The sequence below is a fragment of the Microchirus variegatus genome (genome assembly GCF_963457635.1).
Source record: "Microchirus variegatus genome assembly, chromosome: 2".
In the NCBI taxonomy this organism is placed as follows: domain Eukaryota; kingdom Metazoa; phylum Chordata; class Actinopteri; order Pleuronectiformes; family Soleidae; genus Microchirus; species Microchirus variegatus.
In genome coordinates this window covers 27596855-27885212 of record NC_139803.1, presented here as the reverse complement: position 1 = coordinate 27885212, position 288358 = coordinate 27596855, and the positions used below count along the sequence as shown (strand labels likewise).

The 288358-nt window shown below is 39.4% G+C and overlaps 7 protein-coding genes across 13 annotated transcripts in view; 2 read left to right on the top strand and 5 right to left on the bottom strand.

Annotated features, from left to right (window-relative positions):
* Positions 1 to 41395, top strand: part of LOC310944836 (pyruvate carboxylase, mitochondrial-like) — a 314316-nt gene extending 272921 nt beyond the window's left edge. The window contains exons 20-28 of the mRNA XM_083910674.1: positions 1 to 122; positions 683 to 769; positions 13331 to 13510; positions 20845 to 21019; positions 22382 to 22455; positions 33776 to 33916; positions 34611 to 34712; positions 38523 to 38673; positions 41294 to 41395. The exon at positions 1 to 122 is cut by the window's left edge and continues 36 nt beyond it. Of these exons, the coding sequence (XP_083766800.1) occupies positions 1 to 122; positions 683 to 769; positions 13331 to 13510; positions 20845 to 21019; positions 22382 to 22455; positions 33776 to 33916; positions 34611 to 34712; positions 38523 to 38672 (1031 nt within the window). The 3' untranslated portion in view covers position 38673; positions 41294 to 41395. The remainder of the gene's footprint in view (positions 123 to 682; positions 770 to 13330; positions 13511 to 20844; positions 21020 to 22381; positions 22456 to 33775; positions 33917 to 34610; positions 34713 to 38522; positions 38674 to 41293) is intronic.
* Positions 41396 to 108773: 67378 nt separating this feature from the next.
* LOC310944144 (transmembrane protein 151A) lies at positions 108774 to 124955 on the bottom strand (the record flags this gene model as incomplete). The annotated part of the gene is made up of 6 exons (XM_083909841.1): positions 108774 to 110006; positions 110776 to 110815; positions 110937 to 111076; positions 111953 to 112087; positions 113339 to 113677; positions 124887 to 124955. 6 exons carry the CDS (start codon positions 124953 to 124955, stop codon positions 108774 to 108776), a joined length of 1956 nt encoding a protein of 651 aa, XP_083765967.1.
* Positions 124956 to 126277: 1322 nt separating this feature from the next.
* On the bottom strand, positions 126278 to 156214 carry spag17 (sperm associated antigen 17). Of its 2 annotated transcripts, XM_083909838.1 has the most exons (49): positions 156084 to 156214; positions 154966 to 155106; positions 153828 to 153890; positions 153304 to 153432; positions 152624 to 152756; positions 151842 to 152057; positions 150889 to 151064; positions 149882 to 150037; positions 149031 to 149085; positions 148819 to 148910; positions 148389 to 148589; positions 147772 to 147876; positions 147282 to 147432; positions 145924 to 146133; positions 144870 to 144901; positions 144660 to 144764; positions 143979 to 144133; positions 143790 to 143890; positions 143638 to 143705; positions 142593 to 142838; positions 142329 to 142443; positions 141059 to 141178; positions 140824 to 140934; positions 140081 to 140217; positions 139891 to 139993; positions 139259 to 139422; positions 138898 to 138970; positions 138246 to 138391; positions 136912 to 137032; positions 136163 to 136497; positions 135269 to 135454; positions 134844 to 134986; positions 134420 to 134550; positions 134158 to 134291; positions 133880 to 134068; positions 132407 to 132520; positions 132281 to 132332; positions 131823 to 131913; positions 131712 to 131741; positions 130830 to 130923; positions 130629 to 130713; positions 130436 to 130475; positions 130244 to 130308; positions 129779 to 129915; positions 129292 to 129470; positions 128686 to 128746; positions 127171 to 127317; positions 126655 to 126787; positions 126278 to 126561 (listed from the first exon to the last, which is right to left on the bottom strand). In XM_083909838.1, exons 1-49 carry the CDS (start codon positions 156192 to 156194, stop codon positions 126533 to 126535), a joined length of 6111 nt encoding a protein of 2036 aa, XP_083765964.1. In that variant the 5' UTR covers positions 156195 to 156214; the 3' UTR covers positions 126278 to 126532. The 2 variants fall into 2 exon arrangements, with proteins under 2 accessions (XP_083765964.1, XP_083765965.1); XM_083909839.1 differs by lacking the exon at positions 156084 to 156214 and having other exon boundaries at positions 153304 to 153398; positions 154966 to 155011.
* Positions 156215 to 164609: 8395 nt separating this feature from the next.
* LOC310944507 (DNA damage-inducible transcript 4-like protein) lies at positions 164610 to 167936 on the bottom strand. The gene is made up of 3 exons (XM_083910307.1): positions 167830 to 167936; positions 167534 to 167681; positions 164610 to 166006 (listed from the first exon to the last, which is right to left on the bottom strand). Exons 2-3 carry the CDS (start codon positions 167625 to 167627, stop codon positions 165516 to 165518), a joined length of 585 nt encoding a protein of 194 aa, XP_083766433.1. The 5' UTR covers positions 167628 to 167681; positions 167830 to 167936; the 3' UTR covers positions 164610 to 165515.
* A 6100-nt stretch (positions 167937 to 174036) lies between these two features.
* LOC310943790 (uncharacterized protein) lies at positions 174037 to 184955 on the bottom strand. Of its 3 annotated transcripts, none has more exons than XM_083909448.1 (14): positions 184868 to 184955; positions 182222 to 182465; positions 181440 to 181499; positions 179213 to 179290; positions 178975 to 179091; positions 178733 to 178822; positions 178555 to 178611; positions 177943 to 177963; positions 177771 to 177812; positions 177623 to 177664; positions 177336 to 177434; positions 176510 to 176534; positions 176345 to 176427; positions 174037 to 175048 (listed from the first exon to the last, which is right to left on the bottom strand). In XM_083909448.1, exons 2-14 carry the CDS (start codon positions 182280 to 182282, stop codon positions 175035 to 175037), a joined length of 789 nt encoding a protein of 262 aa, XP_083765574.1. In that variant the 5' UTR covers positions 182283 to 182465; positions 184868 to 184955; the 3' UTR covers positions 174037 to 175034. The 3 variants fall into 3 exon arrangements, with proteins under 3 accessions (XP_083765574.1, XP_083765575.1, XP_083765573.1); XM_083909449.1 differs by lacking the exon at positions 184868 to 184955 and adding an exon at positions 184207 to 184271; XM_083909447.1 differs by lacking the exon at positions 184868 to 184955 and having other exon boundaries at positions 182222 to 182552.
* Positions 184956 to 186726: 1771 nt separating this feature from the next.
* LOC310944929 (protein phosphatase 3 catalytic subunit alpha) lies at positions 186727 to 264341 on the bottom strand. Of its 4 annotated transcripts, XM_083910782.1 has the most exons (15): positions 264167 to 264341; positions 231138 to 231338; positions 219642 to 219766; positions 218889 to 219000; positions 218316 to 218461; positions 217216 to 217355; positions 212092 to 212169; positions 211044 to 211138; positions 201758 to 201883; positions 200061 to 200132; positions 197650 to 197676; positions 195035 to 195119; positions 194754 to 194851; positions 192354 to 192383; positions 186727 to 187737 (listed from the first exon to the last, which is right to left on the bottom strand). In XM_083910782.1, the coding sequence occupies exons 1-15, from the start codon at positions 264225 to 264227 to the stop codon at positions 187523 to 187525; spliced, it is 1611 nt and encodes a 536-aa protein (XP_083766908.1). In that variant the 5' UTR covers positions 264228 to 264341; the 3' UTR covers positions 186727 to 187522. The 4 variants fall into 4 exon arrangements, with proteins under 4 accessions (XP_083766908.1, XP_083766910.1, XP_083766909.1 ...); XM_083910784.1 differs by lacking the exon at positions 192354 to 192383; XM_083910783.1 differs by lacking the exon at positions 197650 to 197676.
* A 2958-nt stretch (positions 264342 to 267299) lies between these two features.
* LOC310940960 (B-cell scaffold protein with ankyrin repeats-like) lies at positions 267300 to 287270 on the top strand (the record flags this gene model as incomplete). Its single annotated transcript, XM_083906031.1, has 13 exons — positions 267300 to 267312; positions 268767 to 269162; positions 270678 to 270814; positions 270921 to 271059; positions 271504 to 271646; positions 272229 to 272343; positions 272953 to 273149; positions 280702 to 280765; positions 280978 to 281196; positions 284666 to 284728; positions 285488 to 285672; positions 286994 to 287057; positions 287260 to 287270. 13 exons carry the CDS (start codon positions 267300 to 267302, stop codon positions 287268 to 287270), a joined length of 1746 nt encoding a protein of 581 aa, XP_083762157.1.
* Positions 287271 to 288358: the final 1088 nt, after the last annotated feature.

Below are 288358 nucleotides of genomic sequence, written 5' to 3'. Positions count from 1 at the left end.
ACTGGGAAGTAACCAGAGGCCTTTATGCTCCATTTGACTGCACCGCCACCATGAAATCTGGAAACGCCGACGTCTATGAGAACGAGATACCAGGAGGACAGTACACCAACCTTCACTTCCAGGTATACTAACCTTTTTATATTTGCTGTGTTCCTGCAGGTCCATGAAATCATTGAAAGTCTGTGTTTTGAAATATTCTGTAATGTACTGATGGAGAAATATGTTTGACTTACTTTTGATTAAGTACAGTATTTTTATATTGAAGATGCAGGACTAACTTGTTTAATGTCGTACAGCTCATTAAGTGCAAGTCAACATGATTTAGACTGTTTCCAGTCTCAGATTTTTTTCATCGTGACTGAATCTACATCATTTGGGAAGTAAACACATCCCAGAGCTTGATCGTGACTTAAATACGAATGAATATTAAACAAAGCACTATAGGTAACAAATTGCAGTTCACGGTGGATGATATACTGGCACATCTGGCCTTGGTTTCGCATTTTCACTATAAATATAAGAGCTGTGGGTGTCACGACACAAATTATAAACCTTAAATCACTGGCTGTTTCTAAATTGCCTGGAAAACTGTGCATTTTCCTGAAACGGAGATGAATTTGAAAAAGACTATTTTTGCTCTGCTTATTTATACTGTCACTTGTCTGACTGTGGTTGATTGCAGGCTCACAGTATGGGACTGGGGCATAAATTCAAGGAGGTGAAGAAGGCCTACACCGAAGCCAACAAACTACTAGGGGATCTCATTAAGGTGAGACGTGATAAAACAACTGACGAATTCCCCGTCATTATCACGGGTGCAGCTGTGCAGTTGTGAGATTTTCTGATGCTTCGACTCATGCCGGAAAATCAGAACTCGTCAGATATGAATATATTAAAGGCTGTTTGATTTAAAGTAAGCAAAAAAAAAAGTCCAGCAACCATATAACAACGAAATCATTAAAACTGAATATTAAGCAATATTTGTTCAAAATGTGTGACGTCAGAGAGGTGCGTCGGTTAAGCAGGAAGTAGTGTTCCACGTGTTTACATTAGCTAGCTGCAGGTGAATATCTCTGTCACCCTTCATATTTTGAGTTATTCCTCTTATTTTGAGAGTCGCACAATAATAAGAGAGGCTGTGTATCATCCCGCAGTGCTGTGAATAAAGAGCCGTTCTTCAAGTCCCGTGTTTTTACCGTAGTGAGCTAATCCGAAGCCAGCTGTCTTCGTAGGTCTCCTTAGATACGGAGAGCCCGCTTGAAGACGGAGAAACGCACAGTGCTCGCTATCCACTCAAAACATAACGTTAGCCTACAACTCTTTCTGGTCTAGCTATATCCGGTGTGGTGTTGTAGTTGTTTTAACGATACTAGTCGTTACTATAAAACTATACAGTTTGCTCGGCCAAAAAGAACGTTAATCTCGTGCCTAAAAGAATTGACGCCGTTAAAATGAGTTTGCGTTAACGACGCGTTAAACTGACGGCACTAGTTATTTTTAGGGCTGTCAAAATTAACGCGTTAATGCAGGATGATTAATTTGTGGAATTAACGCGCTAATTTTTTTAACGCATTAACGCACGTTCTCACTTTCATCGCGCTATGGGTAGACGTGCAGTTTATGAACAGGCAAGGCAGGCAACTACTTGGGGCCCCGAGCAGATGGGAGGCTCCCGACACTCGGAGCCTAAATGCATCAGTGACCAGCTGCATCCCCGTCCCCCTTAAACAACAAGGGTTGATTTGCAATGACATCTCAGTCGGAAACCTCCCTAACGGGGCCCCACGTCACCTCACGTTAACCTGTGTGAAGTTATCGTTCTGCAAGTTGTAAATGAAGCTGAAGGAAAATGAAGAGGAGTTATCAATCAGGAAGTTAGAAGAGCAAGAAAAAAAGAGAGGATGAAGAAAAAAGAAAGAAAGACACACACTTGTAAGTGGCGCTGCTGGCGCAGATAATGATATAATCATAACATTAACAGTCATTGTCTAACTAACGGGGACAAAGACAGCAGCTAACGTTAGCGTCAGAATGCTAGCTAACGCTAACTAGTAGAAGTAGTGCTTCTCCTGCTGTGGGTTTAGTTCCCCCAAGAAAACTATTTAACTCCTATACTTTATATTTTGTTTATAATGTGAGTTATTTACAGTGCAAAGTGAAGTTTTTTAAAAAGTTTTTTTTTTTTAAAGTTATTTACAGCATTTTATTTTTTCTATTTATTTATATTGTCTGATAATGTGGGTTCTTTACAATGTAATGTTTATTTTTTACTAAGTTTGTATAGGTTTTTACAAGTTATTTACAGTATTTTATTGTTCTTTACATTTATATTTTCACATACTTTATTTATCTCTCCGTTCCTACAACAATATAAAGAGAAAATTCGATTTTTTTTTTGGCATATTTATGAATGGTAATTAATCGTGATTAATCGTGATTAATCCACAGCTACCCTGTGATTAATCTGATTAAAAATTTTAATCTTTTGACAGCCCTGGTTATTTTGTAACTTCGATGTTTGAAATCCTCTGTTCAGATTTACCTTAGTGCAAACTGACCACACGAGGCAGCAGTAGACCAGCAGCAGAACTTCAGGTTCCTGTTGAGAAAAGTCTGTCTAACAGTGAGATAAAGCATTTCTTACTGTGAAGATGCTTCAATTCATTTAACTTTCATTGTTCTTAATGTCAAAGAGTGTGAGAAGTTATCTGCACTTTTTCCTTTCAGTCTGGTTGCTTCATGCCAAACTGCTCCTCTTTCTTTGCTTGACTGAATCAAACAATCCCCGATTAGGTTCCGTCTGTAAATATCGGTCTATTTGACCTTCAATGCTCTCTGTGAGTGCAAGGGAAATTGTGTTTTTGCATTTCCTAAACAAAACAATCCAAGCAATAATGGCTTATCAGACCATTGTCTTACCCCGACAACAGTTATAGAGTTCATTTTTGCAGCTTTTTCCAGTTGTTGGTCTTATCCGTGTTTTTGTACTTGATATTCATTTGGGTAAAAAAGTGCAGTGAAGCAGTTTTATTTTCTGAAGGACACATTAATTATTGTCATTTTTGAGTGTTGCTAAATCTGCAATCAACAACTTTATTCTCAGTGTAATTTCACTTTTTGTTTGCTTTTTTCTTTTTTTTTATATATATAATTTTTTTTTCATCCTTTATTTACCATCACATCGCAGCTTAGTTAATACATTAATCCTTCTTTGATAATTTTCATTCTCTCTCTGTAATTATTTTTGGTCTTTCATTAGCATTCTCCCAACTGTTTTCTCACTTTACTTTGTTACTCTGCGCTGTTTTACATCAACCACGTGGACATCTTTCTTTTCTTCCTCTGTATCATTGCAGTAATGCTCCCCTGGATTACCCATTACTCTACCCCCTCCTCCCTCTTTCTCTTTTTAATGTATTTCTCTCTATTTTCCACTCTTGGATAACTCCCTCCCTAATTTTCTATCCTCCACTCCATTTTCCTCATCAATTCCTCTCACCCGACCTCCCCCTACCTTCTCCGCACGCTCTCTATCAATTCAATTAAGACCCAGCAGGCTTCACTGCACAAGCCAATGTTGGCTTAATGTTTCTTTGGGTACTGATATGCGCTGTCCTGTATCCTGCCGGCTTGACAATGGCTGTGTCCTCTCACCCCATTGGCTTGTCAATAAGGAAGGAGTGTGCTTGTCATATGTACAGTAGATACTTCTGTTCACGTTTTTGGCCTTGTTTAGACTGCATCTCTAACCGGATTCTTAATTTCCCTTAAGTTTCGTTTCACTTTTTTTTAAGGTGGACCTAACGAGATACTACTAAACAGAGCGTTTTGAACAGGGCTGTTTTGGCAGGGTGATTGAACTGTGGTGCTTCATTCTTATGGTATTTTGACCAAAGCATGTCACAGACATGTTCATTAGGACACCAGGGAGTGAGGTTAACTTGTAGAAATAGGGTATAATATGACCCCTTTAAGCATGTGATGAGTCTGTCTCTTGGCTCTCAGAAGGTATAAATCTTTGAGGCTAAAATTCTCCCCAAAGCAGTTTGAGGAATGCCTAAATTGAAATGACCACATTTAATTCAAATATCCGATTTACGAGTTAGATCCGATCCTGATCAGAACCTGATCAGTAACTCCAATTACATCAGATTTTAAAAAAATAAATAATAATATTTAACATTTGTATAAACGTTATTTACATTTAAGCAATTGCCCACTTTCCTAAGCTCAACAATAGTTGGCCTGAAATTCTTTTATACAATATTCTTAAGCCTTAATTTCTTTTATTATAGCTCAATATTCATTGCAGTTTGCAGCTGAGTATAATCATTACTTTGCCTGCTGAGCACCCAGTGCATTTTCTCCAAATCTCCCTAAATCCATGGACTTGATTTACAATTATATATTGACCTGTGCTCAGGATAATGTAGTATAAAAATATCCAGAGTCTATCGAGTTTTCCCTCAGCATTAATGCTGAATAGATTAGTGCGTGGAGAAAGTTTGAGGTCGTAGCATCTGTACATCCTTGATCTTCCAGCTGTCATGGATTTAGAAGATCATAGTGAAATGCATGATCAGTGACAGTCGATGTTTTCCACTCCTACTTAAAAAGTACAAAAGGCCGAGGCACACAGTGATGTGCAGCCAGCAGAATGTGTTATAGATTTCACAGACGGTAAAAATGATCTCTTCTCTGGCAAAAAATGTTTCGACATTATTGAAGGAAATCTACTTACTGAGGCCATTTCTTCAACTGTGAGGTAACTGTTGTGGACAGTAAGTCAAGCTGAGGTCAAGATCTACTATACAGTATGTGTGTTTTCAGTGTACGGGATCGCAAAAGATATGCAGAATGGACTAGGTGGGTGCATTTTGTGAAGCATTTAGTAATTTCTGTATTTCTAAATAAAGGGTTGTTATATATAATTGACTAAATGTTTAGTTGTAAGTAGCCCTATGCTCCATACTTTTCCCACCAGTGAGCTCTTGTTAAAATGTAAGACTGTGGTGAAATACAAGTCCTGTTCACTGAGGAAGAGGAACGCTGAAAAAAAAAATCTTTAAAATCGCAACCAGGTTGAATTGATACATGTGGACAGTGAGCTTCTGGGCAGATTCAGATGTCATACATATATGTCATGCAACATGTATTATTTACTGTGCCTCTGTGGCTGATGCACACCTGTCAGTGGTTTTTTTTCTCCTCATCATGTTCCTGATATAGTGATGCCCTTGCACAGCCCACAGCTTTGTAACATCACATGAATAGTTTGACGTCGGAGATGAGAAACCCTTTCTCCGAAGGTAAATGTAATAACTCGTCACTGCTACGTCTTAAGCTATTCATTATTTGGCTTAAAGGGCCCTTTTGGTTAAGCAACATGGCAATTGGGTCCAGCCTCGGTTCAATTTTAATAATGTATTACAGTCAATTTTCCTGTAGAGATTTTGCCTGCTATAATATTTGTTTAATATTTTACACCACTTTAAGTGTTCTTGCTCATCCTCAGAATCACTCTCAGTCCCTTTCAACTGACTCCAGGAAGTAACATTCTCCAGCTCCCCATAACCTATAATCTCCTGTAAACTCCCAATTGTAATTTTTCAACATTAGGATTCTATTAACCTTGGACTGTGCCATGGAAACTGGATAGATTTTTGCTCCTCACTGTGTCGAGCTAACCAGCTGTACTTTTATTGTTATTACAGAAACATGAGAATCTGCTCTCCTAAGTGAGTTGACATATTTCCTAATATTAAACTGTTCGTTTCAGAGCAGTTTTGAGCTTCAAGATGTGTATTCGCCATTTGTGCATGACCAGAGAGTCAGTCAGGCAGAGAAAAAAACAACAACAAAAATACAAACAAAATAAAGTAAGTGTCCAGGGAATTTTTACCAAGGCTCAATTTTAGGCCCCATACTTTTTTAATCTATACATCTATCTCCCACTAGGAAATGTCATCAGGAGGCATGGTATCAATTTCCACAGCTATGCGGATGACACTCAGCTGTAATATCCATGTCTCCTGATGGCACACTTTTATATACAAGATTGGATAGTTGAGATTTAAAAGAAAAAATGTTTAGTTGGAAAAAAAAAAAAACTGCTTGATGAAGATTGGATTTTTTGCCCTGATATTCAATTGCTTGGGGGGGGGGGGGGTCTAAATGAATATTGCACAGTGTGACAAGAATCAACAACATTTAGTTCAGCTAGTCTTAAAACAGCTTATTTTATCTCCTCTCTACATTCAGTTTCCCTCTTTCCTCCTCAGCTACATCTGTCACATGAGCTTTTTTAATACAAGGAGGACACGTTGTATTTGTACATACATGGACCGTCTTTCCCTCGTCCCTCACTTTTCACTCTTTCACTTTCCTTTAGCTATTACAGGCACATACTCACTACTCACACACACACTTTCCGTCTCTCTTAATTCAAGGTAGAGCGTCGTCTTGTGTCGCTCGTGGGGCTGCAGATGTCTACTGCTCCTCTCTGTTTACCTCTCCTCCCCTCGGTTCATCTGTCGATCCTCCTCCTTTCTCCCCCTCACTTACTCTTCCTGTCACTCTGTTCATCATCGTGTCTGCCAGTCTCCCCGTGCTCTCCCTCTCCGCATTCATTCATTGCGTCTCATCGACTCCCTCATCACTCCTTCCCACCTTTCCTCGTTTCGATTAGACTTCCGTCATGTATCCCTAATCTTTCTATCTTTTCTCTACACCTCCTCTCACTCCCGTCTCCTGCCTCCTCCTCCCCTGACAGGACCGATTCTTCACTCAGCCCCTGGCTTGGCTTGCTTGTATTATTGCTTGTGTACGTGTACACATGCACTTGTGTGTTGATTCACATGCATATTAGGATATTTTGCCCAGTAGTAGAAATCTGGTTTGGGTAGCGGTGCCTTTCAAAACAAATTTGGACAGACAAATGACCCACACACACATACAAGCACATGCACAAACACACACACTCTTCAGTATCTGACTTCTGCCACCAGGAGAGTCATGCAGCACCTCTTAGGGAGAGTTGTACATAAGAGAAAGTGGACGATGGAGAAAGACTTGTGTGAGATTGATAGTGGACCCAGATGGTGAGAATAGCGAGGTCTTGTGTGTTAAAGTGTGATAATGCACTTGTATGAAGAACTACGTAAGATTACGGATGAGTTTAAGATACGGTGAGAGAGACGTGGAAAGGTCAGAGTGTTGGATACTGTTACATGCTGAGGGGAAAACCTATTACTATAAGGAGGAGGAGTAGTACATACAGACATTAATCTCCTGAATTGGGTGCAGACATCAACAGTCTTAGGCGATGACATGACCTTTCACATTCATCATGGCTGAAATCAATTAGGAGCATTCTCTCACACATGATTTGACCCTATAGTTTCTGAAAGAGAAAGAAAGATGTTCTCGTAATCTGTAGTGAGAGCCGGGAAAGGTGGAGTTCTGTGCTGGAGAGAAGAGAAATGAAGATTAATAGGAGCAAGACAGAAGAATACATACAGTGAGACAGAGATACAAGGAGTAGAGATGGAGAAAGTGGGTGAGTTTAAATACCTGGAGTCAACTATCTTAAGCAGGGATAATCAACTCAAATTCTAATAGGTCCACTTTGAGAAAATTTCCTCGAGCAAAGGTCCGGAACATCATAATGTCTAACTTAAGCGTTTTTATTTAGTAGTGGGATATACTGTATACTGAAGTAGCCTAGTAGTCTGCATGTAATCAACAACTGACTGTCAGATCAAATACAGAAAGAACAATTCAAAAACATTTCAACAATATTTATTGTCACTTTTATACAATGATCTAGATGTAACACTGAAGCGAGACCTGCTCCAACTTATGACCCTGAAGCAGCCAAGAGAGATTTTTCATAAAGCATATTTATTTGTGGTTTCTCTTGTAAATAAAGCTTCACTTTCTGTATGTACTTTCATATGTCTCTTATTCTCTATTGTGACATGGAATTTTCACTAAATAATAATAGCAATAAGGATAATTAGTAGTAGTATCATTAATAATCATGGACGTTCGTGGTAATTATCAGGCGTTCACGGCGCCGATAATCTGCGCCATGTTAATTATTTTTCTCTGGCACACTCTTCTCTACCTGTATCGCTCACTCGTCTCTGTTTTCTCTCGTTGTAAACGCACTTTTCTCTCTCCGTCTTCTCTCGCTGTATCGCTCACTCGTCTCCCTGTCTGTCACTCGCTATTTAGAGGGATGCACAGATTTTATTGGCTTTTAGTGGCGTCACGTGGGATGGCTCAAGTCGAATGCAATTGGTCAGTGGATTTCCGGATTTGCTCAACCAGTACCGTAAAGTCTAGAGAAGCTGCGCCGGTCAAAATAGAAGCACCTCGTCAACATTTAAAATACTTAAATAATTTTTTCACTGTAGGTCCAGGTCCGTACAGGACTGCGTCTGGGTTCCGGACTCAGACCGCGGTTCGCCTGTTAGTGACCTCTGATCTAAAGCGATGCAAAACAGAGCACAAGACAGGTGAAGAACAGAATGCAGGCAAGGTGGAGTGGGTGGAGACAAGTGTGAGAGCTGTGTGACAGAAGGACAGCAGCAGAAGTGAAAGGAAAGGTCCACAAGACAGTAGTGAGACCTGCTGTGATGCATGGCTACTGTATAAAAGACGGGAGGTGATGCTGGAGGTGGCAGAGCTGAAGATGCTGAGATATTCATTGGGAGTGACCAGGATGGACAGCATAGGAAATGAGCATATTTGAGGGACAGCTCAGGTTGAATGGTTTGTAAATGAATTAATGGAGTCAAGGTTGAGATGGTGTGGTCACATGCAGTGGAGGGATAATGATGATATTGGACAATGGATGTTGAAGATGGAGCTGCCGGGCAGGAGGAAAAGAAAGCAACCACAGAGAAGGTTCATTTTGATGTTGTGAAGGAAGACATTTGGTGTAACAGAAGAGTATAAGGGAGCTGATCTACTGTGGCGTCTCCTAAAGGGAGAAGCTTAAAGAAGAAGTTTCCTAAAGAGAAAGCTCATATGGTGAAGGCTGAGCTCAGCTTCACACAGGGACTGAAAATCGTATTTTTTGTCTAAGCCTGAGCGGCAATGATGTGATTTACCTCGCATCTCACCTAAAAATATAGAAAACCTCACACATCATATATAACTCGCACTCAGTTGGAAGTTCGGCTTCCTTTTCCTGTGTGTGAGGCAACCAGCAGGAGTTGGAGGAGGGTGATTCATCTGCAAAAAAATGGGTAATGAGAGTAAACCTCCCGATGATACTGTGGCTCAAGGGAAAAAATGAACTGGACAGAGGGAAACAAGGATGGCAAACAGGATTTAGGTGATTCATGAGGAGAGGGTAAATAGTCATCACCTTAGGGCCGGAGTGAGGAGGTTTGTTTTGAGAGAACGTAAGGAAATGTGACCCTGGAAAGACAGAGGAACCCACAGAGAGAAAGAGAGTGACAGGGTGAAGGTAAAGATGGAACGCACAGTCATGCTGCTTTCTTGTGTTCTAGGTAGATTTCAGACTCAGCAGTGAGCTTTTGTTTCCACCGTAGCACCAAGTTAATGGCCTCTCCAGGTATTTCATCAGCCCATTCAAATCTGCTAAGCTTCTCTGCAAACAGTCGGCCTTTTAAAGCCAACGTATCATTATCGCCACTATTCACAAACCCCGTCACAGTGAGCTTTATGTGTCGCTGAAGATAAATGCACACTTGTTTCAATCAGCACGCCTTGCTGCAAAAGTGTGAACGTGCTTCCTGGGCTGATTAACATTGACCAAGCGGTTATAGACTTCACCAAATAATCTGGGCTATTTTTTTTTTTAAAGATGTAGATTGTCACTGGGAGATTTTATTGCAGTAACACAGTTTTCACATAATGGCGTTAGAATTACCAGAATGTAAGGCTCTGCCTGATCTGTGTCATGAACGTCCAAATAGAGTTGCACAGCGGGGGAAGCTATTTCTGGTGCCCCTGGTTCCAGAAATAAAAGTCTCTATCCATTTTCTCCACAGACAATATTTGGTGAGTCACAGATGGAGCAGTTTCACGGCTTGGTTGATGATGAAAGTCCTCCTGTTAAATCAGTGCGAAGGGTCATTAAAATTTTTTTGCTAGAAGAAAAATAACCAAAATGTGATAAGAAAACAACAAACATCTAGGTGAAAGCTGAAGGTTACAGTGCTGAGACGGGTTAGTTGTGAAATACATGCAGTAACCATGGAGACATTTGTTGTTGTGCCTGATCTGAGTTCTGCCTCTGACTAGCTTCTTCCATAGCAACAGTGGCTAAGTCTCAGTGATACAATACTGTTGGGTCTTGTTGATCCGTTTCATTAGAAATGTAGAGAAGCTGGAATAATCATAGTGCAGTACAAAAGAAATTGAGACTCATTTTGAGCTGCTCCGAATTACACAGCTCACACAGTCTCTTTTCCTCCACAGCACTGTCGAATCTGCCAACATCAATAGTCGGTGAAAGAATAGTGGCCCTTTACTAAAATAAGACCTTTGGCTATGAGAGAAATTAAATGTAATGTATGATTTAGGGCCCAACTTAATTGAATAGAAATATAAATTCCTAATTTTCTCTTTGACTGATGTTGATTTTAAACCACCTAGGGTTTATTAAATGAAATATGTGGCAATATGTCGCCTTTTCAGCTTGTTAGTATTAGGCGGATCGTTGTTAGCATGTCGAGCATCACTGCAAATCTTCCAACCATTCATGAATGTAAAAACTGTTCACTTCTTTGAGCTGGCAGAGCATGAACTTGATCGATCTCCACATCAGTCCAGAAAAGGCACAGACCTGGATTTCACCATTTCTCATTGTTGTTTTCTTCTTCTTTTTCTGTGTACAAACAACAACTTTTATTTTAAGGCTCAAAGCCTGGGGGAGGGAACTGTGGAACATTTGCAGAACATCTGGGCCAGTTTTTGGTCTGATTGAATGTATACGTTCATCCATTGTTTACCGCTTTATCGTCCACATGTGGGTCGTGGGGCGGCTGGAGCCAGTCCCAGCTGACATGAGGTTGAGGCAGGGTCACACCCTGGACAGGTCGGCAGTCCATCACAGGGCAAACGACATTCTAGCTCACACCTACAGCGGCCACTTAATCTCTGCATGTTTCTGGACTGTGGGGGGGAAACCAGAGAACCTGGAGGCTACATCTGCACCCAGACGTGTGCTTCCCCCCTGATCCGCTTGTCCAAAACCCCCCACCAAAGCTCAGTGGCCCTGTCATACCTGCTCCCAGGTAGGGCTGTAAAGTCTGGTCGACACGTTCTGGCTCTACCAAAATTGTGATTGGTTCGACTAAATTTTATTGTATTATTATTATTATTTTCTTTATGGTGAATTTCATTAGGAGGAAAGTGCTAATGGGGGGCATTTTAGAGCACTCGTGTGCTCAGAGAACACCCCCCCCCCCTGTTTTCCACTATTTTGGTTTAGTCCAGCCCAGTGGGTTGTTGTCACTCCGTGGCTAATGAGAGACAGACATATTAGCGTTATTAGTTAGTTAGTTATTATAGTCCTCCTGTCGCATCCATGTCAAAGACATTAGCAGTGTGGCAGCATTTCTCAAAATTTCAGGGCTTTGGTCGACCATGAGTTTATTTGGTTGATTACAGCCCTACTCCCAGGGCTGACGGCATTGCCTCCACCCAATTACACACTCCCACCGGAACTCGCGTGCTGCTAACTTCTAACCCCGGTGTGGTGACTGTGGCCCAACCGATATTCAATATGGGTATCGTTATGCTCTAGTTTGTGATATCGGTATTGGACACTGAAAAGTGATATTGAGCCAACCTTAGTAATGCAGCGGTTGGTAGCACTGTCATCCCTGAACAAAACTAATACACACATAGCAAACCCCCAGGAGGGTTGTGTTAATCCCAGAGCATCATTTATGCTTGAGCCCATCTGTGTGTTTCCAAGTCTTGCTCCAGATAATCTGTCATCTCATCTCTGAAAAAGGTGTCAGGGTTATTTGACAGGAAATTCTTTGGGGAATGTCAATTTGAATCTATATTTGAGCACCTTAGTCTCTCTCGCGCTCACTAATTGCTGCAATAAATAGGCATCTCATCGAGTGTAGGCCCATTCATTGTTCTCTGCAGTCATTAAGATGTCAGTGCTTAAGCTCAAATACAGGACAGAGGTTCTCTGCTGGAGGGTTGCAAAATGTGGAGCAGGAAATTTGAGAGAGAGGGTCTTTGTTCACCTCTGTTTCTCTTTATAATAAAACCTGCTATATAGATGAGTGCAAACACCCAAAGCAGGTTTTCTTTTTTATTTTGGTGGTTCACAATAATTGACCCCATCTCTCTTTAATGGTCCCAAAAGGGAAGCTTTAAATCTGCCTATCTAATAATTACAATAGGAGACTAATGCATGCATTAGTCTCATACTTTGTATTTGCATCCTTGTCCCATTCACAGTCAAAAAAAGACTCCACTTATCACCATTATGCTAATAGAGTTCACTATTACCATACTAATATGCTATTCTCAATAATGAAAGAATAAATTCATGCAATTTGAATGAATGTTTTACTCAGTCTTTCTTGGCCTATCCTCATTTTTCAGTTGATTCTGTTTTACAGAGAAGACCTGTGTATTTTTGTTGATGGCCAAATTAAATGATTAAATTGACTGTATCGATGTAAACACCGTTTCATTTTTCATTCTGGTGCACTGGGCCTCTCTCGTCTTTGTCTGGGTCGCACAGTACTTAATCTTCATAGACGGCGTCGTCATTAAAACAGATCGTCACCGCTTTTTTTAAATTTGTCGAGTGCGTTTTCTACTCAAGACAGCAGAGAACAAGGGTGGAGAAACTAAAATCAAGATTGTAATATTGACTGTAATATTACATTGAACAGATTCTGTCAGATTAAAAGTAGGGATGTGATGAGACCAATTTGTCCTGTCCAATATAACACACTCAAAATCACAGATACTGGTATCAGTCAGATATTGTCATTTTAGACCTTTAAACTCCGAAGCTGTTGGTGGTTAGGGTTAGGGTTAAGAAAAAAAAGAAAAGAAATGATGTTAATGATTTTGATTACAGTCTTTGCGTAGTGAATAATGCCATTTATATACATTTTTAATTGAATCAGATTTTTAAAATTGTATCGGTCCAATATTCAGTGATTTTGACCAGTATCAGACCAATACAGATCTTATTGTCTCGTCCCTAATTGAAAGAGTAATGTTATTAAGAGAGAACTGAATCTCATTTGTCCGTCATTATCGTTGTCTTTTCTTAAACAGAACGGTCTTTTCTTATTTCCTCTCTCAGGTGACTCCGTCCTCAAAGATCGTGGGAGACTTGGCCCAGTTCATGGTGCAGAACAACTTGACCAGGGCAGAAGTGGAGGAGAGGGCCGATGAGTTGTCCTTCCCCCTATCTGTGGTGGAGTTCCTGCAGGGCCACATCGGGATTCCACATGGAGGATTCCCTGAGCCCTTCAGAGCTAAGGTATTGTTGTTCGGCCTGTAAATGCAGTTGTCTCTTATTTTAGTTTTTGTTGTACTTCTGATGTTATATGTTTTTGGATCTCTCAGTTAAACTTGTAGTTTTAAAGGAAGTTGAGAGCAAATGTCATGGAAAAATGGATAACAGAGCGTAAGGGCCCCTATAAATACATGTTTTTTGGCTTTAGTGCCCCATGAAAGTATTGGAATGACCATGGTATATGATTGAGGGTCCTTATTTAGAGCACATAATGTAACCCGTGTGATATGGTTTCAGGGCCCCATTAAAATATCAGGATAATAACGGCTTTGGCTGCAGGTCCCTTGGGCCCCTGGACCTGGGGCCAGTAGGTCCGTTCAATAATCCATCATATAGACTTATAGGATATAAGCAATTGGAGTCCATTAGTTATCTGAGATTTGGCCACTGGTGGCAGGTTTTAAATGCGTAGACTACATTAATAATGGAGACAACACTTAAATTTGTCTTAGTTTAATTTAATTCTAAATGTTTGAGTAGTACATACACAGTAAATACTGGACAGTACAATGTACTTATTGTATCTGGAAAGATTCAGATTCAGACAACTTTATTGATTTGCATTTAATTAATTTGGCCTCTATAAACAACAACAGTTAAAGGTCCCATATTATGCAATATCAACTTTTCAATCATTTAAATCCTTATATTTGGGACTCTGGAGGTCCTATCAGTCGGCGTGTGTGAAAAAAAGATGACTCACTCATGTTTTTGTGGTCCTCCTCAGTCTAAGTACGGGAGATAAAACACGCGATGTTGACTTCCGCGCTCACTGGGACTTCACAATGCAAATGCTGGCGAGGGCAACGGTATCCGAAAACCGGAAGTCCACGAAATCCGTGAAAAGTTCTATTCTTGGCTCCACAGTGCAGCACAGAGTTCTACACAAACTTCCAGCCTCAGAGGATTTATCGGTCCAGTGGATACATGTTATATATGATGGCAATGTGCCTGCTAGAGCCTGCAAATGATCACCAAATGCTAACTGCAGTTATCTCCCAGTAGCCTCTGTGGTTGATGTCATTTCCTGTCCCTTAAGTTTCGTTTTACTTTTTTCTTTTTTCTTTAAAGAGATACTACTAAACTGAGTGTTCTGAACAGGGCTGTTTTGGCAGGGTGATTGAACTGCTGTGCTGCTTCATCCTTATGGTATTTTCACCACAGCATGTCCCAGACATGTTCATTAGGACACCAGGGAACTATGTTAACTTGGAGAAATAGGGTATAATATGTGTCATTTAAAATGTCCAGGGAAACATTGTGAAAGTATAAGACAAGTCACAACAATAAACCAGTAAAAAGCAATAACCCACTGAAGAGATCAATAAATAGGCAATAAGTAAAAGATTCCTAAAGATGGCAGCTAATGTGACAGAAACCATGTAATCTCTGTTTTTCTTGTGTGTTTTTTCTGAACACACACACACACACACACAGCATAAACACATGACGGAGAGCAAATGTAAAAGCACAAGGCACATGTACAAGGAACCGACACAAATTCTGTCACAGGCTTGGTTACGTTTGACAGCCGTGAATCCCCACGACGACGCTGAAAACGGAACCATTGCTCTGTCCTCTCATCTTATCTTAGCTGCTCTCCATCTGCCCCTCCTGCGTGGCTTTTTTTTTTTTTTTTTTTTTACATGTCTGCAAACAGCGAGGGCGAAGCTCTCATGCACATCAGGGAGTAACAGCTTGAGGTCTCCTTGGAGGAGTAGCATGAATAAAGCATGCTCACATATCGGCATGCTTGTTATCTCCCGGAGAATTTCTGAATGTTTCAGTGATGTGTGTTTCATGATACCTGCTACCTGACTCTGTCTGCACATTTAAACAGCATACCCTTTACTGAATGTCTCTGGAGCTGTGAAGTACCACATGTGTAAACATTACGTTGTAGTGTTTGCAGAAGATATTAGATCATTTATATATAATGTTAACCTATTATCTGGGGCCCAGAACGATGATTTACATTGTTGCCAGATAAGTATTTATTGTGAAATAATTACTTGTCAAACCTTTAGAATCCACTTTGTTTATCTCCCTGTGAAACTACGGTTTTCTTGTCACACTTAACAAGTTGTTTTGCCTCATATCCTCAGTTTGCACACACACCGGTGGATCAGTGTTAGAGCGAGTCATTTTTCAACTGCAAAGATGTGGGTTCAGAACGATTGTTCTCAAGAGATGATTTATTGGATATAGGTTCATAAAATAAATATTGTAATTCATTATGCAAATATTATATCACGCACCAATTTCTTCTCTTGTACAGATTTATTTAGTGAATTGAATCGGGATGACAATTTTAAACAATTGGTAAATATTTTGTAGACTCAAAAGCTCTTAGGTTGTTTGGATGATGATGGATCAGTGGTAAGAGCGTAAGTTGTCTTTCAACTGGAAGGTTGTGGGTTCAATTCCTTGCTCTGCTGGTCTACGTCGTGATGTGTCCTTAGGCAAGATACTTAAAGGAATACTTCACCGATTTGCGTTTAGCTTTGTATTACTAGAATAGTGCTTGAATTTTTTTTAAATTGTGCTTCCCAACCTCAGTTTCCCCAAAGTCAAGACATATTTCCATTCTTTTTTTGTCACGTGCCCTGTCTCAATACCTCCCCTAACCCTACATTTTTGCCCTAACCCTAAATTTTACGCCTTCACGTGTAGGGTTGAGCAAGGGGAAGTTTGATTTTCCCCTTATAGTCAACCCTCAAAATGTAGTGAGCTCTGATGCAGGCTTAAAACCAATGAAATATGAAATTACCCATGATTACCCATTGCAAATTCAGCTAGCTGGCTGACATTTTTCAACAAAGATGGCGGCCACATCTGCAAAGGAACTATTTCGTTGTAATATATTTTTCAGGGGAAACCAGTTGTTTTAACTGAGCTTCTTTACAGCAGCTTTAACACTGACTCCTTCTCCTTCATCCCCATCACCTGCTAGGTCTCCATCAGCATCTCTCCACCCATCTCATAATTCTTAAAACCTACAAAAAAAACACAACAATAATAATAATAATTTAAAAGAGATTGGAGTACTTGCTAATTATGCATTCATGTCCTTGGGTTATTATCATTATTGTTATTATTGTTTTTATATATATATATATTGAGTTAGCACTGGACCACTTTCTGCTGAGACCAATTAGATTAATGCAAATTCTAAAGTCTTTGCCCATTGAACTTTTTTTATTTTCCTACTTCCTGTCCCCATCTAAATATAAAGTTTCACTGGATTATACAGAGCATAATATGTATGCCTAGACTCTATGTATTACAAAACCATTGTAGTTGCAGAAAAACAAAAACATTTGTCATAATATTAAAATCAAATTGAAGGTGGTTGAAATGACTGCTTTTCTTACTATGAATCAGAATATGAGCAGTCACACAGGAGATGACAGCCATGTTTACTTGTGTATTTCTCAAAGTATTTTCCATTAGGCTCAGTCAGCTTTGTACCATTTATTAAGGGTTTTATTTGAACTGTATGCATTGTAGGGTTCAAAGTAATTGTGAGTGGATGGTTGTTTGTGTCTAGCGATCTGTCCAGGGTGTGCGGTAGAGAATGAATGGATGAATGGTTCAGAGTAAATGCTCAGCACATACCAGATGTATGTATAAGTTTGTTAACTCAGACAAAAACACTTTATATTTTCAATCATAACCTTCTAAGTCTCCCCTATTCATTCAATGACATAAACAACTTTCCAACATCCAAGAGGTTTTCTCTCACACCGCTTTGGCTGCAAACCATTTCAGCTCTCAAAAGTTGAAGTTGTCTGAAGGAAAGGCAGTAAAACATTTTTTTTTTTTTTTTTTTTTTTACAAAAGCGGTGTCTGGAAGCGAGCAATTACATATCGCTACTTTACTGCATCTGTTCACCGTAAAACATTTTTATGAAATGTGGCACTGACTGGAGGCTGCAGCATAATTCCAGTATTAATTAGCAGCTGTAAATGATATTTCTGTATCTGCATGTCAACACAGGCACTGTAGAATGAATGCATGCATGACAGACATACATTATCTGTATCCTTTATGCCATAGCTGGAGCTTCTATTTGAATGTGAATAGCTTATTTATTTATATATATATATATTTTCCTAATTGAATCTATGGTGGCATTAATTAGTCAGCGAGCAGTCATTTCAAGATCGACTTTTCACATGAATTGGCTTCAGAGGCACAGACCGTCACAAATGCACGCACATTGTTTTGCGCACACAGTGACACACCAAAGAGTAACCGAGGCATTTCCTCATTTTCATCTTTGCTCTGTCACACTGGGTTCATTTGCAGCGTGGGATGGATAAAATGAAGGAAAACAACAAAGACAAGAGGGCAAAAGAGAGTGGGAGGTTGGATGGATGCGGAGATTCCAGGAGAAAGTATATAAAAAAGAATAAGAAGGCCAACAGGAAATAAGATTAGTGTTAATAAAAAAAAAAAAAACATTGTCCCTCACACACTCACTCTCAGGACAAAGTCTGTGACAATAAAAACGAAAAAAGGGGATTGGTTGTAAGAGGAGAATAATAAGAGTCTTTCTTTCATTTGTTGGTGCCGATTCTCGCTTTCTCTCAAACACACACGGTCCCTATCTGTCTGTGTCCAACGCAGAAACAATCAAGCAGTTTAGGTGTAAGACGTCCTTAAAGGACACAGCGCTAATGAGCGTGGACTCCAACGAGCCTGCCATCTTTGAAGTGCCTCTCTCTCACACACACAAATGAGTCGGCTGTCTTTGAACTGTTGTCTCTGTGACTAATAGCATTGCACTGGTCCCTTTGGAGATTTCCACAAAGGCACACACACACACACACACACACACACACACACACACACACACACACACACAGTCTCAGTGCTGTGCCAGTATGTTGCACATAAAAACACTGAGTGGTATGAAGCACTGTCTATAATTTAACAGTGCACATATTCCAAAACAGAACATGAATAATAATAACATTCATATGCACAGAACACACAGGAGACACTGAATGCGTAGCGACCACGCAGCTAAAGACTTCCAGTATGTTGCTCATTATGTTTCAACTAGGGACGATACAGTACTCAGTATCAGGTCTGATATACTGGTCACAGGACAGATTTTTTTTTTTACAATACAATACGATACATACGGAGGCCCCTAAGTGACATGAGAAAAAAAAATTAAAAAGACGAAAAAATAAAAACTTGAAATCTCGACTTTCAAAAAAATGACAGAAAAAACAATTGACGGAATGTTTTTTTTGTCATAATTTTTTGGAAAGTTGAGATCTCGAGTTTCCAAGAAACGTCAGAAAAAAATACTCTTTTCCATATTTTTTGTCGAGATCTCGACTTAAAAAAAACGGTGAAAAAAAAGTTGACGAAAAAAAAAAAATTACGTAAGAAAATGTATTGACAAAAAAAAAGCCAGCTTTGAAAAAAAATGAGAAAAATGAGTTTGAAAGTCGAGATCTCAAAAAAAAAAAATAATAATTGAATGTCAAATTTGTGTCACTATTTATGTCACTTCGGGGGCTCCGTAGATACCATCCAAAAATCCTAAAAATAATTTTGTGACACAGAATTATTTGATTCTTGAAATAGCTTGAAATGCATCAGCACACCTGTTGTTAACAGCTGGTCTAAAAGGAGAATATCGGATAGATATTGGACACAAAATATTAATACTGTGCCATCCCTAGTTTAAACATGGACAAATAGAAAATCAAATGGTTGATTGGATTTTAATTCAATGTATTTTGCACAATAAAATACACCCAAAAATTACAAAGATTTTTAAAAGTAGTGCAGGAAAGTTAATAAGCCTAGATTAAAATGTTCTCATCAGTGCCTGGCTGACCAATCAGCATGAGGGCACACATTGAGCGGTCAAACAGGAGACGACAGCCATGACTAAAACCTCTTGGCTTCTTCTGTGAATCATCTGTTGAAGCAGACTAAATATAGCCCGGAAAAACCAGACCAATCAATGAGCTCATGTTTATTTACTCACACAGATTAGTCTGGTCCCCGTCCCATTCAGACTGATTTCCATCTGCCCTGAAATTTGTTCATGCTGCGCAGGAGCCCTTTGTCTTTAGCGGGGCGGGGCTTTAATGCGACACTTACTGGCACAGGTGCACATTAAATCATTTTTCAATAATATCCAAGATAGCTGCCCCTGATGTGGTCAATCTGTGTCAAACTTCCTGTGACCCATCTGTGGCTCTTGACCCAGTCTTTGGGAACCACTGCTCTCAAGGCTACGGTGCTGATTGCTCCACACAATAAACTAATTGTGTGCAAAATTCTGCAACTATGCCTCCCTGCCTCTGAAGGCTGCCTGCCAATGAAATCTACTGTAAGGACATAACAAGAAAACAGCTGGCTGTAGGCGAAATGCCAGCGTCTTGACATAATCTCTTGACCCGACATTATTATGGCAGCCTCAGATTGATTATCTCTACAACTCGTGTTAGATATCAACAACTGTGTGGGCAGATAAAATGTCATATAATTTATTAAAACAGCCTCCTTTTCCCTGCAGCCTGTCTTCTTATCTTTTGTTTTTTCTTTGCTTCTTTCTAAGAAAGAACAAGATGGTTGGTGTCACAGCAGCACTGCAGTCATTTGACGGCCTGATGATACTTACTGAGAGAAAAAAAAAAGACGTGGGAGAGATGCAGGGTGGGGGGGGGTCGAATAAATTGGAAATCACTGCAGATCTTGACACAGTAGCGGTGCCTTTTTTATGCAAATGAAAAAAAAAAAATAATTCTTGCATCAATAAGGTTTATATTCTCTCATATCCAAGTGTTTCTCTCCCTCTTTCCCAGTGTTTCTTTATCGTCCTCTTCCTCCCACCAAAAATCGCTGTCACTTAAAGGATTTGACAGATTGAAGCTTTTATCCAGACGTATAGTTGTCAAGTACAATGTCAAGGTTTCACCAGCACTTCATATATATATATATATATATATCCCACATACTGCAGAATCCCATAGGGATGTTCGGAGTGGGAAAACATCCACAAAGACTATATGACTTTGGGAAAAAAAAAGTTTGTTGTGGAGTCTGTTTTCTATTTTGTTAACTTCACATCAAATCAAATCACAATTACAAAACACAGTTTGTCTCACGGGGCTTCACAGGGTTGGTAACATCCTCTCTCCTTTGACCTTCGACCAGGGTAATGAAAAACTACCATGGAAAATATAAATAAAGTAGAGTAAAAATAAAGAGTAAAAAGTCTTTAAATGCCACCTCGTTTTTTTCTTATTTCTTTACCGCTCAGGTGCTGAAGTCTCTCCCCTGTATTGAGGGTCGCCCCGGTGCCACTCTGCCTCCGTTGGACTTCAAAACTCTGGAGGAGGGTCTCCGAGCTGCGCACGATGACGACATCACCGCTGAGGATGTGATGTCGGCAGCCATGTACCCCAAGGTGTTCCAGGAATATAAGGAATTCACTTGTAAGTTTTACAGACTTACCTCCATATGCATGTTGTTGTTTTTATTTTGCCTCCGTTTCATTGTCAGGAACAGCGACGATTATGCGTATGCTGCGTCTGTGTAGGAGCGTTTGTGTGTATAAACCAGCAGTGCAGGGCCGGGTGGGGGCTTTAGTCTCATCACAGCACAAATCACTATACCCAGGGAATTATTTAACAATGAATTTAAGAAAAAAACTGTCATTTGTTTATATTTAGGAGTTACACACCAGAGCTCTTATATTAAGGATTAACTAATTGTTTTTATTTTAAAAATGAATTAATGCATCTAATCAAATTGGCTCCGTTTTATTTTTAACAAGTCTGGAATCATGGCAGTTGTTTGCTAACACACACACACACACACACACACACACTCTCGTTCTCATTTGTATTATTACTGAGGCTTGAAATTAGCACAAGGCAATCTTTAGTCAGGGACACTCATTATAGTTCAGGCAGTTGATAGAGATGTTTAGAGTTGTTGTATTTGGCACTAGAGGGTTGTTTTTCACAGGGGACACATTTTTCAGCCACAGGGAAGAATGTTGTTTAACCCGACAGGGGATTCACCTGTCATTCAGATGGTGAATTTACATAATTTACAAACGAGATTCCACAGCAGCGAAAGGACTGAAGCTGGAGGGAGAAATCAGCCATAAACTGCATTTTTTAAGCAGAACATTCACAGCAGCAGCAGCATCATGTGTAGGAGACAAGAGATGAACAGTTTTGACAGTAGTCAAACTTGACTAAAATGAGTTTCTTCAATCGTACGATGAATCACTTCATGCTTTTACTTGTGAAGAAATGTGATAACAAACCTCCAGTAAAAATGGAGGTTTGTTCATGATCATTTGACTCGGTTTCTTCACGGAACACAAACCTGAACCTGTAAATGTCACCTTCTATATGACATTCTGTAAACCACTGGCTGCCCATGGGACAAAACTGGCTCACCAGCATTAATATCTGCTTTGTTTGTTTGCTTTTCTTCACAGAAATGACAAAGTCATGCAGAATTCAGAGCCTTTTATTCTGAAAAGAGATGAAGTGATTCAAAGAGCAGTTTTAAGACACCAGTAGTAGTTTGTGTTTCTTTATTAAACTAACACATTTCTTTTATTTGCCAGATTTGTACAATATTAAATAGATCAGAGTAGAAGAAAAAGGTTAGTAGAAAAGAAACAGGTTTTGCTTGATGAAGATAGGAAGTTCTGGCCAAGTATTCAATTACTTAGAATTGCCAACCCCTGCTTTTAAAATACTGACACATGTAGATGTGTGTACATATTTACTGTTAACAATTAATGTCCAAAATAACATTTTTATTATTATTCATAGCTACCTTTGGCCCAGTGGACTGTCTCAGCACCAGACTGTTCCTGGATGGACCCAAGATCGCTGAGGAGTTTGAGGTAAACAACTTCACACCACAGAGATTTTCAGGCTGAGCATGACCTCACACGGCAGCAATCGATGACAGCTGTCTTATGATTCGGCTGCTGCCTCCGTTTTAACTTACTTTAGTACGACGGAGCTCCCCCCCGTCATGAGACGCCATTACTAGATAGCCATCGCTCCTAGAAAACTACACCAAGTTTGTTGATAGGTTTCCTGTCACTCTGCATACATTGTCCAGATCATTGGTCTGATTGGTTGTAGTTCTGCATCTATGTCTGTTGGTCACGCCTCTTGAAAGTGGGAGGTGACTACACTTTGGGGGACTGTAGCTCAGTGGTCGAGCGATTTGTCTTTCAACTGGAAGGTTGACGGTTTGATTCGCGGCTCCACCAGTTTACTGTACATGTTGATGTCTTGGACCCATGTTGCTCCAGAAGGCTGTGCTGTCAGAGTGTGAATGAGTATGAAATATGTGTGATAAAAAAAATGTACTAGTGTATGAATGTGTAAGTGAATGGCTGAATAGCAAAACTGTCGTGTAAAGCAGCTTTGAGTGGCCATCGAGACTAGAAAGTACCGTATAAATACGCACCATTTAACATTTCAAACGAGAAAGAGTATGAGTCGTGTTATGCTGTCAATATATTGGTCAATGTTCCGTTCATGATATACACTGTTGGTTAGTGGTCCATTTGAATCAGACGTTATACATTTGTCTGGTCAGTGACAACACATGGACATTAGTTGAAACTAAATTTAGTGCAGTGCCTTTTTGTTTAGAGGTCCCATATTATGCAAAATCAACGTTTTAATCATTTTAATACTTATATTTGGGACTCTGGAGTCGCCAAAGTGTGAAAAAAGATGACTCACTCATGTTTTTGTGGTCCTCCTCAGTCTAAGTAAAGGAGATAAAACACACTATGTTGATTTCCGCGCTCCTTGGGACGTCACAAGACGCTAAATTCCTGGAATTGTTGTCTCGCGGAGCTCCGATTTGTCCGTAAAACATGCAAGAGTGCTGGCGAGGGCAACGGTATCCGAAAACCGGAAGTCCGTGAAAAGTTCTATTCTTGGCTCCACAGTGCAGCACAGAGTCCTACACAAACTTCCAGCCTCAGAGGATTTATCTGTCCAGTGGATACATGTTATATATGACAGCAATGTGCCTGCTAGAGCCTGCAAATGATCACTTTTCCAAATGCTAACTGCTGTTAGCTTTTGTGTTTTCACAATTTCTAAATTATTCCTCGCATCGTTTTTTTGCATTATTATTACTGTAATGTGAAAATAACAGAGGAAAAAATATGTTACTCACATCCAGAAATGTAAAGTGTGATATTGTTAAACAGTTTCGCCCCGACTGGATGCAAATAATGCATCCATTTAATCATCGATTTAGCGCTTGTTCCATGATTTTTCCATCACTGCAGATGGCGTAGGTTTAATGCAGTTTGGTGCAGAGGCACAGTGAAGTGCTGATAACACAGTGGGGAGGACAGAGATATTAACACTTAATCAAGGCAGCTACAAACAGCATTTCTTATCCCTCCGGCAATCAGATCGGCCCTCCTGCACAGACACATCAGATTCATTTTGCCATATGATGTTTGAGAACAGGCCAGGAGAAGCCACTGAGGGCCAATATCTCAGACCAGAAAGTAACTGTTATGGATTTCTGAGGCGTATATATCGTTTGTTCTCCAACAGTGAGGCATCTGAAAATGAACTCCATTGAAGCAATAAAAGAAATCGGCTGAATTTACTCTGCATGGAAACAAATTGCAACCTCAGCGTGACAAAATCTAAAAATGACTAAATACAAATTCAGCTTCCTCAACTCCAAACTGTCACATAAGCAGAATTTTGCAAGCTGTAAATACATGAAAATTCACTTAGGAGAAATAATTAAGTACTTGGGCTGTGCTGATTGAAAGATTGTGCCATGAAATGAGACAGTTGCAGAACAGATGCACTTTTATCCAGGAGATGCAACATAAACGGGAGAAACCACTGATGAGCAAAACTCAAAATAAAATGATAATTCACAGTGAACAGGGGATTTCAAACAGATCATTGACAATCACTGACAATAATCAGGCTTCCCATGGTAATGCAACCTTTCCTGGAAAGGTTTTGAAAACAGAAAAGCTGTTTTCTAGCGCTGGTTTGGAATTAAGCGAATGTTTTGGAAATGGTTTTAATCAGGGATGGCCTGATCTGATACCAAATATATCACATACTCCAAGACTCCAAGCTCAGATAAGCGTGTTATTTTCACTCATGAGTGAAGTTATCAAGCTCTAACAGGATGCTAATCTGCAGAAATGCCAAGCCAAGTGCATTTTTAAATAATGGCTTTTGATTGACAAATATAAAATGTGGCTCAAAAGATATTCCAATTTCCATGTTACATCTTTGCTACAAAGCCTGTGATAGGGCAAGCATATAAGAGCCTCATTACTGGGCTCTATATTATGGTCACTATGGGGCCAACCTTTGTTAAACTAGTCATATTGAATCATGGAAGTGGGTAAAATATTGTGGAAGTTATGGAAATGAATTGGTAAAAATATGTGGGATAACCCTGAATAACCTTTATAGGAGATATGAAATATGGAATACTGCTTGTATTTCTATTCTTGGATAAGTAAAGGAGGAGTCTGTCAGTTTTCATTACAAAAACAAATGGGATTGGTCAGAGAGTCATGACATCTGACACAAGAACTGCAGCCACTCTGTCTAAAATATAAAAACTTTGTACTCTCTGTAGTTTCAGTTAAAAGTGAGCGATACACTGTGATGAATCAATGTAGGAAATGTGTGGAATCGTTATCTAACTTGATTAATTAAGTTCCTGGACTGGTCTGATTACCTTTGCTACTTGTGTAGAAACGTTTATAAATGCATCCTTAGATGCACATAATTCTAAACAGATATTCTGGAGTTAGAACACAGCTTCTGGATCCTATATCAAAAAAAGAAAATCTGATTTGATGATGAAAACCTACATGCGATGTAGATGCTTCGTTGAACAAAGACATGTTTTTCAAACATGTCCATCATTTGACTAGGACGTGATGAGAACTGCAAACATTTTGAGGACCTTTTAGTCGACTTGGTTCTTTTCTTCATGGCTCCTCTGTTCGCCAGCCCAGTGATGAGAACTTGGCCTCAGATTTGTAGAGCGATGGCTCCCAACAAATCCTCTACATCCATCTTCGATCAGCCTCTTGCCTTCCAGCCGTGCTTCTGGCAGACAGCGAACCATTCTGCATGCGTTGCCCTCTCGCTCTCACATTCCTCTTCATGTAATCCTTCCACTCTGCTGGTGTGGATGCTCTTGGTGGCCTCTGATACCAGGAGGATGTCAGGCCTCAGGTTGTGTCAGTGTGCCATGAAGCTGCAGTTGGCTGCCTTTCTTGTGCAGCTGCCATGACCTCTAATGGTTTCTGCTGCTCACTTGTTTTAAACCACAGTGACTCTCTGTGTGGAGGCGCGTGCTTGTGTCTGCAGCTGCTGATTCTTTGGGCATCTGCAGTGGGGTGTAGCACATGCCAGTCCTGCCTCAGAGCTTTTGGGCAGGAGCCCAGGATGTGTTCTAGTGCTCCTCTTGCTGAACCACCTTGCCTCAGGTGAAAAGGTTTGAAGAAATGGGCAGGACATGGCTCTCTACTTGGATCAGGATGGTTCTGCATGCCCAATGTTTGACAGTACATGGCTTATTTCCATTTTTCTTCAGCTCCATGTTGGCTCTTACCCGCAGCTTTATGATCCTCCTGTCCTCAGTCGGTGTCCTATATAAGGGGTATAACGAAGTTAAAAAGAAAAATGGGTCATGCTAATTTTGCACTCTCTGTTTCTGTAGAGAGACTCAGGAAATGTGATCATTTAGCAGTGTTGGTCTCAGATAGCTTTGTGTCTAAAAAGGACACAAATCTGGAGTGTTCATGGAAAAACATCAGATGTTTTTAATTTCTAAAATGTGATGAAAGGCAATGTTGTGCTTCTATAATTAATTTGAATTACATACTTTTCTTTTTGTACGCAACCAAAAATAAATATACTTCCTACAGTTTTCTATTAACATAGAGCACACTGTAATGGACACAGCGTCAGTCTCTGTGTTTGCATGTGCTTGTGTCCCTTGTAAAGGGAAAATGTTGGTTTTCCCTTTACAAGGTTACAACATGATCCATCTTTCCTACGCAGCTAAATGTCAGCCTGTGTGTTTTCTGTGCTGCGTCCCTGTATTGTACCTTCAACTAAGTTGAATATGAGACAAATCCATTTTCCTCAAATGTAGAGGCAATGAAAAAAAAAAGATGATCAGTAACATCAGTGTTAAAGGAGGCAGGAGGAAGAGTGTGTTTGATTAATTTATACAAGTGAAAGTACCAGGACATGTTAACCACTGAAGTTCATTTTCACTAAAACAGGCAACTTATACAACAGCATCATTAACACAGGGTTCCCACACATTGAATGACCTCAAATCCAAAGGACTTTCCAGGACCAGTTCCCTCAAAATCAAGGACCAAAGGTGCTGACACAGCTTAAGATGGGAGGGCAAATTGTAAGAGTAACAAACAAGGGAGACATTTACCTAATATCAGGTTAACTTCTTTCTTGCACTTTCTATCACCCAAAGGGTGATTTTAAAGGGTTTCAAGGACCCATGGGAACCTTTTTAACAAAATGTCAGCAATTTTTGTCACCCGTGAATCGCACTTATTTTGGTCAGGATAATCGTGGCGGGAAATTTTGATATCATCCCATGAATCCCATGGTGCAGGCGCATGTTAAATACTATAGTAGGAGTCATGGATGTGGAGCACTAGTTACCTGCTGTATTATTTACAGAGAATTTGGAACTGATTTTGTACCAAAAGATTAACTGCGATTTAACTCATAACTGAAATTCTTTCAATTTCCCACAAAATACTCTAGGTTTGACTTGAATGCGATATATTCATAACTGTAGTTTATATCAACAACACATTCCCCAGCTCTTTTCTTTGTTGTTGCTGTTTATCTTCATCTGTTAACAGTTTGACACACTCAGCTCTGTTTTCAACACCAGTCAGTCATCATCACATAAACAAAGTTGCCCTCGTTGTCATGACGATGTGTAGTTCTCCCCAGATCTGGTCCAATTAGTGTTCTGTGAGTTGTTTTATTTCCTTCTTTATCTGCATGAGGGACAGTTGATATGGTGGCTGCATCGAAGAAGTATTCATTAAATGTTGACGCATTTTGGCCAAAGTTGGTGTCTAGACTGTGTCGCATGAGTTTTTAAAACTCTACACCACTTTAAAAGATTGTTTTTAAATGAAGTGTGGATGTTCCTTCACAGGACCATCAGAAATTGTAAATGTTAGGTCAGAGGAGACTCATTTCTGTTTCTATTGCAATGCTTATTGCAGTAGTTAGATTGATAAGGAGCCCAGAGGAGAGGAAATAACACTGAGCCAAAGTCATTTGGTGAGTTTTTAAATTAGTAATGTTAACTTAGTCCAGGAAGCACACACCATCCCTCCAACGAAACGGTTGTCTTTGCACATGTACACCTGTTTAGGGCATTACACAGAACTCCCCACAAGTTAAAGTAGGTATCGGAATGATATCTACAATATAGAGGTAGATGGTGTTCAGAAGAAGAACCAGAATCAAATCACATTTTATCTGTGTAGTGCCAATTCGCAACATACATTATCTTAAGGTGCACTTTCAGTGTTATAGAGAGAAGAGAAAACCCAACATTTGACACAATAAGCGAGATCTAGGCATCGGTGGAGAGGGAAACAAGTCTCTTTTAACAGGACGAAGTGCAGCATCTGCCTTGACCCGGTCAGGTGAAAAGAAAAATGGGGGACAGAGGAGAGGTGAAGTGGAGACAGAAGAGAGAGACCAGGAGCAGATATATAACGGTTGCATTAAGTTAAGGCAAAATTATACTGATTTCAATTTCGATCATAGCATAATAATGATGACAATACTACTACTAATAATAAAAGCCTTGCAGCCCTGGAGTCACAGGTACTTCAGGTACACAGAATGAGTGAGAAATAGCACAAACTCTTCCTTTCTGGGAGAAAAAGAACAGTGGTGACTGTGAGCCTTGGTATTTTGTGGTAAATCTGAAGTGACAGCAGCGAAATACTGCACCTGTCCATTACACCTGCCTCTGCAGCACTTTAACAACACTGTGTCTGTGAAAACAAAAGCTCTTTTTTTGAGCTCTTGGCATCAAATGTGCAAAGCACACAGCGGGAACGTTCATCAAAACAAACTCAAGTACCGAATCCTTTTTTTGTGTGTGTTGATGTTAGAAGTAAATTGTTTTTTTATTATTGAGTTTTTTCAATTCACGTAAGATGCAGATTCAGTATAATATTATTTGACAGGGTGTTTGGCGAGATTTCTCTTGATAATCTCACTGTGGATTCTATGTTGGACTAAACACTTTAAGCACACGATGCTGAAACAGCCCACTTTGTGAGTACATTCATACACAGAGATGCACACCTACACTGGTGTGACAACTCTGTCCATCACTGTCACTCATTCACACATGCACACAACGCCAACAGAAGGAGAAAGCACACATCCACCTCTCCGCCATGTGCCGGTGACTCAATGTGAAGTTAGTCATGTTTGACGGAAATATGAACGGACTTTGACAAACACGGACACAGTCAGACACACCCAGTCAGTGCTAATGTGCACAGACACACAAACATGCATCACTTTTCTTTGTCATAGTCCACATGAGTAATGACGAAAGATGGGAACCTTGTTTGTGTCAGAGACGGTAGAGATCCAGATTTAGACCAACAAAAAAAAAGTTATTTTGCTTTAGCTAATCTTAAATGTCCCATGTTATGCAAAATCTACTTTTTTTCATTGTAATACTTATATTTGGAACTCTACCAGTCGCCAAAGTGTGAAAAACATGCAATGTTGACTTCCGCACTCATTGGGACGTCACAAGACGCTAAATCCCTGAAATTGTTGTAGAATCTCGCGGAGCTCCACTCATGTAAAACATGCGAGAGTGCTGGCGAGGGCAACGGCATCCGAAAAGTCCACAAAGTCCGCAAAAAGTTATATTCTTGGCTCCACAGTGCAGCACAGAGTTCTACACAAACTTCCATCCTCAGAGGATTTATCTGTCCAGTGGATACATGTTATATATGACCGCAATGTGCCTGCTAGAGCCTGCAAATGATCACTTTTCCAAATGCTAACTGCTGTTAGCTCCCAGTAGCCTCTGTGGATGATATCACTTCCTGTCCCTTAAGTTTCGTTTTACATTTTTTTAAGGTGGACCTAAAGAGATACTACTAATGGGTGATTGAACTGCTGTGGTGCTTCATCCTTATTGTATTTTGACCAAAGCATGTCACAGACATGTTCATTAGGCCACCAGGGAACTAGTTTAACTTGGAGAAATAGGGTATGATATGGGACCTTTAAAAAAAAAAAAAAAAAACATGAAGCATGTGAGGGCTGCATAAACGCTTACACAGCAGATTTATCAGTGATATGGTGCATTTAGGAAGTAGGGGAGTCGGTGTGGTTTGACAGAATCAGTTTATCTAGTGTGTTTGAGGGAGTTTGGGGACAAAGTCTTTGTTAAAAACGTATTTTTAACACCTCAGCCATTCTCAGAATGTTTTCACTGGCAGATGGCCGTGTGTGCAGAGCGCCGCAGTTGTTGGAATAAGCTTTTAATTTTAAATGTGTCGAAAAATGTCAGTGTTATAGGATGTGAATCTAGAGGCGTTTTACAGTAAGTGAGATAAAACCAAGGTTGGAAGTTACCGGAGCAGCTTGTTACACGAGGATTCATTTACACACCGAGGTTTAATTTGTGCTTTTTTAAAGAGACAAAAGTGTGTTATTAGTTCGATTGCATTTCCTAAATTAAAAATGAACATAAGTGTGCTGTTGATGCTTATTTGTCCCACAGTACTATAATCAATTGGACTGGAGGAGCTACCCACGGATGTAATTATTTATAGGGGAAAAAATAGAAGTGCAGATGGAGGTGAAATAGTTTTTTTTTTACACCTTGGGAAAAACATTATGTTTTGTCGTTGTGAAGTTTAATTAGAGGTGGCCGTGCAGTTAGTGTATCATTTAAATTACAGTTTATGCTGTGAATAATTTACTTTTAGCACACAGCTCTAAATTCTTATTTATATACTTATTGTAACGGTATACAATGACGATTAGCATTAACAGCTTTGTCTTGTGTTTTCACCTTTACAATCTTATAAAACATGACAGCCTATTCTCATCGGAGACAGTTTTACAAGTCCTGTATTTTTTTTCTTCAACTGGGTTAAACATTAATTGAATTAAACCATAGAGGTAGTGAACTGTATAGAAAATATCAATAACATCAGTGTGTGGGAGGTGTGTTTGTCAGATGTTTATTTTCAGCCTATAGAAAAGGTTTAGAGGTTTTGTAAACTCTTTAAAGAGACTTGTACTATATTTTTCATGGTACCAAGCTATGGAGTTGGGGGGGAAAAAGGCAGTTTTGTGCTGGCTGGAGCCTGATTTAAAATAACACAAGCTGTTGAAAGGTTCAGTGAAAAGGAAGCTGGAGAAGGAAGCGGAGGGGAGATAAAGATTGAGTGCCAGAGACAAAACAAAAGCATGCAAAGAGAGGTTTTGTTACCAGATGGAGAGAAAGGGAAATAGATGAAGAGTCAGCACCCAGAGAAAGCCAGGCGGAATGAAACTGAGATCAATACGTACCTGCTAGCGACGTGTATTTTTGGTCTTTTGCCCTGAGACTTAAGTCTGGAATATCAATGTCGACTCAGCAGCCGTGATGTCAGTGTGGGAAATGAACAGGATGAGGGGGGGGGGGGGAGGGGAACGGGTGAGGAGGAGCGAGACAATGGTTAAAAAAGAAAAAGAAAATAGAGGCCCATAGAGACAGATGAGGTGAATTAATATTGGCATGAGAGGATGGACTGGCACCAGATTATGTGCAGAAAAATAACACTACCCAAACAGAACGTGGTGACACATGGGAGGACTGACAAAGAGAGCCGCTACAAACTTGGACAAATGGAAAGACGGAAAAATGAGTTTGTGTCTTGGGAGACGAGAGATTTGAGAAGAGATAAATGAAGGACGTGCAATGGTCAGTGTCGAGGGAAAGACGAGCAAGACGAACGCGGCAGTGACCAGAATTGATTAGAGGGAAGACGGAGGCTGTTTGTCGTAGATACACAAACACGGAGTAATGACTTCGTCTTGAAACAACACTGTTACAGGTGGCAGCTGTGACAATGTTTGTTTAAAGGCTGTAAAATGTTCTCGTGTCATCTAATCGTCTCGCCTCTAAATACACTACCCTCTCCTTTGACGTCAGTTAAAATCTGGTGCTGTAGAGGTCACAGATTCCACTGATCTGAACCCTGGTCTATTGCACTGGCTGTCATTGGATGTCATTCGCCACCATCTTATTCTGAAGGAACCACAAATCGCATTGTCAGTGGACTAGCCCTGCTATCCACTATAGAGCTTAGATCGGGCCCAGAAAATCAAGCCCGACCCGAACCTGAGCCGGTGCACGTTGTGTCCAAGCCCGGTCCGACACATTAACTGTAATTACAAGCCTGATTTAAACCCGACACTTTTTTAATAAGTGAGCCGTACGCCGTACGTCCACGGCGGGAGCTTGTTGTACCTGCTGCCACGGTCTAATTGACAACAATTACAGAGCTGCTGAGATCCGCTTCCATGAACGCATATGTTGCTAATGACGATACGCTTCCTGGTTTTTAAATGATGCGTTCACAGCCGCAGGTTTTTCACACCTTCACACAATACGACGTGCTATAACATACCACGCGAACACAACGAGGGAGAAAAAACACAAATACTTGATCAAGGACCCGGCCCGAGGACAGTGGTGGGAAATGTCGGGCTCGGGCAGAGAATCTGAACTCTAATTCATTATCTCTCTGCTTAGATTGTAGGCACAAATGTACAGATCTGGCTTATATCAGGCCTGAATTTGGGTCATTTTAGGTCACTTGCACCATGCAGTGTAAATGCAGCCTTAAGCAGCCTTTTATACTCCTGCTTAAAGAGCTCTGCGTCGATTACAGAGAGCCCTCTACTTTGTCGGAGAGCCTCTCCGTCGTCTCCAACTGCATGAAATATTTTTTAAGTGTCCGTCACTCCGTCAAGGGACAACGGAGACGGCAAGGGCTGCGATTGGTCCTCAGCCAGTCTCTGGGTGGGCATGCAGTTGGTGCCTTGATGATTAATATGAGGTAGCACACGGCGTAGAAGTTCATCAAATTTGCCAGCCGACATTCGAAAGTACCTGAAGTGGGTTTCTTCGTCCATGTCCCTCATCGGTCCAATAAGACTGTTAAATTTGTCTGCCACCAGTCTCGGTACATTTAGTGGACATACTGTACACACCACCTCCGGACACGTCTCCTCAGTCTTTCACGTCTCAATTTTTGTATCAAATGTGTCCGTGTTTCAATGTTATTCAGCTGAAACAACAACAACAACAGTCTTTTCTCTCTTTTAAATTGCTCAACAACATTGCGTAGTGACCCCTACTGATCAGGTGGGAAATTGCAGCGCGTATCCGGCACCACGACGGAGAACTATGAGGGCTTGAGGTGTCGCCGTGGTTACCCAGTTGGATAACGCATTACGCAGTTGTAGAAGTGCAGTGAATGTGAGCTTTATACTGTACTTGACTGAAGCAGTGTTGGTTCGGATTGGTACAGTACGGTACATGTTTTTTTTTTTGCATTTCGGACACAGGACACACCACACCAACTAAGTAAAGGTACTGTTTTCCGTTCCAAACCGTACCTTACTGTGCCACACCAAACAGTACCATGAGGGAAACGCAGATTAAATGACACCAAACCTGTTGCAATGCAGTTAAATCAGTTATCCAGCTATTTCAATCATTCTCATTAACACCTGTGACTCTCCTGTTATGACTATATGATTATATTAACGACAGCAGTGGGCAGTTAATAAAAGCAGAGAGGGAGACACTAATGTGATATGGAGAGTTACTTTATTTTCTAACACTTTAACAAAGTGCATCATCATCATCCCCACAACCAAAAGAAACATGGAGGGAAGGAAGCATTCCGCTCGTCTCACCCCACTAACTTTTTAATTTCATCTGACTCTGCAGTCAGTTTTTTATTGCTTTAGCTGGAAGAATCAAGATTATAATATAATTCATGTTCTTTCTTCTTTTTTCCCCCCCCCCTCCTTCCTCTATGTCTCTTACTTTCTGTCCCACCTCTGTTTTTATCTCAGGTGGAGCTGGAGAGAGGAAAGATCCTCCACATCAAGGCACTGGCACTGGGTGACCTGAACAAGGCCGGTCAAAGAGAGGTCTTCTTTGAGCTGAACGGACAACTGAGATCCGTGCTGGTGAAAGACACTGTTGCCATGAAGGTATAAGGACAGGGGAGGGATGAGGAGAGGAGAGTGATGTAGACACGATGATGACAGGAGAACAGAATGTGTTACTAGAAGGATAAAGCAGACAAGCAGATGTAAATGCAGTACAGGTACAGAGGAAGGCAAAGAAACGAATGTTCTCTGTGTTGCACTAATGTAATTATGGTGTAGTCAGTAATTACGGGTGATTTTTTTAGGAACAGTATCATGCACTGAAGTCCACACAGTCTCCAGGGATGACCCTGTAGGTCGCTCTGGTAATTCAAAATGCAGTGAATGCATCTCAGCCACATTATCTCCTGACCCATCCCAGTATCCAATTCTCCAGAGATTATTCAGAGTTCATGTCTGAAAGTGGTTAATATTTCTCTTTTTTTTTTTTTTGAAGGTTAAGGTTTCTAGCTCCTTCTTTATTTTCATAATAACATTTTAACATCATTTTGTATTTTTACAACTGCACAGGGAGACAAACCACTGTATTGGTAATTTGTAAAAACAAAGTAAAAACATCGTTGTGTCCTGAACTCTCACTGAACTAACCAGAATAACACTGTGTGGGTAGGCTGCACAGTACCACACTGTACTCTTGCATTTCATTCGAAATGTTCTTCGAACAAGTGAAGACGCGGAGACAGGAATGTGGTTGACTGGACACAAAGATGAACTCTCCGTTTGTCCGTCCATCCAGGAAATGAAGTTCCACCCCAAGGCTCAGAAGTCCATCAAGGGTCAGGTGGGAGCACCGATGCCTGGGAAAGTCCTGGAGGTCAAAGTGGAAGTTGGATCCAAGGTCAGTTTATGGTTCATCCCATCTTTTTTTTTTAAACTTTTCAGTTCATATTAGATTGGATGTTTAAAGGGACAGTTCATCTAACCTTGAGTAGAATCATACCTTGATCAAGATTTATACTTCTACACAGTGTAATGTAATGTAAATGTCAGCTGCATCATTTCTACATCTACATTTTCCCTCAACAATTAAACAGTGCATATTTAATCTCTTGGTAATATTTCTGGGGTAAAAATGTAAATCTGCATATGTGAAATTGAAAATACATTGTTAATTGGCAAAGGTGTTGTTATGCACTTGGGAAACTTCAATGCTGTCTACAGTATACTGTATATATCTTCCGACAGCATTCAACCCTTTACAGATTATCTATATGCACACTTGTGCATATAGATAATCTGTATAGCGCCTACGCTTTGAATAGCATGATCAAAGTTGACGATATCTTGGGCCACGGTAACGGCTGCGATGTAAATCTTTAATTGGGGTTCAGACTGGAGGATCGTGATTATAGGAGATATCTGTTATGGGCATCTAAAAAAAATTAAATCCGCAGCAGAAGCGTTCCTCATGAGGATGGATTTCCATTTTCCACAGAATATCTGTGCACTTTTATCTTAAGCGTCGTTTTTAAAGTGCACAGGCTCTGAGACTAATTAAAAGCTATAGCAGACATCTTCTCCAGCACTGTTTATGTGCCAAGAAAGGATCTTTTTAAAGAAGTCTCAGTCCCCTAAAGGTCCAACACTGGAACTAAATTGAGGGCTGATTGCTGTCTGCACATGTCGTGCCAGGTGATAGCCAGCTAGAGAGCTTGTTCCTGCTTAATTTGCATGGTTTTAAATTAGTTTTATCAGCACAGGGTCTAAAGTGTCACAGAGATGCTAAATGGCTCAATAGCTGACAGGAAAATAATAAATGTCTTAATTCAATTTGGAAAAAAAAATCCAGTCGTTCGTTTTTTCAAATAGACTTTTCATTCTCATTCGTGTGTTTTTTTCTAGCTCATCTGTTAAGTTACCAACAATAATAAGTCACTTCAGGCTTAGATCAACAGCTTTGTAAACACATTTATAAAAGCATGTTTTCATTGTGCAACGTAGTTAAGAATTTATGATGTGCTCCATTTACAAGCTTCATGACACACGTGGTCCTTCATATTTGACGGCGAACCCTAATCTCAACTCCATAAATGATATTTGACACACAAGTCCCTCATTTCCTGAGACACTGAGGAGGAAAAATAACCGGATCCATCATTTGAACTGAATCCAACAGTAAATGAGTCTTTCTCTGCCACAAAACATTGATGCTTATGGGCCGATTTAGGAACTTAGGCAAGCACACAACGCCAATTAGGTGTAAACCCGTTCAGTATTTCATTAATAATCCTGTTGAAAAATATAAGCTCCTTAGCAGCGTTAAAGTTCTAAATAATAATCTGATCACATAACATCTGCAAAATTCTGCTTCACGCTACATGAATCCAACTTTTTACCTCAAACGTGTCAAAAGCTGATTGTATAGTGTAATAGCGATAGAAAACCCTAGAAAACCCCATAAGTCTTGTTTTCACTTGGTTATTTTCTCACTAACTGGGGAAAAACTCGATTTACAGCACAGAGAAAATGTGTTATTCTGTAAAACAAAACAACAGAGAACAGTTCACATGGTAATTATCTTGCTACAACTGTGGGTGTTTGTAATTTTTTGCAACTGTGACAAAACAATTACACATTTGGAGACAGTAAATGTGATAAAGATGCAGCTGTAGACGCCACTGTGGAGATAACAGTGGTGAATGAAGAACTGTACAGGTGAATGTACTGTTTCACAATGTATATTAAGAAGCTGCTGTAATGGAAGTAATAACATAGCCGTTATTGCTTCACCCAAACAAAAACAGAGCAGGGGAGCATTATAATTGAATGGGAGAAAGACAGCAGCCTGTTAATCAAGTCCGTTCTAACAGAATAATGAAACATTTAGGCCAAAATAAATATCTTTTTCAGTTACAAAGGACAGAAAACAAAACAAATGAACTATTATGTAATCAACAATGTCCTCTTATCACAAAAACCCCCAGATATTATCCCAATAATTTAGCATATATTGTTTGTATGTGTTGTAGTTTGTTTGTTTTTTAGTAGCGTGAAGTCGCACAGTTCAACGCACCAAAGTATTTACTAGTTTAATCGTCCAACTTTTGAAGTAAAATGAAAAGGAAGTAAGGAAGCGGCTCTGCTTCCAAGTCAAAGTTGCTTGTTGTGAAGCCGCATATGATTTTATTTCACTCCAGTTAAATCAATTTCTAACCTTTCTATGAATCTGATAATTAATTCAATAAAAGGTACTAAATACATGGATTGGTTTTGTATATGGTTTTAACATCAGGGTCTGAAAGAGTAGATTTACATTGGATGTTGACATTATTACTGGCTCCAGTTTAACACCACAGAGTCCATGTATCTTATACTAATAATAATTTAAAGCAACATTTTGTGCACTAAAACGTGATTTTTTTTTTTTTTGCTTCCCAATGTATGTGCTCATCCTAAAGCTCCAGTATGATGTCAAGCTGTGATATCATCACATGAATCATGTGACACATTTTTTTTCTGCTTTGGCAGAAACAACAATAACAATAACCCTTTTTCCCAAGGCAAGAGAGTTTAGAATCCCTGTGATCCATAATGTCAAGCAGGCATTGTAGTAAAAATACGGTAACAATTTATATAATTAAATTAATTTATTTTTATTTATAATTTTTATAATTTATATATAAGTGCACACTATTAGCATTAGTTTAGCATTAATAAATATTGAATTGGGATGAGTAAAACATACATGTGTTTATAAACTACATACTAATCAGTATTCATGCTTTATAAATGATGAATTAAATATTTACTCATCCTTAATATTGCTAATAGTGAGTACTTATTATAAAGTGTTACCTAAAAATCCTGTAATACCTATAATTTAATGTAATCTATCCTGAAAGCGCTATAACTGTGGGAAACATGGGTCCGTCTGGACACAAGGACACCAGGGGAAACACTGTAGAATGGAAAGGGTCATTAAATATGAGTTAATCATTGACAGTCAATCGACTGTTTTGACTCAGCGATCACAAAACTATACTATTTATCAAGGACTTGTCCAATTTCTATTTTACAAGTTGACGCTGTGATTTCGAGTCTTCATTCAATGCTGAAACGCCCACAGATGAAATATACTGCATGCCATGACCCTGTACATGTCTATAAGTAAAAATTATGCAACCACCTTTTTTTCCCCATATTAATAGAAAAATGTTAATCAAAGCTAAATCTACAAATGTTATGCAAAGGCTCTCAAGATGAGAAATGCACCTGTTTCTGTCCAAACCCAACTGTATGATAATATTGGTCAAATGAATATAAAACTGAAATGTAAATACTTGACATTACGAGTTGATGGAGATTAAATTTTGCAGTGCTTGCCGCACTGAAAAAATCATTTTGAATAACATTCACAGACCCATTTTCAACCACAGCAACTCCTAACATAACCTATTAATGTGGATGCTGTTCTCCATAAATGAAATCTCATTCATCTTCATTGTAGCGGAGGCAGCAATCTGCAAACCTGGACTATGAGTGAGGCTAATGAGGTCAATGAAACAACCCTTTTTACTTTCATATCTATCATACGTTCGCAGTTATTCAGCTGGAGTACTCTTGTTCACCTTCGCCTGCAGTACGTGCACAGTGAACCGTGCAGCTGTGAGTCTGGTTAACGTGTGAACCGCCTCTATAATCCCGACAGGTGGAGAAGGGTCAGCCGCTGTGTGTCCTCTCGGCCATGAAGATGGAAACTGTGGTCAACTCCCCGATGGCTGGCACCATTAAGGCAGTTCATGTCACGCCTGACTCCTCCCTGGAGGGAGATGACCTGATACTGGAAATCGAGGAGTAGAGTAAGAGAGAGGAGACGAGAGGGGAGAGAGGGGAGAGAGAGAGAGGGGGGAGGTTAGACGATGTGATTCTGGAAAAAACGGTGACAAGCGGAGAACAGAACCCTTTAAAGAGTGATCTCTTAACCTACTTTGTACATATTCTGTTTGGTTGCACTAGGGAAAAAATACAGCTCTGCACATTATTCTACTTTGGGTGTAAGATCCTGTGTGAATCTGATGGAAGTCACTACTGATTCTCTTTCCTCCTCTAGAAGTGGTGATCAGGGCCAAACACGGTATATATATCTCAATAGATCGTCTAACATGTAAACAGTTATCATACAGTATTTGAATGGTGATTTATTGTTACTAATGTAGTCTTAAATGTGACTAATCGTGCGTGACATTATCACAGCTCTACATCTACTAGTTCTAGTTCTATGCTGTCGATGTTGACGTGATATTAAAACAGAGTGGGTCAAGCTCACCAATGACTGTAAACACTTCTTTTTCTTTCGTAATCAGTGGGATTCAGACAAAACGAGGACGAACGTGAGGCGGTATCACTGAGACGTAATCTATCTCTAACCCCAGTCACTGCATTCTGGGAATGTGTAATCACTAATCACTAAAAGTACACAGAAAAAAAACGTCCAAATTATTTTTTAAAACAAGAGCACAACAAAGCGAGTGGCACAATTTCCAGCTGACGTGTACAAAGATAAACATGCCTGGGAGAAATGTTAGTCTTCTGTTACTGACGTTTTTTGATGTTAAATGTTTCCCCGTCCAATCCTGCGCGCGACAAGTTGTCCTTACATTGTTCAAATGAACCTTTTTACGTCTCACAGCATGCAGGACTAGACTTTTGTGACTTTTACAAAGCACCTGCGTTTAAATGAGGTCTTCTCAATCTGAAACCAGGATCAAGGGAGGCTCAGTTAAAGCAGCAGGTTCCGTCTGCTCTATCCTGGCAGTGGCGGGAAGTCGCGAGAGTGCTGAAACGGCTTCAAAGTGTCTCCGGTTTTAATTGTGCGATGTTGGAAAAGTTGTCGAGACGAGCGGCTCCGCCGGGTCTCTTTAGAACCGAGCTAACGTCGTCGTGAACGGTCCGTCTGTCTGCGAGGGAATTTTAATGCCAGGTATAAATGAGATTACATGGTGGTGTAATGGAGGCATGTGGTGCTTTTTTTTTTTTTTTTTTCTGAGGCTCTGCTGATTAATTTATGAATTCATTATCTGTCAAATGATGTGAAATTAACTGGACTAATAAGAGACTCTGGAGACGCCCAATATCTGAGGCAGCATGTGGCTTTAGATCTCAAATGTGTGTTTTTTGCGTAGACGAGTCTTAATGTGTGTGTTTTCAAGGAAATTAGGAGACAAAGTCAACCACGTACCATAATATTGCATCTGCAGAAACGACATTCATACACACACCGAGATGGAAGCATTCACACTGTCACTGCTGCTGCTTAGATTAAAACCAAATACGCCGCACAATGGTACAACCTGGTCTCCATGGTAACGCTATCGGAATCATTAAATAGCATTTCAGCAACGACCCCGTTCAGTTGTCTGATGATATTGCTGAAAATTAAACCCAGAGAAGATTAGACTCCGCTAATGTCAGCAGCGCTACTTTTAACTCGAGGACGTGCTTGAGCCTGAGAGCGATCTCTGCCAAACTGACCGGTGAACGTAATCAACCCGGCTAACTTTTCCAAAAAAAAAAAAGAAAAGCATCCTCGCAACTCAGGACAGGAGCGCATCGATCTGAACCGCAGTCGGGTTTTTGCTCGACTGCGTCGCTTCCTGATTGTTTGCACCATTACCTCTGAGAATGTGTCCCCCTCTGAACTGCACATCAATACTGAGCAGCAACACCATAGTTAATTACAACACTGATACGTCTCCTCGCTCTGCCGGGCCCCACCGCCATGCCTCACTGTACCTCCTAACTGTATCACTCTGTGGGAGTCTTTTCAAAGTGGTGGGAGGGTATGAATGAATGAATGAATGCTTTAGTCAACCATGTATCTGCTTTTCATCTCCTTTTCCCCTCCATCGTTATCTCTCTCTCTCTCTCTCCAGAGTGTAAATTTGCACATGTAAGATGTTGGTACCATCTCATGCAATAATGTTAACTGTATTGCGATTTTTCTCTATGTCTTAGCCAGCAGTGATTCCAATAATAATTGTGCTTATGACAATGTACTACTAGTAAATTTAGAGGGGAAAAAGTACACAATACCCGAAAGATTGTTCGTTTTAGAAAGTAGTATAAGGGTGTTTCTTCAGCTCATCGAAATCTCAATTGTGTTTTCGTTATGTATTTTTTACAAAAAAAAAAAAAAAATCACCTACATTTTTTTGTTTACTCTCATATTTAGCGAACGTAACTGCCAGTAGATTAAAACTGTATCTGTAGACTGTAGTACCACTGTCATAATATAATAACTACATCATTTTCATTTACTGCCCTCGTGGTAAACATTTGAGGATGTTTAAAAGCTGGAATGCACATAAAGGGAAACAAATAGTATCTCATGAAAGCAACAAGTGTACTATCTGTACTTACAAATAAAGTTAATTGTAACTCTAATTGTGTGTGTTTTTTTATTTTATTTTTTTACCGCAGGCGTGGAAGAACAGCGTCAAGCAGCTTCAGTGAATGGGGGTTTGTCAAGGCCTCGGCACAAAGCAGAGACATGAGCTTAATGCTGTCCAGAGCGAAACATGCATTTAATCTGAAAGTCCTGCATTGATATGGACGACTGGAAATTACAATTCAAACATTTATTCCAGTGAAAGGTCTCTCTCACGGTCCAAACCTCATTTAAAATACAAAGTAAAGTACAATTTTCTCTATAGACTACGTCTATATTCTTGCCCATCGGTGTCAAACACCGTTTTCCATTTACTCACTCACAAATCAAGGTTAAGGTTGTGGGCTCAGCGCTGCACTTCTCACACAGAACCCTCAGAGCTACACCCACTCCTCAAAGATTACTTGATTTATTAGTAGGATAACACTGGATTTGTTTGTGCCAGACAGTCTTTGGATAATTCTGATCAGATTGTAGTTTTCAGTCTGTCAGGTGTTGAAGGATTTTCTCGTCCTGCTTCTTTCCAAACAAGTTAATTCCCGTGTGGTTGGATATAAATGTAGACACTGTGCTGTCTCCTCAACAGGTCCGCAGCTCTGATTTAGGACTGATTAGCAACAGAAAATCAATCACGTCTCCTGCTCAAACGGCATTATTGATCAGCTGCCACTTACAATGTTGCATTCTGATCAGTGGGGATTGACTAGGCTCATAGGCACTGGGAGGGAAGGCTGGGAATCACTAATAATTCACCTGTTTAGCTAGTTAACTGAAAATGTGCAGGGAGGATGTGTTGCTCTGGCACCAGGGTGGTCGATCTGACTAACGGTCAAACGACTACGATTTTGGATATGGGTTGAGCATGGCCCGATCGTGTGCATCCTTGATTTTCACGTTTTTTCGAAGTAATAAATCGCTGATTTATCACGCTACATGAGGCAGGGGGTGCCATCAGGATTGTCTTTCAGTCCCCCCAAGGCTACTTTTAAAACGCATGGATCTGTGTCAAAAAAAAAAGATGTGTTTGTTGTACAGACATCGTGTACAAGCTCATAACATTACGGACTGATGAGTATTATATTGTGACAAAATAGGTTCTACAGGTCGCCAATAGCCTACTGCTCTCTTCATATTGATGAAATACCCTACGATAATGTAGACTACTGTCAAACTCAAGGCCCGGGGGCCAGATGTGGCCCGCCATGTCATTTTATGTGGCCCGGGAGTGAATAAATGGTCTTAAAAATCTGTGTTGAAATGGGTGTATGCTGCTTTAAGGCACGCACGTTGACCATAAACTACATTTCCCACAATGCATGTGATGGCACAGCCACTAGATCACGATCACGTGTATCATTGTATATGCATCATGCCACAAGTGAAATTGAATAAGTAATAAATACAGAAAGTTATTTAGCAATATGTTACAGAGTAGTTGCCTTTATATTACATTATATTTGGTTACATTTAGTTACATTCTGGTAACCATTATAGTGGTGGCCCTTAGTGAAAATGAGTTTGACACCCCTTTAGACAATAGCCTACTGGTAACAAACGATGTCTGTTAATGTGTCATAGCCTAGCCCAACAGTTTTCATTAGCCCCAATAGGTTGCCAGTTAGCCAGCTAAGACCACTACAACATCTAAAGCTAAATCTCCGCTTAGCATGCTAAGACCACTACAACGTCCAAAGCTAAATCGCCGCTAAGCATGCTAAGACAACTACAACGTCTAAAGCTAAATCTCCGCTTAGCATGCTAAGACAACTACAACTTCTAAAGCTAAATCTCCGCTTAGCATGCTAAGACCACTGCAACGTCTAAAGCTAAATCTCCACTTATCATAGCCTACTGGTAACAAACGATGTCTGTTAATGTGTCATAGCCTAGCCCAACAGTTTTCATTAGCCCCAATAGGTTGCCAGTTAGCCAGTTAGCATGCTAAGACCACTACAACATCTAAAGCTAAATCTCCGCTTAGCATGCTAAGACCACTACAACGTCCAAAGCTAAATCGCCGCTTAGCATGCTAAGACAACTACAACGTCTAAAGCTAAATCTCCGCTTAGCATGCTAAGACAACTACAACTTCTAAAGCTAAATCTCCGCTTAGCATGCTAAGACCACTGCAACGTCTAAAGCTAAATCTCCACTTATCATAGCCTACTGGTAACAAACGATGTCTGTTAATGTGTCATAGCCTAGCCCAACAGTTTTCATTAGCCCCAATAGGTTGCCAGTTAGCCAGTTAGCATGCTAAGACCACTACAACATCTAAAGCTAAATCTCCGCTTAGCATGCTAAGACCACTACAACGTCCAAAGCTAAATCGCCGCTTAGCATGCTAAGACAACTACAACGTCTGAAGCTAAATCTCCGCTTAGCATGCTAAGACAACTACAACTTCTAAAGCTAAATCTCCGCTTATCATAGCCTACTGGTAACAAACGATGTCTGTTAATGTGTCATAGCCTAGCCCAACAGTTTTCATTAGCCCCAATAGGTTGACAGTTAGCATGCTAAGACAACTACAACGTCTAAAGCTAAATCTCCGCTTAGCATGCTAAGACCACTACAACGTCTGAAGCTAAATCCCCGCTTAGCATGCTAAAACAACTACAACGTCTAAAGCTAAATCTCCGCTTAGCATGCTAAGACCACTACAACGTCTAAAGCTAAATCTCAGCTTAGCATGCTAAGACCACTACAACGTCTAAAGCTAAATCTCCGCTTAGCATGCTAAGACAACTACAACGTCTAAAGCTAAATCTCCGCTAAGCATGCTAAGACCAATGCAACGTCTAAAGCTAAATCTCCGCTTAGCATGCTAAGACCACTGCAACGTCTAAAGCTAAATCTCCGCTTAGCATGCTAAGACCACTGCAACGTCTAAAGCTAAATCTCAGCTTAGCATGCTAAGACAACTACAACGTCTAAAGCTAAATCTCCGCTTAGCATGCTAAGACCACTACAACGTCTAAAGCTAAATCTCCGCTTAGCATGCTAAGACCACTACAACGTCTAAAGCTAAATCTCCACTTAGCATGCTAAGACCACTACAACGTCTAAAGCTAAATCTCCGCTTAGCATGCTAAGACAACTACAACGTCTAAAGCTAAATCTCCACTTATCATGCTAAAACAACTACAACGTCTAAAGCTAAATCTCCGCTTGCCACCGTCTGCAACTCCATAAAACACATATTTTCAGAAGCTACGCACACCATCCAGCACATATACACTTCCTACGGGCACTTCACTAGTTAGATTAAATCACAGACGACCATGTAACACAATGGATCTGGACTGTGTTAAATAGTCGCAAAATCTAATTAGACTGTGTGAGCAGAGATGTGAATATGTTATGACCTTGACAACAGCTGACATCACCAGAAACAAAGACAAGTGGAGACATAAATGTGATAAAGCAGCGCCTGCTTGTAATTGGTTTCGAGATCGTAGTTTCTTTACTAATCGCAGCATATTTCCATCAGCTTCGATCAAAAATAATAAATGTTCAACTTTTCACACAAAAACAAAAACTGTCACAATCTCCTCTTCAGATGACCTCGCCTCAGCTCAGTTAGATTTATTAGAACTAGTCTATTTCTTCTGCCCTTTGAGTTTTTGAATCAAGGCTATTTCTTTTATTTATTAAAAGACACATCTAATAATTCTTTCCTGTCACATGCTTTCACATTGAGCATCAGTGACTGGACATGTTTACAAATGTCCTCCTCATAAATGAGGCCTCTGGTGGTCACAGAAATAATTCTGATCGAGTTGAATATTTATGCAGTACTGATGATCACAATAATGAAAGGCACGCTAATCCAGAGTAACAGATTACTATGTTACCATAGCAACAGAGATATGAAGTCGTACTGAAAGAAAATTGGATTGTTGCAAAAGGTTATTAATTCCCATCTTTTGATGTGTGGGACAAAACTTCAAAGTACATCACATTCTTCTTTAAAGCAACAGAAACTGGAATTGATTTTCAAAATAATCTTATGAGTGGGTTTAACGGTTTAATTTAAGTTTATTTTTTTCCTTTCCAAACCTGAATACTTAATAATTAAGTAAGACAATTGGTCGTGCAAAATAGCAAGAGCTGTGTTAATAATTTTTTATCGACTATTGTGAACTATTCACATAAAGAGAGCATCATTGTGTAACTGGTTGAAGAAATCATTTGCAGGCTCTAGCAGGCACATTGCCGTCATATATAACATGTATCCACTGGACAGATAAATCCTCTGAGGCTGGAAGTTTGTGTAGAACTCTGTGCTGCATGTGGAGCCAAGAATAGAACTTTTCGCGGACTTCCGGTTTTCTGATACCGCTGACCTCGGCAGCACTCTCGCATGTTTTATGGGCCTCCAGAGTCCCGAATATAAGTATGAAAAATAAATAATAAAAATAATAATTTTAAACGATTAAAAAGTTGATTTTGCACAATATGTCCCCTTTACAGTAACACACGCTAAAGCTCCAATGCTAGGAATAAGACGAATGAGTCAAATTCAACATCCGCTGAGCTCAGACGGAAGCGTCACTGGTCTGTGTCAACATTTGGCCTTTGTCGAAAATAAAACCAGGATTTGTCTTTTTCTTTCCTAAGATGACACTGAGCTTTAGAACGTGTGTCAACGACCTGCTCTGATGAGGTCTCACCTTCACAAGAGAAGCAAACGTTTCCATTCCTCTGGGTCACAGACTAAGTTTCTCATATAGATTTCAAGGCAAACTAGTATATGTCCCGGCTCTCTCGTCTGTAAATACGCTTTTCTTTGCTCATTCCTTTGTCCATTTTGGCAGCGACCAAAGGAAAAGCAAAAAAAAAAAAAAAAAAAGCACTGAGCAGTAGGAGGACTGAGTGTCAAACACCTGCTGAAGAAGCGCTAATATTATGGCAGAGCTACAATTACAGGCCAAGGAAACTAATGTCTCGTCTCCTACATGAACAGTGGAGGTCCACTGCCCTGATGAGGTGAAACTCTCTTTTTTTAATCCCTTTGCTGCTGTTCAATAATCCCTTAACTGCTTGCTTTGCTGCTTTCTCTGCTGTAATCCTGCCTGAATAAAGAGGAAAAGACATGAGGGACAGGCACTGTGTCTCAGACAGATGGGATGGACTGCACTGTCACAGCCTCTAAGCATCTTGTCAATCAGCACAACCAGGTTCTCGATCCACCCTGACACTAAAACTGACATATTTACGCTTTTTCCTCCCCCTGAGTTTAAGAGAATAAAGCTTAATTCGTCAAATTGAATTCATTCCGATCATTAAAAAAAATCAACCACTGAGCTCAATAAATAGTCAGATGTCTAAAAAGCAGACATGAAAACTGATAATCACACTGTCAAAAACACCCAATTAAACATTAGCACACTATCAAACACGTCACTTTGCAAATGAGGGATTTTTTTTTAGCAATAACTGCCAACTCCAGTCATTTTCCATTACTCCCTGTTCAGACACTTGCTTGTGGGGACAAATGTCCACCTGTCGGAGAAGCAGCAGTTGGGGTCTTGCAGGGCAGTAAAAGTTGCTTGTATAACGCTGACTTTCTGATCTTCTCTGCTCAATTTCTAGACGTGATGGTCTCACAACTCAAGGTAACTGGCCCATCGTGGAAGGTGCACACGCCCCAATATTTGGGATGGGATGTCTGTTCCAGTTGGTTAAATGAGGAGAAGTGAGAGAGAACTCCTCTTTTAGACTCAGATCCAGCATTAAAGTGTACAAACACACCAACACACATGTTCATACTGTACATCAGTGAACTGGACAGATCAATGGTGTGTGTGCTTATCACACTGACAGATTCACTCTCTAATGAATGCATCAAACGATGGCCTGTAGTCATGACATGGATCAGATCCAATCTCACCTCCTGAGTCAATCTCTGTCAAAGCTCTTTAAAGCTACGCTGAGCGACTGTCTCTCTGACAGTCAGTGCACACACACACACACACACGTACACAATTACCCAAAAGGGAAATGGTTTCCTAAGTCCAAAAGTATGAGGGAGTATTAGGGCCAAACTGAAGAATTATTTAAAAAAATCCTTTGAGAATAAAATCCCAATCTTTTCTTATGAGAATAAAGTTGGAATATTATGAGAATAAAGTCATAATATTATGAGAATAAAGATGTAATCTTTCGAGAATAAAGTAGTCATTTTATGAGAATAAAGTAATCATTTTATGAGAATAAAGTCGTAATCTCTCGAGAATTATTAACGGCTTACTGATATAATAACTAATGTGTTAATTAATGCTGAATAATGCATAAATAATATTACCAATTACAATATTATACCTTTATTATTGCTTATATAATTTATTAACTAACTTTGTGTAGTAAACATGAATTAACTGCTTATTAATGCATTAACTAATATGTTAGCTAATGCTGTAATGAAGTAATACATAATAATTATTGTTAATATATTATTAAACAGTTAAATAATGTTTAATAATGTACAAACTAACATTAATTAAGGGACCCTTATTTGAAAGTGTTACCTAAAAAGGTAATAATCATTGCATCATTTGAGATTTGAGAGTAACTAAATTATAACGTGAATATGATGAAGTTTGACGCAGATATTTGGGAAATTATTATTATCAAAATTGATTTTAGATATGAATGTGGTAACAGATTTTTCCCAAGAGTTAACCTACTCGTGACAAAGTTCACTTCCTATCAAGTGCTCACTTTGATATTTAATGTCGGCTTTTATTTTGCTGCCAACTGCCTCGCTCTTGTGCTGCACTCAGATGTGTGTGTAGGTGTTACCTCCAGATGGTGTTACCTTAATATGAAGAAGTTTGCAGATTGACTCATAAACAGCGCATTGGCCTTGAGTGTTGAGGTTAAAGCCAAAATATTACTTTATAAGTCCTTTAGAAATGTACATATAAGCCTTAAGCTCTGATTAATACAGCATGTGTGTGAAAAGATGCTGGTGGTGCTGTACAAACATAGGTGTACACGCTCTTATTTCTATCAATTGTATTGACATCCAGTCATTTGGACAGCCTAACCAAAGCCTTATCCCTAACCTTAACCTAACCACAATTCAAATTTAGCCCTAAACTCAACCAGTTCCTCAGAAATATGGTTCTGCCTCATTAGGACCATGTCTCCATGAGGACGACTGGTTACTGCAATGTTTATGCCAGAAAAGGTCCTCAAGAGACTTACCTTAACCCAACAATAACACATTTTAAATTGTAATAATTTGCATTATGAAGATTATAAAGAGATTTAGGTCCACACATCACGAGTAATACCTGTAACACACACACACACTGGGTGTGTACTGCAGACTTAAAGCGCTCCAGCTCGAATCAAAGCAGTGCAGCAAATATAGCAGGGTCGCTGAGGAGCAGAAACAGAAACACACACACACAAACACACACACGCACACACACCCACGAGCTGAGCTGACACAGGGAGGATTCAGTGCGACAGAGGAAGAGCATAGTGGCTCAGAATGAGACGCGCAGCCAAGACAGGAATTAAGGATTCAGGAGGCAAAGACAGAGGGTGGATCAAAGAGGCAGATGCCAATTTACTTATTTTTACTCACATGTGAGAGACACAGTGTGCCAATCATCACATGTCTTTATCTGCAGCTACATCCTCCACCTTTGCCTGCGAAATACTGCACAGTGGGTAGCAGGAATTGATGATTTACAACAAAGGACTGAAGAGCCCGAGCAAGACTCTATCACTCTCATCTTATCTCTTACTCACGGACACACATGCACAGTACCTGCTATCAGGCGAGTGACAGAAGAAAACTGCAAAATAATAGTTACTTGTGCACGTGCTTTTCTACAGTGAAGTCACAGCACGAGAGCTGGGCTCAGCATGGGAGATGTCACCCTCATATTTGCAGCCACTGAGCTCCACGGAGCTCCACCTGTGACAAATATCACTCAGCTTCTACAAGATAACACTGCACGCAAAGAGGCTGTGAAACAGCTTTTCACTAAGCTGCTATACTGTCACATTCACAAATGTTTTTTTTTTCATATTCACACACCTGTTCATACACTTGGTGCTCGTGCTAACATTCCACATGGATGTGTGGATGCTGAGGAGGCACCGGACACACTGGGCCTTTTGAAGGACTTTCTGAAGCACAGCGGGAACTTGAGGGAGAGAAGTATCTAACGCTTAATCGTGTGCGTCTCTGGTGTGAGAAACTGAAACGCCACTGTCAGCCCAATGCCCTGGACTGCCCTCAGCAAGCTGTCGTGTGTGAACGACACAAAGACTGGCTCGCCTGTAAAGTGATAAATACAGGACCTTGCACTCTTCTGCAAACCATGGCTGCAGGTGCACTGGATGTGGAGAGTCGAGACCCAGAGATGTTACGATGTCATAGGAGTCATATTATACCCTATTTCTCCAAGTTGACCTATAGTTCCCTGGTGTCAAAATACCATAAGGATGAAGCACCACAGCAGTTCAATCACCCTGCCAAAACAGCCCTGTTCAGAACGCTCTGTTTAGTAGTATCTCTTTAGGTACAACTTAAAAAAAAAAACTTAAACTGGAAAAGTAATCATTTGCAGGCTCTAGCAGGCACATTGCCGTCATATATAACATGTATCTACTGGACAGATAAATCCTCTGAGGCTGGACGTATGTGTAGGACTCTGTGCTGCACTGTGGAGCCAAGAATAGAACTTTTTGTGGACTTTGCGGAACTTCCGGTTTTCAGATACCGTTGCCCTCGCCAGCACTCTCGCGTGTTTTACAGACAAAGCGGCGATCTGTGAGACAACAATTCCAGGAATTTAGAGCATTGTGACGTCACAGTGAGCGCGGAAGTCCTGTACATTATATTGGGACATCCAGAGTGCCAAATATAAGGATTTAAATGATTAAAAAGTTGATTTTGCATAATATGTCCCATTTAACAGAGGACTTACTTTTTTTGTTTCTATGTTCCAACTTCCAAGTGGCCTATGTGAATGTATAAATGACTCAGCCTTGACAAAAGGCAAACGAGCTGTGTGCGTGCACACATTTAATAATGTCGGGCTGTAAACGGGTTCAGGCTTTTAAAAAGCTGTCAATCAAAATGTAATTGTCGGACTTGGGCCTTGTCAGACCTAACGTTTAAGGCCCAATTACAGCTCTACTGTAGATACCAGAAATGATGGAAATGGAGCTGAGGTATTTTTGACAATATTCCCAACAGACGTGCCTCCAATTGTTATTGTCAAGGCTAATATTGTACATTAATGACAACAAATCAAAGAGAGCAGGCGTCACCTCATTAGCCCAATAATAACTTCCTTGTTTGTTTGTTTTTTCCCCTGTAAAGAGGCTGCATTTCCACTGCAATTTAATTACTATTTTAAGTATGGCTTTGTCCAAAACAATCACTCTCTTGTTTGCTGCTGATTAGTGACACTCAATTAACACAGTAATGAATACAATTAATGCAGTTAACAGAGTCAATATTGGATATATGAGCTTGTGCATTCATGTACTCATGGGACTGAGTTGCACTCGGTATTTCAACAACATCTGGAAAATGTTACTCTTGTCTGTTTTTCAAAGTGAAGGAAAGAAGAAAGAAAAAACAGAAAGACAAAAGCAAAACAGTGGGTCAAGAGTCACCACAGTGGATCATCTGCCTCCATCTTGTTCTACCAGTCCTCCTTCAAAACATCCATGATCCTTTGTTGTTGTATTGTATTGAATTGCATCCTTTGTCCAATATAATCACTATCCCTCCTCTGCACGTGACCACAGTCAACCTTGAGTCTTTTCATTTATTAATAAAAAAAAAAAAAAAAAAAAAAAGTTTCACCTTGAGCTGTCTCTCAAAGGTGCTCATTTCTAATCCTGTCCATCCTGGTCACTCCCAACGAACATCTCAGCATCTCCACCAACTGTCTAGTGCTGTCTAGTTTGAACTACATACTTTAGTATGACCTTATGGTCAAATTTTGGACGACATACTATAGTATGACTTTTTGGTCAAAGTTTGAACTACATACTATAGTATGACCTTATGGTCACATTTTGGACGACATACTATAGTATGACTTTTTTGTCAAATTTTGGACGACATACTATAGTATGACTCTTTTTGTCAAATTTTGTATGACATACTATAGTAAGACTTTTTGGTCAAAGTTTGAACTACATACTTTAGTATGACCTTATGGTCAAATTTTGGACGACATACTATAGTATGACTTTTTTTGTCAAATTTTGTACGACATACTATATGGTATGACTTTTTGGTCATTTTTTTGGACGAAATACTATAGTATGACCGCACTCTCTTCTTCACCTCTCTTGTGCTCTTTCCATTGCTTTGGTTGACCCCACGTATTTAAACTCATCCACTTTCTCTATCCTCATTGTCCGTGGTATTCTTCGCTGCATCTACTCGTGACAATTACAAGTGTTGTTGATGTCAGAGCCTCACAATGACAAGATAACACCTTCATTTGTCCACTCATTATTTTTCAAATTATTCAACACCAGAATGCAACATATCCACAAGACAGTTTGTTCTCAGTGCTGCAGGTTTTTACTTAGACTGGGGGGGTCCCTCATCTATCACAGAGCCATTCATCCACAGCTGGATAGATGGATTTCACACAACTGTTCTGTGAGAGCTGCCAGGAGTCAATCGGGAAATCAACAACTTGAGTGGAAGCAGGTGAGGCTGAAGTGGATACAAAGATGCAACTGTAAATTACAAGAGTTCATCACAGAACAACTTTAGAGAGGCATCATCACAGTCGGATGAAATGCAACACTTCCATACAAGAAGAGATGGAGAAAAACAGACCACACAGTTTTAGAAAAGTAATATCAATCCATAACGGCTGAATATCATTGCCACTAAATGTAATTTTTGCCTCTGGCTTACGTGTCACAAAGGATTAGAGATGTACACGGCCACTATTTCATCTGAAGGGCAGAACATGACATATTTTATATATTAAATATGAATTTGTCCTTCATAGATAATATTGTGACTGGATTATATCTGCTGGAGATATTAATTTTAAATTCAGATCATTTATTTAAATAATAAAAACTGCAATTTTTTGCTTACAGATTTTCTTACATTATGAAAGTAATGTAATGTTTTGTTCTGCATAATACTGCAATTTGAAACAAGCACACACACAATAGCAAGCGGGAACAATCGGTGCAACTTCAGCCTGACATGGTTCTTAATCCCCAAAATGGAAGCAAATCTGCAACCACATCCTTTCTTTTTTCTATTTAACCATTCCTAAAATCTGGATTTCTGAATGACGCCTTCATCTCAGTATAAAATTACTACCTTTTTCAGTGGGAACTGATCATTTTACTATCACCTTAGAGACAGGCACATGCCTGAGCCCGCTGTTAAGCAAAGTATAGAGAAGCGCTGATCACAAAGCACACAGAGTGTTACTGACTGTAATGATCTGCTCAGGAGGCAGCGACTACACTATCATCACAGTAAAAGCAGGATTTAGAGTATAGGAAAAGTCCGATATGACACCACTCATGTCACAACATGTGCATTATCACTGAGGTGAACATACAAATGATTCAGTATAATAAACTGTTCTGAATTTCAGAATAAAGTGAGGCATAAAAAAACTGTCATATAAGGGTGCATAAACATAACAGTAAAGCATAAAAATGAAATTGTAGCGAAAAGACACAAACTTCACTATGAGAAAAGTGACTTCTTTTGGAAGAAAAAAAAACAAATTACCACAATTTGGTTAAAATCGTGGTAATTTTAACCAAATTGTACCAACCAAAACCATTTTTGGACGACATACTATACTATGATGTATTTGACCAATTTTGAAAATTTTTGGACGACATACTATACTTTGACATTTCTGACCACTTTTGGACTGCATACTTTACTATGATGTGTTTGACCAATTTTGGACGACATACTATACTATGACGTTTGTCACAAATTTTGACCATTGAGGTCCACGACATAGTATAGTATGACATTGTGGACATATTGTGGACCAAAAATTTTTTTTTTTTTAATTGTCCAACTTTGGATGAAATAGTGTAGTATGACAGTAAGGTCGACTACATATTATAGTATGACGTTTCGATCACATTTTGGGCTAAAAGATATATATTAAAAAAAAAATTGCCCAATTTTGTACAACATAGTATAGTATGACATTTTTGTCAAATTTTGGACCAAGATTTTTTTCTTCAAAAAAATGGTCAGACTTTGGACGAAATAGTGGAGTATGACATTGAGGTCGACGACATAGTATAGTATGACACTGTGGACACATTTTGGACATTTTTTTTTTAAATTGTCCAATTTTGGACGACATAGTATAGTAAAATAAATATATTTAAAAAATTGCCCAATTTTGTACAACATAGTATAGTATGACATTTTGGTCGAATTTTGGACCAACATCTCTTTTTCAAAATAAGGGTCAGATTTAGGACGAAATAGCGTAGTATGACATTGTGGTCGACGACATAGTATAGAATGACGTTTTGGTCATATTTTGGGCTAAAAAAATATTTTTTTTTTTTTCCAATTTTGGACGACATAGTATAGTATGACATTTTTGTCAAATTTTGGACCAAGATTTTTTCTTCAAAAAAATGGTCAGACTTTGGAATAAATAGTGTAGTATGACATTGAGGTCGACGACATAGTATAGTATGAGGTTTTGGACAACTTTTGGAGCAAACTTTTTTTTCAAAATAAAGTTCAGATTTTGGACGAAATAGTGGAGTATGACATTGAAGTCCACGACAGTATAGTATGACGTTTTGGTCACATTTTGGGCTAAAAAAAAGTATATTAAAAAAATTGTCCAATTTTGGACGACATAGTATAGTATGACATTTTTGTCATATTTTGGACCAAGATTTTTTTCTTCAAAAAAATTGTCAGACTTTGGACGAAATAGTGTAGTATGACATTGAGGTCGACAACATAGTATAGTATGAGGTTTTGGTCAACTTTTGGAGCAAATTTTTTTTTCAAAATAAAGTTCAGATTTTGGACGAAATAGTGTAGTATGACATTGAGGTCGACAACATAGTATAGTATGACGTTTTGGTCATATTTTGGAGCAAATTTTTTTTTCAAAATAATGGTCAGATTTTGGACGAAATAGTGTAGTATGACATTGAGGTCGACAACATAGTATAGTATGACGTTTTGGTCATATTTTGGGCTAAAAAAAAGTATATTAAAAAAATTGTCCAATTTTGGACGACAGTATAGTATGACATTTTTGTCAAATTTTGGACCAAGATTTTTTTCTTCAAAAAAATGGTCAGACATTGGACTAAATAGTGTAGTATGACATTGAGGTCGACGACATAGTATAGTATGACGTTTTGGTCACATTTTGGGAGCAATTTTTTTTTTCAAAATAATGGTCAGATTTTGGACGAAATAGTGTAGTATGACATTGAGGTCGACAACATAGTATAGTATGACTTTCTGGTCATATTTTGGGCTAAAAAAAAGTATATTAAAAAAAATGTCCAATTTTGAACGACATAGTATAGTATGACATTTTTGTCAAATTTTGGACCAAGATATTTTTCTTCAAAAAAAAAATTGTCAGACTTTGGACGAAATAGTGGAGTACGACATTGAAGTCGACGACATAGTATAGTATGACGTTTTGGTCATATTTTGGGAGCAAATTTTTTTTTCAAAATAATGGTCAGATTTTGGACGAAATAGTGTAGTATGACATTGAGGTCGACAACATCGTATAGTATGATATTTTGGTCAAATTTTGGAGCAAATTTTTTTTTCAAAACAAAGTTCAGATTTTGGGTAATAGTGTAGTATGACATTGAGGTCGACGACATAGTATAGTATGACGTTTTGGTCATATTTTGGAGCAAATTTTTTTTTCAAAATAATGGTCAGATTTTGGACGAAATAGTGTAGTATGACATTGAGGTCGACAACATAGTATAGTATGACGTTTTGGTCATATTTTGGGCTAAAAAAAAGTATATTAAAAAAATTGTCCAATTTTGGACGACATAGTATAGTATGACATTTTGGTCGAATTTTGGACCAACATCTCTTTTTCAAAATAAGGGTCAGATTTAGGACGAAATAGCGTAGTATGACATTGTGGTCGACGACATAGTATAGTATGACGTTTTGGTCATATTTTGGGCGAAAAAAAATATATTAATTTTTTTTTCCAGTTTTGGACGACATAGTATAGTATGACATTTTTGTCAAATTTTGGACCAAGACTTTTTTCTTCAAAAAAATGGTCAGACTTTGGACGAAATAGTGGAGTATGACATTGAAGTCGACGACATAGTATAGTATGACGTTTTGGTCACATTTTGGGCTAAAAAAAAGTATATTAAAAAAAATGTCCAATTTTGAACGACATAGTATAGTATGACATTTTTGTCAAATTTTGGACCAAGATATTTTTCTTCAAAAAAAATTGTCAGACTTTGGACGAAATAGTGGAGTATGACATTGAAGTCGACGACATAGTATAGTATGACGTTTTGGTCACATTTTGGGAGCAAATTTTTTTTTCAAAATAATGGTCAGATTTTGGACGAAATAGTGTAGTATGACATTGAGGTCGACAACATCGTATCGTATGATATTTTGGTCAAATTTTGGAGCAAATTTTTTTTTCAAAATAAAGTTCAGATTTTGGACGAAATAGTGTAGTATGACATTGAGGTCGACGACATAGTATAGTATGACGTTTTGGTCATATTTTGGAGCAAATTTTTTTTTCAAAATAATGGTCAGATTTTGGACGAAATAGTGTAGTATGACATTGAGGTCGACAACATAGTATAGTATGACGTTTTGGTCATATTTTGGGCTAAAAAAAAGTATATTAAAAAAATTGTCCAATTTTGGACGACATAGTATAGTATGACATTTTGGTCGAATTTTGGACCAACATCTCTTTTTCAAAATAAGGGTCAGATTTAGGACGAAATAGCGTAGTATGACATTGTGGTCGACGACATAGTATAGTATGACGTTTTGGTCATATTTTGGGCGAAAAAAAATATATTAATTTTTTTTCCAATTTTGGACGACATAGTATAGTATGACATTTTTGTCAAATTTTGGACCAAGACTTTTTTCTTCAAAAAAATGGTCAGACTTTGGACTAAATAGTGTAGTATGACATTGAGGTCGACAACATAGTATAGTATGAGGTTTTGGTCAACTTTTGGAGCAAATTTTTTTTTCAAAATAAAGTTCAGATTTTGGACGAAATAGTGTAGTATGACATTGAGGTCGACAACATAGTATAGTATGACGTTTTGGTCATATTTTGGGCTAAAAAAATGTATATTAAAAAAATTGTCCAATTTTGGACGACATAGTATAGTATGACATTTTTGTCAAATTTTGGACCAAGATTTTTTTCTTCAAAAAAATGGTCAGACATTGGACTAAATAGTGGAGTATGACATTGAGGTCGACGACATAGTATAGTATGACGTTTTGGTCACATTTTGGGAGCAAATTTTTTTTTCAAAATAATGGTCAGATTTGGGACGAAATAGTGTAGTATGACATTGAGGTCGACAACATAGTATAGTATGACTTTTTGGTCATATTTTGGGCTAAAAAAAAGTATATTAAAAAAAATGTCCAATTTTGAACGACATAGTATAGTATGACATTTTTGTCAAATTTTGGACCAAGATATTTTTCTTCAAAAAAAATTGTCAGACTTTGGACGAAATAGTGGAGTATGACATCGAGGTTGACGACATAGTATAGTATGACGTTTTGGTCACATTTTGGGAGCAAATTTTTTTTCAAAATAATGGTCAGATTTTGGACGAATTAGTGTAGTATGACATTGAGGTCGACAACATCGTATAGTATGATATTTTGGTCAAATTTTGGACCAACATCTCTTTTTCAAAATAAGGGTCAGATTTAGGACGAAATAGCGTAGTATGACATTGTGGTCGACGACATAGTATAGTATGACGTTTTGGTCATATTTTGGGCGAAAAAAAATATATTAATTTTTTTTTCCAATTTTGGACGACATAGTATAGTATGACGTTTTGGTCATATTTTGGAGCAAATTTTTTTTTCAAAATAATGGTCAGATTTTGGACGAAATAGTGTAGTATGACATTGAGGTCGACAACATAGTATAGTATGACGTTTTGGTCATATTTTGGAGGACATTTTTTTTTCAAAATAAAGTTCAGATTTTGGACGAAATAGTGTAGTATGACATTGAGGTCGACAACATAGTATAGTATGACGTTTTGGTCATATTTTGGAGCAAATTTTTTTTTCAAAATAATGGTCAGATTTTGGACGAAATAGTGTAGTATGACATTGAGGTCGACAACATAGTATAGTATGACGTTTTGGTCACATTTTGGGCTAAAAAAAAGTATATTAAAAAAATTGTCCAATTTTGGACGACATAGTATAGTATGACATTTTTGTCAAATTTTGGACCAAGATTTTTTTCTTCAAAAAAATGGTCAGACATTGGACTAAATAGTGTAGTATGACATTGAGGTCGACGACATAGTATAGTATGACGTTTTGGTCACATTTTGGGAGCAAATTTTTTTTTCAAAATAATGGTCAGATTTGGGACGAAATAGTGTAGTATGACATTGAGGTCGACAACATAGTATAGTATGACTTTTTGGTCATATTTTGGGCTAAAAAAAAGTATATTAAAAAAAATGTCCAATTTTGAACGACATAGTATAGTATGACATTTTCGTCAAATTTTGGACCAAGATTTTTTTCTTCAAAAAAATGGTCAGACATTGGACTAAATAGTGTAGTATGACATTGAGGTCGACGACATAGTATAGTATGACGTTTTGGTCACATTTTGGGAGCAAATTTTTTTTTCAAAATAATGGTCAGATTTTGGACGAAATAGTGTAGTATGACATTGAGGTCGACAACATAGTATAGTATGACTTTTTGGTCATATTTTGGGCAAAAAAAAAGTATATTAAAAAAAATTTCCAATTTTGAACGACATAGTATAGTATGACATTTTTGTCAAATTTTGGACCAAGATATTTTTCTTCAAAAAAAATTGTCAGACTTTGGACGAAATAGTGGAGTATGACATTGAAGTCGACGACATAGTATAGTATGACGTTTTGGTCATATTTTGGAGCAAATTTTTTTTTCAAAATAATGGTCAGATTTTGGACGAAATAGTGTAGTATGACATTGAGGTCGACAACATAGTATAGTATGACGTTTTGGTCATATTTTGGGCTAAAAAAAAGTATATTAAAAAAATTGTCCAATTTTGGACGACATAGTATAGTATGACATTTTGGTCGAATTTTGGACCAACATCTCTTTTTCAAAATAAGGGTCAGATTTAGGACGAAATAGTGTAGTATGACATTTTGGTCGACGACATAGTATAGTATGACGTTTTGGTCATATTTTGGAGCAAATTTTTTTTTCAAAATAATGGTCAGATTTTGGACGAAATAGTGTAGTATGACATTGAGGTCGACAACATAGTATAGTATGACGTTTTGGTCATATTTTGGGCTAAAAAAAAGTATATTAAAAAAATTGTCCAATTTTGGACGACATAGTATAGGATGACATTTTGGTCGAATTTTGGACCAACATCTCTTTTTCAAAATAAGGGTCAGATTTAGGACGAAATAGCGTAGTATGACATTGTGGTCGACGACATAGTATAGTATGACGTTTTGGTCATATTTTGGGCGAAAAAAAATATATTAATTTTTTTTTCCAATTTTGGACGACATAGTATAGTATGACATTTTTGTCAAATTTTGGACCAAGACTTTTTTCTTCAAAAAAATGGTCAGACTTTGGACTAAATAGTGTAGTATGACATTGAGGTCGACAACATAGTATAGTATGAGGTTTTGGTCAACTTTTGGAGCAAATTTTTTTTTCAAAATAAAGTTCAGATTTTGGACGAAATAGTGTAGTATGACATTGAGGTCGACAACATAGTATAGTTTGACGTTTTGGTCATATTTTGGAGCAAATTTTTTTTTCAAAATAATGGTCAGATTTTGGACGAAATAGTGTAGTATGACATTGAGGTCGACAACATAGTATAGTATGACGTTTTGGTCATATTTTGGGCTAAAAAAAAGTATATTAAAAAAATTGTCCAATTTTGGACGACATAGTATAGTATGACATTTTTGTCAAATTTTGGACCAAATTTTTTTCTTCAAAAAAATGGTCAGACATTGGACTAAATAGTGTAGTATGACATTGAGGTCGACGACATAGTATAGTATGACGTTTTGGTCATATTTTGGAGGAATTTTTTTTTTCAAAATAATGGTCAGATTTTGGACGAAATAGTGTAGTATGACATTGAGGTCAACAACATAGTATAGTATGACGTTTTGGTCATATTTTGGAGCAAATTTTTTTTTCAAAATAATGGTCAGATTTTGAACGAAATAGTGTAGTATGACATTGAGGTCGACAACATAGTATAGTATGACGTTTTGGTCATATTTTGGGCTAAAAAAAAGTATATTAAAAAAATTGTCCAATTTTGGACGACATAGTATAGTATGACATTTTTGTCAAATTTTGGACCAAGATTTTTTTCTTCAAAAAAATGGTCAGACATTGGACTAAATAGTGGAGTATGACATTGAGGTCGACGACATAGTATAGTATGACGTTTTGGTCACATTTTGGGAGCAAATTTTTTTTTCAAAATAATGGTCAGATTTGGGACGAAATAGTGTAGTATGACATTGAGGTCGACAACATAGTATAGTATGACTTTTTGGTCATATTTTGGGCTAAAAAAAAGTATATTAAAAAAAATGTCCAATTTTGAACGACATAGTATAGTATGAGATTTTTGTCAAATTTTGGACCAAGATATTTTTCTTCAAAAAAAATTGTCAGACTTTGGACGAAATAGTGGAGTATGACATCGAGGTTGACGACATAGTATAGTATGACGTTTTGGTCACATTTTGGGAGCAAATTTTTTTTCAAAATAATGGTCAGATTTTGGACGAAATAGTGTAGTATGACATTGAGGTCGACAACATCGTATAGTATGATATTTTGGTCAAATTTTGGACCAACATCTCTTTTTCAAAATAAGGGTCAGATTTAGGACGAAATAGCGTAGTATGACATTGTGGTCGACGACATAGTATAGTATGACGTTTTGGTCATATTTTGGGCGAAAAAAAATATATTAATTTTTTTTTCCAATTTTGGACGACATAGTATAGTATGACGTTTTGGTCATATTTTGGAGCAAATTTTTTTTTCAAAATAATGGTCAGATTTTGGACGAAATAGTGTAGTATGACATTGAGGTCGACAACATAGTATAGTATGACGTTTTGGTCATATTTTGGAGGACATTTTTTTTTCAAAATAAAGTTCAGATTTTGGACGAAATAGTGTAGTATGACATTGAGGTCGACAACATAGTATAGTATGACGTTTTGGTCATATTTTGGAGCAAATTTTTTTTTCAAAATAATGGTCAGATTTTGGACGAAATAGTGTAGTATGACATTGAGGTCGACAACATAGTATAGTATGACGTTTTGGTCACATTTTGGGCTAAAAAAAAGTATATTAAAAAAATTGTCCAATTTTGGACGACATAGTATAGTATGACATTTTTGTCAAATTTTGGACCAAGATTTTTTTCTTCAAAAAAATGGTCAGACATTGGACTAAATAGTGTAGTATGACATTGAGGTCGACGACATAGTATAGTATGACGTTTTGGTCACATTTTGGGAGCAAATTTTTTTTTCAAAATAATGGTCAGATTTGGGACGAAATAGTGTAGTATGACATTGAGGTCGACAACATAGTATAGTATGACTTTTTGGTCATATTTTGGGCTAAAAAAAAGTATATTAAAAAAAATGTCCAATTTTGAACGACATAGTATAGTATGACATTTTCATCAAATTTTGGACCAAGATTTTTTTCTTCAAAAAAATGGTCAGACATTGGACTAAATAGTGTAGTATGACATTGAGGTCGACGACATAGTATAGTATGACGTTTTGGTCACATTTTGGAAGCAAATTTCTTTTTTCAAAATAATGGTCAGATTTGGGACGAAATAGTGTAGTATGACATTGAGGTCGACAACATAGTATAGTATGACTTTTTGGTCATATTTTGGGCTAAAAAAAAGTATATTAAAATTTTTTTCCAATTTTGAACGACATAGTATAGTATGACATTTTTGTCAAATTTTGGACCAAGATATTTTTCTTCAAAAAAACGGTCAGACTTTGGACGAAATAGTGGAGTATGACATTGAGGTCGACAACATAGTATAGTATGACGTTTTGGTCACATTTTGGGCTAAAAAAAAGTATATTAAAAAAATTGTCCAATTTTGGACGACATAGTATAGTATGACATTTTTGTCAAATTTTGGACCAAGATTTTTTTCTTCAAAATAAAGTTCAGATTTTGGACGAAATAGTGTAGTATGACATTGAGGTCGACGACATAGTATAGTATGACGTTTTGGTCATATTTTGGAGCAAATTTTTTTTTCAAAATAATGGTCAGATTTTGGACGAAATAGTGTAGTATGACATTGAGGTCGACAACATAGTATAGTATGACGTTTTGGTCACATTTTGGGCTAAAAAAAAGTATATTAAAAAAATTGTCCAATTTTGGACGACATAGTATAGTATGACATTTTTGTCAAATTTTGGACCAAGATTTTTTTCTTCAAAAAAATGGTCAGACTTTGGACGAAATAGTGGAGTATGACATTGAGGTCGACGACATAGTATAGTATGATGTTTTGGTCATATTTTGGGCTAAAAAAAATATATTACATTTGTTTTCCAATTTTGGACGACATAATATAGTATGACATTTTGGTCGAATAATAGATCAAAATCTTTTTTTCAAAAAAATGGTCAGATTTTGGACGAAATAGTGTAGTATGACATTGTGGTCGACGACATAGTATAGAATGACACTGTGGACACATTTTGAACAAAAATTTTTTTTTTTTTAAATTGTCCAATTTTGAACAACATAGTATAGTATGACATTTTGGGATAAAAAATTTTTTTTTTAAAAATGGTCAGATTTTGGACGAAATAGTGTAGTATGACATTGAGGTCGACGACATAGTATAGTATGACATTGTGGACATATTTTGGACAAAAAAAATATTTTCAAAAAAAATTGTCAAATTTTGGACAACATAGTATAGTATGATGTTTTGGTCAAATTTTGGGCTAAAAAAAATGATATTAAAAATATTGCCCAATTTTGGATGACATACATTTGACATTTGGATGATTGTGTAGTATGACATTGAGGTCGACCATTTTTGGACTACATACTATACTATGACATTTCTGACCAATTTTGACCGTTTTTGGACGACATACTATACTATGACATATTTGACCATTTTGGATGACATACTACACTATGACTTTTTTGACCAATTTTGGATGACATACTATACTATGATGTTTTTGACCCATTTTTACCATTTTTGGACGACATACTATACTATGACTTTTTTGACCAATTTTGGACGACAAACTATACTATGATGTTTTTGACCAATTTTGGACGACATACTCGACTATGACATTTCTGACCAATTTTTGGACGACATACTATGACGTTTTTTACCCATTTTGACAATTTTTGGAAGACATACTAATACTATGACGTTTCTGACCAATTTTGACCAATTTTGGACGACATACTATACTATGACCTTTTTGACCATTTTGGGACAACATAATATACAATGACGTTTTTGACCATTTTTGGACATTAAATACTACAACGTATTTGACCAATTTTGACCATTTTTGGACGAGATACCATACTCTGACGAGGCCAGTTATTGTTTCACTTGCAAACTACCATTTTTAGATCTCTGATATAATTACATTGTTAAATGGACTGAAGACAAAGTAATCACCTTTTGCTTATTAAATGAATCAACTATATGATGATCAACTCATTGGTTTGAGTGGTTTAAAAAAGCAAAAAAAAAAAAAAACAATGAAAACAAGGTTTGGGAAACACCAAGCTTTCTGGAACAAACAAAATCAAGAAAATAACTGACGGATCAATCTCTTATAAAAATAATTGTTAGTTGCAGCCCTAGTTAAAACTAATCTGTCAAAATCAAAACGTATTATGAGACTGTAAATGTTCTACTTTGCTCTGCAGCATTAATTTCCACCATAATGAGGGAGCTAAAAGAGAAAGAGGGATTTACAACAGTACTTCTAAGTAATCTCAACACATCTATTCAGTCAGTGACCATCAGGCTTTTTGTCACATCTGCTTCTACGGCTCTTGCTCAGTTTGGCCATCAAATCCAAAGGCCATGCATTTCTTCTTTTTATTAGCTATGAAGGCTACAGTGCTCTTGGAGACCTTCAGTGAAGACTCAGGTTTTCTGTTCCCGTTTTTGCATGTTTTGCGAAAACCGAACAAGGTCAATTTTGGTTGAAATGTTGAAATATTTTTAGAGAACACTGTCAAAGTTAAATGACTAACTAAATGCGGTAAAAGTCCTCTTCACAAGATCAGAAATCCACTGAACCTGATATAAATAAACACTGACGACACTCACACACATTTTACAAATTGGTGTTTTTGCCAGTGATGCACAATATTGGACTTTTTGATGATATCCAACATACCGATTTATCAGTGCTTGGACCGATAACCAATACTGATATCGATATATACATTTTTTTCCTGCGCCCAACTGCAAAGGTAATTTAATAATAATAATATTAAAGCTCCCATAGAGTGGTCATATCGCACATATGTGAGTTATGGAGGTCTACTTACATACATTTTATAGTCAAAAACCTCCTGGTTGCTGCAAACGAGCCAATCGAAAGCTCACCCCCAGAAGACAGACTCTGTTGTGATTGGCCAACCAATGAGAGCTTTCCCAACTGTCTTGTGATTGGCCAGGTACCTGGAAGTGACGTCATTAGCACATCAGCTCTTACAATGTTTAAAAATGGCTTCTTCACGACTCCCAGCCACAGTCCCTTTTACGCCTTGGAACTCCCGGTCGATGGGAGCTTTAACAATAAAATTAAGCAATCAAAAAGGGAGTATTGCTGCTTTCTAAATCATTAGGAGGATGGTGGAGCAGTGAAATGGGAACAATACATTCCAATTTCTTCTATTTTACCTTGTCTTGTTTAGAGTTCAGAGTACTGCTGTGTGTGGGGGGTTTGTGTCACTGTCCATCTACTTTAACATTGATTCCTGAATGGGGACATGGCATCAGACACTCAAGGAATTTTTATGAAGTGAAAACGTTCAGGTTTTCAACAGGACTGAGAAAACCTTGCTTTCTGCTCTTAGGGCAGTTAACTTGTCAGCAAGGTCCTGCTGATGTAAAACACATGCAATAGTGTTTGCAGTGTGTTATTCAGGTGCTTGTATGACAGTGTTTTATTCAACCTTGAATTTCTTTTACTTGTATAAAAAAAGAGTTCTATTAAATGCTATGACTTAACTAGCTTAGAAGAAAATATCCTGATTTCAAGGCTATATTTCTGAAGACATTAACTGAAACCATAAAGATTGTTCTCTTTGTACTTTTGTTGGGAGTTTTTGGATAAAACTGACGAAACTTCTGCATTCATTTTAATGGGCATCCAAGCAATTCACGGTATCTTTGAGTTGGATAATTCACTTTAAACTATTGGAAAATTAGAACTGAGAAGATCATCATTTCAAGATTTGAGAAACACCGATCAACATTTTTTATGTATTTATTAACCAAACAAGCTATTCAATACTCAAGTAATATAATCATAATAAATGCCTTTGGATTCAAATCAACTTCTTTACATTCCTAGAAAGTGGAGGCCCGTACTCAATTCAAGCATTTTATGTAAAGCTTTAAAGCCATACAATTCACAAGACATGTATTGACTAGTTTTTTCTAAAGCATAATAGAATAGGAACACTTTATGTCTGACCTCCACCCATGAGTGGCAGATACGGTTTATTAGAAATAATAAACCAATCAAAGCATTTATTCATTCTCTCCCTCTCTGTGTGTTAACCCTGTAAGACCCACGGTTGTAAATTTACAACGTTAACTTTAGCCATCCCTAAAAACTGTTATATTTTATCTGTTTTTTTACCACATGTACATAGTCATTGGGTCTTACTGTTCAGTCTAACAATGTTAGTGGATGTTACATTTGTTTATAAGTCCCACTTTATGGCAATGGGCGCAGACAACTTTTCAAGATTTCCTCCGAACAAAATCTTTTAGTTTCATTGGACTGGATTCATCAGATTAAAGTAAGTAAAATGTCTTTTATATTTTTTTGGATGTTATTACAATGTGTAGAGCATGTACATATTTAGTTATTGTGAAATAGATGCAACAAATTTCATTTAGAGCTTGTTACATATTTGTTGTAATTTTACAACACTGGGTCTTGGTGGTAGCAAAAATAGCAGGCTTGTTACAGTGGACACAGACAGGTGATATTCACTACACAACATCACTGCCTGAAACAGAGGATTTTCTTTATACATGAACAGTATATATTACATACATTATACCCTTGTGTTGTGTTCTGGTCAAATTTGACTGTTTTTAAAGTTTTATGTCTAAAAAAATACATAGTTAATTTGATCAGACTGAGCTAAAATCCCATGTCTTTGTCCACAAAGAGGATATCAACAGACAATTCAGTTCTGGGAAAGGTGTAAATGTTCCTGAATGTGTGGTGTGGATGTAAGTGGGGGTTTGCATGTTTTTCTTTTAGTATGATAAGTAGAGACCATAGGCTAAGACAATTACATTTAGGGCATTTAGCAGATGCTTTAGTCCAAAGTGACTTACAATCAGCAGACACTATTGTCTGCCTTGAAAGCATTTCTACCCAGAGGACTTGGTCCACCACCCTATATATTCCTTCAGGTTATGTACTACAATATACAAAGCATATTTATACATGTTAATTCATTGCTTTTTTTTCCAGAATGCCACCGGCAAGGAGAGAGCCGCGATACAGTGTGCAGGATGTGATTGATATCATCCAAACTGGAGAGAGTGAAGTTGAGATGGAACTCAATGACACTGATGAGAGCGATGAAGACTCAGATGAAGTTATCTGTCAACAAGTGGACAAAGAAAACCAACCACCCATGGACTGTCCAGCTGATCATTACATGGACATCGAGCCAAAAACAAACAAACACATCATGCACCGTGACAGGTGTCGCTGGCCGAAGAAATATTTCATCAGTCGCAACACAGATTTTTCTGGTCTGGATATGATCTTAAGGCAAAGAGAGTCCAGCAACACAGACAGTGACATCATGAAGCCTCTGAATGCTCAGAAGAGACCATCCAAGAGATGTGCACACCTGTTATTGGATGTACGTAAAGACATGAAGACAGAGAGAGGATGCTGAAATAAAGGATTCACCAACACATAATGCAGCAAGTGCCTTTGCTTTTCAGAGGACAAGAACTGTTTTTAGGTCTTTCACTAACAATGAAAGTTTGTCATGAAAAGAAAAAAGGAATGAAGAAGTTGCTAGAAAAAGATAGAGTTTTATCCTGTTTATTTATTTATGTATTTATTTTTAATAAATGATTTCATAAAAATATGACTAATGTGTGATTATTTTTAAATGTTATATACATTTATGGAGCTAAGTAAGCAATCAAACTTGCAAATAAACCCTTAGTTGTTGTGAATTGTTGTTCAGACAAAGTGAGCAAAAAGACCGAAATTCTGCTACCACCAAAGCCCAACGTTGTAAAATCACAACGTTTCTCTAAAAACGTACATAAACATTTTTTTTCCAAAAACTCTTTGATTTCTGCATCAAAGGCCTCCTACAACAACATCTGAATGGTCAAATAATTTTTTTTTTAGGGTTTTCTTAATTTGGGTCTTACAGGGTTAATGGACCACTCTTGAAACAAAGACTCATCTTAGCTCATGGAATTTAGAAATAGAAAATCTATCTGCTAAATGCACACACGCACACGCACACGCACACACGCACACACACACACACACGTACACACATTACAGTGCCTTGAAACAATCTTTTTAGCACAAAACAGACTCATAAAAAGCCATCATGTTCCATTTCTGAAAACATGTGTTGAGAAAAATAATGGATTCAAGGCATTTACACTCGAGTCTTGTGTTTGCAATCTAACAGTTTGGAGACGAACAACTCTCAAGGTTTTCTTAAAAACAATGCCATCGACTGAGCCGATAAAATCAACAGTGTTTTCATGGTCCCGTTTTATGGCTTCCACAAAGAATCCCAACCTACACACAAATCTCACACCATCTTATTTTTGCTCAGTATTCCGAAACTTTTGACAGTTTAAAGGATTAAATCACGAGGGGGCCTGTATAGCGAATAGCATCAATATGAAGCTGTGTTTTGTTGCATGTGTTTGTATTTGATTGTGAACGTAACCTCAGGGAGTCTGGCACTAAACGCACAACACAACATACAGGAATTACTGAAGTGTTATTTCTGTCTCAAGCGCGCTGGTGTTTCTTCCAGATTGTGTAACTAATTCTTTGCTTTTGTACATTGTTCTTACATGGTCCAGATTGTGATGCTTCGTTATAACTGCACCTTTTGTGTCTGTTGAATCCAATGCACTTCACTCCTTTTGACAGACGACAGAGGAGAGGCAGCAGTGGTTTTATGGAGGTGGAGAGGGTGGAGAGTGAAGAAAGAAAGCACCGGATTGATGAACAACAGGAGGAGAACAGATGAGGACATCATTGCTTGAGAGTGTGTGCAGCTGTGTATGTGAAAGCTTGGAAAGATTGCAAAGAAGAGAGACAGGAGGAGAAGCTTTTGTCCTTTGTCCAAACCTCTCTCTCCCTCAAATACAGAGGTCTGAAACCTGAGGCCAGCGGGCCACATGTGGCCCTCCAGACAATTTAATGAGACCCGCTACTTCATTTCATGAACATGGCCCACATGAGCTCCTCATCCTTTTAAACACAACACATTTGGCCAAGGCACAGCTTCCAGGGAGGTCCTATTTTCAAAACAGTCATAAGGTTATAATTATCACATTATTTAGTGTATTAGATTTAAGATATATTATGTACATGTTAATTAATTAGTATTTACTACTAAATAAAGCTCTAAAGAAGATGCAGGTTTGCATCTACCGAACCTGCAAAATCACGACACATCATCATTGTTTTCAAGGGGACATATTATGCAAAATGAACTTTTTAATCATTTAAATCCTTATTGGGACTCTGGAGGTCCTATGAGTCGGCAAAGTGTGAAAAAAGATGACTCACTCATGATTTTGTGGTCCTCCTCAGTCTAAGTACAGGAGATAAAACATGTCCGTTTGTCTGTAAAACACGTGAGAGTGCTGCCGAGGGCAACAGTATCCAAACACTAGTTCTCAAAGTCTGCGAAAAGTTCTATTCTTGGCTCCACAGTGCAGCACAGAGTTCTACACAAACTTCCAGCCTCAGAGGATTTATCTGTCTCCAGTGGATACATGGCAATGTGCCAGCTAGAGCCTGCAATTTTCACTTTTCCAAATGCTAACTGCTGTTAGCTCCCAGTAGCTTCTGTGGCTGATGTCATTTCCTGTCCCTTAAGTTTCGTTTTACTTTTTTTCAAGGTGGACCTAAAGAGATACTACTAAACGGAGCGTTCTGAACAGGGCTGTTTTGGCAGGGTGATTGAACTGCTGTGTTGCGTCATACTTATGGTATTTTCATCAAAGGATGTCACAGACATGTTCATTAGGACACCAGGGAACTAGTTTAACTTGGAGAAATAGGGTATAATATGAGTCCTTTAATACGGACTTAAAACGATAATGGTGTGGATTATAGGAGCTACAGTACCTCTAGATTCCCTGCCATTCATGGAATTATTTCAATGAGAACAAACATTGAAGAAAACATGAAAAATGTGGATGAATGTTCTCAATCTCAAACTCAATATCGAAAGCTACCAAAATTCTGATAATTTTAAGCTTATATTGGCCACCCCTTAACTTTCCTTTTACTGAATAGGAAAGTTACATGTGGAAGTTTCTCCTTATAGCTTGTAACATAAAGTGTAAATGGTCTGTATTTATATAGCACTTTTATATAGCATATGTAGACTAGCAAAGCCAGGAATCAAACCAACAACATTGTTCTACCTCTGTCAATCTATGCTGTATCACCAACAACCACAATAAACCATATCATCCAATATAAAAACTCTGGTCAGGTGTTGCTTAGTAACTGGCAAGGTAATACACACATACACACACACACACTTTCTATCACTCTCTTAAAATGCCTTTTCTTCACCAGATGTCTATCTGCATGTAAGAGTACAACCAAAGGTACCCAAACAAGTATGTGTGAGTGTATGGGAGAGCTCTGCATGTATTTGAGCAAGAAAGCATTTTTAGAAAATCACTTTTTATGTTTTTATGGGATAATAAATGTTATTCATGAATACACAATCCTGGGTAGTTGTTTGTGCTTCATGCCTGCACATAATTCTGCAATGGCAATATTTTATTTTATTTCCACTTTAACAATGATGGGCATAAAGCAGTGTAACTGTAAATGTCGCTTTTTCAGCAGAAAACTTTTGTTGACTGAAACTCTGAATAAGACGGTACTGTACTGTTCAGTTTGTTATTCTCCAATATTTAGCACTGGAACTCATGATTTTCTTTCATGGCACAAGTGATTTGTCAGGCAGTTTAGGCTTTAAGCTTTTCTTAATTTTCTAATGACTAATCTTCCGATGGAACTTTTTCTGGTTTTGTACTCAAACTTAAAAAAACAAAGTTAACTGTGAGTGTCGCTCCAGCAACTGTTGGGGTTTGCCTGCCAGACGTACCACATGAGAGGGGTTATTTTGTTGCTTTTCCTGTGCCAGGGAAGAGCAACAGATCACAGATAAGTGACATCGATGTTGAATTACATCCAGCTGGAAAACAAACATAACAAGTCTCTCATCAACAGAGTGAGGGGAAAGAACGGCGGAGATGATGAGACATAAACCATGTGAAATCCAGACTGGAACTATGCAACGGTCACATTATATGTATCCCAATGAAGGCAATTCAGTGAAGCAGAATACATTCAGTTAGAGTGGATCCGGACTTGTAGCCCGAGTCAGCCAGTCGGGCAGAAGTGATACTGAAGCTGCTATTAAAGCTTCAGTTTTTGCTTGACATGGGTCCTTAAATGTTTTAAACCAGTGACCCAGATTCATGCACTGTTGATTTGGAAAATCTGCTGCCCTGCAGAGGCTCTCACAATCATTCAATCACATTACTCCTGTTAGTCACTTCCACTTTTCGAAAATGGTTGGTCATCATTGTTGAAAAAGAAAGATGGAAGTTGGAATAGATTTTGTAGATGATCAGTGTCAGTGACAGCATCGATTACAACTTATTCAGGAAGGATATTGTCTTATCTCAACAGTGTCAAATGCCAATGGCACAAGCTTTTACTGTGGATCAGTATCAGATAAATGATTTAGAAACATAGAATTAAATGCTTCTGATGCAGATAACCTTTTTTTTTTTTTTTTCAAAATAAATGTGAACACCTCTCCCCACATGCTGTTTTCCTTTGTACTGAAGCCTGTTTGAACAGCTTGCCTATTGAAACCAGATGTATTGAAAACATGTTGAGTGCATACAACAAAACAGTCGTAGGATAGGAATTAAAAAAAAACAAGCCACTGGGTTGAGCGGGGAGGGGGTCGAAATCCCTCTCTTTTGTTTTAGTTTTATTTTGTTGTTAAGGACAGTTTGATCCGAGTCGGAGTGGTGCAAGATGATAGAGAGCGAGGAGGATTATTAGCTCTCTGGCAGCCAAGATGGGTCACAGGTTTCCCTGTCATCATCAGCAGCAGAGCTGCAACAGTATCTTTACTCAAAAGAAGAGACTCGTCTACTCATTTTATAGGAATGGTTCAAAATGGTTTAAAAGCAGTGCTTCACGTTTTAAATCGAAATATTGCTCCAAATTCAGATTTTTCGGGTTCAGACGTGGTAACTGTAAAACTGAGACTATTCAATGGGCTCTAAACACTTCACTTTCATTATATATAAATTAGATGTTTTCAATGACAGTCCATGTAAGTTTGACAAGTGTTTCTGTCTCTTTTTTTTGTCCTGGTTGAGCTGCAAGAAGATTTCTGCCATCCAGGATTTCATATCTAAAGTGCAGTTTTAAAAAGAAAGGCATCAATTGTGTGTCGTGTGTCTCTAGGAAACACGGCGATATACAGCTGTGTATCGTCAGCATAGCTGTGAAAATGAATGCCATGTCTCCCAATGACGTCCCCAAGTGGAATCATGTATGAAGGAAACAGAATTGGGCCTAGAATTGAGCCTTGGGGCACACCATGGCTCTCTGAGGAGCATGTATCCATATTTATCAGAAATCTTCTGAGATAGAAGACTAAAATCTTGCAGGAGTCCAAGTTACACCTAAGATCACTGACAATCCAATACAAGGCTGTCTCAGTACTTAGGTTGTGGTTTGACCTAAAATTTTATTTATGATTTAAAAAAAAAAAAACTAAAAAAAAAACGTTTTCCTGTTATATCAACATCCATTTATTTATGATTTTCTTTTGTTTGTCATCCATCTATTTCTCATTCAGTATAAACCCTCACTGTTTTTGTCCTTCTTGTTGGATCTTGGACCTCGAGGGGTATTACTCTAACCGTTCATAAATGAGACGTGGGTGGAGGTGGGGGTTCAATTTAAAGCAGCCTTAGCTCTCCTGACAGCCTGCTTGTTATAGTCGTCAACCATTTTGAGGTAGTTTGACACCTGTAATCTCAGTTGCTATGGTTTGCAGCCAATTTCCTTTGGCAGGGCTCACACTGCCCAGCCAAGCAAAAAGGGAGAAGGTGACAACTGACTTGACCACCGAGTTGTGCAAAAGTGGTATCATCAGCTTAATACACACCCTGACCGAGTTTCACCTCTTGAGAAAAACACACCGGTCTGTGAGTTCAAGGTAACATTACTTGACTTGATTATTAGTGACTGTATTTTTCACTTTCTGGAGTTTTTAGAGCCAATTCATGTGCACTTAAACATGTCTATTTGAAAAACAATCAGAATGAAATGTTCCCAAAAACCAGGCAAATTGCAGTCTGTATGGACGGCCTCATATTGTGTGTAGTGAACAGAGACTGTATATAAAAAATGGAATTAGTCTTTTAATTGCAAAACAAACTTGTTAGATTTCTGAATTGACCTGTGCCAAGTCCGTTTTGGAAATTCACAAGTCATTGGATGACAGCAGCTGTTAATCACACAGGTGTCCACTTAGGAACATAATTGACTTCAAAACTTATATAATGCTCTATTATAGAGGAGAAACTAGTTGATATAAATCAAATGAGAAGTAGAAGTTAATTTTCCCATAGAATATAGAGGTTTTTTTTTCACAACCGGCAGTATCGCCCCCAGGTGGCTATTCATAAATTGTAATAAATCTAACTCATTAGACCCTGCAAACTAGAAAACCTCATCCACTTTTTATTAGGGCTAAAACGATTAATTGACTATTACTCAGTTACTAAGAAAATCATCAATCCATCCATTTTCTACCGCTTTATCCTCCACCAGAGGGTCGTGGGGGTGCTGTTCCAATCTCAGCTGACAGGGCGATAGGCGGGGTAGACCCTGGACAGTTCGCCAGTACTAAGTAAATCAGTTATATTATATATAACTATTTTGATAATCAATTCATCATTTTGAGTGATTTCTTTAAATAATTCAAACAAGCTCTGTGATGGTGTGCTTCTTAGATGTGTTTGCTCCACATAACAAATGAATCATTAAAACTGAATATTTTTTCTTTGTAAACAAAACAAATCATTTTTTGAGATTTGGGGGAAAAAAACAATCAACTTTTTCTCACATTTTATGGGCCACAATTTATGGATAGAACAAAAGGTGTTGACAGTATGACCGTAGACAATGCAATGACGCTCTGAAACATCAATGCTTCATACACATACATCTTCAGTACTTGTAATCATCAGTTCCTTTAGGATCCAAGTATCAAGCAGCAGTGAAGCTTTTGGTTTTAAAAGGTTATTAACATTTACGTGCATAATGTTAGTCAAAATTAGTGTATGGATTCTTGAGTTAGGGACACAAACTTGTATTTTGACTAGTTCTTGCATCGGAATGTCCTTTATATCACATGTCGCTTCTCATGCTGTGAAAGCGATGAAAACGGAAAAAAACCATCTCATCACTAATGTGCTTGAACTGTCGTGAGGCTGCTGATTCAGCTTGTGGTTAGGCAGCGAGGTGAGCTTTAGTTTAGACTCAGCAGTGCATGCAGTGTGTATTATTTGTCCCTGGTCAGGAACTGAAGTGCACTTAATGCTGTTAAGTTGAATTCAGTGGTGCGTGTCCAGCAGTTTTTTTTTTTGTTTGTTTTTTTTAATGTATAACATCCTGGAGGAGGCGCTCCATGTATATGTTAATATTGATGCTCGTGCCTGAGCCAGTTTTGTTTGTCTTTCATCAGCATATTGTTCCTGCCATTTTAGTTCAGCATGTATGTGCATTTGCATATGTGCATAACAAGCACAGTAATGAAAGGGGACTGTTTTCTGTCACTGCAGTGATGAAGCAGCAGCAGCAGAGTGTTACCAGGCACGATGGAAGATGGAGCATAATTACAATACTGCATCATCCTGGAAATACAGACGAAACAGCGTTTTTGATTGTGGCAGACGGAGACGGATGGACGGACATATTGACAGACAGAAATGAGGGGGGGGGGGAAAGGGGGAGGGGGATAAATGACGCAAAAGTGGACAGATGCAGCACGGAACACTTTTGTACGTTAAAAACAGAGGTCTGTGTGTGCAGGAGAAAGAGAGAGAGAGAGAGACTGATGGATGGACTTGTCTATACGGCCAGGGATGTACAGGGAGGAGGGGAGACAGAAAGACAGAGAGAGTGCCTTGTGTTGTAAGGGGGATACGGATGGTGTGATGTGATTGATTTGACTGGACCCATGTCCCAGAAGAGAGAGAGAGAGAGAGAGAGAGAGATGAATAAGAGATGCAGAAGAGAAAAGGACTACAGACTAACTGATCAAGAGAGGGATTGCAGAGGGGTGACAGATGGATAGAGTGAGATGATAGGGAAGACAGCATGATTAATACAGAGGTAGATAGCAAAATAATTTGAGTGAGGAGAGGTTGGCCTGGGTCGATAAAGAGCGATATACCCAAAGCTCCACGGTTCAATGTTCATGCCTTTTTCTTGTGTTGTGGGGGGGTTTTTTTGTTGTTGTTGTTTTGAAGGCAGAATAACAGGTTTGGTGACCTTGAAGCTTCATGAGTGATTTTTAGCCAAAGCAAGAAACAACTATGTGATGTTGTAAAGAGCTGTCAGTCAACTGACAGTGAAAAGACAGAGAGGGTGACATTTCAGGGATCAGATGTCTGCAGTGCAGAGAAGGAGAGGAAAAGAACTGAGAAGAAGAAGAAGGAGTCACCTTTAGTTTAGTTGCAGTTTAGTTGCACATGTCCCCTATACTAAATACAGCATTTTACAGCAATTTAAGAGATAGCTATGTTTATTTTTACAAAATGTATATTATCTAGAGCAACATTATATACTGCTATATACTCCCCTGAGGGTCACAGAGACTGCTGGAGCCAATCCCAGCTGACAGGGCCAAAGAATAGAACGTTTGGCAGACTTCCGGTTTTTGGATACCGTTGCCCTCGCCAGCACTCGCGTGTTTTACGGACAAAGCGGAGCTCCGCGAGACAACAATTCCAGGAAGTTGGCGCATTGTGACGTCCCAGTGAGCGCAGAAGTCAACATCGCGTGTTTTACCTCCTGTACTTAGACTGAGGAGGACCACAAAAACATGAGTGAGTCATCTTTTTTCATACTTTACATACTTTAGAGTCTACTTTACCTCCAGAGTCCCAAATATAAGGATTTAAATGATTAAAAGGTAGATTTTGCATAATATGGGACCTTTAAAATGTCCAATTAACCATGGAATGCTTTTCTTTTCTTTTTTTTTACCAGAGTACTCTGAGAAATCCCACATGAACCTGAGTCTTTTTGCTGTAAGGCATCAATGCGAGCCACTACTCTGCCATGTGGACTAGCGAAACAACACAAACCTGTCAGTTCAGAAAACAGAATAATTGTTCTATGAAGGATAAACACTTGTATTCAAGGTCAGACTAGCTGTGAACATAATTGCGAATGTTCATTAAAAGTCTGGCCCTTTGAACAACAGACAAAGCCATTTTAATATTGTTTTTCTATTTTTGTATGTGCTTTTGCATTTCTCATTAGTTTCTGTCATTATCAGCCTCAATTAATCAATCAATCAAAAAAGATTGCTGCATTATTCAATAAGATGGTAATCACAGGATTGACTGCGTCGAAACAGTAAGCATTACACTCTCTTGATCTGAGCAGACTGGGTGTTCCATGTTATTCTAACACGCTCATTTTGCTTGACACCCACATGTAGTGGCTAGTTCAGATGGAACTCTATGTACTTCTGTTGTAACAGCCAAAGTAGCATCATTCTCCCCATTACAGGTATTTCTGGGAAATTACATAATATGTCTGAAATATAGAAAATGTCACTCGACTATCTCTGCTATAAGGTCTGCACTGTCAAATCGACAACGTGTACATATTTATAAGGGATGGGAATTTCACAAATTTTTAGAGTCGACTGTCGAGGTCCCCGTGTCGAATTTTTTGTCTACTTTTTTTTTTTTTTTTTTTACATCAGCAGCAATGCGGGGGTGTAAACTATTCTACACTGTACTACTTCATTTTAGGCTCAAAAACATGGCTGTAATGTATGGAGCTAAATTTGTTCCACTGATTTGTGTGTGCAAATTGTGATCCACACGTATTTTCTTGATTTGTATGCGTGTTTTGAGATCCACAAATAAAAAAATCCAATTTGTAACTTGTATGTCGATTTTTACAAATAAAGAGTGCATTTGCAAATAACGTGACATTTGTAAAACAGAAATTTGCATCTGTGAATTGTGATCTCGCATTTGTGGATCGCCAGAACACTGATTCCTCGTTTTTACGAATCCCAAAAACACACATTGGAGTGCATGGTATATTTGTCTCAGTAATTTCTCCCTTCATCAGCAGGTGGCAGTGTTTTCCAATTAGACTCTAGCTTCAATCCGCGAAGAAGATGCTCATTCGTTTTTCAAAATAAAACCAGAAAAAAAGAGTTGAGAGATGTGTGTGTGTACGAGTGAGATGGTGAATGGAGCGACAGCGAGAGACTGGTCAGCAGGAGGCGCTATAAGAGTTTATAATACAGTCACAGTGGATGTCACAGCTATTTTTGGGTGAAATAAAACAGTCGCTTTCTCAGTGGAACCTCCGTGTGAGTTTTTTTTGCCACTGTTGGGGATAAAGTGAAGGGGGTTAGCCCTGAAGTTAGCATCAACTTCAGCCCTCGAGAACGCTCCGCTGTGCTTCCCTACTACGGTCTGAGCCCCGAACAGGACAGGTGTTGTGCCAATGTAGGTATCCCAGACAGAAAGTGTTTCCCCTGGCCGCGGAGGCAGAGAAACAGAGGTGCGCTTGTTTTCACCCAAGTAAAGTACTACGTACTGAATGGAAAAACCGAGGCATTAATTTCTTCATGTGATTTGACATATATGACACGCTGTAATTTAAGTTCTGATATGAGGGGGAAACACATTATTTCAGACTGTTTATAGAGTAGTATGTGAAGTATACATAAAATAAATCATTTGATGGTCAGGTTTATCTGTCTAATATAGTACATTTCGAGTGAAGTAGATTTAATAGACATAATTGAAGCCAGAAAACAATCACATCGATCTTGATTTTGGATATCGACTTTTATTTAGTTCGACAAATTCCATAGGAGGACTTGAATTACAGCATGTCATATATGTCAAATCACATGAAGAAATGAATGCCTTGGTTTTTCCATTCAGTACGTAGTACGACGTTAAGACGTACAAAAGAAAAAAAGTATTTATTTTGCAAAACATCGTAGATAATTACAACACCAGAACACTGAATTAAACAACGCAATTGTTGTTAGTTTTAATTTACTTGGGTGAAAGCAAGCGCACGACTATTTCTCCAAGGCCGTGGCCAGGGGAAACACTTTCTGTCGGGGATACCTACATTGGATACGACAACTGATCAGTTCAGTCTGTCTGTCACCTGCTCCAGTCTGCCTCACGCTGTGCTGGGTGAAGAAATAAAGTCAATGAATCAGTTAAACACTGTTGATTTCTTTCCATGGAGCAGACATTAAAACTACTTTGGTTTAGTAAATATCTGTCAGTCAACACTGCGGTTGGAGCGGCTGGCTTGACCACGCGAAAACGAGAGACAGCTGGTTTGACCTCAGTCACGTGTTTGTGACACTTCGACTTTTTTTACTATAAATCTTTTTGTCGAGGTGCGCACGTGTCGATTGTCGATCGATTTGTCGACAAAAAAGTCCCATCCCTAATATTTATATCTCCTGAGGTCAGATCCAGTGAATCTGTGGAAGACGCGAGACATAAAAACACAGCCAGTCTATTAAATATTCAATATGCATCTTTTTCAAGCTGTGCAATATGAGCAAACATGTCGCAAAACAGACAGAATCCAGCACAGCCCTCTGAGCGGCACTGAGCTGCAAAGTCTCAACACGAATTTTCAAGATGTCTAAAAATACATTTCCAATATGTCACAGCTGCTACGGGTCAAATCAAAGTGAACCAGTGGGCCCAAGTCCAACACATAACATAAGGTTACTCCACAGTGCGCTGTGTATTACTGTCCACTGAGGATGTCTGTGGACTCAGTGCTGCTGCTCAACTGTATGCTGATGATGTGTGTGCGCGTGTGTGTGTGCATGTTGCCTCTGTCAGCGATGCCATAACAAGAATTGTGTCGGTGTTTGCTGTGTGTGTCTTTTTACTTTGAAGTGTAGTATTTTCATTGTGTGCATGCAGCACCGAGCAGCAACCGCAACAATTCATCCAAACATGAAAAGTCTGTGTGCCTACGTGGTAAAACGTAGTTTGTGTAGCTCTTTAAGTCCTTTTCTAAAGTCTAGAAATGGAGCACTTGTCATCTCAGTGTGAGTCTGTCACACACACACACACACACACACTCATGAGAGAACCACTTATTCTAACAGGAGAGCATTTTTGTTATTGTTTGAAGTCACTTGCTATTGAAAGTCAAGTTTGACTGAAGCTTTTGGCCGAGATAAGAAGTCATCAGCAGGTGTGCATGATATTCCTCTGAGTCACAACATACTCCAGCTGGTGGGTTAGCAGTGATGTTCCAGCCACTGCCCACCACCTCCCACCTGGTCAGAAACTAAACTGTAACTTGCTGTTGGGAGCAGCCGTCTCTCTCTTCAAACTGAGCACTAGCAGCTCACCCTTTGGGTGAATTCCAATTCCTTGCTTAACCCTCAATCTTTACCCTCAATCTCAAAAATGCGCGCTCCCTCTAGTGCAAGTGCTGTCCCGATTCTCATAAAAATTAAGTTGAGGGGCGAGTTTAAGGGCTGTATCGACCTCAATATTGAGATTTTCCGAGACCACCCTTGGGAGCAAGGGCTACCCAGAATGCGTTGCATGTTTTCACATAAGAAAGATGGCGTCGAAAGCAGCGAAGCGAGTGCGATACAAATTAAGTATTTTCTTTGTTAATAGAGATTATCTTAGTTTAGGCCCATATTATGGATTACTGACGTCATTGTTGCGTAACATTTATTTTTATTTTACAATCTTTTGTCAATAGTCGGCCTGTGCGCACACGCGATCGTTTGCTATCGTTTACTTTTCAATAAGTCGTGGTGTGTGGTAACTGTCAGCTGAATATGTCCGTGGTTGTGGTATTTGTATGAGTATCATCTTAATAACTAACTGACAACCTAATAACTTGACTGACAAACGGATCGGAATAAATAATCGTGACGTAAATGTGTTCTTTTGTTGACAGACGCAGTGGACGCAGCTTTCGCATTATTCTGCCCCCCGCAGTCTGAAGACGTATCTGCATTTAAGGGGTGTCCCATTTTTAAGTGACAAAATAACCCTCAACACTTGGTTTTGAGGGCCAGGGGGTTGAGCTTGAGGGTTAAGATTGAGGGTTAAGATAGGAATTGGAATTGGCCCTTTGTCTCTACAACTGACCAGGTCCTGGTTTTTAATGACCACTTCCTATATCCATCTCACCACAGGACTGTCGAATCAATCCTCTTTGCCTCTCAGGACCAGATGACCACATATATGACATGCTCAAATATAGATTTCCTTCCAGGTGCATTCCAACTCTCATCTTCCATGATCAATCTGGCTGCAGACTCGAGTCTGACACTCTCTCTGCCTCTCCTGACATGATTGCCATGATGTCGTATATATATCTCGCCAGTAAGTGAACACTGTGCTTGTCTCTCTAAATAACTCGCACAGTGGTTCCTCCCTCTCGTTCTCTATCCATGCAGTTTTGCTGATGACGGCTGACGTGCAGTGATCAGAGAGGAGATGCGGGATGTGTCTGAGCTCCATGGCTCCACAGTTCAGGCCATCAGATCATCTGCTGAAGCAGGTGGCTCCATATGCTTCACACCATCACCTCTCCTCCTCCAGGTGTCAGACTTTTAGCTCTGCTCATGTCTCTCCACTGCACCATGTCTGAATCATTCACCTCTATCCTACACTAACCGAGCACATGCCGCATTAGCAAACTGGGTTTCTCGATAATAAAAGTATTATAGAACATCCTTAAAATTGTGAATTACTGTATGTCCTGAAAAAGAGGAACAGATTCTCATTGAGCACCTGACACCACTATTTGACAGACACAGTTTAGTCCATGAAGGGGAATGATATGAATAGAGAAGAAGAATTCTGAATATATAGTCTTTCATTTGCTTGTCCTCACTGCTTCTACAAGGACTGGACTAAAGGGATTTTGAGGAGAGAGAAGATGCCAGACCTCATCTTTAATTTAGTCAGTGCTTGGTCTCAGAAATACTTTATGATCAAACTGATGCAGTGTTTTCCTCCTGTATTTTTTATTGAACTACCAGGAAAACTGTAAAATTTATAATGTCTCCACACAGACAGACTGACAGACAGAATAATATCTAAATCTAAAAAAATAAAATAATTATTTTCCCAGAACTCACTGAGAACTGACTGATTACACTTTCCTTCCATATCACTGTCTATTATATTCACGTCTGACCACTGGTCAAGTAAACACACACTGAAACCAACAGTAACAGTGAGATAAAAATCATTTCTGCCCCATCATTGTTACACTGAGTTGCACCATCGTTTTTGACTGACGACAGCTCCAAGGTCGATTATCCAGTAAGTGCTTTCATTGTAATCTGAAATGAAGATAATTTCATGTGAAAACGCCGCAGGAGTTAAGTGTTCACCTTTGGGGCTGCAGGCTGTAACCTGAAGCACAGAGCTCTTTATGAATGAGAGCTTGCACAATTGTGACTAAAATATTTCCTTCTGCAACTTCTGCAGACAATAAACTAGTAACTAATTCTTGTCAAACTATGAATTACGTGTGTATGTGATAAAAGGGGTTGATATCAACTGTATCAGCAGAGCAACTTTTCAAAAGGAAAGTAAAAGTTGAACTATCACCACCGGCCTTTGAAGCAGCATGGTGTAACCTGAAGTAGAGCAGAGTGTCCTCAATTGAATTAGCATTAAAAAGAAATGGGTTTTATTTTGCATTCCAGTGCTGATGTCTCCGCTTGAATCCATAGACTGCCCTGTCAGGAAACATGAAACTGAACGCACCATAGGAAGGATTATTCAGAAATATATATTTAAAGGGGTCGTATAATATTATTATACCCAAGTTAACCTAGTTCCCTGGTGTCCTAATGAACATGTCTGTGACATGCTTTGGTCAAAATACCATAAGGATGAAGCACCACAGCAGTTCAATCACCCTGCCAAAACAGCCCTGTTCAGAACGCTCTGTTTAGTAGTATCTCTTTAAGTTCACCTTAAAAAAAAGTAAAATGAAACAAGGGACAGGAAATGCCATCAGCCAAAGAGGCTACTGGGAGCTAACAGCAGTTAGCATATGGAAAAGCGATAGTTTGCAGGCTCTAGCAGGCACATTGCCGTCATATATAACATGTATCCACTGGACAGATAAATCCTCCGAGGCTGAAAGTTTGTGTAGAACTCTGTGCTGCACTGTGGAGCTAAGAATAGAACTTTTCGCCAGCACTGTCGCATGCTTTACGGACAAAGCGTAGCTCTGTGAGACAACGATTCCAGGAACTTAGCATCTTATGACGTCCCAATGAGTTTGGAAGTCAACATCACGCGTTTCATCTGCTGTACTTAGACTGAGGAGGACCACAAAAACATGAGTCATCTTTTTTCACACTTTGGCGACTGGTAGGGCCTCCAGAGTCACAAATATAAGGATTAAAATGATAAAAACGTTGATTTTGCATAATATGGGACCTTTAAAGTCTGTGTAAAGCAGACAGAGATTGGCCAGATTCTGCATTTTATTATGATATAAAATGGAGTCTGACAACACGAAAAATACTACAACTCTGGAGTAAAGAATTATGGAAGACTAAACAGTTTCTCTCCAGTCTTCTGTTCAAGATTTTTAGGCGACGACGAACAAGAGCCATAATTACGATAACTCCTCCTCAGACGGTGTTATGGTAGAAAAACCCTCAGGATGCTTTATCAGCGGGTTATTAATTTACTCGCGAGTAATTGCACATGCTCCTACACTCGATAGGTGGTTTGCTCGATAGCTGAGATGTATTGCTCTTAAAATGTTTCTTTCCTTGATGCGTGAAATATGCAGGAAAAGCTCTGCCGCTTTATTTAAAATGCCTACACATGATGAAATGAAGTAGAGAAGACTCCTGCTGTGAGGCTGCAGGACCACTGATAGAGAAAGAGAGAGACAGAGCAGGACTGTGTTGGTGTGCAGCATGTCACTAAACTGTGACTAAAATGGTGGAAAATGTCTCCTCTACATGTTAAACAAGTGGGTTTTACTTCAATGTTCTGTGCAAAAAACTGATGAGCAGCAACATAATCGGACCGTGGTGCCCTATATAGAGAATAGAGGGTTATTTTGTTTGCACTGCAATTCTCCTTCTCATTGTTTTCCACTGACACCATCCTGTTCACTTCATTCTTATAGTCGCAGCTTTGCGTTCTCTCTCTTTTCTGTGTGTGTATGTGTGTGTGCGTATGCGTATTTGTGTGGTCCTCCCTCAGGTGCAGATGTAGCTCATTTATTTAATTACTGTCATTTCCGCTTGGTTAGTGCTCATGCTCAAAGCTCATGCTAACAGAGAGACAGAGAGAGAGAGAGAGAGAGAGAGAGAGAGAGAGAGAGAGAGAGAGAGAGAGAGAGAGAGAGAGAGAGAATGCCTAGCTGAAGATCACAAAAAAAAACAATTTCATACAGTTTTGTATATTTACTCATCGTGGAATGCACATTTACTATAAATCCCTCAGACTGAATCAAATACTCTCCCAGGGTATAACAGTCAAACATCACTGTAATTATTACTGAAACAGCTGTTTCACGATAGCATCTCACAGATTGCGAGCTGGAATCAACACCTAAATAAAGCATAAGTTGTTTTTTTGTTTGTTTTTTTTGCCATTGCTAACCAACATACTTTCATTCCTCCTCAAAAAATGTCTAAGCCAGCAGTTTGTTCTAAAGGTAATTAAGTGACCTCCTCTACTGACTTTAGTAATATGATATGAAAAGGAAATCTGGTGACAGAATAAAGAGCCACACAGTCCACACGAGAAGTAGGCTATAGGTTTAGTGAATGGTGACCGCCGATTATATACCATTAAAAGGCTAATGCTGTCATCGTCATGTTCCACAGCCTTATCTATATGCCATTCACTATTAAAAATACTAGTGCAGTAACCGTAGGAAGTATGTATTCCTATAGTGGGAGCTGAAGAAGATTTTTCAGTTATGATAATGCATGATAAGGAACGTAAAGGCTAACATAATACAAACACTATGCAAACAAATCAAATAAAATACGCCTTGTAAAGAGATTCCAGCGTGGCTGACAGTCACAAAACGCTTATGCTGATCGTAGCCTCGCTAGCTTACCTTTGGGAACAGGTTTGCCAAAGTAGCTGCAAAATAGTAGCACGCTGATGCTAAATAAATATGTGCTGGTGTATTGGTGAATGGACACCGACTTCGTCGTTTCAGTAGAACACCATGTTCTGCTGTGAACCGCGTGAAAATGTCTCACCCACCGTGAGGACAGCCTCTTCAATCCCACCTCCCCGCTCCAGACAGCACAGCTTCTGCTGATGAGCCACTGTGCTGCCTGGTGTAGCGTGATAAATCAGGGAAAATTTAAATTACTCCAAAAAAACGAAAATCAAGGATGCACATCATCGGGCCATGCTCAACCCATATCCAAAATCTTATCTGACTAACGGTCAGCGAGATATGCCCGTCGCAGATAGACAGACACAACTTGCTTCATAAATAGATAGCTGAAGATCACAAAAAAAAACAATTTCATACAGTTTTGTATATTTACTCATCGTGGAATGCACATTTACTATAAATCCCTCACCAATTATAGACGATATAAAAGTTGCATAGTCCCATATGGAAGCATACTGTATACACAGAAACCCACACACTCAGCTATTATTTTCCAAACATTCTACATGTCTTTAACAGCCTTATCAGGGGATTTAAGTTCTGAAAGATTTAAATAATAGTCATAAATTGAGTAGAATAAATTGATATAGTAGGAAATTATGTGTGCAAGAATCTATAATACACTGACATCATTGATTACGTCAGGCATTTCAACTGTTTATGAGCTACCTTTGCGCTGCTTTAAAAAAATGAAAAATGAAAAATACTACTTAATAGTTGAGAAATGATGAAACCTAGTGTTTATATGTTTTTCGTCTTGAGGGAGAAACGGAGAAGTGAGGGAAGAATGAAATTATGCAGCTGTAAGAAAACAGAATATTTTTCAGGGGGAGGCTGAGGTTGACTGATGGTTGATATTTGGAAGCCATGAGTTTTACACAGTGAAAACAGTGAAATTGTGAGCAGAATATTTTTCACCATCACAACCTCTTTAGGCGAATATGTTGTTGATGTAATCTGATTAAATATAAAACTGTGCCCACAAAATCTGTTTAAATATGAAAATAGTTGAATTAATTATTTGCTATAAAACAGGAGGAGATGGTTCAGATGTACCAGTTCCTCTATCTCCCTTGTTACCCGCACAGGTTTTTTTGGGAGAAAAAGTAGAAAGAGAATAAATGTGCATGCCATCTTCCATTCAGTGTGTGTACAGAGAATAATACGCACGGTGTTTTCAATTGCAAATCCAGAGCATGTGGGAGGGTCAGCATGAAAATGAGAAGAGAAAGAGCTGCAGCAAACAAGGTAGAGAAGGCCAGACTGGGAGAAGATGAAAAAGTGTCAGGCTGAGTCAAGCCACGGACAGTATCACACACACTGAGGAGTGCGCGCTGTCTCTGGACTGGCTTTACCTACATCTAATTGTGTCTTCGCTGTGTCTTCCCCATCAATCTGCAGTGCATAAATAAAGGAAACTAGAAACCCCCCCAAAAAAAGGCACACTGGTGCATTTTTATTCCTCTGTGCCTTTGGAGAAATCCTCTGAAAAAGTATTGGTCACACACTCTACTTTCAGTTTGTCACTGTGTCCACTCTCTTTCTATCCCTCACTTTGTCTCCTGCTCACCTCCTCTGCTGTTTCCAATCAAGCTCCATTCATCTTTTTTTTTTTTTCACATGTAAGGCTCAGCTTGAAGACACAATGCCACAGTGGGTGGTACTTACAAAATATCAAAACAAGCACCCACTGGGGAAAAGGAAGTTGTCAGTTGTGTAAACGATACGGTGAGTGATTAAAGGGGATGATCCGTGTGAATGCTTCTGCAAAAGAGGAAGACATTCAAGTGACTATTGTGCAAAAGAAAGATTGTTCAAACGGCCGTGCAGAATACAACTGGAAACAATTGCAACACGTGATCATTACCGATAGTCCACATTAGCAAATGTAATTATGATGCATTAACAACACATATTCCCAGCTCATAAATGGAGATGCATATAAGACTGAAACACTCAGTGTTGCTTTCACCTGATGCCTCTGCTCAGTGCAGCTGGGAATGATGCAAGTGTGTTGAGCAGGCCAGACAGCATTTATAATGATTCATCTGACGATATAAACCATACAGATGATGGACTTTGGTGTGAGGCAGTCCACGTTCTGCTTTTTCTCTGAGGATAAAGAAAGACTGATATTCATTCCAGGCTACAGACGATTTCTGACGCTTCTAAAACATCAGAGGTTTGAGTCAGACTGGATCAAATACTCTCCCAGGGTATAACAGTCAAACATCACTGTAATTATTACTGAAACAGCTGTTTCACGATAGCATCTCACAGATTGTGAGCTGGAATCAACACCTAAATAAAGCATAAGTTGTTTTGTTTTGTTTTTTTTGCCATTGCTAACCAACATTCTTTCATTCCTCCTCAAAAAAATGTCTAAGCCAGCAGTTTGTTCTAAAGGTAATTAGTGACCTCCTCTACTGACTTTAGTAATATGAGATGAAAAGGAAATCTGGTGACAGAGTAAAGAGCCACACAGTCCACACGAGAAGTAGGCTATAGGTTTAGTGAATGGTGACCGCCGATTATATACCATTAAAAGGCAAATGCTGTCATCGTCATGTTCCACAGCCTTATCTATATGCCATTCACTATTACAAATACTAGTGCAGTAACCGTAGGAAGTATGTATTCCTATAGTGGGAGCTGAAGAAGATTTTTCAGTTATGGTAATGCATGATAAGGAACGTAAAGGCTAACATAATACAAACACTATGCAACCTCATTAGGCACAATGCAAATCAAATCAAATACGCCTTGTATATAGATTCCAGCGTGGCTGACAGTCACAAAACGCTTATGCTGATCGTAGCCTCGCTAGCTTACCTTTGGGAACAGGTTCGCCAAAGTAGCTGCAAAATAGTAGCACGCTGATGCTAAATAAATATGTGCTGGTGTATAGGTGAATGGACAGCGACTTCGTCGTTTCAGTAGAACACCATGTTCTGCTGTGAACGGCGTGAAAATGTCTCACCCACCGTGAGGACAGCCTCTTCACTCCCACCTCCCCGCTCCAGACAGCGCAGCTTCTGCTGATGAGCCACTGTGCTGCCTGGTGTAGCGTGATAAATCAGGGAAAATTTAAATTACTCCAAAAAACGAAAATTAAGGATGCACATCATCGGGCCATGCTCAACCCATATCCAAAATCTTATCTGACTAACGGTCAGCGAGATTTGCCCGTCGCAGATAGACAGACACAACTTGCTTCATAAATAGATACTTGATGTAACCCAAAATAATCCTTCACTTCACATAACCAAGTTGTTGAGCTGTCTCATAATGAGACAATTACTAAAACATTATTTGATAATGTTGCAATTACTGTAGAGAATATTGGTCCCAGCCATGTATTCATGAAAAGTAACACCTGTCAACACAGGTTTGTATTATGAACTGTTTCTCCAACACTAATCCTGATACCTGCATGAATGCACAGAGCTGATCCGTTGCACATTAAGTGGGATCTCAGAAAATTAGAAACTCAAATGCAAAGAGCTTGAGAACAGCTGACTTATTCAATATTCTGCACTGTGTCCCTGTGAAATGTCAGCAGGCAGCCAGCAGCGACACATTTCTGATCCGGTCGCTGTACAAGACGCAGGCTTGACTTATTCAGAGGAGGTGTCTACAGTCCACTAAATTTAGATTTATAAAATTTATTAAATTGAAAAGATCATACTTGCTTTGTAGCATGGTGCATTTCAAAAGAAAAAGAAACATTTGATGAAGTGAAGTCTGGAATGCATGCAGTGTGAATTATATCGTGTCAGACCCAATAAAGGAAACACTGTTGATGTTTTAATTACACAATAAATAAATGTTCCTCTTAAGGCCTGAGTCTGGACTCACTGACAATCTATCCTTCCTTGGTTCACATGATGTTGTAAGCACAACAAAGCAATTACTTTTCTTTTTTTTTTTGATTTCTGAGAATAGTTATCATCAGCAGTAAAGGTAAGTTCCCCCTGCTCCTCTGGGCTGTGGCCACATGCACATTCCCCAGAGATAAGTGAAGAAAATTGCTCAACGTGAAGCATTATCAAGGAAATGTTTCACTTTTTACTTCATACTTTATTTAACAAATAGTTAAATATGTTAGTCAAGGGTTCTCATTGCACTACAATTTAAGAAAATGAATGCAAATAAACCAAAACATATTTTCTAGAACTGTAACAATATACTTTTGCTTTATTATACTTCGGTGTCAAATAGATTTGTTTATATTGTAAACAATAATGCAATGTTCCTCCTTCATCTAAAATGTATTACATTTACATATACATTTCTTGAGAAAATAAAAAAGAATATAAAAAGAACATAAGATAAATGCTAACGTTTTTCTTTACTGAACGAGACAATGGTACATAAGGTGCACAACTCTACATTAAGCTACGGCGCCCCACTAGGATCAGGCTGGGAAATGTATAATTATGAACTTTTGCATTCCCTCCCAATACTTCTGCATGTCCTCCCCGTGCCTCAGGCAGCCTGGCACTTGCTCCCCGCTCCCCACGCCTGAGTCGACCTTTTCTCCCTCACTCGCTCATACTCCAGCTACAAATAAATGGCTACGATGTATGGAGTCCAGGCTTTGTATTGTGAGGGAACTGTATATTGTAACATTTATTTGCAGCTTCATTTATTGAAGCCGTGGAGCTCTGGCTGGAGCATGAGTGCTGGCCTGGGGCAGCGGGTCGCCGAGCTCAGGGGCGGTTCTCGCAGGGAGCAAGTGCCATGCACGGGTGGGCAGGGGAGAGATGGGGAGCTCTCGGGAAGCATCGGGAAGGGAAAACTATTTCCAGGGGAATGGGGGGGGGGCATATTCAGGCCAAGTAGAAAATATCTTTAGCTTTGCCTACTCAGTATTCACGAAGCTAGTACTCACTGATACACACAACTTCCAATACTTTCTGTGGTAAAATGGCTGCCATTTTTTTTAGCCATTAATGTTCATCAGTTTAGTAGAAATATCACAATTCCAGGAGTGAAAACATGCATTATGTAATAAATCTAAAGCACATGTGTCAAACTCAAGGCCCGGGGGCCAGATGTGGCCCACCACGTCATTTTATGTGGCCCACAAGTGATTAATTGAGTAATTAAAAAATCTGTGTTAAAATAGGTCTATGCTGCTTTAAGGCATGCGTTGACCATAAACTACATTTCCCACAATGCATGGCGATGGCATTACCCGCAAAGTGACGGCACCGCCACTTAGATTGCAGTGTATCATTGTATATGCATCATGCGACGAGTGAAATTCAATAAGTAATAAATACAGAAAGTTATTTAGCAATATGTTACGAAGTAGTTACCTTTGTTTTACATTATATTTGGTTACAATTATTCTGTATGACAGTTACATCTGGCACTTTGAGCGTAACCATTATGCTGATGTGGCCCTCAGTGAAAATGAGTTTGACACACCTGATCTAAAGCAACTGGCCATAAAATCCTCCTAATATGTCACAGAGACTCAGGAATAATATTCATATAACAAACTGAACTCACCAACAACAACAATACAGTCAAAATAGTCGCATTAAAAAAAAAATCTTTTGCGGACCGCAAATCATAGTTATGTTTATAAATCATGTTTTGGCATGTGGCGCCACCTACCGCCGTCTACCAATCATTGCAGTCAGTAGAGTCTCAGCTGCCGAGCAACCACGGGTTGCCAGTTACGTCTGAGCTATAATGGCGGAGAAAACGAAACCTAAGAGACCTCGGTATTTTCAATTTGAGTGAAGTAACTGTTTTTGGCCACATTCTTACATATGGCGCCTTTAAAAAAAATCCAATATTTTTCCCCACCCTAAGTAGTTTTCAGTAAGTTTGTATATTTACGTTGCAAGTATGGCATTGTAACATTAATAAAAATGTGTTTTCTTGTGCTACAATACTTTCAGTACAGCTTTCTCAGCCAACGTAGTTACAGCTTAAACTTCAACAGATTTCAAATAGGTTTTCAATTTTATAGAATTTTTTATGCCACAATCATTCATTACCAGATGTGTTTACAGAACAGCGGATTAGATCAAGACATCAACACGGCTAATGGCTGTTTAATCACTGATTTTGTTCAGATTGCAACACAAAACATAGATACATGTCACTGCTATTATCCTAAAATGTAGTGCAATCAATCTCTCCAATAACAGCACACTTGTCTCAAATAAGGCAGCTGACAAAACCAAAACCAATTCAAACTAAATATATCCACCTATTTCATACTACACTGCATGCCATTACCCTCATATTTACCCCCTGTAGAAACATAGCCATCCTAGAAATCACAAAAAATAAGGCTATATAGGCTGACTTTCTGAACAGCTTAAGGACAACCGTCTAGTTTTTTTCCCCCTATCTTTATACAATTGTGTGGGCTTTCATTTTGAGAGCAATATTTATTCATTTCATGGTCAGAGTTTCAAAACCCTGACTTTACTTTATCCCTGAATTTCCTTCTGAAAACTGTTTGTGTGCACTCAGATATACTGCTGTTTACACACATGTACTGTGCTTCTGCTTCATGAGACTTCTGCTCATAGATTCTGCTCTTGGCCCCACGAAGGGAAACCTTTTCTTGTTTATTCTGTATTAAAGGATTCTCACTGTCACCTTGAATGCTGCACCAAACCCTTTTCAAAAAAAATATCTGGCAGTTCCGAAAGCTTTGTTTGATAGGAACAACTCATTGAATGCTCATTATTCAAATTAGGGTTAGGCAATCAACACTTTATCTATATCATGACATGAGACGTTACATTTTGGATATCAACATATCATGATAAAGTATGTGTGATGGCTATTCCTGGTTTTAAAGGCTGTTGCATTGATAATCATCATACTTATTATATTGAGTCAATTTGTACACTACATTACTACATTAAATATTATATTTGTATTTTAAAAATAAACATTTCATTTAATGAAATTATATTTACTTAATAACAGCTCTTTAATTTTGAGCCTAATTATTTGTTATAGCAGAATTTGACCATATTTACAGTCAATTTGACAACAATATATACATACATATACATGCATACATATACATTTACATGTATGTATATATATACATACACATATATGTGTTATATATATGTATGCATAGATATATACATATACGTATATGTATGTATATTATACATACATATACGTATATGTATATATCTATGCATATATACATACACACACACACATACAATATACACACATACATATATATACTGTATATATATATATAAATAATATTTCTGTATTTTAAGCATGTAATACAGATAAACAGATATTTTACTTTAGAGAGTATTTACAGCATTTGCACAAACATCTCAAAAGGAAACTTTCCATGGGTCCAGAGAAACAACCGGATTTAAAAAAAGATTTTTCCATATTTCCCATATCACCGTGCTCCAATTCAAATCCAATTCTAAAATGAAAAAAATCTTATTCAAATAAAGCCCTACAAAATTATGATTACATTCTTGGGGGGAAAAAAGACAGGAAATAAACTCCACAGACAACCGCCTGCTCTGGGGAACCTGATTCAGAATGATTGCTATTTCAGAGTCATTTCATTTCATGTGCTTAGCACTGTCAGTTTCAATGCCTGGAAAAGTCTGTAAGAAAACTGAATAAACCCAAAGCTAATTAGATATCAAACAGCACTGGAAAGACTGCAGAGACAGAACAGGTTTTAATCTGCCCAAAGTCCAATTAGGCATTCACTCAGAGTAAAATCAATATGTTTTTCAGCACCTCATGCTCCCCAGCCTAAACGCGCCTTATTCGTCAAACGAGGTTCAGAGACTAGGTTCATGCTTGTCTGGGTTTTCTGTGTGATATCGTCAAACTGATGGACTGATGCAGTTCAAACTCTGAAAAGACAAAAAAAAAGAAAAAAATTCTCAAGGAAGTTTTGATTTCAAAACCGCAGGGACCTATACTGAGAATATAAACAAAAAAGTAAAGATGTCGGTGCAGTGAATTTGCTGGAACCGTTCAGAGATTTAAACATATTACATTTTGTATTAGCTCTCTAGCAAGTAGCTGGTTATGGCCTTAGCAGCTGCTAAAATATTGATACGCTATAAATGGACAAGCAGTGATTGAACTAGCACTCAATCTATCTGTGGTCGGGCAAACTTATGTTCATCTACAACACAAGTGAGCACTGTTTCCAGCTCCAGGTTGTTTGTGTTACCTAATACCCGCACCTCTCGGCTCCTTTTCCTGCCTTTTTAAAAAAAAAAAAAACTTTAATTTTGATGACCCTCTGCCTTTTTATTGAGTGCCGCCAGCCCTTTGGCTGCTTTTACTGGATGTGTCTGCCATTCTGCTGCAGACTATACCTCCCCAGATTAACAACTAAGTAAAGGCTGATTTACTTTTACTGCTTTGGCTGCTGAGTCTGCTTCGGAGCCAAACTGTCTGTTTCTACACTTCAGTGCTGCAACCAAACAGGAACTCACATACAGACATCTCCATAACCAGCAGTCTGACAATGACACTACATATTGCGCAAAATTTAGTTAAAGGTCTCGTATTATACCCTATTTCTCCAAGATAAACTAGTTCCCTAGTGTCCTAATGAACATGTCAGGTACAGGAAATGACATCAGCCACAGAGGCTACTGGGAGCTAACAGCAGTTAGCATTTGGAAAAGTGATTATTTGCAGGCTCTAGCAGGCACATTGCCATCATATATAACATGCATCCACTGGACAGATAAATCCTCTGAGGCTGGAAGTTTGTGTAGGACTCTGTGCTGCACTGTGGAGCCAAGAATAGAACTTTTAATAGGAGTTTCGGTTTTCAGATACCATTGCCCTCGCCTGCACTCTCGCATGTTTTACGGACAAAGCGGAGCACTGCGAGAACAACAATTCCAGGAATTTAGCGCATTGTGACGTCCCAATGAGCGTGGAAGTCAACATTGCGTGTTTTATCTCCTGTACTTAGACTGAGGAGGACCACAAAAATATGAGTGAGTCATCTTTTCTCACACTTTGCCGACTGACAGGGCCAAATATAAGGATTTAAATAATTCAAAAGTTGATTTTTCATAATATGGGACCTTTAAATTTGCCATACTAGAATTGTGTTTTAACTTGAAAAGGGCCATGAATTAGGACTGGGCAATAATTCAGCAATAATTTATTTTCTTCAAGGGCAATATAATATGGACTAACCTGAAAACATCTTATCAGGATAATGTGTTTTAATGCTGAGCCCTACATTGAATTCACACTGTAATGTTGCATGTTGAAAACTTATGAGCCTGCACAACATAAATAGTGTATAATACCACACATATTCATCCACATCCAGTATGCAGAGCTCACTCTGCTAACTAACTGATTAATGACAATCAATTAACAGCAAACTGGTCTTGCAGAACAAGAATTGAGTGAACATAGCATTCTGTTCAGGTCACTGCTTACATTGTATACACACAGACAAAAAGTTACTGCTTCTTCCTCGGCAGAGCCTCTCGTCTAATCTCACCACATTCTGCAAGAACACATCCAGCCCAACCAAACACAGGAGACTGGTGATAAATACCACCAACCCTGCAGGGAAACCATACCCTCAAGACAGGTGCTCACTTGCTTGAGTTGTTAAGCAATGTATGTGCATATTCTTAAAATGATTGCAATAATATGGTGCATCACACTTATTCAGTTCAGCATTGGAGCTGAAAGTGTGCAACTCAACCACCAATTAACAGTGGGAAAAAAGCATCATGAAACAAGAGAAAGTAAACATTTCACACGTACATTTTGCATGACAGATTTAAACAGGACTGCAGCCAGCAAACACAAAAACAAAAGGAGAAAAAACAAAATTCTGTCATAGCAGTTCTTACCTCGCTGAAGTGAAGAAGTGAGGCTCGTGTCAACACAAGTGTCCGTCAAAACTTCAAGTCTGGCACAGACTGTGGACCTGGTCCAAACACAGACACACATGGAGCAGCATTGACACACTGTTTATATTACTTTCACAAGGCTAAGATATACCAAAAAAAAGACTTTTCATAGAGAAACTACCTTGTTGTTCACATGTAAAAGACAGCAGAGGAGATTCATTTAGTGTAGTGTTTTCAGGTGTGCACAGAGCATCAAAGGGGGAGATGAGATGGAGTCAACACATGCATCTTGGATGGAAACCTGAGCAACCGTCACAGTTCCCAGACAAAAAAAGGACACTTATTGCATTTTTCATCTTTCTTGGTAACTTAAAGGTCACATAGAATGGTCATGTTGCACATATATGTTAGTGATGGAGGTCTACTTACATGTTGAACTTGTTTTTATGGTGAAAAACCTCCTAGTTGCTCTAAACGAGCCTCAGCTGCGACATTTCAGACTGAACTCTCACACCCAGAAGACAGAAGAGTGTGTTGCGATTGGCCAGCCAGCGTAGAGCCTTCCCAACTGTCTTGTGATTGGCCAATTACCCGGAAGTGACATATTCAGCACACCCGCTCTCAGAAGCACAGCTCCCCCCTCTGGAACGGTGGATGCACTGCTACTCATTATCAAAACATTGTTTTAACAGTGTTTAAAAATAGCTTCATCACGACTCCCCGCCGCAGTCCCTTTTATGACTTTGACCCAGAGTCAGACCCAGAGTCAGAAAACACTGTAGCTTGTGAAACACCTCCACAACGGACGTTATTCTTCTTCTGCGGTTCAATGTACGCTGAGCCCAAGATTACAATAAAACACAGCGTACTCAGCAGTGGCTGAACTGTTTGTTTCGAAACTTCAGGGCTTCATAAACAAGATAACACACTAAATAAAAGCGTTAATCGGAACTTCCGGTCTAGGTCTGCTTTAACTTTGCACATTATTCATGATCTTTTTGGAGTTTTGTTAACCAGCATTCAAGTATTACAGTGATTAAATGGTGGTTCAATGTTATTTTGATTCTGATTCGTCTTGAATGATTGCGTCAAGACCGATCGTTAGAAACAGCTGAGGTTGGTAAAGATGGTTTCAATCAAATCAGTGGCGAGAGCAATTATATCAAATAATCCTTGATGCCATCTGTGTTTATGTCACAATGATGTTTTGAGATGATGAAGCTCTGATACTTAGACAAACTTTCTGACAGGGACGCAGTGTTTTCAGGACCAACACCTGCATGATATTATTGATTCATTATCCGGCGATCATATCCAAAATGAATCATCAAACAGCACAGAGTCATGAACTCATGATTTGCACTACTCAGGTCCCCACAACATGAGATATACCTGGAAAACACACGTTTGCACAGCGTTCATAGTGAGGACACTCACAGAAATAACCCTAAAACCAAGTCAACCCTTGGCAGAATGTGATGTCCTCACTTTCTCATAATGTCCTCACTCCCTATGGTTTATACATGTATTGGTCCTTACAAAGACAATACAACACACACACACACACACATCTCTTTTACTCCCAAAAGTTTGCAAGCTCATCTCATTAAATGTCTCCATGTGGTCTATTTAGGTCCATGCAAGGATCTGCTGATATGCATTTTTCATTTAGATGTGCGTGTGTGTGTGTGCGTATCTGAGGCCACATGTTCACGTAGCTAAAAGAGTAAGCCTATGTACGTCAGAAAGCAAACAGAGGAACAGTTACCAGGATGAAAGGATGAGCGACACACCCAAGAATGAGAGGGGGGGGGAGACAATGTGTTCACACCATCATCACGTCTGTGTAAGAAACGTGGAAAGGAGGGAAAGAATGGGGTGAGATGACACCAATAGCTAAGACAAAAGAGCATATGGAACGATGATGTAGAGAGAAATGTGAGGAAGGGAAGTGGGAAAGGAGGCGAGAAAAGACAGCGTACCAGTTGCAGGAGTGAGAAGGAAAGGGGAGAAACAGAGAAGAGGCAGCACGGTGCCGCTGCGAGCAAGACAGACTGCATACTCATAACACATTAGGGCTATTATTAGACGGAGAGGAGAGGTGGATGAGGTGGGGGGGAGGGGGGGGCATGCAGTAGGAATGGAGGGAGGAGGAGGAGAAGTGGGGTGGGGACTGGTTGGGTAGTGCCACTATCATGTAAGTGATAGCAAACGTGCACGGTCGCATGCAAACTTTGATTCAATGGTAAATGTGGTGATAGAGAATAGAAAAGGAAATAAATTCAATCTAACCTAACGGAAAGGAAAGGATCCATAAAATGTAGGGAAAAAAATAAATCATTTGCAGCCAGAGCGGTGCAATTGGTGAACAATTAAATTATGACACTGAAGTGAGTTTAATTGCTTGTAAATTGAACTCTCCCGTTATTACTGTCACTCTTTTTAAAATATTGTTTGTATTTGTAATGTGGAGCCAAAGACCAGGTTCCACATTATGGACTTTAAAGTTCCAGCTAAACTATTTTTAAACTAGTTTTCTTTCAATTTTATTGGATTTCCTGCTACAAAATAATAATAAAAATAATAATAATAATGTTGAGGCCATTTTGAATTTGGCATCATCAGCCTGTAACGTTGCTGTATACGTGTTGACTGATTATCATATCTCATCATCCGTGAGACAAGAAACCCAGCCAGAAAACATCACAGCACATGACACAAGCAAGTCAAGGGCATAGCTACACCCGTTTGAATTTGTAATTTATGTGGTGTGTTTTTCTAGTGGGGTGCCAACAACTAATTGTGGACAATAAAATTCAAGCTGAGCTAACCTAACCTAACTGAAAGGAAAGGAAGTGGAGGCTTCCATAAAGCCCCTTGTAAGCAAACCAGAGGACCAGAATAAGGATAAAAAAGAGGTAGAGATCAGTGTGTTATTTCGGGGCGAGTCAAACCACTTCCAGTTATGTCACTTCAGATTTGTTATGTGTTCCTCACTCTTCCCCCTGCCGTCTTCTACACAGTCCTCCCCTCCTTTCTTCCACCTTATCCTTCGCTCCACTGAGCAAGGGACTCCACAGCAGGCTGCTGCAGCAGCTGTAATTGTGTACACGAAAGCTAAAATTCACCGACCAACCCTCTTTTCATCCTCTCCATTGCGCTTCCTCGTCTCTCTCCTCTTTGCAGAAATGACTGCTGATCTGTGACTCAAGGCTAATATAAGTCCTTTATGTCATTTCTTGGTGCTGAGATGGGATGTTATAGGTGTTTATAGGCTAAAGTGGCATGAAAGCAAAACTGAATTTGTCTGACTAACACTGAATTAAAAGCAGGACATTCTCATTAAGGTTCTTTTTTCCACCACAGTTGGAAACTGAAGAACACTCCCCCAGACTTCTCTGTCCAGTTCTGTAAATGACATTATTCACAGAGGGTACACAAGGTGAGATTGTGATGCACGTATTTTTTTGACGTAAGCTGTTTGAAATTGGCTTAATTTCAACAACTATAAACTTCTCCTCTAATCCATATTTTGTCTTTTGGGTATTTCTGAAATATAAAGAGAACTGCTGCCCTGACGTGGTGCTCAGGTGTTGGTCTCTGTGTTTGTCTGATAAGAACTTCAACTGGGTTTAAAGCTGTGTATCTACAGCACCACCAAGTGGCCAGAGGAGGTCAAGCTGGTTTAAAAAAAGAAAAGAAAAAAAAGAGCCATTAATGCAATGTCACTAACTGGAATCCTGCTCAGTCATTCTTGCATAGTGATAATGTGTTACTATTTAAATGTTAATTACAATGTGATATTTTCCCCCCACAGTTCATCTGAATAATTTAACATTTAACAGAAGACGAATAAGGCTGTTGTGAAATATTAAGCTCAAACTAGTCACTGTAGAGTCTGTTCTATTTCTGTTAATATTAATAATCTTTGTATGTTCATTCATTCATGTGGAAAAGCATGTCAATGCAAATGGGAGGGGGGGGGGGTTCTTTCTTATCTAATCTTATAAAAAAGAAAAATGACAATGAATAAGTAGAAACTAGAAATGCACTATATTGGACTTGAAACCAATGTTTATTTACATATTCCCTTGTGTGTAACTGTCATTTAGTCTCTCCTTCAGTGTAATGAAAATAATATATTATATACTCGTAAGGAACACTAATATCTATCTGATCATGCAATAATATTTTGCATCCCTATTGAAGACTTTTGTATTCTGCTGGTCTACATTTGAGTTTTTTTTATGAACTTTCTGATTCTTGTGGTGAATCCTCTGCGCTTATGAAGTCTTATTTTGAAACCTGGATACTGAAATTGTGCCAGATGTCTGGAAATCCTGTTTTTTTTTCCTCATCACTATTGTTTTTTTTTTTTCACCCTGGTGTTTTTCTTGCCTTAAATCCCATCTTCTGTTCACCCCTGTTTCCGACTGGGAACAGGATCCATTTCTCCCTCCCTCTGCACCTCTCAGGTCCAAGAGAAGAAGCTGGACAAATAGCTGCAGGTGCAGCCAGGAGCTATACGCACCGCAGACCACAACAAAGCCAGATCTGTGGAGGAACATCAAGCCTCAGACAGACTATCAACACTGGCAGCAGCTGATAGCAGCGAAGGGAAGGGGGAAACAGATGCAAGCAAACATATCCTGATATCAGAGCCAGCTACACTTGAGGCTGAAACTCCATTTATGATGTTGCCATGTTGGGTGACAGGAAGACAGTTCAAATACGACCAGGGAGCTGAATTACTGAATAATTTAGTAGAAGACTGGCGTTATTGATTAGACACAGTATAGGCAGGAGCCTTTATGGTGTTCTGATCCAGCTGTGGAATGAAAACATCAATCCAACTAGCAGGAGACACAACACATATACTGTACATAATGTGAAGTGATAATGTGTTATATGTCATATATGTAAGGTAAATAAAGGCATTTCAAGCACTGATCTGATCATTTTTATTATCATCCATTAATCTGTTCCTGACTTCTTGGCTTAAAAAGCTTAATGATACAAAATGCTTTGCTGCCCTCTGCTGTCAACCCCACTGACATGCACTGGAGAGTCATTCAGTACACACAGGCAAAAATACACCAAACATGATTTAAAAATAAAATATCTAACTAATAAATGTATCAAAATAAAATAATAAAAATAATAATAAATACCCCAACCCCCACCCAATAACCCTTTGTCCAGATAAAAGTAAGGTAGATCCTGTTTAAGAAACTCTTCCATAACCATCTTGATTTATTTACTTATGTCCGCTTATGCCCAATACATAAGCGAACTAAGCTGCTTGAAGCCAATAGTGTGGAGAAGAAAAAAATCGCAATATCTTTATTCACAAATCACATGATAAACAGGAACTAATCTAACCAATGCAGCAGAACGGTGCTTTGAACTTGGCTTCTTCCCAAGTTACTGAATAATAAATGTGGCACAAAACACAATCCATGTCAGATCAGTTTAACGTGATGAAAGTTCTCCAAACGCATAAACACAAAGTCACTCTGCAGAAAACATTCGCGGCCTGTCAGCCTGAGAACGGCGCAGATATTTCTTTAAAGTTACTTTTATAAATATTTAATGTACAGTGGACCAAGCAGAGATTGAGACGATGACAATTACGACATTACCTGGGCCGTGATCATTAATAACACAAACACAACAGCTGTAAATGAGATCCAATGTGATGCAGATTAGTTTAATAGAGAAAAGTTGTGTGTTGTGTGTAGCGCAATATTTCGGATTAACTGACTAAGGTTAACTTGTCAGACTTGAGGTAAAAAAAAAACTCATCAGCCCGTTAGCACTTTACATGACCTTTGCTACTCTTAATTCCTACACTCCAATTTAAAGCGGACCTAGACCGGAAGTTCCAATTAACGCTGTTTTGTAGTGCGTATCTGCGTCATTACCTTATTTGCGAAGCCCTGAAGGTTCAAAACAAACAGTTCAGCCACTACTGAGAACGTTGTGTTTTATTGTAATCTCGGGCTCAGCGAAATCTCTGAAAAACACGGTCCGGTTCTCCTGAACAGCAGATCCTCCTGCTCCGGGCACTAGTCCAGGCACATCCGGTTGCGCACATAGAACCACAGAAGAAGAATAACGTCCGTTGTGGAGGTGTTTCACGAGCGACAGTGTCTTCTGCCTCTGGGTCTGACTCCGGGTCTAATTCATACTTAGAAACTATTTTTAAACACCGTTAAAACAATGTTTTGATGATGAGTAGCAGTGCATCCACCGTTCCAGAGGGGGGAGCCGAGCTTCTGAGAGCGGGTATGCGGAAAATGTCACTTCCGGGTTATTGGCCAATCACAAGACAGTTGGGAAGGCTCTACGCTGGCTGGCCAATCACAACACACTCTTCTGTCTTCTGGGGGTGAGATAGGCTGAAATATCGCGGCTCAGCACAGCTCGCTTACAGCAACTAGGAGGTTTTTGACCATAAAAACAAGTTAATGTATGTAAATAGATCTCCATATAACTAACATATATGTGCAACAGGACCACTCTATGATGATGTAGATGACACACAACTTTATATTTCAGTGCCATCACATGATGACAGTCCCTTACTTTCACTGAGTAAGCCTATTCATCAAATCAATGAGTGGATGTGCCAGAACTTTCTCTCCAGCTCAGTGCAGACAATTGATTGTTTTTAATGTCACTTTCTTTTGGTTTATGTTGTTGCTATAGTTTTTCCATGCGTTTCCCATGTCTTGTAACCTGTGTTTAAAAGGTTTTTTCTATTTGTGTTTTTTTTTTTTTTTTGGTAGTTTGTTTTAATTTGTGTAACCTGCGACTGGGTCCTTGATTTGTTTTACTTTGCAACACACACTGAAAATAAGTTAATCTATATTTTTTGTGCGTCTATCCTCGAAATCTTCAAATACTGTGACATATAAATCAAAATCAAAATACACACATCGTTGAAAACTGAATAAACAACACAAGGAGGAAAAGCAGGAAGAATCCCATAAGACCAAACTCTGGTATACCAAGCAGATAGTCTTTATTTGTATCTTCCATGATAATTAATTGTCATCATCATCGCCAGGATCAGTTAACAGTGTTATTGCCACCAGCTCCACGACCATCTCTGTCGTCATACACTCAGATTACAGCATCTAAACCCGAGACAACAGCTTTAATCTGGTGTGATATTGACAATCTCATTATCAGTTACATATTATAGCTTAAATACGGAGGACATGTTGCGTCGACAGTGCTTGAACAGAACAGAAAGCCCATTCCTGGCTTCACACACATCACCGTGTGTGGACAATAACGTGACGTGTATGTGACATTATTGTTGGGACTCTATAGAGGCTGCATGTACATAACAACTACACTGTGGTTAGCGATTCATGTGTTTTGACGGCTCACAGGTAATCCAGCGGCGTTCTATATATATATATATAGCAAATAAATAAAAAATATACAAATTAAATGAACATTCTGAAATGTAACATGGATCTGGTTGTTTAAAGGTCCAGGGTGTTAGCTTAATGAGGGTTTTTTTTTTGTTGTCGCTGAAATTCAATATGCTATCCATAAGTAGTGTGTAATTGCTGTAAAAAAAATTGTTTAGCCTTAAAATGATCCTTTTACTATGTACTTGACGGGCCTTGCTTTATGGAGGCGGCCATTTTGTGCTACAGCAGCCCAAATGGACAAACTAGCGAGAGTGCATTTCTCATTTAGAAGCTAACTATGAAAAACATCCTTTCTGGCATATGAAGGCCATCATAGGTCTAGGAGGGACAAGCAAAGGAATCCTGCCTTGTTTCAATCTGCAGCCTCACCATTAGATGTCACTATTTCTTACACACTGGACCTTAAAGCAAGCCATTACCTGATTATTAGTTATTGCGTCTCCGACTCTAAATCTGATCACATTTTCATGATGGGCAACAATTAGCCATATCATTGTAATTAGCTTTGACCCGTTCACCGAATATCTACATCTGTAGTGACGCATTGATGTATTGCGTAACCTTTGTGTTTTCACATACAGTAATCATTTTAGTACTACGTTTGTAGTTTTTGGTGTCTACCACCACCTACAGGTGATGACATAGTAGTGTAAATAGTAATGTAAAATATAATAATATTAAGATTCATAACAGAAATAAAATGTCAGTGGAGAAGAACATACCCAAATGTTTTCACATTCACATCAAAGCACTACTTTTTTTCTAACCCAATGAAACAGAAAATGCAGCTGGAATGCATGTGATTTAGAGTCAAACCAATTCAAGACATGTATTTTTTTTTTTACAGTGTTTGACAAACTCGGTATGACGACTCGACTCGACCCCATGACCACGAGAGAAACAGTAACAGCGTTGACAACAATACATTTGTCATAGTTGCGTGAGAGAGCATTTTATAAGACAGTCAAGTGATGATGTCTATTAGAAAAAATTGTGTAAAAAAACAAAAAAAACAATCACCTTCACCTCCATGATTTTATTTGTAGATTGGGTCAAATAGAGCAACAATGCAATAGAGGATGAGTCACACAATGCTAATTGCAAATTAAGGTGATTTCATTTGAATGACTGAAGCTCCCATTGCTTGTGGATATAAGTTCAGAAAAGCTGCTTAGCAACATATGTACAAGTCCAGCTCTACTGCTCTGCAGTAACGGTGAAAAGAAAATCAGAAGATCAGTGGAGGCTTACAAAATGAACACACATCACATGAATGACACAACTTACTGTGTGGGTGTTAAACGTGGTGCCAACACGTTGCATTACTTTACAGTAACAATATGGTAATAATAATGTAGGAAATATCATTGTAATGCCATGTTATTTCTAATGCAATGACATTATACTGTATATATCACTTATAGTATTGTACTCCTAAAAATCTAATCTACTCTAATGTAACAATATGTTATTTCCCATGTAATATCCAAGTAATAGTTTGTAAATAAAAATTCATATTTACCACATTGTGAAGTCCATATTCCTCCTCCTTTTCCTGTTACATAATGATCACCATATTGTTACTGCGGCGTGATGTTAAGTGTGACTCGTTTATCAGATGACTGATAATCTGCTTCGACACCACTGACGGTGGACAGATGCGACACATATTTAAGTCTGAGCACGGCACACACACACAGAGCAGGACAGCAGCTGTCTCAGTCTTCAAATACCCTGTTGGCACAATAAAGTGGGCCTTTCTGCCACCTAGTGGGCCAAATAAAAGTACATTCCTGGAATAACTATATAATAGACAATCTGGGTGAATTTACACGTGAACTGCAGAAAATAAATCAAATACATGTTGTAACAGACAATACTGTCTATTTTGCAAATACATGACAGGTGTCTATGACTTTTTTTTTTGCTCCTGAGTAAATCCACCCTCCATCATCTTGATGCAAGTGTTTCAACACATTCTGTCATACTATTGTGCACTTCACCTGTACAGTACCTGCTTCCCATCTCCATGTTTATTTTTATTTTTTTTATTTTTTTTTGCTTTGGCATGTCGATGGGATGGTGTGTAAAAAAAAAAAAAATGTTGATACAGAAATGCAGCATCAAATCAAAAAATCCTGAGGCAAAAAAAGCTGGACGCAAAGGCAGCACAGCAGGACACTTTCATTCTTAAAGGTGTGTGTGTGTGTGTGGGGGGGGGGGGCATACTGGATCTAGTCTAAACAAAAACAAACAACAAACCCTGTTACAATGGCTACTATACTGCTGTGGCTTCACATGCAAGCGCGCTGTGTAAGACATTGTGGGGCACAAAGATGTCTTGGCACACTCAAAGCAGGCTGAGGACACTCTTCTGACACACACACTCTGTGGAGATGACATAACACACCGACAGCACATGAGCAGTCTCATATAAATGAATATAAATAAAATATGAAATTTAAAAAAAAAAAACTTAAGTCAGAAAAAGCACCTTTTACATTTCAATGTTGCAAACTCTCTAAGAAGCTAAAAGCCTTGTTTAAAAAAAAAAAGGCAAAGACACGAGATGCTGACAGACACCACATGAATATAAACGTTTTGTGTCATATTTATATTGTGATTTTAAAAGTGGAGATTCAGGACTAGCAATATTACTTTTTACCTGCCAACTGTAAACAAAACACATAGTGAACCAGACATTCGAAGCCATGACACAAGGGTCTCAAACTCAAACGACCTGGGGGCCAATGGGTCTGGCCAAGAGGGGGCCAGTTAAGGGGGGGGGGGGGAAGATATTGCACTTAAAATATTTGTGACACAGACATTCAAAATAAGTGTTTTGATTAACATATATGATTAAAATCTATGGTTCTCAAACCAACCAATCATAAATACTGTTCTACTGTATATACCAGGGTATGTGATCAGAGTGTAGCTGAGGAAAATGATGAACCAAATAACAATAAATCAAATAATAATTATTATTATTAGTCATCTTATCTGTGCTCCATCTTCATCTAATTAGGCTTTACCAGTGTTTGAAGTATATGTGAGGAATCTGCCTCCTGTGAAAAGCTCAACCTATTTTTATATAACGTTGGTGCTAATGTCACTTTGAGAGCTCAATATGTTCCTCAGGTGACACTTGGTATAAAAAAGTAAACCAGAACCACTGGTTTAAATGAATCAATAAATAGCAAAAACTGATGGCAGGCCACATTCAATCAAATGGTGGGCAGCATGTGGACCACAGGCCACGAGTTTGAGACCTCTGCCACAATATTACAATCCAACAAAATCAATCGAGTAACTGTAAAAGTAACATTTAAAATTCTTAAATAAACATTAACACAGAGGTGTGTTCAGTGCTTCTTAGTGTTTTTTTTTTGTGTGTTCGCGGAAGTCATGAGATTGAGAGAATGATGAGTAGGTGTAAAAATAATTGTCTCTTAATCTCACATTTACAGTCATTCTCCCGTTCTGTCGCTTTATTGTGTCCTTTTTTCCCCCCAGTTCTCCACTCTTTCATATTGTTTATTTGCTCTGACAGTTTTCCCTCCATTTATATTGTCGTTCATTGTGCCCAGTTCAGCCACCGAAGGTCCGTCAGCCAGAATCAGTGTACGAGTCTGTGTGTGTGTGTGTGTGTGTGTCGTAAACCAAACCAGGTCAGCACTCGTGCTCTACTTGTTCTTTCCACAAAGTTTCACTGAGAGGACATTCACTGCTGTCACTGCTGAATCCAGGTCAGATGTTTCTTGTTACATACATGTGTGTCTCTATCACTGGTGTGTAAACTGTTGAAGCGTCGTTTCTGCTCCATTTTCAGGAAACTTCACTCTTTCACTGTGCTTTTTGCTGTACTCGTGTCCACAGATAGACAAACAAGGAGACTCTTCCAACGTCCAGAGCGGCTGCAGACACCGTTAAAGGTTCATCTATCTAACTACGAGCAGGTTTAGTGTGCTTTACAAGCATCAAAGCACTGATGGTTGTTGTGTTGTCTGTGCCAGTTTCCTCTCCTTGCGCCTGACTTTCCGTTAAAACATACTAAATGAGAAAACAGGAATTCCCGTCCATGCCCTTGTCTAGATTAGGGATTAGCCGATACCATACTCAGTATCCGTATTGGTCCGATATTACCCAAAATCACTAGATCGGATGTCGGACAGATAAAAATGGAACGTCCGATCAATCCAAAAATCCTATGTAAATGTCAATATGTAAATAATAATGAGCAATAACTGTGTTTGTTACACAGTTGGAGAATAAAGTTGAAATAGCTGGCACAAACTATTGTTAACAGCTTTCTAGTCAAATAGGGTCTCAAATGATGGACAGGTATAGGGCTGCACGATATATTGTAAATCTACTGTCATGTGCGATCGGCGAGTGTTTTTAGCATTTCTCAAGTTAACTCTGTCAACGATGAGTTAAACCAGCATTTTTACTCTAATTTAAAAGCTTCACAGTCATTGTGATGGTTAAATATCTTTTTGTGGGGAGATTTTGGGCTGTGTTCACTGCCCCCTGCTGTTTGAGAGCAGAAAGCCTTGCAAGATCAGGGCTGCCGAACGAGTCCTCGAGAAGTCTAGGGTCTCATGAGATACATGATTTGCTTCATGGCATTCCAGGAACCAGCTATAAGATGAAGGCAGCGATGGCGTTATTTTAGACGTTCTTCATGGCAGATGCTGAGAAAACCATAGCCAGAGGAAGCGAGGAAGAGGAAACTGTCTTTTCTTTGGACATCGCATGATTTCTTAAAAGAGTCATATTATATCCTATTTCTCCAAGTTATTAGGACACCAAGGAACTACCCTCGTGTCCTGATGAACATGTCTGTGACATGCTTTGGTCAAAATACCATAAGGATGAAGCATCACAGCAGTTCAATCACCCTGCCAAAACAGCCCTGTTCAGAACGCTCTGTTTAGAAGTATCTCTTTAGGTCCACCTTAAAAAAAAGTAAAACGGAACTACAGGGATAGGAAATGACATCAGCCTCAGAGGCTACTGGGAGCTAACAGCAGTTAGCATTTGGAAAAGTGATCATTTGCAGGCTCTAGCAGGCACATTGCTGTCATATATAACATGTATCCAGTGGACAGATAAATCCTCTGAGGCTGAAAGTTTGTGTAGGACTCTGTGCTGCACTGTGGAGACAAGAATATAACTTTTCGCGGACTTCTGGTTTTCAAATACCGTTGCACTCGCCAGCACTCTCACGTGTTTTACGGACAAAGCGCAGCTCCGCGAGACAACAATTCCAGGAATTTAGCGCATTGAGACGTCCTAATCAGTACAGAAGTCAACATCACATGTTTATCTCCTGTACTTAGACTGAGGAGGACCACAAAAACACGAAGTGAGTCATCTTTTTTCACACTTTACTGACTGATAGGACCTCCAGAGTCCCAAATATAAGGATTTAAATGATTAAAATATTGATTTTGCATAATATGGGACCTTTAATATCGTGCAGCCCTAGGCAGATACAGAAGTTTGTGATATTGGTATCGGACAAGAGAAACAAAGTGGTATCAAGCCATCCCTATAGCCTAGATGCGTCTAAAATGTCTACATTTGTGTTGGATCACTGCTTTTTTTGTTTTTTGGCACACTGCTATATCGTAGGACCTGCTTTTATTTAGTTACATGCGTCTCTATGCCAGGATACACATTCAACAGTGAGGCGATGTTTGAGAGCTGTGGATGATTCAAGAGGAGGAGGTAGCAGCGTGGCACAATCAAACGGCCGGGCATTTTTGATCCTTCTGATCACATATTGTAGGTTTTGTAAACTGTTATTATTATTATTCATGTTGTTATTTTCTACTCGTATTTATATATGAGAATAGCGGCTGAGCTCACCAGTTTATCCCTCATGCACGTTTTTTTTTAAAGCTCAAACACATACTGTGTTATATATTGATAATGGAGGTTTTTCCTGGTTATTTTATTTATTATCTCCATATTGTACAGGCCTTTCTTTGAGTACAACTACACTAAATCTACACAAGCATAAGTGGTGATAATATATATATATTTTTTTACTGTTAATTGTGTATGGAGATCCTCTATCAGCAACATTTGCCCAAAGTTAATAATGGCTGTAAAGGCCAGTTTGGTTTTTATCTCTTTCTATCAGAATCATGAATGACTAAAAGGTCAGGAATTTTACAGAAGTGGGGAATATTTTGTGGAGCGAGCGCTCAGATGGTGAAGTAAGTGGAGACGAAATCTGATCAGTAGCGGGAAGAAGCGTATCACATGTCCACCACTTTATAAAGAAGGGATAAGCTGAAGGTGATGGAGGAGGAAGACAAGGGGAAGTTAATGACAGATGCAGTGTTTTCTATTCTGGGACGAGACTTTCTCACTTTCTCAGCACCGTTTCGGGTTGTTTTTCGACTAAGACATTTAATAGATAGTGTTGAGATGAGGATTTCGCCTCTGCACTCGCAACTAGGAATGAAGGAACGAGAAGAAGAGAGGAGGTGATAAAATGGAGGAGAGCGGTGGGAAGCTGAGAAGAGGAGGAAGCAGTCACTCCCCTTTTTGTGTAATCTTTTTTTTCAATCAGCTCCACATCAGTAATGGACAGAGAGAGTGGTGGGGAAGCTAATGGTAAAGCGACGAGCATGATGGCTATGACGGAAATCAATGATTCTCCTCTTTCGCCGGCGCACAAAACGTTATGGTTCCCGCTCAGGTGCGGTGTGAAGTGTTCGAGAAAACATACAAGGGAACTGCTTCAATGTTATTTGGCTTTTCTGATTAAATTTAACGTAAGAGTTGCTGTATTTGTATTTGTTTCCTCCTCCTCTTGAGGTGAACTGTTGGAAGATTTCAAGACATTGCATTAATTTATGTCAAATAGTGACAAAATGAAAACAAGATTTAGTGTAATCTGGTGTAATCCATAGTCAGTGGAGTATCTATGTTCTTTTCCTTCTCTCCTCTAATTTCTGATGTACTATTATGGTGTTTTTTACATTTTCTACTCTCCTCCCTGCCTCCTTTTTTACAGTTAACCTGGCAACAGCATATCATGGTATCGCATTCTCTGCAGTGCATTTTTTAATCCTTACAATCATCGGTTTCCTTCTTTATATGAAATATATCAAACAACCAATATTTCCCCATAACCCATATCTGCTTTTATGCATTCATATTTTTAGCAAAACTGAAACTTTAAAATACCTTATTCCTCAACTTGTTTTTTTTTTTTTTTTAAATACCCATAACCACTCATTCAGTTTGGACCGTCTCCACTTCCCCTCCAGTTGCTATCTTTAGTCGCTCCTCCCACTCATGTTCTTGCATAGATATATCTGGAACTAGACTCGTTTTAAGTCTTTCCATTTTTTCCAAAGATCTGATTTGTCATCTTCTCTCTCTCTCTCTCTCACACACACACACACACTTTTTGACTCCATATCTCCTTCAGCTTCCATCTTCCTCTGACATTCACACTCTATTCAAATCCCTGTCACTTTTGCTCTTTTTCTGCTAACCTCTTTCATGACGATTCCTTATTTACCTTCCTACTCTATCACCTTCCCTCTTTCCTACCACAGAGCTGGTCTCACATCTGATGATACGTTTTGCCTGAATCCATCAACCCTCTCTGTGGTTCAACCCATTCTTTCAGTTCTCATTTCATTCCTTCTACAGGTCTATCATATCTCGATCGCCTTCACGCTTTCCTTGTGTGATCCGCTCTTGTCTTTCTGCTCAGTCTCTTTCATCTCCCTCAGCCTCTGTCCACACTTATTTTCTTCCCTTCAGCGTGCTGATTCCTCTGTTTGTCATATGTCGTCTCCGGCATGGCAGCTCTCCTCTCCGTGTATGATCAGGACGGGAAAGAAGAATGCGTCCTCGTAGGATGGGGGGCGGTCCCTCCCGCCCTCCCTCACCTCACCTCCCCCTCTGTTCTCCTGCTCTGGTTCTTCGTCCCTCTCCCTGCCGCCTCTTCCCCGGTCCTCAATCCTCACCTCCGCCTCCTGCTCCTCTTCTTCATCGTCATCCCCTTCTCCTTCGAGCACTCCTCTCGTCTCCTCGTTGTCCTGTCTCGAACCTAGCCCCAGGAATCCCCCGCTTCCCCCACCACCGCTACTAATCCCTCCTCCCCCACCTCCTCCCCCTGCTCCCACACTTCCTCCTCCATCTTCCCTACTTCCTCCCAGCCCTCCACCGATGCTCCTTGAATGAAACAGGCTGCTCTGGCGTCCTCCTCCCAGTCTCCCGAGTGAGAATCCACTTCTACTGAGCACCAGCCTTCCTCCTAAACCGCCACCTACTGGCGCCGCTGCCCTGATCCCTGCCACGGTGGCATTCAGGAGGGCAGTGGTTCCCATGGGTGCTCTTAATCTGGAGGGAAGACTGGAGCTGGATGTTGTCCTCCGGCATCGAGGACAGCTCTGGAGAAGGTAAGCTGAGTTGAACACCACGGGCAGAGCAAGAGGAGGTGGGTTGGTCACATGATTGGGGGTGATGCCTGGGGGCCCAGAGATTGGGGTAGAGGCAGTGGGGTTTGTCCCCCCACTTATGTCCAAGTCCATAAGCAGGGCTTCAGAGTAGCTTGGGACCATCTGTTGGTTACAGCGGATGTGCCACTCCAATTCTGTCATGTCCACTGTGTTGACCCGAGAAATTGCCCGGTAACTTGTCCCATTCAGACCAATCCCAATGGCAATACCTCCAGGACGGATTCCATTTTCAGTTCCACCTTCAGTCCCATCCCCCCTCCCGACTCCACCTGGTCCTCCACCACCGCCTCCCGTATCATCATCCTCACCGAAGAGCTTCTCCACATGGTAGTGGACGTACGCCGTGCGATATTCCGACACGACCCGCAGCGGCCATGACAAGAGGAAGGCTGAAGCTAGCCAGAACACTTTATGTCGGGAAAACCAAGGCTGATGAGCAGGATCTGGGAATGCCAGGATGTGTTCACGGAAGTCCACATTCTTCAAGTGCATTCCCTCCCTGGCCTCCATGTAGTCGTCAAGCCCTTCATTCTCCCCAAAGAAACGCGCTCGCTTTGGGATTACAGAGAACACATTGAGCACATTAGATATGTAAGAATAATCAACAAATCAAATGTAATTAATAAAGCACATTTAATACAAGGCAACAACCAACTCAGTTGACATATGGCTGGCTTTATGCATTAAAACAGTAATGGAGTAGTGAAGAAGAGAGGGGGAAAGCAGAAATAAATAAGTGAGGAAGAAAAGGAAGTGAAGAAACTCACAACAGCCAAAAGGAAAACTAAAATACTAAACAGGAGGTAAAAGAATGTAAAAAAAAAAAAATAGTGATAATAATAAGAAAACTTAAATAGTAACATATACAATGAAATATCAGTAAATCAGTGCATAAAAGTAAGTAATAAATACATTCATTTAAAAAAGTACCATAAGCAATGAAGAATAAGATATTGACTACCAGGCCAAAACAGCATATTTTCATATTTTCAAAACCTTTTTTTCTAAACTATTCAATATTGAACAAAATGGCATATTGAAGAGATTTGTTTCTGAATAGTGGCATAAATTGAAATCCCAAAAGAATACCTTTAAACTGTACCCTTCTTTCTATACAAGGTTGTTGTTGTTTTTTACTTCCTCTTACTTTTGTGTTGTACAGGGGGAAACACGTAAGAATGTCATTGCATGATCTGACTGTGCATTTCACAAAAAGGAGGAAACTCCTGAAACTTTCACATTTGCACTTATGTTACACTGATTTTTGTTTTGTTCGGATTATACAAACAGGATGAAATTAAAAACATGAGCCACATATTACCTGGGTGAGGTAGGCAGCTTCTGCACGTGCACTGGAGAAGCTAAAGAGCACAAATGTCAGTTAAGGCCATGTTAATCCTCCATAATAACAATAATAATAATAATTATCATCATAAGACCAACGTTAAATGAACGTGTCTCTTGTCAATTACGGTGTCTGACCTGAAACACTTGGTGAAACGGAGGCGAACTGCAGGGTGAACCTGCAAGTCCAGCAGCTCCTTTGACACGTCTTTGACACCGTAGCGGGCGTAGTCGAACTCTGAACTGGAGGCGTGAGTGTTGACGCGTTCGTGGTAGACCTGAGAGGAAGAGGACGGAGGAGTAGAGATGGAGGGAGAGGGAAGGATAAAGAAGATGAGATAGAACAATAGAACACATGGGAATTCGGAGGAAGAAAGACTCTAGTTATAGGGAAGCTATTTTAAAATGCATCTGTTTCAGCAGCGTCAATCAATCAATCAGACAATAAATAAAACTTTATTTCTAAAGCACTTTTCGTACAAGACATTGCAACTCAAGGAACACAGTCTGTATTTATATAGCACTTTTCTAGTATTGATTTACACTATGGTTTTTGACATTCACTCACACTTTTATATTCTATTTGCTCATTTTTCATAAAACACGAAAGCTGTCTTAAGTGTTTCACATTGGCATGTAAACTAGCATAGCCGGGAATCAAACCCACAATCTTGAACTTGAAAGACAACTCACTTATCCGCTGAGCTACCACAGCTCTATAACAACCCCACCACCCTCACCCTGCAACCGTCTCACTCGACACATGGCTGGTATAATGTATTTAAACAGTAATGGGGAAGAGAAGGAAGTGAGGAAGGGAAGGAAGTGAGGAAAGGAAGTTAAGTGAGGAAACACCATCATGGAGCTCTCAAAGAGTCAAAGGGTAAACACTAAAATACAAATATAACTGAAAACATTAAAAACCTAAAAAAAAATAGTCACAGATAAAATGAAATAGATCAGTTAATCTGTACATAAGAGTAAATAAATACTTTAAGCAATTAAGGATACGATAAACTAGAACAACATTATGAAAAAATGATAGGTGCAATAAAATAGACATTTAAAAAAAAATCAATAAAAGGGGGTTAAATTTGCAAGTCATTCTAAAAGTAAAGTTTAGGGTTGTTCAGTGTGTGATGAGTTTCCCTCACCTGTGTGGTCGTGTACGCGTCTCCGTTGCGATATCTCGTCACCTGTCTCGTCCTCCTCACATAATGGTAGCTGATGGCCTTCCACCAAATACAGGGCGTGGCCTGCTGAAGCCTCTGCACACGCTCGTACACTTCCTGTGTCAGTGAAATAACAAAATAATCAAATTAACTCACTTATTTTGTTTCAAATACTGCCACTAAAGTCTTGACATACAGCAGATAATAAAAATAAATGTTTTATAGACACTTGTATCTGTTAATAATAAGGATGAACATTCAAAAATACTGTCCACTCAGGTGAAAGCAGTTAATTTGGAGTAATGTCCTCTGGATAATAGAAAGAGCAGACCCTGGTCATCTTATTTTAATCACACAAGTGGACGTGTTATTATTTTTTGACACCCTTGGGTGGAAATTTATTTTAAAACTGTGTTCTCTCCACATAAATTGTGGACATGTCTTTCTTCTGTTGTATGACGCAGTTTAATGACATTGGGAAGCAGTGAGGAATCATGGGAATTGCTGTATGGTAGCCATTAAAAGGCCACCAAAATGAAAAAGTCCATTCCACAAATATTCTAGGCCAGGGTTTCTCAATCCTGGTCCTGGGAACCCATTTCCTGTTCCAACAAACCTGATTCAAATGATCAGCTTGTCATCAAACTCTGCAAAAACATAATGATGCCTTTTGTAGTTAGCTGTACATACTTAGAAATAAGGGTTCCAAAAGGGTCCTTCTACAGGGGCTGAGGTCCTGGAACCATTTCACCAGGGTTCTTGGTAACACTAATGGTTCCAGTAAGACCCACTTAGAGAACCCTTTAAACCCCTTTCCTGATTAAAGGGTTTTAAAAGGGTTCCAGGTGGAACCTTAATAAAAAGGTTCTACCTGGAGCCAAAAAGGGTTCTCCTATGAGGACAAGCCAAAGAACCTTATATGGTTCTACTTAGCACTTTTATTTCTAAGAGTGTAGGTGACTGGACTTTCATTTGAATCATCATTGGAGCAGGAAAATATCTAAAGCGTGAAAGGCAGTGGGTCTCCGGAACCAGGATTGAGTAACTTGGGGTTTCTTTGGAATGGTAAAACCCTGAGCCCTGACTTTTGACTGTGCCCGACAGTTTGTCTCAACAGGACGTCAAGTGTTGTATGAAAACATTTGTCTCAACTTCCATGGGATAGTTACACCGATCACAAGGGAGTGATGACGTTTTTCTGCAGCCCAATCAGCTGACTGTCATGGGTGGAGCTAGACCATACCATTTTATTAACTTAAAAGAAGGGTGCCAACGAATGAAACATACTGTACCAAACTGAAATGGAAACACAGCTTTTCAAGCTATCAGTTCCCCATGCTAAATGCTAAAACTACTTTTGACAGGTACCTGGAATTCAGCATGAGCCAACATGGCCGTCTTGGAGAAGCAGTGCCAGCACTCCACCAGGTAAACCACGTAAAGCATGGCCAGGAAGGCCAGGGGGATGTAGACGTAACCGCTGGAGCATGGACTCTCCAGGTGCAGGATGTCGTTGTAGTAGGCCGCCGAGGTCGCATCGTCATCGGCACCGAGAGGTATGGAGGAGGAGCCGAGGACGGGCACCCGACAGAGAGCACACCAGGTGAGCGTGGCGAAGCAGCCGTACATGAGGAGAGTCAGGAGGAGGCACTTCCAGTGGGACTCCCGGCACAGGGAGGAGGCCAGAGACTGTTGGACTGGCCGCTGCTGCAGGAGACAGAGATAAAGAGAAGAGATGCTGAAGAATGAAACAGGCACTCACACCCAACAAGTTAAAAACTAATCCCCTAAACAACTTTTTTCAGGTGTAAACCAGGTGTATATGTATGTCTAGTAATGTTTGCTGATCCAGGTGCAAATGAAGCCAAGTCAAGTGGGTTTTTATTGTCATTTCAACCATATAGACTGTACAAATTTAAAACGAAACAGCAGGATGAGTTGGTGACAAACACATTCAGTGCAGGGACAGACAGAACAACAGTCAGACATAACAGTGCCAGGGGAAAACGCATTATTGATGGAGGTCTACTAACAAACATTAACTTGTTTTTATGGTCCAAAACCTCCAAGTTTCTACAGAAAGCTCCTGCCTAACTCTCCTCTCAGTCTGTGATTAGTCAGCTATTGAGAGCATTCCATTAAAAATGTTCCGTCTGCTTTGAGGCCCGTAAAATAAATGCGATCACTCAGAGCTGCAGTGTAAGTCATATTAACCAGTTTGAACCGAGACGGAAGATTCTGACAATGATCTCACAGTCAAGACTACAATAAATAAAGCAATGCTGACGTTTAAGTGTTAATATTCATACGCCTAACACATGGAAATAATAAGTACAAACAAAACCCTCCATAACCCCACCCCACACATGAGTTTTTAATAATCATAATCTTCCTGTTTGGGGTCATATTTCAGACCGTGTGTGTGAGAGCTGTCTTCACCTAAGGAATACATTATACCATGTTATATCCATCAACGAGCCATCATAGGATAAGTGCTGCATATCACACACACACACACACACACACACAGAGTATATGCTTCTCTAAGTGCAGTTTGACTCAGCCTCAGTTGCACTGTGAGGACATCATATTACAGTGCACTTGAACCCACACACATATACCGTACAGTTATGTCTCCGACTTGAGAGGACGTTACACTGGAGCCAAAGTACTTCTTACTTAACCTTAACAGATTGCATGTGCTCATCTTAAAACTGAAACACACATACAGTCTCGGGCAGAATTCTTATTGAGGACACATAGACATAGCTGTGTCCCAAAAGTCAAGGCTGCACCCTCCAAGTGTGGATTCATCGTCCTGTTGATCCTTCTCTGCATTTAACCTGTCCTCTACTACAGGGTGTTTCACTCCTGGTCCTGGGGAGCCACTGTCCTGCATGTTTTAGGTGTTTCCCTGCTCCAACACACCTGATTTAAAATAAATGAGCAGGGAAACATCGAAAACATGCAGGACAGGCTCCCCAGGACCAAGAGTGAGAAACCCTGCTCTACTAGAAACATTCATTGAATTAGGAGCAGCAGACAGCCACCAGGGAGCAATGGGGGGTTGGGTACACCAAACCTTTTTTTTTTTGACCTGGTTTGACTCAAACTGGCAACCCTCCAGTTACAAGTTCCATTTCTACTTGGCCACAGGCTGCTTAAAGAGGGTTCCACTTAGATTTGAACTCGGGAGTTCTAACCATTACACCACGGAACCACGTAAAACACGACAAGGTTCCACCGTTAACCATAACAACTAATCCTAACCGTTAACCTAACCCCTAAAACCAGGTCTTAACCAACAAAAAGCCCTTTCAAGTTGTGAGGTCCACATTTCCAACTTTTCCTGACAAGGTCAATGTTTATGCCCGAAAGAGGTCCTGAAGAGGCAATAAATACACAAAGACCATATAATTTAGACATACATAGATGGTCTAATGTTGCTGCTCTTCTCTCTCTCTACATGCACATTCTCAGAATTGTAATGCTGCCAGTGGAGTATGTCAGTGAATAATTTAGATGAGACCAATGCTTCTGGACTATTCTCAAGCTAAATGACTCCACTCCAACATCAGCAGCGTTATGATTGCTGCTGCAAATGATCTACGTGACTGAGAGAGAGAGAGGGAGCAGAGGGGTGGTTCCAAAAGAAAAAGGGTTCTATGTGTGTAATAAATACAGGTATGACTGAAATATAAAGCAGGGTTCTAGCTAGCACATGATATGATTTGGGAAAATTCAGGACTGTTATGTGGATAAAAGAATTAGCAGAACGCTTCTTAATTTTGAGCGTCTGTGCCAATTTCCTTGTTGTAACATGTCGTTTTCTTGGCTACTGTTCGATCGTACCAAGCCAGCATCAAAACGTGGAAATAATACCAAACGTACGTGAAGTATTGCATCGTAACCCTAACCCTGAAGTGATAAAACTTACCGGACATAAATTAGAATCTTGAGTCTTGAATTAGCAACCGATCAGAAAACACCATTCACTGGTGGACTTGCTGGTGTGTTTTGGATTGGATGGTAATTCTTGTAGACCGGCCACTCATGGGAAGGTTCCCCAAATACTTTTTGCCCCCTTGCCCCCAGCACAATATGTTGTTATCTTATGCCTCATGCTGAATATGATACAGCAAAAACACAAAAGATGATGTGATGACATGACACCAGTGTCCTCTCCTGCTCCTCTCAGCCAACTTCAACTCTGCCTGTGTCCTGTCAGCAAATCATCCCCTCCCTCTATCCATCCATCCATCCATCCATCCATCACCCCCCCATACTCTCTTCTTCTCACACTCTCATCTCCCCCATTGTCCAAAACAATGCAGCCACAGTGGCTGGCTGCAGCACACACACACACACTCATGTTTTATGACTGCATGTCAAGGGCAAGCACTGAGAGGAAAAAGTGAAGGGCACCTACAGTTTATTAGTCTCTGCAAATCACTCTGCCCTCCCCATCCCAGAGCAAGACCCATCTAAATGCACACTTGTCCTGGCACGTCTAAAATGGATTCCACACCGACAGTATGATTATCAATGATTAATATATGAATCATTGTCATTATTCTTTATATTACCATTTTTCCTCTTTCTCCTTATTTTTCCTTTCAAAAAGGTACACACTTTTTGCCAAATCTTCCCTTCCCACCCGCTAAGCAGTTACTCTCAGCATCTCCTCCCCTTCCTCCTCACCCCCCCCCCCCCCCCCCCACGTCTCCTCCGTTACATCCTCTCTGAGAGTCTGTCTCTAAGTGGATTGATTGGGGGATAAAAGTGTAGCGCAGAGAAGGAGGAGAGAGACGAGAGAGACGATCATGAACTTTTCATGAATGCAAGCCTGAAATGAGAGAGCGAGAGAGAGAGAGGGGATGAGACAGAGGGAGGACTAAAGAGATGGCATGAGTGAAGGTATACGCGTCTCCTTCTCCTGACCTGTTCTGCTCCTGGCTCCAGTCCACTTCCTCCCCCCTTTTCCTCTATACCGTCTGCAGATTTAAGTTAGTGTACTAAATGCCAATTACCATTCGACAGTATGAGCTTGGATGTTTCTTTTGCGACTAAATTAGTTTAGGATCTGCAGTGTGAGCCACACACACACACACATGCAGCATCAGCAAATGGCAACATCAACAGAAATCGGAGTGCGTAATACGAGTCACAAGCAAATAAAGCTTCCACCAGTACCTCCACTTACACCTGGTTATCCTCATTTAGTGCACAGTAGGGGCTTTTTTTCTTGACCCTTATGAATTATGTTTCATAGACCAATGAGAAGTACAGTTTCTATCACATCTTCTTTCACGCTGCCTTCACGAGTAACACAGGGTTAAGAGTTGTTGAACTCCAGGAATGTCTCAGAGACATTAAGTCCTGGATGACCTGTAACTTTCTACTATTAAACTCAGAGAAAACTGAGGTCATCATACTTGGCCCTAAACAACATGAATATGACTACATTATATGTGACTAACCATGTTCTTTCTCTCCCTATTTTGTGTCTTTTCTCCCTTTCCCCTCTCTCTCCGTGTCCTCATCTTCCAGGTTGCAGGATCCAGATCCAGTTTCAAGGCTCCTACTACTATTATTATCATACATGCGATCACCATTATTATCATTATGCTATATTAAAAGGTCGATATCAGTATAAATGACACTGTAGTTTTATAAACATGTCATCATGGACTTTAACTGTCCTGTATAGATTTATAACTAGGCACAGTTGTTGTATATGTGCTCCTGCTAGTCTCCTTCTTCTGTCTCTACCTATCTAATCTATCTAATCTCTGATCCAACCGGTTTGAAATGACATCACAAGAGACTAAAAACATCATCCCAGAGCCCCATCGAGCAAATCTAAAGGATCTTTTCAGAAATTGAAATTCAAAAATGAGGGCATTTTTTTTAATGTCCATCCCTGGTGCACAGTACTTCTTCCTGTGAAGATTTTTGGTTGTGTCAGGATCCTTGTTCTGTTTTCAGCTGCCAACGGTTCAACCTCAGCTCTTTTGTCAGGCAGGATGAGACCAAAGAGAGAGCTCAGTCTCCTTGACATCATTATGAAAGAAATCTATATGACCTAGTCTGGAGGGTGTCTACTTTCATTTCTTACAGACAGCCTCTACCAGGAGAGCAGAGACAGGACATTTCAAATAAGACGACTTGTCTTTCATTAATGAGTTCATTTGAGTTACTTATTATTGGACGATAGGTTAAAGCTGCCAATACTTTATATTAGGTTTGCAACTAACAATTATTTTCATACTCGATTAATCTGTCAAGTAATCGCTCGGTCCATAAAATGTCAGAAAATGTTGATCAGTGTTTCCCAAGCCTAGAAAGGATGATGTTACTACTATTCTGTTTTTATGATGTTTTATTTGTTATATGGAGCAAAGAAACCAGAAAACCGATTAATCGATTGTCAGAATAAGATACAAGGGTGACAATATGATTATTGCCACATATTGGGATATTGTAAGTAAGACAATTTATTGCAATTTTCTTTTATACATTAATTGGGTAAATATTTCAGCCCCGGTGCAAAGGTTCCCAAAGACTGGGTTGGGCACCCACTGCTGGGTCACGGGAGAGGTTCTTTGGGTCCCCAAACAAATTTGCTATTTTTTCCCCCAAGCTTTATGTGTAAAGTTTTAATAAGTTACCAAACATCTCTTGGAAATTATACGTTTACCAGTTCAAAATGATGAGTAGCTGCTGTATTGTGCAAAAATGTTGCTCTTGTCTCAAATTGTAGGGATTTGGGTCACGTTATCTTATGCCTCATGCTGAATTGGATTTGGGTCACGGTGGTTTGCCAGCTTTAAAAAGTGGGTCCACATATAGAAAGGAAACACTGGTTCAGTGTATAGATTAAGCATATATTAAAACATTTATTGGATATTTTTCTTACACCCCTTGTTATGTCCTGCATCTACTGACACTTCTTTATTAGTCTGTCAGTGTCTCTGATTTCAATCAAGATTTTAGTCAGCCTAAAACAATACTTTGGTTTTCTAAAAATAATGTCATGTAAACACGTTAGTCCGACTAAAATCGAGCTAGTTTTAGTCAGACTAACATACCTGTATAATGTGATTCATAGTCCGATTACTCCTGAATGTATAAGTCAGACTGGTCAGACTTGGCATTCTGCACATGCACCAAAATGTCCTCTCTTTATCTTAGTTGGATAAAGCACTAGCTCAATTAAACTGTGCATGTAAACATATGGACTGCACTATAGTCTGGTCTTGTAGCATTCTTTTAGTCACTTGCACTTTGTATTCATCGGGGTCAAAAAGTATTTTACTTAAAGCTTAAGTGTGTAAAATGTTGCAACATTTATTGGTGAAGTTGTATGTCAAATTTCAATATAGGTTTGTCCATTGTGGGCTATTGTAAATACATGGTGGTCCAGAATGGCGGCCTCCATAGACCTGACCCTGCTCCTGGAGAACATGGATGGATGGACTATCTGAAGACATCTAATATACGAAGCAAGTATGATCTTCCCTTCCATCCTCTTTTTTTTTTACACATAAACACTCTGTAATGGACTAAATATTACAGTAATTTTTACAAATCCCAGCCTGGATTAAAGGATCTGGTAGCAAAGATGTATTTCTCTCCCTCCGTCTCCCACTGTGTCTCTGCTGCTCATACTGATTCAGAGTGGAAGGTGTGACTGGAGCAGCTATAATTAGCAAACTAAGCATGTGGGTGGCAAATGAAGTGAGAGAGCGAGAAGAGGAGAATGTGCTGTTGATGCCTGCAGTGCAGCGTTCAAAAAATGATGTGTCATTTCAACACGACCGGAGGGTCATCTAGGAAGTCTGGTTTCCACTACCTGCGCTGGAACAACAAATAAATGGTTAGCACTTGATGATGGAGCGAAATAAAATGTGTCATCGTATCCTCCTCGACATTTCTCCATTACAGTTCAATTGTTGTTTTGTGTGTGTGTGTGTGTGTGAGAGAGAGTGTGTGTTCAATTGAGACAAATCACCCAATTATAGCAATTTTCAGCAGGTAATGTGCAGGTCATTCAATATATTAAATATCACTGAGAGAAGCAATCAGCGCACGTCAGACTTAAATAAATTCATATTAGTTACTACTGTAGATACAAATGGTGACAAATGTGACCAGTTAAATTGAGTAACGAAGCTTTCATAGAAACGTATGAAATGACTCCTGTTTGAGTAGTATTTTACAGCAGGTTTTTGCTAATATACAACAAAATGGCACTGGTAAATCAGTCAGACCTCTATGGAGCCAGTAAAAGGACATTTGGAAGAAGAAATAAATAGAAAATGCGATGCTAATCACACTATAAATAATAAATAAATCACGGCAATTAAAGGTGTGCTTTCACAAGGCTGTGTCAATGTGAATTCGAGCATCTTGCTGGTGGTGATGTTTACAACTACTGACGGTGTTAATTATAGTGAGTTTGCTGAGTTTCCCAATAAAATAATTACTTTCTTTACAGTAAAAGGCAAGGCTTTTAATAGAAGATTATTAAATAGTAGTAGTATTTTTCAGCAGGTTTTTTTTGCCAAAAAAATCAATCTGTGAAATCAGGCCCCCCGACATAGCCTGTAAAGGGACATTCAGCAAAAATCGTAACTAAATCGAAAGTAGCTAAAATAACTAAATAATAACGTTTGGTGACATTTACAGCTACTGATAGCGGTAGTTATAGCAACGAGTCCGCTGCAACTGCGTGCCACCTAAAATAATGACTGTAGTACGGGTGAATCATTTATTTGAGTTCAAATGACAGTTCCATGAACTGGTCACCTGGCCAAAGAAACTCATGCGCACGCGAAGATCTTGTGAGCATGAGAAAAGTTCAGTTCAAAATGAATCTTCAGATTCAAATGAATCTTCAACAAAGTACTGTCAACAACAGAGCAGAGCAACAACAAAAGTCAGTGCTGGTGAAATACCTGCTGCTGTCCCAATGCGGAGTAGAGATAAATCAATGCAATATTCAGTATCAAAAAATGTAGCTGAGTCAGAATATTTGAGAAGAATATTTGTGACACAGTTATGTCTTCAAATCAGCTTGAAATGACTCAGCACAAATGTGTTAACAGCTTAGTTGGAGTTGAAAAAGTGTAAAATGACTGACTCATCATCAGACTCATATTGGTATCGGCAGATACTTGAGGTTGCGATATTGGTATCAGTATCGGACACGAAAAAGAGGCACGGTGCCATCCCTGATGTAGAGTAACCTGTACGACGACACATCAGTTTGCTTTATGCTTTAGAGCCGACATGGAGAACGATTTACAACAGACATTAACTTAGTTAGCACTGATTTTAGATCAAGTGTTTTCAGCTTTGACATACAGTTCCCAGGAAAGCAGCAACCTTAATACCTGCACTGTTTGGTATAATATCCAGTCTTTTCGTCCTCAGCAGTTTTGTTTTCTTGTTGAACTTAGAAAGCAAATTATCCTATTCTCTTGATGATAGCCAGACTGCTGTTACACGTTCTTGTTCTTTTACTGCAGCCTGTCATTTTGGTTTGTGAGCAAAACAAGATGTCTGAGGACATCGTCCTTTCCAGGTTTGAGAAACAACATTAGCAATTGATATTTTCCAACATCTACTGACATTTTAGGGACCAAACAACTAATCAATTAAGAAGAAACAATTAAGCGGCAGATTAAACGGTTATGAAAATGATCATTAGCAGCCATAACTGGGTCACACCTCCATAAATAAAGGGAAATACAAGCTTAATCTTTAAATTACACATTTCTAAATAGATATGATTGTTGTCTGATCTCTCAGCTGATTTCTTGATTCTCTTCCTATTCAATTTACTTCTTTTTTCACATTCCTGAGCAGAAATCTATTTTTGTCATGCTTTTTTTCCCATGCTAACAGAAATATGGTCCAAAAACGGCATTGTAAATCATGCAAATAATCAATTTAAAATACTGTTTATGTGATTGTACATACACATGGACACCAGTGCAAGGCAGATACAGTTGAGAGAGAGAGAGAGAGAGAGAGAGTGATAGGCAAATATAACACAGGAAGGAGCCCATGAGGGGAAGACTGGAGGGTAATGGAGTCAGAGAAGAAGAGCAGACTGAATCCACTGCATGACATTGCACTGACTGCACTGTACGCATGAATAAAACCACAGGAGAGTGGCAGAGGAAAGCAGGCTGCATTTAACAGGCTTTACATATCGAGTCCTTAAGGTTTTAAATGACCTTCAGGCAAAAATGCAATTCTGCACTGAACTCAACTTTCAATGATGTCATTCAGGTCAATTAAAGTGTTGATTCATACATTATCGGCGGGTTTATAAAGCTACTGGTACATACTGTAAATAACCTTAAAGTGGTCACGTCTGGTTCACTGACAACCAAAATGATTAAGTTGTGTCGTTGCAGTCTTGTTTAATAAATGAAGTAACAGCGTGTCCTAACCTGTAGTGCTGCTGAATCACCTGGACAATAAACTAATATAACAAAGGTTCTGTAGATAGTAATCAAACTATATATATATAATTCATAATTCTGTTCTCATTCATATGCCATCACATGAAAACGAATTGTTTTCTTCATTATCTCATTATTGAGCCTGTACATTACACAGCAGGCCCCGATTGCATGGAGTCCAAGTGTCTAGCATGGGATTGAGTTTGATGCAATCGTACACACTGCTCCTTTAATATTTTGATGGTGTCATGTGGTAATGCTGAGTCATGTTTGGAATCTGTTCCAGAAAATGGTCTGTATTTATAGAGCACTTTTTCTAGTCTCAAAGCTGTTTTGCCATTCACCCATTCACTCACACATTCATCTAACCATCACTCAGAGCAACGTGTCGTTAAACGTCTTGCCAAAGGTCTCGTCGGTATGTAGACTATCAGAGCCGGGATTTGAACCAACAACCTTCCAGTTGTAAGCTGACTAGCTCTACCACTGATCCCCAAGGAACTGTAGCGGACTTTAAATAATGACATTGCAACTCAAAGCGCAATACCTGTCAGAATAATCACAATTAGAAATACTCAGCCAGGCAGAAAACTTGATTGACAGGTCATTATCCTAATATCCTACCAGGTAATTGAATGCAATACGCTGATGTAAACAAATAACAATGCCAGTTGGAGGTTTTAATGTGTGCTCACCATTTATATTCTGTGTGTGTCAGTGGATTTATTTATTTTTTGGGGGGCAGAAAGGTGGGTGTGTGACTGAGTTGTGATGTCATCCTGTAGTGTGTGACACATTACAAAGCAGACACACTGTCAGACACACACAGGTGTGCACATTATCCCTAATCTTAACCATAACCAGTTAATGCCTAACCCTAAACTTAACCTAACTTGACCCAGCTCCTCACTAATGAGATTCTGACTTATTAGGACCAGGTTTTGGTTTTGGACGACTGATCCTGACAAGGTCAGTGTTTGTGCCAGAAAATGTGCTGATTTCAGACTAATGCGACTTACATTCATTTGCTGGAGACTTACTCTAACCTTAACCATAACTACTACTGGCCTAACATAACCATAACCATAACCATAACCTAACCATGCAACATGTATTCACCTTAAATGTAATAACTCACATTGCCACAGCTTGGTTTTCATCCCCATAAGGAAGACAAGTCTCCATGATGTGAGTGTGGGAACTGATTTAGGTCCCCACAACATGAGTAATACGTGGAACACACACACAAACATGTTTCTCTATCTTAGAAAGGACACATTTTAGACATAATGCATTCCCTTAAAGGTGCCATATGTAAGAATGTGGCCAAAAACAGTTACTACATTCAAATTCAAAATACTGAGGTGTTTTAGGTTTTGTTTTCTGACGTAATTGGCAACCCGTGGTTGCTCGGCAGCTGAGACTCTACTGACTGCAATGATTGGTAGACGGTTGTAGGTGGCACCACATGTCAAAATATGATTTCAAAACATAAACATAATTTGCAGTCTGCAAAATATTTCTCTTAATGCAAATATTTTGTCTGTACTGTTGTTGTTGATGAGTTCAGCCTGTTATATGAACATTATTCCTAAGTCTCTGTGACATAATAGGAGGATTGTATGGCCAGTTGATTTAGATGTATTACATAATGCACCTTTAACCTTAACCATGTGCCCAAAACAAGGTCTTAATCCAAAGAAGCCTTTTTAAAGTTGTGGGACCCAGGCAAAATGTCCCCACAAAGATGGGTTTTTATGCTCTTTGGACCTCACAATTGTAATAATTTAAAAAATACAAGTACACACACACATTCTTGTATACTAGAGACTAGCAGATACTTCCATTCCTTTGGACAGCTTACCCAAAGCATTATCCTAACCTAAACCACAATTCAAATCTCATAGTGGTCCTATTTTAACCCTAACCCTAGATCCAGGTCTTGATGCAGGTCTTAACCCCCCCTCCCAAAAAAAAGCTTTTAATAGTTATGAGGACCAGACAAAATGTCCTCACTTTTCCAAAATGTCCTCACTCCCTATGGTTTATAAGTTTGTTTTTTTTGGTCGTCACAAAGATACACAAACAAGAACGCACACACATTCTTCCCTCCTCATCTGTGTTTTACAGAACACACGCGCGCACACACAGCATCCCCTCCATTCATACTAACGCCAAGGTCCTGCTCTGTGTCCTTGCTCTTGAAGAGACATGACAGACTGACGAGGGGGAAAAGAAACGTGATTTCAATAAAAGAGCAGGAGTACACATATAGTACACAGTGTGTTGTATATCGTGTATATTGTTTAGAAACCACGAGCAATGACATTCAAAGAGAGGGTTTGTCTTTTTGTAGAGGGTAAATAAGCGCAACTTTACGCAAACAAACACGCACGGTGGAGAAACCGCGGTGTTTCCAAACAAACGTCCTTCCTCACCTGCTCTCGTCCTGACCCTTCCTCCAAAATGGGCTCTTCCGCGGTGGCCGTCTCCTCCTCCGTCTGCATTTTCTCCCCTCTTGCCACTCCTTCCTTCCTTTTAGAACCAGGCAGCTCCCACCCCGGTACCGTCCGCAGGCAGGGACCTCCCCGGCGGAGCAGCGAGCTCCGTCACCCCATCCGCCGCAAGTCCGTATCCGATTTCACGATGATGGGGCCTGCGGCAAATGAGCATCATCTACTCGCGGTGCCACCTTGGCTTTACCCTCTCTTCTTCAGCCAGTGCTGCTCCATCCTCCGCTTCACTGGCTCTTCCAGCAAAACGTCCCCAATGTCCCCAAAGTCAAAGCCCGTCCGTGTGCCCTCTCTGTCCAGCCGCTTCTCCTCCTCAGCTGCTGCTGCCGCCTCGATCCTCTCTTGATTCTGGAGCAGCGAACAAGCGCGCGTGCGTCTGTGCACGTGTGCGCGCGTGACCGACAGCCAAGGGTCTCGTTGCTGCACAAATAAAGGGCGCGCTCAAAATATATTTGACGTCGATGAAAGAGAATAAACATCAAGCATCTAAAAAGAAATGTGCGGGGAGAAAAAACTGTGAGCTGACTGAGCTTGGCACCTTGCGCTGGTAACTCCACTGACGTCATATACCAACAACCCCACCCCCCCCCATCTATTCACCTGAGCGCACGCACGCACGCACACAGGCGCCCCGTCTGCCAGAGACTGGCACGCACAGTCAGAGGCGTGCGTGCGTCCATATGCTGCCAAATTAAAATGGCCACACAGCTTGTTTCTATCATTAAAACCTTCAACAGCACCGTCCGGGGCCGGACTGAGCCTTTATGGGGCCTTAAGAAGAAATTTCTTATGACCAACACCAATGCCAGATGCCCTTCCTGGCACATCCTTCCCATTTTATCTGGGCTTGGGACCAGTGTTGTGTCCAAAATACAACCAAAGAGATGTACATTTCCACTTCCACCAAAACGTGATTGCAGTGCTTTGTGACCTAAATGTTGTTCCTGCCTCAAAATCACTTTTTCACACACATTTCATTCACATGGATAATATTTGGCAGATTATAACTCACCCAGTCTTCCAGAATGACAGCTGTAGCCAAATGCTTTGACAGGCTGTGCACGCAGACAATCACTTTTGGGTACAACACCGGCGGCACTAGTACACATTTTTGAAGAAAATGTCAAAATCCGTTCAAATATTTCCTCTTTTCAAAATTAAGTGTCACACAAGCATGTGGTAAGACGCCCATGTGATCTAGACCAGTGTTGGGCTGTAACAAATGGTGAGGTTTAAGACAGTTTAAGACCAAAGTAAAAGACTGACAAAGCTTTACCATAATGAGTTTAATTAACATCTTAAACTCAGTAGACAATTTTAAATTAGGTTAGCAAGGTTTTGCAGCATTACAGGATGTATTTTCATAATTTGACACCACATATAAAACTTTCACGGTGACTCTTAATTCTACCATTTCGTTGTTGATATAGTTTTCAATCCTGTGCGTGTGACTGACAGTTGGATTGATTTAGTCATGTCGTGCTTCATTTTCAGCTTATAGCTTGAGACTATTCCGGGCTCGCTCACCCATCACTTTCAATCTGAGTGACGATGATGATTCTGTGTAGTCCTCATCGACGAGCAGCATTACTGGAATTTCCTGCAAATTTGTGAACAAAAACAGGTTCAGTGATGCTGACGCTCTTCCCTCTCAAATATGTGAGATTTAAGATTTTATTTTAGATTTTCGGACCTTTTTTTTGCACGACTCCTCCCCGCGTGGCTGATGAAACGGAGGGAAGTTCAAGTATCCTGGAGCTTTTCTTTTTATTTGTAGTGCTGTGGTCCTTGAGACTAATGTCATACAACCTCTCAGGAAGAACGAGTGAAACTAATTAAGGACCAATTTCAAGTCACCTGCATTTATCTTCACTGACATGAGTGACTTCAGCTGCTGAAGTGTGCTCCGAGAACATTTGAAAGAGAAGTAATGTTTTGTCATTTTTTCCACTTTAAATGTGGCAATATCGGACATCAATCAAAACTATTTTGGTCATATGTGTCCTTCACACATCTTAAATACAAAAAAACACAGTATTGGCTTTAACAATTGTTTGTCTGGTTTGTTCATATTGGATCCAGGTGTAATAAAAAATGCATACAATCAAAAAGGTGCACAATATTAGCAACAACATTTGTCTGAATCATAATAAGTCAGACTACATGAAGGTGGTGAGTATTTTCAAACTTGAGGCATTGAAAGGATATGACCAGTGACAGGCAGGTACATGATGTCAGTCTCAGTGTGGATGACAATATCATGGGAGATGTGTTTTTTCGGCTCTTCCTCTCCCATTTCAACTGAGCACATGGCAAAAAGCTGAATCTGCAGATCCACGTACAAACCAGCAGGAACCTGGAGATAATAATTAGGATTAAAATAAGTGTTGTGAAGTGACTTTTCGTATAATAAATATCATGATTTTCAATGCAACAGCCTTCAAAACCAGGAAAAGTAATCACAAATCATTTAATCTATATAACTTTGTCTCATGTTACGGGAATGAGGCGATATGATGTCCAAAAATCCTCATGCTACACCAGGGGTCGGGAACCTTATTGACTCAGAGAGCCATGAAAGCAAAATATTTGGAAATGTATTTCAGTGAGAGCCATATAATATATTTTAAGACTGAATTCAACTAAATGTGAGAATAATAAGCTTGCACCCTGCTCAGTAGCTCTTGGCACGCTTTCTTCCTGCTGTCTCCCACAGGGTATTTCGATGCAAAGGTAGCATGGCGTGTGTCGAAGTGCCTCTTTACATTCGACCGTTTCATCGATGCAATTTTGTCATTGCAAATTAGGCACACTGCAGAACCTGCTCTCTCCACAAAGGCGAATTCTTCAGTCTATTCATCCTGAAATGTACGATACTCATCATCTTTTTTTCTTTTCGCCATCTTCTTCGTCGAAGGGTTAGCTTTGAGCTAATGACCGAGCAGACTGATTCAAAAGGGGGCGTTTACCTGTTTACCCAGCAACAGCCAACGTAGGCTATTATCATCCAATTAAAATAATGGACAATTGCTCCTGCAGCCAACTGCAGCCCTGAACAGGACATGAGCAGTGGAAAATCGATGGATGGATTAAAACAAGTGATAATATTTAATATTTTATGTTTTATCTGAAAAGCCGAAATCTGCGAGCCAGATGCAATCATCAAAAGAGCCACACCTGGCTCCCGAGCCATACGTTCCTGACCCCTGTGCTACACTATGCACAGACTGTAAACATGTCAATCCAAACCAGCAATAGCATTTTAGCTGAGTCATGGGTTGTGGGCTGTTTAGATATCCATACATTGCCCATCCCTATCATATATAATTATGTCTCAATCTCTTCACTAGAATAATACAGGACAAAACATACAGTATTAAATACCAGAACATTTTCAGAAATTTGCCAGAAGGCCACTCTTGGGAATCAGCAAACACAGCAAACAAACTCGACACTACAGATTTGATTATCAAGCTGTTAGAGAGAAATGTCTGACATTTTTTTCTGGAATATGCCTGATATTTGGAGAGAAAAACAGCTGATAAAACACTGACAGTCAGGGACTGGCCTTGGTGAGAAAAAAAGCAGTAAAAGTTCTAGATGCGCTTAGAGGTGACTTTTTTAGTAATTTTAATTTTAATGTACATAGTTTCTGTATTTTCTAGTTGTAACAAAGAGACAACAATCAGATAGTAATTAAACTTTGCTGAAACTGGAAACTTACAGGGCCAGGATTGTAGATGATCCGGAGGCCTGTCTCGGCCCGAGGCTGTTTCACATGGAACCTGGCACAGAGAGATGGATGCAACATCTTAATTACCTGTGTATTTAATTATTCACTTATTCTTAAAGGTGCATTATGTAATAAATCTAAAGCAACTGGCCATAAAATAATCCTAATATGTCACAGAGACTCAGGAATAATGTTCATATAACAACTCACCAACAACAACAGCACAGCCAAAATATTTGCATTAAAAAATATTTTGCAGACTGCAAATCATGTTTATGTTTTGAAATCATGTTTTGGCATGTGGTGCCACCTACCGCCGTCTACCAATCATTGCAGTCAGTAGAGTCTCAGCTGCCGAACAACCACGGGTTGCCAGTTACGTGAGAAAAGGAAACCTAAAAGACCTCGGTATTTTGAATTTGAATGTAGTAACCGTTTTTGGCCACATTCTTACATATGGCACCTTTAAGAATACTGTCTACATCAGTGGTTCCCAAAGACTGAATTTTTGTGTGGCTTGGGTTACGACAGTTTGCCAACTTTATAATGTGGGTCTCTCCATATACAAAGTCGAGATCATCATCCATCCATCCATACCTGCAGGTGTCAACCCCCACATTCCTCATCAGCACAACAATGGTGGAGTTGGTGCCCTCCTGCACTGTGCCGAAGTCCACACTGGATGGCAGGAGCTGGAACCCCCTCATTACGACATTTGAATCCATCAGAGAAATCATCCGACACTTCCTTCTCACTGGCTCTTCCACTGAGAGGAACTGGAATAAATAATAATGATAATAATAATAGTAAAATGTTCTTTATGCGTGCTGGTTTCTTTTAGTTAGATGATTATGAAAAACTTGAGTTGTGCTTCAGGATGGGAAACTTTGCAAGAGAAGATTTTATTTGTCAGGCCTGGGAGAGGCAAGCTTCTTTGTTCAAAACCAAGCAGTAAAATAATATGTAACTTTATAATGAATTCAAATGTTTCACTGCAGTTGGATTGTTTTGGGAACACAGGTGATTTACTGACATGTACGAGAATTCTACCAGTCACTTTTTTCTAAATGCACGTGCTTTGTACCTGTTCATTTGGAACACTGCTGGGTTTGGAGCAGAGGATGGAGGCTGGTAGTCTGACTTGAGATTTCCTCGGCTTTCCAGTCACGTCCATGTGGACTGACTTATACGGCCGAGACAAAATTCGCAGGCTGCTTTCACCTGCCACAAAAAAAACACAAGGACGTTGTTATTCCATCATCACATTGAAGTTGGAAATATTGCAGAAAAAACCTCAATGTAATATACAAACTTGGGGCGTAGTACCAAAATAGTCTTGGCACCACTTTAACAAGTTTAATGTATTCTTTCGCCAGATGATACTTAAAACAGAATTCAAATTGTGCCCTCAAAATGTCCCAGCAACATTCAGTGTCCTGATTGATTATACTCTCCGTACACACTGTGCTTTTTTTGCTAATCTGAGAATATTCTGGCACTGTGTTGCGGAAATCTTCAATTTAAATGAAGAAAATAAGAAGGAGCAAACCATCAGGCTGAGGTGTGGGGTTAATGGGTCTCTTATCAGGCAACCTGTCACTTCCTGCTCCACGGCTGAGAAAAAAAACACCAAATATATGTGTCACAACAACATCAGTTAGACAAAAAATGTATTGGATAAATATCAACCGCTTTGTCTGGAAAAACTTCATACAGATCATAATATCCTTGTCATTCTTACCTTGCTGATTGAGACGGTGTTGGGTTTAAAGGCCTTGGTGCTACGGTGACAAGCACAAGTATAATATTATATTCATATGATAAAGAGAATGCATGATAATCAAATCTACAATTTATGTTTCTCACTCGCTTAAAAAAATGGTATTGGCAATTTAATTCAGCAATATTCAGCCTAGAGATTCTGAATGATTTACTGTTCTCATGTGGAGCATCTTTCACGAAGGCCTCTGCACTGTCTGGTTTAGAGATGGTGTGGCTCGGCAGATCTGCAGATAGAGTCTAGAAAACAGCAGTGTCAATGCCTTTTCTCATGGATTTGAACATAACAATACTACCTAAGTAGTTTAGGAAAGTCTAGTTCAGTACATATACTGTAGCTTATTTAATTGTAGTACCTGATGTAATGGGATATTTTCTGTGTGGAAATAAGGAACAACACCCCTCCTCCTCAGAGCTTCTCTGCAGGCCTTCTCCTCACACAGTTCCTGTCTGAAATACACATGATTTCTGATGAGTCCATGAATAATAGCGTATTTTCAGTGCAGTTGTATCAATGGAAGATCCACACTCTTTTGTTCACTATCTACACTGCAACACTCTCTCAGTAGTAACAGTAACATAGTTTAATAGATGCTGTTCCAAATTATACCTTTTAGAGGAGAAACAGCCTCTGGACTTGCAGGGCAATACAAACCTTCTGGTATATTGTGGGGACAAGATACAAATAAGATTCTACCCATCACTCTGTGGCATATGCTACTTGGGATATCAAATTGTTGTATTTCTGAAAAAATACAGTAAGAACCTGCAATGCAAAATGCTAACTTTGTGTGCAAGAAAATGTATCCTGAATTGTATAACGATAAAACTCCATCTAAAACACAATGTCATAAATGATTATGTGTTGTTATATTGTTTGAACTTTACGTTGCATGATAAGGTAAAATATGGGAGCCTTTTATCTTTTATTGGACTGAATATTGCAACTATAGATTGGAAAAGTAATATATCCACAGTAACTACTTTTAACCTACTTTAATGTCAATACATAATTCCTGAGCCATCTCTCTGTATGTTTATTTATTTCCAAGCAGAGTGGTCGATTGCTTTTATTTTATTTTGTTGTGTTAGTGTGCTGATAAATATCAATAAAAAATATGGTGACTCATGAAGGTGAGAATTGTTTTTTCTGTGTTGTGAAAGTGTTGACAAGAAAAAAATGCAACCACTTTTAAAACAATAAAATGGATAATGATTCAGAAGGAGAAATTCATTACCTGTATTGTGTATGTCTTTGAGTCCAAAAACTGGATAGGAGAGGGCATACAAAAGGTTATTATTAAAGTTTAAACATCAATGCATGCAATCCATTTTAATATCTCTTTTACCTGTCGCTGATGAGTGTGACTGCGTTTCCTGAAGAATCTGAATGGTCAGCTTTGGCTTCAAGACCTTGGCCATACAGACTGCCAATGTCCACTGTGGAGACACACAGAACACACTAGTCATGTCAAACAAATAAGATCACTTCTAGACAACAAGCACATTTTGATAATCCATGCATCCATTATCTACTGCTCTATCAGCTGACATAGGGCGATAGGCGGGGTACACCCTGGACAGTCTGCCAGTCCATCGCAGGGCCACATATAGAGACAATCAACCATTCAGTCACACTCTCACACCTAAAGTCAATTTAGAGTGACCAACTCACCTAATCCCCAAATCTGTATGTTTTTGAACTGCGGAAGGAAGCCAGAGAACCCAGAGAAAATGCGATTGCCAATGATGGCAATCTTTGGAAACTATGTAAGTGAGATTATTAACAAAAACCAGTGTGACCTACCTGAAGTCTTCTTGTCGCAACAAAGATTAATGTCCTCTTCTTCTGCAAAAGACTTCAAAATAAATTATTAATTAATTGTTTGTTTGTGCGTGCTTGCATGTGTGTGTTTGCTTCTTTCATACTGACCAGCACAAGGCTGAGCAGGTCAGCAGCATGGTCACTCTCTTCTCGAGTTCGAGGGTCTTTGACCCTAATTTCTTCCGATCGCCACTCCCTCTCCATCAGACTCTCTATGTATCCCTACAATCACATTTGAACAGTTGTTACAATCTTGTGAAAGCTAGATTATTTTGAAGTGGTTGGCATTTGTTAACAGACTTAAAGCTGCAGTTTATAACTTTCGATGATTTCTGTTGTTGATGTCATTTTCGTGCCTCCGCTTGGTCGTCACAAACAGAAATATTGCAACAATATTTCTATGCTGCAAACAGCTTCTGTCAGGGACAAGAAGGGTTCATCCAGTGAACTGCTGAATGACTGTAGAATTCACATCTGAAACTTGTGTGCCTTTTTTTTGTTGCTTTACTACACAGACACAACTGATCACAATTGCGTGAACTAATTTGACAATAGTAGGAATCTAAGATTTTCTTTTTTGGGTTTTTAAAGTGTAGCTAAACTGTAGCCCTCTTCTGCAACTGATTCCGCCCAATGCCAGATTTAGAATCTGACATCAAGTTGCAGCGGACTAAGACTGTATCCACACAGAAATAGAACTTATCTATATCCACACAAACCCAAAACGACGGAAAACGCTGTAGTATACATGCCAGGCCTGAAAGTGGTGCTGTAATTCTACACCAAAGATGGAGAAGAGTGAACCAAGCCAGGGGAAAGAAAGTGAAATAAAGAAAGAAAATGAAAGTTATCATACAGACCAAACAACAGTGTTGATGACGTGGTGACTTTGTCGCTACATTTAGAAACCCCCGGCAACTGTTTTTCAAAACCAAATAGTGACAAATCTAGCAACTACTTTCCGAGAAGGATGCTGGTTTGGATCTGGCTTAAATCTTACTCAACTGTGTTGGCCACAGCCCTGTAATCAATGAAACGTCACACCTGGTGGTGGTGATGGCTCAGAAACTCAGTCAAACCGCAACAATAACAACTTTAACCTTAGTTTAGCAGACAAAATAACCTTACATAGCAACAACAAACTTTCATCTCAACTAAACAGACAAGTAAAAGGTCAAAAAGCCCAGATAGATACAATAGCAACCAATGAGGAAGCAAGACCTATTGAAGGGATGCTTAGCTTAGTTTCAGTAGTCCTGTAGGATACCCAGACAGTCCAAAATGCACACAAAGTCCAAATGTTTGTATCACAACATGTACAACAGGTATTGTATCACAACATGTATAATTTAAAATACTACTTAAAATAATACTGTTATTAGTATAAAATACTAATAACAGTGAACATTTTACATTACACCTGGATCAACAAACAACATTACTAAATACCCAGATAAAGTGATTTACACCTAAAAGTGGACTTCACAAAAACAGCAAATATTCCAGCATAGAAAAATCCACCCTAGAAGTTTTAAAGGGCACAACTATTGTTGGGGAGGTAGGATGAAGGATAAATATTACCTTCAGCCGTGTGTCTATTGCATTTTTGAGACTCGTGGAAAATGGTATGTGCTGGTGTAGTTCCCTCATCTGCAGGACTTTAGGGCAGCCCCTTACAGACTGCAGCTGTGCTGCAGATTCCCACGGCCTCTCTCCCACATTCAGACCTCTTCCAAGGTTGGTGCCAAATACAGGACCTGGGTTCTTCCTCTGAGAGTACAAACACAAAATTCAGGGTCTAGGTGATGTAAGTTGTTTACCTGTGTGTAAAGGTACAATATGTTTATTTGTGCTAGCACCTCTACATCGGGGAAGTCATGCCATGTGCGGTTCCTGAGATTGGGAGGGGTGATGTCAGGGTTCTGTTTCCCTAATACCCACTGGGACCATACATTCTGCTGAAGGGGCTTCAGGATGGTAATACCAAATTCATCTAGAACAGGCACAAGCACACATCCACCGATACTTTTCAACATTCAACTTCATTTAGTTAATTAGCAACTTATTCTCTGGAGATGTATTAGGTTTTTAACTTAAATGTGATATTCTTGAACAGTGCACCTTGCGTGTCTGGTAGTGGTTCCCTCAGCACTGCTATGGTAGGGTCAGAATACGCCTGGTAGAGCAGCTCCTCAACAACCTGAGAGCTCAGCAGTTCAGTACCTGAGCCGTCATCGTGGACCAGAAACAGTCTGGAAGTCAAGATTTCAAGCTTTTAGTGAAACCAAGACAGTGAAAGTTTCAAGTGTGGATTTGCTTGAGTTTAACTGTAGATTCTTGTGAAAAAACAGTGAAAGCTTCAGTAGTGTGTAAATTGGGGATGGCACAGTCCCCACCTTTTCAACTATGAAGCTGTTCTCTCCCATAGAATAGAAATAAACAGACTACAACAAGACGAGTGAAGTGATGATGATGAGTATCGTATTGGCTAATATCTCTAATGTAAATATCACGTGAGTTACAGTACATTTTTATGGAAGCCTACCTGGGACAATGTTTTACAGGAAGCCTGGAAACTAATTCTTTGTCATCCAACTCCTCCTCCTGATTATCATCCTCATCGTACTGTTTCAGTGTGCTTGGAGTGGGACTAAAGTTTAGCACTGATATCTGCCCATCCTCCATCACCTTCAACACATAAGAAAGACAGGTAGTAAATGTCATGTTGGTGCTTCATTTTGCAGTTTGCCTTCACACTCTTATTCGGTGAGGTTCCATCAGCCTGGGTTGATCTTCATTTTCAGTTTGTGTGTTCAAAAGCAATTGAATGGGGAGCACTCTAAATACTCATTTGCATTGTATACATTTTCTTTGACAGAATTTGGTTAAAATGTGTAATACATTTGAAAGGCAACCAGTTAACTGTGTGTTATTTAAACACCATGATACCCTCTTATAAAACTGACCAACCTGAAAATGGTTTCCATCGAGGTCTGTAACATCACAAGCCACACTGTCGTGGTGACTCATGGTGTAGATTCCTGGTTGGTTTAAGGGAAAATTGTCCTCAAGACTGGGGCTTACAAGTGTGTCAGTGGTGTACACACACTTCCCGTCACTTTGGATCTGCAGGAGCCCCACACTGGGTGGTAATACCTTGGATGCATAAGCAAACAAAAACACAAATAAACAGATAATGCGGTAGATTGTTTTTAACTAAAAACACTCTGTTGGATTTTAATTGTGGTATACATCAGTTCACTTTTATTTTACTTACTACTTAATACACAATGCACACAACTTAATAGTATAAATTACCCCTTTCTATCAAAAATATAATTTAGGTACATTATTTACAATAAAATGCTGTTGCAAGCATTTACTAACAGTTAATTCAGGTTTTAATGGACCATTTATTAGTTAGTTACTCAGGTTAATGAAGTTATTAATTATTTAAGGGTCTACAAAGCTAAAGCAAAAATATATTAACAGATTAACATTGTTAAATCACATGGTAAATTGTGCTCATGTAAATAAGGATGCCGATCAGTCCGATACAGTCATATTGGATTTTTTAAACTATGAAGCTGTTAACAACACATTTGTTCTAACCATTTCAAGCTGTACCTGGGTTTCCAAAAACATGCAGAGGTTTATGGACACTCTAAATTGTGAGAGTGAATGGTTGTTTGTCTGTGAAAGTTTGCCCTGTGTTGGACTGGCTACCTGTTCAGGGTGTACCCCGCCCTTTTTCCCTATGTCAGCTGGGATCGGCTCCAGTGGCCCTGCAACCCTCATGTGGAGGATAAACCCCAGAACAATGAATGAATGAATGAATGAATCAAACTTGAATAAACCCCTCACCTGATAGGCTCCTTGGTTGTTCCCGGTGACGACAGTTCCATCAGCCAAAAAGACGTGAGCCACATGTCGCTCTGGATACATCACCACGGTGGCATAGCCCTCCTTCTCCACCAACACCACTTGTTCTTTGGTTGTCACAGTACCTTCCTCCTCATTCTTAGACACGGCCTCATCACTTTTCCCTTCATCGAAAACATCCTCACACACGCTTGAGTCCGAACCAGAATCCTCTTTGTTGACGTTTCCACTGTCATCCTGGATGTTCTCGTTGCTGTCTGCACAGCAGTCACATTGAGCGTGAGTGGCTTTAAAACACGCACGTTTACGATGCTCCCCTGGAAAGGTAACAGACATAGACACTGGTCAAAATATACATATAAAGTATTTTATGAAAAAAATATATTTTAAATCCAGTTGTATGTATAGGGTCTGTCAATTCAGTTTTATTTATATAGTGACGGACTTTATAGTCTGTTAGCAAGTGACACCCTCTGTCCTTAGACCTGCACGAGTGAGGAAAAATGGGAGAAACCTCAGGTAGAGCTACAGAGGAGGAGGGATCCTTCTCCCAGGATGGACAGACATGCAGTAGGTTTCACGTGAACAGAAACAAGTTCAGCAGATTACAAAGAAAACATCACATTTACAAAGAGTGGAAATATATAAAATACAGAAATGTAAAATGTAGAAAATAGCGGTACGAGTTGTGGTTGTGAACATGAAGCAAAGTGAAGTCGACTGTTAGCCACCTGCGGTTGTTGTTATTTCCTGGTAGAAAGTGGTGATCCTGGTTCCATCTGCGTGTTCCACACTTAGAGAGCCATCTTTATTTTGGACAGAAACCACCATATCCTCCCGGCTCAGCATCACCTGACGCAACAACAGAACACAAACAGAGATGTCAGCAATTAACAAGCATCAGATCATTTCAGAATGGGGCAAATCACCATCTCTATGCACAGATAGGGTTAACATCTATTTCATTAAGTTGACACATATACATACATACATGAATTATTGTGTCAGTATATGTTCACCTGAAGCAGCTACTTCTTCATCACACTTATATAGACAATTTTTTTTATATTTTTTTGGAAATATATACCCAGAGTCTAAAATATGATGTTCCATCTAACCTGTTTTTGACCTTCTTCTTTGTAGTACTGTTTATAGAGCTCCAGTAGCTGATGTATCACACAACTATATTTGACAGGGAATTAAGCTATTCACATGCATATACATACACATAACTAGCAGCATAAATACCTGGCAATATGTCAGGCAACTCTCTTCACCGGCTGTTTTCATAAAAAGTGAAGATAGTGGATAGATGTTGTGAGTCAGATGATGAAACAGTCGGGGAAAGGCTAATGGGAGAGCATTATTACTGGATCACCAAAGATCCTGAGGATAGCAGAGGTGGCTCACTGCTATAAAACACACTCAAAGTGAGCGTAGAAGATGAAGTGATGGAAACTCACAGGCAAGGGATTTTATTCATATCAGGTACTGTCATTTATTTGTGACAATGCTGAATTTTTCATCCAGATTCACAGCTTCTCAGCAGTGAGATGTAAACTTAAGGGAAATGTAACTTATCGTCAGGTTTTTACACTTTCTATTTTACTGGTGTTAAAGTGCATGAATATAAGACTTACTGTATTTTAAGGCACACTGACATAATAAAACATTTACTTTATTTGAAAAAGATATGGACATGATCATTGTAAATAAGATTCCCCCTTAACTGCCGACCAGGAATCTATGAATCTGGACTTCAGCGTCGTCACAGACTCCAACGCAAATTAACTTAAATATCTTAATTATTTTACATGCTTCTATTGTGAAGTGTAAGTATTCTCTGGCGTAGAATGAGGGAAAGTCAACAATTACAATTGCTTTGTAATTGTTGATTGTTTGGGTCTTTGCTCTGTATTGTAGTATGTACTGGCTTTTTTAATATGCTGCAGAACAGGACAACGCTGTAAACCACTTTTATCCAAGCCAAAAGCCAGTTTAACTGGCTTGATACCAAAATAAAATGAAGCCTGTGTACTGTGAGGAGTAGCACTGCACCTCTTACCTCATGTGTGATGGGGTCTACAACCTTGTAGGTGAGAAGACAGGGGGCGCGTATGCGTTTGTGTATGGACCCCACAGTGCAGACGCGAGATCCAGAGGTATATGTAGTAATCCAACACCTTTTCCAATTACTCTCTCTGGTCTGCTCTGTACAGACAAATAAAAGAGACAAAGAAAGATGTTGTAACAATGTATGTCCTTCGAAATAATAATAGCATTATAATAATTATTATATAGCACTTTCAAATTGAATGAAATTGCATATTCTTTTTATAGTGCCAAATCACAACAAAATACATATCTTCCACTTTTCTTCCTCTTCAACATAGTTTGTCCAATATAATCAGTGTCAATGTTGTGTGGCGTTTGTTATGGAGCAGCTAATTCATAGATATGAATTCAAAAGGAGCAGTAGTGATAGAAATAGGACCATGTTTACATGTCAATGACCGAATAAAATCTGGAATATTGAAACTACAGAGACAAGGTAATGCAGGCGGTTCATAGGTTGATGTAGCGGTTTCTTTGTTGTGGTCGGTTCATTACTTTTTTTAGGCGTCACCCTAAGCAAGTGGAAAACAATAAGAATAAACTGATAAAGAAAAAACTATTATCCTCGCAACAGGATGGGAAATCGCATGATTTTTCGTTACCTTCATTTGTGTTGTCATCATCAGTTGGAGCTCCATCCTGACTGAAACTGACCGCTCCATCAGCAAACAGCATCTGCAGTACACACAGATAAGGCTTATGCTGTACGCACCTGTGCCATGAAGTGTATGTGGTATATTTTTAAGTCAGAACTCTGACTGCACAACAATCGAGGAATCGTTGGGTCCATAAAATGTTAGAAAATGTTGAAAAAATTGGCCTGTGTTTTCCAAACCTTGAAATGATCAAAATGATTCAGTGATTTCTGTGTTATATTGATGACAATTACTAATTTGTTAATCAATGCAGCCCTACATCACACCAAATTTATTAGTATTTTTTCTGATATGTGTCAGTTTATACCTCTGCGGACTTGTCTCTCATGTAACGGATCACAGTTCCATGGTCGGTGACAATGCGTGCGAGTTCCTTCGTGAGGACCGTGTCCTGAAGCCGCTTCACCTCTATTGTACCGTGTATTGGAAAGCTCTGTCTCACCAGCATGCCCAGCTCTTCTGTGGGAACAGCTGCACATACAAATTATGTGTTAACTATTTGAGAATCAAAATAAATGGAAAATAATGGTCGCATCTCTTTAACGTGGGAGGTAACTACACCCTTTCCAGACACATACTCAAACTTAAAATGAGATTCAGTAGTCTGGCGAAGTTTAATCAAAGACCAGAGGCAGAATAAAAAAAATCATCAAAAGTTACACATTGCAACTAATAATAAAGATGCTCATTTATTTTGTCAGAAAAAATAATTGATTCTTTTTCAAGGGCTCCCAAAACGCAAAGATGAGTGTCGAAGGGGAGATGCTTAAACAGAGTTATGTTGCTCTGTTGATTAGTTCTGTGATATACAGATACTACAGTCATCAGACTCGCATAGCAACTAGGTCAGTCGATTGGTATCCTTGCTTCAAAGTAAACAATGTAAGAATGTGAGCACACACACACCTGTAGTACAATTCTCAAGAGGGATTCACTGACCTTGATTGTCCTCTCTTCGAAACTGCAACAGGAGGCCATTAGGAAGAGACAGGCTGAGACTGTTGAATGGTGGCGATGCCGACTGGCCTTCACCCACATGAGGCTACAAAAAGTAAAATTTTACATTGTCAATGCCGATATTACGACATTGTACATGTTGTTTATGGTGTTTTATGCATCCATGTCAAACCTGGGACTCCAGTCCAGTCGGGCTGGCTGTAGATGAGTCTGTGTCTGATGCGCTGGACTGCTGGGTTGAGGAGAAAGGAGAGTTGAGGACATCAAAGGTGGCTCCTGTGACTCCCACTTCAGTTTCCGGTATATGCTCTGGAACATCACCAAATCGAAAAACACTTGTTAACAATTTCTGCACAGTGAGAAAGATCCAACTTTGTCCAATCCAAATATAATTAAAAAATATCTGAAATGCAAAAAATCTCAGTGTATTAGCATTAGCAATAGGGCTGCAAATGAGCTTTCTGAATTTTTGAGCATCATGAATGTGAATATTTCCTGGTTTCTGTGGTCAACATAACAAAGACTTTATTAAAATGCATTTATTTTGGTTTGTGGACAAAACAAGACATTTGAGAATGTCATCATTTGGAGGTTTGGGAAACGCCAATCAAAGTTTTTCAACATTTTCTGACAAACAATGGCTTACTCAAGAAAAATAATTGGCAGATGAATATGAAAATAATCATTAGTTCTCCTGATTCTGATCCTAATCCTGATTAGCAACAACTGTATATACTATGTGTATGTGTATGTGTATATGTATATGTATATGTATATGTATATTTATATATATATATTATGACGACCATCAATTATGACTTAAAGACTATTTCAATATGGATGTAAAAACAACAACAATATAACCTCTCTAATAATCTAATTTCACATAGGCTGAAAGTCCTTTAAGTGTAGCACCTATAAGTTCTGCTGTGGGACCATAGAAACTGTACGAGAGGTGAATTCCATTGTTTAGCAAAGCTGACAGGGAGCCCAGCTTCACTTTCCTCACATCCAAAGACTTTGAAGCTGGAAAATATGCACATGCACACACATTCACAGGTCACACAGTGTTATTTAAATCAGATTATCTCAGAAAATAACATTAAAATGTTGCATGTTGGGATTAAAAGAATGCTAAAACTTCACTTACAACCTTCCTTTTTGGAATTGGCATCTTTATCATGTGACCGTGTAGGATAAACATCTCTGATGATGTGTGTGAAGAAATTATGTCCATCCTTCTTCAATGCCACTTTCAATATGGTGGAGCCTGGAAATAAAAACAGCAGAGAATTCATGTGTGCAAATAAAGAATCACCCAAAGCGATCATCGACTGCAGCGTCACTGTTCTTCATTCAGCAAAGAGAGTGAAACACAACACTCAAAATGATGCAGTCTCTTATTAGAACTGATTCCTTCGATCGAAACATGACACATATGCTGATGTCTTACACTGATGAATTCAAAACACTTCCATCAAAAGTATATATGTGCTTTGGCTTCATTAGGCCAGTTTTATATACAAATGCAAAAACAAGAATGGAAATAAGTTTACTTAGTGTTGGGTGTTTTTGTCCTGTCATAGCATCACTTAATAACTTAATTATTTGCAGAATTTGACAATATTTATAGTCAATTCCATTGTTCCACACACAAATATCCTTCATTTAACTTCAAACAGTGTATTTACAGTGTATTGTCACTCTCCTTTGAGAAGCACAAACAGCTCGAAAGAAAACTTTTCAGTCCAGAGAAACAATTGCTTGCAGCTTTATATCCCCATATCATACCTAAAAATATTGCAATAATAATAAGCCATATTGCACAGCCTTACAGAAATATTAGATGTATATTGTGATATATATTGATATCAAATAATGTTCGAATAATAATTCTAAGCAGAGTTTCAAAGTTTGCCAAATTATGCCGTTTGTGTTCATTCATTCATTTTCTACCGCTTTATCGTGCACATGAGGGTCACATGGTCACTGGAGCAATCCCAGCTGACATCGGTGAGAAAGGCGGGTTACATCATGGACAGGTTGTCAGTCAATTTAAATTTCGTGCCAATCAAAAACCTGTTTTTGGACTGTGGGAGGAATCAGGAGAAAATCTGTGAGCACACAAAGAGGCCCTCATTTGGACTGGGTTGCAAACCCGGGTCTGGTCGCTGTAAGTAAACAGTGCTTACCATTACACCACCACGTAGCCTGAGTTTGGGTCCAGAGTATTAAAAAACTGGGATTTTAAGTAATATCCAAACCACACACAGAAAGGTTGTTCATCTGTGTGTTAACCCTGCAATTGAGTGGTGACCTGTCCAGAGTGTGACTAGACCTTTTGCCCTATGTGAGCTGCTCCAGTTGTCCCACAGGCCTCGTGTGAAGGATTAAGCAGCAGTCCAGGTTTGTCTCTGTACCTTCGAGATAGTTGATATTCTCCACAGTGATTTTCCCTCCGTCTGAAGGGAACAGGTACTGGACACGACCAGACACATGGACCAATATCCCATTCATGCTGTAACCTTTGAAGCCCTACAAATCCACACCAAAAACACCCAAAAAAAAGATGTTATCTTTTTAAATAAACATAACCTATTGTCTAATATCTATGTCCTACTTTTTATTTTCTGATGCAAACAAAAGCTCATCTGATACACATGTTTCCGTGTGTGTGCACTCACAGTGCAGTGCTCCTCTGTATCAAACTGGCCATAGTTTTTGAGTGCAGCGGCCGTCGAAGTGCTAGTGAGATCAGTGTGCTTCTCCTCTGAGCTGTCTGCCGAATCTGTTCTGTTCTTCCTGCCTCCAGTCAAATTTTTATTACTCTTCGTGTCCTCCTTCTGTGTCTTGCCTTTTGGCATCTTCACCTTTTTTGTTTTTTTGGCCTCCTCCTCCTCCTTTAGCCGCTCCTGCTCAAACTTCCAGGCCTGTAACATGTAAAAAAAATGCAGTGAAAATGTGAGAGAAAACAGAGCAGTGATTGAGCATGGGATATTTAAAGAAGTCAATATGGCCCATTCTGTTTTTAGTAAATAATAAACAAGCAAGCCGAGTTTGTGTTTTTTTAATTGAAAGTCTTAAATCTGCAGTACGAAACTTTTGGTGATTTTTTGTTATTCTGCCTGTTGGATGAAGTAACGTCATTTGAATGCTACATTCTTCACCTGAAAAAAGCCTCAGTCCAGCAATACTATCAGACCTACACACTGAGGGAGCCTTTGTGTGTATACAGCAGTGGCACTGACGCAGGTGGAGACAAGAAGTTTATTCTGTCAAACTGAATAAACCTATTTGTGTTATCAGTAATACTCCAACCTGTTAGCGGCCATCTTGCTTTACTAGCGCAATGCTGCTGTCTTCATCTTAACATAAAACCAATCACTTCCTGTGTGGAGCACTGCTATAATGAGAAACGCGGAAAGAGTTGTGAGGAGCTGATAGGCTTAATCAGCATGATGTGAATTAATTTGACATAAGTCACAGCACCACAGCTTTGGATTGGATTGACACTCAGTTGGCTCTTCTTAAAATAGCTCACAGAGTTTTATCATAAATTCAACTTCATTTAAGAGAGTCCGCCTTATCTGGCCAGTGGGCCGCTAATTGAATAGGCCTAACATATACCAATCCTTTTGCATCTCCAGCAGCCTTCCTCGTTTTTTTATCTAGCACAATTCTAAAGTGTGATTGTTACAAGCAAGAATGTATGTGTTAGTTGGTGCTGACTTTCAGGGAGTCCTTCCTGACGAACGGCTCCATAGAGTCCTCATCATCCGTAGATTCTGTGTTTTCATCTAATTCAGGAAGAAATCAAAAATCATATTTGTGATCTTAAGCACACTCTCGTGATCAGATTCTTCAGTTCACAGCTACAGTACCTTTTGGAGACTCAGCACTGAGAAGCTGCAATGCCACTCTCTTTGACTCCTCCTCTTTTGTCCAGTCCAAAATAGTATCAGCTACATGTTCCAGATACGTCCTATCAAAAAGATAACAGAGTTGTTTGTACTTCTGCATTCTTACACACAAAAAACATCATCGCAGGACAGCCAAATGTTCATTCTGACCTGAACTTGACATCAGTGTGAAGGGCCACATCCCAGAATTCCTTGCACTGGTGATCAGAACGTGTGGGACTGTGGCAAAAAATGTACAGGACGTTGTTGAGGCTTCCTCTGAAGGTATCGAGGCAGAGGTATTCTTCCAAGGCTACCTGGAGTACCTATGAAAAAAAAATGAACACACACGTATAATCACACCTAAACCTGATTTAAGTTAGCCGATTTATTTTGGTTATTTTCGTTTGGCTTCCCCCTTTCTAGAGGTATTAGGAGTAGTGGCCCTCTGGGCCTGGGGTCAATTTTGAGTGTCCAAGTAACAATGAACCATGAGGATTGGGAACCTTGCTCAGGGGTACCCAAACCCTTGACCTGGCGGGGATTTGAATCTGCAGACTTAAAAGAGTTTTACATTAAATTCAGTTTATTAATTCAAATTTAAATGAAATTGAAAAATTTAACTTCAATATATCGCTTACTAAATCAATGATTTTGGTCAGAGTGTTTTTTCAACAATTAATACATGCTTTCTGATTTTTCAGCTTCTTGGGTGAGAATATTTTCCTGCTCTCTTTATGTGAAATGTTTTATTTTGTTCTTTTCTTCTTGTAAACCCATGCCTGTCCTGTTCTTATAAATGTTTACTGAAAAATAAATAAATAGAGCGTGACAAAGAAAACGAAAGGTTACCTGTGGAAAGACAGAAACACTGTGGTGTTCAGCATAATACCAGTCATGCAGAGATCTCAGCCGACAGCGCTGGATGTCTGACAGGTCCACATCATAAATTAACTTCTGGAGGAAAAAAAACATGAAACAATAGTGATAGGAAAACAGAACACGCGCTTTCTCATTACAGTCTACAGAAATGTGTTAATTATACAAAGACGTAAACAATACCTCTGCATTACCAGGGTCCTCTGTGAGAAATGCTGAAATACAAATGAGATACTGTCACGTACAGCTCAGAGATGTGATGGCACTCAACTTTTCTAAATCAGATGTTAATTTCACCCGTTACATAACACTGAAGCATGTATGTTGACAAGGACCAGGGAGGGGTTTAAAGCTCTTAATGGTCTTGTTCATTCTCATTTTTCTGATTGGCTTTTAACCTAACAGCCCTCAAGAAGCCTCAGGTATTCTGGAAGTCGCTTTAATCATTCCAAAAGTCAGAACAGAGATCAACAGTGAGGCTTATTTTTTTTATTATGGGCCACGACTGTGGAACAAAAACTGTGGACAGCCTTCATGAAGACCTGAGTGCAAAACGGAGGAGGGCTGCAACTAAAGATTATTTTCATTATCGATTAACCTGTCGGTTATCTTATCGATTCATCGAGTAATCGTTCTGTCCATAAAATGTCAGAAAACCTGGAAATGATCATTCTCAAATGTTCTTATGATTCAGTTTTTGGTAATTCCTTTGTTATAAACCAGAAAATATTTACATTGCAGAAGCTGAAAAATCTAGACACTGGAGAAACTATAAAACACTTGATTAATCGATTATCAAAATAGTTAACTATTAATTTAGTAATCGATTAATTGTTTCATGGGATTTAATTAAATTCCTATCTATATTTGTTTTATTTTAGTGTATTTATGGTTATTTTCTGTATTTTTTTCTATCCGTTTCATTTGTTTCATTTATGTGATTTATTTTTTTAGCTAATTTTGTCCATCTTTTAAAACTGTTATATCATAGTGTTTACTCATCTGCAGACAGGTATGATAGTGTTTTCTGCAACGCCTTGTCTTAGTTGTATCTATCAAGGTGTGTGAATGTATCTAGGTGATTGATTGGGGTGGGTGGGGTTATGTCAAGCACTTTGTGTTGCATTTCGTATGTTTGAAAACTGCAATATAAATAAAGATTGGTTCATTGATTGAGATGTCATTTTCTATATGCAGGACAACTACATCAGCAGAGTAAATGAATCAATCAACAAACCTTTATTCTGTGGGTTGTGAAGCTGCACTTTAGCATATAGCAGAGGGTTGTCCCAGGGGATTATGGTGGGATTCTGCTGCTTTGTTGGCTCCAGTGCTTCCAGTGTTCTTGCAGCAGTCTGGAGTTCACCATTCTGGTCCAGCCTTGTCAGTGTCATAGCCTCAAACACACTTTGATGAAACAGACGCTCCACCTCAGGCCCTGACATGACTGGACAACATCTTCCTATAAGTATTCATTTCAAGTCCTACACCTTTAAATTTGTAGACAAAACAACTGGAAATACTTTTTCCAAATTAAGAATAGAAGCATTCATCCATTGTAGTCAAGGTAAAGGAAGATGGTTATGTATCAATGAAACATGTGAACCAAATATAGATGTATTTCAGATATGGAAGTCAAACCATGGGATGTGCTAAGTGGTTAATTGAAATTGTGTATGTCACTGTGGAGTTTCAAAAACGAATTAAAAGGTGAAATAATCAGAGACCGAAAGTTGGAGTAGTGTTTGTTTTGTGTAGTTTTCTTCTATCTAAAGGATTATATAGAGCTCTGGACAACATGTGACTTAGTTTGAAAAATGAACAGCACCGGTGACGCTTTCAAACGTTGAGAGTTCAAAATACACTTTAAATCTGCAGAGATCAATGAAAAAAAAAAATCACAGAACCTGACAGAGTGAATATATGGTGTTTTTATGTTTTGTATTATACCTGCAGCATTAAATCTTCAACTTTTTTATACTTTCCCTCATTCTACTCAAGACTCACAGCTTCCTGGTTGGCAGTTTAGGGGAAACTTAATCTACAACAACCGTGTCTATAACTTTGTGAAATAAAATTATGTTTTATCGGGCGACGGGAGCTCAGTGGTAAAGTGAGTTCAACTCTGCAAGCTCTTTCAACTCAAAGGTTGCGGGTTTGATTCCCGGCTTTGCAAGTCTACATGTGGGTGTGACCTTGGGCAATACACCCATCTCCACGTTGCTCCTGACTGCTGTGCCAGCAGCGTGTGAGTGGGTATGAAAGATGAGTGATCGAAAATGTACTGTATCAAAGTGGGTGTGAATGGTTGAATAGCAAAACTGTAGTGACCATTTAAGGTCAGTGTGTCTTAAAATACAGTAAGGCTTAACATGTATGCTGTTATCCATTGTCTATGTACATGAACAATGTTGTTGCCTGCCAAAAAGACATTACAGCAAAAATATCAGCCTGTTCCTTTTTTTTGGTTCGTGATAGTGTTGGCTTGGAGTATTGGAGTAGTTTTTATAGGATAGATATAGACCATTTAGCTAGTACAAACTTAACAATCAGCAAAGGATACACTGAACTGAGGTGGTAGTTTCTGACTCTGACCTTGTGTGCAGTCATGTTGCAGCTGCTGTTTGATGCTCATCCAAGTAGAGATGCTCCTTCTTGGATGAGCAGGAGACTGGATCATCTCCCAAACTGGACACAGCTTCATTATGGACGACTCCACTTCTGTTGGATCAAAACCCTGAACAGCCTTTGAGGACAGAAAACACACTAGATAAACACATGTGGAGAGCGATTATACTCAGTGAATCGACTCTTAAATGTGATTATTTCTTAATTTCTTTGGTCCATATAATAAAGAAATCATTAAAGTTGATTCATTTTGGTTACATCATTTCATTTCAAGGCTTAGGAAACGCAGATCAACATTTTCTGACATTTTGTGGACCAAGCAAGTGCTTGATTAGTACGGAAAATAATCGCCAGATTAATCGAGAATGAAAAGATTATGAAAAATATTGATGAGATTATTTTAGCAAAACAGTAATATCAGTTTTTAATGTGGAAGCAGAAAAAAAAATCAACATACACTGACGTCCCTCAAGCGCAATGCCCTTTCATCATGGTGTCTGATGACCAAAGGATGATCATACTTCCTCTGAGTCTCCTCTGCTCCAAACCTGTTCACTAGTCCCTGACATAGAAGAGAAGCAAATTAACAAATGATTTAATTACATGCAGCACGTGACTCTTTTAACTTGCAGTAAATTGTAAATTATTCTGGAAAAATGGGCAAAAGCACTTAAATAGATTAACTGCAGAGATAATACTCATTTTTGTATCACTGTGATTATAGCACCATCTGCTGGACATACTGTACATTGTAAGTATTTATGGATCAGCTAAAATGTACTTTGTTGGATTTAATTCTCTGGAATTAAATAAAACACACTTTCCCTGACAATAATAATAATACATCCAAAAAAGCTTTCAAAAAGGTTTTCAATTTATTTATACATTATCGTTTGTGTTTTTGGAATCCACATTATGTCTTCTAAACAGTTTTAAAAATTGACTAGGGAGCCAAAAAGCAGCAAAGTAAGAGGAGAATTCCCTTTATATGCTTCCTGTCCACGCTAACAAGCATCGAGTGACATCAAGTCGTATTTTGAAATTGTACATGTATACACACACGATCTACTGTACCTTTTTGTCTTCCTCTCTCTGCACAACACTGACTAAGCTGTTTAACATTCTGCTTCTCTGGTCCCCTGTGTGCACCAGGGGCAGGAAGTTCTGCAGCATGAAGGCGGCCAACTGAGGGTCTAACCAGGGACCACTGTGAGCCTTGGTTCTCCAAACTACACGGGACTGCGTTTGGTCCAACTTTTCTGTGGAAATCACCACCTGAAGGCAGATTCACAAAAAGGAGATATCAGGTTTTAATCACCTCTGGCAAGGAGGTTATGTTTCCAACCATGTCTGTCTCTTGGGTTGTTTGTTTGTTGGCACATTATGGAGAAATTAGTTAACAAAAATGTGAAAATAGAATGTACTGCCTACAGACAGTCTACAGTCTGTTATCTAATATGAAAAAAACCTAATTAAAGACAAATGTGTAAACGCACAAACATACCTGCTGTAGCATACAGTCCAAAATAAGGGGAACTGAGCAAGCTTCAGGTGGAACCAGGTTCAGTAAGTAGCTGTAATAACGCATGTCCACATCTGCAGAGAGAGGAGGCAGCTCAGTCTCAGTTAAGAGAGAAAAGAAGAACACAAATAGGACAAACTTGTCAACCTAGCGTTTAAATTACGAACACCAGCAGAGAAAGAGTCTACCCCGACCTTGTGGCGCAGTCTTCTTTGAGTGTGGAGTCATGGATAAACGGGTCGACACACCCTGTCAACAGAAACACACAAACATGGTTAAGTTATACGTTTCGATATAGTGAAACTACACAGCCAGGTTAGCAAAGCTTGTGGTGCTGTGCTTCATGCAACAATCACTATGATGATGAAGGTCAAAGCTGTTTCAGCAGCTTCTTCCCACATTATTGCTGTTACAGTCACATCTGCAGGATTTGATTTGTAGCCCATAATAGTTTTGGTTGCAGAATGAATAGCTGCATTTTTTTTATAAGCAGAAATATATATATTTTTTTTAAATGCTTGTTTTCTTAGATAATCAACAGATTCATTGGAATTTAAGAAAACATCTTACATCAAGAAAAAGACTAATATGCAGTGAAAGCTACAATAAACAACATTAAAAAAAGTTAAATTTTCACACAGGCACACAGAAATGCAAATTCAATCATGGTTTGAGTGCAGCAAACCCTCCCCCCCAAGGGAACTCTGACAATGACAGAGTGGAATACCAGCATTCCTTGTTGCACAGGAAAGCAGGAGCAGAGTGGCGCAGCGGAAGCGTGCTGGGCCCATAACCCAGAGGTCGATGGATCGAAACCATCCTCTGCTAACAGTATTTTTTTTTACAGTGTACAGTAGTAGCATTGAATATGACATTACACAATAATTCTCTGAACTGAAGATGTCAACATGCCCTGTGAATAACAAAAATGATTCTTTGTAGCTATTATGTAGTTACACTAATTGGCGTGTGTGTGTGTGTGTGTGTGTGTGTGTGTGTGTGTGTGTGTGTGTGTGTGTGTGTGTGTGTGTGTGTGTGTGTGTACCTCTGTGGGCTGAATATCCAACACAGCAACAGTGGGTACATGGATGAGACTGATGCTCTCTACAAAGTGCTGATGCTGCTGGCGCCAGTCCACACATTCATAGATGAGCTTGGCAACGCCGTCAAAGATTCGGCTTCCTAACTCCAGCTGGGCAATCTGTAATCCCACACAGATAACAATATATAACGAAAACAAAATCAAATCAGAGGCATTGTATAGATAAATATAAGTAGCGATCCATCCATCTTCTACCGCTTTATCCTCCACATTGGGGGTCGCGGGGGGGTTCTGTACCAATCTCATCTGACATAGGGCAATAGACGGGGTGCACTCTGGACAGTACGCCAGTCCATCACAGGGCCACATAGAGATAAAGAACCAGTCACTCTCACAACTACTGTCAATTTAGAGTGTTCAATTTGCCTAATCCCCAAATCTGCATGTCTTTGGACTGGGAGTAAGCCGGAAACCTGGAGAAAACCCACCCACAGGGAGAACATGCAAACTCCATGCAGAAAGGTCCTTGTTCCGACTGGGTTGTGAACCCGGGCCTTCTTGCTGCAAAGGCAAGAGTGCTAAAAACGACACCAATCGTGTGGCCCAATAGATGATATTAACATTCATAAGAAGTGATTAAATAGCACTTAGTGTCATGTTAATTGTGGTGAATTTATATGATCATTCGCCAACATACAATCGTTGTGATTTATTTTCTAAGGTGCCACCAATGGGGAGCTGCATCTTTTCCTCATGACCTATTGCGATCTTATTAAATTATTTTTCACAAGAAAATATAATTCTGCAATGTTTCTGCCCACCACAGGTGCAGACAGAAGTCTGTTTAAGAATCTAAAATAAACCGTTTTTAGTCGCAAATGGCGATTATTGTTGTCATGGCGGGAAAATGTTATTTCGTCTCGGATATTGAGAAAACCCAGCATAAGAAATATGGAAATAGCAAAATAGTAAATAAATCATTTCAAAAGCATATATACTGTATATATTACCGGACAGTCAGGGTCATCTGAGCTTGATGCAGGTTGGAGATCCGGGACAGTGTAGCAGAGCTCAGCCAAATTGTGCAGCTCTGAATCCTGTGGAGCGCTCAACAGAACTGGTCTCAGACCAGACCAGAAGAGCTCCAGTGTGTTGGCTGGTGCAGCCTGCGTCTCATTGGCCGAGTCTGTGATTTATGAGAATCATTTGTTCATCAAATATAACAGACACTATGATTAAACTTCATATAAACACACAAATACAGACAGTCCTTCCAGTCTGTTCTCATTCAGAGAGTGTCATATGCTGCCGCTCTGACACATCCCTCTGTGTCACCTTACAGATCATTCCACGTCTGAGACGCACCAGCTTCCCTGAATGTCTATCTGTTATTGTGCACGTCGCAGGAGACCTTACGATACTGGACGAAACAGAGCAATACCACTACAAATCATGGGAGCAGGATAGAGTCAATAATCCAATCAATCAGGAAAATGACGTAGTCTATTAAAATGGCAGACCGTTTCAAAGAGCATCTCTATAACAACTTAGATTCATTGGTCCACTTATATTTCTGTATAAAATGACCTCATCTATGGTCACCCTGTTTGTTGCCTGCAACTTAGCACTGCCATCTAGAAGTATTGCGTAATTTCCATACCAAAGCAAAAGATTGCACAAAGGTACAGTATGTAGCGTAGTGACGGAGATAAAGTTTTGGACGGATGGATGTAAAACAGATGACTATGGAGTACAAATGTCCTTTAGTCTAACCCAGCTTAGTCCTATCCTGGTCCCTAACCATAACCTCATACTCGACTTTTATTTTACTGCCGCTCTGGTTTACATTGGAGTCAACTGAGAGCCAGGAAGGATACCTTGTGCATCTGTAGGGTGATGTAGAGGGACATGACAGAGCAATGGTATACAACGCCCTCGGGATGAGAACAAGTTAGTCCTTCACCTGTACTAGTCACGACAGATGTGGTCTGGCTCAGCTGCTTATTGTCCTCAGTGATGTGTAGCTCCTGCTGCACCTCACAAGTTTGTTCGTGCTCTGAACACAGTTTGATGACATTCGTCACGTGTACGCCGATGGCATCCAGAATCATAACAAGGTGAGGCTGGTGAAAGCCCAGCACCAGGATGTAGTGCTCAGGACCATCGTCTGGCTCATCAGCTGTGTTCACATTCAAATAAACACAAAAAAGTAAATTATAATCCATCCTCTCAATTTTTTGTATAGGTTTTCCTTTACTTATTATGCTACAATGGTAAATGTGTCTTTTGCACAGCAGCCTTTTTGACAGGTCACAGTAGGAAAATCACAGGTGTAAAAAAAAATCGAATTAAAAAAACTTTTATTGACGATAACTGAGTTCCATTTGGCTTCCTCAGTTTCAGGGAGCATATGCTGGTTCACTGTCTCCCTTGCTGTCCTGACTTACATGATTTGAACAGCCCATTAACAGTTGTTTTATACAGTATAGTTATAGTTATAGTTATATAGCAGGGTTTCTCACTCCTGGTCCTGGGGAGCCACCATCTTTTATGTTTTAGATGTTTCCCTGCTCCAACACAACTGATTCAAATAAACGGGTCGTTATCAGGCTTCAGCAGAGCTTACCGACAAGCTGACCATTTGAATCAAGTGTGTTTGAGCAGTGAAACATCTAAAACATAAAAGACAGTGGCTCCCCAGGACCAGGAGTGAGAAACCCTGTTATATAGTATAGTATATTTCACCTTTGAAATTAGGCGGCTCAGCCTCGTCCCTGCGTTTCAGCTTCGTTTTCTTGGATGACTGTAGAGGCGGAGTCTTTCGCTTTTTGTCAGAGGCCTTGGCAGCAGGGGCCAGATTGGCATCCTCGTCCTCTGCCTGAAACAGAAGAGGAAACAAATGACACAGAACTGCACTAAAAAAATTCCCTCAAAGGAAAAAACTATTAATCCCCTTTCACTTTGAAATGGATAAGCCTAAAACTTGAAGCCACTGAGGGGCTGCTATACATGCTAATAACAAACAAATAGTAAAATGGCTAATGATTTAGCTGACACGCTCGTTGCAACGTTACATCGATCCCCGTAGTGTTTAGAAATAATGGCCCAACTTTGTCTTCTGCTGATTAATGTTGGTTTATTTCTCACCCATGCAAGAATCAACACCTGTTACCTGTCTGAAGATTGCTAGATAAATAACATTCATGTGATCCCCAACAAAACAGTGGCACCTAGTGGACGATTTGTGTCCAACACACACTACACATGAAAATGGCTCTTACACACTTATTGGCTCAAGTCACACCAGGCACACTAATCAAAAGGCTGTCACAAAATCATAAACACTTATCAGATCACAAATATATATGTACATATATGTACACATATAGAAATTATACATATATGTATATAATAGGGACACACACCTGCTCAGCCAACCTCCTCTGCTGATCAGTGGCTTTGATATGAAGGAGCTGGAACTTCAGTAATTTCGCCATCAGGTCACAGGGAATTGCCTTTCCTGCATTCAGTAGCGACTTAGCACGCTTTGTGACCTACACATAAATATATATAGCACAAATAAAGTTTGTTTTCAGACACTAATATGCTGCCCTACATCAAATACATATGAGGCTACACACCACTTTAATTATTATCTTTATCTAAACTGATTGGACATTAAAACCAATTCATGCAAGTTATACTTCTCCTGATGTAGTCTTAGCTTTCTTTACTTATATAGTTTTATTGACTGGTTTACATCTACATCTTTATTAATGTTAAAGATGTATCTATCCGTCTGTCTGTCTGTCTGTCTTTGTATATCCTCTTCCCCCTAATTGCAAGAACGAGCACTGTTATAACTGTTTTACGTTTTATGGAATTATTGAACAATAAAAAGAGGCAACAACTCTTTGCTATATTATACCATAAAACATCTTGGTCTTACCTGATGGAACATGGGAGCCTCATCATTTTTGGTTTTTGCTTTGGTATTCCCCAGCTCATAAATCTGGAAATAAATAAGTTGGACAGAAAAACACAAAAACACAACAATAGAGGTTAGAGTTGCATCCACACTGTTTTTGCTTTGCTGTTAAGTCGGTCAGTGAATGAATGAATGAATGAGAAACACATTCATGATGTCACCAATGTGTCTTTTGCACTGCAGCCATGTTGTCAGGTTGCAGAAGCACAGCTTACATACACGGCAGTGTAAATCATCAAATTAATGGTTAAGATCCATTTGGCTTCCTCAGTTAAGAAAAGAGAAAAGAAACTGGGCTTGTAGCTGGAGGGTTGTAGGTTCCAATCCCAGGCGCAGGTCAGTGCTGCAGTGTTGTATTTAACATCTCTAAAAAATGTTATATGCTGTATCTTTTTACAGTTTTACATTTATCATGCTTTGTTGTGGTTAATGTTTGCACCTTATTCTTGAACCTTATACTTTGTTTGTAAGCACATTTACCAAGACCAAATTGCTTTGCTTAACAGGTGGCTTCACACTATGACAGAGCCAAACCACTTGGGGGCAGAATATCAGCTTTAGTGAGAGTTTAGTATAGTGAGATTTTTTTCCCCACAGACTGCAATAGTTTAAAAAAAGGTAACTTTTACAAATTAAAAAGTTGATCTTCCATTTTTGACTCAGGTATTCGGTATCGTGTCAACAGAAAAATCGTTTTTTCAATTTAATTAGATGATCCCGACATACATTTAGAGAAGATGCAACTTTGTAGTCCCAGAGTAAAAGTATGTTTATCTCAGACAGCAACAGTTAGGAAAGTAGTTGTCAGCTAATCTATGGTTTGATGTTTACTTGACAATAAACACATTATCATCAGATAATAAACTAATACTAATACTATCTACAGTGAACTAGTTAAATTATGGTTTGCAAAAATAGTATTTATATATAGGATTGGAAACCATCACTGTACTTGAGAGTCAACAGTGGACTATCAAAATAAAGTGTAACCAAGAATTTGAAACACACATTCGAAATTAAGAGACACTTTTTTCATGAACAGTGAAGATAGCAGGGCTCAAGTTCTGAGGTTGAACAATTTGAACAATAGAAAGAATACCTTTGCGAGTGTGTCTTCCCAGGTCAACGCGGAGAAGAGTTTCCGTAGTGGTCGCTGCACAGCCTCGGCTAATGGCTGGATCAGCTCCTCATCTTCAGGACTTTCCCCAACAACGAAAGACACACAGGCGTGCCATGACTCCTGGAGACAACATGGCGAAATAAAAGTCAACACCAAGAGTTTTACATGGTTTCGTGTTAGTCCAGGAAACTAGAAGACTGGTGGGTCTAAATTGAAATAACCACCACAGGTAAACCGATAAAGAAAGCTAGGTGTTGTTTGTTTAAGTGCGTAGCTAGCTCCAGAGGTTTCTTTCCCCCGGTGTCGCCAAGAGAAATAGGAGGCGAAATAAAAGTCAACACCAATAGTTTTACATGGTTTCGTATTAGTCCAGGTAACTGAAAGACTGATGGGTCTAAAAGTTGAAATAATAACCACAGGTAAAGCGACACAAAATCTACAGGTGTTGTTTAATTGAAGTGCGTAGCTAGCTCCAGGGGTTTGTTTCACCCGGTGTCGCCAAGAGACCGGAAACAGTTTACAACGGTTTTAATTATGTCACTTAATTGAATAATGTCTTTGTATGATAAAAACGAAATGTAATTTGAATATACACAAATCCAATCAATAAAAATATCAAATATCAAAACAACATTCACAAACATCCCTGTCAGTTCTTCTAAATCATACACTTTCTTGCTCAAATGACGTCACATTTTTCCATTCAGGATTGGGCATACCTCAATCTTAAATATGAATACCCATAATTCCTCAGTGCGAGATATTATCTACAATTCAATCCTGACTTAAATCAAATATTCTATGGGCTATGACTTTATCTTGAACTGGGATTATGACTTCAGATCGGATTTGTAGATTTCTCAAACTGGGATTATACATAGTCATAATGTAGTTGTGCAGACACATACACACGTAATTCACATTATGGATTTCTGCAACAAAATGAAAGTTATCTGAAATAACAAACCCCATAAACAGGAATGGAACAAGTTTTGAATTCAATTTGTGAAGATACGAGATGTTTATCTTGACTGGGATTAAGTGGATTACAGATGTGTGTAATTTAGTTATGTGAAAAGTTCAGTGCGATAACAAACCTCTTCAAACTCGGCCTCGATGAGATCCGCCTCCCAGTCCTTTTGAACAACCGTGGCTCCGGCTGCGTTGGTTTTTTTAGCGGAGCCCTTTTTGGCTCCTTTCGGTGCCATTTTTACTCACTGATGATTCTACACATTAAAAAAAAAACACACAAACCAATGAAATTAGACATTTTAACGAAAAAAACATACAAACAAACTGGAGATTTGGCTTCTCAGCGTCTCCTCGTGCTTATGTTGTCATAGCAACCAGTGTAAAGTAACCCAAAGTTACTTTTCCTGTAGGCTTTCCTTTTCAAAATAAAAGCAGGGACGAGCACAAATCAAACAATGTTTTTGCACATTCAGATTTGTCTGTAAATCATTAATGATCAATAACTGATTAATGTTCAGATGGAAGCCATTTTGTGCAGTGTGGTCATGGATGCAGTTAACCCCCATAGAAGAAGATAAACAAAACCATAAAACAACTAGATCAACAGTCCGTGATCTACCTGAGATGATGCTTACAGATTCAGTGCATTCTTTTGAATCATTTGTTATCATTTGTTGTCTTATTTGGTGTTTTTTTTTTCATTTAGGTGCAATTCCTCCACTTTTCCTTAATCTACCATGTTCTTCTTATTCTTCTTCTGTGGCGTTTATTTGTGCTTTTATCCTTTTAACTTGTATTTCTTATCTTTAGAGCCTGAGGGCTAAGGAGTGTCGTGAAGGCCAGTTTGTTTGTGACCAATTCTTACTCGTCCAGCTTCTCCGCGCATGATGACATAACCAGAAAAAATGTCTTACATTACTCTTTTGTTGTTTTTTTAATAGGTAACTTTTCCTTACTGTGTTTTTACCTCACTGAGACCGTCCATCCTTGCAACTTTGATCTGTGGTGGGGAATTTCAACTGCCTTTCATCTGAGCTTCGATTAGATACATTTCTAATTCCAAACTGCAGTTTCTTTTTGAAATTGTTTTTATCACACATTATCAGGGTTTGGTCCAAACTTTTTATACTCAGCATGACTGGTTGGATCCTATTGTGACTGAAATTGGACAGACATGCTTCACAAATAAAAAAAAGGACATGTTATTATGACATGCATGCTTTGTTCTCATCTCTGTCCCAGATGCTGTCTTTTACTGGAACAACCGGGTTTCAGACCTGGACTGGACAAAGACCTAGAGCCTTCCCTTCAAACTGTTACACCACTACAAAGGTGCAGGAGGTGAAATCCATGTGGACTGTTCATTCTGTCAATCTCTCACTTTATTTTGGTTATGTTCCCACACCTTAATCAGCACATTTTATTCTTTCATATGTAAATGCATGGCTTCTTTCGTTACCCTTCAACAAAAACACACATTATTACCTATAATTATCTTGATTGTAATACTGGCAAAATGGCTCATTGACAAATCAATCAAACTTGTCTTACACTAAACCTTCTTTTCTTCATTGTAATCTTAATGAATTGATTTTGTTATTATTGATTGACACGTTGTTATTTTTCTCCACTAGATGGCAGTATGATGCCTTTGAATCCAATCATCTCAGTTCAAAGCATTAATCCCAAACATTACACATATCACTTTCACATAAATTCCATTTAGTCTAATTAAGTAAAGCAACCATTATATACGTTTTATAACATTTATGGCCATTTTAACAGCAAGTAATTCAATTTGATATATATACATTAATACATCATCTACTGCTTTATCCTCCACCGGAGGGTCGCTGTGCCTATCTCAGCTGACAGAGGGGTACACCCTGGATAGCTCGCCAGTCCATCGCAGGGCCATATAGACAAACAACCATTCACTCAAACACCTACAGTCAATTTAGAGCGACCAATTCACCTCATCCCCATATTGCATGTTTTTGGACTGTAGGAGGAAGCTGGCCAAGAACCTGGAGAAAACTCATGAACACACGGGGTGAACATGCAAACTCCCTGCAGAAAGGCCCTCGTTTCAAAGTTGTTCCAAACAGGGCTCGAACTCAGGAACCCGGGTCTTTTTGCTGCAAAGGCAAGAGCGCTAACCACTACACCAACCATGGGCCCATATGCATACAGAGAATGGGAGTTAAGATCATATACACATAAATCAGTGTCATTTTATCTGTATAATCAAAAAATATTAACCTATTCACCTGTGAAGTCCCGTGAGACAAACTATGTTTTGTAAACTGTGGGCTATATAAATAAAGATTGATTGATTGATTGATTATGAGCCGAGTAACAAATTGTTGAATTAGTACAGCACAAATAAGAAAGAAAAAAAAACTCCAACCCTGATTTAGTCTGACTCTAAACAGAAAATATAGACAATACAGCACAGGGGATTTAATCTCAACCAGGTCTTATGTAAGGAAAGGACACTTTGAATGTAAATCAGGTGAATACTGAAGTGGAATCCAGACAGAGGGTCTGTATTAGATTAATTATAATGAAGTGTTAGGTGAGAAAGGGATTGTGGCAACTTCACCACTCCCACACATTCAGGCTGTAATGAATTCAGCATCATCGTGAGTATTGGTGTTCTCTTATTAGGCTTGCAATTACAAATCAGGTTTTGAAAATAGACTGTGGAATATACACTTTGGAATAATCCTTGCTAGATGTTAATTTTTGTCCTTGTATGTCTGTTCTTTTTGTCCCCTCTGCGTATAATGATCATGTGATCAGGCAGCCGCTGAGTTTGTACTTGTTTGTCATCTCAGCAGGTCACGTTTGTTTTAGTCAGATTAAATCTTTCAGTTGAATCAGAGACTATTAAGTTTTCTACCTTTGTTTTTATATACAGGACATAATGGGCAACGCAACCAATACATACCAAACAAGCAAATATCTCCTTACCATTACACATGAAAATACTTATCAATGATAGAAGCTTATTTAGGCTGAGAGCAGTGCAATCTCAGTGAGGTATGAATTCAAGGAATGCTTCTTGCAATTCACACACAACAAAAGAATCAGATGACTGCAGCATGAGGACCATTGTGATGGAGGAGCTTGTGCCTGGGCAGTGACCTATTCCCGCCATAAAAGGTTAAAAGTGAGACAGCACTCATGGGTCAGCTGTCAGAGAGTCCATGTTTGAAGCCAGCAGGCATTAGTTATTGAGGAGTGGTCAGTGCCAACCCTTCCAGAGGCAGCTCCTGACCAAGGTCACACACACCGGCCAGCCAGATAAACACTGTAGTGACACTTAACTTAACACTCCATTCACACAAATAGCAAACAGCGTAGCAACATCTCAAAATATCCATATTTTAAAGGAATCATTGGTATAACAGATGTGCATCATTAATATCCCAAATGGTTTATTTCAGATCTGCATCCAATATCTTCTCCAACTACAGCATCTCTATGTAATGTGATCACACCAAGTTGCCAGTATTGTATATAAAACCAAAAGTGGTGGTCAAACTAGCTGGAGCTCCTTGGGGTGGCACAGAAAAAATGGTACATAGTGTTATTGCCAAGGTATTACCAGCACTGTGAGCTATCTGTGACCAAATGGAGCAATCAATAGTAAATCATGGGCTCACAAACCACTTAACACTGTATTTAGATGACCGGTGGCCTTTCAAATATCAAGTTGTTTAGGAGCTCGTAAAAAGCGAAGGATGTCTTATGGACACCTGCCCATGAGGGAAACCTGTGCATTTTAATGCAGCCATATTGAATCATTCATTGTGTTTACCAAATTGCAAAATGAAATGACATACAGGAGACCATAAGTCATTGGAAAAACAATTATGCACTGTGTATAATAAGCAGGGGCCACACAACCACCTATTGGCTAGCACTGTTGCAGAAAAGCAAGTTTCCACCTACACTTTTGATTTTACGTACAATACTGAGGGACAACGGAAGGTTGTGGGTTCAATTCCTGGCTCTGCTAGTCTATGTGTCGATGTGTCCTCGGGAAACGTAACCCCGTATATGAAAGTTGTGTGACACAAAATGCACTGCACTATATGAAAGTGTGAGTGAATGGTTGTGAATGGGTCATCGAGACTAGAAAAGCACTTTATAAATACGGTCCATTTTTACCGTTACTCAGAACTTCTTGGTATGATCACATTACACAAACCCGTGTGAGATGCTGTGGTTAGGGGCAGAAAGTGGCTGAAGATCTAAAATAAACCATTACAACTGCTGCCTATTGAAACAACATATCCCTAACAGGCACATGATGCACATATTTAACAGTACAGATATTTTGAGATGTTGCTATGCTGTTTGCTATTTGTGTTTGCTGCAGCGGGCCCCGCGACCCCTGTGATTACGATTATTTCTTCACACATATTTATCCAACCATGCTCATTTTTGTTTAATTTGCAAGCATTCGTTCATTTATTCATTCATTCAATGTCCACAGATTTATCCTCCACATGAAGGTCCCAGCTGACGAGAGGCAGGGTACACCCTGCACACCAGTACATCACAGGGCACACACCTGATTTGAGTGTCCACATAACCTCTGCATATGCACACACAGGGAGAACATGCAAACTCTAAGGGATTCGAACCAGTTACCCTCTGGCTGTGAGGCAACAGCACGAGCCACTGTACTGCTGTGCGCACCATGTGCAAGCATGATAACATTAACATCGATATTGAAACTGCCATGAAATGTTACAATGTCCTAACCACTTCCTTGTTTTCCCTCTGTTGGATTAAGCCTGACACCTGCTGACATGTAAGGGCAGTATATGGTCACTGTCAGTCTGTGTTTACTGCCACACACAGCCTTCAGCACCGAGGCGTCAACATGCTGCACCGCAATGCAAAGTGGATTGGACATTCCACTCGCCAACACTGACCCAGTTCCACCAGCTACATAAGCAGCGAGATGGTTTGCGGATTGCAGGAGCGTGTGATTGACTTGAATTTCAATATGTGCAAAATCATGTGATGCAACGTCAGTAAAGATCAAAACAGCAAGCTCTTGTTTACCAAGCTGAGTCCAGCCGAGCCAGGATGGAAATATCATTCTGTGTCCTTTAATAGTCACTGTTTTGAGTCATTGGTGGTTCATGAAATGAAAAAGTGTATGTAGTCAGTCTGTCATCTTTCACATTAAACTATCTGGACTGATGGTGCCTTCATCAAACACAATCTTACACTTGTGGCCTACCTTTTGTGAGTGTGAATTTACATTTTAAAGACAGCTGGCATAGCAACAATTTATGCACACTAATCTAAGGACCTGGTTCTGTTTCTATTTATATCCATTTACTTGTTATTGTAGATAAACCACAATAGACTGATTATATTAAAAGTGAAATACACAATTATACTCCAGTTGGATATAATTGGCTGGGAAAAATGTTGTAAATCAGCATTCAGAGGAGAGGATACTGTCATAATAAAATCACAGCAACATACTATCTCATAATGTGTGTTCCCCCCCCCCCCCGGGGAGGAATAAAGTCATTCAATTCAAATCTCAACCAACTGATGGAAACCTGTACCTAATTCAGCATTAAACTGAAACCAACAGCATCACAAGTCAATTCCTAGTCAAAAAGAACATTTCAGATATCCACAATGACATTCTTCCTATCCACAATGACATCGATGAAATGTTCTTTTTGACGAGGAATAATTGAATTACAGATATCTGTAATACATATCCACTCTAGCTATTAAATGTTAAAATGGCCACTTACACTTTTAAAGGATTTTTAGATATCTTAAATGTAGTTTTGACTAGTATAATCAAAGTTGTAGTTATCTTGAAATAATATTTCTACCAGTAAGAATGTTATTGCGGATATCTTTAATTACCATTCTGCCTAGGATAATTGACATTATGGCTGTCTAAAATGTAATCACAGATAGGAGTTTGGTTCGATTAAATGTTAAAACGTCTTGCCATAAAAGACTCCAGGGACAGATCATCAAATGAATCCAGTCCCAGTGTGACTTGCAGGCACTCTCTGGCCAACTTCATCAGATTTCCACCTTCCTAGAAAAAGGGGGCAGTAGTGTGGGTCAGGAAGGAAATTGTGAAATGATTCCCAGCTCATCCCTCGGGAACAAACAAGCTTATCCAGTGACTGGGGGCACCCCATGGGGATGGAGAAGTAACACAAAGATATAGTAAACAGGTGTAAGCTAATAAAGACTATGTGCATGTGTGATCGGTCTGCTGCAAGTATCTGGTACAGTCATTAAAATCATGCTGAAACTAAAGATCCCCACAACCACCGACAGATGGACGAGCTTCAAGCCAACGAGCTGCCAAGTCCGTACAGTGCAGCTCAGATTATGTGGCTGCAGCAGCATGAAAAGACCTTCAGTATTTTTCCATGAGACTCGACGCAAGTGTGTCCCTCCACTGTCTTTCTCTGAGCACGAACAAACAAGGATCTATTATAGTGTTAATGTCACTTAACAGGCCTCATTTTACAAACACACACACACGCACACGATATAGTGGCCTGGATGAAATCAAATACTGTTTTTTTAAAGGAATAGTTTGACTATTATATTCTAGTTTGGTGTCTTGCCGAGAGTTAGATGAGAAAAGTGATAGCAGTGCAGGGAGTGGTGACCTTCTCAGTCTCCACTGATCGCCTGGCAAACTTAACGCTCCAAGAAGTACCCAGTCATGGCCAAGAAAAAGTTGACCCACATTGGAACGGCAACAAATCAAATAGTATATTGCACATATTAAATAACATTTTTAGCACTACTAATCCAGTGTGGCCTTTCCCCTCACGATGACCCCGCTTAGACCTTTAGGAAAGTAATTCATCAGAGGTCGCCAAATATGTGTAAAGTGGTGTAATTTCCCTGAAGTTTGGCACTTTAAAAAAAAACTCTCAGACTCTCATTGATCCAATTCAATAAGAAGTTTGTTCAGCAGATCCTTTAGCATCCATAACTCTGGCTGGAGAAGATTGGTATCAATATTTGACCATGGCAGATTATCTAAAAACTGGCCCTATTGTGTACACATAAAATCACTTTCTAAAAGCTATTACATCAAAATGTCCTGTGGGAAAGATATGATATAGCACATACTTGCACAAACATGACAGAATATGGATACAGACATCCCTCAAAAGCTGGTCCTTGAGTGTACAAGTGATGAGGGTGGGGAGGGATGGTGAAGGGCCCCAATTTGTTCGGGGGCCCCCAGAGTCTAGGATCTCCTCTGGATGTGAATGTTCTTGATATTCAGTATATTTTACAGTGCAGTGTAATTATATGGTTGGCACAGATACAGAATATAAGTGTTGTATACATTTATGGGCTCAATCATGTATTGCTGCCCAGTTTAGTGCCATAAGGCAAAGGGATCAGACCATACTGTGAATATGTGTCACTGGGTAAATGAGCACTGTCCCCTCACAGTGACAGTGATGCAAGAATGGCAGACTGTATCTTTGGTAATAAACGTTAAACAAGTAAAATCATGTGTCAGTGGTCTGTTTTCTTTAGCCTCTAACCTAGTTCTGAACTGCAGCACAAATGTCATAACCACAAATGTCCCAGGCATGTGTCAAAAGTCTTTTTTGATTCATCCGACTCTCATTAGCACAGTTCACAAACGGAGGTTCCTGGAGTCTCTATGGAGACGCCTCCATTAAAGAGAGTGTGAAATGTCGCACAAAGTCTGCAGGTTCACACAACAAGCAGCTGATGTGCTTAAATAGAGAGCTGCAGCAGTGCATGCGTACAAGCTGCTACTATGGACAATGTTGACCTGCTGAGAAAGACAGTCTCAGGTTACAGGAGACACTGAGCCTTTAAAGCAGAAATATGCAGAACTTTTACCCTAATGTAACAGCTTTGTAGTCATTGGGGGCTGTCTTCACTCACACATACTGTGTTAACAGAAAACCAGATCCTCAGTCCTCAAAATCAAGAGGTCTGTCGCTTTATGGCAATACACATACACACACAACCAAAGCAGGTACCATGCAGCTTTAAGATCAGGTCAGCGATTGCATTATTTTAGATTACATCAATGCAGAGCTTGTGAAAAAAGAAGCAGAGAAAACCGTCATTGGAAGCAAGGAAGAGGAAACGACTGACTGAGTGAGTGAGGGGCCGCGCACAAGTTAATGTCGCACCGGCTTTTTCTTGAATGGCGACGACTGAAAAAGACAGAAGCATGCAAAACTGATGCTGACCGGTGTTTGCCGAAGCATCCAAGTTTTTACATCGGTGAGGATAAAGCAGTAGACAATGGATGGATTTACAGTGGTGTCGTAAAGTTCTGCTACTGTATAAAGCCTCAGGTGATCGCTCCAATTTCATTTTCCATTAGCAGTAAACCAATATTTCAGATGGATTGTGTTGTTCTATAGTAAGTAATCATATCGTCTGATCTTTTCACCCGAGTCAAGAGGATGAGTCACATTCTGGCATCCATCTTGCTGTGGCTTTTGTCCTCTTTATAAAGAGCCTGCACTGAGCCACATTTGCATCTACTCGTGTTCTGTGGGTGCTGAGCCAGCACTTATTCAGTGACTCAGTATTCACATATCAGGCCTACACGTGCAACATAAGGTTTCAATTTTTTATTGTCCAATAGACAAGAGAGTGTTTTCCTTCAACATTAAGAAAGTTCAATTGGCATCAAAAAAAGTTTGAAAAATGGGGAATTTCAATGAAACAAAAAAAAAATCTCTATGCAGAACCCAGATAAATTACAAAAAAAAAGTACACTTTTACATTGTGGTGATCCATCCTTTTAATAATCTATAAAGAAAAGGTGCATCTGGGGAGGAGTTATAAAATAAATTAAAAAAAACAACAATAACATGTATAACAGAACATACAGTGAGGGGGGGGGGACGTGGCATTTAAGGCATCCACATTTCCTTAGTGCGAGAAGCCCACACCAAGACAGCAGTATTTTCACAAGACATCAAGTCTTAAAAACATCCATAGCCCAAAATACAGCATTAAACAGCTACATATGGCCCCCAAAAAACTACACATTACAGTCTCCTATTCAAAGGCTAGGTGTGTTTACTGTTGCTGAACTAATTCAATGCACCTGTAAACACTCCGATGCATCAATAAAGTGGCTAGTGTCTACCAAACGTGTACCCATAGCATGCCCCTCTCAACATGTTGACGTGAACAGTTTTACATTCATCTGCAAAATGTACAATTTAAAATGGTGTTTGAGAAATAAACCATTGAGGGGGGGGGAAGCAAGCATTCAGGATATTACAATGTTGATAAAATGTGCAGTTATAAACACTGAAGCTAAATGCAGAACTATCAGCCTCATTTATTAACAAACTTTAGCCACAAACCCAAGTTACAGACCGACTGGCTACTAACTGATTGTACAAAAACACTGTAGAAAAGATGACACCACTGATAGTGTCATTTACATTTGGGCAGAAGTGCGTTTACCCACAGGAAACTCAATATCCCATTCTAATCCCTACCATAGGTCAGCACTCCTCTACCACGGTACCAGCCGAGGAGGAGTAGAGCTTCTTCTTGACGAGCCGGAAACCTGGACTCAGTTTAAGTACGTGTCTAAAAGTTGGGGCAAAGCAGGTTCCCATAAAGAGGAAGTCCCGTAAGCTGGGCCAGGCCGTGCTATCCTGTTTGAACACAAGAGTCAACTCGAATGTGGGCACCACGGTGGCATCATACACTATGCGCTCCAGTCGCTTGCAGCCCTTGTCCAACTCCAGGTGGACGTAGAGGACACAACCCCGCAGGCCACAGGGCTCGCACGATGCCAGCCGCAGGACTTCGCGGGCTATTCTCCGGGTCAGTTTCTCTGGTACCAGCACAGAGGAGCAGTGAAGCGTTGTCTTCTTGGCTCGCGACAGGCAGTTTTCAAACATCTTGGCCAGCTGTTGACAGGTTCTGTCCTCGGCCACATCTACGTTCCTCTGGGGCTCAGCTAAGCAGTGATCCCAGAAATCCAGTTCTGAGGAAACAATGCAAGTCGTACATTTAGGAAACAGCGTCTGTGCTCTTATTCACACAAAACCCATACTGTAGGTGCAGTGTTTAAAAGGTGCAGTGTGAAACATCTAGAAGGGTTTATTGGCAGAGATTGACCATATTACACGAGTGTGTTTGTACAAACATAATAAACTTGTATAAGAAAACATTTTTTCATAACTTTAGAATAAGTATTTACCAGACATTTAACAGTTTTATGGTTAAGATTTTGGTCTATGCTCAGACTACAATGCTGCTTCATAAAGCTACTATTTATAAACAGTTTTCTTTGTGCTTACCTATGAGCATGACTTTTATGATGCAGGTATATGAAAAGCAGTATGAAGAAGTTCACTGTGATGTTGCCTCAGGTTCCCAAATGGCAAAGTGTCAAGTCTAGTGTCCCTTCATGGGAGGCACTTCTATTAAATTTGCTGTAGAGCGCAATACATTTCCTGGATGAGTCTGAAAACACCATGATAGGTATTTGACCAGACTGAGGAAGAGCTGCATTCAATGATCATCCAGGCTCAGAAAAACACTGATAAAATTAGTTTGTATATGAACTGAATATAATGCAATAATGTTGTACATTATCCACATATCTTACTTGGGCTTATAAGTGGAGGGTTGCCAGTTAAAATCCCTGCCAGGTCACGGGCCAGTGGACCACTAAGCAGAGTACCCAATCTCCATTAGTCTAATTAAGGGAATCTTAAACTTTATTCTGAGAGGGGATGCATGATATTGGACTTTTTGCTGATATTCTAAACGCTGATATCTGGATATATTTTTCCTGTGCACTAATGCAGAGGTCATTTAGTCTCTTCTGTATTGAAACTAACATAATAGTTTTCTGCAGGAGACGTAGATATACATTTTCTTCATAGAGCAAACATAAGCAGCCTATTGTTTGCAGTTAAAGTCAGTTATATCGTCAGATCTTGTTTACCGATATGCTATAAACCAATAAAACCAATATCTGGGGCATGCTGATTTTGTGCTGATAATATTGTTTATCCCTAATTTAAACTTCACAAAGAGGATTATTTATTACAATGTTTATAATCCCTCTAGTTAAGATTGTGGCAATACCATAGTGGCTGCTGCATTTCAGTCAGTTGTTTACTGCACATATGAATCATATTGCTGCTAATGAGACGATCCAAATCTTTGTATGAGATTTGTTTTTTCCATCTTGATTTTAATTATACCTTTTAGCTTTGCACTAAATGTTGAACAGATCGTAAAAAAGGCCGATTTAAACAGACTTTAAAGTGATGCATATACTGTAGACAGCAAGCCATTGTCTCATCATGTGTGCAGTGCAGACAGGCTGCTAAAAGGATGACTTCATCCTCTGTTGACTTGCCTGTCCCTCCTCCTCCTCCACTGCTGCAGCCATGCACCACAGTCATAAACAAGCACACCATTGGAAGTCGCAAGTTAGCTTAGCAGACAAAAAACAACACAGTTGAACGGAACGAGAACAGAAAACCGGGACGTTTACCTTTCTCTATGCAAGCTTGGTCATATCTTCGGTCAACCAAGTCCGAAATACAAAATTCGCTGCTTTTGGTCTTGAGTGTGCTTGTGGCAACCATGGTGCCAGTGTTCGCTTCGTCCAAGAGAGTTTATCTGTGTTTTAGCGCAGCTGCCTGCAAATAAAGCGACAGGTTAGCGTCGTCATACAACAATAGCGTATTAATTAAGCTCAACGAGACACAGGTGGTTCATTAACGCTCGTCTCAAACAGAAACGACGTTTAAACAACCCGTCACAGCATTAAACCATGAAACAACTTACCTTAAATATTATTTAAAGGAAGAAGAGAATTTATCATAAATACTTTCACACGTGCTCCCCCCCACAGCCTCCCACACTTACACATACATACACACCGTAACACAAACAAACTGCACCACGCAAACTCCTGGGGAGTATTTATACCTTCCTCTCCCTCAGCTGACCTGAGGGTTTGACCAATCAGAGCGCGCCTCCTGACGGCGCACTCAGCTTTTCTCTGATTGGCTGTAAAATAGTGCCTCAAATAAAACACTCGACCAATCCTTGCAGAGAGTGTTGTTGTTGCTACCACAGACTGGACATTAGGTAGAGATTTTATTTTGACATGATAAACATCAAAACTACATTAAAATTGGTATGTTTACTGCCACAGAGACTTTTTATATAATGTTTTATTTAATGTGTATCATGTTATATATCATTAAAGGTCCAGTTTGTGAAACTGTGGACTGTAACAAAGAGAGCATGGGGAACCACAGTGGCATTTGCATTGCATTTCTTTTGCAAAGTAAGCCATCCCTGCAAAATGCACGCTTTGACACAAAATGGCGGCCTCCATAAAACAAGGTCCTTGCCTTAATCTTAATTTTACTGCGATTATACACGTAGCAAAGATGCTTATGCCAAGTCTTATACAATGCAATTATATTTCAGTCAGACACTAATTGTATTTAATAGCAAGCTGCATATTCACAAATGCTGCAGATTCAACAACACACACGAAGACAAACAAACAAGTGCAACATGAAACACGCTGCAGAAGAAAAATGATATGCAGAGAGCCAAAACACGTGCATCGACAGAAAAAACGTGGCAGAAAATAGTAGCGATGACAAGGAAAATATTCAAATAGTCTGCAAAAAGCAATTGAAATGGGGATTAACAACACTGCTACACAACTTTATCATCTGTGAATAATGAAAAGACTATAATGTTTTTATAGGTCCAGTGTTTGCATCATCTCTGTACCCATAAATATAATGAGCTACCACCAAAGAACTTTTTTTTAAATTCACATTCATTACATTACAGTTAGTTCCGATCACTTTTTGCTGTTACACTGCACTATTTTGTGAGATTGTGCTTTTGCAACTGCAGTGTTTGTGAATATGCAGCTTGTTTCTCCTTCCACAAACTCTTTTTGCTGCAAAAATATATTATCTATTTGGATTTCATGAGCTACCATTAAATGCAGTCATAACAGGTGGTTGTGAATGCTAAGAAATTAAATGCAAGGCTTTTACATGACAGAAAACTCCTTCAGCAGCAAATATCAGTGACCGCTATATCAAAGTAACATTCGTAAATAGACATAGAGGATGAACATAAACTCAGGCGTGTAGTTTTGCAGGTTTTCCTGCAAGTCCTGTTTTTACTGTGTCACTATACTGTACTTTTATCAGTATGTGTGTGTGTGTGTGTATTTGGCAGGTTAAACCGTGAGCACAGTTGTTCAGCCGGTCAACAGTTTATCCCTCATCAAACAGAGTCGTCTCCACAGAGATCTTCTCCCAGTAACTGGATCTGCTCCTCTCACCCCCAGCAGCTGTGCTGGCCCAAGTGTAATGGAATCCAGTGGAAAAGAGACACAGAGAGAAAACAGTGTCACCTCCTCCAGTCACATGCTGAGAACTAGATCTGCCTCAGAAAGAAGTCACATGCTTCAGCTGGGATGCAGGTTGGTAAATGAGTGTTTTTAAAGGCGATAATTAACCCTTACTACTCAACCATTCGGTCGACCACACTTTAAATCACTATATCTCATTGGAAAATGCATCAAGCTGAACTCACTAACACTTAAAGGTGCATTATGTAATAAATCTAAAACAACTGGCCATAAAATCCTCCTAATATGTCACAGAGACTCAGGAATAATGTTCATATAACAAACTGAACTCACCAACAACAACAGTACAGCCAAAATATCTGCATTAGAACATTTTTTTGCAGACTGCAAATCATGTTTATGTTTTGAAATCATGTTTTGGCATGTGGCGCCACCTACCGCCGTCTACCAATCATTGCAGTCAGTAGAGTCTCAGCTACCAAGCAACCACGGGGTGCCAATTACGTCAAAAAACGAAACCTAAAAGACCTTGGTATTTTGAATTTGAATGTAGTTCATTCTTACATATGGCACCTTTAATATGACTTGTTCTGAATGTTGCACTTTATGAATTATGCAAACAAGGTTTATTATGAACAGATGCCTCAACCGTTTGGTAGAGGCCTGTATCTGAAATATTGAAGGATCTAATTAAAAAAATAAGTAAAAAATATATTGATTTTCGTTATTGTTATCATAAGTAAATAAAATAAAATAATAAAAATGCAAATAAATAATTTTTCCTTTGCTTTTTTCTTGGTGTGTACCATAAAGGGTTAACAACTTGTTTGCATTCAGGGTTATTTGATATGGAACACATCATCTCATCTGAATCTGAATCAGACTTTATTTATTTATTTATCCCCAAACCTTATTTATTCCCCCAAAAAACAGCAAATGAAACAATATCAACATGAGTACGATACAATGAAAGTCAACAAAATCTGAATATACAGTGTACCTGACACAAATAAGAAACTTCAGTAAAATGAACATTACATAGTACTGGAAAAGTAATATTGCAAATCATGGTGAATTAACTATTGCACTTGGAGTATTAATTATATTTAATAATTTCTTCGAACAAAATCATGTCTACATGTTGTATATGAGTTGACGTATACAGTGGTTTTTTTAATGGTGACCTTTTGACCTCAATGTGAAGAAATGAGGTCAGATTAGTTGCTGAGAAAGCAGCCTACATTTGACACAGAATCATATAAAGTTAACAAGCAGCAAAGACAGTCAGAGGATCACATGTGATGTGTGGAGGTCACCTGAGTGATGCTAAAAAAAAATGATAGGTCACTTTAGGTTCAACATAAAGAGACAAATAACTATTCACTCTCACATTCACACCTACAGTCAATTTGGAGTGTTCAACCCACACGCACACAGGAAAAGCATGCAAACTCTATACAGAAACAGACCAGGTCACGAACCTGGGTCTTTTTGCTGTAAGGCAACAGTGCAAGCCACTACTCCTCCATGTGGCCCCATCAAATTTAAAATAGTTTAGGGAAACTTCACATCATGCTGTGAAGGAAAACACAAGTGAAGCCTTTCCAGACTGAAACCATGAGCTGCAATAAGATAGCTAGGTTCAACTATATGTAAACAGAATGATTTACATATTGTTTTTATTCATTTTTATTTTTCTGCAGTCTGCGCTGACATCAAACAGACAGATAAACATTACGATCCCTGAGCCTTTGCATGGAATTACTGTGTAATTCAAACCTCAGGAGACTCCATTGTGTTTACAGCAACTGTCAGATCTCCACAAGATCAATCCACTTGTTGTATTTCCTGCTTAAGATGTTTCCCACGTTATTTAGTCGTGCTTTATATCTGCCTTTATTTCATTTCTCAGGTCAGAGTTTCATAAAGATATACTGTATTTCCGCTGAATGTCAATTGTGGAGCAAAAAAAGGTTCAGACAATCTTCGTCCTGGCACGACCTTAAGAGATAACAGAGCAGAGGAGCGGTAATTGGAAGCACCTCTGCTCGTGACCTTCACTCCCTGTTGGTACGTCGAGTCAAACTGAAGTCTGCCTGTGAAGTCGCTGCATGCTTCTCAGAACGCAGCGAAAGCTGTTGTGTTTCATGTTACTAATCCATACTCACTTCAGAAGAACCTGCTGTTATCCCTTGTCAGAGATGCCTGGTTTACTGTGCTGGCGTGTGGAACATGCTGCACCCGCTGCCTCTGTCCAGTGAAATGTAACAACAGGAGCCTTTTTTTTTTTTTTTTTGCTGAGTTGCAGAACAAAAAGATAGTTGGTTGCACGTGGAAAAATATCCCTGCTGGTCTTGCATCATCGGCTCAGCATCTATGTCTTTCTTGTATCACACATATTTGTGGAAATATAATATGACCTTCAAGTATAGCCAGAAGTTTGCATTTGGAGTAAAAAGACTTATAATACATATAATATAGACATGGATTTTTTTTTGAATGAAGCGCAAAGTTGCTGACTTATGACCTTTCTACTGAACAAAGGAGGTTTTATAGTGAGAGTAGATGAGGGTACGTTGGCCCAAATAAGCAGATTTTGACACTGTGAAGCTGAAAGACAGAACCTTGGCACGGCTTTCTGTAACTCTGCCGATGCCACAGCTGGTAAGGCTTTATACTCGAGTGTGATCGGCCCTCTGCCAATCTACTCGCCGTCCCTTTGCCCACAGTCGAAGCTGTGACACCGTGTCAACTTTCAAATGGAGCAAGTGTGGAAAAACACTGTGTGTGTGAGAGAGAGAGAGAGTCCATTCAGAATGTAGGTCAGATTATTTCCAAAGTAAGAACTTGGGAAATTCTTGATAAAGTGGAAATGTCATTTTTATAAGAAACAAAACGCCTGTGATTTATTTTCAGCCACAAAACGTCTATAAAGGCTTTCAGAAAGCATAAAAATTTGCTTTGAGCGTCAGTTTTCTGCGTGAAAATGTCTTGTTGATGCCAGAGGTCAAAGAAGAATGGACAGATTAGTTGACCTCTGTATTTAATAATGTGGCAAGTAGATAAACTGGATATGAAGTTATTTCTTTGCATATTATGAAGCTACACACAGAGACTTTCACACTGGTTGATCATATCTCACTCCTCTGTGAACATCCTCTGCAAATAAACACCAGCTTTTAAACTGGAGGCAAAGGCAAGATGACTCACACCTTTTGTTGTCCACTGGCTCCCTCTAGTGGGGAATCTTTGAACTGGCAGACATCATTTACAAGCAAAACGACAGAAAAGCTGATTTGTTTTTCACTCTAAAGTGGCAGTGAATGCATTCAGTGAGATAATGATAATAATAGTCTACAGATATGTCCTAACTGTAATGTAAATTCAATTATTCACTACATCATAGAAACCAGATGTCTCAAACTTGCAGCTCTCCAATCAATATCAAGTCAATTTCTGTATTTTTTTGTTTTATTGATAGATTAATTCATGCATCATGAATATATTTTTATTGTGAACTATAGAGTGAAACAATCACTTTTTTGGGAAACTCATGATCACCCACCATAACTGAACAGTTGCTTTCTTTATGATAAACAAAATTGTTTCGTTAACTAAACTATCAAATCAAACTGAATAAATAAACAAATATACATTTCTAATATAATCTGTAGAAGTGAAGCTGCACAAAAGAAACCTTTCAGTGATTTATTCTTGAAGTTGAGGTTGAACAAAAGAGAAAGATCCAGCCATAAAGTAGTTCCAGTGTCTTTAAATACAGCTTTCTGAATTGACATATTCATTGTGCTTGACTGTTATACTAACTTTAAAGTTACTTTTAAGGTGACATATTATATCCTATTGCTCCAAGTTAAACTAGTTCCCTGGTGTCCTAATGAACATGTCTGTGACATGCTTTGGTCAAAATACCATAAGGATGAAGCACCACAGCAGTTCAATCACTCTGCCAAAACAGCCCTGTTCAGAACGCTCTGTTTAGTAGTATCTCTTTAGGTCCACCTTAAAAAAAAGTAAAACGATATTTAAGGGACAGGAAATGACATCAGCCACAGAAGCTACTGGGAGCTAACAGCAGTTAGCATTTGGAAAAGTGATCATTGTCGTCATATATAACATGTATCCACTGGACAGATAAATCCTCTGAGGCTGGAAATTTGTGTAGAACTCTGTTCTGCACTGCGGAGCCAAGAATAGAACTTTACGCGGAACTCCGGTTTTCGGATACCGCTGCCCTCGCCAGCACTCTCACGTGTTTTACGGCCAAAGTGGAGCTCCGCAGGAGACAACAATTCCAGGAATTTAGCGCATTGTGACGTCCCAGTGAGCGCGGAAGTCAACATCGAATGTTTCATCTCCTGTACTTAGACTGAGGAGGACCACGAAAACATGAGTGAGTCATCTTTTTTCACACTTTGGCAACTGATAGGGCCTCCAGAGTCCCAAATATAAAGATTTAAATGATTAAAAAGTTGATTTTGCATAATATTGGACCTTTAAAAAACAACAACTGCAAAACTCTTCTTAGGAACACAAGTTTAGTGAAATACAAAACCGATGGTGAATGTGTGGGGGTGTTGTGCGAGGAAGGGTTGTTGTTCGTTTGGGGATATTGAATGACACACACACACACACACACACACACACACACACACACACACACACACACACACACACACACACACACACACACACACACACACACACACACACACACACTCTTGTTTTTATAACTTTGTGAGGACACATCATTGACATAATGCATTCTCTAGCCCCTTACTCTAACCCTCAAGTCTAACCCTAACCCTAAAACCAGGTCTTAACCTTGAAAAAGCCCTTCAAAGTTGAGGGGACCAGACAAAAAGTGTATTTTTGGACCTCACAAAGACATAAATACAAGTACACACACACACATACACAAACATAAAACCATAATGATATAAGAACAGCTGTTACATCAAATGTGTTGTGATGATGTGAGGTCAGTGCACAGTGTAAGTAAATGTAGACAGAAATGAGCTGTTCTCAGGTCTGTGTCAACAATATCATAGAGGTTTGCAGTTTCACATCCTAAGTGTTATAATGTGTATAAGTTTGACAATCACAGTCACACATACACACACAGGGCCGACCCAAGCCTTTATGAGACCCTAAGATGAATTTGATTTGGTGCAACCCCTGACAATAAATTGCATTAATTATAGTTGTGTTATTTACACCAAACCAGGGTCACTATTGTTTTTAAAACCCTTGAGGGCAGCAAAATCACCCTAAAAAGTGGCCTTGTATTAAATTAAAAAAGTGTGGTGATACTGAACTAGGATTAAAACTTAGATCAGATGTGCAAATGTGCACTAAATAACTCCAAAATAAAAAACAAATAGCTTAGTCCGCTTATGCCTTGGGCTGGCTCTGTAAACACACACATACAGAGTCATTCAATGTAAAAAAAAAAACCTGGTTCAATGCTTTTTCTGCTTCACATAAAACACAACGTTTCACTCAACTTGAAAAAAAGAAATATCAAACATCTCAATAGTTCCTCCATGAGATCAGCACGGGGGGGTGAAGCTGTGACGAATCCACTGATCGATCTCGATGTCACTGCCCTCCTTTGATTTTATCTTGCTGCAGCTGAAACAACAGAGTTTTCATTTAAGACAACAGTGGTAAAACAGATATAGATTTTACACAATCTATATTATATCTATATTTATATAACTCCAAGGTACAAGTATGTCCACTATAAACCACACTTGCTGTGATTGATTAAAGTTCGAGGCTGAACATGTCAATGTGGAAATATTCAATTTTAGAAAAAATAACACCCCCTGGTGGTGATAGATCAGATGCTCTCACAGGGATTATTGTATCCACCTCAGAATTGGTGACAATCATAGATTATTGGTGTTGAATATCATGATAAAGCATACAATGACGTTGCCATGGCAATGGTTCAAACTCAAATAGTGGTGAAAATGACAAAAATTGGTCCTGACACATTGACACATTAGTCAATAATTGCACCCTTTTAAGTCGGATGTGGGTCAAAAGACAGCAATCTGCAGCTGGTTTCACCTAAACACTTGAAACTGGGCAACATAATTATCAAGATAATTCAAGTTGTCAGTGTCTGATCGAATATTTCCGATTGCACAAACCATTGCGTAATTGCATTAATGTGAAGTGCTGTGTTATACGTTCGATGTTAAAGGGTTTTAATTAAAGATGGGATGTGATCAGATTTAATTTGCTTTTGAGCTACTTTTAATCAGTATAAATGCTATTTCCTTGCAGGGGAAAGAGTTTGATCATGAGCATGAAATCATTTGATGTTAAAGCTGCGGTCCAAAAAATCTCCAGTGATGTGTAATAACATAAACACTTTTTTTTCTTTTCTTCCCACAGTCAAATTCCAACAGAATGACTGTATTTCCCTGGGAAGCTCTCAGCCAAGTCATCCAGGGCTGATTGTAGTAGGGAAGGAAGGTAGAGCTTTAGTGCCCAAATTGTTTCATGGGTCGGTTGGGGGGTTGGCGTACCGACTCTGTTCGCGCAGCACATACACGCGCGTGGATGTGCGTGTGCATCCACCCTCACCAACAAACACGCACACGCCTCAGCAGCGTCTGGTCCACGCTGACATTTACTGGTCCACACAATAGCCCCTGTCCAAAATAATCTGTGTTTGTGTTAGGAAGTCACTATCTTTCAAGCCCTGCTGCTTGTTTGAGGGCGGAGGGCCCAAAATCACAGGAAACACCTTCAGTTACCCAGCGAAAGAACCCACGCTGCACAATGAGATATTAAAAGCCTGCAACTTCCCTGGACTGAATCTGCGCCTGGAGAAACAGCTTCGGCGAGTGAATGCACAAACAGAAGGAACCTGGAGGGAACTCTCGCAGGAAATGGATGGAAAAGCAGCCTCACCGTTTTCTTCTCCGCCCGATGACTTCACCCCGAGGAGCATGACACCGTCTTTGCTGCTTTCAGGTCTGCTCTGGAAAGATGCGCTGTGGGAGAGACAGATGGATGATTCACTCGTTTACAAGCCTTTAAAATAACATTTGAATACAATAAAGGGTTCAAACTTACTTCTCAGTTCCGGTGTCAAGGGTTTCTGTTAAATATAAAAGGAGAGAAGAATAAATATTTAAAAAAAATATTAAATATAATAGGAGAGAAGGATTTCACAACAGTGGTCAAACTGAGATATTTACATCACACACACACACACACACACACACACACACACACACACACACACACACACACACACACACACACACACACACACACACACACACACACACACACACACACACACACACACACACACACACACACACACACACACACACACGTGTCATACATACACATATATATATATATATATATATATATATACATATATGCACATATATACATACATATATATATACATATATGCACATATATACATACATATATATACATACATATATGCACATACATATATGCACATATATACACATACATATACATATTTTTGGTGATAGGAACGTTATAATCTGATTAAACAACGCATATAAATCGACATTATGTAATTCAGATCTGAATACTTGACCTGTTTTAATTTGTTCATTTTGAGTTTGACCTCATTTTGGTTCAAGGTCAAGTGTGTTAATTTAGGAGTTAGGGTTTACTGGCGGAGATTGAATACAGTCCCCATAAGTATGGTTGTATAAGTGTATAACAATGTTTGAAAAAACCTTTTGTATGCACCTTGGGCAAGGGCCTTGTTTGTGTTTCCATTTTGGACCTTTAATCTTAGTCTTAAATAGATTATTATCAGAATATTGCTGTCTAGGAAAACCCAGGTATCCACTCAAATGTTGGCAGTAAATACTTTATATCCACTGTACGATATGGTTACACGTACCTGTGTGGTCGTTGATCTTCTTGCTTTTAAATTTGAAGAAAATGGCAGCAGCGGCTCCAACGAGGAGAACAGGCAGCAGAATCCACCACAGCCTTTTGTCTGGAGCGATACATGGGAGAAAACTTATTTCACCATTAAACAAGTAACAACATAAACTATATGAAATAAATAACGATAATTCTGGAAGCTTATTGAAACGATGTCATAGCTAAAAACTGTCCAACTGTCGTGTCCTTTAGCATCTTATTAGTGCGACAATATCGACAAAGCTGAAAAAAAAAGCTCACCTGATTTGGCAACTTTCTGGTCCTCACTGCCTTTCTGAGGACCTTTTAAAAAACAAAGAGTTTGATTTAAAACAATATATTCATTGAATGAAACACAATTTCCAATCACAGTTTGGTGTGTACAAACATGAAGTAGGCCATAACTTACCAGCACCTTTCTCTCCAGCACTTTGTGATGTGACTTGCAGCCCTAATGAATTTAAATCACCAATTAATACCAGCAAAATGTAGGTGGACCACAGATTCATCATGGTGGATGCTAGTAATTAGGGATACAGTACGTGCATACATAATAAAAGTGTAACAATGACTGACTTTACCTGGGGCAGCCGTGCTCATGTCTGCAGACAACAATGACATTGTATTAATAGATCTACTAGTTCACGTAGTCATCGCTAACCGACATAATTACAATGTACACAAGAAACTGACGCATTCCAGATGTAATAGAAAAAGTATTTCACCATCGACCTCCATCTTTGGCTAAACTAGCTCAACGTAGCCGTTGCCTCCATCTTTCACCACAAAAAACAAATCACTTCCTGTGCTGAGAAACAGCCAGAAACGTAGGAGATGGTTGCAAGTGTCAGGCAGGCCACAAGGTGGTGGTCATCTGTCATTGTGGATCTGTCGCAATGACCTGACAGTAGAGTTTAGATCGGGCCCCAAGAAAAAAAACGCCCGACCCGAGCTCGTGCACAATCTGTCCTGGCTGACCTGACCCATTAACTGTAATTATGAGCCTCAGCTCGATTTAAACCCAACGTTTTTTGAATTAGTGGGTCCAATAATGTAAGCAATATTTGCAGAAAGCCAGAGATGAGAGTGAGAGTAAGCGAACGATGGATTTCACGAGCAACAGTGAACGCATCACTCACAGAGGAGACGAGAGAGAGCACAGACATGGTTCGGGCAGAGATTCTACACTCTACCTGACGGAGGGGTGGGCGTGGCGTCGTGGTCGCTTGGGTTTACAGGTTGAGAAAATACTAAAACACAAAAGAAAAATAAAGGTGAGTGTATCTCATCAAATTGGTGATCCTACTTAAAATAATGATATTTATGTTCAATAAAAGCAGAGCTATTTATCCATGATACATGATTTCATACCTGTATTAAGTGGAATCTCTGACGTCACAGATTGGGTGCCTTGGTGTTGGTCGCGATGACCTCTTGGCTGAACTGTGTTTTTGTCCGACTCTAAAAAAATGAATAAACATCAAGCTTTATTTAGTCAAATTTCAGATCAAATCATACTTTTTCTAAAGTAATGGAAGTAAAATTATATGTGCAGGATTCAGCGGTACAACAAATGAATCTGCAGTTGACAAATTCAATTTAAAGAGAGTCACGTTTTCCATCTGTGGTTATAACAGTTGTAAGAGTCGTGGTAAACTGGTACGTCGTAGATTCTGCTGTTGTGAGTGAAGATGGCTTCACAGTGGTCGACCGTGGAGGTTCAGTTTGAACTGGAGACAAAAAAAAATTAAATTAAAAACCATTGTACAAGATGACGGTAATGGAATTGTTATTGGAATGAGCAACTTGTTTCACTGTGTTTATACACGTATGGCTAATTCATGCACTAACCGGTTGTTATGCTGTCTGGTGCTTGCGATGCAGTCACTTGTTCGGCCGTTCCTTTACCGCTACCTGTCACGGTCACCACTTGTATCATGTAAAAACACAGAAGTTGAGAGGACATTTTAAAGGTCAGATCAGCTAATTCACTCACAAAGTGAGTATATTTATTATGAGCTGCTGACGATGTCATTTTGTACAGAGTCTGCTTGAATTGGGGTTAAACATTAGATTTCTTTATTCCAAATTTGATGCTTTTTGTCTTTTTGAATTCTCAATGAATATGTAAACTTTTCTATTTTGACCCAGGGCTTTACAACCAACGGATTGTTATTGTCTGGTTTCTTCTTCTTCTTCTTTGCAAAACTTGCCCCACAGTTTTGAGATAAACCCCAAACATCCTATATCAAAACGTGCAGTTTGACCACGAATGGTGTGCTCTGTCTTTTCTAAGCATTTCCACAAACCATGGCGACAAAAATCACGGGAAACTTTGAAAAATGTTCTTAGTGGTATGAATGGAGGAAGTATAATCCACCCAAATCGATATTGTCTAAATATTTCAAGTTTTAGAGATGAAGTTCACAAAACAACTTCTTTGTCTGGGTTATCAAAGGTTTATTATATTACTTTATCTTAATACTCCCTTTATCAGGAACATCCATAGCCAGTTTTCGGCATAGGCCATATTGGAGGTTGCCTAGGGCGTCATCTACTGGAAGGGCGGCGGACAAGGAACGAAAAAAATAATAATTATATGAATAAAGATCTGTCCGTTGGTGCCTTATTTCACTTAATAAATGAACAAAAAATCTAATAATTGAATAATAGAAACAAACAGTTCAGCCACTGCTGAGAACGCTTTGATGTAGCAGTACATCCACCGCTGCGCTTCTGAGAGTGGGTGTGCTAATTATGTCACTTCCGGGTACTGGCCAATCACAAGACATTTGGGAAGGATCTACGCTGGCTGGCCAATCACAACACACTCTGTCTTCTGGGTGTGAGATTTCAGTCTGAAACACAACGGCTGAGGAGAGTGTCATTAAGGAGAGATTTCTTTCGGCTCATTTATAGCAACTAGGAGGTTTTTGACCATAAAAACAAGTTAATGTATGTAAATAGACCTCTATAACTCACATGTATGTGCAACAGGACCAATCTATGTGAGCTTTAAGACAGAAAAAAGAAAAAGAGAGAGTGTATGGAAGTTCAAGCATGTCAAATTTAAATGATCTGTAAAGTAAAGTATTATTTATTACCATGCAGAATATCTTTAACTTTATCCAATCCCAATCTCGCCTATGGGGCACCAAACACAGACACAGTCACAATTTCGGATCGAAATGTTCTTGTGCGTATTTGTGCATCCTCTTTCATTTTGGTGCAAAGTGAGTGTGAGTGTGAGTGTGAGTGTGAGTGTGTGTGTGTGTGTGTGTAGTTTTAAATATATTATGGGTGGAGGGGGGGACTTGGCACAGCTTTAAAGGCCGATGTCAGACAAGTGTCAGACTGGGGGATGTAAAGTCAAAATAAAGGTGGTGGACATCCTCAGCTCGAAGCACCACAGCAGTGTGAAGCTGCATCCTGTCCCACACACACACATACACACACACACACACACACACACACACACACACACACACACACACACACACACACACACATACAGACACACACACACTATTGTTCTCTCCCTGACCTGAGCAGCCCAGCTTCCTGTCTTCACTGCTGTCAGCCGAGATCCCGTTTCACAAATCTCACAGAAGACGAGTCGGCGAAGGGCTGAAGTGTTTTTTTTTTTATTGCTTTTTTTTCCCATTCCGACTACATGCAGCTCTGTCTGGATTCATAATCCTTCAACGGGGGAAAAAGGCGGATGTCCTCGTGGAGCGAGGTCGAATGTCCTTGAAGTCATTTGTAAAGTTGGGTATTTCAGTTACAAGGGAAGATGACGGTTATTTGAAATGAATCCAAGTTGTGATTTGTGTATTTCAGAGCAAATCTGAAGTCATTTCAATTATGGAAGGCCAACTGAGTCTTTTGGGAGGAGTTTTAAGTCAAGTCTGAGTCCAATAATCCTTGAAAACTTATTATTGTATTAAATTAAAATAATTAAAAAAAATGTCAAAAATAAAAGTCAAATCTGACATCTTAAATCACACATTCTTTCATTTCAGACCCTTTCCTCTCTGATCTTAAATCCAAAACTACACATGATGTTCCTGATGCTCACCTGGTGTCGTCACAGTCACTTTAGCGGCCGGGGTGGTACTTGTTGGGCTTTCTGATGAAACTGTAAAATACAATTTTAAAAAAGACAGAGTTTACAGAGGCATGTTTTTTAGAGGTGGAATGATCTTTACATTAATGTTTGAGGATTGATTTTTGGGCAGCAGTAGTGAGAGCGAGGGTGTTTCCTCTACATGTTTGTGAACAACTGCTGGGACCCTGGGACGTTTCAGTCTCAGGACAATACTCGGTGTTGGTTCCAACAAACAACAAACAAACCAAAAGCCACCACGATCTGTCACGTCAGCATAGATCCATCCTCCAAATGTCAAATATTAACGATATCATTTTTTTCCATTTTAACTAAATATGCTCTGTACTCGCATTCGTTTTCCAAATGTCTGGTTTGATAAAAGTGGAACCACAATTGAAGGCGTGGACACACGAAATCTAATCTCAGTCTGGATAAACAGAAATACTCTGTGTGACGGGATGTTCAAAGTGTGCGTTATCTTTGCAAGTACCAAAACCAAAACAAAGTACATTAGAAAAAAAACACAGTCAAGCTGAACGATTTCTGCTGCACACAATAAACAATAAAAAAAATATGTTTGTTTCTTGCAACAGTGGAATAGGATAGAAAACACACAAAAATGTGGGAATATTGTTGATTTAATTACACAGTAAGTGTAATTAAGAAAATGGCTCTTGTAGTAATTATACATTGAAAAAGGCTGAAACAAACACTTGAAAACAGGCAAAAAGCAGTTTAAAAAGTTTCCTTACCTGTTGTGAAGACATGAAGGGATGCGAACAGAAGGAACACAAGAGCGTCGGTGGTCTTCATGATGATTCTTCCACCCTCGGACTCCAAACTGTGCGGTCAGTGGATGAAGTGTCCAAGCCTCGGGGCGTCCCGCTGCTACTTATTTTGGCACAACCCTCCAAAAAAGAAGGAGAAGGAAATACACTGGCTCCCCTTCCCGTATTTGAATGCATTGTCGACTCCCATCACTTATATTTTCCTGCTCTGACACCACCAGACCGACCAGTCGGGAGGAGACGGGGAGTTGACCGGAGGACGGGGGGAAAAAAACAAAACAACAAATCAATTTCAGTTGTGATCTAATAGAAGAAAGTCAATACACTGTAAATATAGTAAAACAACGAGAACAAATAAAAGTATATTAATAAGTGAAAGGAACAGCAATGACTCAGAAGTTTCCACTGAAAAACAGGAAACACGCACACACATCAACAAATATCACCCTGGGGCTCAGACTTCATTCCACTTCTGTTTGACTCATGAGAGTTTTTCATCGCAAGAAGAAAACATTTGACTATTTTAGAAAAATAAACACTCTTAGGGGGAAAAAAATGCATTTAAATATGCAGCTCCTTCTTTCTGGAACTACAGGACTGTCTGAAACTGAAAAACCTGCTCTCATATTAAAAATAACTTTTATTAAAAATAATACATATAGCTGCAAAAATGCATGTTATTGTTTTTGTTGAATAATTTACTATGTGATTTGATATCATCATCATGTACATTTTAAGTGGTTCTCAAACTTTGTATACCAAGTAGCACTGCCTGTCTTGGCCAGGACACTCTTGCAAAATATATTTTTTAATTTTAAAGAGTTTCTGTCCTTGGTTAATTAAATAAATAAATCATCAAAAAGTCACTTTAAGTCTCACTTTTCAGCCTTGCTCCTCCAAAATGAAGCTACTGTTAACGCACCCTTCCAAAATAAAATAACAACACATGATTTCCTTTGAGTCCATTTCTCATTATTTTCACTGCAAGAAAGATGCAACTGACAGTGAAGACAATAAAGTCTGGACTGCTTTTGTGTATGAAGTTGTGTCTTGTGCGTGTTAATATTGCATTTATTTGGAGAGTAAACCAGTCAATGTCAACAAATCAGATGTTAAAATACCCTTAAGAGACTTGAGTTATTCTCCCAAAATGTGTGCAAACAGGAAGCCTGTGCAGCTGTGGCTCTTTTGTGGACATGCAGGTAAACGTGTGTGTTTGCTTTGTCTCGGAAGTTTAATCAAAGAAGTCACCGAGGTCGAAGAAGAGGAAACACTTTTGCTGTAAAACTGCCAGAGAACACTGTTCCCACCTCACAGTGGCCAACGGTCACAATGGCAACACAATGTAGGAAAACAGCGGGCAGGTTATTTTTCTCAAATATGTCAACTCGCACGACGTGAGAATGCAGCAGGTTGAGACATGATGTATGACGCTGTCACATCACCTGGAGAGGACACAGAGATAGTAGAGCGGACGCTCCACATTGAACGTAGGTGTGAGTGTGATAAATTAAAAATAAATCATAAATAATATGTATTTTAAGACCTACATACCATCACCAAATCACCAAAAACCTAAAAACACTCTATGGAAAAATAAATAAATAACTGAGAATCCCAAGGCGGACGGTAACCATGGCAACTGGACACCATTCTACAGCCAGCTTGATAAGTTTCATATCATCTACAGGTATGCTGCGTTGGTAAAATTGTTTTGATTTATATATATTAATATATTTTATTTTAGAAAGTGGGATAATATTCACACAAAACACAAAAATGTGGCCATACTCTTTTCCATTTTCCCATACATGGAAATGACTCCATTTAAATGCCATACTGCATAGGAACCCAAAGGTCCTAAATGTTGTTTTTTTTACTTTAACATTTCAATTTGAAGTAAATCATTCAGCATACTTTAATGTACAGTAGAATGCTCAGAGCGTCACCTGTGTTTTAGTTGAAGTTCTACTGAAGTTTGTTGGAAGGTTTTCCTCACAATGAAGTGTTAGCGTTTTAGTGCAACCAGCAGGGGGCGTGACGGCCACTTCACCACATCAGCCTCAGTGACAACGTGTTTCTCCTTCTCCACCTGCACCACCGCGAATTTAGAAAATTAAATGAATTGAAAACAGATTTTGCACTAGTAATTTAAATTATAGAGACTTGGTTTCTGTCCCCATAACGTGTCTGTGTAAATAAATTCCCCACAATATGAGTAATACCTGAAACACATACACAGGTTTACGCAGCTGTTGTTGAGACCTAGCATTAGCTTCCCTAATACCCCCCCGGTCCAGGGGGCAGCGTCACACGCAGCGACAAACACAGACATGCTGCACACCCACAGAAAGGTCCGAAACTCGACTAAAAGCTCACATAAACCATTCTTATGTCCACCAAACACAGTTTAAACACCAATAGTCAAACCAACAGGTGCAGAAAACAGCGTAAACATTGAAAAACGGCACCGGAGAATCAGCGTGATTACGTAGACAAAAAAAACATGTCTGGACAGCCGAGACTTCTTTATTTATTTTTATCCAACCGCTAAATAAGAGCAAAACAACAACTCACTTTGGAGAAATACAACCAGAAATGTTGTCTTACCTTTACTGTTTATCAAAATAAGTTATTTCCACCAGGAACAGAACCGCTTCTAAAGAAGAACTACACTTCCCAGCATGCTTTGGGGACTATGGGCGAATGTCCGTCAAATTGCGTCACACGCATTTGCGTCCTTTTCACATGCTAATGAAGCGATTCACACGCATTTGAGGACCGGGTACTGATTCTATTGGTACAGGATTAAACACAGGTTTAATTTACAGCGAGTTTTCTTACTTAAAAAAAAAAAATTCAAATTTTTTTTTTTTTTAGATCTATAGTGACATGTAAATGGGTTTTAATAATTTGTTAACTAAGAATTTCTTAAAATCTCAAATGGCACAGATGCCAAACTGTGCCAAACGAGAGAACGCCTAGACATCTCTATTAAAACCTCTGTAATTTCACTCTCGCTTCACTTCAGCAGCATCAGATTGTGCACAGCTCATGTCCACATGTTGTCATATTACCTCCATGTGTTTTTTTAAGCTCCTACTTCATATTTTAAAGGTGTTTGCTTTAAAATACAATATTTTTTTAGGCGAGAGCATTTACTCTGACACAGTGGCGTCTACAGTGAAACTTACACTTCTGGTGGAATCTCACAAGTGTTCTTTATTCTTTATTTTGATAAGACATATACATACGTATTTTATTTTGTCAGCTCTTTTATTTGTAAAGATATGCCTTTAATTTAAAACAATTACTGTGAAATTTGTAACCTTACTAACTAACGTATTAACTTGTATTTTAAACAAGCAACTTTTTTACTTTAACTTGAGTATATTTTCAGATCAGTATTTTTACTAAATGTTATCAAAATAGTGGTACTTTTACTTGACTCCACCTTACCCTAACCATAACCATCACAACTAAATGCCTAACCCTGACCCTAAAACCAGGTCTTAACTCCCACAAAGTCCTTAAAAGTATATACGGCTCACAAAGAGACACACACAAGAAGACACAGATACAGAGGTGAAAGACACGGGTCCATTTCAAGTTGAAATTCATGCACATTTTTATTGAACAGTTATATAAAATACTTTTCATAGTTGCAAGTGCATGCCTCATCTGCCAACAGTTCTGGAGTTAAATTACAAAAGCAAGGCTTCATGTTGTGTAGTGAATTACTTGGGCACTTAAAGCAGTTCTTAAAAAAGATCGACATACGTTGTTTGTTGTTTTTTTTTTTGTTTCATCTTAAAGTATTGAGCAGTATCAAACCTATAACCGATATACAAAGCAGAGTTCCAAATAATAATAATAATGGTAATCATGGTCAAATGACACGCTCTGTGGCACGTTGAACAAAAAGAAAAAACCCAACCAAAGTGATTTTCACCTGTTAATATGTCACAAACAGCTAAATCATGCATTTTTGAGTTCCACATGTAACCACACACCTCACAAGAATTGTCAAACATGCGTAATTGGACTGTGTGTACTTACAAGCGCGGGCTAAAAACATGATTTCTCGTCCGTCTTAGATCGTTAAATGCTTCAATTACAAAAAAAGAAGTTGAAGGCATAGAGCATCATGGTGTTAATTGAAAGTATGCAGGTATACGTTTTCCAGTATATGTTCACTAAAGCGCGGTATATTTCAAAACAGGCCTCCACAGCCGAGGTGTTCGGATTTAATATTTCCTTTGTTTGATTTTTAGAAAACATGCATAGGCAGACACTTTTAAGTTTATTGTACTCTCTCTCTCTCTTTTTTTTTTTACACAATATAAGTTCTCTATTTTTACTTTGTTCGCAATACTTAAAAAGAGGAAAAAATTAACACTCAATTCCAGCAAGCCACGATAAATCTGCCCCCACCCCCGCCCACCCGCCCTTCCAATAAGAGACAAAAAATAAACATATTTGCAAATGATAGATAGATAAATGTAAATTCCAGTTATGAAACTCAAGAAAATAGGTATTCATTACCAAGTTATTTAGCCATTATACAGAAATAAAATCAGGTCAAAGCACACACCAAAAGAACCTGAGGTAAGCATAATATGTACAAAACAAAAAAACATAAAACGTTCCATTATTTGGCATTTTGACAACATTGCAACATTCTTTTTTTTTTTTAAGACTGCCTAATTCATTTCAGAGCTATTTTATAAGAGTAGCAAAAAAACGTCATCAATAAATAGTCCTTATTTAGTTTGTACACCCTTATATATGTTAAAAACATCATCTCATGTTCCGTCCTCTTTTTTTCTTTTTAGTGCTGTATTTTTGTAAACGTACAATAGTTAGTAAGAAGTTACACCACTTTCCATTTCCGGTGTGTAAATAATGAGAGCAAGGGTCTTCCGAGAAATAAAAAAGAAAAGAAAATCGCCTTTAAGGATGCGTCTGTCTATCTCCCTCTGTCATACTGTGGTGTGGTGCGGCATCAAGCACAATAACGGCCTGAGCGTTCAGAAATGTGAAACGCTAAATAACTTAGCAGATTTGACGAGGAGCTAATTATTTTTGAAGGCATAACCAAAGACTAGCAAGTGAGATGTCCCCTCCCCCCTTCACACTACAACTGTCCCTCCACCCTCCTCTCCTCTCCCTCACCCTTTGCATCGTTTCTGCCATGATGGTGGGCCGAGATGAGGCAGGGGGCGGGGCCTCCCCGTTGGCCAAGGTGGCGCCCGCTGCTGGCCCTCACTGGATGTTGCTGCTGCCGCCGCTGCTGCTGCTGGTGCTCCCCTTGGCGTCCGTGCCGTTGGTCTCCGAGGACAGCGCCTTGTTGAGGGAGTTGAGGCTGGCGTCGGAGGGCAAGGCGTCCCGCCGCGGCGGCATGCGCTCGTTGATGCGGTCCAGGCCCTTCGCCTCCGCGAAGCTAGTGATCTTGTGTTGGGGCGAGAAGCCCTTGATGGCTGTGGAGATGCAAGGAAAAGGTAAAAAAAAAAAAAAAAAAAAAAAAAAAAGAGGGGAAGGGGGGGAGAGAGAATTCAGGAGTTTTTAAGAGGGAGGGATTAAACTAAGATTACATGAATGTGGGTGGGGGGGTCACACTTGCTCACATTCATTCACACCTCGTTTTTATTTTTGTGAGGGGTATTGTGACACTACGTGACATTCCAGAGCCCTTTTAGCACATTTACCGGAATGGTGAACTATTCCCTTAACTGGACATGATTTTACATATGATGCGACATGAATTTGCACTACTCATAAAGCTGAAGTCTTTCAGAGCTCAATATATATTTGTTGAAATGTGTTATTTGTGATCAATATCTACGATATTGTTGTTTAGCAGTGGCTGGACAATCATAAAGGATGCAGCTCACTTTCATGAAGTGACCACACATTAAACACACATTTATCAGATTCAAAATAACGTAACTTGACCGAACAAACAAACAAACAAACAAATATAGATATTAAATAATGCTTTCAAATCTATACAAGACCCTGCTGACAACAGGGTCAACAGGTTTTCACTGTGCCACCAATCCATGCTGTATTCAATATCTATAAAAAGATGAAATGGTAATCTGGTACTTTGTCAAACTAAAACATATAATGAGACTATATGAACTTTTTTTAAAAAAAGGAAAGAAAACAAAACATGACTGATCTCGACTCGGGCACATTTCAGAACACCTGAGGACCCCACATGACATCCACATAACCCCATCACATCACAGCTTTGAACGACAAAAAAGGGGAAGAAGGAGAATGATCAAAGAGACGTGACAGAGAGAGGAAAAACAAGAACAAGGGAGGAAAAGAAAAATACTTGGAGCCCACTAAGACATTCACTTCCACAAAATAGAACCATGTTGAGACTGAGCTCACGTACAAGGACACTACAAAGGTACTTGGGGTGCTAACCACTTGTTTAGTCTGCTTGGAGCATGCAGCAATTAAAGGTTTTCATTGGAAGGTTATGAGGGGTGGAGGTCACATGGTGGTTTGGGACGCGCCCAGACCTGGTATCAACATCTGACCTCAGTGATGTGATTGCAGTGGGACAAATGGGTAAAATATGACTGTTCACACCTGGAATTAAAACATGTCCTGGATGTGACCATATACACTCTTAGAAATAAAAGTAGAACCATATAAGGTTCTTCGGCTTGTCCTCATAGGAGAACCCTTTTTGGCTCCAGGTGGAACCTTTATAAAAAGGTTCTTGGTTGGTTCCACCAAGAACCCCTTTAAAACCCTTTATTCAGGAAAGGGCTTTTAAAGGGTTCTCTGGATCAAAATGGTTCTTACTGGAACCATTAGTGTTACCAAGAACCCTTGAAAAACCCTTTCTTCCGGAAAGGGTTTTTCAGGAGCAAATGGTTCCAGGTAGAACCTCAGCCCTTGTAGAAGGAGCCTTTTGGAACCCTTATTTACGAGAGTGTATGATGGACTCCGGTGTCCCCATCTTTTATTCAAGTGACATCTTAACTGTTTGCAAGAACATTGCAGGACTTTACAGATGTGATATGTGTCTGTGAACACATGACTGAGAGAAAGTTAGAAATAAGGTTTTAACCATGAGAAAATAAAATCGTATGGGGATCACTGTTGTTTCTGCAAAAGGCTACAAATAAATGAACGTGACATCATACACTCTTAGAAATAAGGGTTCCAAAAGGGTCCTTCTACAAGGGCTGAGGTTCTACTTGGAACCATTAGTGTTACAATTTCTTGGTAACACTAATGGTTCCAGTAAAAAACATTTTGATCCAGAGAACCCTTTAAAACCCCTTACCTGAATAAAGGGTTTTAAAAGGGTTCTTGGTGGAACCCTCCAAAAGGGCTCCAGGTGGAACCTTTATAAAAAGGTTCTACCTGGAGCCAAAAAGGGCTCTCCTATGAGGACAAACCGAAGAACCTTATATGGTTCGACTTGGAACTTTTATTTCTAAGAGTGTGTCTGACACTTTTATCCCTCCTGAAGATGGAATGTCTTCATCTTCATCAGCTACTGTTTGTCGTCCTCAAACCACATCCAAATGTGGTTTCTGTAATCAGATATGAGGACAAATTTGTGATCTGGACATGATCAGATCACTCTGCAGCCAGCATGTCCATGTTGGCCCCATCAGGATTATATTCAGGGTGACAACATTGGTCCCAAGCAGGTCTGTCCATGGTTTTCATAGTGGTCCCCACCCATGTTTGCACACTTCGTACCCACTTAGTACCCAGATAGCCTGGAAAGAGGGTACTGAGTGGGCAAATTATGCAGGTCTCATATGGTTTCAGTAACATGGGCCCCACAGGGGAAGTCCATGATCACAGACAAACTTGCCAAGGGCCCATATTGTCAGAATATAACCCTTATGTGGTCCACATGAACATGCTGGCTGGGTCAGGATGGATGTTACTACCAGGTCTGAACAGAGTCTTGGGCTGGATCAAATTATACTAATTAGAGTAATGGAATTATGAGAAGCAATCACTGAAATGAAAAGATCAGACTGACCTGCGTTCATGTTGTCTCTGTTGACTTAAAAATCATATTCAATTTGATTGGAAACATTTAGTATTTTAACCAGAAGAACTACTCAATATTCAGCCTGATCAAGTTTCATCTCAGCCAATCTCGAACCACAAAAATTTGATTTCTTTTTTGTTACTTCCACCTTTCATAAAGGCTTGGGGAGAGGCTTAATCTATGACTGGAAAAGAAAATGACCCTTCACTAGTATGGGAGAGGGTGGACATTATTTTTAGAGGACAAATCATTGAGCGTTGGTGAGGGGCAATGATTGGGTGTGTGGCGTTGTGGTGTTGCTGCATAGCACAGGTCAGACACAGGTTATTAGCAGCTCACGGGGGAAAAAAAGAACACGACACAGCAGGGCCACAGAGGATCCACATGGAGAGAAGAAGCACAGAGAGATGTCTCGACACTACAATGGACTGTCCTCTCTGAGGCTTCAAGAGGAAGTACTAGACAGATTTAAACCTAAATAGCAGCGAGCAAACTACTATTTAGCTCGCAGTTGAGATTGTTCTTGCGCCAAAGGACGTGTCAATAATGAACGATTGTTTCGGGGAGAATCCAATTTGGATTTCAAGGCCTCCAGTGGAGTGTTGGTCTCTACCAATTCAGATCAAACTGTAGACTTCTGTTTAATTATATTCAGAGAACAGCAACAACAATGCACAACTGCTTCAGTGGTTTCAAAGGGGAAATACCAGAATAAGCTTTCATAGCAAGATTTCAGTGGATTGTGTGAGGGCAGAACAGGAGGGGTACACTACCTCGGAGCGTTGATCAACCACAGTAACATTGCACTGTTGAGTGATTTAAGTAGAACACTTTAGTATACAGGACTTCATTCTAGACAGCAGTCCATTAAAAATACTGAAATGATCGACTGATGTAAGTCTGTATAAGTTGTTGTAAGATGATATTTATCTCGTCTGGTGTGAGGTGGACAAAAAAAAAAAAAAATCCACCATTATTTAAGTGAGAAACTTCCGGTTTTCGCTTCTGGAAAAACAGGTATCGTATCGTGTGCAGTCACGGGTTGATATAACAGCAGCTGGTTTAAGCGAAATTAGGCTTTTAAGGAACTGGACTTTGAGCATCAGCTGTACAAAACATGGGAACATGGATGCAAAAAGCCATAAAAAGGTTTTTTTTTCCTCCTCCGAGGAATATGGAAACATGCTGTGGCTAAAAGCCTTCAATATGATGTCAGCAGCCGCAGATAAAACTACAGCTAATTATGATTATTGTCCCAAGTAAGAGTTGACATGTCATTAAAACTGGCTTATACTGCTGATGTTTAGGAATGTATTATTTCATTTAATGAATTCATTCAACTGTCTTCACAGCACAGAATAATTAAAAAACATCCTTGTACGTTATGAGACCACTTCCTCATGTCATCCTCCCACTCTGTAATATTACACTGATGTGGAACTGACCTGACATTTACATTTGTTATCAATAATCCCGAATGTTTGCACGACATTGTCAAGAAGGCAGACTCACTTTCGCAGATAGCTCGGCGGAAACGAATACCGGAAGTGCTGCACATAAACAGGAAGCCGGACCCTTAGTTACTTATTCAAGGTCTAGGTCTACAGGAGATGGGATGAGTCAGAACTTCCAGTGTATGATAAAATTGTACAGTCGCCAAACGACTTAGATTTTTGCCACATTTACATTATGTGAATCCATGTTTTTCCAATGAAGAGATTCATTAATAATTTGATTTACATATATTAAAAGGTAAGGAGTAAGATGTAGTGTAACATTTGCTTTGCACTCACTCACTCAAAATCACAGTATCTGTGATTCTGAAATCTCGGCCCTGAAAACCATTCCCCTTTAAAACACATGTGACCACAGGACTTCCTAATTACTTACTTCTTTTTCCTCTGCTCCTAAAAACTATGTCACATTTTTTGTTAGCCCAACACACCCAACACACTCTATTCAAGCACCAGCGAGATGGATGAAAAACCCAGTGGAGCCCCCTATCTATTGCTATGAAAAGCAACAGAAGAGAGGGCAGCCAGACCCATTTACCTTCGTCAGCCTCAATAGCTTCAATAGTAGCTGAAGAGAAGAAGAGGGGGGTTGCAAAACGAATGAGAGAAGTGAGCAGGAGAGTTCATTTTGTCCCAGGAACAAAGTCAATGAGCAGCAAAGACAGCCAATGCTGACAACAAAGGTTAACGTCATCTGCACATTTTTTTATGACAATGGACACATGGATGTCAGCAAAGGCAGGGAGGGGATGAGGGGAAGGGATGTGCCTAAGCTTTCTGATGAGTTCCAGATCTGTCCAGGAAAGGTGACAGAACCTCATATGGAGGATTTCACTTTAAAAAAAAAAAAAAAAACGTCTTGACAGGTGTTATGATTGATGTAATGCTGGGAAATGTATGAGCTATTTCACTTCTAAACAACATACATGGGTAGTTTGAAATCACACGACTGGAAAACAGAGATAAATGTCCGACTGTGTGTATGTGTAAGTGTGGGTTCATTTATTTATGTCAAAGTCGAGGCGACATGGACACAGAAAGCTGTGTAACTGTTGTGTGCGGCATGAAGCAGCACCTGGAACAGCAACATTAGCATATTTTGATATGAAATATCAAAAAAGAATGAGGGGGGGAGGGGGGAACCACGGTTGTTTTAACCACTTACCAATTTCCTAGAGTGGTCGTCACGGTTACACATTAAGTACAACTGTGTCAATGAGAAGGTGGCGGCAAAGTAGCAGCTAAACAACATTACGAGAAAACACTTGTGCCACGAGGATGAAAGGACAAAAAAATGGCATGGAAGCAACAGGTGTGAGTTGAAACAGAATGATGAATGGAGTCAACATTACAGTAGAAGCACACTGGTGTCTGACTAATGGAAGGGAACAATGTGATTCTACCGATGTTGCAACAGGAATCTCTGAACATCACTCTGCCTCCAGTGGGGTTCTCTTTACTGTCAGCTGCTTCTGAACGGCTTAACGAAAACTCTGCACCATCTTCACCGCCATACGCTATAAAATCTCAGGACGGGTCAATGACAGATCAGTGCAATCAATATTTGTGTATCAACTAGTGTTTATAGTGTTTTGAATGTGACAGGAAACTGGGGCTACAACTATGCTCGGTTTTCAAACCTCAAAATGATGATGTTTATGAACCAAAATGATTAAATCTTAAGGATTTCTTTTTTAAATGAAGCAAAGAAACCAGAAAATATTCACGTGTAAGCAGCTGAAAAAAAAAACACGTTTTCTTTTTTCTTTTTCTTTTTTTGCCACGAGAAGGTTATCGTGATTCATGACAAAAGGCTGAAACACATAGTGATGTTGGGGCACACGTAGCACAATTATAGCAATAGCATCTAGAACAGAGAGGTTTATTTTACCTCCCATGACTATACTAGAGTGTACTGTGTCATTTTAAATGCTTTAATAGATATTTAATAGGCATTTAAAGGCTAAAAATGGCTTTTACGTGTGTGGCATAATAGCATGTGCGGTCGTTAAAGTGCTAGCTGATGCTTTGTGAGAACCTGACAGAGGAGAGGGACATTAATTGGATTTCTGCTTCATTCTGTGAATGAAAAGGCAGACAAGCTGACCCCCCTTTTCATTCACAGTTGGCCGTGTCAATTCCAGTTCATCCTTTGAATCACAGAGAGTCCTGCGTCTGTCCTGACGGAGCACTGCTCAGATTCATGAGCACTCAATTTAGGACAATGAAAAGCGTCCATTTCTGTCAAGAGGGCGACTGAATTTGAAGTGTTTTGTAAAAGCTTTCCCCCCAGAAAGCTTTTACGTCCTCGCTACAGCAGCTGGCTGAGACTCATTTGGGTGGAGTGTTTGGAGTTCAACAAAAGAGGGTGAACTGAACTCTAAACTCGTCTTAACAGAAAGAAAAGAACCAATAAAATCAACAGAATACTTGCACAACCGATTATACCTGCAGTTTCTAGGGAGAAAGGAGAAAGAAAAAGATACAGGTAATAATTGAGATTAAAAACCAGTGGTATACAGAAAGAGACGGGACTGGAAGACAGTGTATCAATGCCAGACATCAAGAGGGAGACACATTTGAGTGGACAAAGGAACAAAGAAATTCTGCTGTGTATGAAGTTATACATTTTTTTTGTGATTTATTCAGGAAATCACTGCATAGAGCAGCTGTTATTGCTATACAGTATAGAACACATACTGTCTGATGAATATTTATATTTACAGTTTTAATCTCAGGTTGCAATATAAAATCCCAGGATGATCAGAGATGGGAAAGGGAAGATGTTAGTATATATAAAGTTTTCCCTAAATGCTGAGCGAACACTTTGAGTGTGCTGCTGTTATAAAGGGAGGTTTCTTCTTAAATGTGTGTGTGTGTGTGTGTGGAAATGCATTCATAGCTAGGGGTCTCAGGGGAAACTTGGTGACATTCTTACCATTCTGCAGCTTCTCTTTGCCACCAGCCAGCACTCCACATGGCAGCATGCCTGTCGGAGTCAGTCCCTTCAGTGTCAGCACGCTCTCACTCTCCTCTCTGTGATGGAATAATAAAACAAAGAAATATCCACATCATGTTGTCAATGTACAGTCAAATATTCAGAAGTGAGAAGAGGGTAACTGTAATACTGACCAGTTACATCAACACAATAGATAGTTTTAAGATGGGCTGATGGTTAACGACACAGGACACATAAGGGACTTCTTCACATTAGCTCACCTGAGCACAGAGAATACCCTGGCCATCTTTCCAATGGCACGGATCTTGTTGCGGATGACCTCCTTACGAGCAGAGGCAGTGGCACCTGTATGAAAAAGTCATACAGAGCGTGAATCGTGTACTCAAAAAAAAGTCCTATCCTGCAATGTATCTGTGTTTTCTTAATATTACTTTTACTAATAGTTTAATCCCAAAGTGCATCAGAAGACCACCACGATGCAAACACAATGTGGTTATTGAAGCCTGAAGTTCAGTTTCTACCAAATAGTCCGTCCACACATCACAACAACCGAGTCATTTTCAGCAGTCAGTGCATTCATGCTACGTGTAGTATTATTATTATGATTGTACCAGTAATAGCTTTTACATGTGGTTCTTTAAAATTAAACAGAGTGTTCCCCATGTCGTCCTTTTTTAAACCTTGTTACATGATCTGTAAACAGCCTGTTGCTTGTCCAGACGTGTCTGATGAGCGCACGCTACATTCATTTTCCTGCACTGTGTTTTGGTGGCGGAGACCCAAACAGGATTTTTCCTGGACTGGAAAAGAAAACTTTGTTTAAATGTGAGATTTTTGCAGAATAACATTTTGCAGGCCCCCAGGGGAGCCAGTATGGAAAAATGTGAGCGTATGGAGGATGGAAATGAAGTTGGTGTGTGGTTGAGAGGTTGGGTAAAGAGAAGAGAGGACAGTCTGAAACTATTATTATTACGACAACATACACATGCCCTAAGCACTGATCGCACAAATCTTTTAGCTTTGTTATAATTCCTATCTTCTTCATTTTATATTTCTGTGAATTATATGACTCTATTCTTTGTTTAATTTAATGTTTTTGTGATATGCTGTTCATGTGACACCTACTGTACGCAGGTGTCTGTAAAACCCTGTGAGAAAGCAAATAAAAGATCGATTTGGTGATATATCATGGTCCTTCCTCGTGTAATTTAATAATCGATACATCAAGGCAAATATCAATATTTTAATTAATACATTAAATGAAACCCCTATTAGTTTCAATCACAGGGTGTCACTACTTCATGTTTCCTCACGATGGTGCTGGCGGTCCAACGGGATTATGGCAAAGAGAAGCTACATTAAATTATACAATTTGCTGTACACTATTAACTATTGCCCACACCTGTACAGGTAATTCAATAATGATATATATTCTAATATAATTGAATTAAAAAGAAATATAGCAAAGGTTCATTAAATAAATTAATATGGTGTTTTTACACTTCACAGTGTTAGAATATTTTTTGGAATATTTTACCTCAAATGTGGTAAATATTTGGTGTTTTCTGTCCATGAAAAAGATTAGAACCACAATTAACTAAGTAGTTAGACATGGGCCGATATGATACTCAGTATCAATATTAGTCTGATGGTGGTTGAAATCATCAAAAAATCAAAAAAATCAAAACAATCAAAAAATGTCATGTTGTGAACGGTTTATATTCTCATGGGAGAAGAATATTTGAAATAGCTTGAAATGAATAGCACACGTCATTTACAGCTAAACGAAAACGTGGTGATTATGTTTTAGGATGTATAATCCAGCCCCTTAGAGAATTCTAAAAATGTTCCTGGAAGGACAAAACCTGAGAGCTTTGGAAACCATGACACAGTTACCAGTCTGCACTTCCTGATTGGTTCCCATTAGCCATGACTCGACTGACAGAAACCTTCAGTTTCAGCACGTCATGGACAAAATAAAATGAATCCTTCATTCTCACTCTCGTTGTTTCTCATTAGTAGTACTTTCTTCCTGTTTACACCGGCATGCACATGCCCAGTGCATCGGAATGGTCACGTGGTATACAGTCTTAGGCTTGTTAGTATAGACGCATATTACTTCTGATATGGAGCTGACACACAGATGATTTTATTTTAAGGGGTCATATTATACCCTATTTCTCCAAGTTAAACTAGTTCCCTTGTGTCCTACTGAACATGTCTATGACATGCTTTGGTCAAAATAAAGGGATAAAAGGATGAAGCACCACAGCAGTTCAATCACCCTGCCAAAACAGCCCTGTTCAGAATGCTCTGTTTAGTAGTATCTCTTTAGGTCCACCTTTAAAAAAAAAAGTAAAACGAAACTTAAGGGAAAGGAAATGCCATCAGCCACAGAGACTACTGGGAGCTAACAGCAGTTTACAGTTACAGTTAACAGTATTTGGAAAAGTGATCATTTGCAGGCTCTAGCAGTCAAATTGCTGTCATATATAACATGTATCCACTGGACAGATAAATCCTCTGAGGCTGGAACTTTGTGTAGGACTTCCGGTTTTTGGATCGCGTGTGTTATCTCCCTTACTTAGACTGAGGAGGACCACAAAAACATCTTTTTTCACCCTTTGCCGACTGATAGGACCTCCAGAGTCCCAAACATAAGGATTTAAATGATTAAAAAGTTGATTTTGGATAATATGTCCCCCTTAAAAAAAAAGCACGTCTTCTTCTTAAAATGAAAACGTAGTAGTATGGATGTAGCCCCGAGTGAGACTGAGTAGAAGTGTTAGAGGATGCTTTTCAAGTGACATTAGTTCAGAGAACAAACAAAAGCCTAATCGGCTGCAGCACACACCAGTGTGGCTCGTGTTTGTACCTTTTTTAGGGGGATATATTAGCTGTCCTTCTCATGAAAACACCCCCAGAAGAGAAGAGAAAAGAAAGGACAGAGAGATCAGTGGATGGCTGTAGAATGAAAGAGGTGGCGGTGACAGAGGGTGGCGCATTGGTGAAATAAGAGGCAACAAAGCACAAGTGTAAAGGCAAAAGAAAAAGTGATGCCATGAGCACAGAAATCTGGAAAACATAGAAAAGAGAAATTAGATGAGGTAAACATCACAGCATGAGAAAGAGAGAGAGAGAAAGAAAAAAGAATGCAAAAGAAATTGTGTGAGAAAGTAGTGAGTTTAAAATATCACTGGAAAACATGGAAACAATAGCAGATAAAGAGTGTTAAGTGAAAAAGAAATGAGAAAAGAAGAAACAAATGTGACATTGAAAAAAATTAAGTGGATCATGACTGGAAAGTGATGATGTTAAAAGTGAAAAGAAAAGCGTATTATTTGTGTTTTACGTTGTGTTTTACATTGACGGCCAGACAAATTTAATTATAGGGAACGTAATGGATACTTTTCCATAAAATAAAATTAGTTCATATAACCATAGCCTCAGTGATAAATATCAACATTAACCCACTGTTTTTAAGTTATATACACATCAGTTGCAGTCACAAAAGAGAATAAGAGAGGTATGAAGCTGAAAGAGAGGCAGCAAAATACAAATGATAGCCCCCCTCTCTGTTTTCAAAGTCTAGATTTAATTTGTTTGTTCCTTTTACGGTCGTGATAACTTGATAAGTGTCAGTGGAGGAACAGGAAAGACATAACAAATGGTCTTGTTGGCCGAATACAAGAGTAATAATAATTTAAATGCATTTCTAAAAGAAGACAATATAACTAAAATGGCAATATTTTATTTCAAAACAATGGATTTTGTCTTTTTTATATACAGTATTTATCAATTTATATTCCCACAGTAGGAAGGAAGAGGTCACATTTATTTATTGTCATAGAACCTCATATCACTTAATATGCACATATTTTTATATTTAATGTTAAGGTATATATTTTAATCTGCTGCTAATATTGTGTTTTCTTAATCTTATTTCTTATTTCCTGTCCTGAGTGTTATTTTAATTCTAAAGAAGCAAACATACCACACCCAATTCCCCCCCGATTCTAATTTCAGAGTCAAAATGTGACATAAGGTTGAAATCAGGTGATATCCTGACATTCCTGACAAACCTTGAACGCTGTTTACACAATAAATCCATGTGCATCACTAACGTAAACAGAGAGTGAGAGAGGCAGAGAGAGGAGGAGGAGGAGGAGGAGGAGGAAGGACTGGTGAGATCATTTCCTTTTCCGCAGGAAGGAGTGGGGCAGGCAGCGATAAACTGCTTGTCTCGTTGTAGATGAGCTTTAAAGTCAGGATGATTAGATCTTGTAAAAATCTGTTTACTGTGTGACTTTCTATGTAGTTTGAACCTGTGGGGATGAGCGGGAAAGAATGATGTCGCCAAAACATATTCAAATTAGGGCTGGGCAATGTAATGATATTATATCTGTGATGACAGGGTATCTGTGATGACTTTTCTTGGCATTGAATACATCTATGAAATACACTAAATGTTATAAATTGATTAAAGTACATGGAATCACCTAAAATATATACACTTTTTTAATAACCCTTTTTCAAGCCTACTTATTTGTGTTATTTTGCAGAATTTGACCATATTTAGAGTCAATGTAAAGCACACGTAAATATGCCTCAGGTATTAAATCAGGCATTATCTGAAATGAACGGTAATAAGTGTATTTTAAGATCATGTAATACAGATCATTTTATTTTAGAGTATATTTACAGTGTATTGTCACTATCCTTTGAGAAGCAGAAACATATTTTCATGAGTCCAGGGAAACAACTTGTGCGCAACTTTATATCCCGATATATCTCCTATATAGGGATAAAACCCAAAAATATCCAGATATTATTATATAAGTCATATAACCCAGTCTTACAGAGATACTGATTTGATTTATACTGGGATATAATCAATATCAAATGATTTAAAAAAGGAATATTGTGATTTTTTTTCCCCCATAACGCCCAGCCCTATATTCAACACATGCATAAAGAGGCTTTTACACTCTTTGGCTTGGGAGTATCTTAACATACATGCAAATGAACAGTTTAATTTAATCAATAATTCAACAAATCACATGTCAAATAGTTTATGGATCGTTTCTCTGTCGATTAATTGGTTTAAGAGCGGTTTCAGGTGCACAGAAGGCACAGAGCAGCCAAGGTTATGTGGAAACTCACAAACAGTGTGTGCATGTGTGATTTCAACAGCGTGTGTGTGTGTGTCTGCAACAACTATTAGCAGAGGGCTCCCTCTAGCAGAGCCAGAAGACACTGCAGTGAAAACAGTGACACTGTGCTTACCATCCAGCTCTTCATCAGTGGTCAGCTCATCATTGGAGCAGATGCTCAGTACATTGACGAGCATCTCAGTCACTGCAAGAGGGGGAAAAAAACAAGCATTTTATTATTTTATTTTTTTTACAAAATGCAACTTTTTTCGGACTTTCATGAGTGTAAAATGTTCTGTCGCAGGGTATCAGCGATCAGCGTCAAACAAAACTGATGCCCCTGCAGCACACATCCATCTCATCAAGACGAAGCAAGCGCTTTTGTTGTGTCCTCTGATACTGGGACCAATGAAGTAGGTCAAACTGGTCTTTGCCGACTTAGCTTTGAGGCTCCATCGTACAAACAAGCTCCGAAATCAGTAAATCAAGGAGACGAGACACCACCAAAGACAAGGTGGAATTGGCTCCAGCGACCAACGACCCTCATGTGGAGGATAAAGCAGTAGACGACGAATGAATGAACCACTCATTGATCTGCCACACCACTGCAGGAAATGCAGTGTTGGCAATCCATTGTCTTTGTTTCGATCTTTAGTCAAATGTGTTCATTCATTCAGTGCAGACTGCAGCAACTGTGGTCACCACAGCAGTTCCCAGGTTTGGCTTGCCTGGTAAATATGAATGCAGCAGGAGTGCTGCTCTCAAACCACCTTGTTAAAAACACATCTGGATTCTTTCACTGTGTTTTTCATGCATTTTTAGGCCATGAACATAGTGAGACAGACATATACATCAAATATTAATAGAGACATTGATTCATGCTTGTAATACTTCACTATTATTAATTACAATCATTGCACTGGCTTCCGGTTTCTCTTATAATCGATTTTAAGACTCTGTTATTAGTGATTAAAGCTCTTAATGGCCTTGGCACCACCCGTTAAGAACCCTCAGGTCTTCAGGTAGCAGCCTTTTAATTATACCTTTTTAATTTATCATTATAAAATGATTATAAAGTTAGAACTAAAACATTGGCTGAGGCCTGCTTCTATTATTATGGTTCCCGTCTTTGGAACGGCTTCCTTTTTAACCTGGCTATTGACTGAAACTAATTTATTTTCACAATTTAATTCCATTTTATTGATCTGCATTTGGCCAAGTGAGTGTCCTTGGGATCTTGGGGAAGTCATTTTCTTTGGTGAGCCAGAGATCCTGGAATTTGTATTTCCCAGACATCAGGTAAATACGCATTATCTTGCTTAATGTTACTCCCTCATTGATCTAAATTCACAAACTCTCTGTAATTCTCTTTTACATTGTGTTCTGATCAACTTATGTTTTAAATGTCATATGTCAGTTGATATGGTTGTTGGGTGGGGTAGTGGGATAGTTGTTATGATTGATTATGTTGTCCTGTGAAGCTGCATTGCCTAGTATAAAAATAAAGTTTGATGGACTGATCGACTGACTGACTGACTGACACAGGTTCACCAGGATGACACATCCACACATGCTGCCTACAGTGACTGCACAACAGTGCTAGGAAGGCCTTGTGCAGAAGGGTCACACCTAAAACAGGCTTGCTGGAAGGAGTGCATCAAATTTAGTGACAGTAGTACATAGTGGATAGTGGATTTTTGACACATGACGTTGGGAAACAAAAATAAGTTTGAATTCTGGTACTACAGCCAAATTAACGTATTTTCCACATTAAGGACTCCTTGTTCTCATTTCACGTTTGTCTCTACTGTTTGCGTTGTTGCTGCTCACCCTTTTCGCCGACAAAGGGTAGGGACCAGGTGAAGACATCCATGAAGTTGGGAAGCCAGTAAGGATGAGGTGAGCAGTTGAACTGTCGGATGTTCATCACGTTGTTCTCGTACTTCAGCACTGCAGCTGGAGACGCACAGTAAAAACAAAAAAAAAGACACAAAAGACAGTTGTCAATATTTGTCCGAATTTGGGATTCCATAAAATCAAGCTCAACTTAAGCTTTTATGATGTCAACATTCACATGTCTCCCAGTCGTGACCTCACGCAAGGAACTGCACCAATTTTAAGTCAATGATAAAAATGCTCTTAACATTAAATTAATTAAAAACCAATCAGCATCATGATATCTCTTCTTTCTTCTCATACGGTCTCAGACTGGGTCTCTTCATCAGGCAAAATTAAGGTTAAATCCTTTATCAGAATTTCACTTTCCCCAAGCACTTAGTCATACATTATGTATTATCTCCACCTTAACAATAACCAAGAATATGAGATAAATCAATCGAATAACTGATCTGGAAATGAGATTAAGATAAGAAATAAATAAAACCTGCAGATTTGCTCTTTAGTTGCTTGATTAAGCGTTTCCTGGGGGTACTTGGTGGTTGAAAGCTTTTCATCTATGGTTTTTTACAATACCAAATGAAATGAATAAAGACTGTGAAGGGTGGAGTTGCGATTGTCATCAATGGTGAAAGTGAAACCTGGATAAAAGTCAAGATGTTGTCAACCAGCAAATAAAATGACTGTGTCAAAGTCTCTTCCTGTCAGATGGACTAATTTAGGCAAACTGACGAGCTAATGTATGTAAATCAAGGCTTGAAAATTCACATGCATCAAACAGGAAGGCAACCAACATTTCGGAGGAAAAAAAAAAAATCTATATCCCACTTTCACCCACGCTGAAACATTTCCTCTGCGTATTGATTACAGCCCCCAGTTGGTGAATCACGTCTGTCATTTACACGATTGGATACATGACTAACATCAAAGAAACACACAGCTCAGCATTTGGCCTCTTTCAGCCCCAGTACTTTTCATTAGTTAACATTAAAAAACATCAATTTCTGTTGAGTGGGAGTGGAGAGAGTGGGCAGAGACAGGAACCTAAGGCAATGATGGGCAAAGCTTACAACAATCGTCATCGCTATTCTTCCCCCTTTCCAGGCAATCTAATCAAGAAATGCTGATCACAAATAACACTTACTGATTCTTTGTATTACCGTGTCATGCATAAAGAATATGTCCAGTCCAAAATGGGCTTACAAGACACCATTATTGAAACAAATCACGCACAACGCTAAACGAATAAACCTTCCTCTTTCCATGCTTAAAAAACAAAGGTAGCCAACTGGTATAGCTTCATCTTAAACATCCATCCCATTCGGTTGTCATCAGTGCACTTTTGAGAATGTATATCATTCAGTAAAAGGTGTTCTGAGATCATCATAGCGACGACAATACAGAAGAAAGTGTTACTCATTCTCAATTTCACCTAATTCTTTGATCAATTTTTAAATCTGCAAACTTCAAGAATGAAGGGTAGGATTTCTGTTCTTAACTGAGGACTTCCTGATATATTTACGTTAACGTAAGAGGCTTTATGGAAGAGTTTGTCATTTGTTTTCTTACCAAGGGTTAACTGAAAAGACTGACACACATTTCTCATCACATTTGTCCACTTAATAAGAAGCTAAAGACAGCTAACAGACTGGAGGAACAGCTACAGCTTCCAATGACTTGCTGGAGAGCCCATGCGGTTGCCCGGCAACTGCACAACGACAATAAAAAATCAAACAAAACTAAAACTCATGAAACAGTCCAACACAGAACACCTCGTAAAAACCAGAGCTTTCTTTTGTTAGAGGGTTAAATAAAGAAGATAAAACATGTTTATAAGGAGACTTCAATACTGTCTGTTTGCATATGTGGCCATACTTGAGAGTGCAGTATTATATATAATACGTAATATTTCTGCATTCAAATTTAAAGACAAGACTAATGTTTTATTTTTAGTTGAGTAGTGTGCTGTCTTTTATTGTAGTTTACTGAGGGTTAGGGTTGCAAAACATCTGTTAAAATTTAAAAGGCCAGGATTTCTCTGTTTATTCACAACATAGAAAACAAAGTGTTCACTGTATTGAACGTGGATGTGGCATCTCTTAGCGTAGCTTTCTCCGCCATTATCCTTGATTAACATATCACGGACTGGCAGGAACTTCTTTAACTTTAGAGTGGCTTAATATGTTAATTGAAATATCGATATGAGAATGAGATGTGATTATGACTCATTTTCCAAGTAATCACAAAAATGCAAGCGTGGCATTTTCCTACTCTGAGACAGTTCAAAAAAATGGATTTAAGAGCCCCTAAAATGCTGTTTTCATGCATACAATGTTGTCACGATAAAAAAAACCTTTAAAAAACCCACCTAATTTTCACGTGGACAGCCCTTTGATCTTTTGTTATTGTTTTTTATCAAGAAACTCCTCAGAGCTGAAATGACATATTATGCATATAGAAGGACACTACACTTAGACATTTCACACAATTACCTGTAGTGGCTGCTGAACTCTATATCAGATAGGGCAGGACTTACTTTTTTTAATTATTATTTTAAATTGGTTATTTAAATGTCACTGCATTGCCCTGCTCTATTTGTAATGATTCTTAAAATGCCAATTAAAAAAAGGAACTGAAGCAGTTAAGACCCAATTTGGTGCTTTTAGTTGCTGTAAAGCATCAATATGCAAGCAGCTGATTAAAAAAAAAAAAAAAAAAAAAACAGCAGCAACAGTCACAGGGCAACAGATGGACATTATATGTATTTATATCTCTTTGTACCATCAAGTGGATATCTGTACATGTTTTACAACACCTTACCATCATCACATGCACGCAGGTGGTTTCACCAACGTGGAAACCACAATCCTAAATAGGGACCATGGGATGTCCCCATGTGACCTCACTCATGATGATGAGTGCGAACACGGGTGTTGTTGAGAAAAAAACAGGAGCGCTGCCAAACACAAATATATCCCTGCTGTATATAGAGGCCCCAGTCTCACACATACACGAGGACCAGCCTGATGGCCCGGTGATCTGCGGAAAGCGGACACCGCGGCTGGGTCACCGTGGGGGACTTTCCTGCCTCGGCCCCTTTCAGGATCAGGAATAGCAAGTCATCAAATCTGGCATCCCGAGCAGTTATAATAACCTCAACTGCAACATTAAATGGGTCAGAGAACATCCAGCCAGGCCAGGGTTTGCCTCACAGTGTATATGTGAGTCTGTGTGGGGAATCGATGAGGCATGATAATGCACAGAGAGCAGTAACTACACAATTCAAGTGCTCCCTTAAGTATTAAAAAGTGTTGCATTCCACTGCTGTCACCTCTTAATTTCCTGGCTCCGACACACATCCTCCAACACAAACAGTGCAGGGGGAGCCTTCATAGAGTGTAGAATTAATGTGGCATTATTATCAATATAAGCAACACACTCAGTCCAATATAAAAAAAAAATAAAATAAAAAAATATCATTGTTATTCTGACACTCGCTCAGATCGCGCCGTAGGTGTTTATGCATGTGTGTGTGTCGGCGTGTATGAAAGCGATTGTACGCGTGGGCAGCCGTTGCATAAACATCACATTCTGCATAAACACCGTCAAGGCATTTGATTGAATGCAGCCATGGAATCCCGGAGGGAAAAAGGCAGGGTTGGTGGGGTTGGGGGGGGGGGGGGTGCGAAAGGTCACCTCCCCTGCCATCGCTCCTTCAAAATCAGATTCCCTTTAAAGGAACAGAGACACGCCGAGCAACACAAGTCATGTTTGTTGAGCTCTGGGTGCAAGCAGTTCAGATGTTCTTTTTTCCCCCAGATTATTACAGAGAAAAAAAATGCTGATGAAGGTAAGAGAGCAGCAGAACTTTGCTTCCTTGAACCCTCATTAATACAAATGTTATTTCTCACACAGAGCAGCGCAGGTCACTGCCCTTGCAGCAACCAGCTGCGAGTTCTGTTCAACTCCCAACTGTTACATTTAAAAACTGCATGACAGCCACTAGATGTCTCTGCTGCTCCAATGATGGCGTTCAACAGGGTAGCTGAGGCCAAGGCCTGCTGCCACGGTAACACAGATATTGCCAGGCTACGCCTGCTCATTAATTATTCATAAGGGAGTGCCTTGAGCCAGTTTCCCTGGTAACAGGGACTGTTAGATCTGCTTTAAGGTCAGGGGGAGATTCCCACTGTCCTGCTCTGATGCTTCATACTGACTGTATTTCTCTGTTTGAGTTGGTTCTCCACTCCAGATGTTGACACCTTACATCTCCAGTTCATACTTCAAATTTCATGTCAGGGACTGAGTGCCCTGCATCCATGCAATGTTTTATAAATCAGTCCACGTGGATAAAGTCCAAGTCTTGCCACTTCAAATATGTCGACTTTCAGGTACGCTGACTGTGACAATAAGGCAAATGGTAGAAAACACCTGCCGACAGAAGATATTTGGGATACTGGGAATGTTGTCAGTATAACTTCACAGAAGAGTGGACTTCCGTCTGCAGCGACAAAACATTCACAGCAGCACGGTGCTCTCCATTTTTCTCCAAGTTTTATTGAGTATTTACAAATGAAGGTACAATAAAGGAGCACCAGCTTTGAAATTAAAGGACCATCATCTCTGCTCTCCCCCTGGCAGCAAATTCTACAAGAATACAGTCAATGGTGCGGTCCTTTTGATGTGCCCCATTCACTGTCATAATGTCCAAAACAATCAACTAATGCAACTGGCAGTCTAACACACTGCATGATAGGAAAAATATTGTTATGTAATCAGATTCCTGTCTTCTTCAATCGATGAATGTGGTTTGTGGAAATGAAAATCTCACTCAGTCTGCACTTGCTTGCCTTTTTTCTCATCCCATGGTCATTTGTTTTCCACTCAGGATTTAGATTAAATCACGGCATGGAAACAGCAGTAGTAATTACCAACGACCTTCTACCTTCTTTTGGCCTCAGATATTGGTTTCGTCTCTATACTTGCCCTGTTAGATCTTACGGCGCTTTTCCATTTTACAGTTCTAGCACCACTCAGCTCGACTCAACTTTTTTTTGCTTTTCCATTAGGGATAGTACCTGATACCTGGTGCTTTTTTGGTACCTGCTCTGGCAAGATGAAATACAGATGTCACACAGCTATACGTCTCAAAGACATGATTCCTGGATGACTTAATAACATATGTTACATACACTCTGAGAAATAAAAGTGCTAAGTAGAACCATAATATGGTTACATATGTATATATAACCTTATATTATAAGGTTCTTCAGCTTGTCCTCATAGGAGAACCCATTTTGGTTCCAGTTGGAACCTTTACCAAGAACCCTTTTAAAACCCTTTATTCAGGAAAGGGGTTTTAAAGGGTTCTCTGGATCAAAATGGCTCTTACTGGAACCATTAGTGTTATACCAAGAACCCTTGAAAAACATATGGTTCCAGGTAGAACCACAGCCCTTGTAGAAGAACACTTTTGGAACCCTTATTTCTAAGACTGCATGATGATAACGTATGTCGTGATTTGGCGCCATACAAATTAATTTTCTGTGGGCAAGGATGCTTTTAATAGTTCTTCAGTTTTGGTTTATAGCAGTATTACTATAGTATGAATAACTCTTTTAACTCAAGGTCAACCTTCTGGCTTTGGGTAAAGAAAAGTCTTGTTTTCAAATTATTGGAGCTGACAAAAAAAAAATGAATGTGAATGTGTTAAGAATTTAAACAGTTGCTATGGACATAAAATCTGATATTCTACTCTAAGGAGGCTCCTTTTGTTCCATAACAGTTTTCCTGTTCGATGCGGCATGAAATGTAATTTTAGTTGCCCATGTTTACAGAAGACTGAAAGGAAGCCCAGTAATGACCAGAGAGTAGTAACAGATGGGTGGGCATCTGTAACCAGAGAGAGTCTTCTCACTGGCATCCACAACAAGGGGGGAAAAAAAAATAATTCCCTGCTGTGTCGGCGTCATCACTGCCCTAACGTCCATCCTGCTATTCAGTCCAGTGGAAGCAGGGCCAAGAACGCGTCATACCACTTCATTTCTCATCTTGTCAAATAAGCCCATCTCTACTACCTACCAAATCATCACATGACAATACAAAACAATCGGGCTGCGACAAACCATTATTTTCATCAATAAATGTGTTGATTATCTTAGTTGTTTTGTCCACAGACCAAAAATCTAAGATTAAGCAGGTGTGCGATGGATCTAAATCATCTAATCCCTCTTTTTGAGGTGAAGTTAAAAAAAATAAAGCATCAGCAGCACTGGAAACTCCATAGTCATTCCACTTTCAGTCCATTCCAGCACCATAACCATTAAGAATAAGGCTGTTGGCTTGGACCAGTCAATAATGATGCAGCAGAAAAATATTCCATTAATACAAAATTGAAAGCAATCTCCAGAGTGAGCAACTGCCAAATAGCCAAGCCCCCCCCCCCTCCTCCCTCTCCACTGCAGTTACTTAAGGATTTGAAATGGTGAAAGCTCAAACAGTGCAAACTGCTAAATCACTGCTGTGGCGTTTTCATTTCATGCCAGCCACACAAGTATGCCTCTTTTCTGATTTGACTGAGGGGGGCGGGGTGCAGGGGTCAGAGCTGTGATGGACAGCTGGTCAGCGCCCGACGCTTACAGCAAAACCAGTCGTCTTGACAGGGGTAAAAAAAAGGGGAGGGATGAGTGGCATCTTGAACCATGGGTGGATTATCCTGACTCAGCTACAAGTTCAATTTTCTTGGCGTGGAGGAGGATTCCCACCTCCCCCCTTGATATCCTCTGCCCCCCTTTTTTTCACCTCCTCATGTGGAGAGATCCGATTGGTTAAACACCCCGAACCAGATTGATGGAGACCTGCTCATGTCTCCTCCCTCCTTTTTTAAAATATATGTGCCCACTCGACTGGCCATCAATCACAGGGCTGCATGCTCAGTGGGCTCTGAGCTCAGGCAAGAAGCTGAGAGCAAGAAAGATTCATTACAGAGGCTTTGCTTCTACCAGTGAACCCCACCCACACGACTGATTAGAAGAGCATCAAAGGGACTTATAGGCCACTACTGGTTAGATGTGTGTGTGTGTTTCCATTGGCGAAAACCATTGGTAACTTTTAAAGGGGATCATAACTCGGGCTGAAAGCACGATGGCCAGAGCTGGAGGAACGAGTCCACAAATGGGTTCTTGAACAGCGTGCTGCTGGAAATACGACTTATAGACTGATGCGACTTCTATATTCCTCTTTATGACATATTTTTTGACAGACGCGACTAATACTCCAGTGCGACATTATAGCCCGGGAAATAGAGTAGTTATTTGGGTGACAGAAAGATGACGCCCTCATGCAAATCTGTGTTTCTTCAACGCCCTGCAGTATATTCTCATACTAAGCTTGACGTCTTGTTGCGACAATCTCTTTTATTTACATTATTACCTGTGGATGAGAACACAGCACAGATGAGCACACCGGTGCTGTGTGTGAGTGCTGTCTGTCTGTACACAGGTATTTATGAGACAGCTTTCATGGTGAACTATATATTTGTTAAGAGAGGAGATAGCTGAGTCTCCCTCATGTACTTGCATGTTGCCCTATTCTGTTGTCGTCGCACCAGTACGAAGTCACGCCATCAGACACAGCCCACAACCCACCTTCCATATAAAAGGTGCCGTTCACAGTCATAACATAAGCCTGCCCCAGGGCTTTACCATTACGAACCGTACCGTACTGTACCATAATAGAAACACAGCAATAGATTATGGTTTAGAAAACTGTGTCTCATTTTAAGCAGGCAGTAGTACAGCTGCCATACGGCAAGCGTGTGATTAATGAAGCCGGTTCTTAAAAACAAACATAATAATCTTTTTACCTTCTGCTCTGGAAGGCATTTTATTGACTGCAGTGGAACAGGTTGCAGCACATTTCAGATCGTTTGACTCTTCCACACGGAGGTGCAAAAGATTTCCCAGGCAACTGCTTGCCAAAACTAAAAAAAAATATACATATGACACCGCTTTGTTTGTTTGTTTGTTTGTATCGTGCTGTGTTGACGGCAAGACCTTGGAAGATTAGTTGGCATGGAACAAATGGGGTCCTAATAATAAACCAAATGAGAACACACCGACCGGCTCTGTGTTTCTTGACTATCTTTACTGCACAAGTAGGGAGGGTATGACGGCAGCTCGAAGGAAAAAGGAGCAAACACATGCCACCTCATCTCAGATCAGGGAAAACACACCTGCAAATGGACCACTGCAGAAAAAAAGACGGCCCTGGCTTGCTTGCATAATGTGCTCACACCAGTAGCACTGCAGTATAAAGCTCCATTATGGCATTTCATCATGAGAGGAATTTGAAACCAGCATGCACCAGCACCCCTCACGCTTTCCTTCCCATTTCCATTTCCTCTGGTTTGCCCAACAACATCCAAACATGGCCCCACAGCCACAGCAGATACTGCCTCTTCTCTGGGGGGGAAAGTGCTGACTCACAGCTCGTAGTCCACCCTCATCTTGTTTTGTGGGCACTGTAGTGCAGCATAGGGCAGCACCGGGTGCCAAGCGAAGTGGTGGCAGAAAGCCATTTCATCTCACAGCAGATCAGACACTCCCCGCATTAAACTGACTCCAGTCAGTTTTATACTTTGTATTATGGGTATTGGGCAGAGCAGTTCTTCAGTGGAATACCAATGAGCTGCACACTCTCTTTCAGTGTGATGACTACAGAGATGCCAACTACTGTTAACACACCAAATCAAACAGTAAATATAAACTATACACAAAACAAAAACACTTTCTTGCACAGCTTTCTTACTGAATATACTCATAGACATAATGCATTCCCTAACCCTAAAACCAGGTCTTCACCCCAAAAAGCCCTTTTAAGATGTGAGGACCAGACAAAATGTCTCTCTGGGATTATACGTTTCTTTGGTCTTCACAAAGCTAGTCTGGTCAACATGCCTTGAGCTGAAAATATATTAATTAATATCTAATAAACAGATTTAGGTCCACACAACATGAGTAATACACACACGCACGCACACACACAGTGCTATTAATATAATTGTCCTTATATTTTGGGAGGGAATTATATTTTGCCTGAGACCAACAGCTCAGAACCAGTATCTGTGAATGTGACGTTGACATGAGGGCAACTTGTGGGGGTGATATTGTGGTAAACCACTGTAGATGAATAACAATGATGGATGACCTTAATGTCTTACCTTTGTTGTTGTAGACATCTAAATAGTTGGGTGCAGAGAAGATGGTGATAAGGGATGGGAAGCCAGTGGTCTGACTCTTTCTGTACATGCGATATCTGGGGGAAAATGTCCAAATAAGAAGCAAGCCTTAGTCAACATTACTTTAACATTTAATCATGGGTGATTCACTGGTGTTCAGTCCCAAGGATATGACTAACCACTAGAGTGTTTATATACAGTAGTGTCTTGTTTTCACTGTGACTGTGTTTGTCCCATGAGCATCAGCTCAAGGGTGGGAGAGACAACCCTCCAGAGAGCAAATCCCTCCGTGTGACAGGTGAAACATGCTCTGATGAAGTCACGCTAACCAACAAACATTCAAACCTGACTGTGCTTTAGGGCTAAAAGATGGATCTTTTTTAAATCAATTCTCTGCACGCATGAAATCACTTCTTTTGAGATGTTTGTGTTATTTCATAAACACTGTGATTTGACATTTTACCCACAAATCGTTCAGTCTACCTACACCTTGTTTCTTTGGTCTCACAGTCTGCGCTGTGTTTGAATAAAGTAAGCTTAAGGTAAACCAGGCACTTAACTCTTTAGCGTTATTTATTCTCTGCCCCACATCTTGCAGCAACTGTTTATTCTCAGATGTTGCGAAAAATAAAACTAAAACTAAACATCATTATAACATTTGTGGTCTGCAGTGGTCGGCTTGGGACAGCAACCTCATCTGAGACATGGCCAAGTGTCCCATGTGACCAGGTAGTGGGAGTGCGACGGTAAACAACAGCACGCTGAGCCTCCCACCAGCTCAACCTCACTTAGAGGGAGATCAGCTCGACACATCCACCCACCTGCATGTTTTTAAAACCACACGTTTCAGAGAGGCTCTCGCGAGGTGCACCGTTACTGTGAAAAATTCTCATCATTACAAAAAAACAGACACATAAATGATCTCGACAAGATCTGAACAAGTCATATCAAGTCTGACAAATTGATCCCTCCTGCTGGTTTCATATTCACATTGAATTTACACGTCTTCTCTCAACGTTCAAACACTCACCCAGCATCCTGCGCTTCATGGGCCCGGATGATAGATAATAAGTTATTGTGTTGTAGAAAGTCACAGACTGCAGGGTAGCTGTTGAGAAAAAACAAAAGAGAGACAAACGTGAAGTTTACTCACAGATCGGGGAGGATCCACGAAAAAAGGATCAATGGAAATGTCTAAATAAGTAATGGGCATTATTGATTCAGCTTAGTGAAACGCTAAATACAGTTCAAAGTATTTTGTTTTGAAAGCAGCTGTGCCTCAGAACGTTAGCTGTAGAGCAGGCTCTTATATATATGTATGTATATATACATACATATATATACACACACATATATACATATATACACATATATGTATATATATATATATACATGTATATACATATATACATATATACACATATATGTATATATATATATACACGTATATACATACATATATACATGTATGTATATATATATACATGAATATATACGCATATATGTATTTATATACACATATATATATATACACACACATACATACATATACACATATGTATGTATATATATACATATGTATATATAGAAATACAAATATATGTGTATATATACACATATGATGAAAACATACAAAAAAAACATTCAAACTGATTAATGGATTATAACATTAGTTGACGATTAATTAAGCAATCGATGAATGGTTGTGTCCCAACATTACACTTTAAAGAATAGTGCATTATCCTTGTTTAATGAAGCCTTTCATTTTGGAATGAACCACTGGAAAAAATGTTCAGAATGACACATGATTCATAGCAGACTGTTTATTTCAGGGTGAAAAAAGTGATTCCTTGTGAGTGAACGCCGGTGTTGATCTGTTCAGGCTGTGAGCAGAAACTAAAATAATAAAAAAAAAAACTCTAAAACTTTAAGTCCAGTCCAACATAAGTCATGTTTTCCATCCTGCAGCCTTTCATCCTCCAGCCACGCCTTCAACTCCTTTCCGTGAATTAATATTACAAAGATGGAAGATAATTAATCCAAATAAAACTGTATTAACATGTTAATATTTGCGACCGACAAACACGTTTGAAAGCCCAATCATGGTCGTCAGGATTTATGAATCGTGGGATGAGTGGAGTGACAGCTCCCCGTGAATGAGTGACACGCTTACATTACAATGTGAAACACTCCGTGATTGTGGGAGGATTTCTTCAACAAAAGCAGAGGCTAAAACTCCGGCGTGGTTTGCTATTTCATCTCTCTGCCTGATTAACATAACAGTCACTTTCACGGCAAAGTGGATGGAACTCTGGGACGTGTTTCAGTCTCTTCTGAGACACACAATAGATAAATCAATTGAGGGCAGCTAAATTATAATGTAATCTGCTTCCCCATGTTGTCGTTCCACTCGGTGATTCTCCAAACAAACCGCCGCACCGCCGCGCTGCATAAACAAACCCTACGACGCCAAAACCTCTGTGGTTGGATGAAGAAATGTGACGACGATGATGATTCTGTACTAAACTTCTGTCATCCTAGCTTAACGCCTCTGCTAAATCAAAGCACAACAATGAACGCCACCCACGTACAGCAATTCAAAACCAAACTATACATTTTGGCTTTGAAAAGAATTCAACAAAAGAACCATGGGAATTTTTTTTTCTCAGCACAACAAAACTTTTTGGGCGATTTTGGTCAACCTGCTTTTTTAAAACACAGTAACGCCACCGAGACTGTTGGTGCTTTATTGCATCACTTAATATAAAGTCCACAGAGAGGGGCCTGTAATGACGGCTTATTCATTAAAAGATCTTTAATTTGGCTGGCTTGAGGTAGATCATTTTAATTTGAAATTAAAGGAGTTAGAAAAGGTCCAATAACAATCATTGTGCATTTAGACATGAGAACACATAACTGCTGGGGAGAGATAAAGAAGAAAAATATAGAATTAAATATATTTTATTTTCATTCTAGAAGGGAATAACTGCTTTCGTTTTTTCGCACTTGATTTCCTGCAGCAGATGCAGATTGGTGCCATATGGAGCCATTGGTTCGACAAACAAAATTTTGGCCTAATTTGTTTTTTTTGGGCAATTTGCATTTTGAGTTCAGAGCATCTCCCATCTGTCTTACAACAGGGCATGGTGTTAATGAGCTCCTTGGACAATATTAACATGAATTCATCAACATGTTAGAATAAAGATGGTTTAACATCGGAAGCTTAGATCATCAATGGGAAGAACAAAACAGTTTATGTTGGTATCTATCTATCTATCTATCTATCTATCTATCTATCTATCTATCTATCTATCTATCTATCTATCTATCTATCTATCTATCTATCTATCTATCTATCTATCTAGTTTATGAGGTATGTTGTTGACTGATACTGATTTTCAGGGCCTATATCGATACCATACCGATATTTGAAACTGATATCTTGGTGATCCTTAAAATAAAATGGTGATGCCCATAATGGGCAAAATGCCTAATATTGGCCCCCAGTAACCTGCAAAATCATTGGTTCTTGTATTTATCTTAAAGGGATATTCTGCATGAATTTTCTGTGGGAAGTGGGAATATCCAAATATTGGCATCCAAAGCTAAATCTGCATTTTGGACAAGGGCGCATGACAAAAATAACATAAATACATATAAGAAACATGTAATTTCGAGCCTGAGTTTTGTTAGTAAAAGTGTTACAAGCATTCCTGAGGGGAATACATCGGTGGTTGCAAGACTGAAACCACAAAGAAGACTTAATGGCTTCTGGGGAGTGGTGTTGAGGAACAGCACTCTTTCAGTCTGGCTTAAACTATCTCATACATCCTGCAGGCCAGTGTGATGCCAATTAGTGAACATCTGACTGATGAAAACAGGACTCTGCTGGAATTCTGTCCAAGTGGCAGAAGGTTAACTAGGATGTTGGTGCAACACAAACATCTGTTTTTTGAGGTTAAAAAGTGAGGGGGGTTCAGTTTGGCCTCTGCTCAGTTGTAAAATTAGTGGCAAAACATTCTTCCAGTGCAGAACTAGTTGTGGTATCAACAGTTTAAACTAAGGAGAGATGTACAAAACAGATCCAAATAAATAATCATGATCAGCAGCAGTAGTAGCAGTGCTGGGAGTTCATTTCTTAACATGGACATTAAAACACCATTAAGTCAGTAGTTAGGAAACACCTGCTACTAACAAAAAAGAAACAACAACAAAAAACTGAATGCATATCTGGAGCCTCAGGACATTTCTGACTTCTGTCGGTTTGCCCCAGGCACACCAGGCCGGCTAAGCATCGCTCAGGATGTAATGAGCGGCGGGAGCACCCAAAACATTCAGAGACAGAAATGTGCCTTGTGGTAATGTGCCAGTTCATTACATTCTGTGACAGTGCGAGCTGCCTGCTCCCAGCATTTCCTCTGTTTGATCAGTCACTCCGCTCCATCAACTCAAAGCTAATGGGGGTTACGTAAATACTGGTGGAGGAGTCTTGGGGATGACGCTAGTGTTCTCAGAACTGACCATCTCCTCCTTGCAGTGGAGGAATCGAAGGGGGTAAGAAGATGAAACGATGAGAAATGGAAAACTGGAAGGAGACTTTCTTGATTTATTACCTCTCTGACAAGATGACGGCTAATCTTTTGTTTTTGTTTTAGGACATTTGTCGATGATTATCCTTGTTTATATCAAAACAGTCTTTTGTGAAAAAGCTCCATTGTATTGAAAATCACTTAAGTAATAAGGTTTCCACGGAAAATACAGCCAGAACTAACCAGCAGATGACACCACATGAGAATACAAGTAGCAAAAAAAGTAGCAATTAATAACAATGTACTTATCTACATTAGCCTGGCTAATGCCGATGGAGTATGAGACTGGAAAGCGTGTCGTGACATCCCACTTTCATGAGGCGTGACAAATGGACGTCAATAAAGAAATGCCTCTGTGATGCAATTGGATAGACCCACAACCAATCAGACCAATGATCCAGATGACGTATGCAGAGCGATAGAAAACGTGTCAACAAACGAGTGACGGTTTTCTTGTAATGACGTCTAATTTGTCCGGGGGAGCTCCGTGGAGCAAGTTGTTTAAAATGGAAGCAACAAGACAGTTGGGTCTTTGGTTGCTACCATGTTGGATATCTATACTCTTAGAAATAAGGGTTCCAAAAGGGTTCTTCTAGAAGGGGTGAGGTTGTACCTGGAACCATTTGTTTCTGAAAAACCCTTTCTCGAAGAAAGGGTTTTTCAAGGGTTGGTAACACTAATGGTTCCAATAAGAACCATTTTGATCAAGAGAACCCTTTAAAACCCCTTTCCTGAATAAAGGGTTTTAAAGGGGTTCTTGGTGGAACCCTCCAAAAGGGTTCCAGGTGGAAACTTTAGATAAAGGTTGGATGTTGCTTCTTATATAACCCTATAACCTTTTTATAAAGGTTCCACCTGGAGCCAAAAAGGGTTCTCGTATGAGGACAAGCCGAAGAACCTTATATAGTTCTACTTAGCACTTTTATTTCTAAGAGTGTACTGTGAAGCAATTCGTGTTTCATCACGAGACTACAGTAGGAGGGTTGGAGACAGCCCCCAATCTCCCCGCAACAAGACATTTTACCATCACAATGACTCTGAAGTTGGTAAATTATGGTAAAAATCCTGCATAATTCTGTTTAAAAAAAAAAGGTCTGCCATCGACTTGATTTCTCTGGATGATCTGGAAACATCAGAATCTCCTAAAAAGGGAACCAATCATAAACCCCAATATAATGCATTATTATTATTATTATTAATAATAATAATAATAATAATAATGTAATGATGACAGCAAGGCAACATCCATCAGTAGAACCTTTATATATAGGTTCCACCTGGAACCCTTTTGGAGGGTTCCACCAAGAACCCTTTTAAAACCTTTTATTCAGGAAAGGGGTTTTAAAGGGTTCTCTGGATCAAAATGGTTCTTACTGGAACCTTTAGTGTTACCAACCCTTACAAAAACCCTGTCTCCGGGAAAGGATTGTTGGATGTTTATGGTGGTGTCATAAAAACATGTACTCTGAAACTGAAGGGGGAGCTCCGTACAGAAATAGGCAAAAAAGTGATCAAACTTGCAAAGCTCTGCTTTAATCAAATGTTTAGAGTGACAACATCCTCACCTGTAAAAGTAGGAACACCCTCGCACTGTGTTGTGTGTGAAATGCTCTTGGCTCTTCTCGTTTCCAAAGTCCTCCAGGGGATCAGACCACAGGAGATCACACATCGGGCCGTATGCCGGTGGCTCTTTGAATCTGTCTAGCTGTGGAGGAAAATGTGAGCACTCTCATCAGCCTGTTGGACTGGAAACATGACACATGCTGCTTGCATGCAGCTGCAGAGAAAATACAGTGAGATTTGATTTTTCGATTGCGAGAGTTACAGCGGCTGTTGCTCCACCTGCTCAATAAATAGTGACTTCAACTAACACAATTGAAGTGATGTTCAATTCTGATTCTGTATGGATGATATTTAATGGATGACAGCACTAATCTTTCAGTACCTACAATGCTCCCCCCCCCCCCATTATTTTGGAGCAATGAACATAAATGATTTTGCTTTCAGCCCAAGATGGCTCTCTCGAACTAAAGCTTGTGGATTAACTGGATGGGTATCGTGATGGACACTTCAATAGAGAAAATTCTATTATGCATGGCCTCTGATTGCAGCCACAAAATCCATTTGGAATGATTGAATTAGTTTCAAAGCAGGATCCGAGTCTTCAACATTTTTTAATCAGTGGGACGACCAGACCAGTGCTTATCCACGTCCAAGTCCTGAGAAGTATGTGAGACAGATTGGGGGGGAGTCGCTTCACACACACACTGCAACCAAGGTTGATTTCAAAGCACATCATGCTAAAATGAATATTTTCTTTCCTCATTAACTTCGAATAAATACAGAGAATACATGAAGTGGACAGAACATTTCTGGAGTTATTAATGACCACCTGCTGTTGTATACACACATTAAGTCTGGTTTCCATGACTTCAGAGGACATTACATTGACTTACATTCATTTCCTGATGACGTACTCTAACCTTAATCATAACTACTAGTGACCTAACTCTAACCTTAACCTAAACATGTTTAAACCTTAAAATATAATAATTTATGTATGGGGATTTGCTTTTTGTAATGCCTAAAACACAGTTACACACACAAAAAGTAAACTGTACATTCATAAAATTGTTAGAAAAAAATGGTTTCAAATCAGACATACTTTCCTGATGTCATCAAGATTTGTGATTTCTGGAGACAGTCCTCCGTGTACACATAAGAACTGCTGGTTCATAAGTGCAGCCAGGGGAAGGCAGTCGAAGGCGTCCATACATGCGTCATACACCCTTTCTGAATACTTAATTCTACCTGTCATGGGGGGAAACAAGGAAGGGAAAGAAGAACAGGCCAAGTCAAACAACGCAGCTCTCATACATTAGGGGCAGTGTGCTTCGTCTGGCACCCGGAGGCTTTTCAAAGAGCCAAAAAACTTCCCCAAAACAGCACAATTTCACGGCACATTTGTGTTTTTTTCCCCTTCTCTGTGTGTCCAACAGAAACAGTTCTGAGGTGTGTAAATATCAAGGAGGGGTAAAAGAAACCCGAAGAAATCCTGTACCAGGCCAGAGGGCACGTTTAAGTGAGTGTTTGAGGTCAGTGGCTGAGCTGGATGCATAATAAACAGCTTTTTACAAAGAATAACTCAATTCTCCTTGCTTCCACTCTGTACAGCAATTCACAGGCAAAGACTCAATTAGGATCAAAGGTAGAAAAAAAAGGCAACATCATTACTTACATTCCTGCTTAAATGTGAAATACTCTGTTAAATGTCTACATTCATGATTCCCACGAAGCAAAAACAGTGTTTTGGGGTACAGGATCTTTAAGGCCCACAAGTACAGCACACACTGAAACAAAGAAGAAAACAAACAGGCAGAGTGGAAGGGTTAGCTTGTCATCTTGTGTACAGCACGTCAGACGTTTGTCTAGTTCAAAGTGTGGCAATGATACAAGCAATTCTGCTTATAATAAAACATTCATGCAGTACATTTTTGTGGCATATTTCCTGCTTTAAAAACCATCCATCTGAAGACGGTTGCGGCGCACAGACTCCATTAAAATATGTTTTATTAATGACAGTACAATCTCTCAAATGATGTCAGGAAATGTAAACCGTCTTTAAGGCAATGACTAAATGAAGTGTCAGATTAAATACATGTATTAGGCTTCATGTGCCTCTCTCTCCACATAAACACTGAGATGCACTGTGACTTTTTGCTAACTAGGCTAAGTTATTAGAAAAGTCTATTACCTGCCAGCCGATTTGATCTAAGCTCAAAGAAGCCTATTAATAAACACATCTTCAGTCAGGCACACGGTGCATGTCACACTCATTTTTTATTGTCCTCGTGAGAGCACAAACAAACAAACACACACACACACACACACACACACACACACACACACACACACACACACACACACACACACACACACACACACACACACACACACACACACACACACACACACACACACAGCAACTCACTTCAATACTGAAATATCCTCTGTCAACATAGTCCCCCAGGAAAAGGTAGCGTGTGGAGGCTGGTGATCCTCCTACTTCAAACAGCTTCATCAGGTCAAAGAACTGCCCATGGATGTCTCCGCACACTACAATGAGGCACAGAGAGGGAACAAAAATACAGTTATTTCAGCTATTTTTACTACTGAGAGACAGTAGATGAAAGAATCTTTGACACCATGAGAAGCTTTTTGCTTGTTTCCATACTTTCCATCAAGTCTTTCCAAGTCTGATCTACATTGAAGGGTAACTGAACCTCATCTTCTGTAGCTGATTCTGCCCTGAATTTGAAAAAAATACCAAGAAGTGGGCTGTGAGCTGAGTGAGAGTGGAGCGGTGAGGGGGCATGGTCAGCACATCTACAGTATATGCAGCACATGTACCATCTTTTATACAGCCCTCAGAATGTGAACAACATTCCATTTGACAGATGACTCGCTCTACCACGGATCCAACATCGTTACATCCTGTAACCTGGAAAAACCCACTTAATTGGCCATTTTGTAATTAAAAGGGGAACAATATTATTTTTTATCTGGCAGTTTACATTATGAGCTTTATTTAATATATTTTCTTTTGGCATGTTTTTCTAAAAAGTGTCTGTTTGTACCTGGAAAAGGCAAAGGCATGAATAACCACTGCTTGTCAGCTCTACTCACGCTTAGTCTTGGATATTATTCAAAGGCAAAACCAAACATTTAAACAACGGTAATTTGTGTCATGGTGGAGAACATTCCCAGGTGCTTTTCCAACCTGAATCCATTCCATTTAGATGACAGCAATATACTGGCCAATACGTTTGTTTCTATAATTCTATGGAATGATGAACTACTATGTTATGTCAAGGGATAATAAATCACAAAATCTGTCTTTTCATATCTTTCCTTTTTACTACTTCCTCTTTACAACCATGAGACATTTTAACTAGCTAGTAAGACTTAATGAGAACACACACCTATTTGCCAAATAAACTAAAAGTTGATTGGCTGGAAAAGCTATAAGTGGTATCCATTTCTTACATGCTCTATGAAGCTAATATGGTTATAAACGTGGTAATTATGAACAGCTAATTTAAAAAAGACATCACTACATCACTTGACTTAACTTAATGACCTGGATCTAATATGAATAAAACAAAGATTCAATACACATAAAAGCAATGTTTAAGCATTGTGCATACATTTTGAAAGACAACTCGGGTTTCCAGTAATTATCCAGAATCTTTCCATAGGAACTTTAGATCAAGAATTTTGTAAATATTCCAAATTATTATACAAAATGCGACATGCACGCAAAAGTATACAATTAAAAAACATGACACAGACTTTCTGAGTAGAACGTTATCAAGGCTTAATTATTTAATTGAACAATCAAGTCTTTCATTGAAAAACAACAACCCCTGTTGAACAATAGACTTGTGCCATGGGCTCAATAATGTAGCTTCAATAGTTCAGGTTTCTAGAAATCATCTGTGCCTCTGATTGTGGAATAGTATCATCAAATCTGATTGTTTTAGTATTTTTAATTACCCAATATTACATTTTGAAATGTTCCCATTTATTCACATTAATTCCCATGGAAAGTTTACTATTTTGGAAATTCTTGGAATTTTGCAATCCTAGACACAATACACAATTGCCTAAGTGCTGAGTTCTTGTTTGTATGTATGTTGGGATTTGGCGCTATACAAAAAAAATTGAATTGAATTGAAAAATGTATTATTTTATTGTTTGGCCCCCACTTTAAATTTTAAAAACACTATGAATGTGTATGTTTTTTCTTTGCCTGAGGAGCACAACTTTAGGAGTCCAACTGTAACTTCATTTTTATTGTGAAAATGTTCTTGTTCCATATCTCCCAGTCCTACTAACAGCACAGCAGGCAGCTGTTAAATGGTGTCAAGGGAGTTTTCTGTGGGCGAATGCATCCACATTAGACATCAGCAACCGCAAATCAATCTACCTGAATTGGTTTTCTGTCACCCTGTGTGACCCCTTCACTTTATTACACCCTGGGGAGAAAAGAGGAGCAGAGGCCACAGGAGACTTGCTGCTAAACCGTCATTGGCTGACAGGAAACAAGAGGTCGCTAAAGTTTGGCTTGAGGGGGTCAGTTACACTAGAACATATTATTTATTACTGACATATTGCATCATCATCAGTGGATTCGATGTGAGTGGATTAATCAACTTCCTTGAAATTGGGGTAAAACTACAATAGCACAATGATATGCTTTTTAATGGACCCAATAATGGTGGTTCTTCCATTTCCAATGTAAGCAGAGCAGGAGACTATTTTTGACATGAAAAATATATAATTATGAGACAGCTGCAATGCTACATAACATCACTAATTAAAGCCTCCTACATCATCAGATGTAAAAAAAAACCACCATAAGACAGGTAGTATAAATCAGCTGCACTGCTCTCTATAAATCAGAACAACCAATTAAAAACCCACAATGGTTGACACATTAGGGGAAAACATTGTTTTTGTGATTTGATTTGCAATGTCATTTTCGTTCAATCAAACTGTAATGCAAGGATGAGAACTTATATATAAGTATTATATAGATATGGTTTATATAGGCCATGTAGCAGGGAAGTAGCTAACACTGGGGGGAGCTGTAAACAATGAATGAATGAATGAATAAATTGATATAAAGTACAACAATCAAAAATAGAAAAGGAATGAATGCACCCTTAGCAATTTGCAAATTACATTATTTTCAAATTACCGTTAGGCCCCACGAGACTTTGAATCCATTGACTGCACATACACTGTATGTACACAAAAAAACATGTGTGCTAAAACTCTTGAGTTTCTGATGGTATTTAACTTGGGAAGTTGGTGCAGGAGATCCCTGGATTTCATTTCCCACCATCCAACAGTATTGTAGCAGCATTTTCCTAAAGCCAGTTCCCTTCCACAAGAAGCCAGACAGAACTGACACTGAAATATTTGTCTCTGTGCTGGCCTGGGTTAAAACCTGGCTTGAAAACAACTTTTATTAATTCACTGCACTGCAGCTGTTGCAGTGTCCTGTTGCTTTTGATCAGACAAATGTAAATTAGCTGTGAATAAAGGCCTGGATTTACCGTAATTACTTAAGTTAAAAGTAGAAGTGTGTTTGAAAATGAAGTGCATAATTGGCTGACCATGATGCAAGGGTCTACTTTGACCATGTGGTTTATTTCTCAACATAGTCTCTCCTATAGTCAACATACTTCTTCAATCAGTGTTGCAGCTCTTTGGTATAGAAACTCTCATCCTGATCGTCAAACAACGAAGGAAGCGTTCAAGAAAAGCACCTGGATCTTCAGCAAGTCCTTTGTGCAGAATGCTCTATACTCCTTCATGGGATTAACATTCAAACATCTGTCATCGATCACCATGTGGTGAACACCATCAATGTTTTCTTGGGTGATTGCTGTGACAGGACGTCCAGACCTTGGGTCATTTTCAAGGCTCTTCCTACCCCTCTTGAATACACCTGCCCAGTACTGATAAAGCTGGGGCATAATCCCCTAATGAATGTTCTTGGCGGCTAGCCCCCTTTTCTGCAGAAATTCTGTCCATATTCACAAATACTAATGTTCAAAGTTTTTAAATAGCTATCGAATGTGGGTTTATTTTAAAGGAAACAATGCATTTAGTAAGGTTTAATTTAATGCATGCCAAGCTCTGTTTGCAGCTCCTTCATCTTTATACTTCCACTTTGCAGTTGTTAGGACCACATTAGTCTAACGCACTGAAGTCATCGTTCTTTTTGTTCATTTATCAAACAAAAGTATTATGTAAAGCCTGGCAATGCATGCCAAGCTCATTACTCGACCTTAGTACTTTTCAGTCTACCTTTGTAATTTCCAAGGCACGGTTTTGACATGGACTCTGGAAAATGCTGCAGACTGTCAAATGGTATACATTTCAGCCATGACCTATGACGCATTGACCCACCATCACTGAAGGGGTCAGTTTCAACAAATACCAAGCCGCGACTAATTAAATCTCCACATCCAGTGTGAACAGAATGACACTTAACCCTAACAGACATGTAACTCTTCCCATAGAAATCAGCCTTTTCATGGTGAGCCACTTTCTTCACCCGGGAGCTGTAGTATTACATGCACGGAATAAGCCGCAATATTCACAATGAACAGTACTGCAGTGATATCAGCAAAAAAAAAAAAAGCCTGGCATCCGTATCAGTTGTCAAAGCAATTCATCTATTCTTCAAGCAATTAGCTAATCATCTGATTAACGACAGGGTGAATGGATAGCGATCCAATTTGAAAAGGACACGCGTTCCTTTTGCTTGCTTGGGTGTTTGTAGCTTTATGAACTGTATCTAGCGGCAAGAATTACAAGACGAGTCAGTGAAAAAGTCTGTCAGAAAGACACCCAATTAGTCGGAGCTGGAGGACAGCGTCGGAGAGCAATTATCTCCAGTTAAGAGGCTCGTGAGACAGCTCTGCGTTCTCCTTGACTGTATCGTAAACCTACGCTTTACCGTTTGTTTTGTTATTAAACCCACACTGTGTAACAGTTTAAATCCACAGTGGGGAACCAACTTCAATTTGTGTCCGATTTCAAAAGATGTCCTTAATCAGTCTTGCTATAAGGCCCAGTCTACACACAAAACAAAGACTGGTAGCAAGAACACAAACAAAAACTGAATACTGTTAACCTCATATTACTATGGAATAGGTTGTAGTATGCATTCAGTTCACCCTGACAATGTAAATATCACTGTTTTCATATTAAATTAGTAGTGCTTAAGAGGATCAGCACAGCCCTTTATTTTTAACTTAAGAAAACTACTTGTGTCTGCTGTGATAGAGGAAAGACTTTGGTGCTTCTAATGTTTCATCCAATTTAATTTCTAAAGCAAAGTGTCTCATTTGGGCCAAATAGTGCAATATCCTTCTTTGAATAACGCACAATTCAAATAGTTGGTATTTACATTTCTGATTTGTGTTTCTTTAACATTTATGATACAGTACAACACGTCTTTTGGTTGATTGTTAAGTTGATATGGGTAGGCAGGTTTATCGATTATTAATAATTCCTAAATTAATTAATACAGCGTTGATGTCAGCAGAGACTGGTGAGTTGAGGAGAAAATAAAACGTTTGAGGGTGCATCTTTTAAATCTGCAGGACCGCTTAGCATTTAGTGTCGTCTATGGCGGCAAAAAAATGAAGCTGACCAATAAAACAGAGAGGGTGCTGGTGAGGAAATCCGGAAGTCCGCGAAAAGTTCTATTCTTGGCTCCACAGTGCAGCACAGAGTCCTACACAAACGTCCAGTCTCAGAGGATTTATCTGTCCAGTGGATACATGTTATATATGACGGCAATGTGCCTGCTAGAGCCTGCAAATTATCACTTTTCCAAATGCTAACTGCTGTTAGCTCACAGAGGCCTTTGAGGCTGATGTCATTTCCTGTCCCTTCAGTTTCGTTGACCAAAGCATGTCACAGACATGTTCATTAGGACACCAGGGAACTAGTTTAACTTGGAGAAATAGGATATAATATGGGACCTTAAATGCCACTACTGGCTGAATTTATTTTGCACTTCATGTTGTGAATATTCTTGAATGGAAGATGTTATATTTGCACAAAACAGAATACAGAGAGACTGTGAACATTGCAAATGTTTTCATTACAAAAAGAAAAGAAAACAACCACCAAAAAACACAAAACCGCAATAAACTGTGGCCTTGATCATTACTTTAATTAAGATGTAAATAAACAGAAATAAGCAGTCCTGCAGATTCATTCAACATGGTGATGGATATGAGAGGCTAAAGGCTAGTTATTGCTATGGAAACATCCCAATGGCAGCTAGTATCTATCACTGAAAGGAAAAAGACACAAACACAAATCTAAGCTGTGGCTGAACTGATAAAGAACCACTGAGAACATCACCAGTGGCAACAAAGAGAAGCAACTATTGTGAAGAAAATGTTCTGAAACACATTCATTTGGTTGAAGGAATGACCAACAACAAAATAATTATAGTGGAAAAAATGTATTGGGAAAAGCTTCAGGGAAATGAAGAATATTTTCATATTTTCAGAGGCCAGGAGTAGAGTGAAGCGCACACACTGTGTGGGAGGACAGCACCCTCCAGCTGACCTTTTAGAAAAACTGTCACTTGCTGTTGAGGAAAACAGAGTCGTGATTGCAAGAGTTCAATCAACTGCTGAAAAAAAAAAACCCAACAACCTGATGTAATGATCTCTGCGAGTAGTAGTCAGAGGACATTGGCTGATGCAAATCCACCAGAAATGCATCCACCAGTGGCTCACTCCTCCTCCATCTTAGGGCTCTGCTTTATTACAGCAAACACACAATCTGCTCGAGTACACCTACAGACACGCTCTGCCTCCCTCCCTCTTGTCACACAACACACAAAAACGAGGTGAGAACCAAAGCCCACAGAAGAAGAGCAGGTGGGTGTACATTATCTGGAGTGAGAAACAATTTGTTCTGGCCATCTCCGGCTTCTGTGTGATCTCCCTGAGTAGCAGCATATCAGCGGGCAGCAGCTACTGAGTGGGTGGTGGGCATTACACAACCTGGCTTCAGAACCTACACAGGCCACTCCAAAGATTGGGCTCATTGAGTGAAGGGGGGGGGGGTGTACACGGCAACATAGACTGTGCCAGCTCATGTTTGGATTGAGACTACATAACAATACCGCAGGTTTTATGATGGATCTCTTTCTGAGAGATAACATCCTGCAGAGAAGGTGGGGGCGGAGTTTATAGTCTGCTGTCAACATGAATCTGTATAAGATGTTAAAGAAGCTGCTAGCAGTGGTTGCACAAATATACAGTTTGTGACTCTGGCAGAAGGTAATTCCTTAAAAAATAAAAATACTTTTTTTTTCCGCAAACAACACAGCAGAACGAACAAACCACTTGTCGTCAGTTCATGACTTGATCCTTTACATTTGTTTAATAAAAGAGCTGCAACCAAAATGTGTTTCAACAGCAGTTAGTTTCTATGTTAATTTATAAACCTATTGGGATAATGTGCTATTAACTATGCAAATAAACCTGTGCAATATCAGGCAATATATGGAAAAACTCTTATTGAGGAATACACTCTTAGAAATAAGGGTTCCAAAAGAGTCCTTCTACAAGGGCTGAGGTTCTACTTGGAACCATTTGCTTTCCCGAAGAAAGTGTTTTTCAAGGGTTCTTGGCAACACTAATGGTTCCAGTTAGAACCATTACAATTTGATCCAGAGAACCCTTTAAAACCCCTTTCCAGAATAAAGGGTTTTAAAAGGGTTCTTGGTGGAACCTTTATAAAAAGGTTCTATCTGGAGCCAAAAAGGGTTTTCCTATGAGGACTAGCCAAAGAGCCTTATATGGTTCTACTTTTAAGAGTGTATCACAATGTAAATCAAATCAATATTTCTGTAAGACTGAGCAATATGGCCAATATTCTGCTATAACAAATAATTAGGCTTAACATTAAATAAGTGTTATTAAATGACTTTAATTTTGGCAACTCCATGTATTTTTTGATCAATATATATTGATCAAAAAATACATGGAGTTGCCAAAATGCATATATATAATATTTAGTGTATTTCACAAATGTATTTCAATATAATAAATATGATTAGCAATGCAACATATTCTAAAACCAGGAAAAGTCCTCACAGGTACCTTATCAAAATCGAAGACCATAGCTTTTCTCATGTCACAATACAGATATAATATCCATATATTGCCGAGCCCTAACCATGATAATGCACAGAATGAAAAATATTTAGGCTCTATTGTTTATTTTGTTGGGCCTCGGGCTGCAATGATTAATAATACTGATCGACTAATTGACTACCAACTATTGCGATAATTGATTAATTGATTTGCATCAAATTATTATTTTGATAACTGATTAATGTTTAGTTTATTTTCTTGATAAATTCATTACATGTTTGGTCCATAAAATGTGAGAAAATGCTGTAAAATGTCGATCAGTGTTTTCCAGACCTGGAAAAAATGATGTTCTCGAATGTCTCGTTGTGTCCACAAACCAAAAATGTAAATTTCCTTGGTATGTGGAACAAAGAATATTTTCAATATCATTTAAAAAGCTGAAAAATCCCAGATCTTATTAGAAATACAGAAAAAGTGGTATATTGCGATCGTAATCTGGATTTAAAATAATCAGTATTAAGATGAGGTTTTCATTACTGGTCAAAAGTGTGCACTGTGACTCTAATGATTATTTGATCTCCTTGTAATGATACACAGAGCAGACACTTGACACAAGTGTCATCATCAACGTCCTAGTTACAATAAAATTAATAATTTCACACCCTAAGTGTAAAAATCACTATTTCATTAGACCCGCTAGTAAAACAATACTAGGGCCGCAAGTGACAATTATTTTTCTTTCATATGGAGCAAAGAAACCAGAAAATATTCACATCTAAGAAGGTGAAAAAAAGGTACAATTTTATTGATTATTTTAAAAATCCCTCACAAGAGTTTATGATGATCAGAATAGTTGTAGTTGTTGAACTGAAGTTGTTGAACCTAAATAAAACACCAACAGCTCAGTCATAAAACAATCCAGATTCGACTGTGGAGGTATCTCAACACTTCAAATCAAACGTTTTCACCTTCTTTTTTTTTTTTTTTTATGCCGGTCTCTAACGGGGGCCGAGTACATACACTGCAAACAAGTAAATGTTCAGTGAAGAAGCTTGCTGTTGCCTGGCGATGTGGCTGGACGAGCTTTATTGGTGGGTGACTTGTGCGAAGGCCATGAGAGCAGCTTGTACTCAGTGGCCTACACACACACACACACACATACCCTCCCTTCCTCCCTCCATGAAAACCCCACCTGGCCATCTGGCCCAACCAGGAAGAAATAGAGGTAGCTGGCATGTCATGGTGCTTTGCATCGAAGATAAATATTTACATACTAATTTGCAGACCCCGTGTCGAGCTGAAATTAGAGGTGTGCTAACAGAGAGAGACACAGAGAGAGGAGAGTGTCCCGAAGTGACGCAAAAGGGTAAAACATGGCAGACAGAGGGAAAACGAGTGCTGCAGCAAAGGTTGGTGACTGAGGACGTGTTGTAAGGGAGACACGGCAGGTTCACATGAACACGCAACAGAGAAATCCTTGTTGACAAGGACGAGTGCGTGGGAGTGGGGTTGAGACACGGGTGTTGAGTGGGAGGGAAAGAAGTCGCCATGCTCATGTACACAACTAACGCACACAAACGTTTCCATGACTTCAGGAGGTCATTACATTGACTTATATTTATTTCCTGTTGACTTAACTCTAACCTTAACCACAACTTCTTCTACTGGCCTAACCCTAACCTTAATCTAAGCCACCTAAAGAGGTGGAGGAAATCATGTATTTTGCATGGCCTTCCTCTCTTAAACAATTGTAGATTATGAAACATGGTAAAAATAAATGAAGAAAAAAGTAGCTGTTTTAATGGTGCGTGGTTGAGAAACGTACGCATCACCAACCAGCTCAATATGGATTAAAAGATGACATGCTGGGTAAATGTTGGCTTCTATGAAGGACCGGGAAGAAGCGAACTGGACAAAAGACACAATATGTACGCTGTGTGAAACCAGCAACAACATCGTCATGTTCAAATTTGATTAATCAAGTAATTTGGTCCATAAAATGTCAGAAAATGTCAACAAGTGTTCTCAAATGTCAGTGAGTAATTTTTTTGTCCATGAAGGAAATTATTTGAAAATGTTTTTTCTTTATATCGTTATATGGAGCAAAGAAACTAGAAAATTATTTGAATTAAAAAAAATAAAATAAAAATCTAAATCACACCGATTGCAAAATAATTAAGTAACTAATTAATAATCAGCACTAGGGCTGCTCAATTATTAAAATTATGTGGTTTTTCAGCTTCTTAAATCTCTTCATCCTCAATTTTCTGGTTTCTTTGCTCCATATAACAAAGAAAGTAATTAAAAAATATAATATGATATAATATTATAATATAAATAATATGGTTTGTGCACAAAACAAGACATTTGAGAACATTGATCCAACATTTTTCAACATTTTAAGGCATTTTACGGACCAAACAGGTACTAACAAAATAATGGACAGATTAATCGATTATGAAAATAATTGTTAGTTGCTGCCCTAATGAACACACTGTCACTTAAAGAGGTTTATGTTGTTGTTGCTATGATCATGGGCGGTTTCCTTCTGTGCAAATGTGTCTCATTTTTATAATAGAATCACTACTTTGGTTTAAAATGGAGGATCTTTTTTGCAGAGTTTCCATTTGAGGTAGAATTTAATTTGCATGGTGCACAGCTACTTGGAGCGATTATTCCTTTCATCTCTCTACGTTACACACATTTGCAAACCCAAAGACATAGGCAGCACATAAATCATTATCCAAACATGTTTGCATCAAATCTCACTCTTTTTAGCAGCTGGACATGATGTTCTCTAAACATAAGGGCCTCTGTTAATGTAGCAGACACTTGCTTTTGTTCGAAATGGTACAATTGGGAATGCAAATAAGAGTGAAGCTTGTCTAATAGAAGCATGGTCCACTCTGGACTATGTTTTGGGAATGATCTGGGAAATGATGGGTTGCCATAGATCCTTTGAGTAGGTCTCTGCCTCTAATTAAGACGACATCAAAGACGCCTCATCAGAAAGTCTAATGGAGGAACAGTCCAAGGGGGACAATGCGGGACACTTGACCAGGAAGAAAGACAAATAAATGGACTGAATCTAAGCATATGTATCAGTGAGCCTATTCCACCACATATGCAGGGATGAATAATGTGTATCCTACAAACTAAAGAGGGAAAATGTTTCAGTTTTACTGCACTGCTTAATAAAAAGAGAAAATCACAAATATTCCGTTGAGCTTTTCCATTTTAAAAGGACGTTTCGATGCAAATGAGCGTGAACGAGCCAAACCAGATGAACTGAAGTTGACATCCACACTATTGGCTCACTGTATGACCCCATTAAATGACTCATTTAATGAAGAAAATTCAGCACGCACACACACATGAGGAGAACACACTGCTGTGTGTACATGCGTGTGTTTGTTTCTATTCAACACATGTCTGCAAGTAAATATCCTTAATACATAAAAACAAACAGATGGGGCAGCAGAAGTTATTTTAAGGAAGCAGAGTGCAATCTAAATTGTGATTTGCACTTGTGTATTGTTAATTCCTTTGGCAATACTACAGCGCATTTGAGCATCACTTGCATCATCAACAGCATCATAATTTTTCAACATTTTCTGACATTGTATGGGCTAAACGACAGATTAACGGATTATGAAAGCAATCGTTATTTGCAGCCCTAATCTTGGGTATGTATTTATTTTTCACAATATGGTCATATGCTTATAATTTAATTATACTATACTCTCTCTGGATTAACTTTTGTGAAAATCTCTCCTGACCTGTCACAGGAGCATCGATGTCCAGCAAGTTCTTCTCTGAACGCAGGATTGTGGCGCCCTCTCCTATGAGCCTCAGCGCCACCGCCTCCTCCACACGGCCCTCCTTGGTTAGGTGAGCTTTCAGCACGTCCACTTTGGGCTTCCCCTCGCTGTCAAACACCTCTTTAGCCGTCAGCCGGTGACTGGGGGGGAAGGGGACAGCTGCAACAGTAAGAAGAGGAAGAAGGTGTAATTATTATGGCTGATAACATGTCTGCAGAGCTTTTATATACACTGACAAAAGGCTTGTGGGGACACACTCTTAATTCCACATTACATTGAAGCCGTTTGATAACAAGGTTCTTTGTACCTTCCAGGGGAGTGACTCGCAGCAGGAGAGGGATTCACTTCCATGCTTCCAGCCCTCCCTCTGAGATAATTTACCAGATTGCTGCTATGATCTGTGACTCATTCAATTCCCAATATTTGTAACAGACCCACACAGTTTCTGGTTTGCTTGGCAATATTCATAGATTTATACTTTTGAAAATAAAGGAGAGAGACATCGACCATTTTATTAACATAGAACAAGGACAAAGTCTCATTAACACAACAAGTGTATTATCTTGCCGGGGTTCAATGTGTAACCGTAGCTATAGTTACAAAAGGTTGACATGCTGTTTTTGGTGTGTGAATAGAGATGTAGAGATGTAATATTTAGTCTGACACATATTTACTTATGTAAGATTACAATGAAGTCTTGAGGGCGTCTGCAAAATTCAAATAATGAAATCCATTATAATGCCTCTTTGTTGCAGGGAATTTCTGTTAAAAGTGTTTCATAAATTAAAGTCACATAATATCAGAGCTCTCTTTGGCACAGATACCTGTAAATTTGGCAGTCTAATCAAAAGCAATGACATTATGTGATTATGATTTATATATATATACATATACATATATATATATGTGTATATATATATATATATATATATATATATATATATATATATATAGCAATATGAAATTATATAAAATAATATAAAAAAAATATGTTTTCCCATATTGCCCAGCCCTGTGCTGACATAAAGAATAAAGGAATTGTACATTTTAATAAAACCTCTATATAGAGTGAATCTTAGTGGCCTTCACATAAGCAAAAGCCCCTCAAGTGTTAATACGTCCCTTTGACCCTTGACCTCACAGGGTTATTACTTACTGACAGAAAAGGAACACAATTAGAGACCACATTCTGTGGACTTCTCCAATTCAGAAAAATTAACATCCACTTGCAGAGTGTATAGCACATGGGTGTAGCAAGTGCACAGCAGCAAAGACTGTTGAGTTGGAGGCTGTGTATGTGCGTTATTGTCCATCCATCCTAAATGTGACATCGGTTCAATTATAAATCTTTGAATTTTTACTTGAATGCTTAAGTTTAAATAAATAATAAATAAGAGTTGTTTCCCCTTCATTGTAATACTCTGCAAGCAACAATTAATGCGTTATAAAAAGGACATTTACAATCAAATTATTTGAAGGACATTATCATTATCATCAAAATCCATATAGCCTACCCCTACTCTAAGCACAAACTTAATTTAAACAAATAAACGCTCTGTTGTGCTTCAGGGCATTTTCTGAAACAATATAAACCCAGTGTCTGGTCACAGGTATCTGGGACAATCAGAAACCCCCATCTGAGATAGAGTTACCACAGGCCCCAGGTTGGCCTCCTCTGAGCACCTGCTGTGCAACTCTAGCCTGAGGCCAAGGCCTTGGGGCTTGAACGACTATGTCACGCTGACCCACGAAATGTATAACACCCATTTGAATGAAAACCCATGAACTGATGTGAATCTGTGCAGGGGCAACATGACTACGTCCCAAATACTGAGCAGATGATTAGAAGCATTATAAATCACCAAATACTGGACTGCTCAGCTTAGTCAGCCGTCTAAGAAAAAAAAATCCATGTTAAAGTGCATAACTGTAGAAAAGGGTATTACGAAGGCATTACTTAGCAAACGTCTTTACCCAATTGGGCATGACAGTGATGACAGGTCAACTCCCTTAATGGACTACCGCAGTTTCTCTTTTTTAAAAGTGTAACTTAACCCCTAAATCACTTTTTTTCCAGGTGTAAACCAGTATATATGGGTATCTAGTAATATTATTTGTTGATCCAGGTGCAACTCTTTACATTTTAGTGACATCACTCCTTCCAGTAATTTACACAGAAATTCTTCCCTCCCCCCAAAAAACAGTTGATTCTGAATTAACAAGTCATATAGATGATTTGGATTCAAGCACATTTTTACTAAATAAATACAAGACATTTATTAACATTAACACAACAAATTTGACAATTAGTTTTTCAAGGAAGCAGAGCTTCTAGGGTTGGGTACTGAAGGTCAGTAATTTTTGTACTACGATTCGCCTCAGTACTACAGAGTATAGGTTCACTTGGTACACAATGAATCAGTGCCAAATTTAGGTATTTGAAATGTCTGGGAGAGCGTGAGAGAGTGAGAATGTGAGAGCTACACGTCGCAAGACTAGTCTCAGCATAAAATATATTAAAATCTCATGTTGTACATTTTGTTAAGTGGGATACTTATATTCGCTAAAAAAAAAGCACTTTGAAATCCATTCATTATCTCTATTTAAGTGAACAGACCATTTTATTTTGGTTGCCTTTAAATGAAATAATCTGCTTTATCCTTCTCTGCTATGACATCTGGGGCAAAAGGTGAGTGAGGAAGAAAATATAGGGTTATATAAAATATAAATGTTGTATTTCTCACTATGGGGTCACAATTACTATTTGCTTCCCATCCTGCTGTCGAAGCTCTCCCCGTATATATACACACAGGCAACCAAACGGGACAACAAATCCCATAAACCCACGCTGCTTACAGCTCCACATAGGCACCAATGAAAGTGACAAAGCATCGAATATTATTCCTTCATTCATTTACGCATTTTGTACCACTTTATCCTCCACATAAGGGTCGAGATGGAGCAAATCCCAGCTGACATAGGGCGAAAACTGGGGTACACCCTGGACAGGTCGCCAGTCCAAGCAGAACATTATTCTTCAAGAGAAATGAACTTGCATGGAAGCTGTGGTTGTTGGCACACTGGCAGCCCAAAAACATCATCCCTCCATTTCCTACAGCCGTGACAATGGAAACACTATGAACTTTCCCCTTGTGGAATTTCTAACAGCCCCCTATTAACAAGAGTAACACAAACATCTGCCAAAACATTACATGGCACATTGTAATTGTAGGTTCTACGTTCTAAAGAATAAGGCGTGACAACCCATGACAGACGAAAAAACGAACAAGTCCCAATCTAAGGAAAAAGTACAACATGGATTAACACCTCGGCTCATAAAGGAAACTTTTGTTGTGTTCAATTATAGGAACGAGGAAGATTAATGGTGATGTCAAACACTGGTTTATGTAATGGTCCACATCTTTCTCAGTCAGTGCCATAATTAGCCAAACATGAGCTATGCTGATTGTTAAAAACAGCAAAAACCTGAACATCTTTCCTCTAAAACAACAGCATACGAAACATTCCCACAATGAAAACGATCGAATGCTGTAAATAGCTCCGTGAATCACTGTTTCATACAGGGCTTATGCAGCTGTGAGAGCATAAACTGACCCGAGGCAATCTGCCTGGAACTGGAGAATGACTCCAAAATGGTCTCCATTAGCCCGTCACTTTTTGCCTTCATTAATTTTACCAATTCTCTGTGTTCCTTTCTGTTATGTAAGCAGGAAAGTGCACTGCAGCCTTGAGTCTAGCATGCAAGAGAGAGAGAAAGATAGATGGTGAGAGAGCACCAGAGAGAGTGGAAAAAAAATCAGATTTTAACTAACACAATGTAGGATTTGCTCTCAGGGTCCCCCTACAGTTGGGAAACACGATTGGGACTATAATCATTTTGCAGACAACAAACAACAGCATTGAATGCGACGGGACATCCAGCAGCTCTTTTTTTCCCCTCCTCGGTTTGTGGCTGTTTATCTTAACAAGACGTTAAGTTTTGTATGAAAATAGACTGAGGGCGTTTGCCTCGACTTCCATGGGATATTTACACCAATTGCATGTAAAGGGAGTGACGTTTTTCTGTCGTGGGTGTATACGGTAAGAGGCCTGTCAGGTTGTACTGTACCATTTTACTCTGGTACCCCAAGGGAAGGGTGCCAAAAAATGGAACATAGGAGCTGGTTTTTTTTGTTGGTACAACTCCTAATGGACATGCAAAAAAAAAGACAGTACTGGACCAAGCCATAAGGCACAGGAAATTACATCAGCCACAGAGGCTACTGGGAGCTAACAGCAGTTAGCAGTTGTACAAGTGATCATTTGCAGGCTCTAGCAGGCACATTGCCATCATATATAACATGTATCCACTGGAAAGATAAATCCTCTGAGGCTGGAAGTTTGTGTAGGACTCTGTGCTGCACTGTGGAGCCAAGAACAGAACTTTTCGCGGACTTCCGGTTTTTGGATACCGTTGCCCTCGCCAGCACTCTCGCATGCTTTATGGAAAAAGCAGAGCTCCGCGAGACAACAAATCCAGGAATTTTGCATCTTGTGACGTCCCAGTGAGTACAGAAGTTAAAACCACGTGTTTCATCTCCTGTACTTAGACTGAGGAGTGAGGAGGACCACAAAAACATGAGTGAGTCATATTTTGTCACACTTTGCCGACTGATAGGGACTCCAGAGTCCCAAATATATGTAAGGATTTAAATTATTAAAAAGTTGATATTGCATAATATATCCCCGTCAAATTTGGATGCTGAAAGAAGGAAACCCGAAAAACCCAAAGGTCCATAGTGCCAATGCAGGTGATGTAAACCTGTGCAGGTTTTTGACAGGAGTACCATTCACCTTTTGGAAACTGATGTTTGATAATCCAAAAATGATGATGTCTTCTATTTGACGGATGAAATCTTACATTGCGTTGCTTTAACTTGGTGTGATCATTTCTCTATTTGACATGCTAAATCAGCTTGAGCCTTGTTTAATAAAGTATAATATCCTGTCAGGGTCAGCAAGATTTACAACATTGTTTGACAATTTCCTTTCTACAGCGGATCATCATAGAGTATTAAATTTGAATTTTGCACTCACAAAGTTTCAGATCATCGACCCCTTGCAGCCACCATTCAAGCTGCAATCATGAATGGAATCATTTCAGCAGATTACTGGAGACACTGAGGTGTGATTTTCTCGAAAAGCATGCACCGCTGGGTGTGCATCTGAATTTTACTGAGAAGCAGTGGGAAATCAGGCAGCTTGAAATGTTCAGGTTGGTGTAGTTCAGAGCCGAGGCAATCTCTCTGAGGAACGAGACAGCAGCGGGCGGTGTGTGCAGTCATATGGAGCTGGACAGATCAGCTTAATTGGAGAACGTGAGACAGACTGTTGGAGAGCTCACTGAGTGGCTCCTGGCTTCATTTAATGAACAGCATGGAGTGCAAAACTGTGAGTCTGGCCTGATCCAGCAGTTCAGATGACTGCAAAACCTGAATATAATTTTCCTTCTTCACCCATTGAGTCGTCCTCAAGTTGTGTGCACTCTACCTCAGAGTAAAATGATCCTCAAATTCAGGGAAAAAAAACCTTTAATATATGTCTGTCCTTTGTGGTTATACAGCATCAGAAATCCTTTATATGTTTTAAATGATAATACTTACAATGTCTACTTGTGCCACTACTAACTGCACAGCAATACCTGTAGCAAAACACTGGCTATGTTGTGCAATGTTGAACTTGAAGTATGGCTGTTATTTATAATAAAATAAAAGTTCTCTGATTTTTCAGCTTCTTAAATGTTTATTAGCTCGCTATAATAAAGAAATAGCTATAAGAAATTGAATGAAACTGAATAATTTTGACATTTGAGACATCAACATTTCCAGGTTCTGGAAAACATCAATCAACATTTTTCAACCAAACGATTAATTAAGTCATTTTAAGATTAATCGATTATGAAAATAATCATTAGTTGCAGCCCTAAACCCAGCTATCTGATGATTACTTATCTCTGTCTGAAAAAAAAAGAAAAAAAGGAGGTGGGCATTTGTCTGAGCTGGCATGGGATTGTGGCCAGTGAGTGGGTAATGACACAACAAATGAAATCCTTTAAAAAAAACACACACACATATATACAGCAGACTGCTTGGCAAGAAAAGCAACAACCAATGATGCATTCTTTCAATTACAGAGCCAGAAATGCACATTCTGCGATGCACAGCATCTTTCCATCAGATGGCGAATTGATCCCCAAGAAAGTGCTGACGGAGCGTGATGCAGCAGGAGACTCTGGTTGTCACTGCCCGCGTCCAAACATATACGCCCACTTCCACTAGACAAGCCAACACGAGCAGTTTTCCTCCCCTAAGAGTCAGCATGACCAGTGGAAATCTCAGCTGGACCAGAGTCAGAACAAAGACTCCAGAACTATGTGAGTGCAACAAAGGCAACAGTTTATACCAAACTACCAGAAGAAACCTGACTGCGTGATGATGTTTGTATGCAAAAGGCAGTGCAGCATCTGATCTAACACATGATACTGATTCATAACTACAACCCTTCCTTAAACACACACCAAACAACAACATCCCTGATCTGATGTTTATCTGGTTTTCCCTTTCAAATGATGCTGAGGTGCTGAGGGAAGGTAAGAGGCAAGCTAGATCTCTGTTGAATGAAATGCAAAATCTGATCAAATGGTATGATAAGACTCATTCATTTGCCATATGCAGCGCAAAAGAAATACACCCTCTGCCACTGCCACACTGACAAATGTAAGATTATGATGTAACAATACATTCATGTGTGGGGTAGGAAAAATCAATCAAACTCAGACATTTCCACCTTTATAATAAAACAGCCAATATGTGTGCTGTGTGGCTGCAAAACTTCTTATCTAATTGTAATTTTTCTGACAGGTATTGCAATGGCAACTTCTTAAAAGTCACAGCAAGTGAGTTTACATTGTGTAATGACGGAGCATTACCACTAGGGGTTGCACAATTACGCATATGACTATATGGACCACCACAATTATCCTAACCTAACCTAATAATTGTGATTCACAATATTATTGCAATGACTAAATCAAATATGTTTTAATATCATTTTTTTTTAGATTCTTTAACATAAATGGGTATAGCCTTCTGCCTCCACTTATGGTGGTCAGAAACATCGCAGATAAGGATGCATATTTTTGAGTTAAAAATAGTTATTTTAATACGATCACAACACATCATAATGAAAGATGCAGCTCCACACGTGGCATATTAAAGAAAGAAATCACAGGTTTAGGGTTAGGACAGGATTTTGTATTTTTGTATTCTAATTCAGGATGAGCCTATCTCAGTATCTGTATTGGTCCGATACTGGTCAAAGTCACTGGATTGGATTTATTGGCCAGATAAAAATGTAAAATCCGAGACAATCCAAAATCTTATAGATTAGATTCACAATGCACAGATGGCAAAAATGTCAATAAAAATCTGAAACAGCCTTTTCGCTGAGTCATGTAGCTGAAAAGGTGTAAATTGACTGTATCAAACTTGTTTGTAATATCGGTATCAGTATGAGACACAAAAAAGTGGTATTGTGCCATTCCTAATTCTAATGCAAAAAAAATCTATTTGCCAAAACTCAATTGCAGCCTTTGCGATTTGCTAATTGGATTGTTTCAGATTGGAATTCTGATTTAAAAACAATTGGATGTTCAGCCCTATTGCTGCATGCATGAAGGACAATAGTCAAATATTGAGTCGGGCACCAAGAGTGTGCAACTCACTCTCCAATGATAGCTGAGATTTGTTAATTAAATTACATAACGACATTGAATTAGAGCGGGATATGTTTAGGATGTCCAGGATGAACAGAACGCCCGGAGTTTCTGTAGGCGGTCAGAAACACAGGACGTACCTCAACTTCAAATGTCATCTGGCAGCAGTTTTATTGCTTCATTAATACAGTAGCCACAGTCACTTCGGAAGCTGATTATCCGACATGCATAATGCAAAAGACTGAGATCCTATGGCTATGTTTGCTGACAACAAAGAGCTGCAGCAGCAGAAACAAATGACACACTATAATGACAACGTGATTAATTATTTGCAATATGGTCGACCTCACACAGTGAAAACACTAGCCTAATGTCGACAGCTTTCCCATAAAAATATCAAATTGATGTCAGTAAACAATATTGCCGTTCGCTACAAAATGCATAATGACTCCAAAAATATCAAAATTGCGGCCAAAAACTGCCATCTCTGTTTTATTACCTGCCCGCATCCCCAGCCATTTTGCTCTACAGTAGCAAAATATTGCCTTTGCCTAATCAAATATGCGGCACTTCTGGCAAAAATCTCTGCATACAGGATCATGTGACTTAGAAGGAGATTCTTACGGCCTGTAACCGAGTTTTGAAAGACAAACTTTGGTGCTTGTTTACAGAGTTGTATTAATTTCCACCGTAGGGAGCCTTCGAATGCCGCCTGCTCACCTGAAATTTTCAAAAGCTCAACCCACTCAGTCACTCTGTGCCCTCACCATCTGTATTGCCCTCATAGTCTTGTTTTTTTTTTTTTACTAATTGGTTCGAGAAAAACCCCAGAACAGGATTTGACCGATTTAAAAAAGAAAAAGAAAAAAAAAAAGCAATCAATATTTCAAGCAGCCAGACGTAGATATTATGCATTCCTCAAATGCAATCAACACAATATAACTCCCAGTTGCAAGGTGACAACGCTAACAGACCACAGAGGTGTATTATAATTATTGTAACACCAGCAAAACTTCACTGCCAAACTCACATCACAAGTGAGTTTTCATAAAAGCATACATCTTCTTTAAAAAAGTGTAAAGAAACAGACTTCACTCAGCAGAGAAAGTCTCGTACTTGTATTTTATTTATTTTTTTTATTACCTAGAAAACCCGTTGAATGAAAGGATGGTAAAATAAATGGTCAAGGTGATGACTGATCATCATTTAGTCAATGACAATTATCAGTAGCTAAATGAGCTCTTGCCTAAATGAGAAGCCATCCTTTTTCTTCCCAAAATGTGGTCATTAAAACACCAAGCACATCACTGAGCACTTGGAAAAGCAGGTATTAACAGGCTGGATTTTGTCACCTCAGCTGGTGTAGCAGCTGTATCCATATACCTGGTGATTGCAATATTACCCAATACAGCATGGAGGGAGGGGGAAAAAAATGACACTGTTTTTCCAGTATTACACCACATAAGGTCAAGCTATAGAAAACTGGCTGCCATCTGGACATCAGGGGGAAAAAATAACAGGCTTCAACTCAAGGCTTTAGGGCTAGCGGTACAAAGGTCACCTCGAAATGGGCATGAACCTCTTAACCATGCATTAACAGGGATAGAAGGCAGCCCTGACCGAAAACGCTTAGCGGACCGTGGCTTTGAAGCTTTCGAGTCGGCCGATTATGCAGTATGGGAATGGAGTGGTTACTCCTGTGGTTGAGGCAGGAAGGAGAGCAGAGCCAACAGCACTCACCTTCTTTCAGTGACAGACAATAACAGGGAGGGAGCGGCGGGGATGCAAAAGTGTGCAGAACTGTCAGTTATCACTGAATCTATCATTGTATTCAGGATAGCAAATTGAATCATTTGCATATGCAAACTATCAATCATTCCTTTTAAGAACTTGTAAGCTTGTACTTCTTAATTTGCTCCCCCGTCATTAATAATTCATGGCCTAAAATTACTACATTATGCCTTCAAATTACCCCATTCATCCCCAGCCTCTCAAATTAGTATAGCAGGACAGTGGATAAATTGCAGTAAGTTGGACTGGAAGTCAAGAGTGTTGTTGTGGTTAGTCCAGTCAGGAAGGAAATAGCACCCAGACTGTGTTTTAGAATAGTAATGCCCTCAAACTACTGAATTTATCTCCATGAGATTAATAGCTCTAAAAGTTAAAACACGTGTTTGTTCAAGACTCCACTACAACTGGAGCAGTCCCTGTATAATTCACATATATGGTGCTGGATAAATGACGGTCTAAATGGTCCACTTTTTTTCTCTGCAAAACTGTTATTAGGGCACGTTATTTGAAATGTGGTAAGATCATAATATCGATTTCCTTCCTCCTTGCAATAGGAGAATCGATACGCCAGGGCAAATATCAACATTTTAATTGAAAAATGAAGGCGCTCTGAAGTAAACAGTCCCTGCCAGTTTCACTCGCCGGGCATCCCTACTTGATGTCTCCTCATGAGGGAAACTGGCTGAAGACGAGTGAGTTTACGGCAGGATAATGCCAGAGAAAGCAACATTTATGCACTTTGTCTTCGAATGTGAATAAAAAGATAAGTCCTGCACGTTTAACTTTTGACAGACTTTTGTTTAATTCGGTGAGACAGATATCGCGATGTATCGCTAAATGATTGTCCTGCAATGTATCGATTATCACAAGAATTTGTGATGTTATTGGTATCGTGGTCCATGTGCCACGTATCGTATTGTATCGTACGGTGGCCCTAAGGTGCAAAACACAAATGCAAATCACAAAACACAAATTCAAATCAAAAAAACAGAAACGCAAATTTTGTGTTTCTGTTTTGTGTTTGTCGTTTTTGATTTGCATTTGTGTTTTGTGATTTGTGTTTAGTGATTTGCGTTTAGTGATTTGCGTTTGTGATTTGCCTTTGTTTTTTGTTTTGCATTTGTGTTTTGTGATTTGTGTTTAGTGATTTGCGTTTGTGATTTGCCTTTGTTTTTTGTTTTGCATTTGTGTTTTGTGATTTGCGTTTTTGAGCTCGTGTTTTTTGATTTGCATTTGTGTTTTGCAAATCAGGGCCACCGTAGTATCGTGAGGTACCCTGTGATTCCCCTCCTTAAGTAAGATACAATTATCTTATCATTTTATAATGGTTTACTTATTGCGAATCGTGAGGTACCCAAGGATAAAGTACCCTAAATTTGAAGTATGAAATGCAACAAACATTTGACTGCATTGCACTTACATGTAGAAAGTAAAAGCTTTGAAATCATAATACATTTCTCTAACTACTTTAGTCTATGGCCTGTGGTCCGTCTCAGAATCAATTTAACTCGTGATGATCATGATTTAAAGCTACCAGCGGACTCTTACGGTTGCTTTAAAGAGCTGTTGACTATCGTCATCCACTGCAGAGATATGAGCTTTTACATTGCATTGACAAGCAGGAGAGATATTAGATAAAAGCGAGTAAAAGCGGTTGCCAGGGAAACAGCACTGTGGAGTCTCATTCGAAAATCTTTCACCCATCAAAATATTGGCTTAAAAATTAGTCGCCAGCAGCATGTTATTGCTCTGCAATGGTTTGATGAAATCTGCCTTATCGTATTCACCGGTACATGCTTGAAAGAAAAAAAAGAGGATACATCATTACAGTTTGGTGAAACCCATACACAGAGTGTGATTGAGCATCTGACAACTGTTGGCTGTAATAACATGTATGGCTGACTGCACGCAGGCAGTTTCCCCATCACTGCCAGTCAGTCATCGAGAGATCCTCATTATTAAGACAGACAGGTCGCACACACTAAACAAGACAACACTGCACCCAAGACCTACATCCACCCTTACATTGCTGTCAGGGTTACCAAAGGCCATCAAGCTCTGACAGAATATAGCCCATAGCAGCGTTTCACAGATACTGGCGACAGCAACATGAGGCGGCTGACTGACAGGCAAAACGTTAATCCTGCTGTTGGCGCAACAGATTTTTTTTTAGATGAGAAAAGTAGAAAGCAACAGCCGGTGATCAGAATGCACCGCTGCTCAGACAGCACTCTCACTAAGACCTTGATTAATAAGTGAGGTTAGAGTTGAAGCGTGGGAGGCTGTCATGGGTTGAGTGGAGGGATGGATGAATACTGTATATGCCTTTATTAGGGCTGGGCAATATATGGATATTATATCTATGTCATAAGTTGCATTGGTAATCATATTTATTATAATGAATAAATTAGTACAATACAGTAAGTATTCACTGTATTTACTGTAATTTTATAATATTATATATATAAAAAACAGGGAATTTACAAAATTATTTTTAAAAAGTCACTTCTTTAATTTTAAGCCTTAATTTTATATGTGCATTTGTGAATTTTATATTAAAAAGCCAAATAAGTAAAATACAGTTTCACAGTACATAACAGGATTTTTTTTATGCATGAGCATGAGTGAATGGTCAAATGAGAGAAAGACGATGTGTTTTCTGCTAAGGTGGTGGAGTAAATTGCTCATTCCTGCAATTACTAGCACAGTTACTTCTTTTTATTTATGTGTGGTGTAGCAATCAAAAGGGTCCCCCCCCTCGAACGTTCCGCTTTCCATATACAGGTCTTGCTGTATGTGAAAAATTAATATCATAGAACAATAAATGCCAGTTTTCAGTGTACTCCTGTTTTCCACCCAGCACTTATCTTAAATATAAAAGACTTAAATACTTAAAGCATGTGAAACAGATCAACAGATGAACAGAACAACTACCAATGTGCAGCTTAATATCCCCATATATCTCCTATGAATTTGAATATTTTTCCCATATTGCCCAGCCCAGCATGTAAGGTTGGATGGATGAGAGTAGGTGGCCGATGATGATGTGGGGGCTAGAGGGGCATTTTCAAAGGGAAGTCCCTGCATTGGTTTTCTGGTGTGATTGGGCGAGCGACGAGCCGATCAATGACACAGTGAGAGGCCGCCAGAGACCTGGATCACGGCTGGCAAATGACTAAAGCGATTTGGGGGGCCAGAGTGGGGGAAGGTGCATGAGTCAGCGAGAGAAAGAGCAAGAGAGAGAAATCAGTAAATGAAATAAAAATGCAGCAAGAGGCAGGATGAAGAAAATGATAGTTGCGTAATGAGCGTTTGTCAATCCATCCAAAAACACCCAGTCCCTGACTCATAGTCACACATAGACATGCACATAACCTCACACAGCAAATTACAGACTAGGGCTGCAACTACGGATTATTTTTTAATTTGTCGTTTGGTCCATAAAATGAAGCAAATATCTTACTTTGTATATCTTAAAAATACTCACTTTAAAGAAGCTGAAAAAAAGAATAAATTATGAAAATAGTTGATTCATTATTATCAATGATAGATGAATTGATTTATTGTAGCAGCCCCTCTACAGATCATAGGACAACATGGGTAGCCTTTGCTTCATAAAGCACTGTTAGACCCAAACATGGTCTAAATATTTTTATGGCAGAAGTAGAAATGGGACAGATGGACATTTATTTTTTTCATCTTTTTGTCATAAATATGGCTTCTGGTTAGCTAATAATCAAATTATCTGGTTATTAGTATCTGGATTAATTGAGTACTTGTTTGGTCCAAGAAAGTTAGAAATAGCAAGAAAATGTATTTTGAATAAAAAGCAAAAACCAACGATCAAACTGATCATCAACTCAAGCACATAATCATGTGACTGATGAAGTGTCATTATAAATTCAGTGTTTCTGAAATCAAGTACATAAAAAAACAACATTTCTGTTATGGGGAGCATACATTTTAGCCACACTTGTTTTTGCCAGAACATATTTAACATGTCTGCATCACTAATAACGAACTTTAAAAGGGAAATCAAATTAACCCCAGCTAAGGGGTTTTTACTAAATGGAACTAAAAATGCAAGTGCGCAAGTGATAAAACTTACACGATTGCATTTCCAGACTAAAAAGGATTTGACCAATAATCCTTCAGACTTTACTGTGCACTACATATTTTTAGGTACACGTATCAAAATGACAGTGGTCAAAGGGATTCGGGTGCAATTCCACAATAAATAGTGCGCCAACATTGGAGAAATTTAACCAGTAAGTTCCAGCTGCCAAGAAGCTTTGATGAATGACTGGTCTGTTAAAGTGAATTATTACAGGCCATTACAAGTTTGGGCACGACTGTGTGTAAGGTGTTGAGAGCCAACGGGCCGGCACAAAAAAGCCTCAGTTTTTTATGTAAAACACCTTGCACATTTCCAGGTTTCCAGAGATGTTAACACTCTCTGGCATTTCCTCTGAAAGCCTCAGTGACAGGCCCTGAAGAAGACATTCCCTGCTAGCTTTGCCATGCTGAGTCCGCCCACCCCTCCGCATCCCCCTCCTCCTCCACAATACCGTAACACAGGATTAGCTTTCATTAGAGAAGGCGCTGTAATCAGCTTTAGAGCATAGCAGAGACGGAACAATGGAGGAGGCTGAAAGGATCTGGAAGACGGGGCCGTATGCCATATGCAAGAACCTGCAACATGTCCGTTTGTATGGCCACATCTGCATATATTCCTCAGTGTTAGTTCAGGAGTACTACCTGGACAAATACAGCATACAAATAAAATGGTATTCTTAAACTTTCTTTGGTGAATATGCTCTTTTATGGTTTGGCTATATTTTCACACAAATTGGTCCCAGAGTGGGAAAATCTCAAAACGCAACACTAGCCCAGAACCATTCCGTCTCTGTGATTGTATATATTGTCATGTACACTTATTTCGAATAAAGCTTTTTATTTAAAGAGAAGTTTGGACACAGCGTGTAACCATCTTCTTTTGGTGCATCAAGGTTACAGTGCCACGTAAAGACGTGCCATACAGTTTGTGCCACATTGTTGTTTTGTAAAAACAGGACAGATGGACATATTTCCTGATTACTTTTATGATTATTTTCTGTTCCTCTGGTGATAACTGTCTCGCTTAATCAAGTAATTATTTGGTCCAGCAAGTGTCAGAAAATGCTGGTTTTTACATTTTTTTTTTTTAATTTTGCCATGTTTACGGATAAGCCTGTTTTTTTGTGAAGGCCTAAATCAAGCAGACAATCATTGAAACTGTTGAATAACTGCTATTTCAATGCAATTTTGTCTTGTGCAAAATTAAACAATGCAAGACAACATGTATTAAATGTATTCTGTATCTATAAAGCACTTTTCTAGACTTGATGATCACTCAAAGCTGTTTGACACTACAGTTTTGCTGTTCACCCATTCACTCAGCATATCTATCAAAGACATTTTCTATCACACATCATTCACATGCCATCAGCAGAAATGTGGGGTAGGACACAGCGTGTGTTTATAATAATATGTTGTAGGTCAACTGGGTGTTGGCTTCACTCTGTGTCCTGTCGCCAAGTGTAACTAGTTAGGCAGGCATCAAACCTGGCCCTTCCCGGGCGGAGAAGCTCCTTTGTGGGAGTGCTGTCAAGCTGGCACTTTCACAGGAAAGGACTGACAGAATTGCACTGTCCTATGTTGGGTCTGTCAGGAAAACTATGTCCCCCACTAACTCTGGAGAGGTCCACCAATCTCCAGACAGCTGCTTTACAAAGTGTTCTTGTTGGTGGCTTGTTCTGTAAGTGTGCAGCGACATGCAGACAGACAGCTGGACATGACACAGATCCACTGGACATTCTTTGCTTGTGCTGCAGTTGTTTTCACAAACTTTGTGTTTGACTTCAAGTGCTTGGCTCCACAGTTAAACATATAAAACCCAAAAGAATGACTAGGGTTGCAGGCAGCACTGAATGGGCCCTCAAACCCCTCATGCATGTCGGTGCATGGAGTGGCCATGATGGCCATTGCATGGTGCTGGAGAGAGGCTACCAATACTTTGTTTTGTTATGGCCCTTTTCCACTATTTCCACGATTTAGGTTGCATCTTCACTACAAAAAAGTACTGCACGGCAGCTTGAAACTGTGGTGACTTTGTTTTACACCGACACACACAAATGAGTGACTAGTAGTCGTTTTCACTGTAACTGAATCAAATCACTAGAATCAGTTAATTAAAAATATTTGTTCAATACGTCCTCCATGACCGGAGCACAGAGTCTGTCTGACAGAGTCACTGAATTAAAATACAGTGGAAGGGGTTGTGATGCAGCTCACATTCACCAGCTTTCGGCAGTGCTGCTGCTAAATACACCAGACTCCTCCAAACATTTCTCTGGTATTGTTGGAGATTAACCCACGTTTTGAGGATTGTTTTTTGTGTCGGACGACGTCTCTTCGTGTGACGGCACTCTGAACAATCAGTGGCTGGCAGTCTGGCAAGTCACGCATAGTACCTATTCAGCACACTTGGAACCTTGCCAGAGCAGGTACTTAAAAAAGCACCTGGTACCAGGTACTATGCTAGTTGAAACACAACTTAGCCATGCCGCGCCAAGTCGTACTTCCTGCTGCCAGTAGGTGACGCAGTGTGTGGCTTTGCATGTTGTATATAGAACCTAATGCAGTGATGACAATATGGAAGGGGCAGATAAATCAAATGACAGATAAATCTAAATATAGCTGGATACCACCTTTTTTGTCCGATAGCAATGTTTTTAAGTCTTTCAAATTACCAAGCTGTTAACAACACATTTATGCTGATTCATTTATCATCTTGACTGTCTAACAAATATTCCGCTCCTGTGAAGAAGCAACACATTACCCGCATTTTTAGTCTGTGCTTAATGAAGCATTATGTCAAATTAAGCTTCGTGATTTTGTATTTTGAGTAGTCAGTAATTGGTTGATATTATCGCGGGTATCATATCAGCTCATTTTTTTTTAAATAATGAATGTTGGTATATTATTATTTTAACATAATAATCAGCTGAGTAGTATGTCACTCCATGAATGCTTCTTTTTTTTAATCACAAACAAACACAAACATTGGCCATGTTTAGACTGCAGCCCAAATTGGATTTTTAAGCATATCCAGATTTTATCTAGCTTGATTTTTTTGGAAGCTGATTCAAACCATGAACCATGGTTTCAATTGACACTCCACATCTATTTACAGTGGCAACTTTCACAAAAGTGCTTCAACAATATCATTTGTTCATATATCCAGGTTTGTACACAAGTGTGTTGTACCCAGGTCGCACTTCCACATCTCAAACGCCTGATTAGAAATTTTGTTGGACATAAATGTAAATATGGTGTGCAAACTAATTGAAAAATGTTCTTATGTTTCAGGAAATTTTACTGACTTGAGTGTTTTCTGTCCTCATTCACAGCTTGCCTCAGAGATAATATGCCTCAACAGGCGTGATCACACCTCCCAAGGAGGGCTCGTTGGCAGCTGATATGTTGGCATTTCTAGAATGCAATTACTACACACATACAGAGGGGATGAGGCCAGTCTATATTTGCGTCCACACTTGGTAAACGGAGCACACTGGACCTGAGACTGACCCAAATAAAACACCGCCTGAACTGCAGATAACATTCCTCATCATTACTTCACCCCCCTTCCTCCTCCTCCTCCTCCACCTGGACGGAGAAGGTTACCTGCTTTGGCTTAAAAGTGAATACGACAAAGCGACGATCAGAATCATCTCTGGACTTGGACAAGCCCTCTCAACCATACAAGAATAGCCACATCTCATATGTGAAATGGCATTCCTCCATGTTGTGTCAAAAGGACGAGGGAGGGTTGGAAATGGCAAGCAAAATTGAACTGGTTTCAGATAAACAAATTCATCAATAAAGCTCAAGTATCTAATTTCAACGAATACAAAAACACACATCTAATGTCTGGTGTCAAAGAGATCCATGCTTGAATTTTCATTTCTGGCAGACTGTGTATTTTCAGAGGACAGGTGGTGAGGCAATGGGATGGCACAGCCAGCCACCTCCTGCTACCTCTTGCCAAAACAACAAAGCCCCTAAGAGTCCCCTGTTTTTTGCTATTGCTTCCTTTCCCCCTAGCCCACACCCACCTCTCAAGCCCATCTCTGTATCTAGGCCATAACTGTATGGGTGTGGTGGGTTCTCCTGCCTGCAGGGGCAAATGACTGCCAACAAGAGAAAAAAAAGCATGGGCTGAGATTGGGAGGGACGGAGGGAGGGCAACAAAGCATTATTTATCTATAGACCAAAGTAATTCTGAGTCAGCAAGTGAGAGATAACCGCACACACACATCTCGTCTTGCCATTCTCGGCTCCTTGGAGGAGCTCTATATATCAGGAGAAGCTGTGACAGAGCCTCCGAAGTAGCAGCTATTATGCAACCCATCTGGGCAAAAGAAGTGACTGTAAAGTAAATCATCCCTCTCCGCCGCCAGCCTGACCTCCATATCGCAGAGAAAGCACTTTTAAAATTCACTAACGGAGTATTACGCAGAAGGCACCATCTGTGCAGGCTTTACTAGCAGCCCCGAGATTAAAAGCAGTTAAAGCATCACATTCAAAAGCCATTCCCACAGTCGTCATTCCAATCAAAGATAGGGCAGCTAAATGAGGGCCAGTGTAAGACTCTAGGTGCTGCTCCGGGGTAGTGTGGGTCAAGCAGTTGCAGGCTGTAGGTCTCATCCCCAATCCCCTCAAGCCAAACAGGCCTGCTACCAAGGGTAATCCTTGTCCTTCAGGATCAGGTCAGTGAGTAAAGTCGGAACTCACAGGTTCAATTGACAGCTTGACTGCCCAAAGGAAGTCCTGACTCCGAGACTCTTTTTCTTTTTTTTTTTAAATGTGTTTGACCAAATACACAGGGTTCTATAATCTACACTTTTGGATGCATATGGTCCAAAACAAACAGAGAGTAAATCGACAGCAGTTAAACAATCTTCATATTAGCCATTTCCTTCGCTAAAGACAAACAAAGACATACAAAATCAAACACGACCAAATAAACTGGCAGTGTTTACCAAAGGTATTAAAGTAAGCAAGCTCTCATACACAAATATATTGACTTTAAGCAGCACTGCTCCACAGCATAATACTGTGCAACTGCATAGCTTTGCACTGTATACACCATCTGCTCAAATAAAAAAGACGTTCCTGCCCTTTTAACTGCCAGCGTCAAAACAGACAGTACTCAACAAAGGTTTAATGCAGCTTACAGCCATTAACAGACAAAGTTGCTGTCGTGAAATGTTCGAGACAGAAAATAACCACGATTCTGAGCTGGAGGAGGACGGAAATTGCTGCCCTAGTCTTGGATTAAAATCGCTTGGAGATACATTATCTGCCAACCGACCGGCTGATTTGTACTTCAATTTGGCCGTCCACAGGGCTTGCCACATTCCTCCAGGGGGGATCGGATTACGGTCTATACAGGGAGATGGGCCTGATGCATTATGGGCATTTTGGTCTCACAAACATGGGCTTGACACAGTTGAAAAAGCAGCATGAGCAAGCATGCAGAATGAATAGAAATACTCAAATGAAATAACGGTGGCTGAGAGGAAGCACTGCAGTCACAGTTGAAAGCAAGGACGGCAAAAACCACAGCAAAAGGAAAAAAAAATTGGAGGAAAAAGACAAGAAATGTGTTTGTTGGAGGGCGGCTACAGGGGAACATGACAAGGAGACAGAAAACAGTTGAGCTAGTGAAAAAGAAAATAATCGGCCTCACACAGTATGTGTCACTTTTTTTTACAGGACAGGGGGGGAAGCGGGGGGGGGGAGCAGTGCTGCTGACTTAAGCAACTGTGGAGCTGTCAAAGCAAGGTACCCTTTACTATTCTTGAGACTGTGTGCCACAGACATGGACAAACCTGTGTTCACAGCAGTAAGTGTACACCAGTGAGGGCTTCTGTGTCACTCAACAACCATGCCCGTTTCTGTTAAGGCTGAGCTCGTACTAAAGCAGTGGTCACCAACCTTTTTGAGCCCAAGATCCCTGACCTTGGCCAGCTGAAGCATTGAGTGAGAAGAAAATACTTCTCACTCAAGGCCTTTTATGTAGGCAAACTCTGGCATATGAATTAGATCTTGGCCTTTACTTTAAGAACAGTAGCTGAACTGAAGCTGACAGCTGAAACAGGACCGTTGACACTGGGTTGCTTGAGTTTGGTGTCCTAACATACATATAAATGTCTTTAATTAATGTAAAAAAGGAATTCTTCCACCCATTCTGGATGAAATTTGAAATTTTCCATTCTCTCTCGTTGGTCAAATATACCCTTACAGCTATCTACAGCTGATTCAAGAGAGAGGAAGGCGCTCACAAAATGTTCACAATTATTAATCAGGCATAATGTGATTTGTGTATTTATTTTTCTTCTCATATTTTCATTTTGATTTGAAGAGGTGTACCTCACTTTTGGAAATCGGTTTACTCTTTACTGACAAAAATATTGGACTGAATGATTTTCTCATCTGTAGAGTATTTATGCGGTCAGGCATTGATGTTGGACGAGAAGGCCCCAGTTCATCCCAAAGGTGCACAATGGGGTTGAGGTCATGGCCAGTCAAGTTCTTCCACACCAAACTCCTCAAACCATTTCTTTACAATCCTTTTACACTGGGGCACAATTGTCTTGGAACAGAAAAATGTGTAGAATTTGCAAAGCCGGCCTTGAGCATGTCTGTAATGATCTATTGTCTGATTAGTTGACTAAAGGATTCAATAACCAATGACAAGTCGATTATCAAAATAGTCGCTAGTTGCAGCACTACAGGAAAACAACAAAAACTTGATCTTTGACAAGCTGCCGAAGAAAACAATAGGGTTGTGTGTGCATGGGTGAGTGTGTTTGTGTGTATGTGCATTACCTGGGTGTGACAATGTCATTAATAACCAGCAATGGATCACATTTTGGGCTCAGGTGTTCACACAGAGTGGAGATTAGCTTGTTGAATTTAAACGTAAATAAGTGGGTGTGTTTGGCATTCTTATGTGTCACTGCCAAATGAATATGAAAACACACACACGTATGGACATGCACAACAATGCCTAATGCATGAGCTGCAGTCAACAGGGAAACAGGTCCTCTCTGCATGCAATCAATAAAAGCAAACTGCAACCATTCATAAGCGGCGGCTCCACTTGACAGCCAAAAAGATACAGTAGTTCATGAGCCTCCCTGTGCTGCTAATGGTCCGACGGGGAGTGGTATGGCATTAAAGCTTAAATGATTGGTCATCGAAATGTATGGCTCCCTGGCTGTGTTTGGACAGGCACAAAATCAATTTGAGCCATGGGACACACTAACCTCTCCGCAATCTGGCTGCTGGAGACACACTGTGAGCTCAGACTGACGCGATATCAGTTTTCACTATGATCGCACTCACCCAGGCCCGACAACTGCGGAGGCCAACTCCGCATCGGCTTTACTTTCAAGGGGGGGGGGGGGGGGGGGGGGGGGGGGTCACAACTGTCTTGTGGTGAGCGAGTACAGCCTGTCACAAATAACCTCTTATGTCAATTAGCCTTGAAATTACAAGCAGACTATTCCCAGAGAAAATTCATAGCTGAGAGTGACAGCAGCTAGTAAGGAAATGTGACTTTTTTTTAGATGACCCCAGGGCCAAATTCAACAGACAAAACAGCAAAGGTAGGGGAACAGATCCACAGTGCATCTACCCCCCCGACCTCCCCACTAATACACTCACACATCTACCGCACGACTCTGGCTTTGGTCTCTGCAGAGGGCGTTTTGAGAAAGAGAGGGAGAGTGGGCCAGGCAGCGTTCCTCCTCCACTTCCTCCCTCTTCTTCTCTCCACGTGGGCGGGAGTGACTGAGTGGCCTTCCATCATTAGCTCCAGGGCAAACTTAACCCCCGCTTGCCTGGCTGTCTTGTGCGAGACATTTCCCGAGTAAGTTTTTGTCACAGAGCCAAAACAAAACCAGCTTGATGCTAAAGTCTTGCCAGATTCATTAAATAGAAGAAGAAGAAGAAGCTTGAAATGTGGCTTAGAGCAGTGTTTCCCAAACTTTGTATACAGGGACCCACTTATTAAAGATGGCAAACTATCATGAGCCAACACATCATAAATTGAGCAGAACTTCTGTTTGAGATGTTCCGTAAATTAATTTTAGCTTAAATTATGCATTTATTTTAAACATATACACATAAATCGTTAGTTAAAGATTTGGAAAACTGTGTATAATTTGTTTGGGGACCCCAAAACAGTCTTTCACGACCCATCTGTGGGTCCAGACCCAGGCTAAGAGATATCAATTTATAAAAAGAGTTATTATGGTATACATATAGTATATAGTATAGTACCAGTCATTTTGATATTTATCAGGTGTTTTTTAGTGAGCAATAACTGAGTTTATGTCATTCTAAGCATAATTTAATTTCCTTAAAACGCCATATACACATTTTCAAATTCAGTCCTGATATCAAACAAGTGCAAACTACAAACACACACCAATGAATGCTCTCATTTTGGTCTGACTAAGATAAGCAGACACCACGAGGAATAATAAGGGTTAATTTTCAGCCAGGTGTTCTATAATTAACTCATGTGAATGAGTGTAAATAAACCTTGGGCCTTGCCTTACCTCCAGCTGTATTTGTATAGCTGGAGTTTCTTTCTCTTTTTCACGTACGCGCACACACACACACACACACACAGGGTTCCCTAGTTAGTAAGCTAACAACACCTAAAAGAAAGGGTAAGTCCCCTAAGGGTTGTATTTTTTGTGCAGCAAATCAGCAGAGAGTGAACGAAACAAAACAGCACAGCACATACTGCTAATTTACTGTAATTAGGACTTTCCCCAATTAAGCCATTTTAAGTAATGAAGCTGTGAAGTAAGAAAAAAAACTTTAAAAAGCTTCACGCAGAATATGAATCTGTCACAGAATGTGAAAATGAATGTGTTTATTCAATCAACACATCCATTATAAAAAGAAAAGTGGCTCAATTGCTTTTATTATTTTCCCCACTGTCACTTTAATGAAGCTTATCCATAACACTTGATTAAACATATTGACTGATCTGTTAATTAAATAGAAGCATGTGAATACAGCATGGCCTCTCTCACTCTCCGTGTCCTCATCTGATAAAAATCTGTCAGGCAGTGGATCCACTCCTCGAGCTGCAGCTGAAATGATGAAGTGGCAAATAAAAAGGCGAGGGAGTGGGGTTTGATCCTACACTGCATTCTTTCACAGTGCAGCAAACAACTGGCAAAAGCATCGCGCATGATACTCAATACGAGTCCCACACATTCTTCACTTCACTGGTCTCCCGGTTTTACGACGAAGAGCGGCCAAGTGTTGCAAACGCCCTGAAAATTGTCAAACTGCGATCAAACCACTGTCACTGACTGAGAATCACTGGGCCACTGCAGTGGTGCTGATGCCATGTTGGCTATTGCTGTTCCCAGCGGTGCCTATATGCTTCAGTTATCAGCCAAACCAAACTGCCGCCAAAATAAACCGGTAGTGGAATGCAGTGATACGCACTGAAGAAAAAACCTGAGTGAATTATTTGAGAAATCTAGTTCTATAGCTACGCTTCGATAGCTACGATTTATCAAATCTATAGTCATGATTCAAACATGACGAAGAATTGCTGAGTTCATTCATCAGTGTCAAACAGTAGTTCTTGTATTGGTCCGGCTAAAAGAGGATATTTCAGTTACATGCGAGTCAAGCCAAAATCTACTTTCTTGACACTGGTACACCGAAGAATAAGACACTATCCTCGAGGAGACGGAAGAAAGGTTAACTATCTTATTCTTTGTCGTTTTTCATCCACATAATGACTCTGCTTACATTATGCCAGGCCTGGACGTAGTGCAGCAGAGAAAGAAGACAACCCTCCAAACACAAGACGAAGAGACGACAGCAACGAAGCAATGAAGATAAGCTTCAGCGAATGCAAGTGCATGAGAGGGGAGGTATTTTGACATCGCCAAGCTGTTTCTGCGTGGATAAATCATCGATACGATAATAAAAAATTCAATTAGACCTGTTTTTCTGTGGACAGCCTCTTACACAACAGTTTACCAATGTACAGGCCTTTAGGTACTGTACACACAAAATCTCGTGTGGGTCAATCTGCCAATATTTTTTTTAATTAAAGAATGATGATGTCATAATCCCACCTCTCTCTTGTGCTGGTATTCTGGTATTCACTGTCGCTTATCTTTGTTGTCGTCTTCCTCTTCTTGTGTTTGGCCATAGTTCTTTTTTCCTATGTCACCGAGGCTTTTTTTCATTCCGTCACTGTTTCTGTGAGTGTATACAATGTAATGTATACTTGTTTGAATAAAGCTATTCCATATACTACCATGTTTAGAGTGGTTGGGGGGCATTTCGTGTGGATAGGGCATAAACTGCGCACGGAGAACTGTTTGAGATGTAGTTATATGATGTAAACATGACCTTGCAGCTCAGGTTTGACTCATCAGTGACACCTGTACTGTCAGATAAAGGTTGACACACACACACACGTATGCATGCCCATGTGGTGGAGATGAAAAAAACAAATCAGCATATTCATCAGGTCTTCATAAGAACAGCATCGGGGTATGATGCGTGCACGTGGGCGTCAACAAGTAGCGATGCCTACACGATAGCAAAGAGGAGGCAATCTCGACTACAGAGTGTTACCATGACATATTGCACACCTTCCCCGATGTTATTCCCCTGATATGTGCAGTGAGTAGATGAGCACATCCCTCCCCCTCTTTCACTGACTTTTATCTGCTTGTAAATCTACTATTTACACCCATCACACAGATGGCTTTACTCCTTTACTTGCCCATATTTAAATACAAACAACCGCTTGGCACAGCACAGGAGAGTTTGTCCGTCTTTGCATCCGTCGTACAGCAGCAGCGTGCAGAGGAATGACTTCCACTTAACACCAAGTTTTATTTTTGTCTTGAAGTTACCACTGTTGTTGTTTTTTGTGTCCTTTTTTGTGGATTTCCTCTTTTATATTGTCATTTCCTGCTTTGACACTTTGACACACAGAGACATTACTGTCAAGATGGCTATCCATGGAAAGACTTTCCTCGAAAGTCTATGAAAATACTAAGGAAATGTGTTTCACTTGCAAGACAAGGAGTTCTAGGTGTAAGATGAGCTCTTGGAGCACTCACTGGTCAACTATTACTTCCTTTGCCAGCTCCCAAAGATAGTTGACAAAACCGCCTCCATAAGTCTAGTACTACATGTGTGGGATATTTCTTAATCTGCTGTTTTCTGAAAAACTGTTAATCAAACAAATCGAGACTGTTCCACCCTTCTCTCCCAAATGTTTTTGGGGCTCGTTAAACTTGGAAATGAACTCCACAGGTCAATTTCTGAGGTTAATAATCATAGACAATTAATCAATTGATAGATTATTATTCCATTACTAAATTAACAGTATTGAGCTTCAGCTTCTAAAATGGGAATATGTGAATATTTTCATGAAAACTGAATAATGTTTACATGTAGAAATTAGTGAAAATCATCATAGTTAATCGATTATAAAAAATAATTGAAAGTTGCAGCCCTACTATCATGTCCTGGCACTGTCGTCAAAACTGACCAACTGAGTGGAATAATAACTCAACAGAAGTGTTAGCCTTGTCCAAAACCCTGAATTCACACCCACATGTTCATCCACAGTCACACTGAGCCACTTTGATTTGCTTTTTACTCACATACTCAAAGCATATACTCACTCCCACACACACACGCTAAGCAACAAGGTGGACGTGGTTGAGAAACAAAAATTACTTTTAATTTAGAACAAAAAAGAAGTGACCTTTTTAAGATGCGGTCATTAAGCTTGATACAGTGTTATGAGGGAAAACCAGAACTAATAGTAACACTATTTTTCGACTCATAATCATTCACTTCACAGTGACTCATAATCCTCGAGACATTCACCTCACCAGCTTTTGGCAACAATGCTACTACAAATTGTTTTCTGCATCTACTGTATATTCTTGATAAAAAAAAAAAATTCTCAATGAAGAAGAAATGACCCATATTTTATTTAATGTGCACATGAATGTAGCCTGAACTCCCCTCCCCCAGTCCTATTTTTTCTTTTCTCCGCACACAATGTGCCCTCTGAAAGAAAGTCGAGTTGAGAAAGTAGATTAACTTACTCTATTGGCCTCTAATATAACCCAGCGACCCAGTTGCTCCCAATCACTGGGTCAGCAGCCTCTCCTCCCCCACACACTGTTCTTGGTGCCCAAAGTGTAGCTACATGTGTTGTAGATGGTGTTTTGATTGATTTGTGACTGTGCTGCGCCGAGTTCTGGGTAGGGATCTAATGACACACAGCTCCTATCTCTTCCCAAAAGGCTTTTGTTAGCCACTGTGGCTCACAAAAGGACTGTGTATTGGCATCCACCAGGCATGAAATAGGAAATGCTTTGTTATATATACACAGGCTATTTTTTTGTTTTTTTTACCAAATGCAATGGTCCAACATTATGATCTATGGTACAGAGAATGTGGCGCATTTTAAAGCACCATCATGAAAAAGCCTTGGAAGTACGGATGTATCAAAAGTTAAAGTTCAATGGTTTGCAAATCCTCAGACTGTGCTCATAGGCTTAGTGACAATCAAAGAATGCCAAGGTAGGTAAACAGTTTTTTCTCGTCCCCCTGTAGCTTTACTTAGATATAACATCCATTTGTTCACATGAATTAGCAAAACCAGCAGCTAATGCATGGAGTCAGATTACAACCTCTGAGCAGAGCCGCACTTTATCCCCCTATATAGAGCTTAATCTGTCCAAATCCTTTGCTGTGCCCTAAATCCACCACATAGCCTAATTCCTCCACAATATCATGAGTGGCAAAGGTGAACACTTAGGTTCAGACTATAGCCGTGTTTCCTCCGAGTGGAAGGGTTTGGTTCCATACAGTATGATATGCATTTATTTTAAATTTTCATTAGAAATAGTACCAAAATAACTGGCCCCTTAGGTTCCATTCTTGGCTACGTTTTGCTTGGGGTACCAGAGTAAAGTGGTGTGGTACAGTCAATGTGGAGCTAGACCGGCGACAGAAAAACGTCACTTCTTTGCGGTCGGTGTAAATATCCCATTGAAGTTGAGGCAAACACACGCAATCTATTCTCACAGAGAGCTTGACATCTTGTTGAGACAAACAGCCACAAACCAAGCAAGAAAAAAGGAGCTTCTGGATGTCCTCCATTGTCGTCTGTTGTGTTGCGTTCAACGCCGTTGTTGTTTTTTCTTAATGCACATAATGTTACTGACAAACTCATGAATTCAGACTTAACATACATGATAAAAAAAGTGCAATGTTGTGTTACAAATTAAATGGGTTCATAGGGCTCTACATCGGATTACTGATGATGATGTTGTGAACTACATTGTTAACAGAAACTGCCAAAAAGTCCCAGCAGACGAGGCAGGGACATGATAGGTTTTGATCAATGTGTGGTCATCATCTTGTCACTCAAGAGCTGTGCTGCGGGCAACATGTCCAGGTCATTTGGATGACTGTCAAAAGAACAAATGCTGAGGACCACTTTATCCTCATGCGGAGGATAAAGTGGTAGAAGATGAGTGAGTGAGAATTAACCCTAAATTGTTGCCCTAACCCTAAATTGTGCGTGTTCTGGTGTAGGGGGGGAGCAAGGGGGAGTGCAATTTTGCCCTTATAATCAACCCTCAAAACATAGAAAATTACCCATGATGTTTTGCGAATTCAGTGAGCCGGCTGATTTTTTTCTACAATGTCGAAATGTGTTGGAATATGTTGGTTTGATATACATCCAAAGGACCGTTGAACTTTGAACACAAATGTCAGAAAATAACTGACAATTTATGAAAGCAGCTAGCTAACTAGCTCGCTCCACCTTAGAATTGTCAACATGATGTAGGTTAGCATGTTCGTTACGTTCACTACGCCAATTTTTTGCATATAGTGGTGTCCCAATTCCATAGGGAGGCCACTTCCCTCGACGAGGGGAATTTACGGTTGAGGGTACTCCAAACCAAGTGGAAATTTTAAGGGAGAGAAATGGGACGGGGCCTTCGTGATGTCTAGAACTCTGCACGCCTATCACATCCCCTAACCCTACACACCATCCCGCAGCATACCGTTTTCAGACTCCAACCTGCCACAGCCACCACCCAGGACCTAGCACAACATCTGGGGAGACAGAGCCTTCCCTACTGCAGGCCCCTCCCTCTGGAACTCACTACCCCAACCCAGCTGTGACTGTTCATTGTGTTATTCATTCATGAGCTTCTGATGTAAAGATACTTTGAGTTGATGAAATGGGCTATACACATTCACTGTATACAGAGTCATCAATAACTATCTCAGCTCTAGGCCTGCGAGAAATATGGATATTTTATCGATATCGTGACATGAGACAAGATATGGTCTTAAATTTTGGAATGAGTCATATGGTGATAACTTATCAGTGATGTCCTTTACTGATTTTAAAGGCCGTTTCATTGACCATACTCAATACATTTGTGAAATACTAAAAATTAAACATACATTGATTTAAAAAAAAAGAAAGAAATGCATTGGATCCACAAAAGTATTTTTTAAAAGTCACTTAATGACACTTTTTTGATTTTAAGCCTAATTATTTGTGTTATAGCAGAATGTCAACATATCTAATAGATAATTATATCCTTTATTTAATATTAGAAAACCAAATAAATAAAGCAGGTATCATCTGAAAGGTCCGAAACAGTAGATATTTTATTTTAGATTGTATTTACAGTGTACTCTCATTAATTAATAATTGATTAATTAATCAATCGAATACTGAATTAATCTTCAACTATTTTGATGATCGATTGATCGCTTTGAAGCTTTTTTCATTATTAATGATTGATTAATTGATTAATCGTGAAAATAATTGTTAGTTGCAGGTCTAATTATAACGTGATATACAGTATATCGAATTATATTTTTTTAAAAGCATGTTGATGTTCAGTTTACAGGCATTAACATAGCTGTTCTCAATGTCTCACTTTAAAGACCTTGAATGGATCAAATCCGGTTCAATTAACTCAGTGTCTTCATGAGGACATTTCCATTTTTGGACATCCAAGTTAAGTAAATTACAACTACCCCACCAAAAAAACAGTTCATGATGATCATCATGCGTCATCTCCGTCCCACAGCGCAGCAAACGTGTCACTATTTGCAAATTTGAAAATTACAGCACTTGCCAAAAAAAAATAATTGAGGATGAAATAACTGACAACTTGTTTTGCACAGTTTTACGAACACCAAGGGATGTCTGTCTCCATAGAAAGTATGACAGTGTACTTTCACAAATACACAAATTCACGTAGTAGCAGACTGGCACGGATTAAAATCACAAACAGCCTCAGCAGTTTTTAGAAATCACTTATCCTTCCCACAGCGATTGTAGTCCCATGTAAATAATGCTAATGACAATGAGGAGATGCTATGCAGATTCATTACAGCTTTAGGAGGATTCATAATAAATGCTATTATATCTCTGCATGTCTAGTCTGCACGTGGAACACATAAGGCAAAAATCAAGTATGAAGCATTACTTAATGTTCTGTTCTATAAATGACTCAGCTGGGATCAGTGGCCAGGGATCAGTGGCTGGCATTACGCTGCTGTCACCACCACCATGTCTCTAGACCCATGCATGTCTGAGCATTGGGGCCTCTCCTCAAAAGTCAAATGTCAGATGTTATCCATCCCCTCTCATGGAGAAGGACCCGGAACACCATCAGGGGCTCGGAGGCCCTGTTTCCCAGCTGGTGACGGAAAATCACCATTACTGAGCTCTTTTGGAAAGCAGTAGTTTTCACATGCAATCCTACCGTGTAAGTTTAGCTGCAATACTTAAATATTCATCCAATATCTTGCCCTAAAGGTACATTGTGTAAAATTTAGCAACATTCATCTGTGAAATTGCATGATGCAACTGAATATTGTTGGAGAACCTATGCAGCCTTTGCACTAAAACTCAATATATGTTTAGTTTGTCCATTGTGGGCTACTGTAAAACATGGTGGTGCAAAATGGCGGCCTCTATAGAGCTGATATAAAAATAAATGGTTAATTCTTTTTTAATTAAAAAAAAAAAAATCATACAATCAGGTGACTGCACACAAACTAATTAAAATAACTGTTTAGCCAAATTAAAATAATGTGATCTAAATTGTACACACTGGACCTTTAAGATTAATGTGAGCACAATGTTGCTAAAGCGAGCTAAAAAAATATTGGTAGGCATGCCCATAATCAATACTGATATATATATCCTTTTTTCCATTAGGTAATTTAGTCTCTCCTGTAGTTAAATAAAAAAAAAAGGTTTTTTTGCATACTCATGCCCCAGCAGATGTGGATTGTTTTCTTCATTTTGCAAAAATAAATAAAAATAAAATGTACATTTTGAAGCCAATATCGGCTGATAACAATATCATGCATCCTTAAATATTAGTACAGTACAAACTATTATTTTCATCATCAATATATCTGTTGATAATTTTCTTGATTAATCAAGTATTGTTTGGTCGTTAAAATGTTGAGAAATGTTGATTGGTGTTTGCCAAACCTGCAAATGTCTTGTTTTTGTCCAATATTCACACTGAAGAAGCTGAAATTTTATTGAAAATAATATTTAATAATATTTTTTTTTAAACTCAAACCGATTAATCAATTATGAAAATCGTTTACAATTAATCTAGTAATCAATTAAATTAAATTAAATTAAATTAAATTAAATTAAATCAATCAAATAATTGTCGCAGTCCCACATGTTAGCCAATCATTTGAATAAATTAGCAACTGTTTATATTGTCCATTAACAAGCAAATAACATTTAAATTTAAGGTACTCAATCATAATTCATTGCTGACAAACAAATAATTGCTTATGGACAAAATGAGATCAATAATCGTGTCAATCAAAATAATAACATAATAGCCGTCAATCATCATGGCTACTAATGGGCATAAATGATTAATAATTGTGGCAAAAAAGCAAAGACAACAAACTCCGACAACATAATCAGGATGAATCCGTATTTAAATACTACTTATACTGGTCGCTGTGTGCCAGGGTCAAATACCGATCAATAATTCTATTCAAGAATCCATATGGGAGTTTCAGTTTTTACATTTATCGGTCTTGTTGTGAACATTCCTCGTATACTTTCACATACTTCTGCCAGGGTGGAAATGGTGTGACTTCTCCTGCTTCAGTTGATAAAACCCAATGAGTAATTACCATTGGAGTTGCAACTAATGATTATTTTTTATAAAATGGTCTGGAAAATGTCAGAAAATGTTGAAGATGATGATGAAGATGAAACAAAGAAAGCAGAAAACATTCACATCTAAGAAGCTAAATAATGACAACTTTAATTGAGCTTTAATTGTTAAGTTAAAAAAATCAAACCAACTATTATCGACATAATAGACATAACAGTGTTTTGCAGGTGCATTATAACAATACCTTTTTGAAAACATGCACTCGTGATAAGTTGTCCTGACACCGTGACACCATGCCTTACAAACAAGACAGCTGAAAACACATTAGTTCACGCATTTAGCCTGCAGTTATTTCGGAGGTGCTTTGTACACAGCCAGCGTTCGTGTTGTCACAATACTGATGCATTACCAAAACACCAAACTCCTCAAAACCCTGATGGATGAATAATGACGTGAAATTTCTCTGTTGATATCAGCTTCAGGTTGTGAGTGGCCTCTCAGATTCCTCCTGCAGCCCTGTCTAATGACTAATCAATACGTTTTAATCTGATTAAGACCACTGCAGGGAGGAGGAAAATACAGCTTTGAGATGTTGAAGGTGATGGCATCTCCTCGTGTGATAAACAGCCTCAGATCCATATAACGTGAGCGGACAAGTCTCCCGCTGATATTTCTTAAATCTCTTCAAAAAGCCGTACTTGTCATATCTATTTTTCATTAGCCTTCAAGTTGGTGGAGACTGTAGGGGGGGTGGAGGGCTGGAACGATCTCTTGAAATATTCATTACAAAAGCACCAAAGACAGGCTGAGGCTACCCTTTTAACACTCAACCCTCATTTTCTGAACAAAAACTTAGCCACAACATGAATGTTGAGCTCTGCACTCGCTGCAGAAGAGACACGGCAAGATGATTTGATGAGGATTTTTTTTTCCCCTTTTCAAAACAGCACAAACCGAAGAAAGCTATGAAATGGAACCACAATATTAGCGATAGAGCTTAGTGAGGATTGTCTTTAATGCGGTGTGTAGAGTCAGTGATTCCTGTCATGCTCTTTTGAACCTTTTCCTCCTCTTTAAACACAATCCTAATGGTCACAGAGAGATGATCTAATCATTTCAACCCAGAGCGACTAAGCCAAAATAAAATCCACTCAACAATTCCTCCCCGTGCTTGAGCTCACTGGGATCACAGCACATGCATCATATGTCTGTGATGTACTGGTGCTGGAGAGGACAATGGTTGCAGTGGGAGGGAAAGGCTTTGCATTTTGTCTTCCACAGTGAGAAATTTAACTTTGAGTGACAAGACAGTGCGTGCATTCAAGAAAAGAAGACATTCAGGGAGAACTCCGGTTGGAGAACTGCCTTCAACTGGTGTATGAAAGTGTGCAGGCTGTATTGACTCTAATCTGTGCTCGCTGCCTAAGTCGACTTGATTATGATCTTTATTGCATTCTTATGGTAGACTGCAAAGGTGGAATGTCAGACCTGTAAACACAGGAGGGCAGGAAGAACCAGCCCATATGGCACGAGTCCAAAAAAAACAACACACCTACAGATAAAAGGCACAAAATACATACAGTAGTATTAATGTACTGCAGGTGGGGAGGGGGGGGGGGGGGGGGTAAAGAAACTATGCTTTGTGGTGCATGCAAAATGAGGGAAAATCGCCCTTGGGTCGAGTGCAATGGTTGTGCAATATCTGCATGCACACTATGAAGCTGTGCACTGTATACAAACACACACATATGTATATATATATGAATGAAAATGGCAGTGTATCTCACAGCTACTGACAACAGTGTACGCTCACACAAGCGGCTATATGACGCCTCACGGGCAGAATGTGACACATTTCGTGCTAAATGCTCCACAAACTGGAGTTACCCTCACTTCCTAGTTTAGTGCTGCTGCTGTCACAGCTCGGCTAACACCCTCCGTGGCCAGCAAACAGTCAACCCCCCCCTTCTCCTCCTCCTCCCCGACTACATTTACTGTTGCTGCTGCTGCTGCTGCCACGACCGTCAAGTCCTCCTGTGCTGCTTCAGAGCTGTGTGATAGCGTGTCTTGTGAAGAGTAACACTTACATTTCACCACCCTGTCCGTCGTAGATAACTTCGGCTCATCATTCGGCTTGTTTTCGGACATTTCCAGTGTGTGATATAATATTGCGATATAGCAGTGGTGGGGAGGGGGGTAGAAGAAGAGACCCCGAAAAAAAACGCTCCCTTTACGTTGCTCTTGCCTTGAACTACTCTCGAGTCTATCCGAAGAAATAGACCGCAGTGAGCTCACTCGGTTGTCTGCGGCCAAAAATACTCGCAACAGGGCTACAATTTCACTGCTGCTGCTGCTGCTGCTCTGGAGGAGCTGCCGTCTGATTTACTGTTATTCTGGATCAAGTTGTCTGAGGGCAGCGCGCACTCTAACCTGCTGGTACCAAAGACCCGCCCCCAAACTCATACGGGCTCCTCCTATTGGCTGAGAGCGACAGGCTTGCCATTCACTTTTTTTTTCCCCCTGAAGGGCTGTTCCTGTGTCAGTCCAGTCTGCTCAGAACAACTGCATGAATTACTTAGAACACATTTGTACTCTGGATGTGCACAGCAACACAACTAACAGCAAAGAAATGAGGGAGCGGATAACACACAAGGAAAGCTAGACATCAATAATGTTTATAAATGCCCAAATATTGAAATGAATTATTGTTATTCGTCATATATAATAATTAATGTCAATATTAATATGCATATCTCTGTGTGTGTGTGTGTACGTTAAAACACAGTAATAACGTAATTAAATGAAAACATGACCATGATCAACCATTACATCACTCTATTTTATAAATATATAATTTATAATATAATAATACATTTTTTGATTTAAAGAAAGCTGCTTACAAAAATTAGCAAATAAATGAATGCAACTTCGATTTGGCTTTCATTAAACATACATTTTGAACCTCTTATTATGTTTTAAAAATAAATTATATTATTATTTCAAATGTTATTTATATATATATATATATATATATATATATATATATATATATATATATATTTATAAATCGTTTTAAGTTTAATTATTTTTACTCTGAAAACCCTTGAAAACGTTTTTTATTCATATTGTTATTATTATTATTATTATTATTATTAGTAGTAGTAGTAGTAGTACTAGTATTATTGTTGTTGTATTTATTTCTAGATTTGATGTGCTGAGATAGATAGATGAAATCTCTTCTGGATGTTTGCAATTCCCTCAGGGTGAATCCTAAAAGTTGTTTTTTTACGACACTGTGACCTTCTCAGTTTAGGTTTTCTAAGAGCTCTTCTCTAGCGCCACCTTCAGGTCAAAATCATGGCATTGCACAAAAGAGAAGTCACTGTTTCTAATTGACTTGTTACAGAGGTGACTCACCAGGCTCACCTCAGTGATCCCTCATTCGTTCACTAAACAGTTTTGTTGCATTTCAGTGACTCCACTGCAGAGCAAAAGGCAATAAAGAAATAATCAATGGCATAATGCTATTTGTGAGAAGGTAGTATGGTGAGAGGCAGTTAATGAAGTCCCAAATTTAACATGTTGGGTTTCTGTGTTTCTCTGTGTGTGTTTCTGTGTGTGTGTGTGTATTAGGTCAGCCCATCAGACATTCACACCACATCAATAGTCTCTGGCTCCAGCCTCAGGCTCCACTGCTCTCTGTTTTACACTGATGGCTCTGCAGAATTAATTCAACTCTGGTCCAATGTGTGACTCAGGTTTTTCACTTCCTCTTCACCTGTTGTGTGCTCGAGAGTGGACTCAACTTGTAATTTCAGGTCATTTGCTTGTCTGTAATTTGGTTTGTGTTGGTTTATTTGCTCGCACGCTGTGTCGTGAAGTGGGGAATGTACAAGTGTACATTTATCCATATGAGGCATGTATGCGTCTCTCTTAAATATTAAGTCCATATTAAAATATCTAAAAGCTGGATTATCCTTAACATTTCCAGAAAAGATTTAAACTTCATCTTCATTTGGTGTTATTATGCTGTTCCTCAAGGGCACAAGGGTCAGTGAATATAACAAAACACTTCCAATAGATCTTGTTTAACAATTAAAATAAAAACTGTAGACAGTAAACAAACTAAACCCTTGTTAGAACAGGAAATTATTACTCTGGGCCATAATAATGAATTGGACAGATAACTAGTACTACTGGACAGTATGAGCCCACTTCAAGTACTGTGTCTTTATCTCATGAAATATAATGAATTGAGCTCTAAAGTGTGGATTTTCAGTTTGTCTTCCACTGCAGCTTTGGTATGTTTTTTTTTTGGTATGTTTTAATGACTCCTTAAATTATACAAACTAAATTTAAAGAAAGCAATACTGACTGATTTTGAACCTCCCTTTTTATGTTTTATTATTTTAATAAATGATATAATTATTATACTGCTAATACATCAGGGTTTCTCAATCCTGGTCCTGGGGAGCCACTGTTGTGCATTTTTTTAGATGTTTCCCTGCTCAAACACACCTGTAATATATAATTATATAATAGATTACTAGAAGGGCTGAGATGAGGTACACTCTTAGAAATAAGGGTTCCAAAAGGGTCCTTCTACAAGGGCTGAGGTTCTACCTGGAACCATTTGCTTCTGAAAAACCCTTTCCCCGAAGAAAGGGTTTTTCAAGGGTTCTTGGTAACACTAATGGTTCCAGTAAGAACCATTTTGATCCAGAGAACCTGTTAAAACCCCTTTCCTGAATAAAGGGTTTTTGGTGGAACCCTCCAAAAAGGGCTCCAGGTGGAACCTTTATAAAAAGGTTCTACCTGGAGCCAAAAGGGTTCTCCTAGGACAAGCCAAAGAACCTTATATGGTTCTACTTAGCACTTTTTTTTCTAAGAGTGTAGTTAGTTAGTTAGTTGAGTAGGTAGGTTAGTTGGGTAGTTAGTTAGTATATAGATTATTAGTTTACTTCGTAGATTGTGACACTTGATAGTAAAAATTTCAACCCTACTAAAACTGGTTAAATAACATTTAATAGGATTGGAAAAATTGCCTTAAATGGAGAAGGAAAACCTCCCATCCAGGATTGTCCTGTCACCAGGGCAGCAAACAGCCTTATTATTCGTGGTTAATGCTGGTATAAGAGGAAACTCTCTTATCTGAAACTCCCAGACAATAGCAGTGCTGTTTTCCCCATGATACTCTGAAGTCAGACGCACACCACAGCCATGAGTCACACAGGTAAGCTGTTTCTGTTTGAATTACTCATTCACTAATTCATTATTACATATTTCCCTAGGATTAAGGAGGTGATTAATTACTTTAATAATGCATCTGAGTCTTGTTGATTTATTACTTGTAAAGCCTCAGAGCAACATCTGAAAGTTAATATTGGTGCAATACATGTTAGGAACTGTAGTCCAAAAACTTTTTTTAATTTGACCTTTGTTGTTGCTTTTTTTTATTTCCCATATTTAAATTTTTTAAAGCTTGAATATTTATTCACAGTCACTGCTTCCTCATTACATTAAGTTTTGTACATATTATTACAAAAAAAAATCTTTCAATGTGGCTATAATGTCACGATATAAACCGAATCAATATTTCTGTAAGGCTGGTCAATATGGATAAATAATATCTCAATGTAGGATATAATGGGGATATAAAGCTGAACACAGGTTGTTTATGTGGACTGAATACATGTTGGTTACTCATGGAGAATCGACTCAGGCTACAAACTAAGGGAAAAAAGATCTTATCACGATATATATCAGGAAATTAATACTTATGTAAGACGGGGCGATATGGCTTATAAATAATATCTGGATATTTTTAGGCTCTATCCTGATATACGAGATAAATTGGGATATAAAGCATGCATGCAGGTTGTTGTCTGGACTAATAGAAATGTTTGTGCTTGTCAACGAAGAGTACTGTAAATACACTTTGAAATAAAATATCTACTCTTTATGATCTGTATTACATGATCTTAAAATACACTTATCACCTTTCATTTCAGATAACACCTGCTTTATTCCTGTGGATAGAATAATTATGTGTGTTAGAAACAATGACATTGACGATAAATATGGTCAAATTCTTCAAATGAAATAAGTGTATAAACATAAATATATATATTGTGTCTCATGTCACCATGTAGATATACTGTAATAGGCACAATGTACAGTTCTAGCATAGCTTGGCTTGGCTCTGCTGGACTCAACTTTTTTTTTTGCTTTTCCATTGGGGAAAGCACTTGAGGAGTTGAGCCAATACTAAAATGTGACGTCAACAGACTGCCAGCCACTGATTGGGACCCCAACAGTGTGTGGAGAATTATTATAATTTTTTTTTTTTAAACATATTAATGAAATCAAGATATCTTTAGATATACAGTATATTAGATATCTAAGTAGTCTTGTGCTTGGGTTATTTTGGTTTTATTTTGAAACCTATTGTAACTGAAAGAGTTATTATTTTGGTTTTATTTTGGTGTTGCACATCTGTTCTAAATGAATTCACTTGAATATGAAAGTGCAAATTAAAACTAGACCACTATCACAAACAAGAGCAATATTGGTTTGGTGAAAATAAAGAAACTGGGGGCCCAAAAAGATTCAGATTGCCCTGCCTGTATTATGTTTGAATGTCAAAGGAATGTGATGGTTTATAAAATGATTTTTTTCCCCCCGTAGCTACAGAGCTGCTAATCATCTATCACACCGAGGCACAGCAATGGGCGACCTACCTGAAGTCAGTCTTCACTGATCACCTCTCAGAGACTGGGATCTGCTGCTACGATATCACCACGTGGTCTAGCCGACGGGAAGACTTCCTCGGGTTCGCTCAGTACAAGTGCAAACTCCTGATCCTCTCCGCGGGCTTTCTGAACAGTCTCAGCAAGACGCAACGCTTCTTCCTGGCCCGTGTGCTGAGTCCTGCAGCTAGTGTGGTCGTGCTACTGTGCGGGGTGGACGGTCTGACCCCTCTGCTGGAGCAGGTGCCCCTGGACAGCCGTGAATGCCTGCTGATATCCAGCGAACAAGAGGCTCATGAATACCTGTCCATCGTGACTAATATTGTGAAGAAAGGTATGGCACACTGGCTCCAGAGAGTGTTTTTGTTTTTTGGCCTCATATTTAAAAGAGGGTAAAAGAGTAAAATAATTAGGTCTGGCATCAATGTCTGTATATAGATACTGGAAGAAAAAAAAAACATCACTCAGACTTCATTTATATAACACTTTTCATACAAATACAAATTATAGCACAAAGTGGTTTACATGATAAAATCAGACAGCACCTTCACAGACACAGATATAGTCTCTCAATTAAAAGCTACCATCTGTGAGTCATTGACATGGATGCAACAGAGGGATATTAAAAGAGACAAAACTGTCAGGCAACACTATTATAAATAAATAAGAACAAAAGTAACTCCAATTAGGGATAAATAAAAGCTAAAAAGGGGGTTGCTGAAAGACACAACCTAGAATAAGCAATTGCGCAAATCTCCACGTATTCAACACCATTCATAAGTCTGTTGACCCATTAGATGGCCTTGCTCTTCATCTGCCATCAATGTGAGGCGAGAAAACATAGACAAATAACAGTCATTTTATGTTAGCGTGCCAAAGCGGCACTTTTGGAAACCCAGCGTCTTCAGACTTTTATTTTTTAATTTCCAGACAACTTTTGCTGCTGAAGATTGACAGCCACAATTTTCTAGCACCAGCTGCGATTGAGATTCTTTTTTTTTGGGGGGGGGGGGGGTTAGAAGTGTGTAGTGCAGTGTTTGTATCTCTGCCATGTCCACATCTCCCCTGCCAATTATCCTCTGCTTCACTCCCTGCTTTTACAAATTGTGCTATTGTATCAAATCATAAAGCGGATGAGGGGACTTGTTTTTAAATAAGTGTGTGCATGTGTGGGCAGGATGCAAATAGCTAGTCTTTCGTCTATGGCCACCGCCACTGATCCTAAGCCATGCAAATTCAAGTGCACTCTGCATCACTTCATTGTACTGATACAGTGAAGTGGTTGAGGCCGGGTTCCCACTAACAGTTATATTTTCACCAAAAAGTGCTTTTGCACACACACAGCAGACATGTAGGTGGTCGATGATGATGATGTTACATCTGCATTTGTATTTAAATCACTCAAAAAATGTTGGTATGAACCTGGTTTTTGTTGCATACAAGGTAGAGTAATCACCTTCTGTTTAAAATTACAGGGGCTAAATTTAATATAGTCGCGCTAGCAGTGGAGTAAAATACATGTAGAGAAAAAAAAAAAACATGCACAGAATGTAATGGCGCCACTAGAGTGTCAAACTGAGCCCTCTGGTTTGGTCAACAGGAGACAGTCTAGAGAAAAACTAGAAAAGCACTCGGAGAGCGCAGACCTCCGCCTAATATTTGGAACATTAAACCGGACATATGCACGAGAGGGAAAAGGTCAGTGAGGGGCTAAAACGCTGGAGACCATCCATCAATTCATCAGACAGTTGGTGGTGGATTCACCAAGTCAAATGCCCCTAGCTAACACCTGTGCTACCCGAGATACATGTCTTTGATAGTGCATAACTCAGTGTCTCGTCTTTTCCAGGGGTGTCAGTCACAGCATCAAATGTCAACCCACTGACATGTAAACCATCTGAGCAAAAGGTGGAACAAATGCAGTCAAGTGGAGTCCACAGCGTCAGCTGCACGACTGTAGTCGTCCCATCCCGAGTTCCCTGTGGGGTGAGGCTCTTATCTACTCAGTCGAGAAGCCATTTGGTTTTTGCATAAAACACCACAGACACCGGCTACACCGTGGCTCACTGTGTGCGTGCCGTCTCTTTATCAGGCCTCTGTGGAGCTGTTCATTCTGTTAAAAGACGAGGCACCTGGTGCCGACATCGAGGTCGAGTTTACCGGCGAGAATCAGAAGCTGAGAGTGAAGCCGTTCCACTGGAGTGAGAGGATACTGTGTGTTAACGCACCTGGTGAGCAATGTGGTGTAGGCATCGCCACAGCGGATAGTCAGCCTCCATCCTGTCCTCTACCATGTCTTCTTCCTCATGTCCTCCTTCACAACATCCATGAATCATCTCTGTGGTCTTCCTCTTTTCCTCTCCTTTAACATCCTTTCTCCAAAATAAAATCACTGTCCCTCCCCAGCAACCATCTCAACCTGGTCTCTCTTACTGTATCTCTAAACTGTTCAACCTCAACAGTCCCTTGAATATGCTAATTTTCAATCCTGTCCATCCTGGTCACTCCCAGCAAAAATCTCAGCATCTTCAGTTCTGCCGCCTCCAGCTCTAGCACCTCTGACACTGACATACATCATATCTGGCCTCACTACCGTCTTGTCCGTGTTAGAAAGTCAATATTTGACACTTGACACTGTTCTGTCTATATATGGTTTCTGTATGTTTTTATTGCAGATTTTCCAGCAGGGAACGTCAGAGTGAACGTGTATAGTAACAGTGTGCCACTGAGCAAGGCACAGCTGCAGTACTACAGCAGCATGGATGAAGTGGCTCGCCTCCTGTCGAGGGTAGCAGACCCTGCCGATTTCATGTGTCAGGTAGAGCTACCAAACTCAAGACCACTAAGACAAACACTGCACTATCATTCATTTGGACAAGTGCAAAACATTTCATTTGTTAGATACTCTTGTGCAAATATGTTCAGTGTAATGGGCCTTTTGCAAAGCAGCTCTTTTGACAGGTCATAGCAGGACAATCACGGGTGTTGATAATCAAATTAATAGTGGCTGTGTTCCATCAGGGTGCATGCTGCTTTACTGTCATGTCACACTGTCCTGATTTACATGAACCGAACAGAGCCAACATCAATGGCTTTAATGGCTTTTCCCTCCAATCAGGCAAAGAGCCCATAGTTTGCTTGCCACTTCAAAAAGTGACTTTTGAGAGGCAATTCATCCTTTTATAACTAATTTATAGGAACTAGTCAATTGAGCCATGGCACACAATTTATGACTGATCCATTTCAAAAGAATAGAAAGAGTGAACATTAAAATAATTATGGGGATTACGAGCAACTATAAGAATGCTACAAGAGAATTTTACACTAAAAAATCTCATGCTCTGATATATGTGGTGCTAAAACCTGGTCTGTGTGTGTGAACTGTCCATCTACTCTTCAGGCTCTTCAGGTGTCCTCTGTGGACATGTTAGACGAGAGGCTGTCCTCTATGCTGCTGAGGGGGATGCCCACTGGAGGCTTCCATGCACTGCAGTGTAAGAACACGTCTGGGAAAGGTACGGCACTGCAGGAACTAGGGTTGCAAGTGACAATTACTTGGAAATGATGATGTTCTCAAATGGCTTGCTTGCGTATTAAGTTTTAATGATGTCTTTGTTATATGGAGCAATGAATTTAAGAAGTGAAAGATCATAAAGCTTGTTTTAATGATTGAAAAAAATAACCGGTTTGTCGATCATAGTATCAATTATAGTTGACGATCAGTAATCAATTAATGAGCGATCGATCGAATAACCGTTGCGGCCCAAACATTAACTGCAAATAAAAATAAAAATATTTATTTTCTCGTTAACTACTTTGCTCATTACGTGGCAGATTGATGGCTTCATCAGCTGCTGAGATTGATCCTTAACTCTGCTAAAAAAAAGTGCACAGGGAAATCCATTTCCATGACAACCAGGTCAATAAGTGCCTCCAAGCTGTCTTTCTTCGACTCTCCTGAATATGTTAAATCACCCACATTGCACCAGGTCAGCTTATCGCTCTGGGGAAGGAAGGAAGTAATACTATTACTTCCTAATTGGTGTAATCGTATGTGTACAAGTATGTAGCTGTTCATTTTCTTTCTTTGTTTGAAAACACCTTTCCCGGCTCACTCACATCAGAGAACCACCACGCAGATGTTCCATCACTCCTCCACTTTGCTGCCCAGTATGGATTCAAGAATGTGTCCAGCCTCCTTCTGCAGTGTCCGGGTGCTGAGCGAGCGCTGCACACGACCAACCGACGCGGCCAGACTCCCGCAGAGATCGCCAAGAGTCGTGGCCACACAGAGCTCCACGTCTTACTCGAGGAAAAACTGGTAAATACAACCCGATGAGCGAGCCTTTCATCTGACTGTTGATTTTCACATTCCCACTGTTGGAATTCATCCTCGAAAACATCCGAGACAATGTCGTTTTTGTGTTATTGATCCTATCTACAATGAAGACGTTTCAAAAAATACCAATATCTGATGACAGCCCCTCATCTCTGGTGATTTGTGAGCCAATTAAAATCACCCAGTGGCATTATTAGTCCACATAGAGCTGCCTGGATGCAATATTGGCTGAATGGAATTCTTTAGTTTTTCAGTTACCTGCTGACAGCTGAGAGAAAACAACACAATGCACCCTGGCTCTTGAGATTTCACAGCACTCAGGGATGCGCTCACTCACAGCAATAAAGTAACAGGACTGTGTGGTGCTTTATCAATAATGAACAGAATGGAGAGGATAGAAAGATGGAGAGCAATGGGTGGGGGGGTGGCGGGGGGGGACCAATCCAGCTCATGGCTGAGTTAGTGGATAGATGATAACGTGCCCTTCCCTCACACTGAATATGTTTGGCCTATGAGGTTCCTAATGGAACACCCTGATAGAGAGCAGAAAGACTGTGTTTATTCATGCATGCACAGTGGCTCACAGTGCAGGTCATCTGCATACATTCAGACAATTAATGCAGCTGCTAATGTTGAGGTTTTCCTGCATAATGGCTGCCATTTTCTAATGTTAATACAGAGGGCCCGCAACCTTCCATTTCACTGCGCAGATACAGTAACACAAGAGCAGCATGTTTGCCACTCACTCGCTAATGAGCGGCAATCCAAATTTAATAGATCCCCGAGCATGCACGCACATCCCTTTATCTGATAATCCTGGAGGACACTAGCATCATAATGTTCTTTACGATGCTAATTTCATTAGGCAGCGAGGACATTATCATTGAGAAAAAAACATGCATCACCAAGTGGTTTACTGTTTTCCTGCAAAAAAACCCAAACTAAACCAACTATTATAACATATGCAGATGAACCATCTATTTAAATAGAACACTGAATTCTATTCATAATACTATTCCTTTGATCAGGCTTTATTTGAAGTATATACTGCTCTGTAACTCACCAATTTATACTTATCAGGCACACGAGAAACCGATATTGATCTGCTCATCTAAGGCCCTGTTTTGACTGCAGCTCAAATCCGATCAGAATCTGATCTTCAAGACCAACTGATGACATTACATAATTATTGCAAGTGATATGATCCAATCTGCTTGTGTCCATCCTGGCATTGTCTAGTCCAGTCTTCTACATGGATTTCTATAGTTACAGACTAAACAAATGCAGACAGAAATCTGTGCCTGTTTCTGTCCCAAACGGTTTATGTGGAGCCACTGCACAAACTCTTCTGATTTTAAAACTATTGTCTTCCACTGTGTCTGTGTGTTAACGTGCCTCCATTAACTTCCGTCTCTCCGGATCTATGTCATTGTTGTGACACTTTAAAATCCTATCTGAGCAACGCGAGACAGATCATTTGAAAGCAACTCTGTATTTGAATCAGCTTTGTAAAAATCAGATTGCAAAAAAATCGAGCTAAATTCAACCTGGACATGCTTAAAAAATTCGATTCAGGCTACAGTCACAAGGGCTAGTGCTGAATACATGCTCGCTCTGTATACAAGTATACTATCGATGCCTGCCAAAAGGTAGCAGAGTTTAAAGTAATTAACTGATTGCAAGCTCAATATCAAATCGTAAGACGCTGCCAAAGACAAAATGTGTGACTAAACAGTATTATGATGAAATTCTGCAGTGCTGCAGAAACTCCCCTGCCTAAAAGTGTGAATCTTCAGATGACAAAATCAAATGAAAATCAACAATTCATACAATTCATGCCCTTCCTGACGCAACAATCAGTACAATTGATGTTCCTCCCCTGTGGCTGGGGTCAATTTTAAGACTGTCCAATTAGAGGTACCTCAGGTCCTTGATCTGTCTGGATTTGAAATGGCAACCATCCTGTTACAAGTCAAGTTCCCTTTCCACCAGGCCATGGCCTGAAATAAGCTGAAATATTCCATTCATCCACTTAGAATACAGCATTATTCTCATTTTGTCCTATGAATGTCTCCACAATACCGACAAACCTTTTAACTTTCTCTAAAGCCTCACATCAACCTATGGAGAATTCCCTCTCCAGGGGGAAATCCAGACACTCTAACTAACAGCTGTTGCAAATGTATTCATCCTCCAAACAACATTGCTAATTGAGAGTGACTGCAGATGGAGCCGGGATTGATCAGATCGCTCCAGTGAGTCGAAGTGCTCCCTGTGAACCGTCAGTGAGTCGGCAGGGCTGACAGGGCACAGGCGGAGTCAAACACAGGTCACCCTACAGGGACTGTGTGTAAGATAAAATACAAGTTTGACATAAAACAACAATTGCGGTCGTCTTGGAGGGTAATTAAAGTGAATCATTCATCTTGACAGCTAAAAACTATTGACTATAAATTAGAGGTGTGAAAAATAATAGTTAGCTCTGGTTCTACGTTGGAATAATGGCTAGCTCTATTGCCTTAGAGCAAAAAAGGCCCAGTTTCTCGACCTGGGTAGGGCCTTGTCATTACCCGATTTTTTTCCAATTCCAATCAAATCTGAGATTCTGAAAGATTTGTTAAAGTGGACCTAGACCAGAAGTTCCAATTAACACTGTTTTTCTGGTGTGTATCTGGCGCCATTACCTCGTTTATGAAGCCCTGAAGGTTCGAAAACAAACAGTTCAGCCACTGCTGAGAACGCTGTGTTGTATTGTAATCTCTGGCTCAGGGAGATCTCTGAAAAAACCTGGTCCGGTCTGGGTCCGACTCCAGGTCAAAGTCGTAAAAGGGACAGCGGCGATGAGTCGTGACGAAGCCTGTTTTTAACATTGTTAAAAAAATTATTTGATAATGAGTAGCAGTGCATCCACCGCACCAGAGGGGGAGCTGCGCTTCTAAGAGCTGGTGTGCTGATTACGTCACTTCCAGGTATTGGCCAATCACAAGACAGTTGGGAAAGCTGTCGTTGGCTGGCCAATCAAAAACAAGTCTGTCTTCTGGGGGTGAGATTTCAGTCTGAAACAGCGCAACTGACGAGAGCTTCACTGAGGAGAGATTTCTTTCTGCTCGTTTGCAGCAATTAGGAGGTTTTTGACCATAAAAACAATTTAATATGTGCGATAGGAACACTCTATGGGAGCTTTAAAGGAAGTGGTAGGCGGGGTTTCATTCTTGCTCTCTTTTTTTACATGGCAGTTTCATTAACTCATCTGCACTGCATCCCCCCCTACTTCCAATTAATCAACCCATGATGCATCAGTGATTTGGGCGTCAGTGGAGCAGCACTCTTGTCAATAAATCCTGGATGGATGGGTCCCTGGCTTCGTACCCGGGCTGAATCAGTCACAGGGCCTGTGTCAGATCCACCAGTCTGCCATGGCACCACACTTCTTTGTTAATTAGCCGTGAACTGCTCCAGAGGGGGAAGAGCTGAATTATTCAGAGGGAGCATAACTAGAATACAAATATAGCAAACGCTCCGCTGTTATCTACAGCGTTTGTATCCTCCGACTGTAATGTTGTGCTTGCTCATGGTAATTACAAACACAAACACATTGTCCTTATTTAATATTTTAATACTGGGGTCACTTGGCAGAAAGATGGACTCTCTACAAATATTTAAGTCTCACCAGATGGAGAGCAGAGCTCAGTAAATACAAACAAACTGTGTGTGTGAGGCTCAGCAAAGAGCTATTTCTGTTGCACACTTTGTTTGTAATGCTATTCAAATGCAATGGAGCCAAATTAGATGACACCCTCTACCGCTAGACTTGGGATTTGTTACTATCCATGTTTACCCAATGCAGTTCAGTCAGTATCCAGCGTTACCAGTGAACTCTCTTCAATTTGCCTATTATTTAAATCGTTCTGTCATCCTGGTTCAGAGAATAAAGCTCTTTTCATCCTTCAGATTGTGTGCGTTGGGCGTGTGGATTTTACATTTAGAATCTGCTTTTCAGCCACGTTAAGCCCATACTAGAGGATAATTGGCCAGATTTCAGTCCAAGTCTGGCCGTTCCGACCAACCAATTAGAGCAAGTTGACCGTAACTTGTACAGGCCAAGATGATTCCGTCTTTTAAGCCATGGCGCTCACAAAACAGCTATTAACTGACTACGCCGACAGACCACCTCCACGTCTGTCTGTTTGTATTCTGAAATCATTTTCTACGAGATCCCAAATCCCTGGAATCTCCTCCCTGAAATTGTTTGATTAAACGGCAAAGCGTGTGGACCTGTGTCTTGACTCGATCATCTAGTCTGTGCTTTCGCGGGTGGATCTAGTATCTTTTGGGCCATCAGCTGAATGGAAATTATTCACATTTAAGAAGCTGAAATATCAAACTCTCAAACTGAATCTTTTAATATCAATTAAAACTTGCAGAAAAAAAACATACCGGGTGCATATTTCTTTAAACTTTGAAGAAAACATAAGCAAAAATACCATCTTAAGTGTCTGACTGCTGACTTAATATTTTCAAATGTCTTGTGCTAGCCACACGAACCAAAGTGATTCAGTTTGAATGATGTCTCTGTTACATGGAGCAAAGAAACAGTCCACCGATGAATTATCATCGGCATATAAGCACCTTCAAAGTAAGCCAATCCACATTAGTTTTGGTGTTAGAAGAAAACTACAAAAACAACACTTTGCGGAGTAAACATAGTTTTAAGTGTTACAAATATTTAGGGCTGCAACAACTAACTGATTACTATTGTTATTTTTGTATCACTAAAACAAGTTCTGCAAGTTTTCTTTGCTCCATATGACAAAGAAAATTGAAAAATGTTTCTTATCCTGAAACCACATCGTCAAAACACACCAGGCACAGTGGCACTAGGAGCCTGTGATCTGAGCATCTCAGCCTCTGAAACCAGATTCACTTTTCAGATTTTGTTCCCCTTCTAACAAAACCACGCTGTTTTTGTCTGAAGCGCTGGTGCTCGGGTTGCTGTGGTGAGAGTGAATTTGTCTGGAATGCCTGGGGCTCCTGCAGCTTCAGACATCTGCGGAATGATTTAGCATTAGCGGCAAGTAAATAAATACCCCTGCCCTTATCCAGCGACAAACCTCCGAAAACACCGCACTGTGCTTTTGAGCACAGCATCCGTCTATTTTAAGTCAATGTTCACGCTGCGGCTGCAATTAAGCCGTCCTCTCTACCTGTTGGGCCTGTTATGAAACTCCACTGTTCAGTAATGCATTCATGGCAGCCAATAAGCAATTTACAGTACTCTACTCCAAGCAGTGTAATATTGTAATTGAGTCACGAGTGGCTGTGTTGCTTGGAAACTGCACACAGTGCGTGGCAGGTTACATGGAGGATATTATGATCAAAATGAGCTCTGTCTCATCTATAGACATTGAATTCAGAATGCATCTTCATAAAATGACAGTGGAATCTAATGTAATCCTATGGCATTACCATCTCTATTGCGATAGATGCTTTTAGAGTCATGTGTGGCGATAATTAACGTGGATGTAAAATAGCAAAAATAGCAGCAGCAATGTGGAGTTTTTTCAATATTAAAGCTGCCGGTGCATGGTTTGGGTGATTTGTGTTGTTGTTGATGTTATTACTCTACCTCAGTTTGGTCTTTGTGAATAAAACAGATGTAATAATATTTTTATAAAATAGAGATAGCAAAGCTGAGGATGCTGAGCTCTACATTGGGACTGAGTGACCAGGATGGACACGATTAGAAATGAGCATATTCGAGGGACAGCTCAGGTTGAGGTTGAAGTACAGTTGGTGAAACAGAAGAGGACACACATGCAGGACAAGAGGGAGGCAGATGATCTGCTGTGGCGACCCCTGTAGGGAGAAGACGGAAGAAGAAGTAGGACAAAAAAGTATGCTGCGTCCTTCATCTGAAAACAGGCTCTGTCAAGCAATACTATCAGACTTGACTGAAGGAGCCTTTGTGTGTATACACCAGTTGAACAACCAGGTTTTTTTTGGTGTAGAAAAGAATTTTCAGGTTTCCGAGTTCAAAGTATTCCACACCTGGCTGATAGCGTTGGGAACCAGCAACCATAGCTAGCTATAGTAACTCATTACTAAATTACCTGTCAACTATTTTGATGATCGGTTCGATCCGTCTATGTTTTCAGGTCGTTAAATGTTAACATTTTCTTATATCTTATAACGAAGAATTCATTGAGAGATCAATTCAAGATTTGGGAAACACCGATCAACATTATGAAAACAATCGTTAGATAAGCCCTTGAAAAATTATGAATGCAATTTCTTATTTTTGCTTTTTGGATTCCTGTCAAAATAAATACTTTTAGAAGTAGCTTTTGACTGTAAGTCATTTCCTATAGTGGAAATGTGGTAATTAAAGATGTCATCTAAATATCAAGGAAAGGGTCTTGATTTGTTCACAAAATGATATGTTTAGACTGAAAGGGGAAGATGGTGTGATTTCATAATTACCCTGATCACAGCCCTGTCTGTCCCTCAGCATGCTATTAGCAAACAGGCTGACTAGGCGGCAGCAGCAGCAGCAGCTCTGCTGTCACAGAGAAGACTGCAATCGTTAAGGCCAGCAGACAGGGTTACAGCACACCTCTGTAATTCCTGATATAGACCTGAAATTGCTTTCCCACAAGTGAAGTCCTGGGAGGGAAGTGGTGAGAAACCTCAATTAATAAATCTGGATATTTGTCACATCTGACGCTGAAAACGCTGAATACCACGGAGTCAGGTATCAACCTATAATGTGACAGAGCATAGAGTGGTTAAGAGGTCGTCACCTGCGCTGTAATCTTTCATTTTTATGCCTTAGCAAGAGGACAAAATCAGAAAATGAGCCTATCCTGGAAGGATGTAGTCAGACAACTAAAGATTGATCCACATTTATTAATTCAGTGTCTACATTCTCCACATGAGGGTCACTGGAGCCAGCCAGGTGACACAAGGCGAAAGATGAGGTAGTCCAACCAGTCCACACTCATACCTTCGGTCAATTTATGCTGTACCATTTTACACTGGTACGGCAAGGGAAGCGTGCCAAAGAATTTAATGGTTGGGGCAGATTATTTTGGTACCATTTCTAATGGTTTACACCCCAGACAGGTCACCAGTCCATCACAGGGTCAACGCACAGCGACAAACAACCATTCACTCTCACATTCACACCTATGGTCAATTTAGAGTGTCCTATTAATCAATGCTCACATGGGTAGAACATGTAGACGCCACAAAGAAAGTCCATCGTTTGGACTGGGCTGCGAATCCGGGTCTTTTTGCTGGAAGGCAAATCGGCTGTATGGCCTACTGATCTACATTCTTACCTAAATTACAAACCTGCATTGTATCAACATTTGTCGCATACCGAGACACAAATAATCCACTGTTACAAAGCAATATCCAGCTTAAACACTGACAAACAGATTATTTTGTATTGTGCTGTCACCAGTATTCTCTTTGAGCTGTCTCCTTATTGTATGGATGAGTCATAAACCGTCTCTTCACAATGTTGTTGCAGAACATGTTTAACTGCAGGAAGAACAACAACGATGCCACTGTGTACGAAGTGATGAGCGCCGCAGGTGAGTGAAGCACTGAAGGAAAGCTGCACAGAATAGTTGTCTTCTTCCCAGAATATGATTATTCTACTGTGCTGCTGTTCATTTCCAACCCACTGAATGATTTTCTCATGCTGATGGGCACGCCATGCAGTGCTGCGTCTGAGTAACTGTAGCGCAAAACAGCATGCAGAGTTTCATCATGACATTCAAGCAGTAAACACTTTGTGCATTAGGGAATCCTTCCACTGCAGACGGCCAGAAAAAGCAGCGCGGAGAGGGTGAAGAGGAGGAGGTGGAAGATCTCTACGCTCCACTGGGGGTGAATGATGAATATGACACCATTGTGAACTCAACAAAGGCAGCAGTAGCTATTGCCAATCGCCCACCAGCGCCCACTCCTCGGCCTGAGAGCAACCAGGTGAAGGAGGACAGAACCCCTTACATCACACAAGGTAGCCTATGACTTATCTCTTTCAACTCACAGATATGATGGAGCTCATTTGGAGTAAAACCAACGCTGAGTAATGCACAGCATGTGAAGGGGAGTTTGGGAGCTCATGTGGGAGGGAGGAAGTGCCTGGTATGTGCTTTGCTTTTGTCAGTGGAGTACTGCTGGAATGAGTGAAGAGGCTTTTTAGCCATGCAGTTTGTTTTCATCCCACAAACCACGAGAACGCGCTCGCTCACCGCCATAAAACAAACAAAAGCGAGGACAGAGAAGGACACATTTTGCCCACATCAAGAGCCAACGGGCCCTAACTGTTCAATTTCAGCAGCGTGAATATTTCATGACGATGAAACATCCAGAAGTGACTGGTATTATTAAGGCTTATAAATCATTAAAATGGCTTCCCTTGTTCTATCATGCAATGCAAATGCAAATGCAAATGCAAACACGAACACATACATCCACAATTAATTCTTATACCTTATAAGGTCGCCAGTCCATCACAGGGCCAACATGCAACGATGAACCACCATTCACTATAGCGTGTCCAATTAACCTCTACATCAGGGGTCACCAACCTTTTTGAGATGAGAGCTACCTTAAGGGTAAAGAATAATATGGAGGGCTACCACATTAAAAAAAAAATTTTGTTTACCATTTAAATGATTAATATTATGCATTAAACTGCATACACATTAATTCCAGTGCTTACTCCTAACGATTATCAGTTTTTATAAACAATATCAAAGATATTTTACTGAGCGATCATACGGATACATGCAAGTGAGGTGAAGTGAAGTGAGCCCGCGGGCACCGTATTGTCTGCCTGCGGGCTACCAGGCGCCCGCGGGCACCACGTTGGTGACCTCTGCTCTACATGTTTTGGGTTGTGGGAGGAAATTGGACATTTTGTACTACCCGATTTGCGAGTATTGGTTCACTTTTAATGAATCGGTGCCAAATTTCGGTACTAGAAATGTCTGGGAGAGAATGTGAGAACTACACATCGCGGGACTACGAGAGCACGGCAGCCATAATGGCCCCACATTTGTTGCCCCCGTGTAGTCGCGGAGAGAGCCATGACATGTCCCGTTCTAGTCAAACGGGGTCAGCCTCTGGCTCGTGCCTCCTCTAAAAGTGTTTGCTTGTCGTTAGCCTGCCATCTGTGTCTAGGGCCATAGACACTTGCTTATGACAAGAGACAAAGGGCAGACAAAAAACTGAAGAAGCATTGGTTGTGGAAGAGAGCGGTCTTGTTGTTGTTGTTGACCTGGTCCTAAATGTTCTATATAGATTTTTAACTAATTTATGTTTATTTATTAACTGTCCTTAATCTTCTTAATAAAAAACCGAAAACTTTTTTTTTACAACTGGGAAACATTTTAAAAGTACCGAAATAAGGTCCCGATTGATACCGGTATGGAATTCCAGATACCGATACCCTAATGATAAGGACAGATATTGGACGAATATATATATATATACACATATATATATATATGTATATATATATATATATATATATATATATATATATACATATACATATATATATACATATACATATATATATATATATATATATACATATACATATACATATACATATATATATATATATATATATACATATACATATATATATATATATACATATACATATACATATATATATACATATACATATACATATATATATATATACATATACATATATATATATATATATATATACATGTATATATACATCCGATACATCCAAAAATCCAATATATTGCATGCTTCACTACACTCCTAAGGGCTGAGGTTCTACCTGGAACCATTTGCTTCTGAAAAACCTGTTCCCAAAGAAAGGGTTTTTCAAGGGTTCTTGGTAACACTAATGGTTCCAGTAAGAACCATTTTGATCCAGAGAACCCTTTAAAACCCCTTTCCTGAATAAAGGGTTTCAAAAGGATTCTTGGTGGAACCTTTATAAAAAGGTTCTACCTGGAGCCAAAAAGCATTCTCCTATGAGGACAAGCCGAAGAACCTTATATGGTTCTACTTAGCTGAGTCATGTTGTGGGCTGTTTATTTCTTCTTTATGGGAGAAGAATATTTGTTGCACAGTTGGAGAAATATGTCTCTTGAAATGGCTTACACAAATGTGTCAAACAGCTTCGTAATTTAAAAGGATTGAAATGAGCGATTTAGGTATCGGTAAATACTTGGTATCGGTATCGGACATGAAAATGTGGTATCATGTCATCCCTACCAATTATGCATCTGTTTAGTGCGCTTGTTTGTATCCCATGAGCCAATTCTCAAGAAACGGAGTGCAACACTGAACTCTCTGCAGCCTATCCATCCCCTCAGTAATGGAGAGGGAACTACGCGGCTGCCATCTGCAACCAATCTTGGCCAGACCAAGGCCAAGTCCGCCAAAATAAGTCATTACACATGTTTTCCATCGTCCTTGTCCCCAGAGCACACGAGCGAAAGGAGAGGGATTTTGAGGTTTCCATCTATTGAGACAGTGGAGCTTCAAACCACACAAGGATCACATTTTTGTTCCTAACTCCCACTGCCGCAGTGAAAGATGGGAGAGGTAAGATGAGGCTCGGTGGAGGATTAGGCGAGGAGGCCAGTTATTGGAGAACACTGCAAAAGTGGAAATACTGAGCAATTTTTCCTTTTTGTGAGCGACAACGTCCTCAGCTCATTGACAACGAAATGCTGAAATGTGCATGATGATGCTCCGATTGATAGGAGTTATACTACGTAAAGAGCAACGCACCCTCTCTACAGCAAAATACAGTAATAGCTAAGGTCATGTGACAGCTCTGCAGCAGTATTCCACTCACTGAATTGAAGCCATGAAGCCTGACTTTGTGTTACGAGCAAAAGAGAAGCTGTGTTTGAACATGGAGTGGAAAAGAGAGACAGAGTGAGAGAGAGAGAGAAGCTGTCATGGAGGAAGTCGTCCGAGGCAGGATTATCTTGCAGGGTGTGGATGTTGAATTTTAATCCAGCGTTGGTCACTGTCAGCCGCAGCTCCACCGCCTCTGACAGCTACACAGTGCAGCCTTTCATTCTGAACGCTCGGTCACTACCGAACCAACAGCATCATTCAGAAGGTCTAATTTGATCCAGAACAGAATATGTGGGCGTTTCCTCACAGAGAAAACCCATGTTTTGTGACAGGAATATCACACAAGGATTCCTGCCTTTTCTCACAGATATTCAGGTTCCGTCGTAAGCTCTGAGAGAGTAGTAAAAGGCCATTTTTGTCTTGTGGTTATTTACACTCAGCTTTGCACAATCCACTCAGGGGTTAAGGGGTTTAGATTTAGAATATGACTCCATCTTGTGGAGAAATGATAGAAGTGCAGTAGCACATTGTTTTCTCTGTGGATGAAGTCAAACAATTGTATGCAATTGAATTGAATTGAATACAAATATACAAAACTGTGAGCTGTGCTGCGTTTACAGTGTTCCAGAAGAAAATGGCGACAAAGGGCAATGCCGATCTGTATTCACTACCCACTAAACAAGGTAAGTGGGAGATAAAACCCTAATATTTAGTCACGATAAAGGGTTTAACACATCAAATATACTAATACCACTGCAGTTTAGAGCTGACAACCCTATTGATTAGTCTCTGTAAAGGGTTTCCAGCATAAAATAATACTCCGTAAAACAGTGAAATTAGTCTCTATGAAGAGTTCACAGCATCAAAAATACTCATACCACTGAAAAGCAGACAGAAATATTTGCTGCTTCAATACGTGAATTTGCCCAGTGTCAAACTGAATCTGATCTAACATGCATAACTTGTGCCATACTCGTTAAATGAGTCAAATTGTCGCAATCATAAGAGAAATGAGTCATCATTGCAGCAAAGCAAAGGGCACAGAGACAGAAAAAAGGTATTCGGGGAAAAAAAGAGTAGAGTAGCCAATGAGCGAAAAGTGTAGAATGTGTTGGAGAGAGAAAACTACAGAGACACAAAGCTATTTGTCTGCTTTGCTGTAATGCTAGTGACAGAGTGACAGGTCCATAGATCATCCTGAAAATGGCTTAACATCCTCATGACTCACTGACACTACAGATGGGCTGGGGAAACCGCATTACTTTCTAATCCTCGTTATGAATGTCATCTGGAACAGGTTTATACTCCGTCTTTTCTGATTTCTGCCTGGTTGTGGTATCGTATCCGAAATCTACCTCGTTCACTTGTTGCCTGGTGATAACGTTGTGTTGCCTGTCACTAAAAATGTCCGGTTTTCTTTGATCGCTTGTGGCTCTTTGCAGCACACGGGCGACACAACAGCACTGGGTCAACTTACGACACCTTCACGCCGAACCAGAAACACGGACATGAGCAGCTCAGTGACGTCCAGCAGAGAGCGAGGGCCAGTTCACTCAATGTGGATGAGGCCACGCAGTGTATCAGTGACTGGCAGAGAGTTCAGAAGGGCATGGATGCTGCTCAAAAAGTAAGAACTGGCATTAAAATGATAAAACTCCTGCCACCTGCTGCATATGCCACACCAACCTAGATAACAATTCCACAACAGTAAAGCAAGTAGGTACAGGAAGCCATTTACCTTGGAGTAAAGACATCTGAGAGGCAGGAGATACAGTCTTTCCCCAACTTTATGTCCATCTTATTTGAAGGGCGCTTCATAGGCTACACATAGAAGCAAACTGTTGCCCAACCTGTGGTCACACCAGTTAATACATAGCCTGATAAGTTTGCTTATCTTACACTCTGAGATGTGCCTATACATATGTATGACATACAGGGAAAAGAGGAACACATGTTGCTAATATTGTGCACTTTTTTTTTGCTTTTATGCACTTTGAGGTGTGCAAAAGGACAGATGTTTTATTTTGAAGTGTAAAACAATTAACTTTTTATCGTGCCTGTGTCAGATATGACCACATTTTAAAGGTAAAAATCAGGAAAGCACACAGATTGCATGCATGAGTGATGTGGACTCATTCATCGGTCAAACATTCAGACATTTTCTATTTTGGTTTTCGTGAAGTGGCTGATGATTATTATCAGCCAGACTCCAGAGGAGCTGAGGACACCTACTGGCAGGGTACTAGAACAGACCCGTTGTGGCAGCATGTGCCTGAAAATACTTAAATAAACAAACACTTATTGCCAAGACAGTGGCATTTTGCCAGAGCTTTTATTTTGAAAATGTAAAGTTAGAAGAATATCTCTTTAAGTGTTAACATGTAATTAATTAGTACTTAAGTAAATGTTTACTATTATTGAAATTACTAATGCAAATAAAAAGTGTACCTTGAGACAAAAGTACTTTCAAAAATAAATAAATAAATAAGTAAAAAAGACAATGATGTTTGTAGGGTTTTATTGTTGTAGCAGCTACAACAATGTACCTGGTTGATGTTGACTTTCCAATACATAATATAAAGTAACTTACTACTCTGATAAGCTGTAGATAAACGTAGAAAAAATTTAGTACAATATTATTATATTAGTTTGCAGTATATTAAAATTGCAGTAGCACCTCTCTATAAATGTCAGCGAAATTACCTTTTATTACTAGTACTCTAGTACTTAAGTACTCTTTTATTCTGCTGTGGTGACTCAGTGTATGTATTTACATTCCTAGACGAACAGCTTCTGCTGGACCTCCATGGAGGCACAAAAAGATTTACGACCGGACTGCAAAACCTCAATCTCACTGCTGTCTCAGTCAGCAGCGCTGTGCAACCGTGTCAATAAATGGATGCCTGTGTGTGGCTCTAATGTAAACGGACTGATGTTTGTGTCTGCAGGAAAGGGTGAGTCAGCTCAGAGCCAGTCCCATCAGCAGCAGCAAGGACAATGAATGTGTCTACGGTAAATATTCCTACATCTTGGATATGTGGGTTAAACTTTGCTCCATAGAATTCAAAGACTTTGACGTACAAAAAAAAAACAGCAACACGCAGATGTTACAGTTAAAGCTGCAGTATGTAACATTTGATGGGTTTTGTTGTTGTTTGGTTTTCATGAACTGATACAATTTAACATTATTTGTATGCTGTGTCCATCTGTGCAGCATACAGATAATGTTAAATTGTGTCATGGGCTCTGTCAAGAAATACGATCAGTCGACACGGAAACGGTGTTTTGGAGACTGTTAGGTCTGTGCTCTTCAATTAAACATACGTCAAAGGTGATCAACCAACATTTAACGTAGCGTCAGCAGCTGACATCTTCCTGGGCTAGCCAGGGCTGATGCTCAGGCTCCTGAACTTCTCCAGCAGAACCTGACACACTTGATTTTGGGGTTTTACAAATAAAGAATACAGAATTATTTTCTTAACCTACAGAATTTTTTGACCGGCACTGACCCTTGCACTTTGACCCAAGACCTTGTTTTTTTGTATACACTGTAGTTTTACATTATCACAAATGACTGCATTAAACAAAATGACATAAACATAATGGCTAAAAAAAAGCATGTTCTCTTACTAGGCAAAGTCAACATTGTTCATCAAACACCAAGTAAGTCTTTTTATACATGTTTGTTTGAGTGTTTGTTGTGTCTTTGGTGGATGGGCATTTCATGCTATTCAAATATTTGATGGTAATAATTTTAAATTATTTCACAGATAAAAGTCAAATAAGACAACCAGAGATTTAGAAACAAACAAAAGTAACACTGAATAAAAGTACAAGAAAATTATAATCAAATTAAAATAAATAGAGCAAATGAGGATGAAGGATTACACGTGTAATAATAACTCTCAATATAAACGGTCATGATAACGGCAGATTTATGTAAAAGTGAATGAATAAATAGTCTATGAAAATGGGCTTTAAGAAGTGATTTAAAGGTTGTTGCTGCTTCTGCAAGCCTTATCTCCTCAGGCAGGTCTTTCCAAATACTCGGCCTCCTCTGGATTTGAGCCTTGACTTTGGAACAGTCAGAAGAGCCCTGTCCGAGGAACCGAGGCTGTGCAGCAGCTCGTGGGGGGGGGGGGGGGGGTCAACATCTCTGAAATGTAGCTAGGGTGACAGCCGCACACACAAAGTGATCAGTAAAATCTTAAAATCAACTCAAGGGCATCCAGGAATGGGCTGATGTGACAGTGTCTGTTAAAAAACAGTAGGATGGTGTTATTCATCAAATGTTCTAAATATCAGTGCATGAG

What these genes read in the sequence shown, in the direction of transcription:
- spag17 (XM_083909838.1), bottom strand. Translation starts at nt 156,194, where the DNA reads ATGGCACCGAAAGGAGCCAAAAAGGGCTCCGCTAAAAAAACCAACGCA. An exon ending in ATACAGAGGAGCACTGCACT is followed by an intron (nt 142,444 to 142,592) that starts GTGAGTGCACAC and finishes GTGGATTTGTAG; the next exon opens with GGCTTCAAAGGTTACAGCAT. An exon ending in TTGCGACAAGAAGACTTCAG is followed by an intron (nt 131,914 to 132,280) that starts GTAGGTCACACT and finishes GTGTCTCCACAG; the next exon opens with TGGACATTGGCAGTCTGTAT.
- LOC310944507 (XM_083910307.1), bottom strand. Translation starts at nt 167,627, where the DNA reads ATGGTTGCCACAAGCACACTCAAGACCAAAAGCAGCGAATTTTGTATT. An exon ending in CCAAGCTTGCATAGAGAAAG is followed by an intron (nt 166,007 to 167,533) that starts GTAAACGTCCCG and finishes TTGTTTCCTCAG; the next exon opens with AACTGGATTTCTGGGATCAC.
- LOC310943790 (XM_083909448.1), bottom strand. Translation starts at nt 182,282, where the DNA reads ATGAAGACCACCGACGCTCTTGTGTTCCTTCTGTTCGCATCCCTTCAT. An exon ending in AGTGACTGTGACGACACCAG is followed by an intron (nt 179,291 to 181,439) that starts GTGAGCATCAGG and finishes ACATGATACAAG; the next exon opens with TGGTGACCGTGACAGGTAGC. An exon ending in CATGAGCACGGCTGCCCCAG is followed by an intron (nt 177,813 to 177,942) that starts GTAAAGTCAGTC and finishes TAAATTCATTAG; the next exon opens with GGCTGCAAGTCACATCACAA.
- LOC310944929 (XM_083910782.1), bottom strand. Translation starts at nt 264,227, where the DNA reads ATGTCCGAAAACAAGCCGAATGATGAGCCGAAGTTATCTACGACGGAC. An exon ending in GAGGATATTTCAGTATTGAA is followed by an intron (nt 219,001 to 219,641) that starts GTGAGTTGCTGT and finishes TCTTTGTTTCAG; the next exon opens with TGTGTGCTGTACTTGTGGGC. An exon ending in AGCTATTGAGGCTGACGAAG is followed by an intron (nt 187,738 to 192,353) that starts GTAAATGGGTCT and finishes GCATCTCCACAG; the next exon opens with CCATCAAGGGCTTCTCGCCC.